At 35.7% G+C, this 254,995-nt stretch overlaps 7 protein-coding genes across 9 annotated transcripts; 3 read left to right on the top strand and 4 right to left on the bottom strand.

The window, feature by feature from the left end:
- The first annotated feature begins 3,526 nt into the window (after positions 1 to 3,526).
- On the top strand, positions 3,527 to 17,305 carry LOC120632752. Its single transcript, XM_039902742.1, has 4 exons — positions 3,527 to 3,676; positions 9,261 to 9,490; positions 16,138 to 16,254; positions 17,158 to 17,305. Exons 1-4 carry the CDS (start codon positions 3,527 to 3,529, stop codon positions 17,303 to 17,305), a joined length of 645 nt encoding a protein of 214 aa, XP_039758676.1.
- A 1,528-nt stretch (positions 17,306 to 18,833) lies between these two features.
- Positions 18,834 to 34,244, bottom strand: LOC120632822. Its single transcript, XM_039902844.1, has 4 exons — positions 34,137 to 34,244; positions 21,560 to 22,062; positions 20,692 to 20,802; positions 18,834 to 19,014 (listed from the first exon to the last, which is right to left on the bottom strand). The coding sequence occupies exons 1-4, from the start codon at positions 34,242 to 34,244 to the stop codon at positions 18,834 to 18,836; spliced, it is 903 nt and encodes a 300-aa protein (XP_039758778.1).
- A 2,893-nt stretch (positions 34,245 to 37,137) lies between these two features.
- On the top strand, positions 37,138 to 49,516 carry LOC120632898. Its single transcript, XM_039902936.1, has 6 exons — positions 37,138 to 37,283; positions 41,734 to 41,827; positions 42,968 to 43,099; positions 43,530 to 43,624; positions 46,357 to 46,461; positions 49,359 to 49,516. The coding sequence occupies exons 1-6, from the start codon at positions 37,138 to 37,140 to the stop codon at positions 49,498 to 49,500; spliced, it is 714 nt and encodes a 237-aa protein (XP_039758870.1). The 3' UTR covers positions 49,501 to 49,516.
- Positions 49,517 to 58,667: 9,151 nt separating this feature from the next.
- Positions 58,668 to 76,459, top strand: LOC120632549. The gene is made up of 6 exons (XM_039902411.1): positions 58,668 to 58,696; positions 65,388 to 65,472; positions 67,414 to 67,545; positions 68,712 to 68,785; positions 70,320 to 70,427; positions 76,288 to 76,459. Exons 1-6 carry the CDS (start codon positions 58,668 to 58,670, stop codon positions 76,457 to 76,459), a joined length of 600 nt encoding a protein of 199 aa, XP_039758345.1.
- A 7,111-nt stretch (positions 76,460 to 83,570) lies between these two features.
- Positions 83,571 to 167,941, bottom strand: LOC120632548 (acetylcholine receptor subunit beta-like 2). 3 transcript variants are annotated; one of them, XM_039902410.1, is made up of 12 exons: positions 167,834 to 167,941; positions 156,893 to 157,000; positions 151,617 to 151,810; positions 151,128 to 151,256; positions 150,084 to 150,245; positions 149,020 to 149,176; positions 148,345 to 148,472; positions 146,651 to 146,826; positions 136,437 to 136,589; positions 127,793 to 127,905; positions 126,621 to 126,733; positions 83,571 to 83,946 (listed from the first exon to the last, which is right to left on the bottom strand). In XM_039902410.1, the coding sequence occupies exons 1-12, from the start codon at positions 167,922 to 167,924 to the stop codon at positions 83,728 to 83,730; spliced, it is 1,743 nt and encodes a 580-aa protein (XP_039758344.1). In that variant the 5' UTR covers positions 167,925 to 167,941; the 3' UTR covers positions 83,571 to 83,727. The 3 variants fall into 3 exon arrangements, with proteins under 3 accessions (XP_039758344.1, XP_039758342.1, XP_039758343.1); XM_039902408.1 differs by lacking the exons at positions 156,893 to 157,000; positions 167,834 to 167,941 and adding an exon at positions 153,273 to 153,368; XM_039902409.1 differs by lacking the exons at positions 146,651 to 146,826; positions 156,893 to 157,000; positions 167,834 to 167,941 and adding exons at positions 146,438 to 146,613; positions 153,273 to 153,368.
- A 2,573-nt stretch (positions 167,942 to 170,514) lies between these two features.
- LOC120632795 (60S ribosomal protein L17) lies at positions 170,515 to 175,506 on the bottom strand. The gene is made up of 5 exons (XM_039902804.1): positions 175,371 to 175,506; positions 175,087 to 175,172; positions 174,487 to 174,621; positions 173,424 to 173,561; positions 170,515 to 170,759 (listed from the first exon to the last, which is right to left on the bottom strand). Exons 2-5 carry the CDS (start codon positions 175,165 to 175,167, stop codon positions 170,550 to 170,552), a joined length of 564 nt encoding a protein of 187 aa, XP_039758738.1. The 5' UTR covers positions 175,168 to 175,172; positions 175,371 to 175,506; the 3' UTR covers positions 170,515 to 170,549.
- A 1,626-nt stretch (positions 175,507 to 177,132) lies between these two features.
- On the bottom strand, positions 177,133 to 211,599 carry LOC120632771 (SKI family transcriptional corepressor 2). The gene is made up of 9 exons (XM_039902767.1): positions 211,495 to 211,599; positions 210,364 to 210,589; positions 209,448 to 209,589; positions 208,383 to 208,637; positions 207,256 to 207,422; positions 206,166 to 206,292; positions 205,201 to 205,369; positions 180,589 to 180,736; positions 177,133 to 177,308 (listed from the first exon to the last, which is right to left on the bottom strand). Exons 1-9 carry the CDS (start codon positions 211,585 to 211,587, stop codon positions 177,238 to 177,240), a joined length of 1,398 nt encoding a protein of 465 aa, XP_039758701.1. The 5' UTR covers positions 211,588 to 211,599; the 3' UTR covers positions 177,133 to 177,237.
- Between the last annotated feature and the right edge of the window lie 43,396 nt (positions 211,600 to 254,995).

The raw sequence follows: 254,995 nt of genomic DNA, 5'->3' as shown, positions 1-254,995 counted from the left end.
CTTACAGCATTCTTAGCAAAGGCAGGTGACAATACTTTTATCCCCCGTTTATTTCCACTGACAGAGGCTAAAATTTACTTGTCTACCTGCAATAGCAGATTGTTGTTGAAGCTGGATCATAAAACCCATTTCATCCTCGACTTAAACCGGTTTATATAACTTGTAGTCGAGATTTTCTTCATTTTATATCATCTGCATACCCAGTACATGCCCTCTATGCACGCCACTGCCCCGAGTGTAGTCGAGCTCCTTCCCACCCAATGCGCTATCACCGCCTCTGTCATATGAATGAATGAAATAAAATATTTACTTAAAATGCGTAAAAACCGACGAATAAAACACTATTAACCAGCCAAGTAACGTGGATATTCAGCTGACGCCATTTAAATAATTTGTCGCACTCACGACGCCAGTAGTTTTGATTAATATCGAATTTCATATTCAACCAGTGCTGCGGTAACTTTTGTTCATTGAATTTCGTTAGATTTCATCGCGAATGATAATCAAATATCTATTGAATTATATGCATAATTATATTGAATTATAGGTGCTTCATGCAATATTAATGTGAAATGGTAATGATGGTTTTACCTAGTTGGTAGTGCGAAGCGTGATTAAATACGTATTACGAGGTTTTGGGTTCGATTCCAGCCATACGTAATTCTTAGTTTCAACCTACTTTTCCCTGTCCGTAAAATTTTCAGTACTAGCTCGGAGCTAGGAAATTGGTGCTGTCCACCTTATGTTTTGGAAAGCGCTTTGAGCTGTCTGGTAGGAGACTTCGGCCGTGTCTATTTACCACCCTACCAACAAAGGCGTGCCGCTAAGTGATTGAGCGTTCCGGTATGATGTCGGGTAGAAACAGATTCGAGGTATGGGTTAAATATAACTGCGATACTCCCATCTTAGACTGTTTAATCACATACGACCAGGTGAGATGGCAATCGACGGTTTACTTTTAGTGTCATCGTCATCATATCAACCCATCACTGGCCCACTATAGGCATGTGTCTCCTCTTACATTAAGAAGTGGTTATGGCCGTCTACCACGCTGGCCAAGTGCGGATTGGTGGAATAATTTAAATAGCACATAACTTGGGAAAGTTAGAGGTAGGTGCTTGGATTCGAACTCGGCCCCCCGAAAGTGTAGTTGAGCTCCTACCAAATGCGCTATCACCGCTTTATTTAGCCTCATGCGCCTGTAATTACAACGGCAATCACACCTTATAGAACAGAACACAGGACTGCGGCTTGGCGGCAAAATAAGCTTGCAGTACTGGCGATAATTCTTCTCTCGCAGGGCTAGCACGGCCAGGAGATAAAAATTATATCCCCTGACTATATTCCCTGACAAGGAATTTAATTAACGTGTCCACCTGCTAAAGCACAGGAATAAAAAAGCTTGGGTGTGAATTGCTGTAGCTTCATAGCTTAATATAAATTTACTGGAAGATATAATAGATAAGAAGATAACAAAAAAAATTTTAACCGGCTAAGTTTGTTGTGGGCTCTTCTTAGACCAGGGCGCGTTTGGAACCCTCGTAGCTTTAGATTTAAGTTGGCGAACGAAGTTATCACCATCCCTTTACAATTATGTAAACAAATATGTATGAACGCTTCATAAGTGCCTGTGATAGGCCTACATGAATAAAGAAATTTTGAATTTGAATTTGAATTTGGAATATGGAATAGGAGAAGTTTTCCCCCGTTATTATCTTTCATTTATTTATTTTCTTTTTTTTTTTTAATTATGAACAATGCTTAAAAATAAATTAAAAACACTATTAAAAATTTATAAAAAAAATAAAAAAAACTTCCATCTTCCGCTTGCGGGGCTTTTGAATACCCAAGCAACCGGTGGTCAGGGCTCCAGAGTGAGGAACCTCCTCACAATACGCGCCGTTTCAAGAACTACTGCCTTCTGTATCCGACCTTTGATCCAACAACCAAGCGAAAGCTTCTTGAGATGTTGGTCGAAGCTTTTCGCGAGAAGACCATTGACTGAAACGACGATCGGAACAACAACGGTCGACTCAACATTCCACATGGCGGTAATCTCGTGAGCATGGTCCAAGTATTTAGATACTTTCCCCCGTTTATTATTATACTTATATTATTTGGATATGATTTCCACTTGTGCGCCAGTGCTTGAGAGTTGATAAAGCTGTGGGAGAAGGTAAACTTTTAGCTTTTCCCCGGGGAGATAACAGCCTCCTGTCCATGCTAGCCGTGCTGTGGTAGTACATATAGGTCATATACAGTGGCGTGCATAGAGGGTATGCACAGGGTATGGAGATGATATAAAATCAAGAAATTCTCTACTCCAGGTTTAAAAAAAACTGTACTGATAGGCATTGTAAGAGTTAATAAAAGCCTACGTATTTATGACTCGTACTGGAGATTTTCTTAATTTTATATCATCTGCATACCCTGTGCATACCCTCTATGCACGCCACTGGTCATATAGTGATATTATGAATCCCATCACATTTAATTGGCTCATATTATAAACTACGAATTCGATTTTATTGTGATTTCATAAATCCTATACTTAGTCTAGCCTATAATTCTGTATAAATATAAATTCACCGTATTCGGGCAATAGTTGATTCATTATGAACACGCCCTTAGGAGTAAATCTCAGGAGTCACATGACTCCACTGCACTAATTTGTTTACCTAACAACGGGCGTCACGCGGAAACACGGCGGGCGGTTCTATTCCGTGTTGACATGAAAATCAGTATCATTGTGATAGTAACCAGACAAAATGTGATAGTGACTAGAAAAAATTGCTTTACTTCAATTAATATACATATATACTTTTAAATGTTTATATTACCACCAGGGGCAGCAGTTTCTTGACAAATCCTTTCATACCAAAGACTAATTCAAAATTTATTTCCAGGTTTTCCATTTCTGACGTAGCAATTAAAAGTACAGGGAACAGATCGACGTGATATTATGCATGGAAACAATTAAGGACCCGGACTTTGTACTGTGGGAAGAAAAAATCCTCGCACGCAAAAACGTGCTATAATTAAACAAAAACATATCTAAGTAATTCCTAATTCACATTAGATTATCATTATTGATTTTATTATCAAAAGGTGCTGTCAATAAATAATTTATTCACGAATTCGTTAGAAATGCATTGCTTTAGAAATTATATTAATTATATTATATTTAAGCAACTTTTTAAACCTATAAAATGAGTACATTAATTTACTGCAATTTCCAATTACATCAAACTGAAGTTAGGTTAGGACTAACTGAATCGGGCCGTAGCCCGATTCAGTTTGATCCTAACTGTCATTTTTGACGTTGAATTAAACAGTTAGTGTACTAATATATGTCAAAATTGACGTCAGTAAGCGCCATTTTATGTAGTTATGCTTTTTAAGTAGACGATTTATTTTTTGGTCATTTGCTAAATAATACCAAATCAACATCATTGTGATCGCGACATGTAACCAAACATAAAAACTATATCCGTGGCACTTACCGTCTGTACGTACATAGTTTAACATGTATTTTAAGGGAAAAAATATCATATTAAGGTTAATTTTAAACCTATCGCTGCTGCTACCGGTTAGCTTAAGTGACTTGAGTTTAGACGAGTTGATGTTGCACCGCAGTCGAAGGCAGTTATTGTTCCCCAACTCGACATTGTTGCAAGTAAGTTAGATTTTTTTTTTTTTTGTAACATTTACGTACCTAATTCTCGGCCTTAAACTTGTAGGATCATTTTTTTATCGGTTATAGACCAGCGCTTGATCACAATGGCACCTAATGGAAAGTGTAGATGTGGCCTTAGATGGGACGCGCTTGCCTAGAAGATATCTGTTCACTCTTGTTTTAAAGATACCCAGGTTATAAGTATTGGAAAACACAGAACTTGGAAGTGGGGTCCAAAACCCAACCATATTAGAAAAGAAGATGCAAAGTGCGTGGTTTTGGGCTATTGGCAACATAGGAATGAAAACCCACACGGTGGAACTACTTGCGTCAAACACGTAGAAGTTTAGTAAGGGAATTAATCTTAACTGGCTCTTATGCTTCAGTAAATCAGTATATTGCACTGAACCATAAACCCCTGTAGCAAAACAAAGCAGCTATCCAAGGAATAGCCATTTTAATAAGACTATTGAACGGGATGCTATGAGTTTTTCGATTGGAGTTTAGAGGACGATCTCCTGCTATATACTGGCAGGACACCGTTCTCATAACACTAGTCTTCTAAATTAACCAATGAAAGTGTCGGCCAGGGGAAACCCTAGTTTAGCGAATATACACTACTTTTAGTTGGCTAATCTAAACAATTTACTTTTAATTAATAGTAGTTTTGTAGAGCTTTCTGTGACAGAGTTCGTCTTGGGAAGTACTGACGTCATGCTTATTTCTGCCACAAAAAAACGTTGCTGTGTTCCGGTCTGAAGGGTGTAGGTGCTGGTGTAGTTACTATACCAGTGCCACCCAGGGTCCATCAATCTAAATTGATGGACTCTGGTCGAGACTTTAATTATTTCTGGGGATTTGATAGAAATTCCATAATATAAAATAGAAATTAGGCTTAATTCGCTATACTTCGCAAAAAGCTAAAGAATCTGCTTTCATTTATAATTTCTCCAGTAGATATCTTCTGCACCGAACAGGTCTTCGGCAATGTACACCGGAGCGTCCTCAGGAGATTTTGACTTTACAATGAATAATGCTTTAACAATACATTGCCGAAGATCTGTTTGGTGTGGAATATAAAGATTGAAGAAATTATAAATTACAACGTAAAGATTAATTTTCATAATGTACATACTTTTAATTTCATCAAGACCAGTTCTGCGGCTAAGGCGTGCTTTAGTTACTAATAACGAGTTGTGCATTTATAATATCGCATAATAATGGCGGAGTGGGACAACAAATTTTATTTATTTATTTTATCCTGCATCCCATAATGACCGATTGGCGCAGTGGGCAGCGACCCTGCTTTCAAAGTCCAAGGCCGTGGGTTCGATTCCCACAAATGGAAAATGTATGTTCATAAACATGAATTTTATTCATTGTCTGGGTGTATATCTAAGTTTTATAAGTATTTGTGTAAATTATTTATAAAAATATTCATACTATCACAAGCTACGCTTACTTTGGGGCTAGATGGCGATGTGTGTATTGTCGTAGTATATTTATTTATTATAACAAAAAGTCTATTAGGGTTAGTAACACTAAAAACTTACCATATTATGTCAAAACTTATCTATGTTAGTGCCTTTAAACTAACTTCATCGAGTCCTTAGATAAAGTAAGTATATTCAAATATGTAGGCACCGGGTTAGAATTGAAGAACGAAGAAGTCCGCTCACGAGTCTTCTGCTTATGGTTTATCTGATTCCAAAACTCTCGATGGCCCTTATCGTTAGATAGTTTTTTTTAGTAATAATTGACAGACGAAGAAACTGCCCACCCTTATGGTTTGTTTAAACCCATCGCCTACAAACACACTTTTCGTGATGTCTAAGGGACACGTCGTAAAAAATGCCCTGTGTCCATTAACCTGAGACATAGATTTTAAGCTTCATCATCATTATTTCATCAACCACGCCACTACAGAGCACGGGTTTCCTTCCATTTTCATTTCCATTCCTTCTTCCACAATGAGAAGGGGTTAGGGGGCGTTCAAAGAATACGTGAGATGTTTAAGAATACGTGAAAAACGTGAGAGTAAAATCTCTTCTAATCTTGGGGTGGTCTCGGCAAATATAACGCTTTTTTTTTCCTGATTGAAAAAAAAAAATACTATTTTGGTCCATTGGTCTTTTTACAATAACAATCCAACGTGTAAGAAACCCACATTTTGAAAAATCTCACGACATCTCACCAGGGAGGTAAAGACAGAACATTTATAAAACACCTCACTTAATTTATTGACGCCCCATTAAATTGTGGCCGTAGTCCACCACGTTGGCCCAATGCAAATTCGAAAAGTTAGAGGTGCATGCTGGGTTTCGAACTCGGCCCCCCGAAAGAAGTCGAGCTCCTAGCCAATGCGCCGCTTCATGTTAAGCCACACATGCCAGTAATTACACCAGCAAACGTTCCCTTCAGACTGGCACTCAGTAATAATGGTGGCAGAAATAAGCATGGCGGTATTAGGTACTTCCCCGGACGAGCTCTGCCACAAAAAATTCCACTCCTACTTATTTCTCTTTCTCCTACAAAAGAGAAGGGTGTCCAACGCGTTAATTAGTCTCATGATAATGATATTGCAATTCACTGCGTAATTGCAATTAAAATTCGCATAATTTCAAGCTTCAACTATTAATCAAAACTGTGCTGATTGCATTGCCATTTAATTCAAAATCGTATTTTATTAAAAACAACTGAACGTCAACTTGCTTATATAATATTTCGACGCATAAACGACACAACGACGACGATGACGAGTATTGTATTGTACCGTATCAGTGTGCCAAATAATTAACGCGTAAGAAGAATATTTTTCTCACATACATAACATGCATCCCGCAATTTTTATTGCGTGGTTGCTACTGCGTTGATTTTCACCACGCTGGCCCAGTGCGGGTTGGTGGACTCCAAACACCTTTGAGAACATTATTAGAACTCTCAGGTATGAATTTTTCCTCACGACGTTTTCCTTCACCGTTGAATCAAGTGATATTTTCGTTACTTAAAACGTATTATGAAAATTAAGCTTAATTTGCAATACTCCGCGAACAGCAGGAGAATCTGTATTGTGCAATTTATAGTTTCTTAAATCCTTATACTCCACACCAAACAGATCCTCGACAATGTACCCTCTACGCAAGTTTCGCTCCGAAACCGGAGCATCCTCAGGAGATGTTGACTTTACAATTATTAATTTTAAAGTCAGGACAGGTTACTTATATCCCTAGTCAGGGGATATAGCCAGGGGTTATAATTTGTGTCCCCTGCCTATGCTAGCTGGTCATAGTAAGTGGAAAGTATCGCCTATAAACAGGGTGACACTCCGCAGGGCATGCAAAGAAAACGTCCTACAAATTGGCATCCTGTCCATAAACCTGAGGCGCGGGGGCTCATGTGCCTGTAATGACACCGGCAACACAGCAATACTGCTTGACAGCAGAAATACGCACAGCGGTAGTACTTCCCCGGACGAGCTCTGAAACAAAAACCTCTACTACTACTCAAAAACAATGTGTGAGCCGTCGCGGGACGCTTGGCAGATGTGAAACATTGACATTGTTTTATATAAGTTATATGCATAAAAGAACAGATTAAAGACAGAAATCAGATAAAGCATACTGGCAAGATAAAGCATTACAACTTAGATATAAAAAACAAATTTAAATGTTTTTTTTGAAATCGCGAAAACTTAATTATCTATAGTTGGTCCATATATTCCATCATATAGCGATATTGAAGTAATACTTTTATGATTATTTAATGATGTAAGAGTAAATGTTTCAATTTTATTAAATATTCATTATTTAATTTAATATTCTATTTAAAATTCATTAATATCCATTTCACATTTTATAAATATTTTCATTTGTTAATTAGAATTATTGAGAGTAGAAAATTCAAAGTTAAATCAGCACATGTCAACATAACCTTGTCATTGAATATTATACAATTTCGCAATTGTCAGAATATTTATTAATAATAATAATAATAATAATATCATTTATTCACACGATTATTAAATTGTGACAGAAATCATAGCTTAGTACTATGTATGGTTGAATCACTGGTACCTAAACTGAGTAAAAACTCGTACTATATAATATATTTATTACAAAAGTAATAAAAAAACAACTAGGTATATTTAAAAATATTGTTTTTTAAAACTGTTGAATTTGTATTCCATTTTCTTTTCACAATTGATCCGTTTGAAAATATTGGAAATAAATAATCCTAATTGATTATTTTTTACTAGCTGGCGTACAAGTCAAGAAGCGTTGAGTATATACTTACGACCAAAATTATTATTTTTAAATAGCGGAAACTACACGGACGTCTGACATAAGCGTTACTTCCGTCATAAAAAATCTGAGTTGAGTTACTCCCTTGTCGCGCCTAAAGAAGTTTTACTTCAAAAATGTTGATTTGCGAACGATGGCCTCGAGTTTGCGACATGAGCAAAAGTTCTCGCTCGTTTGTGAAAAGAATTCTCCCGTTGCCGTCCTTAAAACCACCGTATGTAGATACGTAGTTACCTATTACCCGTATGTAACTTGTTACCTTTGTGTGCAGCATCGCATGTAACTGGTTACCTGTGTGAGTGTGCGAGTGTGTTTTCTAATTAACGTGGATCCATTTCACTAACGCCTTCCGCCGCAAGTGCACTCAAGTCTATTGATGTGGTGTTTTCATTGCTTCAATAACATACAACAGAACTGAATTCTACGTGTGCATTCTTGCGAGTTCTACCGCAAATGTTGTTGCAAACGAGTATCTTTAAATGTGCACTTTAGACTTATCCCACTGCTGGGACAAAGACCTCTTCTCTCTCTACAGTCTTAAAGCTAAGACGCTCCGAACTGATGCAATATGGGTTTTCAGCCATCTCCTTGTTTTTTTTTACTGTGGACGTCGCTAATTTACTAACTTCGGACTGGTACAGAACTTTAACCAAAGAGTCCGATACCTAAAATTTCTCGATCCGTTGTTGAACATGCTACCCTATCATTATTGCCAAAGCTTACCGGCCCACAACAGGGAACGTGTATCCTCCAGAATTAGAAGGCTGATTTTTGAGACTTTTGCTGTAGTCCACCACGCTGGCCAAATACGGATTGTTGGACTCCACAAAACTTTGAGAACATTATGGAGAACTCTCTTTCCTTCACCGTCGAATATAATAATTGCTTCTATTGAAAAAGCTATACAACTCCGGAAAGTAAGAATCCACGGCACGCACCTCTAACTTCGTAATCAAAGTAGTAACATACAAGTATATATATTTTATTGAATATATATATTTTATTAATAATAACAAAAAATTCCATACCGCCATATTACAATGTTCTGGTAAGTTATATAGTTGCTGCCGTACTATGAAACCTGTATGATGACAATAAACTTCCTCTACGGAACAAAACAAAAAACAATTTTCCGCATTCACGAAAATTAAATTAGGTACTTAAAAATATGTTAACACGCAAACGTATGGAGCTTGTGTGTGTGTATGTGTGTGTGTGTGCGTGTGCGTGTGTGTGTGTGGGTTAAAATATATTAAATCAATTTCCTTTTTACAAATTTTCAGGTCAACATAGGCGTAGGAACACCAACCCCCATAAAAACCATAAACGTGAATTGGGCTATCCAATGCAACTTCCAGCTGCCATGGAATCGAACTCAAATACCAGTTGACATTTTCGGAGCCAACAGCGGCTATGTTGGCACTGCTAGGAAGAAAAGAGAAGCTCATGAGGATTACACGAATGATGCGAAGCTGTACCACTTTTATCAGTACGTCGAGGATATGTTAAGCAGGTAGGATAACTTTAGGGAATCCATACTGATATACTATCAGTATGGATTCCCTAAAGTTTAGGATAATTTATTAGTAGTAGAGCTTTTTTGAACCGATGATAGCCCAGTAGGGGGGGGGGGGGTTCGAATCCCAGCACGCACCTCCAACTTTTCTAAGTTATGCCCTTTTAAGCAATTAAAATATCACTTGCTTCAAAGGTGAGGAAACCTGCTTGCCTGGGAGTTCTCCATAATATTCTCAAAGCTGTGTGAAGTCCACCAATCCGCACTGGGCCAGCGTGACGGGCTACGGTCATAACCCCTTCTCATTGTGGAAGGAGACCCGTACCCTGTAGTGGGCTGGTAATGGGTTGATATGATGATGATGATGATGATAAGAGCTTTTTGTGACAGAGCTCGTCCGGGGAAGTACTATCGCCATGCTTTTTTCTGCCGCTAAACAGCATTGTTGCAATACTGTGTTCTGGTCTGAAGGGCGTGGTTGCCGGTGTTATTTCGATAGCAAATGCTCAAATTACTTTAAAAAATACTCAATTCACTCTAACAATTGAAGAGTCCCCTTGATTTCTTTGAGGGACCTGATGAGAGAAGACACATTACAAAAAATATATTTTGATTTGAGACTGTATAAGTCTCAAATAAAATAGATTTTTTTTAATCGGTTTATAAATGACAGATATATATTTAAAAAAAAAGGTGTGTGCTTACTTATTTACACGCTTTACGAGTTACACTCCTTTGGCGTAACAAGATAAAAATATCATGTTTCGCCTTATTCAACGTGTGTAGAAAAATGTATTTAATACATTGAAAGTTTTATTATAACGCATTATCAGTTAGTTATTTAGTTAGTCAAATAAAGTTTATTTAAATATTACAAAAAATATATTTTCATATAATTAAAGAAATGGACATAATAAACATAAATAAATTTGGAATACTAATAGACTCATTATCGGACAACCAACATTAAAATTTGAGAATTATGTATGAATCAATTGAATAACCGAAATGCGCCCGCAGACTTTGATAATTGAAAGTGTACACTGTCAAACCTTAAAGCTAACACAGGGTGTCGTTTTTTTGTGACGGTGTGCGCGCGCATCGTAAAAATTTACTCTCATCATTTTTCCCTAACGCACCAAAAGAACTATAACTTCAAAAATACTACCGAATTGAGAATCTCCTCTATTGATGTCGGTTACTACATACGGTCAGTTAATAAGATCAGACGGGTTAACACATAATATGAAAATAACAATTGTTTTTTTTTATATCCGAGATCTGCTTTACCACAGTATTTACGGAAAACATTGTACAATATTAAATCCCTGAACGCCATGATTCCCTTGCCATATGGTGTTTTAATGTTTCCATTTGTTACTTTCTTTCTTTTCGAGCTTTAAAATATATTTTCCTGGCGCATAATTGGTTAGGTATTTGGTTCCTTTCCCTAACGAGGACTGGACGCACGCCAAACTTCCTATTGATTGTGGAATGGAAAGCAAAAGCTCTGCAGAAAAAAGGTGAACGAGTCCACTGTTTTCAATCAGTGATTCTATTTGTTTTTACTTTTCGCAAAATTATCGAAGTGGGGAAACGATCGCATGGTTATTGAATGTCGTGAACCTGCATAGATTTTGTATGTTAGGGTACCGTACCAAAATGCACTCGCAAATTGTGTTAAATTATATTTCAGCTATCAATTTATGTATATATAAATGTTATGTTGGTTTGTGTACGCTTCTAAAACCCAAAAAGTTGTGCACCGATCGAGCTGAAATTTTAGCATATCAAGGATTATTTTTATCTGTTTTTCTCAACCATTCAATCACAATGTGCCACAGCGAAGCGTGGCAGGGTATAGCTAGTACTGCTAAAAAAAAAACTAAGGTGATAGTCTTATAAATAATAATGATAAATAACTTTTTCAATAAAGCTTTATTTTGCTTAATTATTTGTTAAATATAGTTACAGAAACAAAAATACTGTACTAGGATTACGTATGTATTAGGTAAGATAATATCTTGGCAAACGAGTATGTTATATACTATAGCAGGATTTATTTCATGAAATATCAGGTATAACATCATCCTAGGCAAGTTTATTTGTGTTGAATTTCTTGACATAGACTATACTATGATAGTTTGATTTCACTCGACATGTAACAACTGATAAAATGGTGAAATGACAGATGGTTGATGGTGATGATGATACTGCTAAAATTTAACTAAATTTTAATAAAGTTTGTACAACTCTAGAGAAATATTTATTCACAATAATACAATTTTTTATTTAAATCGGTCAAATTCTCCAGATTTAATTAACTATTTACGATTACGGTAGGTAAAATGTGCGGTAGATACAATTCTTTAAGAAAGTTTCACGCGTCTGTGAATCTTTAAACTAAAATATTAAGTTAAATATTTTTTTTTTTTTTCTATATTTTTATATAAGATATCTATGTTATATATATATATTTTTATGAAATATCAGTTGTTAAAAATTGCCAGAATGGATAATGAGCGATACGTACATTCCATACTCTAAGAAAGTTACTGCTAAGGGGCCCCGTTATTTTAAATAGAGTATTTAGTGTAAAATATGGAGTTAGATATAGAGATATCTATATATCTCAGATGGAGCAGACAGAGAACGGTCTCTGGGAGCGGAAATGAAGGTTTCAAATTTATTTCACCCACGCTTATTTCTGCAGCTCGGGATAGGTCTAGATGGAAAACAGTAGTTTCGGCCCTATGGACCACAAGATCAACGTGGAAAACATTTCAAAAGAAATCATGAGGTTTTCCTTCACCGTTGAAGCAAGTGATATTTAATCGCTTAAAAGTACGTAAGTAACCCTCCCGTGCCGAGCATACAACATAGCAGCCTCCTTGCACAAGTTTTATTATTAAAAAATAGCATACTTTATGATGATAACGACATAAGGTTTTACATTGACTTTATCTATATTCAGAGATATAACTATTACCGAAATTCACCTTCGACCCGGCCGCAATGTCGCGTGATACGCTAGGCAGGTAGGTAACTGAAAACTTAAAATCTTGTTTATTTTCCCGGAAAGGGCCGGGTATGGAACCCGGTCCCAGCGAAAGGAAACAAAATGGCTTACACACCAACATCGAAAATCAACAGCCCTTTAATAAAACAATGAGTATATCTACCATGAACGAGTAATAGTAATCGATCATTTTTTGGCACATTGATGACATAGAGTCTACACTGTAGACTGCAAGGGAACCAATTTCCACATAAAGAACATTTGTCAATTTCCATTTTCCGAATGTCATTCCAAGTAATTTATGGTTGTTTATCCATTCCAATAAAACTCCGATATAACTTTAGCATCCGCGATGTTAATTTTATTGATCATTTATCAAAATAATGTCTCATCGATAGCTTTTTGAGGTTTTTTTTATTCCACTACAAGATTCCTTCTGTTTTATTTGTAGTTTGACAATATTGTATATATTTATTTATTATTGATATTAATTATATAGGTATATATTAATTATTATCACTATCTATATATTTTATTGTAAGTTGTTAAATATAATATGTACATATTATATTTGTATATATAGGTTTATGCATGTTTATTTGCAACACAGTACAGTTAAATGCACCACCTACCTCTCTTCTTGAGCTGTTTTTAACGCCTTTGGTTGCCTGGAAGAGATCGCTATGTAGCGATAAGGCCGCCAAATTGTATATCTTTTGTTAAATTTTTACTGTTAATTTGTTATGTTTATGTGGTGTACAATAAAAGTGTATTCATTCATTCATTCATTCATTCACTTTGCTGCAATCTCACGTGTTGCAACGTGATAATGTTGTCTAAAATAGTAGCAAGCTAATTGTTTAGGGGTATGGCAGTGGGTAGGACTTCGACTTCACTTTCAGGCGAGCGAGTTTGAATCCCAGCTCGCACAACTAACTTTTCTAAGTTATGTGCGTTATAAGCATTTAAAATATCACTTGTTTTAACAGCGAATGAAAACATTATAAGAAAACCTGCATTCCTGAGAATTCTTTGTTCTCAAAGGTGTGGGCAGTCCACTAATCCGCACTGGGCCAGCTAGATGGACTGCGGCCCTAACCCCTTCTCATTGTAAGAGGAGACCTGTGTGCCTTGTAGTGGGACGTTAATGGGTCAATATGATGATGATGATGATGATCATACTGGAACGTATAACCACTTGGCAAAATGTCTTTGTCTGTAGGGTGGTAACTAGCCACGGCCAAAGTCCCGCAAGACCATACTAGAAAAAAAACAGAAATGCTACATTTCTAACTTGTACTGTAGAGAATCAGACCTCCCTCTCGAGACAACGCCAGGCGCGAGAGAGGTCGAAAAATTCCGTACCCCTTGTTTAACAGAACCCACATCACTTGATTGCTGTTGGTCCGTCTGTCACAGGTAATTGTTGAATATTAACACTGAGTGAGTTTAAGACACGAGTATCCAACCCAACTGTTGTAATGCTCAGTTAATATCGCTTATAATTATACGATTGACGTCCTGCTGGGCACAGGTTTTAGAGCACAGATGCACCACGCTGCTCCAATGCGGGTTGGCGGGCTTTGAAGATTATTATCACTCGTTATTATCGGGATCAACGGCTTAACACACTCTCCGAGACACGGCCGTGGTCACTGTAATTCCCTAGTTCAAAACTTTTTTTTTCTTTCTCTACAAGTTAGGCGTTGACTAAAATCCCACCTTGTGAGATTACAGGGCTGACCTGTTAGGGGTATGGCAGTTATATAAAACCCAAACTCCAAATCGGTTCCTCCTCATCATCGTACCGGAACGCTAAATCGCTTAGCAGCACGTCTATGTAGGTAGAGTGGTAAACAGCTTCGGCTGTAGCCTCCGACCAAATAGTTTTAATTAAAAAATTTGATAGAAGCACGCGTTACTTTGCAGAATTCCAGGATACTCGTATGTTATAAAAACTAAGCAGGAGAATCTGTATGGTGTTATTTATAATATCTTAAATCTTCGGCAATGTACTCGGTTTCAAATGTCATCTCTGTCTCATCTCTATCCTCAATTAAACGTGTTTAATTGTAAACAATTATTCATCAAACAAGTACACATCTCCTGAGGATGCTCCGGTGTCGGAGCATAACGCGCGGAAAAAGTATATTGCCAAAGATCTTTTTGGTTTGGAGTAAAAAGATTGAAGAAATTATAAAAAACAACATACAGATTCTCCTGCTTTTCGCGGAGTATAGCAAATTAAGCTTAATTTTCATAGTATAAGTGATTATTCGATAGAAATCCTCAGCCTTGCCTATGAATCGAACCCACAGTCTCGTGAGTAAAGCATGCTAACCACTAAACCACCAAGGCGGGTGGTATAATTAATGACATATAATACGATCAAAATTATATCTAACACCATGGCCCTCACGTTATGGGAAAAATAAGTCAGGAATAAGGAAAATGGGGTGAACGATACATTGTTATGTCTTGACATAATTAATCGTACGGCACGTCGACTATAATAATGAGCGAACGTTATTATCCCCACTATTCCCATTAATATTATTAACAATCTCGTGGTTTTGTCCGCGTATTTTTTTTTAACAATCATCGGACAGTATCGCTTAATGCAGCACTAGTTTATCACGGTTATGTCATGTCTGTCGGTGCATATAAACAAATTATTTGTGACACAAAAAAATGTATTAGAATTTTATTTCTTATAGACCCAACGGATTCCTGTAGACCAATATTCAAAAACACAATCTCCTTACTCTGCCTTGTCTATATCTACGAAATATCAGTCTTCTTTCATCGCCACCTGGAGTATTTTAAAACTAGGAATAAAATTCGACTGTGCAACAATAAATATAAATTAAAACAAACCACAAAATCCCCATTTGCTATGTGCGTTAAAAAATACAATAAATTAGATGCAGGTCTAAAAATCATATTTCATGTTTTAATGATCTTGGTTGTAACGGACGGGGCCACTTAAAGCCCCTTGGCTGTTCCTGACTAAAGGGAGGTTATTGTATTTTTTAAGGCAACCTAACTCTACCTGGTTCCGTTTTCATCAATTTACTGTATCTTACTTTTGAATGAGTGATCTGTTTTATTACAGAAACTAAGCCGAAACCGAAACCGAAAGTTTGGTCGGATTAACGCCAACATCATCTTTTCAATCCATTACCGACTGACAGGGCACGAGTCTCCCCATACAATGAGAAGGGCACGCTGCTCTAGTGTGGATTGGTAGACTCCACACTCCTTTGAGAGTATTATATGAGCTCGCAATCATGTGTACCTTCAAATCAAGAGTGAATAGGCATCTTCTAGGCTAGCGCGCTCCACCTTAGGCTGCATCACTCAATATTGGGTGTGATTGCAGTCAAGCGCTCGTGTATAAACAAAAAAAAGCAAGTTTTCTAACTATGTTTTCCTTCACCGTTGAAGCAAGTGATATTTAATTATTTCAAACACACATAACTCCAAAAAATATGCAACTTCCAGGAGCATCGAACTCGGTCCCCGAAAGTAAGGCTGACGTCCTAACCACTAAGCTATTACCATAAGTTTAGACATAATATTGACATAACATTACTCATATATAATATAATATTTTTGTCTGTAGCTTCGGATACAATGGAACATCGTGTGTTCTCCGAACGTTATGTCAACTTGGGACTGAACCTCTTCAGGCTACATCAGACGAGGATCTGCTACACGAAATCGCATCTTTTACACTAAAGTAAGTACCTCTAACCACCTCTTTTATTCGCAAGGAAATTACCGCGCCTCAGACACGAACTAGGCAAATGGTTCACCTGATGGTAAGTAAAACCACCGCTTATAAACAGACAACAGTACTTTGTTACAGATTTTCTCCATTTTATATCATCTGCATTATGCAGACTGCATACCGTGTGCATGCCACTGTCTGCACACCCTGTGCATACCCTCTATGCACGCCACGGTCTGCATACCCTGTGCATACCCTCTATGCACGAGACCGTCTGCATACCCTGTACATACACTCTATGCACGCCACTGTCTGCATACCCTGTGCATACCCTCTATGCACGCCACTGTCTGCATACCCTGCGCATACCCTCTATGCACGCCACTGTTTGCATACCCTGTGCATACCCTCTATGCACGAGACCGTCTGCATACTCTGTGCATACCCTCTATGCACGCCACTGTCTGCATACCCTGTGCATACCCTCTATGCACGCCACCTTAAAAACCTTCCGGCCTTTAACATGCCCTGTAACGTACTGTAAGTTTGCATAGAGATACCTTATATCCCGATAAACCCGAACACAGGATATTGTTAAGCCCGAGATAACAAATACAGATAAAAATATATTTTTCTTATAATAATTACAAACTAAAATTAATATTTACAATAAATATAAGCCGTCTAACTGTTCACTTATGGGCATGGTACCCAAAATACTGGCACCCCCTATATTGCCCCTTTGAATTGCTAGACTTAGCCGTTGGGCTAAATAAGTGCCAGCCCTTCGTTCACCAGACGTAAGGACCAATATATATAATTTTTGGGACTCGAAAACCATTAAGGAAGGAATAATAAAGCTTATATAAATTTATGAATTTACATAAGCATATATGAATTTATTTTTTTCAGCCCACTGAATGATGGATTAGAGGAGAGCACCGAAGATTCAGCACCTTACATCCATGCATACGAAGCCGGCAGAACTTATCAAGATTGTTTTGCTATGTACAATGATTGTCATATATCTCTCATAGATGTATTTACTAGTTTGCATTAAAAAAAAAATGTTGATAATATGGTATGTTTTTTAACCGACACCGTCGGGCTTGATTTTGACCCTCTAAAAACGTTGGATTGGATAGAAGCAGGCGTTACTTTGAGGAAATTCATTTGTATAATATATTATTATGGAAATTATTATTTAATTTAATTAATTAATTTAATTTAATTTTTAATTTGCTACACTCCGCGAAAAGCAGGAGAATCTATATGGTGTAATTTATAATTTCTTCAATCCTTATACTCCACACCAAACAGATCTTCGGCCTCTATGCACGTTTCGCTCCAAAACCTCAGGAGATGTTGACTTTACAATGAATAATTGTGGACCTCTACAAACGGTCTGATTTCGTTCAATCTTTGTGGATATATAATTTAATAAGACTATTCCATTTTTCAATTTTTTTTGCAAATAAGATTTTTGTTAATTTATACGATTTTCGTGCCGCTGCCGTGTGCAGATCAGAATACATTAGTCCTCACCTCACCACACCACCCATCCTCTTCCCACGTGTGTCGAGATACGAGGTGTACGAGGCGACTAATCGGATCGGCCTTTAGTTCAGCAGTGAACTGTTATGGGATGTTGATGATGACGATGAGGTTATAATTTTCGTCTATAAAATTCACAATTCAAAATTCATTTATTTCAAGTAGGCCTACTTGATAATCACTTTTGAAACGTCAAGTATGTCTGTTTGTAGTGACTCTACCACCGGTTCGGAAAGCAGATTCTACTGAGAAGAGCTGGCAAGAAATTCAGTAATTGCTCTTTGTGAACATCAATATTTACAATCATTATTCTATCTTGCCGGAGATGAGAGCGAAGCTGGTTGCTTCCAAATAAATAGTCGATAATGTAGGAATAAAGTTCATTTTAATTTGCAACCATTATCTTTAGTAGGTATCTCTAATATTAACAAATTTTATGGTGTAAGGGTAAACGATTAATTTTGTTATGATAAAAAAAATAGTTTAAAAAAAAAACTAAAAATCATTATTTTATAAACTAAAAGGTAAAAATTTAATTGGGTTTCTTATACCAAGCGTGTTTATTTTTTCTTAGCTATTAATTTGACTCCACTTTGAGTTAGTCCTTTAATCTTGCCTAATTAGTGACGATGCAGTCTACTAAAGTAATGGGTTACTTGGTTTCTTATGTGCCATCGTACCGGAACGCTAAATCGCTTGGCGGCACGTCTTTGTCAGCTTGTCTTATAGTTGCCAGAATAAAGCAAGGAAACTCGGAAATATTAAATTCCTAATAAGGCCCTGCTCGAGTTTGAGCAAGGTACCTTATAAGACGTTAAAAGACATCTAAACTCGTTAAATTAATAACTTAAAGCAGCGCTTTGGGTTTCCCTAAATTAAATTGATATAAGTGCCTTTTAATGACTTATTGACAGCTTCTATTTCCATTCTATCTAATGGATTAGTATTATGTAAAAACAGCCTTGCTCTTACGATGTAATGGCAGAAAAATAATAAATAAAATATCAAAACTAAAGTCAAAACCTTTATTAAAATCAGTATAGTCCAAATTTATGCAAAGTGTCGATCCCAATCCCGGTAAATGTATCCAGGATAGAAGACTCGCATTCAGGGAACATTGATTCACAATCCGCACCAGCGTCTCTTCCAAGTCTTTCTGCAGCATGAAACTCATTGTCTGTGTGATGAGAGAGAACATCCTTGGTAGTCGATGGCCTGGAATATGCAAAAATTTAAAATATTAGCTTTGTCAAAAAGAACAGAACAGTGTTGTTACGAGTTGTATATCGTTTCTACAGATTTTCGTTTCTTTCGTAAAAGCCCTTGTCAAAAAGCAATTACTCCTGAGTCGATTTATCATCATCATATCAACTGTCGTCCACTGCTGGACGTAGGTCTTTTGTAGGGAGTTCAAATTCCACGGTTTTGTGCAGCTTGAATCCAGCGGCGCTTACTGCCGTCCGTCCACCTCGTCGGAGGTAGACCAACGATGAGTTTACCAGTGCGGGGCTGCTATTCCAGCAACGTGGGACCCCAACGTCCATCCCTGAGTCGATTTGATTCGTTTTAATACCTTAATTGCGCACTATACAAATACGAGTAGGTGCATGGCCCGACATAAACGCATAAGGTATTTTCTTCCGGTTTGCATAGTTTTTGTACAAAAGTATTAATTCGATTCGCTTATTCTACCATAAGTTTGGTTTTGACTGTTATCTCACGTGGTGGTAAGTTAAGATTCAGTTGGGAGTATTGCAATCGCTTAGCCGATTGGCGACACGTCTTAGTCACGGCTAAAGCCTCCACCAGACCGTAATCCCATAGTCAGTTATAGTGCAGTATCGTACTGCTCAATCGCTCAGCGGCACGTCTTAGTCTGTTAAGTGGAAACTAGCCATGGCCCAAGTTGGAACACCAGAACAGCAAAAATGTATAAAATAAAAAATCCTAAATTGCCTCTGCCAGTCATTTAATCTGTAACACTTTACTTATAAAACTTGAGTGCTCACCAATGCGCAGAGCAAGTCGACAAAATCTAAGATCTGACTTAGATTTGTCGATCTGTCTCGCTCAGTTAAAGCGGTAGGTATGGCATTAAAAAAAACCCGGTCCTCGCTGAAAATTTTTGAAGTTTCGTTTTTACACCACATCATTTGGCTTAACGGGTACTAAATTGGGATAAATGGGGAAATAAATAAACATTTTATATATACACGAAATAAATAATAAACAATATGGCTATGTAGTACAATCTGACAGCCTTATCGTTACACAGCGATCATTTTCGGGCAACCAAAAGGCGCAATGATGGATCTTATCGAAGTGATTGATTTTCGGAAAACTATTGTGCTCCAGTCTGAACGATTATTAAACAAGTGGCCCTTATAAGTTAGAAAAATAAGTTTTATGGTTTAGCTTCTAACAATATTTTGTTTATAAATATATAATTATATTATTCCCTTCAATATATGATTGTTGAAATAAAGACGAAATTGCGTTTCTCTGTGAAAATACAAGATTTATTTACTTAGTATTACAATTATTATTACATGGTTTAACATAAAATTCACTAACCTGTAAAAATACAACAACAACATTTAAAGACTTTACTTCAGGTCTTCAAATAAAATAATTTATTGTTAAAACCAACTCTAATACATATTTTAAATGTTACTTATATCACTGGTGACTTTAAAGAAGGTTCGATATACGAACTCGAAAGCGCTTTTATATTTATGCGTAAAGAGGTTTTCTTTACATAAATAAACTTTAAAGAATATTCTAGGTCATACCAAGAATTCTAAAACGTCGAATTGCAATCTCTACTACCTATATATTACGGACCACCGTCTTTATTAAGCTTTTATAGGCTACAAGTAGCCAGACACTTACGTGAATAATATATGGCCAATTTCTCCAAGCAACCCGTTCTCGTATGTGAAAGGCACCTCGGCTGCCTCGCAGATGGTTCGTAACAAGCAAGGTCTCCCTGAATAACCGTACCTGAGGAATTTTTGAAATTATGTTTAATACAAGCGCTATAACATTTTCGGCAAGTTTACTCTATTACAGCATGATTTATTATTCCCTGGTACCTCAATATGCTGCTACAAAAATGTTTTCTGAAACTGCAACAAAGCTATTCAATAACCAAAAGAAAACTTGAAGTTACTTTAATCCAAGCTCAAGTATCCATTTAAGACTGTTTGTCATCTGATTCAGTCCCATAACTTTGAAACAATGTATACAAAACATAAATAATAACTCGGAAGTGAGCTTTGCTGAAATCAACAAACTTAATCCGGGAATGCGCGGAATAAAATGAACTTTGACTTTGCGAAGTTTACTCAAGAAGTCTAACTTCGAACAAAGTATTGAAAAACTTTTAATTCTTCTAGCACAGGGTATCGTGCACGATAACGATTTGGAGAGTATACTAGTTATTGAGATATTATTATAAAACGTAGTAGTAGTAATAGAGCTCTAAGTGACAGAGCTCGTCCGAGGAAGTACTATTATTTCTGCCGCCAAGCAGTGTTGCTGTGTTCCGGTATGAATGGAGTCGTTGACGGTGTTATTGCAGGCTCAAGATCCTTACTTAGCCTTATAAACACAGGGTGGCACTAGCCACCCTGTGTTTATAAGGCTAAGTAAGACCTAGATAGTTCTAGGCCACGTTCCTTGCATGCCCTGCTAAGTGCTGCAATGAATACTATTAAAAAAATCTGTATGTGATTTATTGTATTAATAAAAAAATTACCTTCCAATCATATGTTCAATAATTTTATAAAAGTCCCATCGGTTCATTCTTTGAGGCTCCGGATTTTCTTCTATATGTTTTTTATCTAGTGTCTCTTGGCGTCTTATAGCTTCTTCCAATGAAATTTCTGCCTTAATATCTGATCCTTCTATATCATCAATTGAACCTCCTTCTGAATATAGAAGTGATCTTTTTCTTCTATCATCAAACGTGATATCAACCAAAGTATCGTTATCTGCCTCAGACCTTTCATCTGAAGTACTATTGTCCACAATATTAAAATTTCTTGAGAGATTAGCATCAATCTCATAGCCTTTATTTTCTTCTTCTTCAGCCTTTGATACATCACCATCCATATCTCTTGAGACAGTGTTGGCAAAGCCATAAATTCTGCTTGTATATTCAGTACTGTTTGTGGGTAAATCATACTGGAATTTAATAACTGTGCCAACTGTTACTGACGCTTCTTTTAAATCTACTGGAACACCCAAACCGATGATAAACTGTAATTAGAAATAATAATACTGATCATTCAAACAAAAAGATAAATAAATAGAACTATGCTCCTGATCTAAGGTAGTCGTTTCTCAATTTATATGTTAAATAACACATACATAATCTTGACATTTTTCGCTAACAACTCTAATGAGTTTTCAGCAGTGAACTTATGTTCAAAGTTCTTATCAAAATGTGAAATGACTAAGCTTAATATACTATTATAGGTTAATTTTAATTTAATAATTATGCTTTGAGATATAATGATTGACGCTAGACATGATGAGTTGAAGACCACAGAAGGTGTTCTTTCGAAGGAGGGCTGGCATGCAGTGAATATGGTCGCACATTCACTAGCAAGATTGGCTACGTTACCCACAAACGACACACTGGTCATCAAACAGAACTATTAGGTGTAATTTTAACCTGTTTATATAAAATTAAGAGTTTGAGAAACCAATTCTTAAATTTTTAGTTTTTTAATCAATGAAATTTTCCTTTGCTTTTTTATTTTCGGTATTATATTATTCGATACAAATATTACTAAATCCTGAACGATTATATTATTTCATATCATGGTACCGCTTGAATCTGAAATCGAAAAACGATGAAATCGAATGACTCCAATCCTTGTTTTATTATTTAATACGATTGGTCTTCTCTCCGGGTCGTTTAGTTTTAGTGGTTATTAAGCCTTATTGTAACTCAAGCTATTAATATTCTTACATTTAGTTCAGCAAGGTTCCCTAAGTAATAAAACTTTAATAGTGTTATTAATGTTTTCGTGATCTACCTTTGATAATGTTCTTATTAACATCCGATGAGACATATTTGTAACACCCAATGCAATTTCTTGTGCCGCATGTTGAGTCAAATAAAAAAAAAACCGACAAAATTATTTTAGAACTCACATTAAAGATTAAGAGATGTAAAAATTTGTCGTCCTTTATAAATTTAATCTTGAAAGGCCTTTCTATTTTCTTTGCTTTACTTTTATAGTTTTAACAGGAAACTTGGAAGAAATGGTAGACTATGCTGAACTTTAATTAAAAAATATAAGCTAATATCAAAAATGCGGAAATGTGTGTGTTTGTCCTTTAAATTCCTCAACAAAACAACAAAGGATTGATGTTATTTTTTGCATTGATTTTGATTTTGATTTAAAAGAGTAGTCTACAAGTAAGGACTTCGGCTTCCCTGACCTCTGCTTTTTCGGAGTTATGTGCGTTTCGAACAATTTTAAAGCACTTGCTTTAACGGTGAAGGAAAAAAATCAGAGGAAAGGTACATGCCTGAGACTTATCTAGTGTGTGTGAAAAGGCATTTGAAGTCCACCAATCCGCACTTGGCTAGCGTGGTGGATTACGGCCTCAAACCTTCTCATTCTAAATACATTTCCAGTCGTGGGTTCGATTCCCAAAATTGGAAAATGTTTGTGTGATGAACTTGAATGTTTTTCAGTGTCTTGGTGTTTTTATGTATTTTATAAGTATTTAATATGCATATATTATTTATAAAAATATTCATCATTTATCTTAGTAGCCATAAAATAAACTACGCTTACTTTGGGGCTAGATGGTGATGTGTGTACTGTATTCATATATTTATTTATTTATTACAGTAATGAGATGGTTCGCACTTAATTATTTTCCGACGGAACACTCAGGTAAAATCATCATCGAAGATAAATAAAAAAATTAACTCGGGCGGGCGTCGAAGCGCTGTGAGTTAATTGCATTTGGAGTCACGAACAAAAACATCGCTTCGTTAGGCCGGATCCGGTGAAGGCAAACATCATTTGCTTAAGTTAAAATCAGCAACGTTACGCAAATTTGGATTCGTTGAAAACGAGGATACTTAAGCGATAGAGCGGATTTTCATTTTTATTTTCATATTATGGAATAATAAGATACGCTTCCTTTGACCGCAATTACGCCTGATGGAAAACAAAGATGAGGTAAGTTGCATGGAAAATGCCTATTCACTGATATTTTTATCGTTATCGTTACGTTAAAATTATTCGTTATCCACCAATCACTCATTCATCCATTCATTTATTCATTCATTCAATCCGCACTGGCCCAGCGTGGTGGACTACGGCCTTAACGACTTCTCAGTATGGAAGAAGACCTGTGCTTTTAGCTTTGAAGCTGCGCAAGTTATAATATTTAATGTATTTAGGTATATGTCGCAGAAAAAACCGCTAAATACAGCATAATATTGAGTTTACGGCCTATTGCCATATTGTTACTTTACTATCACACATCATTATTAATGTATGGGTTATTTCGGAGCGTTTGGTGTGTTGTAATAAAACAGTAATTAATTTATTTGTATGGTGTTTTTGTAGTGTCATTGCACATTTAAAATGTCTTGTTAGTGTTTTAATAACAGGTAAGTCTATCATGTTATGTACAAAATAGGTAATTAGTGCTTGCATTTGCTTATACATAACTAAATGTTCAGGTTAGCTACAACAAAAAATACATATAATAAGTATGTATAAGCCGAAAGTTCGTGGTTGATTTATTATGTTATCCAAGTAGACATAAACACAGATATCTAGCTAGGAGACAAATATTCACCCAAACATATTGCCAATTATTCTTTTTAAGTAAAAATGTTACGTGTATATAAATTCATTTGTATAACCTTGGCTGTAAGTAGGTTCAATGTAACGTTAGTCACTACAAAACAAGTGTTAACTTTATCTAAAATAATTATAGCGCATGGCAATGAAGTAATTAACTTTTATTATAATTATTTAAACTCCAGGTAAGAGCACGTATGCTTAGAAAATACCTATTCACTCTGGCTTTGATAGTACGCAAAGTATAATATGAATTACGCTAGCCAGCTGCGTGCCAGAAAAACTCAGATGCCGGAAAAGCGTTCTACATAAGCTTAAATTAATAAAAGCTGTACTGATTTAAAAACACTTTTAACACTTTCACTAATTATAAATTTTCTTAACTCTGAAATACAGTAAGTTCAATGACTTTGTTACTATCATGATATCAATCCATTACCGGCACACTATAGGGAACTGGTCTCCTCCTACAATGAGAAGAGGTTAAAGCCAAGTCCACCACGCTGGCCCAGTGCCGATTGGTGGACTTACCTGTGCTGACTTTGTTATAATATATTATAATATTTAATCCATGTAGTTCTATATTAACAGTTTTAATTTATAAAAGATAATTCCTTAGCAAACCGAAAAACAATGGCCAATGACGACACGACGTTGAGAAGTCGATATACAGACAGTTACAAATTCTGTTTTAGAATAAAAAATAGTAATTTTTTACCCGTAAACATAAAGTTGATTAGGCAAATCAATTAATTTAAATGGCTTAAAACGTCATGTAAGCCGTGTTGAGCTGAGCAAATGAATGTTTCGTAGAATTAATGACGGCTCTGTACAGTAAGTAAATCTCTTTGGCTCTTTGGTCTAAAAAAAAATACCTGGTTCTCATACCTGAGCTCTGGCTGGCCCACCATCGGGGTATACCAGGTATCTTCTCTCCCGTACATTCGCATTGCTAGCTACGAGCAAGTTCAAACAAATTAGCTTTAGCAACATTTGGTATGTATACAGTAAGCTCGATATTTTGTACTGATTTTTCCCGCTTTTTTGTACTCTACAGCGTGCCTGCTGATGTGTGAAACTGTGTAAGATAAACTGTAGAATGTTTGCTTTCGGCGTTCGGTGCGCCTAATGAACCGTTATGTTTTCCCAGCGATTTAGGTTGCGAACGAAGATGTACATAAATCAGAGAAAAGTAGTTATTTTATGGATAATGTAATGTTCTACCCTAGAGAAGTTCGTACGTCGTCATTGACAGCCGATTGGCGCAGTTTTGCAGCAACCCTGCTTTCTGAGCCCAGGGCCGTGGGTTCGATTCCCACAGCTGGAAAATGTTTGTGTGTTTGTCAGGGTGTCCTGTCTGGGTGTTTATATGTATATTCTAAGTATTTATGTATATTATTTATGAAAATATTCATCAGTCGTCTTAGTATCCATAACACAAGCTACGCTTACTTTGGGGCTAGATGGCGGTGTGTGTATAGTCGTAGTATATTTATTTATTTATTTATTTATAGATATGAATGTATCTCGTAGCGCCTTGTTGCTATGAAATTGTAATGTCTACATATAACAAAAAACTTTTAGTAATGTCCCTGGATTTGAATACTCGTATATCGTTGATATACACTAAGATTTCATTCGTCGTACCACAGTGTAGCATTTAATCTGTCCAATGTCTATTATTAATGAGTAAGAAATAAACAAAAAAAAATTAGGCAGCCTATACCGAGTGTTGGCGGCGCGGCGAGTTGGCGGTATAAATGAAATCAATTGCAGTCTAATTTGATAAGCATCAAAAGGAGGTTGTGGTAGCAAGCATCCAGGGAATGAGCTTTGACCGTTACTTTTCCATCTTTCATGTGGCCTCGAGAAAATGCGGCTTTTTTTAAACAAGGGTGTTGTGCGGGACTTTAAGGTTGGGATATCGTTTCCTCTAGAACCAGCGTTTCGGGCGACATGCCACAACAAGACACTGATGCCTTCTTTGGAGACCCCGAACCCTAACAACATGAGCTAAGCTTTGACATCAAGAGGGTTTAAAGGAATTTCTTTCAGAAATTGGATACCTAGAAGATTTTCTTCCTATAAAAAATCAAAGAGTTTCCAAAAAGGGCTAGAGTAACCTATAGCGATAGAAAAACTTGTTGCCAAACCTACTTCCAAACCTACTACAAACTTGTTGCCTACTACAAACTTGTTGCCAAACCTACTTCCAAACCTACTACAAACTTGTTGCCTATAAACGTTGGTCGTTGAGAGAGACATATAATGGTATGACATAAAAAAGCTACAGCAAATGCGGGTTGAAGGTTAACGTTGCTTTACTGGCACAACCTACTGATATAAGCAATCCGTTTGAATGGTTGTGTGAACGCAGTATACATCTAGTTAATCTCACACTCTGACATAGTCAAATAAAACCTTTTTTGCTTTGAAATGAATATCTCGAGATTGTATACCTATGGTGAAAGTCGGGGTTCGTGATATACCAACTACTTCAGGACCCGTCGTGTTGTCCCTTCATGTTTTACACGGCAATAGGTTTCTTTGCTTTGAAAATGAAGTATCCCCCGATCCCTTCCGGGCTAAATCCTGACTTTTTTATTTTAATAATTTTTCAAACTTCAATATTTAATTTCGCATCGCTTGATGAAATATTTACTTTTGCAGGATTCAAACATCATTTATTGTATACTAGTTTTCGCTTCGTCTGCGCTGTGTACCTAATATGAAGACACTTTTTTCTTCATATATCTTTCAACGTCATATTTTTAATAATAATAAGGTTCGGATACAGAAGGCAGTAGTCCTTAAAACGCCGCGTATTGTGAGTAGGTTCCCTCATCTGGAGCACCGCCATTCAAAAGCCCCGCACGCGGAGTAGTGGATGTTTTATTATAAATTTTTAATAGTGTTAATGTTATGTATATAATTAACATCGTTAAGATTTAAAAAAAAATGAAAAGCAATAAACGATATTAGATAAAAACAGGATTTCTGCACTATTATATAACAGAATAATTCAAATAGAGTGATAATCAAAAAACTAAATTATAAAATTACATTAAATATTGATATTAAATATACAAAATTTAGTTACAAATAATAATTTCTGTCTACAGGCAGCCCTACATGTAGTTTGATATAGAGCTTGTAAATTGGAGAGTCGTAACTTTTTATTAATCGCTTATGTTCGCATCTCTTCCGAGTTCTTAAAAAAATTATATTTTTTCGCTATAGGCCACAAAGAGGTGCAAAAATCTTGTGGTCAATTTTCTACCGAGTAATCAAACCGCGTTCTCGCTTGGTGGGTCAATGCTCTAATTCTCTCTCTAATGTTCTTAACCTAATGTTGGGCAGAAACCTCTCCGTCCCTACGTCAGAAGACTGACAGAAAAAGAACTAACCTCAAACCATTTTCCAACAAACCACATAGTTACTTATAGATGCAGTTCAGCAGGAGTTTGTTTTCTTCAAGCTAAATTATTTAAATAATAGGTATAATAAGTGTGTGGCTTAGTTACGAAAAACATAGGTAATACATAGGTATTCACACTTTAAATTTTTCAATTATTTAACAACTATGAACAGTACATAACATTATCCTTTGTCTGAAATAACGAAGACAGTTTAGTTAAATTTACTCGTAATTCAACAGCAATGCTTGTTAGATCTACCAAATTATATTTAAGTATACAACATGTACGTCTAATTCTAACCGGCTACATATAAAAGCTAATTTTTGAACACCTATTGTTAATGGAATTTAACTAAAACTAAATATTAGTTTGGCAAAATGCGAAAGCAAAACGGCTTTGTGTTTTCATTTAAACGTTTAACGTGTAATATTTTGGGGTAATAGTGTTAATTATGTGGCAAGTGCTTCTAAATGAGGTTGATAGATTTTGAAATATTAATAATCTGTATAGTTTGTCACAGCTAGAAAATACAAGTTTTAATTATTTTTTTGACTGAATAGAAATCCGCTTTGCACGATTCGGTAATATTTTGCTCTATCGAGAAATTATAAAGTTACAAATAACGTAATCCCTTATTTATTTTTAAATTTGTGATATACATTATATGAAAAATAGAAATGGCGACCATGCGAGGTAAACGCACCATTGGTCGGCCCCCAACGAGGAGGACAGGCAACATCAAACGAATCGCTGGGAGTCGCTGGTAACAAGCGGCCCCAGACCGTGGATTTTCGTGTTCTCTACAAGAGACCTTTGTCCAGCAGTGGACATCAATCGGTTGAAGTAATGATGGTGATGTTGATGACTGTTTAATATGTAGTAATTATTCGGTAAAGCTCAAGGTCAAAGGTCAAGTACTATAAATTTCCTCCAAGTTTAGGTAAAGTCACTAGTAAAATTATATAATTTAACTATAAATTACTTGAAAAATAGATGAGAACAAAAATGCGAAGGGAATTGCAACATCCCATACTGAAATCGAATCCACAGCGTGATAGGGAAACTCAAGATAGGCTTGAGACAAGCGTAAATCTTGCGATCTTAACTATCAAACTACTGTATTTATATTTAATACAAAGGTTACATTTGACAGCAGACCTGTTATTTGTTTGAGATTCTTAATCACCCTGCTGTATATGTTTGTATTTTCTCCATCTACAATGCATTGGCGAAGTACCTTGTGCCCAGTTGGTGCAGATAAAAGCCATAGACAAGAATTGATGATTGATTGATTGATGTTTGTATTCTCGAACATCCAGTGCGTCCCAGCCTTTTAAAGCTTGCGTGAAGACATGGATCAAACACGCTTCTTAAGAGAATTAATCTAAACTGTGAGAGGGTTGCAACAGCCGGATCTTATCCGTCAGTGCATCAATAAGTAGCACTCAACTACAATTCCCTATGGGATCACTGATTGAAGGAATAGACTATGGACTAACATTTTAACAGGGTTATTATTAAAAAATATGGCAGCCGGTAATGAGTCAGCTTTTATAGACGATTGATCTGTGATTTTTTTTTGATATTGTTTCCCATACAAAGTGTCGTCAATAGTTCTACATAACATACCACAACCTACTGCGACACCTCAACCGCTTTAGGATAGTATAGTCATCATCATCATATCAACCCGGGTCACTACAGGCCACAGGTCTCCTTCTATACTGAGAGGCCGTCGTCACGTTGGTGGACTCCACATACCTTTGAAAACATTATGTAGGGATCTGAGGCATGCAAGTTTCATCAAGATGTTTTCCTTCACCGCAAAAGTAAGGGATATTTTTAATTACTTAAAACGCACTTGACTTAAAAAAAATTAGAGGTCCGTGCTGGGATTTGAACTCGGTCCCCGAAAGTGAAGTCGAGCTCCTACCCACTGCGCTATTGCGTCGACGATTATTTACCAGCCTTTAAATTTTAAGGAGCATTTCGGAACAAGACAATCAAAAAGTATTCTTTTTATTTTGCTCACTTTCATCGTGAAAACTTTAAGCAAACGGGGAGAAAATGGCAAAAGAAAATTTAATTAAAAAAATTAGAACAACAGCCTTAAAAATGGAACGAAAGTAATATTATTACGACGGGTTTTCCCTGAGAAGTGTTTACTTTCGTATAAACTGTTCGATTTGTTTTTTCTTAATAGAAGGAGTAGTAGCTACTGTTCATCCGGATCCTATTACAGTCCACGGCTGGGCTAAAGGTCTCTCCCGACGGGAGAGTTTGCCCATAATCACCAAGCTTGGCGGGTGGGATGGTGATCTTAGCAGAGGACCCTGCTGCCCGTTCTTCGTTTTATTCCCTTAGTCGCCTCGTACGACACCCGCGGTAAGAGAAGGGGTGGTGACAACTGTATTATGATCTGCCGACACAACACTGCATAGGCAATTCATTTTTTTATCGCTTTTAATAACTGCAATTGAACTTTTGGGGCCGTTAAAACGTGGTAACTACTGTCTATCTTTAAATTCGGTTGCTTTTTTTTTCGTTTTTCCTAAGTGTTTTTTTTTGTAAGTTTGCCAAATATTAAATTTTTTTGTTGCTAGAACGAGTCTAAACGAAGTCATATTGCCTCGAAGTCATGATTGGATAAGGGGATCTCATGGAAATCCTCTATAGCCGCAAGCAATGCTTTTTACACTCTCAAATCAAGTGTGTTCATTGGCGTATGTGTTGATGAATGACTATGAGAATCATCGAAACCGATTGTTTTTGTTTTCTTCATAAAGTTTATTAATATAATAATATTAATTATTAAACGAATACTTGTGACTTCGTATGTCCTAGATGGATGTTACAAGTATTTAAGTATTTTATTTGTACAAGTAATATTAAGTGAAATCAAAATTAAAGTAAATTATGTTTCTATCTCTTTCAAAAGAAGATTAGAGTACCGAATGCCAAAAGACAAAAAATGTTGAAGATAAAAATGATTTTCAGTATCAAAAGTAGCATTTAAATACCGAACCAGCGCCATTAAGCAGACCCTTTACTTCCTGAAAAATACTAATGAAGACTCAAAACGAGACAATAATAATTATTGTCGGTATAATTATTTCTTAACTCATTTGTCTGATGGTCAAGGAATAAGTGGGAAATTTTAAAGAGGTGCTTGACAAAATCTTCAAGTCAATTGGTAAATCAATCTACATTCTACATATTATGAGTAAGTCCATATATAATGAATTAAAGAAATATGAAACATGAAATTGATTTATTTTACTTCCAAAAGAAGCAATAACTCCCATTTATTTATTGCAGGTAAATTTATTGGGAGCTTCCGAGATGGGCTTTAGCAAAAATTTAATTATATTATGTTTATTTTATTGTTCTATTATTAGTGATTTCCTTTGCACGAGTGCACCAGGCTTTCGGCCAGCCGAGAGAAGTGGCGGATGCTCGTGGGGCGTGTGACATCTGCCCTCAAAGACGCTTCATGATGACCACGACCACTCTGCCAAGAGTGTAACGACAAAGAAGATTATTAGTGAATGAAACTCCAAATAATTAAGAGCAGATTTCACCGTACACAAGGTTAGGAAACAAGGTTTAATTAAATCATGTTTTTTTGTAGCAGTAAACGCAGTTTAACGCGTAGAGTTTAAACGGTGCAATCGGGCTTAAATATTTAACACTCGCAAAGTAGTTATATGAAAAGAAATAGTAATGTTTCATAGAACCTCTTTTTACGCAATATTTTCACAAACTATTCTCTTTATATTATGCCCTATTAGATCTGACCACCGATCCCTAATTGTTATTTTACCGTTTATACATTTTTGATGTAATTGCCGGGTTTTTCAACTTCGTTATTCACATGTTATTTTAACAGCACATATTTATTGGTGCAAATTTATCTGTACACAAATGATGATGATAAACAGAGAACATTTTTACACAACATCCAATCTATTTTACTTGAGGAATTTATGAAAAACTAAAGAAATAAACAAGGAATTAAGGAATTTAGTTCGTACTAAATTTATTTATTTTATAAAGCATCTTACCAAAAAATCCCACAGGTTCTCAGTCATGACGACTAACAACCATCGAAGACAAATAAAAATCAACTCGTAAAAGCGACGAGAAGCAAAACTTAATTGTATCTGAATTCACGAACAAATAATATCATTCTTCGCTTCGTTAAGTTAATGTGAAAGAAAACATTCATTTAAGTTGCGAGTAAAATCGTTCTCATTACATAAATTTACGTATTTGTGTTCCTTGGTTTTTATATATGTATTTACACAGTATATAAGCAGCTTATAAGTGATGACGTATTTAATTTCATGACTAGTTATAGACAGCAAAGGTGAAGGAAAACATCGTGAAAAAACCTGCATGCCTCAGAGTTCTTCTTAATGTTCTCCACGGTTTGTGGAGTCCACCAATGCAAGCACTGGGCCAGCGTCTAAAATTTTGCTAATAAGGACTACGGCCTTAACTTCTTCTCATTGTTGGAGACCCGTGCTCTGTAGTGGACCGGTAATCGGTTTATGGGATCATGATGATGACTAGTTAAAGGTCTCCTTGCATATTGTTTTACAACACTATTTATTTATATGCCATCATGCCAACATGGTCGTTAACTATGGGGCTCAGAGTCAGTCAGCGGGCAATGGAGAGAGCTATGCTCGGAGTATCTCTACGCGATCAAATCAGAAATGTGGAAATTCGTAGAAGAATCAGAATTACCGACATAGCTCAACGAGTCGCGAAGCTGAAGTGGCAATGGGCCGGGCACATAGTTCGGCGAAAGGATGGACGTTGGGGTCCCAAGGTGCTGGAATGGCAGCCCCGAACTGGTAAGCGCAGCGTTGGTCGGCCCCCAACGAGGTAGACAGACGACATTAAGCGCGTCGCAGCTGGATCAAAGCGGCTCAGAACCGTGGAATTTGGAACTCCCTACAAAAGTCCAGCAGTGGACGTCTATCGGTTAATGTGATGATGATGATGATATGCCATCAAAAAAAAAACTTGTTCAAAAAATTAAGTCTCGCAACTCAGCTCTTCTACCGACTGAAATTTTAAATATACCGGGTGTGCTTGGTTACAGAAAATTCAGGATTTTAGTTTTATCCATAACGAAGTTACAGGGTCGATAATGGCCAAACTGCTTCGAGAATAGGATGGTATGGCCGTGCTGCTTTTTTGCTCGACTTGGTGGAGGTACAGCAATGCCTCCGATATACAATTTTTTTTTTTACTTTGACTCGTTTCTATTTATTTATTGATACAAAATATAACATATTTTATAGGTTCTTCGTACACTTAAGCCTTGTGGACTTGTCAGGGTACATTCATCTTCTTAAGTAACAGAATAGGTACCTAAATACCTACTAAAATAAAACAAAACAACAGTCATCATGCTCGCAATAAGAGTATGCGAGAAAACATATTGTTTGTAGGGTATTTTTCAACTTAGACAGTATCAGAACACATAACGTTGTTCGTACAAGTTACTAAATTTAAGTATCAGTCTGTAACTAAAATTACAGATTTTTAAAACATGCATAATGTGTAAATACTATACGTAATACGGTACAAAAAAAAATCTAAGTTCAAATTTCAATATTAGAATGACTTACAAGCACTTTAAAAAATTGGTAAGCCTATTAGTTTGTAGTGATTCTACCATTGGTTTAAAGGTCAACTCCACCGAGAAGAAGACGGCAAGATATTGAGCAATCGGTCTTTTCACATAAAAATAATATTAACTATGTCCATCAACAACAACAAACTGACCGCGGGATCAAACTGGCGCAGAGTAGCGCATCACAGGAAACAGTAGCGGGAGCTAGACGAGGCCTTTGCCAACAGGCAATAATCAATATTATTATAAAACCTTACCTAATCCAACCAAGAAACATATTAATGTTATTTAAATTTAGAAGTATATAAATGTTTATTAGTATGTCAGAAATCACGTTCTGGAATTATTTATGTCCGTGAACATTCTGTAATTGATGAACACGTCATGTTAATAGGATAAGATATTGTATAAAATAATATGTACCTGAGTTCTCGCTGGTCCACCATCGGGATATACAAGATACCTCTTCTGCCGTACTTTTGCTTGTGATATAACTGCCAGTAAGCTTATCAAAATCAACTTCAGTATCATACTATCTTCTTTTAAATAACTCATTTATTTAAACTATTATTTTTATATTATTTCACGCAACTTTAAATTTATTTCCTTAACAGTTTTTCGAATGATATATCGTTTTTAAATATCGAATTTTTGAACGTGCTTTTCCACTAAGGTCTAAATCAATGTGAGAAAAAATGTAGAACATTACTGTTTGTAGTGACGGTTCTAAAAAACCGTTTTGTTTTCTCAACTATTTAGGTAGCGAAACATTAGAAAGTTTCACTATTTCGATTCTTACTTCTATCTTATTTATTTTTGAATTTCGAATTATTGCCTAACGGAAAGTGATCTATCATAGAGTATTCTTGGATATTATACGCATGGATCATGCTTAAAGAGATTTCATCATCAACATTATCGTTATCAACGGCTTAACTAGTCCCATATATATATTTTTTTTTCTACTACACGTAAGCCCTTGTCTGCAATCTCACCTGATGTGAGATGATGCAATCCTAAGATGGTAGCTCACTAACCTTTTAAGGAGTATACTATCCATACCACTAATCGTTTTTAACAACAGGGAACACTAAATCGCTTAGCGGAACGTCCCTGACGGTAGGGCGGTAACCAGCCATGGTCAAAGCCTCCAACCACACCAGACCAGAGAAAATTCAGAAATTATAAATGCTCGTAGGTCTTTAGTATGAGTATTTTAGGAATTAAGTCTACGACATTTCTCCAAAAGAGTTTGGCGTGCTTAATGGATCTCTTGGGAGAAGCGGCTTCGCTGGAGTGACGTTATTATCAAGGCTGTTGGGGCTACCTGGACAAGGCTGGCGAGAGAGAGTAATAAATAGAAAAGAATGGAGGAGGTCTATGCCCAAAAATGGGCAGTCTAATTGACGTAAAATACCTAACATTGACATACAACGATTTTATAAATGACAAAGTAAAATAACAAAAATAATTAAGGTTAAATTTAAGATAGCAAATTATTGTAAAATTTTGACATACACAATTTGACTAAAATTACTATGAATAAATTTATTAATTACTATGTACGACTAAAAATTTTTATGTGTAACCACGAATGCGAATGTTTTACAGTTGGAAATAAAGGCTTTATTATTATTATTGTTATTATTAATAATGAAACTCTTAATAAAATATTATTATTATCAAATTGGTATGAGTGCTATTTACAGGGTGGGATTAAATAATGTGCCCTCGGGGTGCAGATGGCAGGGATTGGCCAAATTGGAATGCTATTATATCATACAGTTGTATTTAGACCATAAATAGGCTAACCTATACTCTATATTAATATTATAAGGTGGATTTTTGTAGGTGTGTTTGTACCGAATAGGCCCATAGAGTTCAAGTATCACTAAGTAACTTAGTCTATAATTTATTTAAAAAAAAAATTGGAAATCCTGTCCGATTTTCGTACAAGTATACATGACTTAACAAATATCAGTCGAACTGCACCTTAACTGAATTCCACAAATCTCTGAAATAAACCTTGACGCTTCAAAAGCAAAAAAACAAACGCAGATGAAGTCGCGAGCATCAGTTCCTAGTATATCACTAATTAGTAAAAAATATGTTATGAATAAAAGTGAAACTTACCTTTTTCGAATCTCACATCAGTTTCTTCTTTAGACTTTAAAACTTGAGTGGCATTAAACACCAATAGTTATTAATATTATTATTTAATTGAATTCAAGCTGAAGTAAAAAAAGTATATAACTCTATTATAAAACCTTTGTTATCCTCGACTTTAATATCTACCCTTGGCTTAGATATCTGGGTAAAAGGCTGGGCTAGAATAGCTTGCTTTATGCACTTGCTGTAGATCCTACTATTTATTCGTCCATTATTAATATTTCCAGTGTTAATCTTACCGCTATCTTTCTACAGGAGCTTACAAAAGATGTTTAGAGAATATTGTTTATATTTTAATTCTAATAAAGGAGACTTAAAAGTACACAGTTTTAGCGCATGCAAAACAAGAGCAAGTTTATAAAGCGAGCTAATAGCTCAGCAAAATATAAAGTAAAGTTGCACAGTCTGTATTTATGGAGGAAAACTGCTCCCGGAACCGCTGAATCCTATTCAATAAACTCTGAACATAATGCTTTTGATGCTATAATTTAAACTGCATTACGATGTGTGAGGGGTATTATTTTCATTCGAATAATAGCACTTAATATATATATTTTTTAATTTTTACAGCATTTATCGCCTAGGTAGTCGCTTATAGCTAGGCTAAGAAGACCTCACACGACATAATGTTTCACTTCCCCCCCGGTAAGGCTTAATCGTTTTTAAATTGTATAAAATAAAATAGGTACGCAAAATACTAAATATTGCTTAAAAAAATATTTTTTAATAAATAAATAAATAAATATACTAGGACATTACACAAATCGCCATCTAGTCCTAAAGTAAGCGAAGTTTGTGTTATGGGTACTAAGATGACTGATGAATAATTTTACGAATAATATACATAAATACTTATAAAATACAGATAAACATCCAGACACTGAAAAACATTCATATTAATCTCACAAACATTTTCCGTTTGTGGAATCGAACCCACGGCCTTCGACGCAGAAAGCAAGGTCGCTGCCCATTGCGCCAATCGTCCGTCAAATTTGCATAGATGATACTTAATTATGTTTATAATTAAATTTTTGTTAGGTGTACAATAAAGTGTATTTTCATTTCATTTCATTTCATTTCATTTCATTTCATTTCATTTCATTATGAATTAATCAGTATAGAACATCATTAATCATTAATCATGCAACTGCAACTGAAAATTAAGCTGATATTGCCGCGAAAAGCAGGAGAATCTGTATGGTGTAATTTATAATTTCTTCAATCTTTATACTCTACACCCAACAGACGTTCGGCAATGTACTTCCTATGCACGTCTCGCTCCGACACTGGAGCATCCTCAGCAGAGGTTGACTTTACAGTTCAGGAGAAGTTTTTTTCTCCTAAGCATTCTCCGGAGCAAAACGTGCTTAAATTCAAAATGAAGCACTTTTACAACGTCGAGTATGTCTGTTTGTAGTGACTCTACCACCGGTTATGAAGGCAGATTCTACCGAGAAGAAGCCGGCAAGAAACTCAGTAGTTGTTCGTTTATAAATTAAGCTAAAATTTCATATTATATATCATGGAATGGAATGAGTCACTCAGCGGGCGATGGAGAGGGCTATGCTCGGAGTATCTCTACGCGATCGAATCAGAAATGTGGAGATTCGTAGAAGAATCAGAGTTACCGACATAGCTCAACGAGTCGCGAAGCTGAAGTGGCAATGGGCCGGGCACATAGTTCGGCGAAAGGATGGACGTTGGGGTCCCAAGGTGCTGGAATGGCAGCCCCGAACTGGTAAGCGCAGCTTTGGTCGACCCCCAACGAGGTGGACAGGCGACATTAAGCGCGTCGCAGGTAGCCGCTGTATCCAAGCGGCACAGAACCGTGGAATTTTGAACTCCCTACAAAAGACCTATATCCAGCAGTGGACGTCTATCGGTTGATATGATGATGATGATATTATGGAATTACGAAAAGTCAAGCCTGCTTCTATCCAATATGTAATGTTTCGAGCAAAATTTTTTTTTCTGATTCTGATTCGGATCGAACTTATCCTTCATCATCATATCAACCCAATACCGGCCCACTACAGGGCACGGGTCTCCTGCCCGCGCTTGCCCCGTGCGAATTGGTGGACTCACACACCTTTGAGACTATTATAGAGAACTCTCAGGCATGCACCTTTAGGTTTTCCGTCGAAGTAAGTGATATTTTAGTAAATTTAACGCATATAACTTAGAAAAGTTGGACGATTCGTGCTGGGACTCAAACTTGGCACCCTAAAAACTGAGGTTGAAGTGCTACCTACTAGGCTATCACCGCTTCTCGAGATCCTCAGTCGATCATTTTTAGCACCATAACAACGTTGTAACTTAAAAGGAGTAAAACCACAATGAAATAATAGGAAATGAATGAATGAATACACTTTTATTGTACACCAAAGAAAAAAAAGTAGTTACAAAGATATAAATACATATCAAGAGAGTACATTTTATATTAATTGAAACAAAACACTAGCGGATACAACTAGCTCCGTACAGCACAAAATCGGTTGCAGTCTTTACGTGAACACTGACCGCAAAATCCTATTTAATACTCCATTTCGACAAATGTCTGAACATGAAAGCTTTTGATAAAGTACTTAGTTTGCAGTACACCACATAATGAAATGTGTGGAATAAACTTGGACGTAATTATTTTGTTAATGTCTTTTCATGGTACCGAACCTTAAAATTGAATAAGTGCGTGGCTAAAAAAAATTAAAAAACCGACTGCCGAGCTCTGATCGAAATTTAAAATTAATATATGGTGCCACCACTTCACAGAGCATGCAAGGAACGCGTCCTGCAACGTGTCATTAACCCGAGGCGTAGGTGGTATGCCTAATGTGCGTGTAATTACATCAAAAACCACGCCTTTCAGCCTTGAACACAGCATGCTGCTTGGCGACATAAATAAGCATGACAACTTTCACGGACGAGCCCTCCCACAAAAAGCCAAAACCTTAATGTTAAAGAGAACTAATAAAACATAATTACGCGCCCGAATTCATTATCCAAACATTCGTGACAATGTAAAGTTAAATTCAATTTCGTATTGAAACAAAAGTTGACCCGAATCGCAAGCTAATGTTGGGGTACGACCGACAAATTCACCAACGCGATTACTCGTACAAGTTTTACTTGCGCTTCGGTTCAACCAATGAACGCGTTCGTACCGATTGTTTTCGCCGACAATGCCAATTCTGTACACAAATCTTTTAACTTTGACAGGTGTAAAAGTAGTATTGTTCTTCTCGCAGTGAAATCTTCGGAAAAAGCTTTTACACCTGTCAATTTAGTTTCATATAGTTAGTGATGTTAAATTCATCATATCAACCCTTTACCAGCCCATTACAGGGCAAGGGTTAAATGTGAATGGCCGCCCAGTGCTATTTGGTGGATTCCAAACGCCTTTAAGAACATTATAGAGAACTATGAGGCATACATTTTTCCTCGGTGTTTTCCTTCACCGTTGAAGTAATTGATATTTTTATTTGCCTAAAATAAATATCATTTATTCGGTCAAAATAACCGAACCACTTAGCCCGTTAGCTAGTTAGTTAGTTAGGTTAGCCCGTTACCATCATCAGCCGAGATTGCAGCCTAGGATTGACTTGCAGTAGAACAAAAAATAAAGAAACGCATATTGTAAAAGGTACAAATAAGGCGCTATTGAATTAAGGGACCAAAAAAAGAAATTTACAATCTACGTGTTACAATACCGTTGGCAGTATTTGAAAGTAAATACTGTCGATCTATACCCAAGTTAAATAAAGCAACATCAATAATGTAAGATTATCAAGGAGCACGCAAAAACCAAAATAAATTATGCTTGCTTTATCGTAACTAAAAAATAATTTACCAAAAGTTTAAATTCCACGGTGGAGATAAAAAAAATAAAAGAAATATTATATATTTTTACGTTGTAAAGGCTAGGCATTTGGTTTTAATTTTTTTTTCTTAACAGAGCGGCTATTTTGATCGACTCTATGTTACAGTGCGTTGTTTTCTTTGAGCGTCTCGTACCTCAGCCTCGAGCATAAGTAAATAAGTGTTTTGGACAATCCCTACTAATATTATAAATGTGTAAGTTTGTAACGCTTTCACACAAAAACTACTGAACCGATCATCATGAAACTATGTACACATATTCCTGAAGGTATTAAAAGTAATTTAGAATGCTTTTTATCCCGAAATTAAGCTCAGTTCTTTTGGGAGAGGGTTCGACATAACGCCGTCAAATGATAACCAATTTAAATAATTACTTACTTACTTTTTTTATAAATGAATACACATCTTAAAAATTTCAGTAGAATTACACCTAAATTTTAATGCCACATGTCTTTCGAAAAACGAAAACAAACGCAGACGAAGTCGCGGGTAACAGCTAGTTATATATAGTTCAGAGAACAATTGTATATACTGATATCTATCCACATTCGAGTCAGTTCATAGCCGTCGCTAACGTAGTTGTGTTGAGGTTATTCAACAGGTTAATAAACTATGCATTTTGTCGATATCTGATCCATTGAAAGGTATCATAAATTTAACAAATAGTCGTAATCGGTGGCTACCTTTTCAACGAAAATTTAAAGATGATTGTAATAGTTTTAACCTATTATAATTTTATAGTCGTGCATTAAAATATCGTAAGCTTTCCAATACTACAAACCGTGAACAGTTAGCATGTTGACTGATTACTGGAATGTTTGACCACCGACTACGTTTATTTGATAATTAAAAGCTTCGCTATAAACGCAAGTTTTTAAGCTTTATTTAATTATTTAATTAACTATTTTTTCCGTTTTCTTAACCGACTTCAAAGAAGGTTCTGAATTCGTTAGAATCTTGTTTAATTCATAGCCCGGACTTAGTTTGCTATTAGAATTAAATAACTTCGCAGTCGGGTTTTTGTATTAGACATTGATATTTTCATAATTTTTTTCCAATGTTATTATTTAACACGATACTTACTAGGTATTTTTTTCGAAACTGATCAATTATAGAGCAATTTTATTAATTTCAAGTTTCATGTACGAGTATGAATACGTACAGGAAGAGAAAGAGGCCTTTCAAAATTATTTATCCAAATAAACCTACAACAGGCGTTAAGTGTGACTGCGTTCACAATAAGCTCGCTTTGGTCCATACAGAATTAACGTTCTGCTAATCCACAATCAAAATGAAACCCTATATCCAAATGTTAAGATTAAAATTGGATTAGAAAATTATAACAAAGTTATACATAGGTTATTATAGGTCTAGTTTTATCCATGCTAAGTAGTTTTCTGGGACATACACTCTGTTAATTCCAAGTAAGCCAGTCGTTTGAGTAAATTACCGTTTATAATATTTATTTCATTATTAATGTGGTGCATAAAGCAAGTTGTCACGTACGTATTTAAGTTAATTTAGCATTGGTAACTAACTTTATAAAAAGTAGTTACAAGCAATTCCGAGATCCAGTTTCCCGCTGTATCAAATAGCAAATTCCTTGCGGTGTATTTCTTGCACGTAACTATAAAAGATCCGTCAAAATAAAACATTTAAAATAAAAAAATAAAATGTCAACAATCATTTCAGTCCCTTTAGTTTAAAGCCTGTAATTTTCAATAAACAGTCGACTTCGGTACTTTCCAAATTGTGTGGAATGATCGGTAAACCATAATTAAATTACTATCTGCGATCAAGCGTAGGTCTGCGTTCTAATCAGCGTTCATATTTGCGTCCTGCGTGCGTCTAATCACAAAAATCTTGGTCACTCTTGGCTCATGGTTATTCGAAGGCTATTTTTTAGATATTCTTGATTACAACATATATCAATATGCTATAATAATAATATTGATATTCTTTATTTTCATTTCAGGCTATATCTTCTTCATACAATACTCAAAGAAAATGTGAACTCACAAAAGAGACAGAGAAGATATCTTCTTTTTACGCCCAGCACTCAATGGGGAGTAAGTCAACAGATTATTATACATTAAAGTCTTAACAGAACCGATCTGCCTCTACTTTTGTAGATTTAATTCAGACTAGTAGCTTCAATTACAGGTTTTTGTTTTTATTTCCTTTAACAACTTATTTTATTTCGGTAGTAATTTAGTATAGGTATCAAACCGATACTTTACTTCGTGTGCTTACTCAAAAGAATTAAGGTATCTTGAGACACCGGTCCGAAAAAAATCACAATACATTTCAGTCTTTGAGTCTAATTTTTACCAACTAGTACTAATCTATTCCGAGCTGCCGATTAAATCATGTTCCGCTATAACAGACCCCTTTCACGTTTGGTCACACTGAATATTTGTCGCTATTTGATGGCCACGGGACATTTGCGTTGCGCGAATTACACATCGCGCGGTTAGTAAGATATGCAAGTAATTCGAGGCTGTTACAAAAATGATTTCGTAGTTTTACTTTTAAATTCGGCAGAATTATTAATTAGATTTTAAATTATATTTTTAATTAGATCTTAAATTAGAATTTAACTGGACAGTTATTTAATGAGCAGCGGAACGAGGTGGTTGTTCTTTCGATACACTCAATTTTTTCTTACTTTTTCTATAATGTAAACAGTCGTCATTACTTTTTAGTGTGATGTAAACATTTTCAAAAATCAAGCTTGGTAAAATAAATAAAACAAACAAAATAAATAAAATGAGTTTTTCTTTTTGTGTTGTTTTTATGATTATCTTAACAATATAAAATAAAATTTACACTAAATAGTAACGAAAAGTTTATTTTAATTAAAAGACAGGACAGAATGGAAAAAAATACAACTAAGCTCGCGCCGTCTTCAGCCGTGGCCCGTGTCTGTAGAGGATGTTGTATTTTTCAATGTTAGAAAACGATTTATGGGAGACTAAGGTAACAGCGACATCAATTTATTAACATCGCGATTTGTCCAATGGCCAGCACGCAAAGCATGGTCACCTGTTACATTTTCCATACGTAATTCGGTCGGAGATAAGTGCAATACGTCTACATAGTTGCTTTGAGTTACGAATACTAAAGATATTGAATGAGAGTAAAAACTATATGCCAATTTTTAATCAAAATAAGTAACAATCCGGTGATATATAGCCCGTGTTTTTCAGGTATTTGTAACAGTGTCTATCCCACTCCCTCATCCAGAGACCCTAGTATCAGTGGCGTGGTTCATAGAAGCAAACTACTATAACGTGGACAACGCGACATACTTCGAGCCTCTACTTGGTGACATTGGCGATGTGAGTTCCTATGTATCATCAATTTTCTTTTTTTTTGTAATTATTATTAATTTTTGTACCTATACTTCGAGGAATTATTAATTTTATAAATTTAAAATGCATATATAATTTTCGTAACCGGCAGGATTTGAACCTGTGACTCTCTGACAATCTTTAAAAAAACATGTCTGATTGTAATATTGACCTCCCATGCTATTAAAATGGACATAATTGATAACCCTAGATGGCCTGCAACGAGGACGTCGAGTCTATAGAGCATTTGCTTTTTAAATACGACGGTTTGGATATTTTTACTAAAAAGTTATAATATTTAAGACACCACGCCAACCAATAACTAAGCAATGTGAAGGGTTTAAACTAAATTGTTCAATAACTCAGTCCATTAGCTAGAGTAATATGATATGTCTATGCTGTATATATATTTCTACAGGTACCTACGGTACGTCGTGAACGCAGTACAAAAGAACGGAACAGCATGATCACCCGCCACACCATTTACACCTCTATCGAAACCATGCTTGACAGGTAACTTTATTACTTATTTATTTATACATATACAAAATAGCTCACCCTTTACTGACTATTTCAAATATATGGAGACCGTATATATGCTGGGAAAGTGTACGTCTGGACGGTCAAACTGAAAAGCACAATTATAGCGAGATTTGGTCTACTACTAATGCCATCTGTTGGCTGATAATCTCTTTGTCTACGGTTGGCATATAAACAACTAATTTGAATTTTTGAAATTTCGCAGTATCATAGTTTAGGAGTCTGGCATGAAACTACAATACCTTATATTCTAAAGAATCTACCTTGAAATAGGTTAAATGATTGATATAGAATTATAAAGCATAGTTCGTGATATTATAATGTCTACGAAGGAGTTTAATGGAACGTAGAAACTTTTTATCAAATCACAATTTTATAATCTCTAGAACGTTAAAAAACTTAGAATGGGTAGTCATTGCGGCGCTTTTGCTTCTTTTTTTCATCTAGAGAAAATTACGTATATCATCAAAAATATTGTGTTCTTTGAATGGGTAAGAGTACGGAATCGGTATCATGAACTTTCAGTGAAGTAAAATAGCATCAATAAATGATTAATGACGCTAGTCTTTGACATTTCTTTTAAGTTACATCGAATTATTAATTATTGTTTAAATTTTATGTAATAGCAATTTTCATTCTCTTTTATAAGGAAATCGTTTTCGTAGATGAGACGACAATAAGCCACATATTATTGGCTAGATATAAAAAATTATACTGACATATAAAACAAATATACCTACATAACAATAGATGAATTCTAAGCGAATGATAATAATTCCAGCTATTATGTAACACTAATAAACCGTTAGTACGTGGCGGTTGCCTAATCCAGCAATTTTGTTGCCGAACACGACCCGCTGAGTTACGTAAATGAAATATTTACTCGTCGGATACATAAGTAAAAGATTAAAAGACACTTGATTTTCACTGCGTTCTTCTTTGCGTACTCAAGAGCCAAGACTTCTTCTGTTTCACAGTTTTACATGTAATTTTAAAGTTGTGTCCACCTTCGTGGAGCAGTCGTGAATGCTGCTGTAGGTAGAGATAATTGGGGATTAGGACAAGTAATTAGGACCCGGGTTCGAATAAAGGAATGTTTAATTTCAACGTTCATGGTTTCGGCCATGACAAGTTAACACCCTACTGATAAATACGTGCCAAGTGATTGTGTCTTCCAATACGAACCCGCGTAAGTTTATATTACCCTTACGATACCATAAGGGACCTTCGTCTCCAGAGTAAGCAAAGACGGCTTCTTGTTCTTCTTTCTTACTCTGAAGGAGAACCATGCGTATCTTTGGAGACGTCCATAAAAAATTAAACTAAATTAGCCATAATCCACGAAAAAATGACAAATTTTATACCCTACAACTTACAGAACATTTAAGACACGCTTTCTTCTGGACTTAAAAATTTTGCGTTATTTTTTTATTTGTAGCGGTGATAGCGCATTGGGTCGGCGCTCGACTTCACTTTCGGGGGACTGCAACCGATTTTGTGCTGTACGGAGCTAGTTGTATCTCGCGAGTTTTTTGTTTCAATTAATATTTCCTATTATTTCATTGTGGTTTTACTCCTTTTAAGTTATAACATCGTTTTTCTGGTTTTAAATACCATCGAGTAAAAATCACGAGAAGCGGTGATAGCCCAGTGGGTAGCACTTCGATATCACTTTCGGGGTGCCAAGTTCGAATCCCAGCTCGCACCTCTAACTCTTCTAAATTATGTGCGTTTCAAGTAATTACAATAATAATAATAACTAAAATCACTTGCTTCAACGGTGAAGGTAAAATCGTGAGGAAAACTGCATGCCTGAGAGTTCTACATAATGTTCTCAAAGGTGTGTGGATTTCCACACTTCAATCCACACTGGGCTAACGTGTACTACGGCCTTGACCCCTTCTCATTGTAGGAGGATACCCATGCTCTGTAGTGGGCCAGTTAGGGGTTGATGTGATGATGATGACGATGGTTTATTTATTCTCAACTGACAACTAATATTCTCCTAATTCACTAGCTTAGACTATAATATTTCTTGCATCTATGAATATCTGTCCACATCTATCTTTTTCTACATATATTTTAAACATATACCTAATTATACAAATAAATCATACAGCAACTCTTGATCAGTCAGAGTACAACAAGGAGTTTTTTTTTTAATAACTGAGATAAGTAAAAGGTAACAGCCTTTTATCAATTTTTGATTTAGATAATGGAATTTAAAAAATAGTAGGCTAATATAAAAAAAATATAAAAAAAATCTTTAACAGGCACTCATAGAGTGTTCATACTTATTTGTAATTGTACTGTTAAAATCATTGTGATGGTAATAACTGACTACATTCGTTAGCTTAAAACTAAAGCCCTCCGAAAAAAAGAAGGTCTGGTCGAAGAAAATCCCGCAACCAACTTAGCCGGGTTTTTTTTTTATTATTACAATCTTATACTCGTAGCTTTAAGAAAAATTTAGTTAAATTGAATTATTAATAAATAAATATGTTTTTTTTTAATTAGCACAGTTATAAAATAATATAAAGTGATTCTTTGATTGGTGTGAATTTAGGCGATGTGATTCTAGACCATCAAAAGTGGATTAACATTTAAATGTCCGTGGCAAAAATATGAAGGGTCCCGATAATTCAAGATTGTACCTAATAACTTATGTAGAAGGCATGCAAAATGTTCTTTTCGTCGGTTTTCAGACACAATTACCTCGGCCGACAGTGCTTACTCAGGGCCATTTGCGAGAGCGCCTCGCAATTCCTGCATAACGGCGTTTTAGGCGATTTACTCCACCTCGTGCTCACGTGAGTTGCTTTGAGATAAGTAAAGCTTAAATTTAGTCAGCGGGGTTTTCTTCTAAATAGTCCAAAACATGCAATAGTCCATAATCTTATACTAAACTATACTTCTATACTAATATTATAAAGAGGTAAAGTTTGTGAGATTGTGACACTGTCGGGGAAAATCTCTGGATCTTCCAAACCGATTTTGAAAATTCTTTCACTAATATAAAACCACATTATTGCGATTGCCATAGGCTATATATTAAACTTAACTGTAAAGAACTCTACTCTGTCAGATTTGCACAGTAATTCGTATACTATAAAGCTGGAGATTTTTTTTTTGTTTATTTGAATGAATGAATGAATGAATACACTTTTATTGTACACCACAGAGAAAATTTACAGAGATACAAATACAACAGCACAATAAGGTAGAACGTACAATTTGGCGGTGGTATTTGTTTACTTAAATGCGATGATCTCAGGAATTACTAATCCGATTTGAAAAATTATTTCAGTGTTAGATAGCCCATTAAACGAGAAAGGCTAAAGAGTATATATGATCATGCTAAGACCAATAGGAGCATAGCACCAATGAAGATGCATAGAAGATATGCTTAATTCCTGGAAAAAAATCAATGAGTTGCAATAACGCACAGACTTATTCACCGCTGGTAACGCCGCAAGGCGCAGCTAGTATTTCCATAAACCAACTACTTTTACCAACTAGTTTTTGATATAAACGTCAAAGTGTGCAGAGTTAAAAAGTTTCACCCACAATAAATTGTGATGCATAGCTGACCAGTACATAAACTTTAGTCGACTCACTAAAAGCATAAATCCAACTCACCCACAAAATAATAACGCACACACGACCCGATAATAGCAAATATAACCAGTTCCAAAAACCAATCAAACATTTGACCGGCAATTCTACCTCATTAAACTCCATACCGCCCAATAGTGTTGACATTGTAAAACGCAAGCAATACAGAAACCTATCTTTAAGAAAATACGGTTTAAATTTCGAAAATAACACCAAACATTTGATATTAGGGTAGTAATATGTGAACATGTGGTGGCTGTGAAACATTGTGAGAGATGAAATCTAATAAATGTAGCAGCCATTTACAGGGTGCGGAGGCTAGGTGCAAAGGTAGTATATCATTTGTCCAACACGCTAGAAATTTTATTGGACCAGTCAGTTAGGGCTCATGCAGAGGAATAGTAATAGAATCGAAAGAAAGAAAGAAAACTTTTATTTACAACTAGCTTTTGCCCGCGGCTTCGCTCACGTTATTTTCAATTTTTTATTGGGTAAATTTTAACTACAAATTTTTAAAAAAGAGTCTTGCTACTAATAGAAAAATAAATTTACATTCAGTAAATTTAGAAACTTTCATATTAATTTTCATCCCCTATTTGATGCCTTTGGAGTTGGAATTTTTAGAATTTGTGAAACACGTATTTCTTTATGTTTAATCGAAAACCTAAAATCAAAGTTTCATGGATGTAACTTAAAAAATAAATTGATAAATTTCATACAAACTTGCATCCCCCATTTAACCCTCTTAGGGTTGGAATTTTCAAAAATCTCTAACGGATGCCTACGTTGTAATAAATATCTGTGTGCAAAATTTCAGCCCGATCCGTCAAGTGGTTAGAACTGTGCGTTGATAGATCAGTCAGTCAGTCTTTGCCTTTTAAATAAAATATAGAAGATTTATCTATTTATATTCAATTTTCATTGAAAACATACGTTAAGCATCGTCATTAAACATGTTCAAATCTCGTTTGTTTTAACACTTTTTGGACCTTCAAAATTCTTCATTAAAGTTATCGTGGGATAGGTATGCATAAGACGTATCTATGTTTTATATTCTTCATTTGTTTTATTGTATATGTTATATATTACGTTTCTCAATAGATATTTCTCTTTAGTTATATTATAATCTTTTTATAATCTTTAGCTTTTAAGTCTTCTTAATCTAAGCACAATTATTAAAACTCTGTCCACATTACCAATTGTTATTAAAGAAATTGGTAGAAATTGCCTCCAGACATAAGTTGCGCCTATGTTTATATTACTTTTTAACTATGCTACAAATTATTACAACAAACAAACATTTAGCTTCATTTGCTTTTCCGCGAAATGTATTCCTCATGTATTCCTCAGTAGAGTACAAACTGCAACTCAGACCGATTTAACCCATAAAAATTTGACGAGATCCACGATAATTTTCCCCTGTTTTCTCATCCAAAACTGAGCCGCTTCAATTCTTTTTGGCATGAAAATTTTAAGAAATATCAAGAGGTTTCTCGTTATGTCTTTCATATTATTATTTTTGCTTATATTTGGTTTGGGAGATTCCGGGGTCGATCACCGGCAGGAAAAATTTGGTAATTAATAATTTCAGAACTTCCTCTGTTCTGGTCACGTAGTAGGTTTACCACCCTACAGACATATTTCAATACGATGCTGCGTAGAAACCGCTTAGGGCTATGGATTCAATATAACTGGCATAACCCTAACAGGTGATCCCGATTTGACGGCCGATTGGCGCAGTGAGCAGCGCCCCTGCTTTCTCAGTCTATGGCCGTGGGTTCGATTCCCACAGGTGGAAAATATTTGTGTTATGAACATGAATGTTTTTCAGTGTCTGGGTGTTTATATGTGTATTATAAGTATTTATGTATATTATTCATAAAAATATTCATCAGTCATCTTAGTACCCATAACACAAGCTACGCTTACTTTGGGGCAAGATGGCGATGTGTGTATTGTAGTAGTATATTTATTATTATTTATTTATTATACCATCTTAGACTTCAACAGTTACCACCAGGTGATATTGCTGTCAAGGACTAATTTGTAGTGGAATAAAAATAAGTTCTTACCTTTCCTTCTCTGTCTGCAGACCTTCAACTTCGATGCCAGAGGAGGAAATAGAAGATATCTACTACGAAGCAGAGTACTGGGGTCTTGAGGATAAATGCGAGGATTACGTAGACTGGTGCCCGGAGAACCCCATCGATTATATATCAATTAGTTTAGAATAAAGTAATTTTAAGCTTAGATTTTTTTATTCATTTATTTATTACATTAAAGTCAAAGTCAAAAATATCTTCTATCTCTATTCAAGTAGGCCCATAGGTTCATCTATCTTTATTCAAGTAGGCCCATAGGTGGCACTTTTAATGCGTACATCAGAAATGATGGCGATAACCATATTCGTAAACTTAAACTAAAGCTACCAGGGTTCCAAACGCGTCCTGTTCTAAGAAGAAGTCCACAACAAACTTAGCCGGGTGTTTTTTTTTTTCTATCACCATCTCACATTGTCGTTTTATATTATTAGAAGAGCAACCTGGTTAGAGCAATAATTCACACCCAAGCTTTTTTATCGATTACGTAGTCCTTTATACTATAATAGTACTTTTCAATAAGCTTACGTTTAATACAAACTTTGAACTTTTTAAGAGAAATCTCTACGACAGACTACATGTCAGCACTTCACAGCAAAGTGATGGTGTAGTCTAAGACGGTAGGGGGCTAGCCTGCAGTTACATTAAACCTCCTCCGAATCGGTTTCTACACGACATCATACCGGAACCGTCTTCGTTCGTAGGGTACAAGCAACAGTGTCGTAGAAGTACAGCTTTTTGTGACAGCTCGTCCGGGGAAGCACTAACGCCAGGCTTATTCCTGTTGCTAAGCAGCATGCAATGCTGTTTTCCGCTGGTGTTAGCTCGTATATCCTACTGATATTATAAATGTGAAAGTGTGTATGTTTGTTACATCACGTAAAAACGGCTGAACGGATTTGGCATGGAAAAGAACATAGGCTACTTTTATCTTTTTCTTTTATTTATATTTTATTTTGACGGCCGATTGGCGCAGTGGGCAGTAACACTGCTTTCTGAGTTCAAGGCCGTGGGTTCGATTCCCACGAATGGAAAATGTTTGTGTGATGAACATTAATGTTTTTAATGTCTGGGTGTTTATATGTATATTATAAGTATTAAGGTATATTATTTATCAAAATAGTCATCTTAGTACTCATAACACAAGCTACGCTTACTTTGGGGCTATGCTATGGAAAAGGACATGTACTTTCTACACCGATCTCTCAAATAGTTCCCGTGAAAAGATTAAAAATTGGTAACGGGCGAAGCTTTGGACCCAATTCTGAAGTCCACGCAGACGAAGTCGCCGGAAGAAGCTAGTCAGTTGTAAATTAAAAGAGCAGTTTATTTTTTACTTTGTAAACCAACTCGCAACATAATAGTATGGCAGTAAAAATAAAGCGTGGGTTCCCATATTTTTGATCAACAAAACAAAACAAAACAAGAGGGAACTTTTGAGTCTTTTTTCTAAAAAAGCACGAGTCAGCTATCAAGGGGCAATAGATAAAACAACAATCCGTTGTATTGAGCGAAAAAGCGTCCAAAAGCTTCACCATGCAATCCGGTGTTCAATCAAAATATCGTTATCGGATGCGCGTAGGGTTGCCACACGTTAAAAATAATTATAACTTTCTAACTAAAACTAGTGAATATTTTTTTTCAGTATTATAATTTACGACTGTAAATAGCAAACAAACAGGTAGATATTTTAAATCAGTACTATTTGTTACTAAAATATAGTTATAGTAAATTTTGGTGTAAAATACAAAAAAAAGACAAATATAAAAGACACGTGTGGCAACCCTACGCGCATCCGATAACGATATTTTGATTGAACACCGGATTGCATGGTGAACACTGAGTAACACTGATAAAGTGCAGGTAGTAAAACATAAACAAAATCAATGACAAGAATCAAAATAAAACACTGTTTTCTATTTACGTACGCAACACTTCTGAGCACGGATAAGACTACATGAAGAATTAGAATTCAGCATTGGATCCAGCGAAAAATTTAATTATAATATACTTTTGAATTTTCTGAAAAGATTCTGATTTATTTTTGTACCTCAAATTTGAAATAATCAGAAAACGTGGCAACCCTAGATGCCCATCAACGAACGTTGCCCTACACAACACATGAACCTTATAACTACCAACAAAAGGTTCAAATTGTGCAACTTTTAAGTTTTATTACGTACATAAAACGGTAAATATTGGCGTATAGGTAAATTGCTTGCAGATTCAATGCAGTACCTATATTAGCAGTATCTTTATAGGGGCTGTAAGCAGCGTGTTTTAGAAAGTATCTTTTGAACAAGAACCCCTTAACTTTTTAATGCGTTTTTGATTTTGTTCATCACATTATACCATACATATTGACATATTATTATTTGTTCCTAATTTTTTTATTTAATCATCATATTATTTAACTCTTTATTTATACACTACTATGAAGTTGGGGAAATATAAGAGTAATAGAAATACAAAGACGGAAATAGAATACAAAAGGCGGCCTTATCGCTTAGTAGCGATCTCTGCCAGGCAACCTTAGGATTAGAACAATACTATAATAATTATCAAGCAATTACCAGCCCATAACATAACCATTCCATACCGGTTTTTTCTGAGATGAATCAGGTTTAGGACCGTAGTCCACCACGCTAGATGAGTGCGGATTGGTAGACTTTACACGCCTTTTTGACCTTTATTGAGAACTCTCGTTCTTCCTTCATAGTTAAAAGCTAGTAATATTTAATTGCATAAATTAAAGATCCACAGAAGTGTAAAACTAAACAGGTTGAAGCCCTAGACACAAGGCTGCCAGGCTTTATTTATTTACATATTCTGTATTGTTATTATGTGTAGTATTCGTAATAATAAAAGCTGAAAAGGATAAAGTATCTAAATACTTCGACCTTGCTCACGAGATTACCGCAATGTGGAGTGTTAAGGCGACCGTTATTATTCCAACATTCATTTCAGTCAATGGTCTTCTGGCGAACGCTTCGTCCAACATCTTAAGAAGCTTTCGCTTGGTTGGATCAAGGGTCGGATACAGAAAGTAGTAGTCCTTGTAACGGCGCGTATTGCGAGGAGGTTCCTCAATCTGGAGCCCTGACCGCCGGTTGCTTGGGCATTCGAAAGCCCCGCAAGCGTAGAAGTGGATGTTTTTTCATTTTTTTCTTTTTTAATATTTTAATAGCGGTGTTTCAATGTATTTAAATTAAATTGTTTACGTACACATAAAAAAATAAATGGTAGTAGTTTAAGAATAATCAATGGAGCGTCATAATCACAAACCTTAAAATAAAAGCTGCCAATATTAATGCAAGCGTTGATGGTCCAGTGGGTATCGGCGGTAGTCCAGCTCGACTTCACTTTCGGGGGGCCGAGTTCGAATCCCGGCCCGCAACTCTAACTTATCTATGTTATGTGCGTTTAAGAAATTAAAATATAACTTGCTCCAACGGTGAATGAAAACATCGTGACGAAACCTGCATGCCTGAGAGTTCTACATAATTTTCTCAAACTTCAAAGGTGTGTGGAGTTTACCAATCCGCACTGGGACAGAGTGTTGGACTACGGCCCTAATCCCTTCTCATTGTGGGAGGAGACCCGTGCCCTGTAGTTGGCCGGAAATGGGTTGATATGATGATGATGTTGATGAATAATTATGCAAGTTATTTGTATAAAAAGTTTATCACTATCATTTTCTTCCTAAGACTTATGTTTTAAACCACAGAGTTCACTATTGCGCCAGGGAGGTCATCGGAGCTGTCGTTATTACTAGTCTCTAAAGATTGGGCTTAAGTTCAGGGTACCCTGCACTGGCGCAGAATCATAACCAATTACTGCTATGTATTAAAACATGACGGTCTGCATCTGCATCAGATAAACAAAGAACGGCGCGCGTCGGCTTAATTTATCGAAGCCAATTAAAATGTTTGCGCCCGTTGTTTGCGATGCAGCGATTTTATTGCAATGCCAAACTTCGTGTTATTATCATAGTTCGCTATTTAGGAAGGTCCACTACAAAATGTTCGCTTATGTCCATTAACTAGCTGTTCACCCTGTTTTACTCGGGTTGATTATGTACTTACTTGAATCATACTTATAGAATTAACTCCTTAATCTGGAAGAATTTCTAAAATCGTTTGAATGGTTTTTGAGTTTATTTATTAAATCAACATTAGCCTATTACAGGGCGTGGTCTCCTTTTACAATGAGAAGAGTTAAGGCTTTGTGGACTGTACACGCCTTTGAGAACATGATGAAATTCTCAGGCTTGCAGGTTTCACAATTTTTCCTGCGCCGTTAAAGCAAGTGACAATTGAATTGCTAAAATTATAAACGTACCGGAAGTTTAGATATACGTCTTGCTGATCGAAATTGGGCCCACGAAAGGCTGGCCGAAGCCCTAAACACAAAGCAATCACCGTTTCATCCCATTAAATAACTGTGATTATAACATTACTAAAACTTTATTAAATTCATCCTTGTATATTTTATCCTGGGGAAAGGGCCTATCAGTCCCCACATTATAAATGTGTAACAAAATAGCCCGTAAGCAACATTATATTGTACTCATACTTATAAGTAATGTAGATAAATAAATAAATCATTCATTCATTCAAATCATTCATTCATTCATTACCTGGCCGGTTTTCTAAATCCACCAACAGTATAACCAACGAGTTACTTTCTTGTTATACGTTAGAAGTGAGCTCTGTGACAAAGTTCGTCCAATACTATCGCCGTGCTTATTTCTGCCGCTAAATAGCATTGTAGCAATGCTGTTTTCCTGTCTAAAGTGTTTGTTTAGTGGCATGTTATTAAAGCAATGTGCAATTTAAATAATAAAGAAAATAGTTCTCCAGAGCTATTACATATAAAGCCTATACCTACGGCCTCACTCAACTACGTGAATAATTATTTTATTCAAATCGGCAGTGATTTATCTAATAATATTTTGACTAGACTACAAAAAAGTGAACAAGAACTTACTCGAAAGCAAAATATTCAAACCGTAGGTTCACCTGTAAATTCATTTTTGCTTCTGCCTACCGACGAAAATGAAATTAAACACATAATTTTAAACTTGAAATCTAGTAGATCATGTGGCTCGGATGGAATTCCTACATCTTTGATTAAAAAAGGGGTAAATATTTTCTCGAAAACTATTGCCATAATTTGTAACAAATGTATAGATGACGGTGTATTTCCAGAGCTACTCAAAAAGTCTATTATTATTCCCATATACAAATCTGGAGACAAAAATGCGGTGTCGAACTATAGACCAATTTCCCTTATATCTGTTCTTGCAAAAATATTAGAAAAAATTATTAATGTAAGGCTAAAGAAATTCTTAGAGTCAAATAACCTTCTTTCACAAAACCAATTTGGGTTCAGAGAAAACAAATCAACTGACAATGCCTTACATGAATTAACTTCTTTCGTGGTAGGGCAATTGGACAATGGGCACAAAACTCTAGGAATTTATTTAGATTTAGCCAAGGCGTTCGACACCGTATCTGTCCCCATACTAATACGGAAGCTTGAATATATTGGCATACGTGGACTACCTCTCCAATTGATTACAGACTATCTTTCCAATAGACAGCAGCGTGTAAAAATCAATGATTATGAGAGCCAGGAAGAATGTATTCAATTCGGTGTCCCTCAGGGTAGCGTTCTTGGTCCTACCTTGTTCTTGATTTACATCAATGATTTATGCAACATGACTTTGCTAAAGGGAAAAATCATCACTTTTGCTGATGATACGGTGCTGCTGTTTAGTAGAAAGTCTTGGCAAGAAATTAATAATTTGGCAAATAAGGGTCTCACAATGGTAACCACGTGGTTGGATAACAACTTACTTACTCTTAATTTAGATAAAACAAAATTTATGACTTTCAGTATACATAACAAAACTCAACCTCAGCATGGGTCTATGTCTATAAAAGCTCACACATGCAATGATTTAATAGACTGCGCATGTTACTGCATTAAACAAACAAGCTTTATTAAATATCTTGGTATTACGATTGATCAGAATCTAAACTGGAAAGAGCACACAATTAAATTAAGCAGTAGGATTAGGAAACTTATTTATATATTTAAATGCCTAAGGCATATATGTTCACCTTCGTTACTCCTTACGACATATTTTGCACTATGCCAATCTATTATTATGTACGGAATTAATGCCTGGGGAGGTACTTCTAAAACTACCCTATTAGCAGTTGAAAGAGCACAGCGCTCTATTCTTAAAGTAATGGCATTCAAGACATACTCTTACCCTACAAAGCAGTTATACTCCGAACTAGCCGTACTCTCAGTCAGGAAATTATTTATAAAACAAGTTGTTATTGCGCAATATAAAAAACGACCTTCGTTCATGACGAGACGTAGAAAAGATTTAGTTTTTAACTTACCCAAGTTAAAAACAGTATTTGCGCAAAAATTTGCTTATTACCTTGGTCCTAAATTATATAATGCACTCAGCAGAAATTTAATGTTACAAAATTATACTACTTATAAATGTAAAACAGAGCTGATTAAATACCTTATTACCCAAAATTATAACGAAGTAGAAGATCTTCTGAAAAAAATTATATAATTTTTAACACACTGACACATTTAAACACACATAATACACGCACCATCACTCATAATTTTTAACACACAGACACATTTAAACACACATAATACACGCACTAGCACTCACTCTCACAAAAAAAAAAAAAAAAACCATCCATAATATATCATAATTAGATGCACTTCATTTTTATTAAAAACTGTAACAAACTATCGTAGTATGATAATACTTTGATACTTGTAAAATATCACATTAATTACTGATTATCATATTAACCAATTACACACTAACCAATACTTACATTCTTAAACTTTGCCATATACTGCCAAAGCAATAGTGAAGTGGCGGTTGGATGGTTAAACTTGTCTCATAAGATTTTAGCCACCTACCCGCTATTACTATTATTATATTATCTTATACTGCACACATATTGTTTACCTATTATATAGAATAAAACGTATAGACTTATAGTAAGTACTTGGGCACGAGGAATGGCAACTCACTGTGATACAGTTTTAACTAGTACAGGAGTTGGCGTAACTGGAACCTGGTCTTACAAACATTTTGTACATTCCTATATATTTTCAATTACTAACCTCATTTATTATGTAAGCAGGTATTATTTTTGGTTTAAAGGTCGCTGGTACTTATAAAACTGTGAAATCTGATGAAGGCACCAGCAACCAAATCTTATGTTTTAAGAAGTATTGTTTCTTTATAAATCATAAACGCAATGTTTTTTTTATATACTTAATCTAGAACTCTGCGTACAAACTATTTTTGACCTAAATAAAGTTTATTATTATTATTATTATTATTATTAATTACAGACATATCAGGCTTAACACCTACGCCTCAAATTGATGGACCCAGGGTTGCATGTTGCAGGACGTGCTCCTTGCATGCCCTGTGAAGTACTCTGTTCATAGCCGATGGTATTCCACTAAGCATCAGGTGGGTCATCTGCTTGGTCCGTCAATTATAATCAAATATAAAAAAAAAAAAAATTATAAACGGTTATTAGTATAAAATAATTATTAACGGTTTGACAGGCGATTGGCGCAGAAGGCGTCTCTGCTTTCTGAGTCAAGTCCAACCCAGGGCGGGTTCGAGTCCCCCAACTGGACAATATTTGTGTGATGAACATGAATGTTTTTCAGTGTCTGGGTGTTTATCTATATATAATAAATATTTATGTATATTATTCATAAAAACTATTCATCAGTTATCTTAGTACCCATAACACAAGCTACGCTTACTTTGGGACTAGATGGCGATGTGTGTATTGTCGTAGTATATTTATTTATTTATTTTAATATATATTTATTTTTATTTTTATTTTACATGTTAAATCAATGTTAATATTACGATAAGGTTTCTTTTACACGAATAAAATCACTGGTTCAGCTATTTCAGTTCACTATAAAATGTACCAGGGTTTAAGAAACTGAAAGAAATCGAAATGATGTCAGACTCTTAATATCGTTCAAGACCCGTTGGAAGCGTGATCTTGTCTTAGACTTCGCCGTTTAGACCAATTAGCGCGAGTCCGTTATCTTGAAGTTATAATATTTGGTACTGTTACCAAGTGAGACTTTGATGTAGACATACTTTAGGCACTAGACGAATAACCTAAAATCGCGTTTTAAAATCTAATTCTTACTGATATTGTAAATGCGAAAGGGTTGGTTTATCCTTTTTTTTTATTTTAATATTAATAGCTGGCAAGTAGGTCACCGCCGCCTATGAACATCTGCTTCACCCAAGGAGTCAACATGCGTGAAAAGCAGGCTTTTAAGGAATTTGTTTGACTAAATATAAATAAATAACAAACAGCCGGGGTTTCCCACGGAATTTGTAAAAAACGTAAATAACGCAGACGAAGAACGCCGGCACAGCTAGTTTATAATAACGTTAACCAAAAAAAAAGTTACGCGTTTGCAATAACAAATCTTAGGTTTTCATTTATCACAGTTAAAATGTTGGATACGCCTGCTTGCGTTACTTTGAAGAAATTCATGATATATCATGAAAATGAACCTTAATTTGCTAAATAGATCAATTTTCTTAAAGTATCACAGTTTCTCTGACTGATATCGGCCAAGTCAATCAGTGGCCAATCTCCAAAGAAATCTTCCAACTACGCGGTAGATATTATATTGCACAAGTGTGGTAACAAACACAGGGGCAATCTCTATTCTCTTAGTCCGATGGGACGGCAGACCCAATACGACCGGAAAGAGATCGGGGCAGGCCCGCGAACACAGGGGCAAACCACCAACAATAGCCAAACTCCGAGCTGGTACTTAGTATTTCTTAATTGAAAAAGGTAATATTTAAACCTTATAAGGACTATTGAAACCTAATAGGTACTATTGAAACCTAATAGGCACTATTGAAACTTCATATGACCGGAACGGAAATCGAACCCAGGTCCTGAAGATCTGTAGTCGAACTTGCCCACCACATGTAGTTGTGTGTCAATCTGACAGATACCTCGTCAATACATTATTCATGTTTGCTTATTCAAACTTTTGAGGTGATACCAATTATATTTAAGAAATTTCACCAATCCTTAGCACTTGTGTGTAAATTTTTTCAATCAACGCTTCGTCACGAAGTGTCTCTATTTTGCTGTTATGGTCGCATTCAGTTAAAACTGTCTATGTGTTAATACACGTTTCTATGTATTTATGAGTGATTTTTATCAAGAAATAAAATGAAGTGGAACAATTCCGTGATATTACTGTGAGTACTCTATTTATATTTTCATTACAAACTTTAATATATCGTCTGGAGTTGTAATATGCTGTTGGGGTCTCGTTTTGCTTATAAAATTTGTGTTTTATGAGTAAAGAAATGCAAACCATCCAATAAAGTTTTGCGGCGAAAGCTGTCGTAAAAATATATTAAACACAGGTAAAGAATGAATGTCATCTAATCCTAAGGTTGCCTGGCAGTGATCGCTTCTTAGCGATAAGGCGGCCTTTTGTATTCCAGTACCTATTTGAAGTGTCTGTTCTTTTTTTCAAATTTCCTGAACTTGATATGGAGTACAAATAAAGAGTAGAAGTAAAGAAATGTTTAGAATTTGTACCATTTTAAACCGTCTTAAATCAAATTCATTTATTTCAAGTAGTAGTAGACCTAATATAAACACTTTGAAACTTGTCGTCTGACTTTTAGTAGTGAATGACTTCAAGACAAGAGTGAATGGGCATTTCTTAAATATAGTTCAACGGGTACATACCATACGGTTTATGTGACATGAGCGATACCAACTGCTCCAGCTCAGCTCCAGGGCAAAGTAGAGGGCAAACGACGTGTTGGAAGGAGGAAGAAGTCATGGTTGCGCACCATCCGTGAATGGACTAATATTGTAAGCGTGGAAACATTGTTTCTTTTGGCGCAAGACCGCGAGAACTTCGCTGAGCTGACGGCCAACCTCCAGTAGTGGAGAGGCACAAAAAGAGAGAGGAAGAGAGGGTACATAAAACGATAATATTTTTGTTTTTGTCGATATTTCGAATATTATCGTGGTATGTACCCGTTGAACTATATTTAAGAAATGTTGATTAACCACGAAAACCTTAGTTTCAAATATTGAATAGGCATTTTCTAGTCAAGCGCGCCCCAACTTAGACCGCATCATTGCTTTATATCAGGCATGATAGCAGTGGCGTACATAGAGGGTATGCAGATGATATAAAATGAAGAAAATCTCCAGTACGAGATATAAATCAGAGTCAGAGCCAGTTGATGCGACTGAAGACCAATAATGGTAGTCTTGTCTCTTCCAAACCTGAGATCTTGGGTGAGGTTGAGAACATTTATGGACAGTTGTACACCACAGTACAGACGCCTGTTGAAGATTTGGCTAAGGATCCTAGAGCCAAATTAACTCGACACTATACCGAAGATATCCCAGACGTCAGCCTATACGAGATTAGTGTGGCTCTCAAGCAGCTTAAAAATGGCAAGGCGCTGGGTGATGACGGAATAACGGCAGAACTCCTGAAGGCAGGTGGAAAACCGATACTGAAAGTCCTTCAGCGATTGTTTGATTCCGTTATTCACCAAGGCACAACGCCAGAGGCATGGCACAGGAGTGTGGTGGTTCTGTTCTTCAAAAAAGGTGATAATACCTTGTTGAAGAATTACAGACCCATCTCGCTGCTGAGTCATATCTACAAGCTGTTTTCGAGAGTCATTACGAATCGTCTCGCTCGTAGGTTTGATGACTTCCAGCCTCCCGAACAAGCCGGTTTCCGTAAGGGCTTTAGTACCATAGACCACATTCATACGCTGCGGCAGGTTATACAGAAGACTGAAGAGTATAACCGGCCACTTTGCTTAGCGTTTGTGGACTATGAAAAAGCCTTTGATTCGGTGGAAACTTGGGCTGTGTTTAGGTCACTGCAGAGATGCCGAATTGACTACCGGTATATCCAAGTGTTGCAGTGTTTGTACAAAAACGCCACTATGTCAGTTCGTATACAGGATCAGACTACGAGACCAATCCAATTGCAGCGAGGCGTGCGACAGGGAGATGTTATCTCCCCGAAACTATTTACCGCTGCGTTGGAGGACGTCTTTAAGCTTCTGGAATGGAACGGACTTGGCATCAACATTAACGGAGAGTACATCACTCAACTTCGGTTTGCCGACGATGTAGTCATAATGGCAGAGACTCTGGGAGACCTAAATACGATGCTCGATGGCCTCAGCAGAGCTTCTCAACAGGTTGGCCTACGAATGAACATGAGCAAGACGAAGATTATGTCTAATGCTCATGTTCCGCTTCAACCAGTAATCGTTGAGAACACTGCACTCGAAATTGTTGACGAATACGTATACCTAGGACACACGATCCAGTTAGGTAGGTCCAATTTCGAGAAGGAGGTGAACCGCCGAATCCAACTCGGATGGGCAGCGTTCGGGAAACTCCGTGCCATCTTTTCGTCAGAAATCCCTCAGTGCCTGAAGACGAAAGTCTTCGAACAGTGCGTGTTGCCAGTGATGACCTATGGCTCTGAAACATGGTCGTTAACTATGGGCCTCATAAGAAGGCTTAGAGTCACTCAGCGGGCGATGGAGAGAGCTATGCTCGGAGTATCTCTACGCGATCGAATCAGAAATGTGGAGATTCGTAGAAGAACCAAAGTTACCGACATAGCTCAACGAGTCGCGAAGCTAAAGTGGCAATGGGCCGGGCACATAGTTCGGAGAAAGGATGGACGTTGGGGTCCCAAGGTGCTGGAATGGCAGCCCCGTACTGGTAAGCGCAGCGTTGGTCGACCCCCAACGAGGTGGACAGACGACATTAAGCGCGTCGCAGGTAGCCGTTGGATCCAAGCGGCTCAGAATCGTGGAACTTGGAACTCCCTACAAAAGACCTATGTCCAGCAGTGGACGTCTATCGGTTGATGTGATGATGATGATGATGATGAGATATAAATACTTAAGGGTAGGCTCTTTATAGCTCTTACAATGCCTATCCTTAAGTTTTTTATTACTCGTACTGGTAATATTATTTATTTTATATCATCTGCATACCCTGTGCATACCCTCTATGCACGCCGCTGCATGATAGTTAATTAAAAAAAAGACTATCACCGAGAAGAAGCCGGCCAGAAATTCAGCAATTGCTTTCTAACCATTATGTTATAAACGTTTCTGTACGTCTGTACGTCTTACATGTGATAATAATTGTTAAAGCCCGCCAACCCACAATGAGGCAGTGCTAGTGTGGTGGGTCCAAGCTCATAATCCCACACGTTCCCATCGTGATTATGATTGTGACCATAACGATGATGACTAGTAGTAAAAATTTTAGTAGTGGGAACTCTCCTTTTTATTATACTGTCTGAATGCTAAAATGTCAGTAATTTTTTAAGGCCTCTTAAATATTAAGTGGCTGTTTTTTACGCTTGTTGTTCGGAGAAAATGGCGTATCACGGCACGGTCCCTTATATTTTTAGGGCCTGTCTTTAGTAGTAAAATAACGGCAAATAATGTAGTTAGCCAATTTACGAGCATTCAATATAGCTAATATTGTACTTACTATGAATAGGGGCTTATGACATTTTTATCATATCAACCCATTACTGGCCTACTACAGGGCACTGACATCTTTCCACTCTGAGAAAGCTTTAGGCCGCAGTCCACCACGCTGGCCCATTGCGGATTGGTGGGCTTCACACAGCTTTGAGACCATTATAGAGAACAATCAGATTCGCCATTAAAGCAAGTGATATTTTAATTGCTTGAAACGGAAATAAGTTAAAAAGTTAGAGGTTCAAACCCGGATTCCTACTCGGCTCCACAAAGTGAAGCCAACAACCTCACCACTAGGCTATTTTAACACGCTTTTATTAACAACAACCGTATTGTTGTCTTGTGTGTAGTACCATTTTTAAACGTGACTTTCACACAACTAACTTAAGCCAGCGGTCACTTTAAGTCAACAATTATTTAGGATCGATGACAATACAATACACAATATACAATATTATTATTTATTTATCTACTCAAACTCATATTTAAGTATTTATGGTATATTAAAATATGTATTAGTATATTTATTTTTTATATTTATCAATAGTATTTTTGTATTTGTGTAGTCTGGTTTATGTATTAGTATTTAGATATTCGTATGTATGTATTAAATATTGTACCCCACCTTCGTTTTCTTTTTAGTTTTCCTAATCCTAAGGTTGCCTGGCAGAGATGGCTACTTAGCGATAAGGCCGCCTTTTGTCTCCTGCTTCATTCTCTATGTGTTTGTTCTTTTTTTTTGTCTCGTTTTTCTGAGTGGTGTACAAATAAAGAGTATAAATAAATAAAAAAAAATTTAATGAGTTTGTCTCTTTATCCCGATCAGTATTAACGATGCAAAAGGATATAGTAGAAGTAGAGCTTTTTAGAACAAGTAGTTTTGCCGCTAAGCAGCATTGTCGCAATGCAGTGTTCCGTTCTGAAAGGCGTGGTTGCGTGTGTAATTGCAGCCACATGACGCTTAAGAAGAAGAAGAAAAAGAATCACTTTAGTGCACGTATAACATACAGGAAAAGAAACAGTAAGGAGTATACAGTACACGATGTAGACATGCAAAAGCGGCCTTATTGCTGCAAGCAATCATGGCTTAACAAGCTGAACAAACTTGAAGCGGTGATAGCGTAGTGGCTAGGAGCTCGACTTAATTTATTTATTTGTTTTATTTATTATTTATGTACCATAAATTGTGATTGTGAACACAAGATACATGAAGTGTACAAAGGAAAGCTTATCTCTATAAGAGATCTCTTCCAGCTACCCCAGGATGTGAGTAAGAAGATTTAATTGTGGTATAGGTCAAATAAAGGTACAATATACTTCATAACTACTAAGTATATTTAATATATGTAAATAATAACAAAATTCTACATACTAATAAAATAACATTTGAATATACTATATATACAAAATACATAAAAATAATATAATAAATATTTATATAATATAAATATAAATATATATCTATAATAAGTAAACAGTGATAAATATACTATGACGACGATAGATAATGCTCCTTTACATTGTGTTTAAAAGAGTGCACCGATCGGCAGTGTCTAATATGTTCTGGTAGTAAGTTCCAAAGGTGTGTAGCGTGGACGGAGAAAGATTTCTGGAAGAAAATAGTATTAAATGAAGGGACATCAAGAGGATTTTTAACTTAACTTTCGGGGGGCCGAGTTTGAACCCCAACACACACCTCTAACTTTTCTAAATTATGTGCGTTTTAAGTCATCAAAAATATCACTTGCTTCTACAGTGAAGGAAAACATCGTGAGGAAACCTGCATGAGAGTTCTACATGTTCTCAAAGGTATGTGGAGTCTATCAATCCGCACTGGGCTAGTACTTGGTGGAGTACGGCTTTAACTCCTTCTCATTGACGGCCAAGTGGCGCAGTGGGCAGCGACCCTGCTTTCTGAGTCCAAGGTCGTGGGTTCGATTCCCACAACTGGAAAATGTTTGTGTAATGAACATGAATGTTTTTCAGTGTCTGGGTGTTTATCTGTATATTATAAGTATTTATGTGTATTATATTCATAAAAAAATATTCATCAGCTATCTCAGTACTCATAACAAAAGCAACGCTTACTTTGGGGCTAGATGGCGATGTGTGTATTGTCGTAGTATATAAATATTTATTTATTTATTATAGGAGACCCGTTCCCTGTAGAGGGCAGGTAATGATATGATATGATGATGATCATAATGATGAGGCTGAACACCTACGCCATATTTTGATGTACGCAGAGCAACACTTTGCAGGATTTATTCCTTGTATGATCTGGGAAATGTAGCTCTGTTTTCCACTTCATTGGGCTGGAAGTTATCCGACAATCAGATGGGGAAAAGCCTTTTACAGCATTGATTTATACGTCCCTACATTGTTTCATAGTCATAGAATATTTAAAGCAAGTTATATATCAACAGTTGTTGTAAAAGTAGCCGCGATAAAATAAGAAATGAAATAATATAAGCCCGAAGCAAATAAAACGTCCCAACTATCATATTTATTTGGCGGAATATAAAAAGCAAAACCGGTCTTTGAGAAGAGGGAAAAGATTTAAAATTAAAATGGAGTTTGCGCTGAACGCGAGTTCGGCGAAGAAAAATTTTGCTTCCCTAAGAAACCCGCTCCGCAAATTAAGTTATTTCATTTGTAAAATAAATAGCACGTACGGCGTGTTTACATTAAGCACGTTCTATGGGAAACCATAGACCGCTAATCCATGGATGCTGGAGCTACGTATCATAACCCGGCTCTTCACGTTGCGTTCAAAGAATGATCTTGGAAAGAAATAAAGAAAAATCATCTTTATTGTCACACACAAATGGGATAAAATGGAAACATCCATAAAGTTTTATACAAATGAAAATGTGTGACAAAAGAGCTGGCACAGTCAGTGGCGTGCATGGAGCGTATGCATAGAGTATGCAGATGATATAAAATAAAAAAATCTCCAGTACGAGTTTCAAAAAAACTTAAGGATAGGCTTTGTAAGAGTTATAAAAAGCCTACCCTTACCAACGCACCCTCTATGCACCCTTATCTTCATCATCGCCGAATCCTAACGACTATACATTAACAAATAATCAAAAGAAAAAATGGTCCGATAACATAGAATTTTAAAAACATAAATATAAACAGATACACACTTACACGAAACTTTGTCACTTTGGTCACATTGCGAGAAGCCTGGTTAAACTAATAGTAGGTTTTTTGAATTTGAAATTGCAGTTTTACCATAACGCCAACCAGGTATACCGCTCCAGCTATGTACCTTACTTATTTTACTTTTCTTATCTTCTTCTACGGTTTTATTGGCTGTTCTATCTTCATGTTTCTTAGCTGAGCTGATTTTAATAAATGTTTGTTTTGTTTACAGGATGATACTTTTTATGTCTCCGTTCAGCAAAGGACACAATCTCGAAAAACGGGCCCTGATATTTCCTCCAACTAGTTTGTATGGGGTAAGTGTTTTACGAAAATTTCATAATTTAGTCATTGCAAAATTGATAAATTAAAAATTCATGTATTTAAAGTAGGTCCAGTAGGCTTTTTAAGCACTTTTGAAACGTTAAGTCTGTTTGTAGTGACTTTACCACTAGAATATTTTAATTTTTCTATCTTGCGAGAGATGAGAGCGGAGCCTGCCTCCAAGCTTTGTCGTTAAGAAATTCATCAATATACAAATTACAATCGTGGTTACTATATACATATAGTAACCACGATTTATTAAATGTGTTTTAAAACCTAGTTTTTGCTTATGTATAAAGTGTTGTTATAGTCATAAATGACCGAAGACAGTCCACGGCTGGACCAAAGGCCTCTCTGAACGAGAGCAAACTGGTTAGTAATCGCAGTAGATTGTAGTAGTGGTACGCTTCTGCCCGCTCTGCGTTTCAATCCCATAGTCGCCTCGTACGGCACCCGTGGAAAGAGAAGCAATAATGACACCAATATTCTGATCCGCCGTCATCACATGGCACCTAGAGTATAGAATTTTTAACCTTTTTTTAACTACTGCTTTATTGATTGAACAAATATGTTTGCTGCGAGTAGATAAAGAAGTACTTAATACAACTTCTTCAGTATGTAGTAATGAATCCATATTAAATATTAATATTATAAATACATAAGTGTGACAGTTTGTAAGAATACACAAACTTAACCAAACAAAAAAAAATTCTTTGTTTATTGTTCGGTTTGGTCTTGATGAAATTGAAGTACAAATATTTGTATGGAGCCGACATGGTACAGTTTTGTTAGACGGGAGATCCCATTTAATTAGCAATATTTTACCACATTATCGTTGGCCAACTGACAACTTCCTCATTGGTCTAGTGGTTAACATATTAAACTGCAGATCGCGAGGGACTGGGTTCGAATCCCGGGTTGGGCTAATAATTTTAAATGGCCCGTTTTGCTTAGAATTTTGATCACCAGCCCGAGCCCCGTAGTAAGGAAATTTGCGGTTTCAAACATTGTGCCTCGGAGATTGCGTTAACCCTTCTGTCAAATTAATTATCACGTGTGATAAGTTGTTAAGTACCACTAATCTACATTGGTGCGTGATGGGTCTACACTCCAAAACCTGGCTTTGCCATTTGCCAAGCATTAGGAAGTATATGCTGCGAATGATGATGAACGTAAGCGTGTTAGTATGGATACATTTCCTTTCAAGATTCCCATGGCAATGGAAGTTTTTTTTAACAGACTGCGTGACGCAGTGGAGTTCTAATGTATTCATCCGTATACATAAGTATGCTAATACGTTTCTTTGTGGAGCGCTCGAGGAAAAACGCGCTTGCAAATTTAAATAATTCTTACAGTGGGATTAGATTCGTTTTAATCTTGCGAGCTTCATTAAAGATATGAAAATTTTTGACGACCGATTGGCGCAGGGGGCAGTGATCTTGCTTTCTAAGGTCTGGGCAGTGGGTCCGATTCCAACAGCTGGAAAATATTTGTGTGATGAACATCGCAACACATCTCTATCTAGCCCCAAAGAAGAGGTACTAAGATAACTGATGAATATTTTTATGAATTATATACATAAATACTTATAAAATACAGATAAACACTCAGACACTGAAAACATTCATGTTCATCACACAAACATTTTCCAATCGAACCCACGGCATTGGACTCAGAGAGCAGGGTCGCTACCCACTGCGCCAATAGGTGTCCAATATATTTGACTATACGATGATGATGACGATGATGTTGATTCAGAGTTAGCTATTGACTTCGTAAAAAAATAGCCTTTTTCCGGGTCCAGGAGAGCCATATAACATAATTCATTAAAAAAAAAATCATAATATAAGTATATTTAATGAATTTCTATACGAAATCCTTAAAACATGTAAGATGTTTCTTTTTCTAAAAATATGTTTTATTTCGTGTTTCAGACGTTCGTGGCGATAGCTGTGCCTTTAGATATACCAGACAGGAACGTGTTCGTGTCTTACAACTTTGAGTCCAACTACTCCGTGGTAACGAACATCACCCAGATCGATGAAGTCATATTTCCAAACCTACCGGTAAGTTAATCAAAGTTATTCAAATATTTAAATAGCCGGTGACTTTTTATTCGTCGTACAACAGCCAGCCAGTTTATCTATCCATAAATGTCCTCTTTTCATTGGTGAAATAGTAAAAAAATTAAATGAGTTGGTAAAATGGGTTGGTCATTGAAATCTTTCAAAAATTCATAGCCAGCATTGAAGAAGAAGAAGAAGAAACACTTCATTGCTCGTATAACATACAGGAAAAGAAACAGGAGTATACAGTACACAATGTAGTCATGCAAAGGCGGCAAGCAATCTCTTACAGGCAACCTTTGATAGGACTGACAGGAAGAGAACGGTATAGTGCCAAGACTGTTGATACCTAAATACCAAAATGTAAAGATACAAATACATATATAATTTAAATAAATATACGTAATATATAAATATAAAAATTACATAATATATATAAATATATAACAAATAAATTATATATAAGTAGATTTCAACACACGATTTAAAAGAAAGAATATAAAGAATCTACTTCAAATTACATCACTCAAAGAGAGGTAGTAGTCCTTCAGACGACTCTTAAATATCGGAAGGGAACTACTTCCCCGGATTCCATTCCAGCATTGATTTAATATGTTACTACTGATATCCAGTATCCAGTGGCCCAGTATGGATTGGTGGACTTCATATGCCTTCGAAAGCAGCATGCAGGTTTTCTCACGATGTTTTCCTTCACCGTTGAAGCAAGTGATATTTTTACTACTTTTATCATATCAACCGATTACCGGATTACTACAGGACACGGGTCTCCCCCCACAATGAGAAGGGATTAAGGCCGTGCGGAAGTGCGTCCACCGCGCAGGCCCAACGCGGATTGGTGGACTTCATACACCTTTGAGAATATTATGGAGAACTCCTAGGTATGCAGGTTTCCTCACGATGTTTTCCTTCACCGCTGAAGCAAGTGATATTTTAATTACTTCAAACGTACATAACTTAAAAAAGTTAGAAGTGCACTGGGATTCGAACTCGGCCCCCCGAAAGAGAAGCCAAAGTCCTAGCCACTGGGCTATCACAGTTTCACACACAACAAGTACGTACCATCATTCAATACATTGACTAAAACGAATGAGTATTCATAGAATTGACTTAAATTGAGTTTGAGTTGAAACTGTTAAAACTTTCAGGTAATTGCAGCCCGTCACAGCCGGAGTATCACCCGAGAGCTGGCGTACACGACCCTCGAAACTAAGTTCCAAGAGTAAGTCAATCGCGAGTTGGGAAAAGTCAACTATTTCACTTTCGTGTTAGGCGAATTATGGCCCGGCTTCTGTATGACACTGAAGTTTTAACATGCGATATGCAATTTTGTGACGCCCAATATCACTTTTCATATAAATAGGTTGAAGAAGTTATAAGCTCAGTGGGTAGGACTTCGACTTCACTTCGGTACATAGACAAATGACATGTCGGAAGACAGATACATACGAGTAGAATAGAAGTACCAATGCAAAAACTGCGTACAAAAGAAATGTCTATTGCATGGCTAACAAAATATACAACTACTTACCAGACCGTGTTAAAGATTTACCTATTAATAAATTTAATTTAATTTTTTAACCAACTAACAATGAAAACTTATGTAACATTAATGATTATTTTGAAATAAAATTTGACTAATAAATAGACATTTCGAAATTTGACATTTTTGAGTTAACCAAGAAATTATTGGTTATTTACCTAATTTAACTATTAAAACTGAAACAAAATGGATTATTCTTAAATACAATTAAATTACCTAATTAAATAGATTTGTATACGTAAAAAAATGTGTACGCTTTTATTACAAAACAAAATAAAAATGGTTCAAACAGGATCAATTTTCTTTTGTACCTATTTACCATATATTATGTAACCCATGTTTAATGCAAACACCTCTAACTTTTGTAAATTAGTGCGTTTTTAGGGAGTTAAATAAATCCCTTGCTTCAACGTTATGGGAAAACATCGGGACGAATGCTCCATGCCTTCTCCATAATGTTGACAAAGATGTGTGAAGCCCAACAATCCGCACTGGTTCAGCGTGGTGGACTACGGCCCTATCCCCTTCTGTGGGAGGAAATCCAAAATGAGGGCAACACACAGGGCAAGCCTGTAGTAAGCCGGTAATGGGTGGATTTTATCTTCGGTTTTTTGATATTTTACTACTGAATGCCAGTATCACTCGGGACGATGTAAGGATTCTAACACACATTTTTTTTTCTCCATTTTTTCTTAACTGATTTATTATGGTAAGAAGCTTCCTATAACGTTAGTAAACCAATCGAATCAATTACGGTCGCTTCATGTAGTAAAAGAAAATATTTCATTAGACACTTAATTGGATTAGCGGCTTCAAAATGTTTAAACAAAGAATCATTGTTTATGTGTCGATACTTCTAGAGTAACAGTTTACAATAAGGGTGAAGCAACCGTTCTACAAAATACAAATATTAACAAAGTTCAAGAGCGAAAATAAAACCTGCATCTCGGATATTGACTGTTTGTTTTAAAGTACGTGTTCCGATAACAGTGCTCCGCTTCAATCAAGAGAGTAACTACCCACTCTTTGAACTTTGTTCACCGGCTGTTCGAAATAGAACTTGCGAAAATTGGAGCCGTTGCAATATATAACATCTACAGAATTTGTGTTTTTTACTACAAATTTACAACTTTTGATAGGCTCAATACAACTAATATGAAAGGCAGCAAAAAGTTTCATGACATGATTCCAAACATTATCCCCGTAATTCCAGGCACGGGATGAGCGGCCGGGAATGCATGCTGCGCAACATCTGCGAGGCAGCCGAAACTCCGCTCCACCACAACGGTCTACTGGGACACATTATGCATATCGTCTTTACGTACGTATCTAGCTTTTTAACCCCCTTGTTATAAGTTTCAAGCGTTCGTCGGTGTGTGTGTGTGTGTGAGTGTGTATGTGTGTGTGTGTTTGTGTGTGTCTATTTTGATTTTGTTATTTATGGTTTCAAAGGTGCATTAGTCGAGAGTGTTCTTAGCTATGTTTGATAAGAATTCGGTACGGAATGGCCGCCACTACAAAATGGCGGACATTTTTTTCAGAACTCTCTCAATATGAGTAATTTCTTTTTTGTTTTTTAAAGCTTGTTGCCTTGAAAACCGGTTTTTTTTAATAGATTTTTTTTTTAATTTCTTGTCCCATCTTGCACCTCTTATCTCTTTTTTTTTTGTTGATGGATCACGTGGCCCTTCTCCCAATTCACAGGTCAGGCTAAAATAAAATAATGGACAGTATGTCTGATTCTAAGATTTTTAGTAGTTAAAAATTTGCGTTTCCCCACCCCCGTGTCATGTACATTAATTGTATTTCCCGGTAATTATCACTAACATGTGATAATAATCGTTTAAGCCCGCCAAGCCGCTATGGAGTGGCAGTGTGGGTCTATTTTTTAAAACCCTCGCTTCTATTAGAAATCAGCCAATTTCCTTCCAATGGGAAGTTCATAGGCTGAGAGTGTATATCATGGCCATTTTCTTAAGTTCACAAATACCGACACCTATTTTATATTTACGTAATAATAAAACTTCTATAAAATAGAACCAAACGATAAAAATTGCAGTTCTTTTTTGAATATAATATTTTGTTGAAATGTTTGTCATAAAATGCATTTTGATGACATTACATTTGGTTTAAGCACATAGAATTTTTTTAATTTTCGGTAAATACGTGAAATAAATCCTAAATGCTTTTTCCCATCGAACACATAATTGAATTCATACTTTGGTGTATTAGAAATATCCTATATCGAGTGTGAACGCCGTCAGTTGCTACCAAATGTCTGATTTATTTACCATTTTTATAGAAGTTAGGCATTATTTTGAGTTGTTCTTATACTCCACTAGATATATAGTCGTGAGAATACCCCATGGATATTGCAGTCTAAGTATTAGCGGGCTAACCTATAAAGGGTATGGAAGTAAGAAGCTATACCATTTATCTATTACGACGTACCACATTACGTTTAGCGCCACGACTTTGCCTGTAGGGTAACTAGATACGGCCTAAAAGTCTTCCACCAGACAAATATTGCTTAGTTACTGTAGACAAGATAGAGACTAACTTATAGTGTATACGGGAAGAAATAAATCTGGATAATTTTTAGTTATATTATGTCCTCCCTGGCGCAGCGGTAAGCGCTGTGAATTTAAGTAAGAGGTCCCGGGTTTGATTCTTGGCAGGGACAATTTGGGAATTTATAATTTCTGAATTTCCTCTGGTCTGGTCTGGTGGGAGGCTTTGCCCGTGGCTAGTTACCACCCTACCGACAAACGTCGCGTAGAAACCTATTAGGGGTATGACTACCATGCTCCTTAACAGGTAAGCCCGTTAAATTCAAATTAAAAATTTCTTTATTCATTCATTAATTCAATTATGAAGCGTTCATACATATATGTTTACATAATTGTAAGGGGATGGTGATAACTACGTTCGCCAACTTAAACCTAAAGCAACGAGGTTTCCAAACGCGCCCTGGTCTAAGAAGAGCCCACAACAAACTTAGCCGGATATTTTTTTTTTGTTATCACCAGACTGCATCGTCACATACTACCAGGCGAGGTTGCAGTCAAGGGCTAACTTGTAGTGAAAAAAAAAACGTGTGTGTACTTATGTACACGCATTAGAAGTTATACCTACTCCTTTGGCGTAACGAAATAAAAATTTCAAATCTTTTCAAAAATATCATCTTTCGCCTTATTCTACGTATATAGAAAAAGGTATTTAAAATATTGATAGTTTTATTATAACACAATATCAGTTAGTTAAATAAAGTTTATTTAAATATCAGAAAAAAAAAAAATCTATATAAAATGAACAAAATAAACATAATTAGATTTGGAATACTATTAGACTCATTATCGGACAACCAACATTAAAATTTGATATTTATGTACAATTGAATCAATTGAATCACCAGAATGCGCCCGCAGACTTCGACAAGTGTACACTGTCAAATCTTATAGCTAACTTCAGCATGTCGGTTTTTGTGACGGTGTGCGCTCACATCGTAGAAATTTTCTCTCACCATTTATCCCTAACGCGCCAAAAGAAGTATAACTTCAAAAATAATAATAAATAGTTCCTCAGTTAACTCACATATAGCAGCTTGTCAGTTATGTGAATACGCCTTTATACGCTAAAGTCAAATGGGAGTAACTTTGCGTCAACTCTGGCTCAGAATATTAAGTAGACCCTTGTCAAATAACGGCAAAATGCTAAGAAGAACAGAGTTTGTTTAACTAAATCTTCCTTTGTTTTGTAACTACTAAGATAGCAGGGAAATAGGAGAAGACATAAAACGCATCAAAGATACCATTATTCTTTCAATTTGTATAAATCTTAATCACAAGCCTACCACTTAGATGAACTATAAAAAAGTCTAAATTCAAAAATTCAAAATTCAAAATTCATTTATTTCAAGTAGGCCTAATACAAGCACTTTTGAAACGTCAAGTCTGTCCGTGTGTAGTGACTCTACCACCGGTTCGGAAGGCAGATTCTACCGAGAAGAAGCCGGCAAGAAACTCAGCAGTTGCTCTTTTCCAACATCAAAAATTTACATTTTATATTTTAACATTCATTTTTCTATCTTGTGAGAGATGAAAGCGGAGCCGGATGCTTCCAAGCAACCTTGTCATTAAGAAACTCATCAATAGTATAATAACCTCGCTGTAATAAATGTGTTTTAACACATTCTTTAAACTTATGGATTGGTAGGTCCAAAATTACCTTAGGAATCATATTATAAAAACGTATACTCAATCCCACAAATGACTTCTGCACCTTTCGCAGACGATATGCAGATGTCACTAATTTATGACCATTTCTTGTAAGTCGACTGTTTATATCCACTTTTTGTTTATAAAGACTAATATGTTGTCTTACAAATACTATGTTGTTATAAATGTATTGTGAGGCTACCGTAAGTATACCAATTTCTTTAAATTTTTCACGGAGGGATTCACGTGATTTAAGTTTATATATTGACCGTACAGCTCTTTTCTGCAATATGAATATAGTTTCAATATCAGCAGCTTTGCCCCATAATAAGATCCCGTAAGACATCACACTATGAAAGTACGCGAAGTAAACAAGTCTTGCTGTTTCTACGTCAGTAATCTGTCTAATTTTCCTGACGGCGTAGGCAGCCGAGCTTAGTTTACCTGCTAGTGTATCTATATGGGTACCCCACTGAAGCTTACAATCCAAGGTCATGCCCAGAAAAACTGTGGAATCTTCCATTTTTAGTGATTCTCCATTTATTATTATATTTTTATTAACTTTCTTTACATTTGGTAAAATAAATTCCACACACTTAGTTTTTTTTGCATTTAAAAGTAAATTATTGACAGTAAACCAGTGCGACACATGCGAAAAAAAAAAGTTGCTTTGTACTAGAAAATACAAGGAGGTAAGGAAGGTACCTGCAAACAGCATTACTGTGTTCCGGTCTGAAGGGCGCGGTTTCCGGTATAATTACTGGCCAATGATGCTTAACACCTACGCCTTAGGTTATTGGATAGATGCAGGACGACATAACATCGGTTTGACGGCCGATTGGCGCAGTTTGCAGCGAATCTGCTTTCTGAGTCCAAGGCTGTGGGTTCGATTCCCACTACTGGAAAATGTTTGTGTGATGAGCATGAATGTTTTTCAGTGTCTGGGTGTTTATATGTATATTGCTATTTATTTATGTATATTATTCATAAAAATATTCATAAGTCATCTTTGTACCCATAACACAAGCTACGCTTACACTTTGGGGTGAGGTGGCTATGTGTGTATTGTCGTAGTGTATTTATTTATTTATATAGATTCACAATCAAGCGGGCACACGCCTTGATCACGTATCAATATTAAAAACGGGAAAAGTTAAACTGAAAGGCACGCGACTTTTTGTATGAACTTAAGACCCCAGGATTCGTGATATAGTCCAATCTAATAGCATTTTTTTTATTTAACCACTGTAAGTTAGCTCTCCACTGCAGTCTCAACTGATGGTAAATAATAATAATAATAATAATAATAATTTATTCACAAGAATGTAGGTACATACAGTTTTTAAAATGTAAAGTAGTTATTATAATATTTATACAAACAAATGCGTGCCTCACAAATTATATTGGTGTGTATGTAATGGCGCCATTTAAAATCTACTGTCCCTGATTTAGGTAAAAACCTGTATTACAGGCGACAGTGCTCTCCTTAAATTGTTGTTTCGATGATTGAGTGTATGATTGTGCGTATGTGAGTTTGCGTCGCGTAGGTAATTGTGCTCGCGTATATGTTTGCTTATACAAGATAGTTATTATATTAAGTTATATATACATATATAAATTTGTTTTGCAGGTGTATGTGTGTTTGTATGTGCGTGTGTGTATGTGTGTGTGTGTGTGTGTGTGTATATGTGAGTTAGAGTTTTACATATTAATTCGATCCTAAGACTTCCAGAAGAATTTCAGTATCAGCATATGATTTTGTCAGTAGCCACTGTTTTACACATTACAAATGATTGAATCTATGGTGGCAAGAGCCCCTTTTGTGATGATCGTGTCGTGACATTTATTATAACACACATGCTTAAATTATATATTCGATTTTAATTAAAATAACATGAATATAATTTTTACACGTTCCGAGAAGCTTAAGCTTTTACAGGGAAACAAACAGTACTATACACCATGAGAGTAATGTCGTATTTTTTAAAACGTAAACCAATAAAGTTTACACAACTTAGTTATACATAAACGATAACATTAATCACAAAATGCTTACGGATCAACTACCAAGCAAATAAAACACCAAAACTTTAAAGAGCACACTATTTTGACATAAAAAATGTCCGTCTCACTATATTTCCTATTGAAAGTATTGCACGCACGAGTGTTTAAAATATATTTGCCGAATACCTTGTCTCCATCAAGACCGCGGAGCATTTAAAGTAAGACATTCAAAATCAATATTACTCAGAATAAGTGGGGAGTTAACTAAATTATATATTATCTTAAATCTTACACATAATATATAAAGCTGAAGAGTTTGTTTGTTTACTTGAACGCCTGATTTTAAAATTCGTTTAAAAATGTTTGATAGCCCATTTATCGAGGAAGCTATATGCTATATGATCATAGTAAGACAAATAGGAGCAAAGCACCAATTAAAAATGTTTCAAAATGCGAGGTATTTTTTCCTTTTGAGAGCTTTCGCTGCGTGACCTGCGTAAACGGTTAAAGTTGCTATAAAATCATTTAAGACAAAGTTTTTCCCCTTTAAAACTTAGCCAGTGTATGTCTATCTTTTAAGGTTGACTTATATTAGGACAAAGTCTCGAGGGATCGCTAGTCTTAATATATATAAATGTCCTGTCACGATGTTTGTCCGCGATGGACTCCTAAACTACTTAACCGATTCTAAATTAAATTGACACAGCGTGAGCAGTCTGGTCCAACTTAAGAAATAGGATAGCTTAGATATTTCATTATAGTCGCAATTTTATTTTATTGCAAATTATTTGTCTATAATTAATTGACAGTCACATGTACTCATTTAAGGCTTAGCGATACTGAATACGATAAAAACAAAATCAAACGCAGACAAAGTCGCGGGTAAAAGCTAGTTTTATAAAAAAAAATGCAGTAAACCGTTTCTGCATATTTACTGACAAATGATTATGTTAATTTCAGCCCGTCGTCATCAAGAGAGGAGGGTTTAGAGGACGTGTATTACGAGGCGGAGGCGGACGGCCTCCGAGGTGACTGCGACAAATACTTCGACCTCTGCCCTTACAGTCTCTTTGACGTCATCACCAGGCTGGTCGAAATGCAACAGAAGCCACTACAGAACAATTTAGTTTAATAAACGACATTAATTCACATACGGCATTTTAAATAAGACCATTGAAATGGTGCAAATTCGCCACTGCGACTGCAGTAATTCAGCAGCGATACATTCACAAAACTACCGCAATACAAACGCGATACTGTCGCCGGTTTTATACCATCGCCATCAAACCCAGAGTTTTTTATAGTCAAAGTCAAAAATATATTGCAGATGGCATTTTGATACTTACATTAGGTACATCAAATCATGAGTGAATTGAGGTTTTTTTGTTATTCTAAATAAGCCGGCAAGGGGTTGATAACGATGATGATAGTAAATGTTTAATTATATTACGGAAAAATTATATATGTTTTTTATTAGGACATATAGAAATTTCAGAGCAAACCCATGCGAGGTCAATTAGCATAGAAGTCCATTTCAAAGCGGTCAGTTCATTGTCGCTTAAAATTAACACTTTTGTGTGTAAAGTGGGCCACAAAAACGAGTTGGAGTGCACTCTAATTGTGGATAGATTTACCGTTAGGGTTCCCATTCATAGGCAAACCGTAGCAGCGATCGATTGCACGCATATCGCTGCGATCCATCGCTGTAAAATAAACAATCGTCGATCAAAAATAGCGATCGTTCACTATGGCTCATTTGCATCGGGACGTGGCGTCACAGAAAGCTCGTGCCAGTTGATTTTCCCAGTCAATAACTTGTGCAGCTAGGAGATATGTGCTTGTTGCTTAGTTCGTGCAACATATACACCTAGAATTAGCCCCATGTATATACTTATACTACATGGACTATAACATAGTCCACATTCATAATATAAGGCAGTTGGCTTGAAAATCAGAAAAAAATCAGAAGGAAGTTTTGGTCATTATCCCTGGTCTTGCCTTATCTAAATATATATATTGCATATATAGCATAAATAGTGATATAGCATTTTAATAATTCACATGTATACCTAATAATAAGTTTAATATGATTGCTTATCAAATAATATAATATCAATATGATTTCTCTGTAAGTGAATATGTAAAATTTTTCTTCAAGAAAATTAAATAATTCTTTAACCTGAAATTGTGATTCGATTAATTAGAGAAACCGTTGTGATATTCAACTCGAGGGCATAAACCGGTTAACTAAAGTTAATTAAACGTACGGAATCGTTTCAGTCATTTAGGAATCGGTCATTTAATAAACCAGTTAAAAATAAACATTTATTTTAAACGATTATTTACTCTAATTTACCGATTAATTAAAACCTATTCTGAAACTTGTTTTAAGGTAGGTATATGCTACCGGCTCCAGTGTCAGATAAATGCCTGAAACCTGGAACCTGGAACGCGTAACGGCCGGGACTTAGTTTCGCGAGAAAATTCGTTCGAGAAAATACACAGACAGCCAAACCGGTCAAACATAAAACACACCTCTTCTTACGTCGTAATTTTAAAAATATAAAGTGACAAAGCACATTTTATTTCGCAGATAAAGTCCCCATATTCTGAATACAAAAACCTATTATATTATAAGGAAGCAAAAATTCCTTTAGACCCCAAACCGTCGGGCGCAAACTTCATTTTAATTTTAAATCTCCCTTCCCTCCTCAAAGGCGCTCATATTTCGTATCTTATGTATTTTTCTTTCCTTAAAAATAATATTAGTTTGGATATTTTGTTTGTTTTGTTACGTCTTTTCTTCTACAACTTTTCTTATTTTATCTTCTGAAAGAGCAGGTTGCCTTACTTTTGTTTCACTTTGCAAGGTATGTTTGACAGTTCCTTGTCTTGCACCTCACCTCTCGTGAAAATAAATCAAAGGGAATTCAGATTTTTAAATACTGTTTGTGTTTAGAGGGGGAAAAAGACTACTTTAAACCATAGTTAAGAAATTCTTCCTTCAGGAAACTCTTGCTTTCGGGCCCAGCTGTTATTTTCCATAATAAGATCTTACAATTATAATATATTTTTATAACTAAAAAAGGTTATTTTCTTCTTACTGGTTTTATACTGTAAACAATCGTTAGTTAGTGTTATTTTTATATTCAAAATGTAAAGAAAATAATAAGAAAACACGTATGTACAGATTCTATTGTGTTTGTTTTTATCGCATATCGGTTTATATCGATATAACGATATCGTTATTATAATTTTTTTTTTATATTTATAAATCATACTTTACGAAAATATGGTTACTTTATAAAATAAGTTAAAAAGAGAATAATATGTATAGTATAAAACCCAATTATAGCCCGTTACAAATGATGGCCTAATAATTATACAATTTACAAAATACAATTACATGTAAACATATTTCCCGCTTACACAATTTTACACAAATTCGACATGACCACTTTCATAAATTACCAATTGCATAATAAGTTGAAATGAGTATTAATGCCAGGGAACTTAAAATTATTGTCAATACTACTCCGAACAATCACGTAGCGTCATAGGATTAAGAACCCTCATTCAGATATTAATGTATGCAGTGCATTGTGTCCAAAAACAGTGAAAACGCCCCGCGCACGTCTCACTTCACACCCGAGGAATGTTGCTATCTCACAAACTTTTTTTCATTCTTCCATTTTATGGTAAACGCTTAGAATATTAGAGGTAAAATAATAACTGTCAACTGCTAAATGGAATGAAGTGACTAACCTTTTGTTCGAGAAGCCACTTTAAAATCGAATGGTTTGTGATGTTACATATAGGTTTTGTACACGGTTTCAATTCAAATGCGCCAAAACTGAGATCATTTTAGGTTGGCCATAATACTTTTTTGTCCACTACAAATTATAACTTGACTGCAATCTCATTTATGAAAGCCATGATGCAGACTAAAATGGTAACTGGATCACCTTTTCGGGGTAATACAGATAGTTATATTTTGAAGGCGGATTGGCGCAGTGGGCAGAACCCTGTGTTCTGAATCAAGGGCCCATTTGATTGTCCGATTCCCACAACTGGGAAATGTCTATAATATTTATATTATTAGTATGTATGTATGTTAGTCATAAAAATATTTATCAGTCATCTTAGTACACAAGCTACTCCTACTTCGGGGCCAGATTGCGATGTGTGTATTGTCAATTTATATCGGTTTCTTCGTGGAATTGTACCTGAGCGTTAAATCGATTGGCCACACCAGAGTAAATACATAAAAAATAAATTCCCAGAGGACCCCTCCAGGAATCGAGCCTGGGATTCCCACTTAGTAGACCATTACGCACGGAACGTGGTGGACTTCAAAAACAAACCTTGTCATAATAAAAATTCGCCGTAAACACATTTGGAACGATATAGCCCTCACGATCCGTAAGGCTGAATTCAAAGACAAAGTTCCTAACTTTTCTATATTTCGCACACGTAAATCAGACATTGCACCTTTCAACTTCGAAACTATTCGGACCATGTCTGTACACAATTCATACATAGGTACTTAGTAATGCATTTGTTACCGTCAGGTTACTAAACAATTAATGAACTTCATAATGACAAGTTTGCTTAGGAGCAGCCCGCTACGCTTTCATTTCTCGCAAGATATAATAAAATTATTTGATTGTACATTTTTGATCTTAGAAATGAACAAATCCTGTGTTTAATTTCCGGCTTCCGGAATTCCTTTGTGGTTAGTCACCACCCGTTATTTTGAAAAACTTTATTGCTACCTCTGACCCTTGCTGTGCTGACCCTCGGACAGCACGGAGGTTATGGTTATGTGGGACCCCCCCCCCCCCTCTAATGGGGGTTTACCCAAACTTAAAACCACCACGGCATGCCCCACTTGTTGGCTTTGTTTGACGCCCGGGGCACCCGTTCTATACCTCCCGGACGTCTACCAACCACCCCAACCGATTGCTGGGGCTCCGGCACTAACGAGGAGTGGATCAGAACAGCTTGAACCCACCCCCAGACCGTAGCGAGGCTTGTGTAGAGACAGGTAGCTATCCCAATAGCTACCCGCCGCCTCCCAAGAGAAGCTGGCGAGCGGCAATTGCCATCGTCTTCTTCCCACCCGTCTACGCTGGAGCTAATGCGCGTCTGGAGCCTCTTCACGCACCCGCTCCAGCCTCCTTCTGCGAAAAGTTAGTCACCACCCTGCGGAAAAACCGCCGCCATCGATTTAACGTTTTTGTACGATGCCACGTACAAACTGATTAGAAGTCCATTTATTACAACTCAATCTTTTTATTTGGGAAATAACAACACATAGGAATTAACATATAGAGTACACGCTACACAAAAACATATCAGTGAGGAGCTATTAAGTAAGCTAAAAACAATCCAAAAACTAATAATATATATATTAAGTTTGTTTGTTACGCTTTCACGCGAAAACTACTGAACCGATATTCATGAAACTTTTTATACATATTCTTGGAGGTATTAGAAATATTATTAGTGCTTTAGTTTTAAGTTGAACGAATGCAGTTATGACCATCACTAACATTAGGGTAACATGTTAAATGTATGAACGCTTTATAAGTGCCTGTGATAAGGTCTACATGAATAAAACATTTTTGAATTTGAACTTGAAGTTATAGTAGTGGCTGACACCGAACTCACTTAGGAAGTTATAATGTTGCAGCATTCTTAACGTACATAACGAGAATCAACACCTAATTCATGTTTAAAACATAAATCTACTTTATATACAAAGGCGAGTTGAACGCCGTCTCGTATATTCGGTTCACTTTCAACCGTGGTATGAACGTTAAGGAATGCAAGCTACGGAATATTTGCGGAGACAACGTCGCACAGCGTACCGCTTTTTGGGACACATATTACACATTGTGTTCACGTAAGTGTATCTGTTTATTTTTGTCTCGCGTATTGCGGATAGAAGCGAAATTAGGGAACAGAAATCAGCTTTTGTATTGTGTCACTATATACTTACCCATGTGATGCATTATATTCTATATCCAAGTTTCTTTTTTTTTTAAGTAAAACTTCTTAAGGCGCGACTGGTGAGTAACTCCGATATTTTTCTGACAGAAGTAACGCTAACATCAGACGTCTGTGTAGTTTTCGCTATTTAAAAATATTAATTGGGATTGGTCGTAAGTATATGTCATATACTCCACGCTTCTTGACTTATACCAGCTAGTGGCAAATATCACAATCAATTAGGATTATTTATTTCCATTATTTTCATACGGATCAATTGTGAATTGCAATGTGAATAAAAAATATAGAGTTAAAAAAAATATTTATTTATTACTTTTGTAATCTAAATTTATTTATTACTTTTGTAATAAATAAATTTTCTGACGATTACGACATTCTATAATATTGAATGACAAGGTTATATTGACATGTGCCGATATAACCGTCAATTTTCTACTCTCAATTATTCTATTTAACAAATGAAATTATTTAGAAAGTGTGAAAGTGATATACAGAATATAAAATTAAATAGTGAATATTAAATGAAATGGCGGTGTCCCAGGAACATTTTACTCTTTCATCAATAAATAATAATAAAAGTTTTACTTCAATCGCGCGTAAACGTTACACGCACGCACTTCTTTTTTTATCTGTTAAATTTGCTGTAACGTCACTCGGGTCTCACCGGTATAGATGTACCTATAATGCATAACAAGTTCTGAGGTGTAAACCCTTTCTGTCTGGTGTTACAGACATACATTCTGTTACTATGGATTTTAAACTACGATTCTCGTGGTTAATCAACATTTCTTAAACAGACTATTAAATTAAATTATATATCCAGTGCTAGATAGAGCTACATGACCCTAAATACCTTCTGATGAACACGAATATTTTTCAGAGTCAGTCTGAATATTATAAATATTATAAGTATTTATATATATCTATATATATAAAAGATAAAGTGTGTGGGTATGTTCCGTATAGGCTCCGAAACGGCTGGACCGATTTCAATGAAACTTTCGGGGAATCTCCGGATTGACCTGGCGAGTAATCCTGTAAAGTTTGGTGACGATCGGAGCACTCCTATTTTTGAACTGTCAAACTGACAAATACAGCTTTTATTTACTATGATAATATTATATTGTTGGGTGTACATGGGTGTAGCTAATGATCTTCACCCGCTCGCGAAGAGAATAGAAGAGAATGAATACGGAGAGAAATAAATGATTGAATATATTATATGACTTAAGTTAAAAATTTAATGATCTAAGTTTATTGCTTAAATAAAATAAAGCAAAATCTAGCCCGGCGAAGCGGGCTGGGTACGCTAGTTATTCATAAAAATATTCATCAGTCATCTTAGTACACAAGCTACGCTTACTTTGACATAGCTTTGTGACAATGCAGTGTTCAATTGCGACGGGCTCCGTAACAAAAACTCTACCACTACTTAATCTGAAAGGATGCCACGATCCAGTAGATCTATAAATTACTAAGGGATATATATAACTGCCATAACTTCGATTGCGATTGGATGAGAAAGGCGGAGGACCATGTGTGGTGGTGCGCTCTTGGAAAGGGTTATTTATGTTCAGCGATGGACGCTTGTGGGCTGTTGATGTTGATGATGATACATTTAATAGGTAAGTCCGCTACCATCTTAGAGTGCATTGTCACTTACCACCATCTAAGATGAAATTTAAGGGCTAACTTGTTTGGATTAAAATAAAGTAATAATAAAACAACAAAGATTTATAATTAATAATTAAGTTTTATTCAACCATCAAGCCGTAATATGGTATTGAGACATAATTAGTTTCTTATACATATAAACTATAAATAATTATAATGGTATTACTTCATATTTATATAATTTTATTTCTAATTCAGGAATACGATTTTTTAAGGGTTAACCTGTCAAATTTATTACACAATATTGTAACCCATCGAAAATATTACCTTTTAAGGTAATATTACATTGAGGGATAATATTTTCGAAAATATTTTCATTAATTTAATGACAATCGGAAACATTCGGTATCTGTATTTAATGATCATTTATTTAAGCTTAAATTAATCATAGTATTACTTAACTATTTAAATTTATGAACAAAAGTCACAGCCATTATTTAATTAATGAATAAATATATTATACAGATATGATATAAATTAATAATATTGATAGTAATCTACATCTATAAAATAATAATCTGAAAGGTCCCCATGATGTTCTCAAAGGGGTGTGATGTCTACCAATCCGCACTAGGCCAGCGTGGTGGACTACGGTCTAAACCCATCTAGTTCTGAGAGAAGACCCGAGCCCTGCCAATGAAAGCCTGCCTTGATAATTGTGATTATAGATATCTGCTTAAGGGCACAGAGCCAGTAGAAGAGAAGAGAAGTCTAATTAACAATACCAATAATTTCTATGTCTTTTGGATAGAAGAAGTTGTTCTTTCGCATGGGTATTGAAGATATCTGCTGGTCGACTGGTACCCTGGTATCGTAGAGCGATGGAGACTGGAAGATGATGCCGAATGTACCCACGAAGCAAGCAATGGTGAAAAGCCATAGGAAGAATCTGTCTAGCACCATAGACATGAATTTCCAATCTTCCACTACCTGTGAACAAAATTTTAATCTTTAAAATATTAATAAAGAAGATTGGCCGTGGCTAGTGCGAAGCGTTCAGGCGACCCAGTACAATGTCGTTTAGAAACGCTTGCGATTTACAAAATGGGTCGGAGAGAGTCATTGAGAGATAAATTTAAAAATTGTGTTACAGTATATAGGAAATACATATTTGAAAATTTAATGTATATCCATAAAATTATTTCCCAATTGAAGAAAAAATGTGACTGCAATAGTTTCAACATTAGAAGTAAGAATAAACTTGCAGTGCAATATACTAGGTCACATGAAACAAACTATATAACATTAAACTACCCATTGTCATATTCGAGATGTCTCTTAAAAAGTTCAAAGTTTGTACTAAACGTAAGCTTATAGAAAAGTCCTATTATAGTATAAAGGACTACGTTATCGATAAAAAAGCTTGGGTGTCAATTATTGCTCTAACCTGGTTGCTGGTTGTGGACCAGGGCGCGTTTGGAGCCCTCGTAGCTTTAGTTATTTAACGTATATGGTTATCTCCATCATCTTACTACCTTGTACACATTTGTCATGTAATGTACGCATCATAAGTGCCATATATGGGCCTACTTGAATAAAGATATTTTTGACTTTGACTTTGAAACCGATTAGGGATATGGGTTAAACATAGGTTACCTTTCCCCTTAACAGCCCGCGACGATCTAAGACTGCATTAAAGGGATAGCAGTCAAGGACTAACGTATGGTGGACAAAAAAAAAACAAAAAAGATCTCTACGCCAATTTACCAGCGCGTACTTCAGTTGCATTGTACCCCTATTCTCCTCATCTGTAAATATCCAAACTACTAAAAATAAAGATAAATAGTTGGTTTCTCTGTTTTTTTGCCAGAACGAGCTTTTTTCTCGACAATCATTCGATTTTAAAAATCCTGGGCGGAACAGGAGCTATGCCTAATCAAATTTTATTCTTTATTATATCCGCACACACTTTTGTCTTGTGATATTGGTGTTCATGTATAAAAAATCCCAAATAAAAGATTTATTGGATTTTATTATTATTATCTAGCTGTTGCCCGCGACTTTGTCTGAGTTTGATTTTGTTTTTTTGATGTGGCATTCAATTTAGTTGTGTTCTAAAAAAAATAAAGTATTCAGTATCTTTAAGGCTTAAATGACGGGTCTGCTGCTGTCCGCTGAGGAGTTCTGTCCTCTATCTCCAACCACATTCATCAGATCTTCACAAAGTTAAAAATTAAACACATATTATATACCTCTATAGTACAAAAATAATTATTTAAATCGGTTATAATTTGTCGGAGATATCGTTAAACACTTAATGTTGGGATAAAAATTACTTCTAACACTTCCAAGAACATGGGTACAAAGTTTCATGAGGATCGGTTAAGTAGTTTTTGCGTGAAAGTAGGGTATTTATTATAACAGTAGAAACTAGTAACAAATTTAGAATAAGGTGGTTAAATAACGAAATGCTGTGATATAAGGCATCTTTACAGTTCCATTGAAGCTGCTACATGTAGTTCAAAAATTAAAAGCGCTTAAGTACCTCCCAGCTTCCAGCGGCGAGATAAATCCACATTCCGACTGGGACCGCGGTTAATCCACCGAGATGGTTTTAAAATTTATTCGCCCAGCGGGGGCTATTTATATCGGCGTCTCAGAAATGAGCGGTTATCTGTAGACCGTAAAAACGTGTCCGGAATAACAATGTCGCTCCGGAATAACGTTCCGGAATGTGGGGCAAATTGGCCTAGTTTCCGATTCCGACTAGCCGGAAATAACTGATTACAGTGATTGTAATATTTAAATGCGTTTTTTGTATAGCGTTATACAGACGCGGTACACCAACCCGTTGCGTTTGGGACCCTATTATTTATTCAATTAAGTTTGAAATGCCTGTGAGATATGCTGCAATTAAACAAACGTTGCACAAGTTTGCTTTGAAAAGCTTGTGATAGCCTAGCTGTCGAGCTTCTTCCCTCTTTCCGGATTCACAAGAAATTTTCTCTACTGTACCTGCGGGTTGCACTCTACCTGCGGGCACACTAATGTTTATGTTCTAATCTAAGTTAGATTCTCGGATATAAGGTGTCGAAACGAGACAAAACTTTTTTGGAGCAGTGTGTTTACCAGATGTTATCGCTGAACGTTGCTGACTTCGTATAAAATTCTCCCGCTCAAAATTCATTTGTTTCAAGTAGGCCTCGTTTATAAGCACTTTTGAAAGTGACTGTACCACTGGTTCGGAAGGCAGATTATACCGGGAAGAGCCGGCAAGAAAATCTGCAGATTGCTCTTTTTATAGTTTAACAATCTTTTGAATTTTTCGGTCTTGTGAGAGATGAGAGAGGGTCCGTCCCGGAACCGGGTCTTAACTTTCTACCTTACGTGCCGGCTACCGGAAAAGTCGTGCGATGTGAGTAAATATACCTATGTTTAACCGCGTCGCTGGTCAGTCCTGCCCCTTTGCATGCCTGGTGCATCCTATAACATTCCACTGCTGGACTAAAGGACCCTCGCAACGGGAGGGTTTTACTATAAACACCACGCTGTGTAGACAGTTTGGTGATCGCAGTAAATCGTGCCATTAGCACAGATGTCATTGATGCCGTATATTCCCTTGTCTCGACGAAACCCGCCGTACGAGGAGGGGTAGTGAAAACTAAATTTTGATCTGCCGTTACGACACATCACATTGTTGGTATATTTCCGTACATTTGTTTCAGACACTAAACGTTTTGGTCGCCGTTCACTGGTCGCCGGACGCGCGTTCCGGGGCTGGCACGTAAAGCACGTTCCGTGGCTGGCACGTAAGGCGCGTTCCGTGGCTGGCACGTAAGGCACGTTCCGTGGCTGGTACGGTGGTTATCAGTGCCAATTTCCTAACACGGGACAGATACTAAGAATTACCTAACTAATACCTTTTTACCCGACATGGGCTGTGATCGAGATAGCTTATTTGCATCGAGATAGTTTATTTAATAAATGCCATGATAAAAGATGTAAATATTGTTTCCCTACGTTTTATAGCGCAAAAACAAGATAAACCAAAGTGCGGAATAAATCCACTGAAATTATTTTGAAATTGACTGCCCGCGGGCGTTATTTGTATCGGCGGCGTCTCAAAAATGAGCCTCGTTTATCTGTCGACCGTAAAAACGTGTCCGGAATAACAATATAGCAATCATAGTTCCGGATTATGGAGAAAATTGGCCCACTTTCCGGCAGTCTGGATAAACTGATTGGAACGAATCATGTGGCTTAATTAAAGATGTGCGTAAATATTGTGTTGATGTTCACAGTTTTTTTGTAAACGGGTTCATGGGGTTTTTATACTTTATTTATATATTTAAACTCTTTATTTGTACACCACTCAGAAAAGCGAGAAAAAAAAGAACAAACACAAGAAGAATCAAGCAGGATACAAAAGGCGGCCTTATCGCTAAGTAGTGATCTCTGCCAGGCAACCTTAGGATTAAGAAAACTACTCAAACATTTTTGTGTGTATAGAGCTTAGCTTTAACTTTTGCTAGGACTTTATAGGTTACGTCTTTTTGGCAGAGTGGATAAACGCAGGCGTTACTTTGCGAAATTCCATGATATACAATTAAAATTAAGCGTAATTTGTCTCTGCGAAAAGCAAGAGTAGGCGTAACCACATTAAAAACAAACTTACAAGATACGCAATGCTTTTATGCTTTTATGAAATGCACACCACTGGCCGAGTAATACATTTTGTAGGAAGGCGTGCTCATTCTTCATGACTGAATCACGTCAGACGTATGTACACATTCATTTAAATTGTATGAATCCGGCGGCTTTGATGCACTAAGACACTTTACTACATTTTAATATGAACTCCGTCGTATGTAATGAATAAACATAAAAAATTCTGTCCGGTGGGAGGCTTCTGCCGCGGTTAGTTACCAGGTTCGATTCCAACAAAAATGTTTATGTAAGAAAGATGAATGTTTTTAAGTGCCTTGGTTTTTATCTGTAGGTATATTATAAACATTTATGTGTATTATATTCATAAACATATTCATCAGCTATCTTAGTACCCGTAACACAAGCTCCGCTCACTTTGGGGCTAGATGCTATGATAGGCGATATGTATTGTCGTAATATATGTATATTTATTTGTATTTATATTAAGGTAATTGTAAAAAGATATTGATGCGGCGGTCATCTTGAACCGATTAATAACAAACATAGCTAAGAAAACTCCCAGATTCACCTTGGCCATCTTGGACCGATTTTCATCAAACATAACTAAGAACTCTCCCAGATTCGCCTCGACCATCTTGAACCGATTATCATCAAACATACTGGTAGCTAAGAACATTCTTAGATTCACTTCGGCCATCTTGGACTTATTTTCATCAGTCATACCATATCACAGAATACTTCAAGATTTACCTCTCAAATACAAAAGAAAAAACAAAATCAAAATCGGTTCATCTCAAAACACCCCGCTATTTTTGTGTCGGGGCCGGGGTTGAAAAACAAGCAAAAGTAACACGTACTCCTCGCACTAGGCTACTCAGTTTGCGTTGCACCTTCCGCCGAGCTTGCTTCCAGTTCCATTTATACTTCCGGTACCGGGTTTTAATTTCCGTTTTCCCAGGTAATTACGGTCCTCCTACGATTTCCGGGTACGCTGTACCTCGAATTTTTCATACGTAGGATTTTCATCAACCACCCATTACTGTAATTTTGTTTGGGCAGGAAAATTTTGACCGGCGATGGGCCCAGTGGGTAGCGTCTCTGCTTTCCGAGTCCGGGGAATAATTCCCACAGCGGGAAAATGTTTCTGTGATGTACATTAATGTTTTTCAGTGTCCGGGTTTTTATCTGTATATTATAAGTATTTATGTATACATAAATATTCATCAGTTGTCTTAGTACCCATAACAGTTAACACAAGCTACGCTTATATTGGGGCTAGAGGGCAATATGTTTATTTATTTGATGTCACCTGGTTTGGGGTTGACCAACGCTGCGTTTACCGGTGCGGGGTTGCCATTCCAACACCTTGGGACCCCAACGTCCATCGGTTCTTACTTACATACAACGAACTACGACGACCTCCCTGGCACAACGGTGAGCGCGGTTAATTTAAGTAGGAGGACTTGGGTTTTTCTGGTCTGGTCTGGCTTTGACCGTGGCTAGTTCCCACCCTACCGACAAAGACGTACCGCTAAGCGATTTAGTGTTCCGGTGCGATGTCGCGCAGAAACCGATTAGGGGCATGTAGTAGTATATACAATACTCCCTAACAGGTTAGCCCGCTACCATCTTAGCCTGCATCATTTACTACCAGGGCTAAAAAAAAAAACTATAACATACAAGTAAAGGAAAAGTAAGAAAGAAAAATTACCAGCTATACCATTGATATTTCTCACTTGTAAGTACTTATGAGGGTAAATCGAAATACAATAACCATTCTACGGACACGGGGTGCAGTCGTCATAATGGCTTGAGCGGTATATCACGACACTCGTTAAGGCTCTATGGTCACTTGCTAAAGCTAATGGAGGATATCGAGTGGACGTGTGGCATTATTGTCAGATATTAAACATTAGATTTGAGATTCTTCTAATTATGTAAGCGTTTCATATTTGTATTGACACTTTCGAATAGAGTTTCAAAAGTTGTTTTGAATTCGGGATTTTTTCGTTTATACGAGTAAGAAGCATTTTTTAACCGATTATCATCAAACATAACTAAGAACTCTCCCAGATTCGCCTCGGCCATCTTGAACCGATTATCATCAAACATAGCTAACAACATTCTCAGATTCACCTCGGCCATCTTGGACTTATTTTCATTTTTATCGCTTAGCGGAACGTCTTTGTCGGTAACTAGCCAGGCCAGGGAAAATTCAGAAATTATAAATTCCCAAATTGCCCTGCCGGGAATCGAAGCCGGGACTTCAGAGCATTCACCTTTGCGCCAGGGAGGTCGTCAATCTTCTCAGGTAAATTAATCTTACGGTTAAAAAAATTTAAAAAATTAACATACCGTACAATATTAGCAATCTTCTTTGATATCTGTCTTAATAGCGATTGGACGAAACTAATTTCATCCAGCTAAGCCGATTAGTCACGGCGCGGCGCGGCGTCTCGTTTTATACCGGACAATTTAAAAGTTACGTAATAGAATCCTATCCAATCATTCCGAGGAGCGTAACCGTGCCGCTTGCTTCCTTCTTTTAAAAGAGCCTTTTAACCCCTTTTTGAGACAATCTAAATAATTAAGAGTATAAAATGAATTTAAAATTCGGTTCAATCTCTTGTTTTATTTTGATCGAATACACAGTATCCGTGTTGCCTGACATCAAAAGCAGGTGTAGAAAAGGGATTAATTTATGGGAAAAATTAACTGATCTGTAATTGAAATTGAAATTGTATCTAGATGAAGTGTGTAAAATGTAGGTCAGTTGTCATTATAATTTACACTGTTTATAAAACAAAGTTACTCATAGGTAGGTATTACTATCGTTATTTTATATACAACGTGTAAATGAAAACCGAAATAATACTTCTTCTTTCTTAGAGTCTTTAAAGGTACATTATTTATTGTCTAAGACTTATCTGTAAAACCAAAACGCTGTTAATTTTTGAGTAAACCTTTGCCATAGTTTATTTAAAGAAATCAGATACGGCCCTACATTTTTAAACGATTAATTTTTGATATCGCAAATAAATTTATTTATTTTCAACTAGCCAGGGACTTTCCTATTTCCTAGTGAATAAGTAAACTTAATTAATTGATTGGTGGCTTATTTAATTGGTTCTTCATAACCACTTACTTAACACACTGATTTGATCGCGTAGTGATACTCCTAACATCGTTCTTTTCATCGCTCGCTGAGTGACACTTTATTAAACATTCAACAAAAAATCAATTTAAAACTGATTATCTCAGAACCTGATGCCCCGCACAATACTTTCTTCAAAAGAAAGGGAAGGTAGACATTATTAGCAATTTCGTTTGAGTTCCGTTCCAGCGATCTGAGACGCCTAATTTTGCCAGGAAATAGCGACGACTTGTTCTCAACAATTCAAAAAGTTTCTCAAAAAATCGCAGTGAAATTTCCACCGACTTCCGATTTTACGTGATTTTTTAAATGTGAATCATCGCTCGCCTTGGCAATAAATCGAACCTTATGGCATCAAGTTAATCGGTATATGGTGTTCTCTTACACAATCATGTTACGGCTCTCGACTCACTTGTGCGTGTATGCACCAAACCTAATAAAAAACTAATAAAAATAATTAGTAACGAAACTCTTTTTTCATCTCTCGCAAGACAGTATAATTTATTATATTACTTATTAGTACTATGTCCTCAAGTGTGTAAATTTATATATTGTTTTATTGTAATTGCGATTTTTTTCGTCTCTCATGTATATTCCCATCGTTAAGGTTACCTGGCAGTGATCACTTTTAGTGGTAAGGTCGCCTTTTGCCTCTAACTTTTATGTATATTTTTAATTAATCCTATACTACACAATAAAGATGTCTAAATAAATAAATAAAAAATAAATATGACAGGATAATAATTTTAAACTGGCTGATTTTCGAAAGGAGAAACAGATTAGTATCATGCCGACTTCATCTCAGTAGAATCTACTTTACGAACACAGGACAGACGACGTCAATTGCTATATTGCCATGTTAGGTCGTCTTCAAATAAAAGATTCGTGAATTTTAATTATTTTACAGCATTTTTTGTTATGGGGTTTTATTAATTATTCATTCTAGAGTTAACTTAAATATTGTACATCTGCTTAACCTCCCGTAGCGGCTTACTTTTTCATATGAAAAATCTTCTGCTCGCCTTGGCAGTAAAATCGTCCGTCACGGCAAGTGACATAACGCTATCTCATGTCGTCTTAACGCCAGTGCATGTAATTCGCTAATTTTTTTACGAGTTTAAATTTGTAAATAATCATCTTTGTGATGGAATAAGGAATTATTAATTGTAAAATGATGCAAAACTGTGAAATTTGTTTATAAAGTAGGCCTAGTTGAAAGAAATTACAATGAAAATCCAAAAGTTAGACATAGCCCACTCGAATTCGAAAGCAATTTCGAATGCTAAAACTTAACATTCCCTAATTATTAAATAAACGGGGCATAACGTCGGAATAACAAAAAAAACAAATATCAGAACGTGAAAATACTGCTTCACGACAAGTATTTCGACTTAATGACACGTTGGAAATAAGGCCAAGTCAGTATTTTATATTGATAACTCAATGATAAACTTTTTCTAATTCAAAAGCGAATGTAAAATACAATAATCATTTTTTGAGAGCAAAATGGGAAAGTTTTCGAAACTGCTAACGATCGGTAATAATCATTAAGTTTGAGTTCAGCTGAAGTGGAACTTCGCTCTTGATTGATAATTGAGTACCTAAGATTGCGATTTAAATCAAAACTAATAAAGTTGTGCACTTGGATATATCATCAAACATAATTAAATAATAATAGATAAATTGAATACGACAAAACACACCGTCATTTAGCCGCAAAGTAAACGTAGCTTACGTTATGGGTACTAAGATGACCCATTACCGGCCCACTGCAGGGCACGGGTGTTCTCCCACAATGAGAAGGGGTTAAGGCCGTAGTCCGACTCCACACACGTTTGAGAATATTTTGTAGAACTCTCAGGCATGCAGGTTTCCTCACGATGTTTTCCTTCACCGTTTAAGCAGAAAAAAGCTAGAGATGCGTGCTGGGATCCGAATTCGGTCCCCCGAAAGTGAAGTCGAGCTCCTACCCATTGAGCTATCACCGCTTCATGATGTATGATACGGATACAAGCCTGGAATAGAACGCCTCAGAGCGAGGTAACGCCGCTTACGTCATGCGTCATTTTCGTGCGTGCAGCCGGCTCCATCGAATTATAAGACGTTGTCACGTCAAAAGAGTATATATGCGTGTGTGTTCATTGATTTAATGTATGTATAAGTCATACATTTAAAAACAATATTAGTATTCTGCACTCCTCTATATACCTAAAGTGTCAGTGTGAAAAATTTCATGCTCCATCCGCAATTTTTGTATAAACCCTACTAAGTTTTGGCTTCACTTATTAATATATTAAATGATATGAATATATGAGTATATGCACTAATTTCTGACTGCAAAGTAAGAGTTTTTCTACCCACGTTTACTAATACGGGCTCTGGAAAGTTACAAACTTGGAAAACACTGACAATAGATGGCGCTTATTTGATTCCACATCAATCGTAGATGCCTTTCAAGCAATAGCGAATGAGTAAACGTAAATCTCACACGAGGAACCCTGATGCGGGTAAAAAAACCTACAGTATGCCGACACGTTTGATTTATCATTTTCTAAAGCCGTTTTCGCCAATATCCCTCGCACATCCGTCAGCCGAACTCCCATCAATATCTCCTAACCCCACAAATTGTGACGTTTTAAAAATGGTTTATTCACTCTCCAGGCCCGTATTAATGGCCGGCCCTTATCTTAATGGGGGGGACAAGGTTTGAATATAAAAACAAGCGTTAAATTGGTCGTTAAAAAATTATATCGGCTACACTTGGCTTATCTTATTGAACTAGGTTCGCTGTTTTCGTTCAATTTTTTTTTTTATTTGTTTTTAATTACTTGTCACAAAATTTGTTTTAGTTACTTTTGATCGATTTTAAAGAGGCTTTTTCTAAATGCAAAATATCGATTTAACAGGTGATTTGGTGCCAACTTTCCACAGTGGCTAGCTAATTGTGGTATCGACAGAGAAAGTGAACCGGCCTTCTGATAAGAAATGTGTCCTGCAAAGTGCTGTCCTTTTACCATCAACCTTTAAAATGTTATCCAAACTTTAAATTTTCATAGCCGTCTTAAACCCGCCTTCAATATTGCTACTAGAAATCATAAAGCCTTAACGGGTATCTTCAAATATCCTCACAACCCATTATGAGGACTGCACTCCGAATAACGGATATTGAATTTCGATTTACTCTCACACCGGATCACAAATGCGGAATATCACCATTCACTTACACGATGGATTTTTGAAATGCCAAAGCGTTTAATATAAAATCTTGCATAAGTTCAAAGACATTATAACGGAGTTTGATGAAAAGTTTCATTAAGAAGCGTTTTTGAAGATAGGATAAAATAATGAATTTCGGGTTTATCGATGTCAGGAGGTCTTTTATTTTCAGCGTACGGACGTTAACTCTATAAATGAAATTATTGATACAATAAGAAATTTTATAAAGTGGGTAAATAAATTTACTTAATATGTCCTGATATTATATTTGATTCACAGCCAATGCTCATGACATTGTACCGGTGGATATTTAATATGAATGCGGATGGACACTTGCCGCTAACCACCTGAGGGGTTTCTATGGCGTCACCGGGGGAGTAGGGCGAGCGCGAAAGCTCGCCATGAGAGGAGCCCCAGGGCTCGACGACATCGGGGGAGAGTGGGAGACGTCGAATCGAGGGTGCCTCCTGCGAGGGCTCGGACCTCGGCTCGGTTTCGACGTTAATGTGACTGTTGGTGGACTTTTGGACTAATCATTGTTTAGTCCAAAAGCCCCCGTGACCGTGGTAAGGATCCACGTCCGGGTGACGTCAGGAATCGGGGCCCTCGAACATTCATTTTTGGAAGTTTTATATATAGGCATTCTTCGTGAACACTTCGCTAGCGCGATGCAGGATGTTTTGTGCCGCCATCTAGTTCTGTAATGTGGAGACCGCTACAAACATCATAATGTTAATTCACATAAAAAGTTTACTGCACTGATGTTGGATTCTTAGGGCATGTTCCACCACCTTCTTATACGTGTCTAATAGCTTATTAACAAACTAGGTGTTGCCCGCCTTCTTCGTCCGCGCTTATTATTACTTTTGCCTCATGTGCCTAAAGTCATACTGGCATCCACTCTCTACTACTACAGCTACTACTAGTATAACACACTTCACACACATTTTTTTTTTTTAATAAATGAAAGTCAGTCCAAGTTATTATCTCTAAGTTTCAAATTAACTCCGACGTAAAAAGAATGATACACAATTCACCAATATTACAATGTTTAAAGCAAAATATTAATTTGATTGTTAGATGGTGATAACAAAACAAACCGGCTGAGTATGTTGTGGGCTCTTTTTAGACCAAGTTTATATAACCAAATTATAACCACGTTTGGGGCCCTCCTAGCTTTAGTTTTGAGTTAACGAATGTAGTTATAACCACCACCTTACAATAACGGTATTACATATGTAACGAACTCGTTATAAGTGCCTGTGATAGGTGAACATGAATAAAACATATTTGAATTTTAACTTTTTAAACCAACTATATAGCTTAAAAGTTTATAAGAAACTAAAACGATTAGTCCACTACTTGTTGACTTTAGAGACTAATATAGTCTGGGCTTTTTGCTTTGTCCGAGACACAAGATAATTAAAGTCTCGCTCTGGTTTTGTTCTAGATAATTAAAGTTCCCCAAGAGATACTCGTCCAATTAAGCCGGGAAGAGCAACCATCTTCCACGTTGATTCAAAAAGGCTTTTGAGGCGTATGGAGGACGTATTAGTAAACAATTTCCTGGCGGTTTAACGCTAAGCAGGATGAATTCCTTTGGAGTGACACGCATTAGGCATTCAAATTATCTCTTTGCTACGTTCAACTTACGTTTAAGTTATAATTTACGTACTTTTGAATTTTAGGTTAGAATTTACCTACGTACCTTTGAATTTTAAGTTAGAATTTTTCTTATCAAATTTAAATTCAAAATTCATTTATTAAAAGTAGGTAGTATGTAATATACTAGCTGTTCCTCGCGTCTTTCGTCCGTGTCTATTACGGTTTTATTCAAATCCCGTGGAAACCGTTTGTTTTTCTGGAATAAAAAGTAGCCTATGTTACTCGCCGTTCTTTGAACTAACTCTATACCAAAAATAAAGTCGATAGGTTGCTTAGTCAGGGCGTGACGGAAAGACAAAGAAACACACTCTCATATTTGTGATATTAATAGCGCCATCTGTTGGATACTTAGTCAATCCAGTCAACTAACTACCGCCATCTGTTGGGGCCTTATCGAACTAACTGATAAATTTGATTCTTTGTGAGATATTTAACAATTAATTCGCAATAAAATAATATTGCAATTATTAATTGAGATATAAACTATCCTACAAAAAGTTGAAAACGGGTCAGTAGTTTCAGAGTTCATCCCGGACAAATATCGTGACACTGGAATTATATATAATAGTTAAAGGTTTATATTTATAACATAAATTCGGTCTGCTTTTAGTGATATCGCCATTTCGAAAAAGTCAGTAAGCTACTCAGCAATCTAATTTACGACATTTTACAATTATGATTTTGTGAACAAAACAACCTTCTTGTCAATTAGAGGATGATCAATTGTATTAACGTCGATGTAATAAATTAGTTATAAGATATCGCTTAAAATGCATTAGTAGGAACCTACCAAAATAACCTTAGGAATCACGTAATAAAAGCAAAATATATTAAACGCCACAAAGTCACGTACGCAATTTATTTCCGTTTCCAGTAAGTCGATTGTTTGTTTCCACTTTTAGTTTATTATAGATTTTAAGAGAGAAAGTAAGATATAATTATTTAAAACTTTAGTAATAGCATTCTATTCCTTATCTTCTTTGTTGATAAATTTTATTATTTTGTTATATTAATTTGTTTTTCCAAATTCAAAATTCATAAAATTCTTTATTCAAGTACGACTATCACAGGTACTTGTAAAATATAATATGTTTTCATTCATCCTAGAGTTTTTTATAATTACATGAATTATTTAGCTTCTGTGCGTTAATATTTCCTAAGATTACCGCGAAAACCAAACACACAAGAGCTTTATGGTGTAAATATAATATTTAGTTTAATTAAACCTAACAAAATGCAATTTGATTATACTAGAAGCATCTAAAGTATATAAGGAACCAAAGACACTGAAATATTTTCATCATTTTCTTAGCTTAGCGTGAATAATGGAAGGCGTATTATAGAATAATTTCCCGACAGAGAATGACCGTTTTGCGAGATAACAGCACGCTTATGAGCCAGCAGCGTTATCAGGTTTCTGCGAAAATCTTATTTTAGAGATTAATGAGATACGTTGATTTTATGCATGCAATTTTTTAAATACAGATATTTCTTCTCATAACGCAAAGATGAAATTAAAAAAAAAAACTAGCGTACAACGTGTACGGACGTAAGAATTTATAGTTTTTGGACTTTATTCACAAATATTTTTTTAACATTTTGAAATGAGCACCATTACGTTTTAGCCCTACTGATTCATTTACAGCAAGCAGCGACAGAATTAATATACTCAACAACAATACTTCATCACAGGTTTATCTACTCTCAGAGTATGGGTGCACAAGTGGAAATAATATCCAAATCATTTACATGTATCATTAAACGGGAGTTACGGGTTTTCCCTGTTACCTTGCTTTGGCAGGTGTACAATTAAATGTTAAATCCTGTCAGTGGATTTAATCGGGAGACAGGTTTTGTCTCCTACCTATGCTAGCCGTACTGCCGGATTTTTAGAAACCGCAAGATAATACAAATAAAGCTGTAGAATATCCCAACAAGCTTTGTACTGCAAAATGATGCAATAGTATATGAAATGTGCATGCCGTATTAATCTACATATTATTTTTAAGAATAAATTAAGTAAAATGCTTCTCGAAAAATGTTTTTTTACTTAATTATGATGTTAAAGAATATTTATTATAAACTGAATAAATTTCTTTCGTAATATAAATTATGTAACATTACAGTGGATATTAATTTATTGTATATATACATTTTTAATTTTATTATGTGTTTAAAGTGTTTATTTTAATCTAGTGACATGACATTTAATTAAGGGTGATTTTTTTATAATAATAATAATAATAATAAATATACTACGACAATACACACATATATAAATACTTAGAATAATACATATTAACACCCAGACACTGAAAAACATTCATGCTCATCACACAAACATTTTCCAGTAGTGGGAATCGAACCCACGGCCTTGGACTCAGAAATCAGGGTCGCTGCAAACTGCGCCAATCGGCCGTCGTTTATAATTTTTGAATAAATTTGCTAATTTAAATTTAATCTCTCTCCGTGAACCAAATTTGCACATTATTAATTTAGTAGAATGTGACCTCTAAACTGACTGTATTGTTAAATAACATCTTGTTATTGTATAAACATTCTTGCAAATAAACGATTATTATTATTACCAAAACAAACGCGGGTTTCAAGCAACAGATCTTCACAAAAATACAAATTGAGATCATAGGAACACTCAAAAACTCAAAAGTCCTGTCAGCAGCTATTTACTCAAAAACTTAAAGTCGTAAACCAGAGAGATCCCGGTAGAAATAAACTTACCAACGGAAAGATATAACCGACAAAGCAGTCCTCTAAGAATTACGGCGCTGTCAACGTCAGATGTCCCGTGAGAGTTCTGTTGCACTTACTCTTCGCTTACCGCGTCTTATATTATTGAAGCTGAGTACTTTAATACAGGGGTAACTTGATCTCTTAAGCACAAACTACTTGAATATAGGGGTAGCTTGAACTCTTAAGCACGAAGTAGGTTGATTATAGGGGCAAGTTGAACTCAGAGGACTTAGTTTTGTTGAATCTTACTCTAATACTGAAGTTTTGATGTTTATTATTCCTTTACGTCATCATCATTATATCAACAAATATTTGGCCCACTACACTCCGAGCATGGGTCTCCTATCACACTGATTGCCTTTAGGCTGTAGCACACCACGCTAAGTGTGCACGGGTAGATTTCACACACCTTCGCGAAATTTAAATTCCTGCAATTTAAAAAAACCCAAATAACTCCGAAAGTTAGAGTTGCGTGCCGATATTCGAATTCCGTCCGATAGAGCTGAAGAAGAAAATCTTAAGCTCTAACCACAAAGCTATCACCGCTTTTGTAAATCTTAATCAATTTGCCAAAAATTTGAAAAGATATAGCTTTTACCCTCTTTACACACATAGGTTACATTTCATTTTGGAAAATATAAAAATCTCTAAGGAATGACGTAACGTTACAAAGGTTATTGCACTCAATTTCTTTTTATTTCCTTCTGGACCTTTTTGAAATTGTCGCGTGTAAAGGCTAGTATCTTAAGGATATAGAAAGATATATAGAAAATATCTTAGATCACTACCCAAATTTAAATGTGCTTACTGAAGATAAAAAAACGTACTCTGTTAATTTTCTTAACTCATTACAAACATATGCAAATCTGCATGTCCATACGTTTGGGAGACACTGGAAAAGGATTGAATTGGTCCACATAGGATAACATAAGCCTACAACATAACAGAAAAAAGAAACAAGGGGTCAAAAATTTCCATTTCACGGATGCTTGGCGGGTTAAATATACAGAGAAACAAGTAATTTCGCAGCGGAGAAATCCTTTCTGATATAAATTATGGGGCGCAAACGTGTGGGCAACGAACCTGCTTTATACCCTTAGTGCGATATTGCACACTCGAAAACGTCGCTGATTTTCGCAACAAACAATATACAAACAACAAACAACAAGATAAAATTATGCAGTGGAAGTGTGAAATTTAATTAAAACTTACGAAATAAAACTTTGTGTTAGCGGCACGAAACATTGTCATCATCATCACATCAACTCATTACCGGCCCACTACAGAGCACGGGTCTGTTCCCACAATGAGAAGGGTTTAAGACCGTAGTCCACCACGCTGGCTTAATGCGGATTGGTGGACTCCACACACCTTTGAGAACATTATTGTAGAACTCTCAGGCATGCAGGTTTCCTCACGAGGCTTTCCTTCACCGTTGAACCAAGTGATAATTTAATTACTTAAAGCGCACATAATTTTAAAAAGTGTTGTAATTGATGTGCGTGCTGGGATTCAAACTCAGCTCCCCGAAAGGGAAATCGAGCTTCTGTCCAATGCGCTGTCAGCGCTTAAAAGCAAAAAAAAATAATCATCTCATAGTGATCCTCATAGCTTCCAATTAAATTTTGCAATTCCCTTTTTTCATAGAAACTGCGATCATAGGTCAATTGCAACTTTACAAAAAATAATTTCGTCATTGAACCTTTTGTTAGTGATTTATGTAGTGACAATAATATTGTGTTCCTTTATTTTTGATTCATATATATAATAGCTCCATTCAGACGATGCTTTATTTAGACAGCATTGATCTAAGTCAGATATTGTCGATGTAACATATGATGACAATAGTTAACTAAGCGTCGCATTATTTGACCTAAGCCCGTAAACTTGTACTTGCGGATCGCTGTGCTCTATATCCGTCTCTCTTTAAAAAAAAAGGCCCCAGCAATGAAAATCTAAACAATGTTGTTTATCGAAAACCACGGACTTTAGCCAACTCCAAATTCTCATACTAAGGTATTGTTCGCTCAGAATATTGTTACAGTGATACGATACTCGCATTCGTTGAGTTGTTTTCGAGTATCGAGCGTGCAAATCTCATGTTAAGGGTAGTTCAAGAATTATGTCGAGTGTGACGTCCCGACGGGGCTTCGTTGCACTTGCCTCCCATTTATCGTATCATATAATATGCCTTTACTTATGACGGGAGCTCGTAAACATAAATGCAATATTCGGATTGGTAATAAAATCCATAGACTCCAATCAGATTGCACTTACATTGTCTATGTTATATTCGGACAAATATCGTTTTGGTTTGACTTAATCGATTCTTTATGTTTCATTCATCTCTTCACTCAGTATTCCGTACTCTTCTTAACCAGTTGTTATAAAGAAGTAAAGTCAGAAGAACTACGGATTTGATAAGAAATTTTGTGGAGCATTAGGAATTAAACAATCATTTTGTAATCATCTTTAATTACCAAACGGCTAGTTCTTAAGTATTTGCATTATTGCTTTTTACCTCATATATAAAACAAAAGGTTTTTTCGATTTCATTTCATTCTTTTATTATGGATACATAACTTTACTTCTTAACATTCCCATATTTATCCAATATTAATCTTTAAAATATATTTAATCGTTGAATTGCATAAACTGTAAAACAGATTATATTTTTATTTAAAGTAGGTGGATAGAAGTAGGCGTTACTTTGCGGCAATTCATAATACGTTATGAAAATTAAGCTTAACTTGCTATACTCCGCGAAAAGCAGGAGAATCTGAATGGTGTAATTTATAATTTCTTCAATCCGTATACTCCACACCAAACAGATCCTCGGCAAAGATTTAACAATTATTCAATCAAACAATTATTCAAAGTAAAGTCAACATCTCCTGAGGATGCTCCGGTTTCGGAGCGAAACCGTAGAGAGTACATTGCCGAGGATCTGTTTGGTGTGGAGTATACGGATCGAAAATTTATAAATTACACCATACCGATTCTCCTGCTGTTCGCGGAGTATAGCAAATTTAGCTTAATTTTCATAATTTAAAGTAAGTAATAAATATTGACGGTTTAAACAGGTGGCTTATCTTATTGTTAGTGGAGAAACATTGCCTATAAAAAAATAACACTTGACCAGGCACGCCAGAAAGACTTCCTCCCGCCCGTCTGTGTCTCTTGACCAAAGACAGCGATGCCGGCAGACATAAGTTTGACAGTAATATTTTCCTGGACGAGCTCTGTCTCAAAAAGCTATTATTGCTTTTAGTTTATAATCTTAAGGAAAAAAGTAAACGTTCAGGAAATGGGCTGTTTTTTAACATAACGAAAAGAATATACCACGACAACGCACACTTATCAAATTACAACGAAGTTAAAACCTACTGTGTAACACACACCAAACCACCAACAGAATGCTCAATACACAAGCACCGACGTACAACGTCCAGCCAATGGACTAACCCCCGATGCAACCTTATGCAATCCCGAAGTCACCGAAACCCTATCCAATTCAAGAGTCACTATAATTCAAATCAATCTGAATGCAAACTCAATTTAAATTCACTTTCTAAAGTTAACCATCCTCCATCTTCTATAGCAATGGAAACGTAACGTCATCCATCGATTGCGATGCGGATAGAGGTATCAGCATCGCAATCCATAGTCCATTAAAAAAAACCTGAGGCTACGTTCCGACATAATAGAATAATACATCACACTTAAAAATACACGGCTATTTTTTTAAACAACGTAGAACTTTATGTGGCCAAAATTCCAAATTTCGTTCTACACATTCGCTCACCATTCCCTGGAGAGCAATTCGTTCACCTGCGCATCACCGAACTCCATTAACAATATTAATCTGCCGAATGTTCGCCAAATTACGTTCACTCATTCCTTACAAGACCCTCTTCGTAATTGTCGCAGTCTTAAATTCAAATTAAAACAAAATTTACATGATGAGTTTTAATTATTGAGTCGCCTTACAGCTTCATTTCTTGCGATGTTTTATTAAAAATTATAGGGGCTTTTTATGAAAGCATTTAATGGCACTGAATAATAAGTTACGTGACTTTTATTTAATTAATTTATACGCACAAAAATGAAACTGAATACTTTCAATAAATAATCAAGACTTCAAATGCCATTACAAAGTGTTTACATTCACATCATTGACAAGATATATAATTTAAAAAGGACCTACGATGGTTCTGTCCAGGCGGCTGTTTAACAATAAAACATAATATAAAAAACCTGAACATACTGTAAATTCTGTTAATTACAAAGTAAAGAAGTAAAAACTTATCGTTTAAATAAATGGAACTAATAAGCATACTCGTACCTATAATCTAAGAAATCTACTCTGAACTGATGTGACGACATAATCAAAATTAATCAAAGTATCTGAAGAAAATGTCATATAGATATGATTTTTATTCACGTAAAAAAAAAAGTAACCGGTCAGTTTTTTTGTCTTAGGTTTATTCTATTTCATTTATTTATGCTTTTTTAGTTTGCAGTTTTATTATATCATTTTAAAAGCTAAAATATTGTATCGCTAAAATAGATACCTACTTGATCAGTCAGATTTAAATGTATTCTTCTTTGCTTACAACCCAATTCTTCAGGAATGTTACAAAAAATTTAAGAGGGCAACCGCTAGTAACCAATATAAGTTTTAAAGCACGCTTTTAAACTAAACCAGAACCGTAGTCCGACGGGAAATTGGTATTCCGGACACGTTTATCGCGGTCTTTCGATATGCGATAAGCACTCATTTTTCAAATTCCAATGTAAATAGTGCCCGCTAGGCGAATAAATTTTAAAGCGCAAATGTGGATTTATTCCGTTCCTTAAAAGCACTTAGGGTGTCCACATAGAAATTTAAAAGCATTAATAATAAGCGGTGATAGCGCAGTGGGTAGGATCTCGACTTCACTTTCGGAGGGGCGAGTTCGAATCCCAGCGCACCTCTAACATCTCTAAGTTATGTGCGTTTTTAGTAATCAAAATATCACTTGCTTCGACGGTGAAGGAAAACATCGAGAGGAAACCAGTATGCTTGAGAGTTCTACATAATGTTCTTAAAGTTATTTGTAGTCCACTGATCCGCACTGGGCCAGCGTGGTGGACTACGGCCTTAACCCATTGTGGGAGGAGACCCATGCCCTGTAATGGGCCGGTAATAGGTTGACATGATGATAGATGATATTTACGTGATTTAACACATCTTATGTCTTTCCTTCCATCCATCTGTGTTTTTTTAAAAGTCCTATAATTTCTAAGTTTAAGTCAATTTCTAAACTAACTATTTACAAATTTAAAGCGTTCGGGAATTTTCGTGGTATTTTATAGTCTAAAATGCCTCAATGCCTTGGCCTTTGGACAGTGGGTTTTGTTTTTTACTGCAGGGATATTCAGCGGAAACCTTAATTTTTTTCACCAGAATCTTTATGTCTAATTTCATTTTTCACTCTTTCACATTTATAATAATAATTACAATAAATTACCGGCTGATATCTTGGGGATGTCACTAAAGAAGTTCAAAGTTTGTATTAAGCGAAAGCTTATAGAAAAGTCCTATTATAGTATAAAGGATTACGTAAACGATAAAAAAGCTTGGGTGTAAACAATTGCTCTAACCAGGTTGCTTCTTAAATTTTTTCTAATGACAATGTGAGATGGTGATAACAAAAAGAACACCCGGCTAAGTTTGTTGTGGGCTTCTTCTTAGACCAGGGCGCGATTGGAACCCTCGTAGCTTTAGTTTTAAGTTTACGATTGTAGTTATCGCCATCACTACTCACTGCTATGTACACATTTTGTATACAATAACGCATCAAAAGTCCCATCTATGTGCCTATTTGAATAAAGGAATATTTGACTTGACTTTGACTTATAATATAATAATTTCTTTATTTCAGGCAAAGCCCATATTAATACATTTAAAACTACAATTAGTATTACTTAATATACAATATCGAATTAAAAATTAAAATTACAGTATAAATTTATTCAAATGGCATATCAAAAATATAAAATTATAAGACAAAATAAAAATTAAATTTAAAATAACAATGCATAATGATAATAATTAAATATATAAATAAATTAAAATAAATAAATTAAATAAAAAAATAAATAAAAAAAAAATAAAAAAAATACTATTTGCTCCGTGTGTATGCATGTAAACCCAGTGCCTTCAGAACTCCTTATTTAGCTTTCCAGCTAGTGTTTGCAAAATGCTGTTGCTTCTGCCGCGAATCAAAGATGCAGCTCTCTTCCTCATTACACAATAAAAGTCATCAACGTGAGCATCTGTGATGCGCTGCACCAACGCGGCAACCGCAACAGCATCCTGAGACCATTTTTATATTGCACACGTAGGTCATTGTAAGCCCTCTGCGTATACGCCATCCACAAACTGCACGTGTAGAACGTTTGGCAGTAAGCTTTAAAAAGCGTAATCTTTACTTCTGCATTACATCGTGCAAACCTACGAGCCAGCATATTGCATTTGACGGCCAATGACCTACGTTCCCTTTCGATGTCTTTAACATCAGACATATCTTCTGTCACGATGTGCCCCAAATATTTAAATTCAGTCACCCTATTAAGCTGAACGCCGCTAAGTGTTAGAGCAGGAATGTCATCCACAGCTTGTCCTTTGCACTTAAAATACTAGCAAGGGTGGCACTGCAATAGTAAAAACTGTGCTGCATGTACCACCACCCACCTCCGAGTTATAGTACAGTAATTATACAAATGTTCCACTAGATTTTGTGTGTGTGTGTGTGTGTGTGTGTGTGTGTGTGTGTGTGTGTGTGTGTGTGTGTGTGTGTGTGTGCGCGTCTATATTATAGATTCTCGTACGTACTACAGGATGGCTAGGGATGTCATATATTTGATAGAATGAACTCTTCCGTTTGATCATAGCTCATTTGCAGTAGCCATGTCGTAATTTTCGTTTTAGCTAGGTATTTAGTCATAGGATAGATATTTAATTTTTTATTGATCTTGTTATATATATATATAGGGAGCTAAGAATGAATGTTGGTGTTTAAAGAAGGATGTTCGAGGCTTGTAAATGATACGGCAAACAATGTCGCTTCTGCGTTTGTTAGCGGGGAATGTGGGGTCAAATGTAAGGGATGAATGTATCTTGAGGGAATAATACTTCATAGGTGTTGTTCAAATTCAAATTCAAAATTCCTTTATTTTAAGTAGGAGTGTAAAGTACAGGTATTGAAACTAATTCGTACGAAGGCTTGTGTAAAAATTTACTTTATCGTCACCAAGACTAGGCGACTAGGTCTTGGTCTTGGAACACACCCTAAAACACGGAAAGTTTTAATAACGTCACAGTCATTGTTCTTTAGGTTGGGTAAAGTTGCGAACTTTTAACATCTGATGAGTACTTGCCTATTCAGAGTTAAATTCACTTGGTTATTCTAAAGTGACTCGCCTAGTCTTGGTTGGCTGTTACTGAAATTTTCAACATCCAAGCGATTAAACAAAGACCCGTTTCCGAACTGAATTCATCTTTAGCCCCAGTACGTGTACGACCAGTTCGGAAATTTAAGCGTTACGCGAAGTTTCCGGGGAATGATGTAATTTATAATTTACTTCAAGTAGTGATTTAAGAGGTTGGGTTAGCCGCCGTTTTTTCTAGAAAAAAATACTGGATTTTATTTTATTTTATTTTATTTTATTAATAAATGTTATTGAAGCTACCTGGTAGTGTCAAAAAATACTAGGGACCTTCCTATTTTTTTTATTATACCATATATTTGACGGCCGAGTGGGGCAGTGGGCAGCGACCCTGCTTTCTGAGTCCAAGGTCGTGGGTTCGATTCCCACATCTGGAAAATGTTTGTGTGATGAACATGAATGTTTATCAGTGTCTGGGTGTTTATCTGTATATTATAAGTATTTATGTATATTATATTCATAAAAATATAAACCCATAACACAAGCTACGCTTACTTTGGGGCTAAATGGCGATGTGTGTATTATCGTAGTATATTTATTTTATTTATTTATATAGGTGGAAAAACATCTTATATACAAGACAAAACTAAGTAGAAAAATAGAATGTTGTAGAAAGTCTTTTTTGCTTTCAGGTGGTAAAACATTTTTTTAAAGGTATTTTTTTTACCACACCTGCCGCTAAGCGATTTAATGTTCCGGTGCGACGTTGCATAGAAGCCGATTAGTGGTATGTATTGGAACACCGTGGGGCTTTAGCCGTTACGAGTCCACATAACCACCGTACCTCCCCGTGGTGCGGCGGTTACAATCACTTACTACCACGTCAAGGGCTAGCTTGTAGTGGAATAAAAAAGTACTCTGTTCGGTGAGCTACTATCTAAAACGTTAAAATAGCTATATCATTAATAACAGTGCTTTATTTCGCTTCACTTCTTTATTTTATCAACGAAAGTAAAAACGATGCAAGTTCCAAATAGTATTTGATTGAATGCCTTTGGGAATGACACCAAATCTTTTTGGTCCATCTGATTTATCTCATTACGACAGAGCGACGAAATCAGCAGATTTAAATTGCCACTATCGCTCTTCGGTCCCTCAGGAGTCGCCGAGGCTTAGCTAGGCTCCTGAGGGAGGGCTTCTAGCCATGAATGTGGCATACTTCTAATGAACTATTCGATTAAAGGTTTCTGAGATGTTACTTACCGAGTTGGTATATACTAATACGTGGTTTGTGAAGCGTTTTATTTAAAATTTTCTTTAAATGCAAGCTACTGGCAAATATAGAGGCTTAGCTAGGTTCCTAAGGGAGCTCTTCCAGGCATTAACGTGACTTCTAATGAATTATTATAGTAAGGGTTTCTGTGATGTTATTATTATTTAAAGAGAGGACGCCTGCCATTGCCAGACGGGTGATCAGTCCTCTGTAAGGACTATTCCACCCTATTCCCCATAAAATGATGATTCTGTTATGTTACTTAACGAGTTGAACGTGCGTGGTTTGTGAAGCGTTTTGTTAAATTTTTCGTTAAAAGCAAGTTACTGGCAAATATAGAGGCTTAGCTAGGCTCCTGAGGGATCGCTTACAGCCATTAACGTGGCATACTTCTAATGAATTAATATAGAAAGGGTTTCTGAGATGTTACTTAACGAGTTGGTACATGCGTGGTTTGTGAAGCGCTTAGTTTAAATTTTCTCGTTATTAGCAAGCTACTGGCAAATAAATTGGCTTATCTAGGCTCCTGGGGGAGCGCTACCAGCCAAGAACCTGGCATACTTCTAATGAGCTATTTGATTAAAGGTTTATGTGATGTTACTTAACGAGTTGGTGTGTGCGTGGTTTTTGAAGCGTTTCGTTTAATATTTTCGTTAAACGTAAGCCACTGGCAAGTATAGAGGTTTAGCTTCCTCGTCCTCCTCTTTCCTTAAATCCTCGTAGCTTTAGTTTTAGGTTTACGAATGTAGTTATCGCCATCACTCTCACTAATATGCAGCGAACGTAAAACTATGTACATATTTTGTTTATAATGAACGCATCAAAAGTCCATCTGTATAAAAGATTCAGCGTTGTTTTGGTAATAAAAATATTAGGTAGGTGATACGGTTATGAATAAAAAGAATGGTTTCTGTTGGTTGGCAAATCGCATTCAGTTGGTTAGGATTACAACTAAATATTTAAATTCTTGGCCCGTGTTAGTTTTTGTCAAAAAACAAAGCATGTAAAATAGTACATTTTTTTTTTGGTACTTGTTTTTTTTAGCTATTGTTCGTTTTTCATATCATATATCTGGTATGATTAATTTTTATAATAAATAGATCCCAAGGATAAATTATTTAAGTGCCTACTTGAATAACGAAATGTTTGACTCTACTTTGGCTTTGAAGTAATTCTTATTTCATGGGCTCCGGCAGACAGCACGGTAGTACAAACTAAACCAAACAAACCCGTTTCGCTCAGCCAATAAATAAACCATAAATCCTATTTTTTGATCAGCAAATACCTCCGACCTTTGAGTCGAACTCGACGTTAATCCGCAATCTGAATATGTAAATATTTGTTCATTCAACACGATATTGCTGATTTTAGTGAAAGCGCACTCGTTTATTACATCTCACCGAGCTTTTGCAATAATTTGCTCCCTTTCTGAGTTTACAAATATACTTTTACGTAGATATTGTCGATATTTATTTATTATGCAACTCAGACAACTTAGTTTCCGCAGTCTTCCAAACTGGTCAATAAGTTGCAGGTTTTCATTAAAAAGTGCCTGCGTAACATTTTGACAGCCGGTTGGCGCAGTGCATCTAAGGCCGTGGGTTCTGGAAAAATGTTTGTGCGATGAACAAGAATGTTTTTCAGTGTCTGGGTGTTTATCTGTATATTATAAGTATGTATGTGTATTGCATTCAGAAAAATGCGAAGACGAAGGCGCGGAAGCAGAAATGAAGGCTTCTAACTTATCTTGGACCACGCTCAAGTCTGCAGCTCGGGATAGGTCTGGATGGAAAGAAGTCTTGGCCCATCAGGTATTGAAGGACTCAAAGAAGAAGAAGAGACAAGTTAGCACAATCCTGCAATCACACCGACTGATAAGTGATGATGCAGTCTAAGATAAGTCCCTTGTCGAGGATCGAAGCAGATACCTCCCACTTAAATTCACAGCACTCACCACTGCGCCAAGGAGTTCGTCAAGAATAATTGTTACTTAGTCTATATAGAACATATAATTTTAAAATCGAATTGTAAGTTTACATAACTGCACAGTAGTGTGAATAAAGGTTTTATAAATAATTACACAAAGGTACACTAAAGTCTTAGTGTAATGTCTTTTATGTTATTACTTTAATATTATTTCCTCAGAAATTTGGGTGATGCTGCATTCTCATTGTATGACTATGTATAGTTTTTATGTTTTTTCATGGACTATATTATATTATAATAAAAAGCGTTGGTATATTAGTGGTTAAGACTCAAACCTCCCTTTCGGGGGACCAAGTTCGACCAAGCCTGTTTGCACCTGTAACTTTTCTAAGCTATGTGCGTTCTAAGCAATTAATTACGATAAATGTTTATGTAAATTATTCACCAAAATATTCATCAGTCATCTTTGCACCTATAACACACTACGCTTACTTTGGGGCTAAATGGCGATGTGTGAATTGTCGTAGTATATTTATTTTATTTTTTTTAAACATCACTTTGTTTGCGAAGGGATACATACACGGTCCCCTCAAAAGTGAGGGCGAAGTCTAGGCTATCACTGTTTACAATTTAGGAAAACCTCAACATTTACACTTACACGTTTACATTTAACGTAAATAACCACAATCCGTGCGCAGCGGAGCATAAAAAACAACCCAAAAACCGCCGACACATATTTCAACCCCGCATTTCCGTGTTTAAAAATGGCCGCCAAAACGTACGTGAAATATAGAGTAGGAGGAAAACGTCTGAGAATCCGGAGATAAATAAATCCGGACCTTGGAAACTAGGACTTATGTCAAGAGGCAGATGTTTGTGTCAGGTTGACTTGTTTGAATGTGACAGACGTCCCTGTACGGTAGGGATTGTATGCTTCGTCATTACAGGGGGTTTATTGCGGAACTGTGTCGCAATTAAAACGATTGATATTGACATGTTTTAATGAAATTGTTCTAATTGTAAAGTAACTGTATATATACGTGCCAAACCATGCTATATGATATTAATGTACGAATATTATACCTCGGTAGGTAGCGAGATTACGAACGCCTTCTGAGTCCTAGGCCGTGGGTTCAATTCCCACAACTGGAAAATGTTTGTGTGACGAATATGAATGTTTTTCAGTCTCTGGGTGTTTATATGAATATTGTATAAGTATATTATTCATAAAAACATTCATCAGTCATCTTAGTATACCCATAACACAAGCTACGCTTAATTTGGGACTGGATGGCGATGTATGTATTGTCGTAGTATATTTATTTATTTATTTCATTTACACCGGCCTTAACGGGATGCCTAGTGATTTGAGTGATTCAAAAAAAGTTTCACGAACTCTTATGAGATGTCTAACGAAGTAAGATATCAAAAACCACTGTCCAATGTAAAGACACCGATTCGGCGGGTCGTAAAGTTTAGGGAACTTGTAAACTGACTCTTGGCAGATGAAAAAAAGTATAAATAAGTTTTTGAAGTTATACTTCTTTTGGCGCGTTAGGGAAAAATGATAAGTGTAAATTTTTACGATGCGCGCGCACACCATCACAAAAAACCGACACCATGAAGTTAGCTATAGTCAACATTTTAGTTTTTCAATAAAAGCTATGAAAGTGTACACTTTCCATTTTCAAAGTCTGCGGGATCATTCCCGTGGTTTAACTGATTCAACTGTACAAAAAAATCTCGAATTTTAATGTTGAGGAAGACTTGGTGCTCCGATAATAAGACAACTACTATATATATGTACTACTCTATATATACTACGTTATAATAAAACAACTTTTTTCTATTGCCGAAAGACGACATTTTTGAAAAGATTTTTATCTTGTAGGAAGTAGTTTTAAGTATAACTTCTAACGCGTTTACATAAGAACACTCACGTCTTTTTTATTTTATAACTTTGATTCCATGCAAAAAGTGAAATGTATTATAATACAAAATACCACACCTTGTGGCAAGAACCATAGACGAAGCTACGTTGTACATTTTTTCTATTATTATTATTTTTAATCGACATGAAAATTGTACTAACAAAAAATCCGGCCGGCATGACAATGGAACGTGAAATACAAACATGACCTGGAAATGTTAGATCAAACCATATAAATAACAAATGAACGTAAACAACAGACGGCGGCCGTTAAAAATGACCTAACATATATGAAGCGGGCCACTGGGTTACTAGGTTGGTACACCCCGGGCTAGTCGCAGGTGTGACTCAGTTTTTTGCAAAAGAGATACTTGCTTTTCAGCCGAAATACCGACATACACACGAAAAAGACATACTTGACTTATCATCATCATCAGCACATGCCTTTTTACCTTTTTTTGTAGTATAAGTACCTGCTCGAAACCTGTACATTTTTCTCCACAAGAAAAGGTATAAATGTTTATCTTTTCCTAAAGTTTTATCCACTCTCAATGGACGCACGTTCAGAAATAATAGTAGACGTGTAATATAAAACGGGAAGCGGTGATAGCGCAGTGGGTAACAGCTCGACTTAACTTTCGGGGAGCCGAGTTCGAATCCCAGCACGCTAACTCTTCTAAGTCATGTTCACTTACATCAGGTGAAGGACAACGTCGTGAGGAAACCTGCATGCCGGAGAGTTCTACATAATGTTCTCAAAGGTATGTGGAGTCCACCAATCCGCACTGGGCCAGCGTGGTGGACTACGGCCTTAACCCCTTCTGTGGGAGGAGACCCATGTCCTGTAGTGGGCGGGTAACGGGTTGATATGATGATGATGGTGAATATAAAACGGGGTAAACTACTCTATCTTCTGCTTTGGTAGGTGAAAAAGTTAATTTTATCCCTTATTGTTAAAAATAATCGGGGTATACAATTTTGTCTCCTACCTATGCTAGCTTAAGTTTAAGACGCTAAATTGTTGACACGTCTTCATCGGCAGTGTAGTAACCTGCCGCGGCCGAAGCCTCCCATTTCTGAGACCAGAGAAGAATTAAATCATAAATTTCCACATTGCGAAACTGCGTTAGGGAGGTCAACAAAAGTTACACCCATTGGCCACGCTGCTTGGCTCATCTACGTATCAAAAGGTCTAAGTTACGATTCTCGGGTAGATTCGAAAATAGTAAGGTTTGGTCATTTTAGAAATTCTCACTGAAATAAACTACCTTCAACTTGAGAGTTACTCGTACGTGATAAGCCGAATGTGCCTGAAATTATCCCTTGCGGCAGAAATAAGCATGACGTCAGTACTTCGCCGGACGAGCTTGGTAACAAAATCTCTAAGCAACTTCTAATAATGGCATGATGGTACACTTGAAAATTGCAGTCCAGTGGACCACAAATCGTATCGCAACAACTTGCTTTGCTCTCGCAAAGTTTGCACTCGTGTAATTAAAGTTTAATAGAACAAACAGTGAGTTAACTAGCTTACGACGCACTGCGTGACATCTGACAATACAGCAGACTTCTAACTCTAATTATGCCCTTAAGGTTTGGCGGGCTAAGCTAAAGTCTTGTAAGAGTAAGCGAGAGAAGTGATAATCCACATCCACTTTGTTCGGATACATGTAGCGTTGTGTATATACCATGTTCGGATACCATTTATGAAAACCTTTTTAGGGATGTGGTCATACGAGCAAATAGATGCAATAGATAACAATATTAATGTAGATAACACTAAGCCGACGGGGGTAAGTACTAAAGAAAAACTAGTTCCACTACTTTTTAATATGATAGGTTTATTTTTTGTTTATTTTTTCAGTAAAAGTAATTACTTTTACTGAAAAAATAAACAAAGTTGTAATCATCATCATATTAACACATTGGCCCACGGGCAGCAGGGTATGAGCCGGGTTTAGGCCGTAGTCTACCACGCTGGCCCGATGCGGATTGGTGGACAAAGTTGTATTACAGAATAAAAAAAATAGTTAGAAAACTATGGTCCTGAGTAGTACTGATAACTGAGATAATACACGTTATGTTATATGTAAAAGTGCGCTTTAGGTATATCTTACTTAATATAACAAAAGAACTATTTACTCGCACGTTCATACCTAATACCTACGTATTTAATATCTTTCGGTTACTTTTTTATGATAACTGAGATAATACACGTTATGTTATGTGTAAAAGTACGTTTTAGGTATATCTTACTTAATGGTCCCAAACAGCGTAACTAACATTGAACTATGTATCTTCACAACCGTTTTAAGCAATATTACGTAAGTTATTTTGCAAGCAAACTATCAAGGATATTTATTAGTTTTTCAGAGAACGGTATTATACGTACTCCTATAAGATGCATTAAGGTGTACTTGTGCGGTAATCCACAATGTTTGTTACGCAACAAGCACTTTACTTAAATTTTACAGTAACATACACTTAAAGTTTACGACATATCGTAACCTTGCTTCTCAACCTTTATTCAGTCTACATTTGTGTGTAGATATCTACTACCGATATTTTAAATAAACAAATATATAAATAAATATACTACGACAGTACGCATCGCCATCTAGCCCCAAAGTAAGCGTAGCTTGTGTTATGGATACTAAAATGACTGATGACTTTTTTTTTATGAATAATATACATAAATACTTGTAAAAGCATCCCATGTTCATAACACAAACATTTTCCAGTTTTGGTACTCGAACCCACGGCCTTGTTCTCAGAACGCTGAGTCGCTGTCGACTGCGCCAATCAGCCGACTATTGACTTTTACTCTAGCAACTAACCAAGGGGTCATCTTGTTGACGATATGTACTTACTTAAAAGTAAACAAACACTTAACTTTAATTCTACAGTTTCATGCTCTTATAGTTTACGAGATATCGTAATCTTGCTTCAAATTTATCACCCTCTATACATTTTGTAGTTGACATTTGGAAGATACAACCAGTCCCAAGAGATACGACCTATATTGACGTTTACTGTAGCAACAATACCAAGGTGTTCACTAAAGCAAACAATACACTCGTGTTAGCTGTAAACGGACGTGTCAAAGACAATACCAACATCATCATTTGGAATGAAAGGGCTCAGCTGTATGGAATTTCATTATCATCGTCATCAACTCATTAACCGCTCACTACAGAGCACGGGTCTTCTCTCAGAAAAAGGTTAAGGTCATAGTCCATCACGCTGGTAGAGTACTGATTGGTAGACTTCACGCGCCTTTGGAAACATTATGGAGAACTATCAGACATGCAGGTTTCCTCGCGATATTTGATTGCTTGAAACGAACGTCACTCTGAAAAAATATAGTGTAGTAATTCAGGCTTCCTTTCCCCATAAAAGGAAGCCCGAAGTGTTCACCACCAGGCAATCATAGCTCCATCGTATGAAATTTACAAGGTCACATCAATCATCAATCGTAGAATCTTTACGGATAATCGAACTTCAAAAAGATTGGACTAAATTGATCTTATTTCAAAGCTTTACTTATTCAGTTATCGTACTTAGTAGAATATTGGTTACATAAAATCGAATTAACGTTAACTATTTTTTATAAGTAAAAAAAAAAATTAATTTATACGTGCAAAGTATATCTTTAAAATAAAAGAAAAAAATTATAATAGATATTTTATTCATTTTATTAGAGTTGTTGCTAAAATAAAGTTAAACTAATTTCTTGGACATCTTTGCTCTGATAGAAATCATTATTTTAAAACGTACCTACTACTTTTTAACTTTAAAAAAAGGTTTCAGTTCACTTTAATATTGACACAGACGTCATATCCGCCATATTGGAGTTGCCATGACGTTAAATTATTGTGTTACGCTTTAATACGCAGAACACCTACACTCCAACTAGGAATTCAAGGCAGAATATTATAACGAGATAAATCTTTTATAATAAGTTGAAAGAGATAGTATGTATGTAATATATTTTCAAGGTAATATGAAACACAGATTTGACAAAAATATAGCGTAATTATACATTTAAATGTATCACACATTTGTATAATTTAATGCTAAAAATATACGAGGCGAGGCTTTATTTCCAGGCCCCAGTGACTGGTGGCATTAACTTTACAACTTGTACTACAACAAGTTGCGCGGAAAATCACTGTTTCCTTCTATATGCTTCTCGAATCCACAGACTGCGAGGCACGTACAGGATCTTAATTAAAACACGTAACATGAGCGTGGTTTTCTTTACAGCCCACGATACGGCATAAGATGCGACACGATCAAAATAAAAAACCGCCAATTATAAAATTTTAAAAGTGGCCTTATCGCTTAGTAGCGATATCTGCCAAGAAACCTTAGAATTAGAAAAAAAGCGGAGAAAAGTCTGCATGTGGTACAAAAATTATGTACTTAATATCTTTCAGTCAAATCAAATCAGTTAAAAATACTCATTTTGCATTTTGGAATTAGCTTTACATATAACTATGCATTTAGTTTTGATCAAAACCAAAGTTTATGTTCTTGTTCTATGTGTGTTTATTATGTTGGTCCAATTAACTCTCATCAGAACCGCGTACTGATCGATTACAATTTTAACTCTTTCCCATGAAGGCGCTAGGTAGTGAACTTATAGGCAAGATGATCATCGTTCGTTCTGCAAGATATGCACATAAGTCGAGCCTCGGAACACATATCGAATCGTGGTCGTACCGCAAGACTTAAAGCGCCACAAGACGATCTACAGCGGAATTTCCACATTAAATATTCACGAGGTATTAGAGGATAGAGTGTTAAAATATTATGTCGCTTGCTGAAGCTTCTAAATCATTGTTAATATTGTATAAAGTCCGCACCAATTACGTCTCCGCCGTAGAGCTTAAGGTTTTAAGCTATTTGATACATTTTGAGGCAGCCCCGAAGCACTACTTACGAGATTATGGTAACGTAATACTAATAAATTGGGAGTTTAATCTATAGACGCACGTAGGTGGTAGAGAAGGTGTTACGTAAAATGAGCGATGATTTTTCTATTTGATGGCACTGGATAATTTATCAGATATTGGTTCTTATCTGGCGAGAAACATAGCGGCAAGTTAGTTACCATCCTTATCGTCATCATCATCATGTCAACCACGTGCTGGACACAGATCTGGACATAGTCTTGTGGGTCCAGCAGTCCCCTGCGATTTGCTTGATGTCATCCGTCATCGGGGTGTCCTCATCGGGGGTCTACCAAAGCAGAGACCCCAAAGTCCATCGGTTCTCCGAGCTTTGCTCCCTGCCCATTGCCCCTTTATCTTTGCGACTACTTAAAATATGTCGGTAACTCCGATCCTTCTACTTAATTTCTAATTCCAAAGTTTCCATCCTAGATCCAACCAATTAAGCGTCCGGAAATGATGGTGTTGTAGAAAACGATTAAGAGGATAGGTTTATCCTTATAATATAAATCTTATACGAGTAGGTACATCATCTTTTTCAATTCCTTTTTCCATAGTTATATCGATTCTTATATACCAATTCTTATATATATTATATATACATAAGAATTGGACAGCTATACTCTTCCCCGTAGACAAGTATACCGCTTGAACTTTGAAAATCTCTGCGTGTATCATTTTGCGATTTGATTTATTTATTTATTCAAAGCCCCACCAACAGAACCACATGTAATACATTCACATATGGTAATAGCCTCAAATATACACATATTATTTAACTTATGGGTGGCTACAACATGCTTTATAACTAACTATTCAAGTTGACGCTAAATAAGGATGGTAACTACGATTAAAACACGAAAAGAAAATGTAAAAAAAAGAAAAGAGAAAAAATCCAAACTTATCCTATACTTATTATTTTAAAAAGAAAGAGAGAACAATATGATTGCTCTAAACAAAAAAACTAACTAGCCAAGTATTTTTAATAGCTTATTTTTGAAGTTGGGCAGTTTGTCTTCAAATACATCGATTGCCTTATCCTTTACAAAAAAATACATGTGTGTACTTATGTACACGCGTTACAAGTTATACTTCTTTGGCGTAACACGATAAAAATCTTTCCAAAAATTTTATCTTTCGCCTTATTCTACGTTTGTAGAAAAAAGTGACACTAACAATAGACAAAAGGTATTTAATACATTGAAAGTTTTATTATAACGCATTATCTAAAAAATAAAGTTTATTTAAATATCACAAATAAATATATATCGTGAATCGGTTGTCAGTTCTCACGCAAACATACGTAGATGTCCTTACTTTGTTGGTAACTTTTTTTGAAAAACTGTTGATTATAGCTAACTTCAGGGTGTCGGTTTTTTTTGACGGGGTGCGCGCGCATCGTATAAATTTACTCTCATCATTTTTCCCTAACGCGCCAAAAGAAGTATAACTTAAAAGTATTTGTATCAACTGCTCAATCTAAGAAAAATTATCAGTTGCTAAGTTACAGGGGCTATGGAACTAGGGCTTATTAAAGCTGTAATTTACCTATGTCACGAGTGCGGCCATGACACCCGACGAGCTTTTTCGCAGGAATTTATTTACTAAAGTATAATTTTTAAATTTATATTGACAATATCTTTAATTTCTGCAAAAAAATCATATTTTTTGTATAATTCGGACTATCAAGGATATTATATATTTTTTTAAATTAGTCATAAGCTTATTTTAAAATCTCGCAATTCATCCTTTTTCGCTCTTTTCACGTGACTGAACCTATACCTATCGTATATTATTACTTATTACTGTCAAGTTGAAATACATTGTGTATCAGGGTTAATGAGATATTATTATGTTGGAAATATTATCAGTTATGTGAAAACTTGTAATATAATGGTAATATCATATTACATGAAGATTTTAATACAATATAGTTAGTTATATACGAGGTTTGTCTTTATTTTTACTTAAAAACGGCGTATATTCGTTTCGTATCCGATTTTAAAATACAATAAATAAAACTAAAGAAAAACCTCTCTCATTTAAAGCCTTTAATAGTTCAAGACTCCCTCAGTACCTGATGATTAAAGTCCCTCAGTGCCTGAAGACTGTAAGGAGTATATCTACGTGATCAAATCAGAAATGAGGAGATCCGTAGAAGAACTAGAGTTACGAACATAGTTCAGCGAGTCACGAAGCTAAGTGGCAATGGGCATGGCATATAGCTCAGAAAACCGATAGACGTTGGGGTCTTAAGGAGCTGGAATGGAAACCCCGCACCGGTATACGCAGCGTAGGTCGGCCCCAAACGAGGTGGACCGACGACGTCAGGCGAGTCGCTGGGAGCCGCTGGAGCCAAGCGGCCCAGGACCGTGGATTGTGAAACTCCCTACAAAAGACTCCTTATGTCCAAATTTGAAATGATGATGATCAAGTATATCAATAAGTACTATCGGGAACACAATTACATGTCCATCGGTCGAATGGGTGGACAAAGTTCATAGGTTAAATGATAGATTAAATTCCAACTCAAAATCTACCAATCCGCCATGACAGGTGAATGAATTAATGAACGCTGAATTCAAAATATGACGTCACGTCTACATGTAATTAATGTTGTACCGCTTGAACCTTGAAAAAAGCGAATATCAAGTATTTTGCGATTCCAAACTATGAGTTGATAAGATATTTTACACACATTACGGAAGGCTACAACGGAGGTTCCCTTAGCTGGGTAGCCATTTCAGCAATCCCGACGTCTGTCCAGAGTTTACAAAATAATCTGCTGGAGATGCTTAACTTGAGAACTTAAGTTGGGAAATTCGGAGCCGCCGTTAGCCATGGGCTAAGATTACCCGAACCAAAGGCTTTTACCCAACAACAACCGATTGATTGGTCATCACAGATCTTAACTGAAGATAAAATGTCATATAGCTTAATTAAAACGAACGAACTAAGTAAACGAATCATCCAGGCTCGGTGAACTGAAATGATTGAATGAATGTATTATTTTAATTGCCGTATTGCATTGAATGAGCAATTATTTACATATTATAACGTATGAATAATTTTTTTTAAATTATATTGCCAACACCGCGTTTTCTGGTGCAGGGTTGTTTTTTCATCATCATCATCATTTCAACTACCAGCCCACTACAGAGCACGGGTCTCCTCCAAAAATGAGAAGAGGTTAAGGCCGTAGTCCACCATGCTGACCCATTGCGGATTGGAGGACTCCACACACCTTTGAGAACATTATGTAGAAATCTCAGGTTTCCTCACGATGTTTTCCTTCACCGTTGAAGCAAGTGATATTTTAAATAATTAAGTAAGTTAGAAATAGTTAACCATTAAATAAATAAAAATAAATATACTACGACAATACACACACCGCCATCTAGCCCCAAAGTAAGCGTAGCTTGTGTTATGGGTACTAAGACGACTGATGGATATTTTTATGAATAATATACATAAATACTTAGAATATACATATAAACACCCAGACACTGTCAAACATTCATGCTCATCACACAAACATTTTCCAGTTGTGGGAATCGAACCCACGGCCCTGGGCTCAGAAAGCAGGGTTGCTGCAAACTGCGCCAATCGGCTGTCTTAACAAATTTATGCAAAATATTCTTAAAAGCAGAAATGCACTTTGCATTAAAATGAAATCTTATACATTATAATAAGTAATATTAAGTTAAGACTCTGGGCCATGGTCTTCGGACACATAATTTTTTTTTTTTAAATCGTGTCCCATAAATTGGTCTTGACGTCTGGTGACCCAAGAGCTGCCGCTTATTTATCCCAACAGCTTAGTCTAGCAATTCAAAGGGGCAATAGCGCCAGCATTTTGGGTACTATGCCCATAAGTGAACAGTTAGAAGGCTTATATTTATTGCAAATATTAATTTTAGTTTGTAATAATTATTACTTATAAATTATAACCTGGGTAGGTTTTGGGATATCAAATTCAAATTCAAATTCATTTATTTCAAGTAGGCCTACTTTATAAGCACTTTTGAAACGTCAAGTATGTATGTTTGTGTGACTCTACCACCGGTTCGGAAAGCAGATTCTACCGAGAAGAGCCGGCAAGAAACTCAGTAGTTGCTCTTTTCCAACATCAACATTTACAATCATTTTGCTATCTTGCGGGAGATGAGAGCGAGGCTGGCTGCTTCCATTCTACCTTGTCATTGAGGAATTCATCAAATGTATAGTAACCTCGCTGTACTAGATGCGTTTTTACACATTTTTTAAATGTATGCATTGGTAGGTCAAGAATTTCCTTAGGAATCATGTTGTAAAAGCGTATCGACGAATGGAAGATATTAAGTTACAAAAAAAACATTTTGCTGTTTAATACAACAACATTAATTAATTGTTATTACACTGCCTTTAGAAAACGCTCTATGAAAAACATTTATGAAAACAAGAAACAAAAATTATGAACAATTTTCGCCATTTGCGTTGCAACTGTGAACTGAAAGCGAGATGCAATAAAATGTGAGAATTAAAGACCGAAACTTTTCTTGTAAAATCTTAATGTTTTTCTTTAATTGTGCCAACTTGCACCCTCATTTTTTCACACCAACAAAGCTTGTTCTTTACAAAAACACATTGCATAGTAGTATGGCGATAAGATATATTTTTATGTTCTGTAGTAGGCCGGTAATGAGTTGATGTGATGAAGTATTAACCCGGATAAATTTGTTGTGGGCTCTTAGACCAGCGCGCGTTTGGAACCCTCGTAGCTTTAGATTTAAGTTGGCGAACGAAGTTATCACCATCCCCTTACAATTATGTAAACATATTACAATTATGACAGGCCTACATGAATAAAAATTGTAAGTTTGGATTTTAATTTATTTCCAATGTGGAATTTTGGTTTTCGTATAGAACAGAAAATAGATGCAAAGGTCATGTAGGTCGAGCTGACCTCAGGGCACAAAAAAAAACACACACACACATTTCGTATATCTATACTTACTTAATATTAAACATACGTAACTGAGTCTGTTTGTTTGCGCTTTATTTACGCCCTAAACTTGGGTACCATGCCCATAAGTAAGCAGTTAGACGGCTTATATTATTAAATTAATGACTGGAAGATGAGTAACATAGGCTACTTTTAGTCTAGGTTATAAAATTAACAAAAAGGTTTTCAGAAACTTTCGTATTTTTTTCAATAATATCGTCCTTTCTTCACGATCTAACAAAGCACCTATACGACCGCGTTAAACCGCGTCACGCAGCATTTCCTTAAAATATTATAAATGTTAAAATGCAGATGTTTGTTACTCAATCACGCAAAAACGGCTGAACGGATTTATATGAATTTTGGCAAGCGTGTAGCCTTTGACATGGAAAAGAACATAGATTACTTTTATCCCGATTCCTTAAGTCGTTCCCGAGGGAAAATTTAAAATTGTTTGCCAGTTAAGCGACGGGCAGTCAGCTTTGAATGCATGTGCTATGGAAAAGGACATGTGCTTTCTATACCGATCTCTCAAATAGTTAGGATTAAAAATTGTTAAAGAACAAAGCTTTAGAAACAATTCTGAAGTCACGCAAACGAAGTCGCGGGCAGAATCATCAATAACCTTTAACAGTCCACTGATGCACTTAAGACCTTAAGGACTAAACCTAACTTAATGCCATATTCACCACGTTGATCAGACTGGTTCGTGATCGAAGTAAATGGTACTAGTAGCACAGAGAATGCTGCTTTTCGGTCTCCGTAAAATTCCCTTAGTCGCCTCGTAGGACACCCGCAGGGTGAAGAGGGATGGTGACAACTATATTCTGATCTGCCGTAACCATACGACACGGATGAATATGTCTACCAATTTTCTCATCCTATCATATAGATATGTCAAGAAAATTCTAGGCATTACTTTGGTTTCACTTTTACATAAATCAAGACGCACACGCACACACTTACATTTACACACTTACACACACCCACTCACACACACACCTACTCACACTCATTCGTGATGAATATCGAAACAGATTGTTTTGTATATTTTGTACTTGCACCTATAACTTAATTGCCACAGTACACATTTGTAATTTAGATTTTGCTTTAGCATGAAGGTAAACCTATAACCAACATAATTATAGATTAGTATCAAACAAATTTCTCTCTCCGGTACTCCGGTAAAAATATCTGCAAGTTAAATATGTAAATATTGACTCATTCGTGCCGCTGCCGAGTTTAATAAAACATTCATTCGTTCATCACAGCTCACTGACTCCCGGGATAATGCGCTCGTTCGCTGAGCGCGCGGATTCGTTATACACTTTGTAAATACGCTTCCATGATTCTAGAACATTCTTCACGTAACTATTCATCGTGCTGGCAAGAGTTTCATGTTATTTACAGCTAGTAACTTTTATACTTCTAGTAGTTATTGTATCACGTTTGTAATTACGTACAGTATTGCACTCTCACTCTTGATTTAGCTATGTGCGTTTGAAGCAATTAAAATATCCCTTGCTTCAACGTTGAAGGAAAACGTCGTGAGGAAACCTGCATGGCTGAAAGTTCTCCATATCGTTACTTAATGTTACTTAACTTATCTACACTGGGCCAGCCTGGTTAACAACGGCATAAGCCTAAACCCTTCTCATTATTTTCGTTTTTCTTTTTAGTTTTCCTAATCCTTAGGTTGCCTGGCAGAGATCGCTACTTAGCGATAAGGCCGCCTTTTGTATCCTGCTTCATTCCACATGTGTTTGTTCTTTTTTTTGTCTCGTTTTTCTGAGTGATGTACAAATAAAGAGTATAAATAAAAAAATTGTTGGAAAAGACCCGTGCCCCGTAGTGTTATTAATTACGTACTAAGCTGTTAACCAACATTTCGATCGTGTCTGTCACGGACGGACGAAAGAAGGCCACACTTTGCAAGGAAAATGTCCTCAGGTACCTATAATTACACCGGCCACCACGCTTTAAGATCGGAACACAGCAATACTGTTTTGCGGCAGAAATAAGCATCGCGTTATTAATACCCCATAAAAGCTTTTTTTTATATACTAGTGGTATATAAAAAAAAGCTTTTATGGGGTATTAATAACATGTGAGGCTTTAACTGCAATCTCACATGGTAAGGAATGATGCAGTCTAGATGCTAGCGGGCAAAACAAATATTAAGTGATATAGAGTCACTAACTGTCTAGTTATAAGCATCCAGCTACGCAATATTTCCGTCACGTGACAACTGAATGCTTTTTAAGTTATTAGCAGTGATTTGCTAGGATTAATGTTTTAATAATTATCATATCATTACACACTATGATTAATTTTATATATTATTACATTTTAGTTGAATGCTTCTTCGTCGTAAAAGTTGTAACATGTTTTGTTGATATTAAATACTAAATTAGTGATTTTTTTTTTGTGTAATTTACTTATTCCATTATAATTCTAATGTTTTACCAAATAGATTTAATAAAAGCATTCGGGAAACTAATATCTTGGCCTGTTTTGTTGTCAACATTGTAAACGGTATCTGGGCCGTATAAAAGTAGGAGTATTGGATTGTCAAACGGTATTTTTGGTGACAATTTGTAGAAGGAAACCCTTCTTGAATAAAGAATAAATAAAGTATGAGTATATATTGATCTTCCTCCTCCGTTCCGTACATGTGATAATATTCTTGGCGAAATAGTATTTAAACACAATTTAAAAAATTTATACCTTAGCTTACAAATTGAAGCAGCGAGATTTGTCTATGCAAAATGAGTACTGTTTGGAATAATTATGTATTTATTTTTATGTTTTTTCTACAATTTCATTTTATTTTCTTTAATTACTTTTATTTACCTACTTGTTTAATTTAAGTTTGTGTTAGTTTTAGTTTTATTGGCTCTCTTTTACAGTTTATTTGGTTTTTTTTTTTATTTAAATTTCTTTCTTAAATTTACTCGGGCGTCGCGGTTGTTTGCTCAGTCTGATACTGGTGCAGACTGAAAATCAGCGCTGAGCATTGTTGCTAATGCACAGCATAAGGCTGAGTTTGCGGCCATTTGCCATATTGTTAATATTAATTGATGATTCTTTTAGTTATTAATCTTGTATTAACAATAGTGTATGGCAATAAAGGATTTTTATTATTATTATTATTATTATTATTGAATTCCATCCCAATGTACTCCAACAATTGATCTGCAGTCACATCAATTGAATAGAGTTCTCAATGCAAATCGCACAAAGGAACTGTATCGTTTCTGGATTGGATATCAATTTACTAGATAGTGAGGTAACTTCTACGATTCAGGTAATCTGCTTAACAAAATAACGTTGAACTGTCCACACCAGTAACTCGGAGAGTGGGAAGCCCTGAGCTCAAGTTTATGACCGCTGGCATTTATTGCCATTTATTTCTTGGTACACGTGGTCCAGTAAAATCCATCCATCGTATATTTTTATTTTGCGCTACCGAGTTTTCTGAAATTACAAAACCTGTGTATACAATATTTTCTACATCTTATGTTTGTAGCAAATGTGCACGCGATCGTACATTGTACTTTGTGTTGAACAATGAACGTTTTACTTTCATAGTACAACGTGTAAATGCACAAGACGCTGCAGAGTTTGTGTGGAGTCCAATAAATAGTGTACTTTACAACATAGCTCAGAACTTTCTAACATTTTGTAACTAGCTGAAAAGTTTTAGGCTATAGAATCCCCTGAAGTTTGTTTTTACCCTTAATTCCGTGCCTCAGGGGCACGCTAAGCCATACGTTCCGGTCATTATCATAGTAAACTAATAATAAACTTAAACTTAGAGATACAGTCATCATCATCACATTAATCTACCCACCCACTACAGGGTACCCACGATGAGAAAGAGTAGAGGCCGTAGTCAACCACGCTGGCCCAGTGCGGATTGGTAGACTCCATACAACTTTGAGAAGAGTATGGAGAAATCTCAGGCAAGGATTCGAACTCTGCCCTCCGAAAGTGAAGTCAAAGTCCTACCCACTAAGCTATATCCACGAGAGATACATTATTTTATCTAAACCCGTTAAAGATTCTACCTCCTAGTTACCTCATAGTTGAGAACATAATGATGAGCCTAATTTTAGGTATGCGTTCAGAGAAACCTTCTTGGAATTTAGTACTCCATTTACAAAATCCGTTAAAGGTACAGAGCATTGCAAATGGTGGCTATCAAAATTCAAATTTCAAATTCAAATTCAATTCCAAAATTCAAACTCAAAAATCAAAATTAATAATTCATTTAGTAGGCCTACTATAAGCACTTTTGAAACGTCAAGTATATATATCTGTTGGTATTGACTCTACCACAATCATAAAACAACCTGAACATAGGTTTAATTTTAGGCTTAGCAAAGCTATTAAAAATGCATTCAGGCCACAGAAAGTTACATCATTTTCATTCAGCACCCGTAGTCAGAACCCCCAGGAACTCTCGACAAGTTTTAAGCACCGTATTTATATGAGGAGATTTGGAGGCAATTTAAAGTTATCACGAGAAAGAAAGGCCGATGAGAACTCGTGCGCTCGCGAAGTGGAAGTTTTATTGCTGGAACTTTGGGATAAGAACATACTAATTGAGCTAATACACTAGCTAATACAGAGGTCGAAGTTTGTTGAAACTCTTTAGTTGATCCTTTGTGTTGACGTGATGAATTGGAGTTTTTTGTAGATAAATTAATTCACAAGATAAATTAACACCAGCAGTTTAGGGCCTATAATGGTGCAAATCTACGAAGTGCGAGTCGAAGTCGTATATGAAGGTTCCGTACCATTATCTCGAAAATCGGCAAAAGAGAACATGACTGTTATAAAAAAGGTGTTAGATTTTTGTAATTTTTTTTTATTCCACTACAAGTTAGCCCTTGCCTGCAATCTCACCTGATGATAAGAGATGATGCAGTATAAGATGGAAGCCGGCTAACCTGTTAGGGAGTATGGTAGTCATACCCCTAATAGGTTTCTACGGGACATCGCACCGGAACACTAAAACGCTTAGCCGCACATCTTTGTCGGTAGGGTGGTAACTAGCCACGGCCAGAGCCTCCCACCAGACAAAAATTACTCATAACTCTATTTAAAATGCTTTTTCAAAATACTCGTAAGTTGGCAGATTTGTACTTCACTCTCCGAAGTACCTAGTCGAATACGTACTGATCTCTCTCTCTTTTTGTGCCTTTCCACTACTGGAGGTTGGCCGTCAGCTCAGCAAATTTCTCGCGGTTTTGTGCCAAGCGAAACAATGTTTCCACGCTTACAATATTGGTCCATTCACGGATGTTGCGCAACCATGACTTCTTCCTCCTTCCAACACGTCGTTAGCCCTCTACCTTGCCCATCATTATGAGCTGGAGCAGTTGGTATCGCTCATGTCTCAGAACATGGCCCAGATACGCTTTTTAATGATAAGGCTTCTAGAGACGCGTTCTCTGACGCGTTGTATTGAATACTTACAGATAAAAACAAGATACTCGTTAGTTGACAGATTTGTACCTCACTATCCAAAATATGTACCTAGTGGATTACCTGATAGCTGATAAAAAAGCAACTTTGCCACAAAAGCAACTTTGCCACAAAAGCAACTTTGCCACAAAAGCAACTTTGCCACAAGAGCAACTCTGCTACAAAAACAACTTTGCCTTTGTGGGTTCTCTACAGTCTGAAATACAAACACTTACCTCATTATCTTTGTCAGCGTCCTTGATGTGCTGGGCGATGAACCGAACACTCTGGAGGGCTGCAGCGACTTCTGGAGACAGATGTCGCGGTAGCATATTCTCTGATTCCGTCACTGTTGGAGCAGTATTTTTTTGTAATCTTTGTTTTATAATTAACTACAAGTTATCCCTTAAGTAGTAGTTAGTTTAAAGTCAAAGTCAAAGTGAAAATCAAAACTATCTTGATTCAAGTAGGTGGCACTTTTGATGCGTACATAAGAATTACACGGTAGTAAGATGATGGCGATAACCACATTCGCAAACTTAAAAATAAAGCTACGTTCCAAACGCGTCTTGGTCTAAGAAGAAGCCCGCAACTAAACATAGCCGGGTGTTTTTTTTTTGTTATCACCATCTCACATTGTCATTTAAAATTATTAGAAGAGCAACCTGGTTAGAGCAATAATTCACAGTTAAGTAGAGCTTTAGTAACACGAGCTCTATCACCATGCTCATATCTGCAGCCAAGCAGCGTTTCTGTGTCCGTCTGAAGGGCGAGGTTGTCCGTGTAATTACGGGCACCTGAGGCTTAACACCTACGCGTCAGTTTGATGGACACAGTATACGCTTCGTAATGATAATGACGAAATGCCTATGTCCGCATAATCGTGATTATAAAATAACATATATTGTGTCAAGACATTCTTTAAAAGATACGTATTTATCCACTTTTGACGGCGTTACTTTGCGGAAATCCATGTTATATTATGAAAATTAAGCTTAATTTCCGCGAAAAGCTGGAGACTCTGTATGGTGTAATTTATAATTTCTTTAATCCTTATACTCCACACCAAACAGATCTTCGGCAATGTACCCTCTACGCACGTTTCGCTCCGAAACCGGAGCATCCTCAGGAGATGTTGACTTTACAATGACATTTAACAATTACCTATTCATGGTTCATTCAACGAAGAACTCATTCAACGATTCAGCCATTTTATCATGATAAAGTATAGGAATTGCGCATTACTCTAATCTTGAGGATCCGCCAATTTAAATTTAACCATTTATTTAAAAACAAAAAAAGGTAAATGCGTTGTATTGTTGTTGTGGGAAAAAAGACAAACTAACACTTACACTTTCACATGTAAAATATAGAAAAGTAGGTAAGCATTTTCTCAGCAGTGTTTTACCTGATGGTCTCTGATGGACACCCGCTCCTAGTATGTCATCCTCAGGGGCTGGGGACTTCCGGTAGTCGCCTTCCTCGCCTTTGCTGTCATATGCATCCGTCAAGCTGTCCCTGCTATAGAAAACGACGTCATTTAGGAAGTTCAGAATTTAATTATTATAACTCTTTATTTGTACACCACATTAAGAATTATGCAAGAAAAAAAGAAACATAAAAATAGAAGTAGAATACAAAAGGCGGCCTTATCGCGTAGTAGCGATCTCTGCCAGGCAACTTTAGAATTAGGAAAAAAGAGGAGAACTAACTGCAGATGGTACAAAATATAAAATAAATACATACGAATAACTAAATACTAATACATAAACTGATATACACAAATACCTCTAGCATATAATAAATATAAAAAAAAAAACTAATAATAAACTATATACCTTATAATAAATAATTAGATAACAGTAAATAAATACTATTAAACACCGCAGTGTTATTATTTGTCTTCAGTTGGACAAAATATAACACTTAACGGCTTTTTTAAATAGCGTCAGTTTTAAAATTTTATATCAAGTTTAAGGCACACTTTTGGAACATTAGCAAGACATCGAAAACAAAATAAGTAGCCATTTCAAGAAACAGTTCAATTTATTAGTTAAATTTATAATGGTGGACAAACCACCAAAGTTCATTAATGACAATTGAAAATAAAGCTAAAACACACCGAGCTCGACTAGTCGTACCCTTTATACCACCGCTAAGCATAACTGCAAATCGCCGCGATGCAATTACGAGGTGACTATAACCGTCAACCGTAATGCACTTTTTTGAACTATATAAGTAGTGAGATGGTACGAATACAAGAATACCGAATGTTGCTATTGATAAGATATAGGAAAACGAAAACAAAGAAGATTTTGGGGTCATCCATTTATTGCTATAATTCAATAAATATAAATATAAATAAATAAATATACTACGACAATACACACATCGCCATCTAGCCCCAAAGTAAGCGTAGCTTGTGTTATGGGTACTGAGATAGCTGATGAATACACTAAATATAATACAGATAAATACTTATAATATACAGATAAACACCCAGACACTGAAAAACATTCATGTTCATCACACAAACACTCTTCAGTTGTGGGAATCGAACCCACGGCCTTGGACTCAGAAAGCAGGGTCGCTGCCCACTGCGCTACTCGGCCGTCAAATGGAGATGAATTGAGATGAAATGAGAGAAGATTATATTTGAAAGGATACTGAAAATATAGAAAGCACGACGACACACTGAGTAAAATATCGGTAATACGCGAACCACTGCCCGCGGGCTAAACAATAAAAACAGGTTGTATTAGAATCGAAATTTTTGCATTTTCACGTCCCACAAACGGATATTGTTAAGCTTATGAAACCAAATAAAAAGGGCTCGGTTGGATTCTTTCCCGGTCTATACAATGGAAAGGTGAAATAATATGGTGATCCACTTTTATTTATGTCGCCATAATTCTTACAAAAATGCTATTTGCAAGGGCCTTTTATATGTGTGCATTAATGGATAAAGATTTACTACGATTGACTGGGGCATTGGGCGACGACCCTGCTTTCTGAGCCTATGGCCGTGGCTTCGATTCCCACAACTGTACCGTGTATTATAAGTGTGTATGTGTACTAATATTATAAATGTCAATGTAAGTTTGTTTGTTACGCTTTCACGCAAAAACTACTTAACCGATCCTCATGACACTTTGTACACATATTCTTGGAAGTGTTAGAAGTAATATAGGATACATTTTATTCCGACATTAGGCTCGGCTCCTTTGGGAGAGGGGATGAAAGTGTTTGACGATTTTACACCATAACTCCGACAAATTAAAACCGATTTAAATAATTATTTTTGTACTATAGAGGTTATAATATGAATTTAATTTTGCCCAAACTTTGTGTAGATCATCAGATCACATTCATCAGAATGTGGTTGGAGATAGAGGACAGAACTCCTCAGCGTACAGCAGCAAACCCCTCATTTAAGGCTTAGCGATACTGAATACTTTAATTTTTTTTAGAACTTAAACTAAATTGAATGCCACATCAAAAAACAAAATCAAACACCGATGAAGTCGCGGCCAACAGCTAGTTATTAATAAAAATATTCGAATTCTTTGAAAAGAGCTCGTACTTCCGGACCGCACGGTCCCAAAGTCTCTAAAAGGCACAAAAATGAAGCTGCTATCCAGGTTTTCATATTTACGCCTCTTTGCCTGCTCGGCACTGGTATCGACACCAGTTGCATACCACACAAGTGTCCTTTCCAGACTCCAAGGTATGAGCGTCATACCATCAGGTCTCTTGCCATCGCTCCGCGCCAAACCAATAGCTGAATAATGCTGATACAGCTGGTACGTGAGCGGTAGCAAGAGATCGTCGGATGATATCGTTGATAGACTATTTTTAACTTTATATTAATTTAATTTATCCGCGGTTTAAAACCAGAGGGCACAGTTATAACGAACAAAGTTTTGCCTGGTATGCCCAACTCTTTACCTACTGGCAACTAACTGGCAATAAAGTTTAAGAATATTGACTAAAATTATTGCTAATGCCCAAACGGTATTCTGCGGCGCAAACAGAATGGCTCCAATCGTAAAATATTTCACATTTTACGTTCAATAAACGGTGTGATAAAGTGAGGAGCTTATAAAGGAGAATAAAATTGCATGACTAAGTTTGTTCATTGTCTGCGCACAGTAAAAAAAGACGTAAAAACTTTGTCGTGACGCTATCTTTATACTTTTTAACTGGTTTCCAAATACGAGGGAGGTTCTCAATTTAGTTCATTTGTTTTTATTGTATATTCCCGGTTCCTTGGTTCATCGCCCGCGATCAATTTCTGAGGAGTAAATTCGTCCCATACAATAAATAAATATAAATAAAAATATTACAACAATACATTCATCGCCATCTAGCTCCAAATTAAGCGTAGCTTGTGTTATGGGTACCAAGATGACTGATGAATATTTTTATAAATTGGTAATATACATAAATACTTATAATATACATATAAACACCCGGACACTGGAAAACATTCATGTTCATCACACACAAAATTTTCCAGTTGTGAAAATCGAATCCACAACAAAGCAGGTCGCTGCCCATTGCACCAATCGGCCGTCAATGTGACAATGTTACATACAGAAACCAACTGCGTCTCGCCCTATAAAGCTCTTTACACGCCAAGGACAAAAAAAATATTAATCTGACAACGATTTGTGCTTTCAAACAAAAAACAATCTCTTAGTTTTTTAATTAGTAAAGATAAGGAGGTAAGGGGGATAACAATACCCGACAAAAAGGGGCACTTACCCTAAATCGGTCATAAGAAAAGGCAGTATTGGTCACTAACTAGGACGATTGGGTTGTCCCTTTCTGACGGTCTCTGCCTTTCAGGCAATGCAATAACATTAAAGACGTTACAAATAAATGTGGTAATGTCAGAATATTTGTTTAATGTTTTATCATACATGTTGAAGTGGGTCAAAACACTGTATAACTTTTTTGACGTTATAACCCTTCCTTTAACCAATGAGTTTTTTAGTTATTTTTTTTCACTTACATAGCGAGGGTGACATAGTAGCGCGTGTTAGGAAATAGGGAATTACAGCACTTTATCTATGATAAACCCGATGATTATATTAAATATATCAACAAATCTTAGTTTGTATACTCATTGATAATGTATTGAAAATAGAATAATGGACTTTAGTAGACTGTCAAATAAAAGTATAGGATCTATGGCGGGAGACGCGAGTTTGACAAGTTAGATTGGCGGCAAAGAAAAGTGAGGACGGATTTAAAGTAATGAATTGAGAAAAGGAGATTAAGTAAAGTATTGTGGATAGAACGTTACAAATTGGGAATAGATGATTTATAATGGAAACGATAAACGTAACGAAATACTGTTGTGGCGGAACAAGAGTTGTATATACTGGTGATGGAGTTGAGATAAGTTGTTAAAAGTTGTTGGTACTATGGTTGTACCTGATGTTGCATCAGATAAGTGTATCTCATCCTTTGGGTTATTTATTGGTATCATATATGGAGCCCTAGCATTATTTTACACACACAGTTTATGTAGCAGAGGTTGCTCTATACAAACAACTTGTTCCAAAAGTCCTGATGTTATAAGTGATCATAGTAGTTATGTTTTAACTGTCTTAAAATATGTCTTGTATCAAAGGGCCTAGCGTTATTACATATGACAATGTTGTAATTGTGTTTATAAGTCTTTTTAATTGATTGAATAAAAGAGCAACGGTAGAGTTTCTTGCCAGTGGTCTTCTCTGCCGAAGACAGCATTCCGAATTGGTAGTAGAGTCATTTGAAGGTAACAAGTAATATGAATTATAGAGAAGCCTAATATACAGTATTAGAGTCAGTCCAGTTGTTTTATTTCACTCCTTGGGAAGTCAGGTTTATAGAGTACAGACCCACAACACTGCTCTAAAGCAGGTTGGTGGGATTTAATGATGTCTTTTATAAATTTAATACTTTAATAGGAAGGAAGAATAATAGTCATGAGAATAAATAAGTACTGCTAAGAAACTAGGTATTTAGCTTCAATAATACTGTTAATTAATGAAAGATCTAAGTGCCATCCTGAACATTGTGGGTATTATAGTGAATATCTGAATACCTGGGCCTTTCCATTCTCTATATTTTTTTAGCATCAGAAGTGGGATCCTATTCATGTCCAATTTATGCCTTTCTCTAATGCAGATTAACTTTTTTTTAGAACCATCCCGTCAAATATGGACATAGTAAAGAGTTTGATGTTTTTATGATGCCTCAACTATTTGCTGCTATGTGCTAAAACAGAAACACTGCACAAAGACAAAGACAGAGCACAAAGCACCATGCTTGGTGAAATTCTGTTTAAGGATATGTGGTCCGGGGAACCAATGGATAACCATCTTGGCAAATGTGGATATAGTACATGGATTGATGTTTTTGATGATGTTTCAACTAATAGCTGGTATGTGCTAAAACAGAAACATTCTGGAGACAGAGCACCAGAATTGGTAAAATTCCATTGAAGGATATGTGGTCCGGGGAACCAATTGATATGATATTTTTATTTATCTTTTCTTTTTGTGGTTTCTACTTTTGAAAGATAGTACTTATTACCTGAAACTGATATGGCCTAGTGGCTCTTTGTTTATTTTGCTGAAATTAAGTCCAAAATAGAATTGATTTAAGTTTGTTTGTGAAAACCAACAAGTCAAGTTGGCCAAACAGAATGTGTAATAAGTTTGATAAATTTGAATTATCAAGTTTTATTTAATTAGTCTGGTTAGACAAATGGAATTTGTGTTAGGTTTTATATTATTAGTCTGTCCAGGCTAAAATAAATTAACTGGTCAGGTTAGCCGAACGGAATGTGTAATAGATTTTTCTTTTAATTCTTATTTATTACATACAAGAATTCAAGTTTATATTGAGCAACTAGTCAGGTTAGCCAAGCTGTTGACTTTTATTTAGGAACTATTCTATGTACTTCGAGATCGAAGTACTTGTCAGGAAAGCCGAGATAGGAGAGATTGTGTAAATTATTCAGAACATATAAAATAATACCCAAAAAATCAAAACAAAACAAAAAAAAAAAAAATCTAAATTTCTTGGTAGAATAGAATAGAATATGATTATGTGTCAGAACAATACATATAGGGAAAATTACTACTGAATAGCTAAATGAAATAGTTTAGTTTCTATGTTGGGTTGTGTGAAGAAAAGAATTAGGAGTCAGCTTAAATGTTGTGGGTTAGGTTAGAGATCTTTCAGTATGATGTTGAGAGAAGTTCTTAAAAATGATATAAATAAAATACAATTATAAACAAAATAATGTTGCTGCTGCAAAGGAAAATATATTAGTTGCATTATAAATAATTAGATTATATTCTGTTAAACAGGTGGTTTAATTGATGTTTAGATTGAAATAATCTTTGAATAATAGAAATAACAATTAAACATAAACCTTGGCTTTTATGATGATATGATAAAAAAAAAAGAGGTGAACCCTCCATAATAGAAATAATTCCATCTTAGCGTTTTTATATTAATTTATTTATATTTATCTTATATATTACTTGACTTGGACAGTGAAAAGAATATGAATATCACCAGTGGGTGATGATTATGTTGATATCATCAGTAGGTGTTGGTGTTTTGGTATTGGCTAAGTAAGTCATGCGTCAGGTTCTTGCCCACAGCTGATTAAGCTTCAGTGTTTGTGAGTAAGGAGCTGTTGAGACTTGTATTGCACATTGTTCGAATTGCCTTGGCATATTTAGACTGTACCTATTGCATCTGTGACTAAATGAGACTAACAATGCAAATAACAGAATTGAGGAGAAATACAATTATGTGTATATTTTGATAAAGTTGGGCTGGAGGCAAATGGATAAATTGTTTGAGATTTATATTGAGATGGAAATATTTGGATTGTGATTGTACATGTTAAAATGTACAAGATAAATGAAAATGAGTATTTTTGATTCACATTGTTGAAAATTAATCATTTTACTTTATTAGAAGTATTATATTGTTGTAATATGTTAAATGGTGTGGAATTTTAATGAAAATTTTTTTCTAAATTCTTTTTTCTAAAATGCCTATCTTTTGATAAAATATTGTTTACAGTTTTTGAAAGTGTATACAGAATGTAACTGATTTGATGATTTTTTATGCTTATATACCATTTGAACTAATGTTATAGAGGTGTACATAAGATGATGTACTTATAAGGATGTTCTTTGAACCTGAAGACTTATGATACAATACATATACCTAAAAAGAATAACCCTATGTACTTCGAGAACGAAGTACTTGTCAGAATGGCCGTGTTAGGAAATAGGGAATTACAGCACTTTATCTATGATAAACCCGATGATTATATTAAATATATCAACAAATCTTAGTTTGTATACTCATTGATAATGTATTGAAAATAGAATAATGGACTTTAGTAGACTGTCAAATAAAAGTATAGGATCTATGGCGGGAGACGCGAGTTTGACAAGTTAGATTGGCGGCAAAGAAAAGTGAGGACGGATTTAAAGTAATGAATTGAGAAAAGGAGATTAAGTAAAGTATTGTGGATAGAACGTTACAAATTGGGAATAGATGATTTATAATGGAAACGATAAACGTAACGAAATACTGTTGTGGCGGAACAAGAGTTGTATATACTGGTGATGGAGTTGAGATAAGTTGTTAAAAGTTGTTGGTACTATGGTTGTACCTGATGTTGCATCAGATAAGTATATCTCATCCTTTGGGTTATTTATTGGTATCATATATGGAGCCCTAGCATTATTTTACACACACAGTTTATGTAGCAGAGGTTGCTCTATACAAACAACTTGTTCCAAAAGTCCTGATGTTATAAGTGATCATAGTAGTTATGTTTTAACTGTCTTAAAATATGTCTTGTATCAAAGGGCCTAGCGTTATTACATATGACAATGTTGTAATTGTGTTTATAAGTCTTTTTAATTGATTGAATAAAAGAGCAACGGTAGAGTTTCTTGCCAGTGGTCTTCTCTGCCGAAGACAGCATTCCGAACTGGTAGTAGAGTCATTTGAAGGTAACAAGTAATATGAATTATAGAGAAGCCTAATATACAGTATTAGAGTCAGTCCAGTTGTTTTATTTCACTCCTTGGGAAGTCAGGTTTATAGAGTACAGACCCACAACACTGCTCTAAAGCAGGTTGGTGGGATTTAATGATGTCTTTTATAAATTTAATACTTTAATAGGAAGGAAGAATAATAGTCATGAGAATAAATAAGTACTGCTAAGAAACTAGGTATTTAGCTTCAATAATACTGTTAATTAATGAAAGATCTAAGTGCCATCCTGAACATTGTGGGTATTATAGTGAATATCTGAATACCTGGGCCTTTCCATTATTTATATTATTTTTAGCACGCGCATACAACTCTTGCGTCGTTCGCTTTAAGAGTGAAGTAAGGCCCAATATGGCGCAATGAAAACAGCCATATCAGGATATATAATCAACTTCTGGACAGCATCTTCGTCGAAGAAGAAGAGGTCTCCGACTTCAGACGTCATCCGGACATGGGCTGACACCACGGCCTCAGAGGCGTGAAGAGATTAATTCCTCAGAGATTAATTACCGTCCGTAACCCTTTCACTCCAATCGTCGCCTGATCCGAGGCGCGGCCCCACATGAGGCGCCCTTGCTTCTTCGAGCCCTAGGGTTCAAACTCTTCCTGGCAGAGCCCCATTCCGAGGCATTCCAACATTAAGCGTTACGCTTTAAAAATCATTAGGGTAATCATACCGAAATCGGGACCGAAATAGGAGGCTAATTAGGTGTCACGTCCACCTGATATCCAGGGCCCTCAATATCGTAATAGGACTAAAAAAATAGGGGTCCTCCTCATTTCCAACTCATTGGAATATAGTTGGATAGTGATCAATTGGAATAGTCTTGCTAGATTTCATAAATACCAAACCAACCAAAACGACCAACTGAAAATTTTACCAAACGAAAAATTGTTACAACTAGCCCCCTGCTCCCCTTTAGTGTAACAGGACTAACACAAATAGTGGGTTTTACACTAACCTCATTTCCAACTCATTGGTATAGCCATTTGACACGAAGGTATCGTCGTAGTCCGGCAGGGAGTACTTAGTCCTCCTCATCATGAGGAGCTTGGGCATCAGTTGCAGAAACAGCTTCTTCATCCATGGGGACATCGTGTGCGTGGACGGTGATCTGTACATATGGAAGAGAACTTTTTTATTTATTTACTAGCGTACCGAGCCCGCTTCGCCGGGCTAGATTTTGCTTTATTTTATTCAAACAATAAACTTACATCATTAAAATTTTAATTTAAGTCTCATAATATATTAAATCATTTATTTCTCTCCGTATTGATTCTCTTCTATTCTCTTCTCGAGCGGGTGAAGATCATTATCTACACCCATGTACACCCAACAAAGAATATCATCAAAGTAAATAAAAGCTGTATTTGACAGTTTGACAGTTCAAAAATTGGAGTGCTCCGATCGTCACCAAACTTTACAGGATTACTCGCCAGGTCAATCCGGAGATTTTTTGTTTTGTTTCATTGAAATCGGTCCAGCCGTATCGGAGCCTATACGGAACATACCCACACACTTTCTCTTTTATATATATAGATAGATTTATTCAATTACAAGTCCATTAAAATGTCATATAGATTATATAATAATTATATTTTCAAAAAAGAATGTCAATCTAATGTTTACATTTGAAATGGAACCCTGTGAGGGCGCTGTAACCAGATTGAGAGGCGGACTTATTATTGTCAATATTAAATATTCTAATTTAGGAAGAACCCCTTTTTTGCCCCTTTTATGGTAACTGTACCCGGTAGTAAGCGATGGTGGAGTCTAAGATGGTAGCGTGCTAACATTAGGCGTATGGTAGTTATATTAAACATGGCACATGTATCTTGTTATGACTACCTCCCTGGCACTGTCTTGCGCACTGTGGTCATATGTGGGACGTCCTAGATTCTATCCTCACAATTTTTTTTTTATCTGTATGATCTGGTGTTCAACGAGTCCAAGAGTTAAGGGTTCAATAACATTAATTGCCGTACGAGACAATTAATGACATTGGTTAATACTGCCGAGTGATTTAACATTCTGGTACGATGGCGCGTAGAAACTGATTAGGGGTATATATTTAATTCTACCAACCATAAATAGGCTAACAAAGTGCGAGAAAAACGGGTGAGGGTTTGAGGGAGGTTGAGCGAGGAAACCTGCATGCCTGAGAAATCTGCCTAATGTTCTCAGAGGTGTGTGGAGTCCACCAATCCGCTCTGGGCCAGCGTGGTGGACTACCGCCTTAAGCCCTTCTCATTGTGGGAGGAGACCCATCCCTGTAGTAGGCAATACAGGGTCAATAGGTTGAGCCAATGATTTAATACAACAACCTTACCGCTTATTGACTACATCATCAGTTACTACAACGTGAGATGTCAAGAGCTATCTTGAAGTGAAATAAAGAAATATTTAAAATAAGAAATATTTCCTTAACAAACAGCATAGAATCTGGGAGCGCATTCCGATTTGGTCCCTATTGAAAATCAGCGTTGTGGTATTCCCTGGCATTTACTGCGAAAAGGCCGTGTTTGTGTTAGTCAAAGTCAAAGTTAAAAATATCTTTATTCAAGTAAGGCCCATAGGTGGCACTTTTGATGCGTACATAAGAATTACACGGTAGTAAGATGATGGCGATAACCACATTCGTAAACTTAAAACTAAAGCTAAGAGGATTCCAAACGCGTCCTGGTTTAAGAAGAAGCCCACAAAAAACTTAGCCGGGTGTTTTTTTTTGTTATCACCATCTCACAATGTCATTTTAAATTATTAGAAGAGCAACCTGGTTATAGCAATAATTTACACCCAAGCTTTTCTATCGATTACGTAGTCCTTTATACTATAATAAGACTTTTCTATAAGCTTACGTTTAAAACAAACTTGAACTTTTTAAGAGACATCTCCAAGATGTCAATTGGTAGTTTATTGTAGAATTGTATGCAATTTCCTTTAAACGAATTTTGAATTTTATGTAACCTGGTATATTGCACAGTAAGTTCATTCTTACTTCTTATGTTTAAATTATTGCAGTCACATTTTTTCTTAAATTTAGAAATGTTTTTATGAACTTAAATTAAATTTTCAAATATGTACTGACTATACACTGTCATTGATTTAAAATCTTTAAATTTATCTCTTGTTTTGTTTTTTCATCATTCCTCTGTTTTTTCAACTTGTAGTGTACAAATAAATACTATAAATTAAACCAAAACAGAAACAGCCATCGGAATATCGAAGTGTATTAGATCGATATAGGCTCACGCATTCAATAGAAGCGATGCAGCCGCGACTCTCGCCATATTTCAGCCGCCTATTGTCCGCTATCGAGGCAACTCTACAATACGACTCGATTTATGAGGCACGCCTGTATACATTTTAGACCATCTATTTTATTTGCAATTTTGCAGCTCGCTCTGGATGACAAAGTGCCATTTCCACGTATAATGTTGTGTTATTATCGTCTATCGAAGTCACGCGGCCGAGAAGAAATCATTTCACAACCACTTTATTTTAAACCACAATGTGCTGAAACGCGGGTATTAAACATTTGTTATTATCTATTTTATTTAAATTTTGCAGCGCGCTATAAATGACAAAGTGACATTTCCCGGGACCTATAATGTTATTTTTATTACCATCTATCGAAGGTACGTTGTCTAAAAAAATCATTACAGAACCATTTTATTCTAAAACACAGATTGGGACAGTGGGCAGCGATCCTGTTTTCTGAGTCCAAGGCCGTGGGTTCGATTCCCTTTGATGAACCTGAATGTTTTCAGTGTCTGGGTGTTTATATGTATACTATAAGTATTTATGTATATTATTCATAAAAATATTCATCAGTCATCTTAGTACCCATATCACAAGCAAAGCTTACTTTGAAGCTAGATGGCGATGTGCGTATTGTCGTAGTATATTTATTTATTTTAATTGTCTATCGGAATCATTACATGGGACCGAAAATAATATAATTTGACCGAAAAGAACACGCCTCGGGTTCATCTGGTATGTTTGAATAATTATCATAGTTCGTAACGTAATTTGATAAATGCAAAATAGGCCTGCAGGGCTAGCACAGGCAGAAGACAAAAATTATATTGGAGTTTACTCCTTAAGAATCGATTTTCATATATAAGGAGCCCGGTATGAGAAAAATGTGAGGAGTAAACTGATGAATGACCTCGTTACGTTTTCGCTTTGCGACGTTGCATGCCCGGCAACTGTGATGCGCAAACATGCAACGTCGCTTTCGTTTAATTAACTTATTTTTCCTATTTAAGTTACCAAGGATACCGAATATTATCTAGGTAAAGAAACAAACACAAAAATATATAGGACAGAGTGAGATAGAAAACATTATACATTTTTTTATCTATTCTTATTACCATGGCAACTAAATAATAAACATTACATTTATCCTAATAGTTCTGATACTCTACATCCACCTCAATCTCCCGTAGGCTACTTTTAAGAAGTTACACTTCCGCCGTGTGTAAATAAATTGCACAGGATTTTTAATTTACCCTTTCCTATTGTATTAATCTTTATTCAGCTAAAGCGGAGCTGACACACACTTTTTTTTTTGTAGGCCGACTAGCGCAGTGGGCAGCGACCCTGTTTTCTGAGTCGAAGGCCGTGGGCCATTCCCAAAACTGGAAAATGTTTGTGTGATGAACATGACTGTTTTTAGTGTCTGGGCGTTTATCTGTATATTATAAGTATTATTTATATTCATAAAAATATTCAACACCTACCTTAGTACCCATAAAACAAGCTACGCTTACTTTGGAGCTAGATGGCGATGTGTATATTGTCGTAGTTTATTCATTTATTTATATCCCCAATTATATCCCCTGACAGGGGATATAGTTAACGTCCACCTGCTAAAGCAAGGGAACAGGGAATAGGCGAAGTTTACCCCAATTTATTTTTACACATATAATTTGGATATTATTTCCACTTGTATGCCCTGAGAGTAGATAAAGTAGTAGTCGAGTAGTTTCGAGTTTGTTTACTCAACAAAATGACGGTGTTGTGACTGTTGTCCTAGTGTGACAAAATAGCCTAAGAGTACAGTTTCCTGCTATCTTTGATAACTTCGTGCCGAGTCAATTTAATATTAAATAATAGTCATCACGTAATACTGTAAAACGGAATGAGTTGATGGCAATTTGTTTTCTGTTTAATTAAGCTTTGTATTTATTGCTTTTCAACTTAATTTGACGGAAGCTGTCCAGCTATTAATTATGTGGAGCCGCTTAATTGCTATATTGGAAGGGCGATGTGGCGGAGTGGCGAAGGCGTATACATGCAATCATCAGTGGCACTGACAGGGCGTTGAAATTAAGCGGGCTAATATAAAAGGTATTTTGGAAATCCGTAACACTGCATGTATAAAATTTCACTTCGATTCAGAGAAATTATTATACAACTAGCTTCTGCCCGCGACTTCGTCTGCGTGGCAAGCTTCACTCGTTAATAATTTTTAATTTATTGAGAATTTTTTTGAGAAATACCAAATTTTAAAGATGTCCGTCTTTACGAAAAATTGCTTACTAGCTAAGTAAGCAATTTTTGCTCAGAAACTTCTTAAGGAATGTGGATAAAAGGTAGCCTATGTTCTTTTCCACGTCAAAGGCTACTTGCATGCCAAATTTAATTCAAATCAGTTATGCTGATTGTGTGTGATTGAATAACAAACATCCACACTTTCACATTTATAATATTAGCTGGATCAAGTTGCTTTTATTTGAAAACTGAAGCTGTGATGGTTTTTTCGTGGGGACTGACTTCGATCAAATACAAAACAATGCAAATACAACTTTTCTAAGTTATGAACGTTTTAAGAATTAAATATAACTTGCTTTAACGGTAAAGAAAACCCGCATGCCTAAGAGTTTTCGAAAAAAACCTTAAAAGGCGTGTGCCAACACCGCCCGCACAAGCACTTGCCAAGCTTGGTGGTGGTCTATATACTTCTCATTCTGAGAGGAGACACGTGCCGATATAGGGTCGATAATAATAATGATAAGAAAACTAAAATAAAATGTATATGTCAGTTTTCAAATAAATTTAAAACAATAAAAAGGTGACAACCCTACGTGTGAACGTGCGTGTGAATTATTGTTATAGTATTAGAAAGGATTCTAACATTTCTGTTGCCCTAGAGCCTATTTGACCTTAAATATAAACACAGCTGATATTAGGGTTGTCAATTTGTATTTTGTATAAAACTGTATGTACCGTTATTTCTCTAAAAGATTGATCCCAGGAAAAAGTTTTCATACAAAAGTTTTTCATTATCAAGAATTTTACAATACTCCTTCCACATCCATGTTTGTTTTGAGTTACAAATAAAATATAGTCTAGTGCTTTAGTGCATATAAGAAGTTCATGCAACTGAATCCAGAACAATCAAATAATATTTTGCAATTATACTGGGTATATTTAATTCTACTGTCAAACAATCTTTAAGGTAAAAGTCGACTCGGGTGCCTGACATCGGCAAAAGTCGAAAATAAAACTCAAAATTTCTCTATTAATATAGTTCAAAAACATGAAACGTTCGTACATTTTATTTTTGTCAGTTCTTATCAGGTTTAATTGTATAGAGACTTCAACACTAAACTTCACTCAATTCAATTGGTTCAATTCAGCATCAGTCATCTTAGTACCCATAATACAAGCTACGCTTACTCTAGATGGCGATCAGTGGCGTGCACTGGGTTTCTTACCAGGGTATGCATACAGCAGGAAAATTGCATAAAATGGGAAAATCCTCCTCTTATACTGTCTATAATTCAATTTCAGGGTATGCAGTGCTTTTGTGCATGTATGAAGTGCACGCCACTGATGGCGATGTGTGTATTGTCGTAGTACATTTATTTATTTATTTAGTATCCTCGATGTTAATGATTAAAACTTTGGAAGGTATCTAATAAAAAAATCTATATTTTTGATGTGAAACATCTATAGGCGGAGGGTAAACCTGATCTTTGGCGTGGCGACACAGGCCGTGGCGACGCATCGCGATGTATGATAGAATATATGTACCTACTATACGTTGATGAAAATACATGAGTTGTCACCTTCTTAAAGAAATTTTTGAATCAAAACATTTTGTATATGAAGAAAATAAAAATAATAAATATACTACGACAATACACGCATCGCCACCTAGCCCCAAAGTAAGCGTAGCTTGTTTTATGGGTACTAAGATGACTGATGAATATTTTTATGAATAATATACATAAATACTTAGAATATATAATAGAAAAACACACAGACACTGAAAAACATTCATGCTCATCGGACAAACTTTTTCCAGTTGTGGGAATCGAACCCACGGCCTTGGACTCAGAAAGCAGGCAAACTGCGCCAATCGACCGTCAAAAATAAATGTATATTAAATAAACATCATTTTCTGGAGAAAATTCGTAATATTGTATTTTTTTATCATTTCGTATTTAGTTCTTGTCATAATCTGTACATTTGTGCCTATTACTTGTATAAAATAATTTCGATATTTCACATCTGCCAGGCGTCCCGTGTCTCATACGTTTTTTTTATCTCTATTATTACCAGAGGACCGGTGTTATTAAGCACAATAAACGTTCCATAGACAACCGTATCACATTTGAATTTAGAATTTTAAGCTGTCATTTATTTAGGGTCAGCCAGTATTAATGTTAATTATAGAGATCAGTGCGACATCACGTTTACAGCTCGTAACAAACAACATTGTATCGCATTATATAAAGCTCGATTACATGATATATTGTTATTTGAGTGGCATAGACTCAGGAATATTCATATTCTTTCTCTCTTATACTGTGTTCTGTTCAATCCAGCTACTCCTCCATATCTTAAAGTACGGTTTGAGTTTCTCAGTGATTCTCACTGTCGCTCTCTCCGTTCTGAAGATAATCTTATACTAAAAATTCCTTCCCATAGTACTTCTTTCTATTCAAAATCCTTTTCAGTTGAAGCTGTTCGGCTATGGAACTCTCTCCCCTTTCAAATTAGGCGCGCGCAGTCACTACCGATTTTTAAAAGACTCCTTAAAAAACATTTTATGCCACCCTAATTAGTATTTTTTTTTTTTTTTTGCTTCGGAGTCACTTTTCTTTGTGTTGTTGACTTGTACTTTGTATGATATAGTAATTGATATATATATATTTATTTTTAATTTGTAAACTGCTCTGCTCTTGTGTACAACCTAACCCTTAAGTCTGTTTTTTTTTGTTTTTTTCCTTTCCTTGATTGGGTTGCCTGGCAGAGATCGCTTTTTAGCGATAAGGCCGCCCATTGTACCTGTGTTTTATTTTGTTGTTTTTGTTTATAATTTAATTTCTGTTAGGTGTACAATAAAGTGTATTTTCATTTCATTTCATAGACTCGAAATGATGTATGTAGGCCATTATTATGTTGTTGGATGTTGGACGCGGGAGAAAAACTCGTTTGTAACCTATTTATAAGCTGTCCATTTTGGCTAACAATATAAAACTAACCGATTTACTTTTAATTAATTCTAAGTTAATAAAATAATCATCACAATATGCGCGCACAACTAGCTAAATCTGGATGGCGTAAGGGCCAAAAACGAACACACTATACGATCTCGCATCATGCCACGTTGCGATGTCGTGTAGTGGCAATCTCTGCCAATCATTAAAAAAAAAACCGCGATGTGACGTCATGTCGGAAAAACCGATATTGCAATCCTACGCATTTGATATTCAACTGTTAAAGATTATATGATACAATGGTGTAGATAGCAAAAGAGCTATGCTACTGTGACTTACTTGTTACGACCTCCTTGGCGGATCGGTTAGCGCTGTGAATTTAACTAGAAGCTCCCGGGTTCGTTACCACCCTACCAACAAAGACGTGCCGCTAAGCGATTTAGTGTTCCGGTGCGATGTCGCGTACAAACCGATATAACTAGGGGTATGAATACCATACTCTTACAGGTTAGCCCGCTACCATCTTAGACTGCATCATCACTTACCACCAGGTGATATTGCAGTCAAGGGCTAACTTGCAGTGCAATAGAAAAAAAAATACTGTGCTATGAGATAAAACAGAAGAACGATTAATATAAGATCCTTACATATGGAATTGGTGTTTCGTAAGGGAGAAACTTAAAGTCGTTTAAATATAATATGTTAATTTGAATCAAAGTACTATCTATAGTTGCTATCTATGAACTTTTGCCATATTTAAGGTAGTTCATTGTTCCCTTTACTAAAAAAAACAATTTGGACGGTAAAAACAAGTTTTTGAAGGCGCTTTGGACTGACTGTCCCATCGGAGTTGATTTTTCTCTCTTGCGAGAAATTATCCAAATTTTGAAAAAAATGGTAATTTTCCGGGAATAAGGTGGATTTCTTAGACATTCCAATTGAAGTTTCTCTAAGTTGGTAGGTTTTTCTAAGATTTTTCTATTGCGCCACCGCCGCCATACACATCAATAATCCTTCGAGCTGTTTCTGCAGTAGTTTTGCCACGATGCAACTTGTACTCGTAAAAACGCGATTTTTCAATTTTGTATACTGAGTGACGCAAAAAATGAGGAAAAACAAATGAACTCGGGTTTTCAAAACACAAAAGCATGAGTAAATAGCTGTAAAAATTTGAAATTGGAATTCCTAACCAAAGAGGAGATGATTTGAGATAAAAGTGGCCAGTACGACAAAACACCAATATCATGTGTAAGGACCTAAACATATTTGATGAAATCTACGGCATCGTATTGAACTTATAAAGTAAAGTATCTTGCAAAGTACCTGATGGGGTATTATTACAATAAACTTCTGAGGGTAGGCCTTAAGGTTAATCAATAAATGATACAGTTATCTTCTAATAGATCTCTTACTATAACAGTACCCACTTTACAAATATTAATTAATTGTTTAATTTTTTTTTATTCTTGCATTATCAATTTGGACTTTATAAGGTCTTTTTTCTTTCTGATCTTATCTGGTGACTAGTTATTAGTAGTAGACAGTCTAACTACAAGGCTGGGCCACCAAACAATTCATCATTCTGGTAAGATGTCGCGTAGAAACCGTAGAACCTAACAGGTTAATCTGCTCGGTGCTCATCGTCATCTCTTCATCGCATCTTCACTTACCACTAGGTGAGATTGTCTCTAAGGGCTTATTTGTAGTAATAAAAAAAGATCAGTGTTGAAAATGTTGCCATTTTTCAATATTGGAAATATTAAAAAAACCTCAATATCTAATATTATTCATCTTGTCTTCATACTGTGTAAACGGAGTTTGATACACGAGTTGTTCTTGTAAGTTTCTGCGATAGTAAATCAGTTGATACCTTATAGAAAGCCATGTATACCTAAAGTAAGGCCCTTTAAGGCTTTAAGTATATACCGCATACAGATAAATTAAACACTAGTTATTTGCTAAGCCTATTTATTTGTATAGGTCTGATGTGCATTTAGTTTCTTATTTATTTTAAAAGTGTCGTAAACTTTACCGGGCAATTTAAATAAAAGTGGATCTAAATAGATAGGTTTAAAGTTAAGGGAGATCTAAATCTACTAAGTGATTTAACGGCCGAATACTGAACATCAAACTACTGTCAAGGTCAACTTAAATTAAGGAACACTTGACATAATCCGTGTGAAAACTTAGGTCTTCACACGGATTATGTTAAACGAATGCACTTGATGTTAAACGATTCAGACGGCAACCTGATATGGTACACAAGAGGAACCATCAATTAATTATTTGGCATCTTTTGAAGGATTATGTGTCCGACCTTTGAATAACCACAAATCGTAGATATGAGGAAACATGGTTCCACATTTAAAACATAAAATTTTATCAAGCTTTTCAGTATTCGGGGGTTAAAGAAAATTTCTAAAAAAGAGAGAGAGACAGAGAAAGAGATTATTAAAACAGAGAGGGACAGGACAGCAGACGATCTACCAACGGTTACAACACTTACCTAAAATGCACATTCAGAACGCATACCGTCATCCATACACTTAGCGACACCAAAATCATCGTAAACAGCAAATACTTCCCTAACAGCGGTATGGCTAGAGACGTTGGCGGTATAATCTCAGCCATTAACAGGAAAAACACGGTCAGTGATACCAGAATTGAGATGCTTAACGATATCTACGAGAGAGAGAAAGAAATATATCATATAGTTTACCTGAAATGGACGTTTACAATGCATACAGTGACCCAAACGCTCAGCGAGACGAGAATCATTGTGAATAGCAGATATTTCCCGAGCAAGGGGATCGCCAAAGATGTTGGCGGGATGATCTCGGCCAGACCAAGGAAGAACACAGTGAGGGACACCAGGATGGAGATGCAGAGCGAGATCTAAAGGAGAAAAGTCCTTTTTGAATGATATTGCACAATTTTAGAGTTTTAACTATCGTGAGTGGTATTCCATTATCATGAATAAACACGGCCATACTCCCTTATTTTATCAACGTATGCTCGATTTCTGTTAACATCCGGGGACTTTAGTCTTGAACCTAGCAAACCGCCACTTGCATTTCGCTTCAGGTCACTGCGCTAAGTTCCCCGGGTAAATTCAAAACTATTCGGGCATACGCCAACCAGAAAGGCATGTATTCAACCGTCTTTAGTCATGATAATGATTTTGTACAATTTTGTTGTTAGCATTGTCTTTCCACGAGTGATGATAAATTAAGAATATATATAAAGTAGGCATTAATAATAATACTAAGCACAGTTAGTTAATTTTGTTTCAAAAATGCTACTATAGACTACAAATCCAAGTAAAGCTTAAAATTTTAATTTACAAGAATGCAATCACAACCAATAACGTATAGTTTCAGTTTTATATCAATTTGGATGTTAATAGGGTATTAGGTTTATAATAAATAAATAGACTGAGTTTACGAATCCCATCTTCATTTAAAGTACGTCATAAAAAGGAAAAAGTTATTTCTTTAATGCTTCTATATCTACGAATATCTGTAAAAGTAGATAGATATATTTCAATACAAAGTCAAATTAATATTTACAATAAAATTTACTATGAAATATGTTATACTGATACTATAATAAAACAGGGAGATAGTCATATACTTGGTAGAAGAAGTACGATAGAAGTTGGTGGAAAGACAACAATAAATGAAAAGCGAAATCATATAAATGATACTAGCACACCCACACATCTAACTAATGAATCAAAAAAGACCATAGCTGGAGCAGGCAAAAGGTACTGGATATATGATCGGATGGAAGGATGGAAATACATGAAATGATTGTTCGTATCTTTATTTAATTAAAAACACCAAATGCATACGTGCAAATCAATTTTGAAATGATAGTCATTAGTATGATACGTCAGTTTGAAATATAAGTTGCTGAAGACGATGTTGACGTTGTTTTTATTAAGTGAATTTTAAATGTATTACTTATGATTTCAATATTAGATGTGATTTATAACGAATAATATAAAGCCATTACACGACCCGCTAGCATTGTATAACTGCTATTTCTCCAACATAATAAATTATGTAGATCTGCAATCCTATTCGTTCTTTTGCACAGTAAACTGTTGTTAAAGAATAGTACTGCTTTTAGACTTTAGAGTTTAATCAAGCTTAGAAATTGTTTGCTAAATGTTGTAAGGAATTCATCAACGTTTTCAGCAACTTTTTTTCTACAATAAATCAAGCCTCACACACGTTAAGAAAATCGATGATTGTAAGCATATTATAGTCAGTAGGTATCTATAATATAACGGCGTCAATATTACAAAACTTTTATCACATGACATTAGATAAACATCCAATACATTTAATCGATGATTCTCGTCTAAATTTGAATGCAAATAATAAGCATAGAGTTTTGTAATGTTACCTTTTCACCAGAATCTGATGGCAAGTAAAACACGAGTACAGTTAAAAACGTTAATCCAACACAAGGGATAATCAGGTTAACCGTGTAAAATAGAGTTTTTCTTCGCATCGTCAGCTTGAATGTTATGTCTGAAACAAAAACAAATGATAAAAGTATGTCGTTAGTACTATAATCTATGTGATATGTGGTCAAACCATTCTCGTAACAATAATGCTATTTTAAATTTTACTATGACCATATATCCAGTATGTCATGCAAAACAGGATCATATATTTTGGGCCAATTATCGAGTAATGTCATCATAGTGTGAAGGAGAATGAATATGAAAAACGTTTACAATCATTAAAATATTACGTGCAAAAAAATTTAATAGCAAAAGAAGTTTATTTGCCGATAGCAGTTGATGTGTCTTTAGTCTTGATAATGATCTTGTACAATTTTGTTGTTAGCATTGTATTTCCACAAGTGATGATAAATGTTATTGTGAAAAGACCAATGGACCATAGTGATATTTGCCGACACCCCCTCTCTCGCCAACGTAAGATTAGATGAGATTTGACTCCACCCCCTCCCCTCCTTAAACATCTCACGTATTTTATGAAGGCCACCTAATACTCATTATAAGTTTTCAAAATTGATATCTTACCAGAAAATGGTAAGTTTTTTAAATCTTACCAGAGAATGGCTCCGGGCAGCATGGGTAATATTCCTCATTCCTAGTGGCCGGTACTTCAAGTATATCCCATTCCACAGACAAGTAAAATTCACTGAGATCTATCCCAACATGCACGAGACTACTGCCAGGTAGTTGATCCATATGTTTTAAGTCAACCTATGGTGAAAGATTTATATATATATACTTTTATAAATATTCAGAAATGTTTTATTCATGTAGACCTTATTATAAGCACTTATGAAGCGATATAATTTTTGTTAGTGTTTTTACCTACACTTGGCGGACATATAAATTATATAAATTTAAAATTCATAACCTGTATTATTTGACCCGCTGTATCGATAAGAGCCTATGCAGACGGCACTTTTTACGCGCCGACGTTCGCACACACGTTTTACGAACGCTCACGGTGCTCTAGATGAGCAGATATTACGCGCCGACGTACGCGCGCACGTTTTATAAAAGCTCACGGCGCTGTAGACGATCAAAAAGCAGATTTTCGTGCACAAAGCGATAAAAAAGCGTGCGAGCGTTCAATGCTTTTCTGTATCACGTTTGTGTATAAATAAAGTCGCTTATTTTTCTTATAATTGAAAGTAATAAAGCCAGTTTGACCAGTGCAGTGTTGCGAGTTGAGTTTTTCAAACTCCTTCTTACTACTGTTCAGGAGTTGCTAATGTAGGGATTTCTTTACAACAATAAATACGCACGACTTGAGCACGTCTGTATCGACGTATCGGCGCGTTTGTATCGATACAATCGAACGTTCACCACTAAATTATTATACGTGTGTAAGTAAATACTGTCTACGTCTGAATTTAGTTTTTTTTCATCTGCATTAAAATAATGAATTAATGAATTAACGAATACACTTTTATTGTACACCAAAGAAAAAAAGTAGTTACAGAGATATAAATACATATCAAAAGAGTAAAATACGTAGTGTGCAGAGGCTCTAACGGAAAATATTATATGTATATATATATATGCATTTTTTTTCGTTCTAACGTAATACTTAGTTGTTGTGCTTAATGGAGCTGTTTTGTAAACTAGCAAGCATTACCTGGGCACCATTATAAGTCCAAGATCCAAACTTCATGAAGCATGTTTGTTCATCGAACGGAAAGTACTCTACATTGATTTCACATGACGATTTGTAAATCGCCGGTGGTTTCCAGTTTACTTCACCCGTGTACTTCAAAGTTGCTTTCGTCATCAGAGTCACCTAGGAAAATAGTTGAATAGTTGAATATTCGATAAAAACTGATGTAAATAGTTGAATATTCGATAGAAGCTTTGCTTTGCTGAAGTGCATGATAAACTGAATTCAACATCCCACTCATAGGAGAGAGAGTATAGCGCATGAACCCACCACGCTGCTCAAACGTGGAGTGGCGGGCTTTAACGAATATTATCAAAAGCTATAGGTATAACTCAGACCGACGGTTTTACGTGCTCTTCGAGCCACGCTTGACGCCGCCAATTTCGTAACTCCGGGTTACTTGTACTGAGCATTATTTAACAGAAAAACCCATTACCGAACCCGGGACCTCAAGGTATGTAGTTAAACATGCTAACCACTAGAACAGTGAGCTGTTAATATAACCAATTATTTTAATCCTGCATGGATTAAAATAATTGGTTAGCATTAGCAGAACAAATCTGGAATTTGTAATTTTTATATTTCTTTTATACACGATATTAATACCTACTAGACGATTCATGTGTGGACTTAATCGTACTACATAAACAACGCAATCTAGTAAAGGTCTTTCAAGTTTGCAATTCCGAACACAAAATTACAAATTTAGTTTTTCAGATGTTTCTTTATTTTATCTTTTCCTGAACCACCCCAGCTTAGAAGCAATACAATAACACTAAAAAAAATTGTATTTTTGCATTTTTGTATATTCGGAAGACATCGATTGATTGTTTTTTTTTTGTTTTGCGCGCCTGAATACGCACACCTGGGTATAGAAGAAAACAGACTTCTCAAGAAGTATTCCCACATCGCATTACTCTATGAAATCGCTAAATAGTTATACTCGAATTAATTTCAGGTTGCCCGCTTCGCTAGGTCATAAATAGAAATAAATGAATTTCATACTTCGTAATTTCCATCCCAATTATTGTAGAGGACGATATCAGGCAGCCAGATATGTTCCGAGGGCACGTACAGCATTTCCAGCCCTCCGTAATCGTCCGGATTCCACTGCAGTTTATAGTCAAACCATTTCTGAAATCAGAAGCAATAAGTTTACCCATGAATACGTGAAATGAAAGGATTACGTACCTCGCGACAGGCTTGCGACAGGCGTAAATCTTGCAATCACTAAATAAACAAAAGTGACGTTTAACAGCAGTGATTGCAAGATTTACGTCAGTCGCGACATACGTAATCATCCTGCCGGTTGCTGAGCAGGTTGCTTTTTTCACACTATGTGCCGTATAAATAAGGGCAACGAGCGGCTATCTCTAATAAGTTCAGATAATAGTTCCATAAGTGTGTAGCGTTAACGGAGAAAGATTTTTGATAGAAAACAGTAATAAATGGATAGATTGTATTAGTATGTAAATATATAGAACTTTTTATCACCTGCTCAACCCACAAATTAGTCGTCATGACCTGGTTCTTCAGATTGACTTCCATTAACTGCGATAACTTCAGTCCCAGCCTGACCGTGAGTATATCGCTGACATTGGTCACCGGTCGGATCAAACGATTGTAGTTACTAAGGAGGTCGTCGTAGAGCCTTTTAACATCTGGATTCGCTTCCAGCAGTTTTACACCTGGAATTTTAGTAAATACCACTGAGTGATATCCTTAATTAATTAAACTTAATGTTGACGCAGTGGGCATCGACCCTGCTTTCTGCAAGGCCGTGGGTTCGATTCCCATAAACTTACCATAGACTGGAAAATGTTTGTTACATAATTTTTTTTCAGATACTGGGTTTTTATCTGTACATTTTAAGTATTTATCTGTATTATAATCATAAAAATAATCATAGTTATGTTAGCACCCATAACACAAGCTACGCTTACTTTAGGGCTAGATGGCGATGTGTGTATCATCGTAGTTTATTTATTTTATTTATTTACTTATATTAAGGTATTTATTAATAATTTTTGTTTTACAATATGTCCTTTATACTATAAGACAGAACTGTTAATGTGAAACAAGTTTAACAATATTTTTTATGTTGTTTAGTGGTAAGTCAAGTTTTATGTTATTTCTTTTTTTTACTGTTTTCGTTAGGAAAAGAATTGGGTATAATAGAGGTATTTTTTTTTTATGTAACTTTATGTAAATAAAGTGTATGCTGTTTATTGCATAGATATTTTTTTTATTCCACTATAAGTTAGCCCTTGGTTAGACCGAGGATTTTGGAACTCCTTACAAAAGACCTATGTCCAGCAGTGGACTTCAATCGTATGAAGTAATGATGATGACGATGAATTATAATAGTGGTGGGATGCTTCGGCAGTATCTAGTTACCACCCTACTGACAAAGACGTGCTGCTAAGCGATTTAGCGTTCCGGTACGGTGTCGCAGCAGACAACCACGCACGCTGGTTTAAAGTGGACTCCAAGGCAACTGGGTTAACAAAAGCTTGTTTTATATCTCCAGAGTACCTAGCCAGTTTATTTGAAAGCAATAACAGAATACCTAACAGTTTTCAATCTGATCTCGGAATGAAATTTATAGTTGCACTATACCATAGCCAAATACGTATAACGCCTTCGGGTTTAAGGGAATGATAATACTGTAGAAGTCAGGCTGTGTCTTGTCATGTCTTATTTCTATTGCTTAAAATAGCATTATTTTAAATTCGCAGTTTAAATTTCATGCCTTTACGTATGTATGAACGCTTCATAACTGCCTGTTATAGACCTACAAAAATAAATATTTTTTGAATTTTGGAAACAAAACGTCAACATTGAAATAATACTAATTTATGCTAGCGCTTACGATAGCGCTAGGGGCGCAAGTAGTTTTTAAGATACATTCAAAGGGTGAATGATGGGAACATACATCGGTCTAAGTTAATATTTATATTACTCACAGATTATGTTATTTATAGATATTATTATATTTATTATCAAGCGACAGTAGTAAGCCTAGTATTTAGCGCACTCAATCCTTGTAAACATGAAAGCGTTTGCAAAGGGTTTCGACTCTTAAATGCACTACCGCGATCTCGCGATGTTTTAGTATTAGCAAAAACAACAAAACACATCCTTACTCACCATAACAACTCCTAGCGAAGCTCAATATAAACCACACGTAGCTTAACTTCATTTTGGCACATCACTCCGCGGCAATATTTACGAAAAGATGCTGTAGCCTGTAGTGCTGAGATAAAGTGCATCGCGCATGCGTAATCAATATGCTCTACGCCCGTAGATAGCAGCGCTTGAAGTGTGAAAATATGGAACTAGTAAGTTCCACCTTGTATCACTAGATGGCGCTGTAATAACAAAAAACCCAGCTGAGTTGCTGTTTTATGTGCCATGCCATGTATATATTTATGTGTAATATAATGCCTTCTCCGCTTGTGGAATTCTTGTGACACAGTGCCGCGAACCCCTCGTAGCTTGTTGTAATTTTCATTTTGTTTCTCTTTCTCTTTGGTCCGGATTTATAACTATATTTTCCATATTTCTATAAAATAAACTTAAAAGTACTATTTTTTTCTTAGTTTTCTTTTTTTATCTGTATCGCGCCTTTTGATCTTTAGTTTATATCAAAAGTTTTCATCAATTTTTTTACCTTTTTTAATTTTTCGGGTTAATGTATGGCCGCTAATTAAAAAAAACACAGTAAAGGATAAATTTTTTAGTGAAAAATTAGATTATGAGGCATGCATTTTTGAATTTTCCAAACTTTTTTTACTGATCAGGTTGCTGTCACATTTTTTTTGGCTCTGTATTATGAGTTCTTTTTTATTCCACTACAGCTTAGCCCATGGCTGCAATCACACCTGCTGGTAAATGATGGTGCAGTCTAAGATGATAACGGGCTAACCTGTTAGGGATGGCTCCTAATCGGTTTCTAAGCGACATCATACCGTAACACTAAATCGCTTTGCAGCAAGCACTTGTTGGTAGGGAGGTAACTAGCAGAGAAATACAGAAATTATAAATTTCCAAAATGCCCCGGCCGGGCATCCAACCTGGGACTTGCTTTTAAAGCAAGTAAATAAAAAACAATATACCTTGCTAAAAACCTCAAATTTTATTCAAGTGTGGCTTTTCAATTGGCTGATAATTTCGCTAAAGAAACAATCGTACAGATTTTCTATTATTATTTACATAACTTAAAAAAAAAAATCTATTTCAATCAGTTGCAATTTGGTGATTTAAAAATAGCCTCTAATACCTCTTATAGTACCTACTTATATACCTATGATATTATTAACATAATAAATTAAGCTTAGACATTACTAAAAATTAAACTTATTCTGATAAGATCACGTTTTGTTACATTGAAACAGGAATATTCTCTTTCATCTTTATACCATCATCATGTCAACCAATGGATGTCCACTGCTGGACATAGATCTTTAGTTCGGAGTTCCAAATACCACGGTCTTGTGCCGCTTGGGTCCAGCGGTTCCCTTCGGCGCGTTGCGTTTACCGATGCGAGGTCGCCATTCCAACTCCTGAGGACCCCAACGCCCGTCGGTTCTCTCATGCTCTGCCTAGTGCTACTTCAGCTTGCAACTCGTTGAGATATATCAGAGTCTCTGGTTCTTTTACGTATCTCTTCATTCCTAATGTGATCTTTTACTCCGAGCATAGCTCTCTCCATAGGCCCCTGAGTGACCCAAGGCCCAAGCGTTCTTATGAGACCCATAGTTCGACAACTATTAAGTATAACACACAACTTGTAAAAGAAAACCGAAATAATACTTCACAGACTTTAGATAATATTATGACAAGACTCAAGACTTAAGACTGTAAAACCGGAAGCCCTAGTTTTTACTGAATGAAATCAGATACAGCCCTAACATCATGCAAAATTAAAAATCATGTGACTCCTATCTCTTTATTAGGCGGGTACGATGCGCGTATCGGACTTTTATCATCTAAGGTTGTTATACGTAAACACTCAAAATATTTTGAATTCGTTTATATGAAAACGTACGTAAATATTTATTTTTTGATTTATTATGTTAACAGGGTGATTCCTTGTGGAATATACTTATGCTCCCTTCAAGATTATTTCGTAATTCGATTACACGTTGTATATATGTACTTATAACAAGCCGAGAAGAATGCTTTTTTTTTAAATTGAGTGTTAGAAACCCTTCCCATGTTAAACCACAGATATTCTACCGCAGTTTACATGAGTGACATGATGATGACAGGCTGTGGATGATGATGACTTTCTATTCCGACATTCCTACAAATCATATAGATACAAAAAATAATTTATTTGTTCGTTTTTTTCAACTTTCGTATTAATAATATTACACGCAGACAGTACACGCGGGACAAATCTAAGACAAAGCTAATGTTAAAATAAATGAAAATTGTCACACTGTTCATTTATTTTGACACTAGGGCCTGTTATTTTGGGCTCTTAAGAATGTATATATTCCTTTGCACACGGCGCCATTTTTTAATAAAGGATAAGTGCTATAGCGCTTTTGCGATTCACTGCGAGTAGTTTATTCCCGCAAGAATCAGGATTTATGAAAATAAATTAATGTGCAAATACAATATGTTTTTTGTACACTCATTTGCTTCAAAAACTTTCTTATCGCAACAATCACTGTTTTTGAGAAACTCTCGCTAATGATATAGACGAGAATAGAATAGAATATGTTTATTTAACACAACAACTCCAAAATGACTTACATACGGAGTAAGTTATAATTAAAGATCAAATTGGTGTGTTTTTTTTTTGACGGACAAGCAGATATCTTATTTACTGTTAAGTGGAAACTATCGCATATAAACATAGCAACACTACACTGTGCATGCAGGAACATGTCCTACAAAATCGCAGTTGTTAAGCCGCATTTACCTGTAGTTGATAGCAGTAATACTTCCCCGTACGAGCTCTGTTACAAAAGCTGTACTACTTTTAAAACTACTAATAGAGTTATCGTTAGAAAATTCTGTAGATATAAAAGTCTGCTAGGAGTTTACTTTTCAATTAATGTAATTAAACTGCATTTTTCAGCCATATTATACTGTCAAAAAACGTTACAATAAGAATAGTGTAAATGGCAATGAAATGCTCGTAATATCTATTAACTGCGCCTAATGGCGTCGTGTGCAAAGACCCTTATATATAAAAAATACATGTTTTTCATCTCTTATTTCGCTCCACCTCTTTAACTCTCTTAAACGTTTTGCCGTTATAAATGTACTCCGCAGTCGGATCGTCTGCAACAAAAATAAACTAAAAATTAACAAAAACAGAGAGTTCAATCGATGAAGTCTTAAATTAATATTACCTTTTTTGTAAATATAAATATTCTATGCTTAATAATGACGATTAAATTTCATTCTGTTCAGTTTAAATTATTTTTATGGATGGACCATAGAGTCAGTAAAAGCGGATACAGCAGCTAAAAATTAGTTCAATTTCTTCTGATTTATTTTACATCCCATCCCATACTTGATCACAAACGGTTATAACATTAGTTATTAGCTAGTTATAATAACTTACTTATCGGCTAGTTTTAACTAACAAACTAAATTACATATATATATATATATATATATATGTATTTATAAAATAGCTTTTATTAAGTTTAGCAACATTTAATGGAAGTAATTTTTTTAAATAGCAAACGTTGTAGCAAAAGAGAAAAAATATTGTGTTTTGAATTGAAATTTTAGAACATTATTACCTCCGAAAGGATATTTCGGCAGCGGCCACAGACTGAAGGGGTAAACAAAGGCTTTGGGAAGGACCCTCCGTATTACTATCGTTCTCTCCTGCGCCATGTTCTCTGAACCTGGAACCAATAAAATAAACCTATATAAAACCTATATTATCTGCACTGTTCCATCGTTGTTATCGTAATGGAAATGATTAAGAATGCCCTACCGTTTTAGCCAACACCTAAAATATGGGCATTTTCAAGAGTTCATAAGCTTCTCTTGGCCAGCACATTTTCACGACCTCCATTGCGCAGCGGTGAGAGTTGTGGTTATTAGTTGAAGGTCTCGGGTAATGTTAAATGTGTTAAATTCCGAACTGCAATGTCATTAACATACCATAGCCCTAAGGGATATCCCTATAGTTAAAGTAGGCTCTAAGGTTGGCAATACTTTGGAGTAATAGTAATAGGTTGGTAGTAGTGGAGATTTTTATGAGAACTCGTCCGGCGACGTCCGTGTTCCTGTCTGAAGTTAATTACAGGTAAATACATGGGGCTTAAAATCTACACCTCAGATTGATGGACACAGGCCAGCTCTTTGCAACACATGTTCCTTATTAGCCCTACGATGTGTTGTGTGTCCGTCCACTATTGTTTTATATATGTACTTTTTCCTAATTGGGAGGTGGAAAATCGGAGGATACCATCGTCTGGCATGCCTGACTTCACTACGTATGTTATTTTGGTGTTTATAAGTATTTATTTATATTATTCATAAAAATATTCATCAGCTATCTCAGTACCCATAACACGAGCCACGCTTACTTTGGGGCTAGATGGCGATGATTTTTATAATTTCGCGGTCTACGGACTGAAAACCTCCTCCATTTTCTTCACTTCTTTCTTCCCGGTATTACATAAGGAAGCCAGCTGTTTTACTTAAGGCTGTGATGATGATTATTAATATAAAAAAGCCGTAGATGCCTTTGGAGTTCTAAGATTTGAATCCATTAAAGTGGCGGTATTATTTTCATTTTTTTTATAAAAAAATAAATAGATATATATATATGACAAAACACACATCGCTATCTAGCCCTAAAGTAAGCTGAGCTTGTTTTATGGGTACTAAGACGACTGATGAATATTTTTATTAATAATACACATAAATACTTATAATATACAGATAAACAACCAGACACTGAAAAACAATCATGTTCATCACACAAACATTTTCCAGTTGTGGAAATCGAACCCACGGCCTAGGACCCACAGAGGAGAGTCGCTGCCCACTGCGCCAATCAGCCGTCGCTATATTAAAATTGATTGCAACGTGAAATAGTCAAACACAAAAAATCTTCCAGCAAAACTTTAAACAGGTCCTCATGTACCCTATGTACATAACTATAGCGTAATAGGAATAAACGTAGGTTGATATCCTATTGCATAAGTCTCAAGTACACGTGAGTTCAACAAACGAATAAGGAAGGGACGGGGCGCCTTCCTGGTACCTAGGAAGATTTGCAATGTCAATGTTATTGCTATACTGTCCTTTTGTACTTCATACGCACTATCAGTTATATTTATATGACCCGCCTAAGTTTATTGCGGGCAGACCAAGGCGTGTTTAAAATCCTCCTAGCTTCAGGTTAACGAATGCTGTTATCACCATCACCTCACAATAAGGAAACATATATGTATGAACATACCCTCTATGCACGCCACTGTTCAGGGTATGTAAATGATATAAGAAAATCTCCAATACGAGTTTTAAATGCTTAAGGGTAGGCTTTTTATAGAAAAATCTCTCTTACAATGGCTCGTTAGACTTTTTATAACCGTTACTGGAGATTGGCCTATGATGGACCTATTATGAAAAAAGAATTTAAGAACTTGCATTTCAATTTTATGCGAATGTCACAGTAATATTTTTAGAACCGTTAGGTTATAATATATTTCTTGAGATTGTAAACTAATGAAAGATTGTAAAACGTAACATAATATCCTTATTATTTAACGCATTATCCTTCGGTACATTTAAAAAAAAAATCAAAGCCACAATACGGTTAGGTACGGTTTAGGAGGCTATATGAGAGGCATTCTCTTCATCAACAGCTTTCTAAATATAACCTCCAGGACCAACCGAGGGTGAAAAGTGCAAATTTCTGATCCTACTGAGAATTTCTCTACAGAATGATTCTCTATCTATCCTTTGGTTTTCTTTTAGGTCTGACCCGGGATTCAAACCCACGACTATGTGATCTAGAACATGCTAATCACTAGGCAAATGAGCTGCTTTAGTTAGCAGAGGGTGATAAATCGTTCATATATTTTGTTTTATAATATTATGGATTGAAACTAAAGCTTCTAGTTATCCAAACGCGCCGTCAACACTGAAGCTAGAATAACTTCGCAATCCCACACGGTCAGACAAACAAGCAATTGATCAATGTAATAAATATGCAAAACTATATCAAATGTCCCATTCTAAACGAAACTTCCTGGTGGGTAGGTGTGAGCCCATTATTTTTCACTTAAGAGCTCGCTGTAAAAACGGCTGACACGTCATAGATTTATAGGTGTAATCGAATATGATTGTTTTTCTTAGGGTCCTGGAGAACCGTCTGCTACATTGTCTGCGAAGATTGGAGATCCGTGAACGTTTGAAAAATCGATATGAGCTATAAATATAAAGCGATGGGAAATCAGGTTTGTGTATTTTGTCAAGCTGATAAGCAATCTAAAAGAAAAAAGCTGCAATAAAAGCAAAAAAAAAACGAATAAAAACAAAAAAAAATGCGAAAAGAAAACTGCAATAAAACTTTTATTGTAAGATAACGATAAAAATAAACAAATAATGGTCTAAAAATTATCAAGAAATTCATTTAAAAAAATATTTTTTGATGGCCGACTGGCGCAGTGGGCAGTGACCCGGCTCTCTGAGTCCTAGTCCGTGGGTTCGATTTCCACAACTGGAAAATGTTTGTGTGATGAACATGATTGTTTTTCAGTGTCTGGTTGTTTATCTGTATATTATAAGTATTTGTGTGTATTATATTCATAAAAATATTCAACAGCTACCTTAGTACCTACACATAAATACCTACATATAAAACTAGTAAAGGGAATAAAGATGGACATCTGCAGTTTTGGATAACTGTTTTTAAATTTAATTGCAAGACTCTGTAACTATCTTAACCTACATAGATTATTGCGAGTTATGATTATTCTTTAATTGCTTACAAAATGGGGGGTAGGTAAATATCAACTAATATTACAACCTACAATTTTGTATACCTTGGTAGGTATATAAAATTGTAGGTAGAGATGAAAACAGTAGAGATGGTTCTCTACTGTTTTGACTTATGGAAACTGTTTCGTCCTAGACCCGTACTCAGGTACGAGTATAATGAAATAGTTTCGCGGGCATTATAGTTTCTCGCGCAATATTGTTTCGCGGGCAATATAGTTTTAGCAGAACGTTGTAATTTTTTTAGTAGTTGCCTCCCTCTGTGAATGTGGAAATTCGGAACTCACTGAAGTTATATTAAATATAAGTATCACGGTTACTCATCAAAATCGATTTCGCAGAACAGAACATACTTGCTGTCCCTTTGTTGCCATTATTTATTTATTTATTTATTTACATAAAGTTTACAAAAAAAAAGCATCAGAAAACCACCCAGGTTTTTATATATGCTAACAGTCAAGTCTAGGTACGTTAACTACAGAACATTATTGTCAGTTTACCATGTTGTGTATAAAAATGATCATAAGTGACTTAAAAAGAAGGACTTCAGTTTTTTCTAAATATTTATAAATATTAGCAACTATAAGTTTTCGTACACGGTGGAGAAAAAGAATAACCGTTCTTGGGATCCATCTTATTATCAAACTCTTTTAAAACGCCCGGTGGCGCCTCTAAAGGCCTCTCCCAACGGAAGGTTTTGGCCAAATTAACCACGCTGAGCAGACGTGTTGGTGATCGCAGTAGATGGTAATATTAGCATAGAGGACGATGCTGCCCGTTCCAGTCATTTTTCCTCAATCTTCTCGTACGACACTCGCTGCAAGAGGAGGTGATCTTTGTCACCTTACAACACAATCATTTGTTTAATCATTGTTTTTATCATTTAATTCCTCGTACTCTACATGTTGAGAGATGGTAATCTTCCGTAGGACCACGACCAGCGTATCAAATCCGCCCCTGAATAGGCCAGCCTACAAAATTCCTCCATCAATTCATCCGATTGACGTCCACAACTGGACAAAGGTATTTTGTAGGGATTTCCAAATTCACGGCCGCTTGTTTCCAGTGGCTCCCAGCGACTTGCCTGATTTCGTCTGTCCACCTCGTTGGGGGCCGACTTACGCTGCTTTTACCGGTGCGGGGTCGCAATTGCAGGACCTTAAGACAACAACGTCCATCGGTTCTTCGTTCGTTCTATGTGTCCGGCCCGCTGAGCACTGTCAGTAACTCTAGTTTTTCTGCGGATCTCGTCATTTCATTTGATCAAACTGAGACACTCCTAGCAAAGCTCTCTCCATCGCCCGCTGAGTGACTCTGAGCCTTCTTATGAAGCCCATAGTAAGCGACCTCAAAATTCCCTACGATCTATTAATACTGACGAAACCATAGCACGACGAAACAAGCGGTCACTTGAACGGTCAGTGCTCGTGCGTACCTATCGGGTACCTACAAGATAATGACACGCGTTACTGTAAGGAAGTGTTACAATTTATCACTTGTAGTTCACGTTACGCGGGCTGGAATTCGAATGATACAGTAACCTGTTTATACAATTGTTCTTGCTGAATATAATAACACTATTATGTATTAACAGTCGGTCATATTACAAAGGTATTCTGTCCACGATTTTTTCTTGAAAAATCCCGAGGGAAGAGTTACTCTTCCCGGAATAAAAACTCCTATGTCTTTATCCAGGATGCAAGCTATATCTATGCTTAGTTTCGCCATGATCGGTCCAACAGTGCTTAGATAAAAACTAAAAAGTTATTTTTTAACTCTCTTTTCCGGGATAAAAAGTATCCAAGGTATGTCTATCTTCAATCTCTAAGCTAGCGTGTTGTTTAAAGTTAAGAACATTAATGTTTAGAACGTACTTAGGTTCCTTTTAGGGTTTTAGTCGCACGACACCACAAATCAAGTTGCAGACAAAAGCTAGTGGAAAATAAGTTCAAATGTATCAATACATAAAATCTATTAAGAAAATACATACTTTTAGTATCTACGTTTAAATTAGGTTATAGGTCCAAAACAACCCCAATAATAAAAGTACCCAATTGTATAATAACTTACAAAACATACCATCAAGTCCATCGCTGTTTATTACTTAAACAAAGAAAGCAGTATCGCCCCCCCATTCTCAAATGGTAATTGAATCGTGCTTTGTCTGGATATAAATTCAAATTGTTCTTCACCGGCATACTTACATACTTAATAATTAAATAATTTTTCGAGACAATTATCATTCGAATCGAAAAACACTCTTTTCATCACAATTAACGTTGTTAAAACTGGCAGTTCTTCGAGTTACTAAATGTGTGCAAAATGTTTTTTTACGAGTTTACTAAAAATAGGGCCGTATCCAATTTCATCTTTCACAAGAACTCTTAAAAAATTCAAACTAGACGTTTCAGAAGTACTTATAATTAACATGAAATAAATTTGGAATTTTGTATTTAATTTGAGCAGTGGCTTTTTTGTCCATATCGATGATTTTGACAATGAAGTGAATTTAATTTGGGTCTTTCGCCGGTTGTGTTTCAGACAAAAGACACGACACAACCGGTGAAAGACCCCACTGATCGAGTCCAGGGTCCAGGTCTCTCAGATGAGGGCGATAGGGAGAAGAGATACTAGCTGAACTGCGATAGTATGCGCGAGCGTTCTCGTGGCTCATCCCAGGTAAAGCGTTTTAGTTAGTAGAAGTCCAACGTAAACTCTGCGTCTGTATCATTGCGATATCCATAGACTTTCCATTGAAAAATAACCTTCATCTTATAATTCTGAAGGAAAATAACTTTTATAATACCACCAAGCCGAGGAGCGCGACTGAAAAATGAAAACCAATAGCAACGGGAGCGTGTTCCGTGAAGCTGCGTCAAAAGTCAAATTCTTATCGGAAATCACTTCCAAAGTGGTCCAGGCGGATTGTAGAGTCGGGACGGAATAAAAAACACAAGAAGGTCCACGAGAATTTATCTGGTTTCAATAGCAAAGAACAAAAATGTTGCATTTTCTGTACCTATCAATGTAAGCAGATATAACAAAAGCGTCAAGTGACCGCACTACAAGAACACATTCCTCGGAAACAGTTAAGCTAGTCTACTCTAGCTTCGAGTACTGAGTTTGTCATCACATACCCACCTGCGACGGTTAGATGTTATCCCAACTAGGACAACACCACCCTCAACTCTTGAGTCATATCCTCTAACTAAATAGGTGCTTTCATTCGCCATTCCCACAGTGGGCCGGAGATAATACATGAGCATAAAATAAGTGGGTCAGCTCTGATATAATCAACTGACCTGGTAATCAGACCGAGTGAAATGAAATTGACTATAAAAATTATTGGACGGGTGGCTACCGGTCAAAATTTGAAGGAAGCAATTACTGTTGTTTTATTTTAAGACAGATTTGTGTTTCTATGATCTAGTCTGAAGGTGACGCTACTTAAGACAAAAAATAGGTAACTAAGAACTGGAAGGTACTAACAAAAAGAGGTGTTCTTGAGTGAAAGTTTTCAGTTTTCTACCCACAAATATTATATATGTTGGACTTTGAATGCGAAATAAATTGATAATATTGCAAATTTCAACCAATTATATAACTTAACAATTATTATTCATTGTAAACTCCTTCGTCTCCTGAGGATGCGTCGGTTTCGGAGAGAAACGTGCGTACATTGCCGAAGATCTGTTTGGTGTGGAGTATAAAGATTGAAGAAATCATAAATTACACAATACAGATTCTCCTGCTTTTTACTGACTATAGCAAATTTATATATGACTTAATTTTCATGATATAGCATGGATTTCCGCAAAGTAACGCCTCCTGCTATCCAATAACAATTGATACAAGTATAGGCTGAATGTTTCTTAATTGGTTAAAAATAGGTAACGATAGTGAAAGAACCTGGGAACCTTTGAGAGAACACGAGTTCTAAAAGTAACCCTGCTCCTGCTAGTACAGTTTCCGTATTTCTTTTTGATAGTAAACAAGCATATGGTAGTTAGTAGTACCTACAGCTTTTTGTGACAGAGTTCGACCGGGGAAGTATTGCCTTTGTAGCGGTCTCCACATTACAGAACTTGATGGCGCCACAAAAATCCTGCATCGCGCTAAACAAGTGAAGAATGCCTATATATACAACTTCCAAAAATGAATGTTCGGACAAGCGCGATCACCCGCTCGGAGGAAGATGTTCCTATTGTTACTGTCGAGCGTATCACCATAGCAAGCTATTGTTGCAATGCTGTGTTCCGATCTGGAAGGCTTGGTTGCCGGTGTAAATACAGGCACATTTGGCTTAACACCTGCGCTTCGAATTGATGGACATCTCCTTGAATGCCTTGTGAAGTGATTTGTAGTCCTATCTACAAAGGTTGCCTGTAAGAGTTTGCTTGCAGCAATAAGGCCGCCTTTGCATGTCTACATTGTGTACTGTATACTCCTTACTGTTTCTTATCCTGAATGTTATACGTGCAATCGTGTTTCTTCTTCTTCTTCTTCTAAAAATGGTCTACCTGATGGTAAATGAAAATCTGTCGCCTATAAACATAGCAACGCTTCGCAGGGCAAATGTCTTTAGTTCTGTGGGCATGTCAGTTACACGCCCTACATAGTGCCACCGTGTGGGCCTGTGACCATCAATCTGAGGTGAAGTGTCAATCCTCATATACTTGTCATCGACTTCTTTGTCTTTTCATAGAAATATTAAACATTATTCTGGTCAAGTGATCATCTGCATTAAACATCTAGTGGTTACTAGAACAATGGAGTTGAAAATCTTTACTAATATTATAAATGCGAGTGTTTTTGTTTGTTCTTCCTTCACTCTTCAACAAAGTAACCAATCATCTTGATTTTTGACATAGAGTTACTTGAAAGTACAGATAGTAACAAACGCTACTTTTTATTGGACGGCCGACTGGCGCAGTGGGCAGCGACAGTACTTTCAGAGTCTAGAGCCGTAAACTCGATTCACACAATCGGAAAATGTGTGTGATGAACATGAATGTTTTTCAGTACCTGGGTGCTTATAATATGTATATTACAATTACTTATGTGTTTTATTCATAAAAATATTAATTAGTCATCTAAGCACCCATAACACAAGCTTGGGGGCTAGGTGGCGATGTGTGTATTATCGTTATATATTGACTTATTTATTATCCCAGGAAAGCAAAAAAGTGACTGAATGACGCGGGTAACAGCTAGTAGCATAAAAAGACAGGTTTAAAATAGGGTGTGTTTGGTACCCACGTATCTACTGAATGACGCGGGAATCTGGAGATGTGAGTCGCGAGGGATGTGGGTCGTCTTGATCAAAGGCGCCGCCATGTTTCGGTGTCAGTGATCCATATACGTAATGCCGTGAGGGACTTGAACCAGATTCAAATATAGCTACGCTTTCGGCTGTTTGGATACGTTGCATATAATTCAAACAGTGTTTGGCGGAGTGATTACGTATATCACGACAGGCTTGCGACAGGCGTAATCTTTTTATTCCACTAAAATTTGACACTTGCTGCGATTTCACTTATAATTATTGGGGGATATAGCATTTACATTAAACAAACCCATGTCCCCTAATCCATTGCAACACAAATCCATCTCAAAACAGCCTCACAACAGGCACACGTCAATTTTGTACACAAAAAAATATATAAGACGTTTGACAGCAAAGATCGCGAGATTTACTCCTTAATTACTTAAAGTGCACATAACTTTGAAAAGTTAGAAGTGCGTGCTGGGATTCGAACCCGGCCCCCGAGTGAAAACGAGCTCCTACCCACTGGGCTATCAACCCTTCTAAATAAAAACAAACAATAACTTAATAATTCCGTTACTCGTCCGCGTAAATGTGTTTTTTCCGGAATCAGTGACAAGCTGTGGCGTACCGGACCGGTCAATAGCTTGGCGTCCCGTCTTTTTCGATAGGGATAAACAGCTATGCTATAGCCTTCCATCAGACCAGACCAGAAAAACATCTGAAATGTTTAATTCCCAGATTAACCCTGTCGGTCATCAAACCCCGGAGCTCTTATAAGTAACAATGCTCACCACTGAGACAGAGAGGTCGTCGAAAATATGTATGTGATGTGTTAAAACAAAATCTTAATTTGTTCAATAGAAACGGCAGCGTTACTTTGAAGAAGAAAACGAAATTTTGAATAAACATTTTAAGAAGCTTTTTTAAGACAAATCGGCAAAATACAGACAAAACTATGTGGATTAAGTAAGTATAGATATTGCAATAGTGGATTTTAACTTGTAGTCATCACATTTCCCGAGAATGCTCTAGTTCCAGAGTATTACGTATTTTATTCTACTTACGTATATTTATGAATTTTAAATAAGTATTCATAATTCAAAATTTATGAATTTTAAATATTCATACAATTTGTTTATTTATGTTGCAAGTAAGTACCTACACGGGCAAAACAATAGTGCATGTTGAATTTTAAACTAAGTACACAGATTTCTTCTGTTTTTACTGATACAACAAATGAGGCAAGTAACGCCCGCCTATATCCTAAAATATTTTTTTTTTCATAAATCATGTTCGGAAAATTGGCGTTCTATATCTAAAATGCGAGTGGAAAACGCTTCTTTCCCACCCCGCGGGCAGTAAATAAATTTAATAAGAGAACAGTTGGAACAGCCTACACAGCTACAAAATATTTTTCTATAAGTAGATATATAATCTAAGATATGCAGGCACATAAACCTCACATAATCAACCTTTTTAGAATATTTTTTGCTATAATTACATATATTATTTTAAGTTTTTTGAAAAAACAACTATTATTTTCTTACATTAAAATTTCAAAAATAATGTTAAGCCACTTACATAACAAAAATTAAAAAAATATGGCACGTTACCCGCCAAAGAGGATATAAACACTAGATACCCGTTTCCCGGCAATGAATTTAATAGTTCCAACTGAACACAGAATAACAGCAGTAAAAATCTTTTACCGGAATTCTATAGAAAGATGATAAATAAATCAAACAAATTGTAATATATGAAGAGCCGAAATGAAAAGAACTAATATTTATAAAATAAAATAAATATAAAATCTTATTTTTCTTCCTTATAAACGATATGAAAAGTAGTATGTCAACTCGGGAAGCTCCAACTATGTACCTACGCTAACAACAACTTTGAAAATCCCGAAACGGCGAAAACTTACGCTACACTACCGGCCTTATGCCCGTAAGTTGGGTAAATTAATTAAGGTTACATGTACTTTTAATAAGAAAGCGCTTATTACCTAGTGCTTATGACTTCGGTCTCACTTTTGGAGGCCCATGTTCGATCCCTGGCAACTCTGCACCTCTAACTTTTACTTTTACTTTAGCAATTAAATTATTGCTGAACGATAACATCGTGAAAAAACCTGCATGCCTGAGAGTACCTAATGAATGACGTTCTCAAAAGGCCTGCTGAGTCTATATATCCGTATATGGCCAAAGCGCTGGACTACGGCCTAAACCCTGCTCAATCCTAGAGACCCGTGCTCTGTAGTGGGTCGCTAATGGCTTGTCCGTTTCGGGGGCGTTGATAATGTATTTTTTTATTTCTACACTTAAATTGCACACCACGAAAAGTAATGGACAGGAAAATCAGAAACTAAAAATGTAGGATACAAAAGGCGGCCTTATCGCTTAGTAGGATCTTTTCCAGGCAACCATGGAGGATGATGATGATGAGAATGTACCTTTATTGTCTGTCCGTTTCGGAGGCGCTGCGACGATGTTGGCGGCGAGTGCGCACGCGCACAGCAGGGCAGCGGTGCGGACGCGCGACATGCGTGCGACGTGAACGACGTTTGGGACACTAATGTTTGTTTTCAGTTTTGCATCTGCTCAGCCTAGCGCGCGACTTGGCAGATGGCGGGAAACTTACCGCCTTGTCTGATTATCTGATTGATCAATTATTGCACGGATTTGCTCGTCGAACGCTTTATGAGGCGTCTAGCTTTTGTATGCGACTTCATTCGTAGTTTTTATTATTTGTGATTATAATTACAAAATACCTGTTGCCCACAACAGCTTCCCGTAGGAATAGTTTATTTCGGAGATGTGTGGCAGGGAACCTGCATGCCTGAGAATTCTACATCATGTTCTCAGAGGTGTATGGAGTTCACCAATCCGCACTAGGCCAGCGTGGTGGACACCTTCTTATTGTGGGAGGAGACCCGTGCCCTATAGTGAGCCGATAATGGGTTGGACGATGATGTTGATCATCTAAGTATAAGATGCATAGGATATTATATAATCTGTCTTATTCTGTCTAGTTTATATTTGAATTGTCTTAGATTAAATGACATCCAACGGTCCAACGTATGTCAGACAAATGTCAATTTGAATTTCAGTACATATGTGACCGAAATTTCCGCAGCTGCGAGCGCAAAATTCCAGTGCTAAAATTTCAAGTGTAAAATTGTTATGATACTTAGAAACCCCAATAACCTCAACACCAAACCTAAGTCCAGTCTTATATTTAACTTGAGCAGCATTTCGGCGGAAAACCGCAGGCTTCTAGAGCAGTTGTATGATACCACCACGAAGAAGCACCAAGAAATGACCAGAGCAATTGAACTGTTCAAAAAGAATGAAAAATTAAAAAGGCAGTGGCAAGAGACTGAAAAAGAAGCTGAATATTTGAGACAATCTAATATTAAACTAAGAACTGGTAAGAGTAGGTTCTTTATTTATTTATTTATTTACAGACCTGCAGCGCTGGACTATAGTCACACGTTATGGTAATGAAGACTAGGTTGCTAGAAGTCGCCTATTCACTCTTAAATGAATGAATAAATTGTACACCTCATATACAGAAAAATTGGAAATTAAAATTTTACAGAAAGTATACAATACTTTTTATGAGGATAAAATTATCTAGGTACCGAAAGGCATTCCAAATATTGGGGTGCGTTAAAGAAACAAGACAGAACCAGTCGTAGTGCCGTAATTAAAATTAAACATTAATTGGTTTTGTATAAATAAATGCAAGAACATCGCAACATTTACATGTTTTACATCATTTCAAAATTACTAAAAAAACCTCTATTTTGTTCTTACAGGATACTTAGCCATATTTCCGAATTCAAAATGAATTGATTTACGTGTTGTCTCATTCAATGTTTAAGTAAAAGGCATTCTCAAAATACCCACAAATAACTTCTGGTTCTGCAAAAAAAGTAAAGAAAAATGTCTTACGCCTACGATAAAATAACAGCAATTCAGCATGACAACGACGTGCTAAGATACGAAATCGCGATATCGAAATTGAAACGTACCGAAGCAAGTAACAACGCAGAGAAAATGGCAGAAGAAAACTATTATTTAGAGAAAGGCCTCAGTAAACTCCGCGAAGAAGTGTTCAAATTAAAATGTGAAAATAATGCGCTGTCATCACGAAGATATCGTAGCCGCAGATAACGTCGCTTGTAAGCACACGTTCATAATTTGTCGTATAGCGAAAAACTAGTTTCTTACGGCTGTAGGGCAAATCTATCATTCATATGAAAAATAATAAACAGCGAATAAGAATATGCACCCTAATTATTGTTTAATTGATTATCCACTTACATAGTAGTTTTACTAGCTACGGGGTAAATTTACTAGCTAAGGAGTAAATGACGGAGTTAGGTATCGTATTTGATATCGAATATTATGAATCGCCTATTTATGCCAGATACCTTACGTATCATTCACAGCTGCTTTAGTAAAATTCTGCTACCTTAATACTAAATAATTAATTTATTTATTTATTCTTAATTTATAATTATGAATGTTTAAAATGTTTAATTAGTTACTTTTGTACTTTTTACGCCTTTTGTGTTTTTACTACAATAATTAAAAATTATTATTATTATTATATAACTCTTGTAGAAACTAATACAGAGGGAAGATTATGTTGTTCGTATCAAAATCCTACGTACCCATTGTTTTCTAAAAAAATAAGTAAGAAAAATTAAAACACGATGGACAGGCAGCGTTTTCCGACATTTTTTTTTGGAATTAAACTACAAAATGATACACCTGCTGGTAAGTGATGATGCAGTATAAGATGATAACTGCTTTACCTGCTAGGGGTAATGAAGTAATATTAAACCAATACTCCTTATAGCTTTCTACGCGACATCGTATCGGAACGCTTAATCGCATAGCGGAATGTCTGTTTCGGTAGGTCACTAGATCAGACAAGACAAAATTCAAAAATTAATTCTCAATTCTCCAGTCAGAGATCGAACCAACAACCTCCCACTTACAGCCTTAGTGCTCACCGGTGTGCTAGGGGAGGTCGTCACACGAGGAGATGACTAATATCAAAGCTATGAGAAACGAATGATTAAACTTTTTCATCAGCAGTTACAAATATCAATGAAACAAGTACTTTTTGAAAGTCCTTTATTAACCCCTAAACGTCTATTCCCTCATCATCTTCTCCTTCTGGCGAGCGAGCTTCTTCTTGGAAAGCTTCTTCTTAGCGGGTGCGTCATCAGCAGGCGCGGCTCTCGCGACTGTGTCCTCACGCTCACTAAGGCACACTTCAATGTGACAGGGGGATGACATGTAAGGGTTGATGCGACCGTGGGCACGGTAAGTACGTCTGCGGAGGCATGGAGCACGGTTTACCTGCAAAATAAAAAGGGCAACTTAAAATAAATTTTTCAGAAAACTACGAAATTATCAATATTCTAAATTCTTTTTAAATAGGCCTACACTAAAAGCACTTTTGAAACGTCAAGTCTGTCTATTGGATATAAGCAGGCGTTGATGCTGTGCTGCACAAAATGCAGAATCTGTACAGTGTAATTTAATACTTACTTCAGATCTTTGGCAATTTACCACCTGAGGATGCTCAGGTGTCGGAGCGAAACGTGCATACAGACTACATTGCAGAAGATCTGTTATGAATGATACATGCCGTGGAGAGCTCCTTGTAAGCATTAAAATACTTGTCTCCATAAACAAATAATTGGTGAAGTAAAGTTGTTGACTGCTGGCCAGTCTCTTATGTGGCTGTATCCATTCTAACGGTTATTATAAACATGATGTTTAACAATCAACTGATATTGATATTTTTTGTCTAAATACAAAATGATAATAAAATTCTACAAAACCCTTTTTACATAAAACCTTAAAAAGAAAGTCTTTAAAAAAACCATATTAGATGCCTTTTCTTAAACAGGGCTCTTTCTATAATGCCCCACTGGCATTTTTTGCTTTTATGAAAATCCCTACAAATATTAATAAATTTCTTAATTATTCTGAAGTTCTAAGTTTGACTGAAAATGTAAGTTCGCTTGGTCAAGAAAGAATAGAAAACCAGGATTAAACTTACATATATAAAATAAAACATTAAAAAAATAACTGTAAGTAACAAAATAAATTAAAGGACAAATAAAAATAAAATTATCCTTTGGTAAGCTTGTCACTCTTTCTATTTGCCTTTAGAAAACAGGTTGTACAATTTAGCTATACACTGCCAAGCATAAAGGCAATTTTCCTATCATAGGTGTTATTTGAAATGATATTCTTAAATCAACAGATCAAAACCAAAAAAAAATTTTCATTTTTGAAAGGATTAAAAAGATAAATTAAATAAGGGCAAAACAAATAAGATAATTGTATTTAAAAAACAGCAATTGAGCAAACACTTCCTTGTTTTGTAATGATAATAAATAAGTCAGTAAGTAATACTCAACATTGCATTGCATTTGGTGTAGTTATTATTTATTCTAGTTAAATGAAGAAAATGTCCAGTACGAGTAATAAATACTTAAGGCTAGGCTTTTTATAACTCTAATTTTAATAACTCTTAAAATGCTTATCCTTAGGTTTTTAAAACTCATACTGGAGTTTTTTTCATTTTATTTCATCTGCATAATCTGTGCATATTAGGGTGGCGCAAAAAAAACGACTATTTTTTTTTTTTGAGTCTCGGATGAAAAAATGTTAGTTTTTGATGTTTTAAGAGCCCTCTCCAAAGGACAGCTCAAAAAAAAATTTTTAAGAGGTCACTCCAAATTTTTTTAAATTTCGAAAAACGTCGGAAATCGATTTTTTTTTTTTTTAATTTTTTTTCTCGTTACGGTATAATTTTATAGACCAAAAAAAAATAAGTTTCTGAAAGTTTCAGTTAAAAATTTTAATTTTGAAAGGTCGCTCATAATTTTTTTTAATTTATTAGTAAATGACTTTAGATTTTTTCGAGTGATCTTTTAATATTAAAATTAAAATTCCGGCCATTTTTTTTCCTTTATTTAGTACAATAATCTATAAAAATACACCACGAGATGAACTAAAAATCAAGGATAACAAAAAAAACACAATTTTTTTCTAATTTTATCATTTTATTTAATCAACTACAACATTTCAACAGTATTTTAATGAACTTTGTTATTAATTCTGAAACTAAATTTCAAATTATAACCGATTTTAACTTTATTTAGATCGATATCATATATTATTTATATATATATATATTATATATATATTATATATATATTATATATATTATAATATATATATAATATATATATATTATATATATATTATATATATATATATATATATATATATAATTACAAAGTTCATTAAAATACTGTAAAAATGTTGTAGTTGATTAAATAAAATGATAAAATTAGAAAAAAATTGTGTTTTTTTTGTTATCCTTGATTTTTTAGTTCATCTCGTGGTGTATTTTATAGATTATTGTACTAAATAAAGGAAAAAAAATGGCCGGAATTTTAATTTTAATATTAAAAGGTCACTCGAAAAAATCTAAAGTCATTTACTAATAAATTAAAAAAAATTATGAGCGACCTTTCAAAATTAAAATTTTTAACTGAAACTTTCAGAAACTTGTTTTATTTTGGTCTATAAAATTATACCGTAACGAGAAAAAAAATTCGATTTTCGACGATTTTCGAAATTTAAAAAAATTTGGAGTGACCTCTTAAAAATTTTTTTTTGAGCTGTCCTTTGGAGAGGGCTCTTAAAACATCAAAAACTAACATTTTTTCATCCGAGACTCAAAAAAAAAAAATAGTCGTTTTTTTTGCGCCACCCTAGTGCATATATTATAACTTCGGGTATCCACCATAAATGTACTCAGTGATACTATAAAACACATTGCTAGTCTGTCAAAATAAACCACAAGCATGGAGATATTTTCTAGCTACCAAAAGATTACTGAATTCAGCTAAAGAAGTTTACAATTCAAAAAAATTATTCAGATATTACAAATGTAGCCCTAAAAAAGGTAAAAACTATAAAGATAATTTTAATGTTTACCTGTATGTGATCAATGACAAGCCTGTCAACATCTAAGCCTTTGTAGTCCGCATTAGATTCAGCATTCCTTAAAAGTTGCAGCAGGAACTCTGCAGATTTCTTGGGCCAACGACCCTGTGTTGTGCCAAACTGCTTTGCCTGCAATTAAAAACCAATGTTTACAACTCTACACTGTAAAACCAGGTAACAAATCCATGTAGGACAACAAGCTGAGCTTTTAAGGAGTCAAAAAAAAACAAAACAAAAATGACAATGAAATAATACAAAGAAAAGAAAACTTAACATACATAAAATAAAATAAAACAATATAAAATAACTGTAAGTAACAAAATCAATTAAAGGATAAATAAAAATAAAATTATCCTTTTGTAAGCTTCTGTCACTTGTACTATTTGCCTTTAGAAAACAGGTTGTACAACTTAGATATACACTGCCAAGCATAAAGGCAACTTTTCCATTGTAGGTGTTTAAATTATTAAATGTATTTTTTTCTAAAAATAGCATTTTGTGTTATCATTCAACTATACAAATTAACTGTAAACAATGAATCTTAGTCTTGGAAAAATTCTAGTGTCTTGCACCTAACTAATACCTAACAATTTTCTGTCAAGAAATTCTCAGAAACTTACTGCATAAAACATGGTAAACCTTTGGTTCATAACCATGTAAAAATGTTATAATAATTGTATAAGCCCACCAACCCCTATTAGAGCTGTTTAGTGAGACTTTTCTTTACAACCCACACTTCTAAGAGCCCTAGAATTTGTTTGTGACAAATATAATTACAATTATAGGGTAGTTACAGAGGTTGTTCAAGGAGTAACCGTTTCCTTATATGTGAAAGTCAGCATGTTTACAATGCAATGCAACCTAAGCAAAGCATGGTATGATGCCCCATTGATTATTAAGTCCCATGCTCTTCAAAACTAAGCTATTGGCAAATAGAGGACAGGTGGTAAAACTGTCAAGGAAAGTTTACTTTACATAGTTAATTACTGCCATACAACCAATATAATCCATTGAAAATCAAACAGTTAGCAAGGATTTAAACCTAAATGATTACCTGTGCACATCTGCCTACTCCACCATTGAAGCGACGGAATGGTATGCATTCTTTCTTGTCAACTACATTCTTAAGATAACGGACAGCCCTGCGGAGTGGCAACTTCTTGATTGCCATCGCTGTCTCATATGTGTTCTGGAAAATAAGAAAAAATAAATGATACATAAAGGAAAACCTATGGATATAATCTCTTAAACATTTATTAAGTTACTTTTTTGTTAGAACTTCTAAATAAAAACCTGTATCTAATGGACTGCTACCTTAAAAAAATAATTTAAAAAAAAGTTAAAACTGTCCTACTATTGTAAACTTTTTATTGCCATTTCTAAACATCAAACAAAAACTACCTTCCTGGAGAAGTTCGTAACGTATACAAACTAAAAGTCAACGTAATGTAACATTTATTTTTAAGTTTTTTAGAGGTTAGGTACATGTTTTCAATTCTTTGTAAGTTTATAGGTCAATTTCTTAGTAAATACTATAACTTTCACGGAAAGATTGCAGACTTTGGAACATTTTTGTTACCAATTAAACACTCCATGTGGATTTTATAAACTAAACTATGATTTGTGATCGCAGAAAAACGAAATCTTAAGTTACCTTGAAGTGAACGCGGAGGTTTGAGCCGCGCGCCTTGCATGATTTAGCAGGGTTATCCGGCTCTCGAGAATAACGACCCATTTTTACTGAAACACAGAGCGGCTTTTTAAGTCACAAAACACCATCATAGGTTATCCATTCCTTCACGTAAAAATCTCACAGAAACACCGAAATATACACAATGCAATAAAGCGCACACTTTTATTACGCATTCCACAGACATATTTCTTAATAAATTTAATAGATTTTAAGATTAATACAGATTTCAATGTAACGAAACCAACCTCTCAAGAGAAATTTTATTCAGAAAAAGGCATAGACAACAAATTTAACATTTGACAGTTGTTTAATGTTGACAATTCACAGTGTTACCAGAATCAAAATAATACCATAGAGGGTTGAAAGCATGTTACCATTAAGTTAATTAACGTTACTTTTACGTATTAAAACTGTTTCGGTACTTCGATACTCCTAATATTTGTGAACGAAATATATTACAATTTTTTATCATAATAATAATTTTCGTTCATTTTACTCCATTAAACCCTAAGTGTCTAAACTTTTTGGTAGTAAAATAAAAAAAAAATCTTAAAACCAATACCGAATACATACTTAAACTGAAAGGCTGACTGCTTATTTGAGATTATAACACTTAACAGGGTTTTTTATAATACAAGTGTGGGTATAAAAACAGAATAGGAAATAAGAAGCCTACTGCAGAATGAACGGAGCCAAAAAATAATAAAACTTCTTGTCCTTGTCACAATTTTACCAATTTCAATTTAAAATTCTAGAAATCCTAGAAGTATTTTGTGCTACGTGGTGGAGTTATAAAACAATATAATAGCACCATTACCTAACACCTTGCTATTTTTGTCAGTATATATTATACTCCATTGGGGAAAGAACAAAATATTTATCTTGCCCAGTTTTATCCACTCTCCAAGCACAGGTGGACATAATATTCAAATAATAATATCAAATGGGGGTAAACTTATACTTTTCCGGTTACGGTTCTTTGGCAGGTAGACTAAAGAATTTTACCTTGTAAAGTTGTAAGTGTATATAATCTAGCCTTTCTGTTTTCATCCACTATCCCGTAAGCCGGCAATCGCCATTTTTCAAATGTAACATATGCACATCTAAACAAATTGTGTAGATCAATAACCTTTTACCACGCTAGCGCGTGTAACAGCTCTTGTTATATATTGTTCAGTCATAAAAAAAATTTAAACTTTATGAAATGTTTAGCAGATTTTATGGCTGAACTTGATGAAAGTTTTCAATATTTTACTTTATTGGTTTAAATGTAATTGGTCCAAAGGTAATCAATATGTTTTTACTACAAAAGAAAAGGTCTATTTGCCTTTATTATCAGTTGTTCGTATTTTAAGAGCCCAAGGGATAATGCCAATGAACAGGGATTATTTAATATTATTATCTGTGTTTTGAAAGAAATAAAACTAAATAAATCAGTTGAATTCTTTAATATTATATAATACATATATTGTAATGTTCTTAATAGTGTGCTGCTAATTAGTTACTTCTATACTAAATACATACATCTTATTAATGTTTATTAATACTACAAAGTACATAATTATGATATGTATTGAAGATTGAAAATTATATTTTTATTACTCACAAATTCTATGCTCATTTCACACTTTATTTAAATTTAGTTATAATATTTAATCAAACCCTACTATTTTTTATAATCTTAATGTAAAATTATGTTTTTGATATTTTATTACATTATCATTGTTATTTTAATACTATATACAATCTCCACCGCTATTTTAAATTATACAACAGTTAATTAAGTTTTCAAGAGCTCTAATATACATTTATAGAAATCATAGCAAAACATTATAATAATTACAATGAATTTGATTCATTTCCATTGCTTTGATACTTTTAAATTCCTTAAGTCTTTAATAATATCTACAAAATATATTCTACATGACTAAATTATTATTCTGACTAGTTCGGTAAAATAACGTCATAATAATGTTCCTAAATTTCACTAGAATAATATTATTTTTAAAGGTATGTTGTTATCGAAGCGTATGGCAACATTATAATATGCCAACAATGTTTTACAGTGTCATCTATCAACTACTTCTTGTACTTCTAGACCGTTGCTTAGAGTTAATGGGGCGCCGGTGCAGGTGGCGGTAGTAGCGGCAAAGGCGGTACACAAGCAGCGCAACTGTCACGTTCTGAAAACAAAAATGTTTTTTAAAATCAGAGGTTCCAAAACTTTTATTAATTTTTACATGTTATATTATTGTTGGCTGCTCAAAATGATTATGTAATATTTTTAGTATATTTATCTACTTTTAGAAGCAAAAAATTATGTTAATACAACAAAGGTATTTCGGAAACCTGATAGTTTAGACGATTAAGATCTTATAGGATATACTTATTCTTATTATTACCAGCTATGAATTAACATAGGTTTTATTCTGAAAAAGTAGTTATTCAGGATATAACTGAGTTTATGCTGGCCATTTTAATTTTGGAAAAAAATAAAAATGGACGACGGGTAGGCACCTTAGCCAAAATATAACCCTCATTTAACCAACCAACTACTCATAAACCCCTTTGGAACTATTTTTGCGTTTTACAAATATGTAAGCGCTTAAACCCGCTAAGTTAAACAAAAGGTTGTAATGGTAAGTTTAGGCCATAAACTCCAATTTCATGAGAGAGGAGGCGTGTGCTCAACATCGAAGCGTTAATAGCTTAATGTGATGATGATGATGATACTTAAACGTAGCTATTACTCGAAAATGTATACACCTACACTTCATTTGATTATAAAACAGCTTTTATGTAGATAAAACACACCTACCTATAAAGTTTAAAAATTAAAATCACCTGTTTTATATGATGTATGGCATGCCATTTAAAACTAACTACAGTTTTAAAATTAGTTTAATTAATTAGTAGTAGCGTTGTTTTTCAATATATATAAGTAACTAGCTGTTGCCCGCGACTTCGTCTGCTTTTGATTTTGTTTTTAAAGTATTCAGTATCGTTAAGCCTTAAATGAGTATAGTAGTATATATATGTATAACATGTGACTGTCAATTAATTAAAGACAAATAATTTGCAATAAAATAAAATTGCGACTATAATTAAAGATCTAAGCTATCCTATCTCTTAAGTTGGAGCAGACTGCTCACGGTGTGCCAATTTAATTTAAAATCGGTTAAGTAGTTTAGGAGTCCATCGCGGACAAACATCGAGACAGGAGATTTATATATATTAAGATATGCTAGCCTATTTAATACATAATAACGCCGATCACCGATGCAGTCAAAAATCAAGTCATTCTAGAATTTATACTGTAGAAGTATGTTGTATGATGTATCATCATCATACAAACTCATTACCGGTCCACTACAGAGCACGGGTCTCCTACAATGAGGAGGGGTTGAGGCCATAGTCCACCACGCTGGCCCGTTGTGGATCGGTGGTAGAAGAAGATTCATACTATTATATATTATACTCTTAATTATTATGGATACAGGATAAAATAATATTAAAAATTAATTTAGAATTTAAAAAAAAACTCCTGACACACAATCAGTGGCGTGCACTTCATAAATGCACAAAAGCACTGCATACCAAAATTATTTTATATAACTCGTATTGGAGGTAAAAAATTCCATTTAATACCAGATTCCTGCTTTATGCATACCCTGGCCTAAGGCCATATGCACGCTACTGCACACAATGTATTAGAATCTAAATAAAAAAAGTATGAAAAATATATTTTAATAGTGGCGGCCATCTTGGATGTGAATTTTGTCACATTGCATAGGGACTCCTGAAAATACGTCCTGTGACTGTACATAATATGTCATAACAAGTAGGTAATTATCTAAGTATACCTAGACTTAAGAAATGAATAATGGAAAAATTGCGATAATTGTATGCATTAATCCTAGTGTAGGTGTCTGAGCTTTTAATCTTTGAGATCTTGAGAGATAACTGAACGCTGCATTTGTTAGCTTTATGAAAAGTCACGTTTTAATATTTTATAAGCAGTCTAACTTTTCACTTATGGGCATGGTACCCAAAATGCTGGCGCTATTGCCACTTTGAATTGCTAGACTTAGCCGTTGGCTAAATTAGTGCCAGCTCTTTGTACGTCAAGACCAATTTTTAGGACACGATGCTATTAAATCTGCTGAATATGATTTTCTTTTTTCCTAATTCAAACGTTGCCTGGCAGAGATCGCTATTAAGCGATAAGGCCGCCTTTTGTATTCTACTTCGTTCGATATGTTTCTATTTTTATTATATTATACATATGTTAATGTTATGGTATACAAATAAAGAGTATGATGAAATTTGGTATTAAGATGCCTTAGGTCTTAAAAATTAGTTAATAAAATTCAGTTTTTCGCTTAGTCCTGCTTTCACGCAATTACTTCCACATTAATAATTTTATTAGGGAAGAATGGATATTTAACCTACTTATAAATAGTATCCAATTGCGTGAGAAACCGCGGTCACTTCTAGTTCCATACAATATTGATCCTCATTCGTCTTTAAATTGAGATTAACAGTTGAATACGCACTGATGAGTCGATAAACAAACTTGCAAATATTCAACATTCGTATAATTAAAAGGGCTTCAGAATTTGACGGCACTCGACCTCAATCGACCCGTCGCGTCACCTAGGAGCCTAATCCCCATTTAATTGCGGTGTTGAACGTAACGACCAATTAGGAACGCCTCAGCAGTAAACATGATTACATAATTCAACAGATACGGTGTTTATGTTCGTTAAATCAATACATGTTTATAGACTACTAGATATTTTTCGCGCTTCTCGTTTGCGATTATGACGGTTTTTTAACAAATCATTTAGGAACCGTTTGATTTCGTGGCATAATCTATACTTATAATAAAACTTTAGCTGGAAGATTTCTGAACATTTAATTTATTTCGAAAATTTTAACCGGGAGATTTATAATCGATACTGAGTCCAAAACAGATTTTTTATTTAATTTTTGTCTGTCTGTCTGTCTGTCCGGGCATCACGAGAAATCTACTGAACGGATTTAAATAAAATTTGGCATAGAGGTAGCTGGTATTCCGGGTCAACATAAAGGATACTTTTTATCCCGATAAACAATAAGTTTCCTTCGGGAAACGGGATGAAATTTTTTATCAATTTTACTTCATAGCTCCGTTAAATTTGAACCGATTTTTCATAATTCTTTTTTTATTTGAAATTGAAATACTATTAAGCATGTATTGTCTCATTTGGATGGAGATCTGAAAAATATTGTCGGAGATAAAGGACATAACACTTCACAGATAATATCAAGTCGCCAAAAAAATAAAACCACGGCATATAAATAACATCAATAACGCTGAAGGAGTTGTTGACTTTGACTTTGTGGATTGGCGAACTCGGATCATGCTATATTTATACTATAAAATACAGGATAAAATTACAACCTTTTACAGATCCTTACCACGATCATGCATGTAATGCAAGGGTGGACGTAGGTCAGGGAGGCGCCAGGGTTCCCGGTCCTCCTCCCTCTCGATCTTCGGCACGAGCCCACTCCAGCAGTCATCAGGGCGGGGAGTGGGTGCCGAGCGACACGGCCAGGAACATCTCTGGAATATAAAGGTTACCGATTTCAAAAGATATATCATCAACATCATCATCTTTTGTTTTCCTTATCCTAAGGTTGCCTGGAAGAAATCGCTACGAAGCGATAAGGCCGCTTTTGTATACTGCTTCTGTCTGTTTTTTTTTATTCTTCTAGATATAGATATCTATAATCTTCACCCGCTCGAGAAGAGAATAGAAGAGAATGAATACGGAGAGAAATAAATGATTTAATATATTATGAGACTTAAATTAAAAATGTAATGATGTAAGTTTATTGTTTAAATAAAATAAAGCAAAATCTAGCCCGGCGAAGACGGCTGGGTACGCTAGTTATTCATAAAATATTCATCAGTCATCTTAGTACCCATAACACACGGTACGCTTATTTTAGGGCTAGATGGCGATCTGTGTATTGTCGTAGAATATTTATTTATTTGTTATTTATTTATTCAAGGGCTAACTTGTAGCAGAATAAATAAAATTAAAAAGTCGCCTCGTACGGCACCCGCATGTAAAAGAGGATTGGTGACAACTGTATTCTGATCGTCCGTCACCACACGGCACAAAATAAAATAAATAAAAAATAAAACTTCTAAAAACATTCAAAGTTTGGTATTCTTATAAAAAAAACTGGTGTAATTTTAAAAATTATTTTTTCAATTTACATAGTAACAATATCTTAAAAGAACTATCTGATCAGTCTTAGCTCCTTTTATTGCTTACAAAAAATGGTAATCGTTAAAGGAAGAATCGAAATCGCATTGTTAGTTGATTCATATGCTATAGGTTAACGAAGAACATTTCTAACATTTTTTATTTAGTCCTAGCACTGAATTCCTCGTAAATGTCGCAGCAATTATGTATAGCTAAGCCATGAATCAGGGGATTGCTGCTGTCCGCTGAGGAGTTCCGTCCTCTACCTCCAACCACATTCATCAGATCTACACCAAGTTTATGAAAAAGTACAAAAATAATTATTTAAATCGGTTATAATTTGTCGGAGTTGTGGTGTAAAATCGTCAAACACTTTGATCCCCTCTTCCAAAGGAACTGAGCTTAATGTCGGGATAAAAAGTATCCTATGTTACTTTTAATACTTCCAAGAATATGTGTACAAAGTTTCATGAGGATCGGTTAAGTGTGTTTAGCCTGAAAGCGTAACAATCAAACTTACATTGACATTTATAATATTAGTAGGGATAGGGATTTTCAACTGTTGGTTTTCCAATTAAAGAAAAATAAAATAAAATACATAAAATCAAAAGAGATAAAAAAGCAAAAACGCTGACGTGTCATAAGGTCGTGTGTAGTTCGATTACCGTCACGAGAGCGATCCGATTTTGCGCTATCAGATTTGACACGAACCGGCGATTAACGTAATAACTCCCGATGTTCGCTATCGGCTATCACTTAACTAATAACTTTAAAGCAATCACCTCTATTTACAAAGCTCCCCAAAGTGTCATCGCCGGTTAAAAACGAATTTTTCTATCATAAAAAAGAATTCAAATTCAAAAATTTAAAATTCATTTATTTCAAGTAGGCCTAATATAAGCACTTTTGAAACGTCAAGTCTGTCTGTTTGTAGTGAATCTACCACCGGTTCGGAAGGCAGATTCTACTGAGAAGAAGCCGGCAAGAAACTCAGCAGTTGCTCTTTTCCAACATCAACAGTTTACATTTTACATTTGAACATTCATTTTCCTATCTTGTGAGAGATGAAAGTGGAGCCGGATACTTCCAAGCAACCTTGTCATTAAGAAATTCATCAATTGTATCATAATAAATTATAATAATCATCACACTTTAAATTTAAGGCAAAATTAAATAATTTTTTAGTAATTGTCTAAATGAATTTGTGTAAATTAAAATTTGCATGTCATAGATTTTGACTAAAAATGTATCAATTATATAATTGATAACAATTAAGATTAGGTATTATTTATATATACAAATAAATAAATAATTTATATACTACGACGACGCACACATCGCCATCTAGCCCCAAAGTAAGCGTAGCTTGTGTTATGGGTATTGAGATGACTTATGAATATTTTTATGAATAATATACATAAACACTTATAATATACATATAAAAACCCAGACACTGAAAAATATTCATGCTCATAACACAAACATTTTCCACTTGTGGGAATCGAACCCACGGCCCACTCAGAAAGCAGGGTCGCTGCAAACAGCGCCAATCGGCTGTCTATATTAATATAAGTTAATGTTTAAATTTTGCATGTTGATGTATTAGCAGAATATGTTGGAACTTTATATCCTAAACACCAATAACTCACCCATATTTAGCAAAATAAATATTTAATTTCATATACCTACAATGTTTTATGCAAATAAAAGAATTGAATTGAATACCATATACCTGCACAGTTTTATATAAACGAGATTTATATCGATGCGTACGCAATAAACACCTACGGGTAAATTAAGAAATGTTTGACTTTGACGTTGATCGACCGTTTACCGTGTAATTAGCATTTTTAAATAAGTACTGATATTGATACAAAAAAAAATCAAATAAAACCACGAGGTGGTTTTGTAAATAAAGTTGCAAGAATATTAACAAAAAATTTCAAACTGTTAAGAATAATATTAATAATAAATTCTTTTTTAGGGCAAATAAACACCCACATGTTAAATGTATAAACAAAATTACAGTAAAGATAAACAAATAAATATGATAAAAGTAATTAAAAAAATTGCAATTACAATTTTTATTTATAATACCTTTGAAACAATACAGGAAATACGCAAGAAAAAGGAATAAATAAATAAAATATATAAAAATACAGTTGTGTACAAAGGGGGTATATTGCAAAAGCTATTTTCGCTTACAGACAACTTTGTGAAAGTATTGAAAACATAAAAGCGGAACAGTGCAAACAATAGAACATAAACACGCGAAAAGAAAAAAAAGAAATAAATAGACATTATATATTTATAATAAATAAATATAACATACAATGTGATAATAAATTAAAAATATCAAATCGAACTCCACATATAAATGTCAGTGTGTTATGTTAGAAACACAAAGTTTGAGAGCCACTGGCCCGCGTTAAGCTTTACAGATAGTGATATAACGGACAAAGCTCGCAGTAATTATTGTTGTTTAATTTTAAAAGCCATCGAGTTACAGTCTAGACTTGATAAACTAACAGACATGGCCTTAATAACAAGTATCGATATAGGTAATTAAAAGAAAATCGAGTGCCAAATTCTTTTCGACTTATCGTATTTACACAGTACAGCGACCTTCCATACTAATATTATGAATGCGAAACGTGTCTGTTTGCCTGTTTGCTACCTATGTTCGGCGCAACAGTTAAGCCAATCTTGATGAAATTTGTCTCACTTGTAGCTTGCATCCTGGATATGAACATAGGATAACATTAATCCCGGGAAAAATTACTTTTATTATTTTGTTTATTTTTAAACAAAACTTTATTGCATATACATGGAAACAATAAATGGTACAAGCAAGAAGTGTGTGCAAAAGCGGTCTTATTGCAATAGTAATTCAAAACATGAAAGCAAGACAGTGCAAATAATAATAAAATCACAGATAACAGAATAAAAAGACATTTTATATTTATAGTAGATAAATATAACATACCTACTTTATTATTATATAACATACACATAAAAGAATTTATAAAATAAATAAACATATGTTATAAACAGACCCGTTACCCGCAGGATTAAAAAAAAATAACAATTGTTACGTAATATGGTTTGAGCTCTTAATTTATCTGAGTTAATTTTTACATAGATAATATATTAATCATGCTGGACGGCCATATAATAAATTTTATCCGTGTAAAATAAAGGTATCCTTCCGTTTTTACCCAAAATTAACGCGGACGAAGTTTCGGGCAACAGCTAGTACTGATTTTTTTAAAGGTTTTTTAGTAGTTTGCTAATCTGTGTAAAGCCAGAAGAAAAAAAACACCCCCGCGATCCTCAGTTGGCAGATCCCGGGATCTGCCTCCTGAGGATGAGGATCGTGGGGGGTGTTTTTTTGCAACGGACGGGTAAACAACATTAATAACTCTAATTTTTTTTGTCTTTTTTCTTTCCCATAACGAAAAGACAAAGGTATATCACCGTAAAGCCATGTCTTTCGTTTTTAATAATAAGTAATGTCTCATATGATTGTAAGGCATAAAGCCATGTCTTTAGTGTTCAATATTCGTGATCTAATAGCACGGCGTAAAGCTCTCACCTAACCTAAAAACATTAACAATGTTCCAAATATCAAAAATCAAAAAAGTATTTTTTTAAATTCCTTCTGCGCAAAGCCTTCCTTCTTCTCAACAGACAACCACATTCTCACTGTTTGATGCTTGGTATCGGTATGAATTAAAAAAAAAACATCCGTAAGTATTTTAAAATAAGAACATTGTCAGTCGCTTCACAACCGTTGTGGTTGCGAAGCGATTGCGACGGCCAAAACTGTAAAAAATTGGTTATTTGTATTCCCGCCATTTTTCTTCTTTAACATTAAAGAATATATTCAAGTGGATCTTAATAAATGCACTAAGTATACAAAATGTGACACAGACTACTACAATAAATAATTTAATTAATACTTAGTTTATTTGTACATAGATACTCAGCAATGAATAATATAAGGTTATTAGGACTGGTTGTTTTAATGTTAGGAGTAACCTAACTGTTTCAGAATCTTTTTAAGACGATTCGTATCATGGGCGTAGAAAAGGGCTTTTATGCAACTGTTGATATCTAGGTATTAAAACACATATGTGAAACTACTATCGCCCACATTCGTGTTTAAATACCCCTTATTATACAACATCGCTCGGAGAAACGATGGACGTTGGGGTCTTAAGGTGCTGGAATGGCGACTCCGTACCGGTAAAGGCAGGGTAGGCCGGCCCCTAACGAGGTGGACAGATGACATCAGGCGAGTCACTTGGAGCCGCTGGAGGCAAGCGGCCTAGGACCGTGTATTGTGGAACTCCCTACAAAAGACCTATGTCCAGCTGTGGACGTCGATTGGTTGAAATGATTATGATGATAAATAAATAAATAAAAATACTAAGACAATAAACACATCGCCATCTAGCCCCAAAGTAAGCGTAGCTTCTTTTATGGGTACTAAGTTGACTGATGTATATTTTTAATGAGTAATATACATAAATACTTATAAACACGCAGACACTGAAAACAGTCATGTTCATCACACGAACATTTTCCAGTTGTGGGAATCGAACCCACGGCCTTCGACTTAGAAAGCAGGGTCGCTGCCCACTGCGCCAGTCGGTCGTTAAAGATGATGATACAACAGTTGCATAAATAACTATCAGTAATGTCTCCCATGACCCTAAAGTAAATACCTAGTAAATACGCGACTTATCTTATGTCTGTACACACGTGTAGCAAATAACTTCGCAGTGCTACGTTCATAGTTCTACGATTATTTAACTCTACAGCAATCTCATAAACTATTCAACATCCGTTCCGTGTAATTATTTAGGCAGCAGCGGCGTGTCGGCTGTCGCGCAACCGACTCTTTATTCAATCAATAAATAAATCGTATTAACATTAGGGTTGCCACACTAGGTACCCAGAATTTTTTGAATGGCGTAGCTCTAAAACGATTATATGGGAATTTATAATTACTGAGTATTCTCTGGTCTGCTCTGGTGAGTGGTAGGAGGCTTGGGACGTGGCTAGTTACCACCCTACCGACAAAGACGTGCTGCGAAGGTATTAAGCGTTGCGGTACGATGTCGTGTAGCTACCGATTATGGATATAGGTTTAATATAACTGCTATACTCATATCATTCAAGTACGCCATTCGAAAACGATAAAGGCGGGCAGTTTGTGTATAAAGCGGTAACGCAGAAGTACTAGGGTCAAGAGAGTAGCGTCTGAAAGTTCTAACAAAAGTCCAAGTCCAATAGAAGACGTCTGTATTCAAAATGTTGATCCCGACCATCTCACACTTGGCAGCCCTAATTTACTCATAAGTTCCGTAATTATTATTGGACCATACACGCGATTTATTTAATGTAGATAACGCTGTACTTACTAGTATTTTTTTTTATAACAATTTTTTTATACAAATTGATATGGCGTTCTATGAAGTATTCCTTATTACTGCAGTAAGATACTTTGGTGTGGGTGAGATTTTTTCACCAATCATAAATGAAAATCATTAATGTGCCCCAAAATAAAGTACTTACGGAAAAATAAACAAAATCAACGAAAAAATAATAATATTTATTTATAATTTTACATCAACTGTTTGATAACAACTGACCTACTGTGTTGCCTACTAAAAAAAATATTTACCCATTTTTGTATTTCGTTATAACTCATAAAAGTTTTTATTATGTAAGATTTTATTTATTGCTTGTAGCACAAAACAAGAATCCTCATAAAATACATAAAGATCGTACCCAGAACGATTTGCTGGGTTCCTTGCCAGGTCTTCTCGTTAGAATCTGCCTTCCGAACCGATGGTAGTCACTTCAAACAGAATGAGTTGACGTTTCAAAAGTGCTCACAAACAAGGCCTGCTTGAAAAAAATTCAATTAGAATTTTGACTATAAACAGACTATAAACAGAAGTACTTAATTCATTCATTGATTGGTTTAAAATACGTGCGACGCATTAAAGTATTTAAGTATAGCAAAATTTACGCATTGTTGCTTTACCCAAAAATATCATTATAGTTTGAATAGCAGAATTAATGTTCCGCACACGGCGCAACCAATAAAAATGGGGCGAAATGTCATCGGAATGAGCACGATAAATAACAACCTTAGTAAATGCCACCTCGACATTTGTCATCATTTTGGATATATTGTGTCCACCAGAAATGACTGTGCCATTGAAATTGTAGGTTTCACGTATCGCCCTTAATGTTGTTTAAAGATTGTTTTTGTTTTTGAACGCTCCTATCTCAGGAACTAAAATCAACTTTCGGCTAACCCGCATTTGAGCAGCATGAAGGGTCCAAACTCTACATCGCCGCTTTATCTACCATACGACTTACCCGTAAAAAACGAATTATTTTAATATATCACCAAGCCAGTACCACTGATTTAGTGTAACCGTCAAAAAACAATTCTACGTTTTTGAGTTTATTTTTTTATATATTTTTGCAAGTTGACAACTTTCAGTATTAAATTAAAGGTTTTTAAACCCTGACGAAAAAACGACTAGGTGTAATAAGTTGTCGTGTCCGTATAGGTGTCTGCCTATCTATCTGTGACATCGTATTTCTCGAACGAATAAACGGATTTTGATTTTGTTTTTTTTTTGTTTGAAAGGTGTATTAATCGCAAGTACTCCTATATGTTTAAAGAAATCTTAGTTAGTAAATGAAATATACACGCGTTGGTATGCAGAAGACATGTTTGTATATTCTGCGTGCGTATAAAAAAAGGTTGTTTCGGAACGTTGTGGGCCCAAGGTGCTAGAATGGCACCCCGCAGAGACAAGTAAACTATGACGTCAATCGGTTAGGGTAATGATGATGAAACAACACACATTCTAGCCCTGAAGTAAGCGTAGCTTGTGTTATAGGTTCGAAAATGACTGATGACTATTTTAATAAATAATATACACAATTACTCATAATGTACATATAAACACCCAGAAACTAGGAAACATTCATGTTCATCACACAATCATTTTCCAGTTTTGATGTTCCAGTAATCGCACCCGCGGCCTTCAGAAAGCAGGGTCGCTGCCCACTACGCCAATCGTCCGTTATTTTGGAGTTTGAACAGCCTAGATAGTAAAGTAAATGTTTTTATTGAAGTAAGCGCCCTAAATGCAAGCGATTATCAGCGATTAAACAATTATTAACCTGGCAACCCCAACCCTTCCTTTGAAGGGATTAACCGGGGGTCCTCTAAAGCGTTGATTACTACCGGTTTCGAACCTTGCAGTTCGACGCCTTTCATTCGCTGTAGCATTAATTATTATAGATCGTTAGCAGGTAGACTAGCGGTGATAGCGTAGTGGGTAGGAGCTCGACTTCACTTTTAGGGGGCCGAGTTCGAATCCCAGTACGCACCTCTTACTTGTCCTCCTCTAAACTCTAAGTTATGTGCGTTTTAAGCAATTAAAATTTAACTTGCTTCAACGGTGAAGGAAACATCGTGAGGAACCATACATGCCTGAGAGTTCTACATAATGTTCTCAAAGGTATGTGGAGTCCACCAATCCGTACTGAGCCAGCGTGGTGGCCTGCGGCATAAAACCCTTTTCATTGTGGGAGGAGAGCTTTTACTGTAGTGGGCCGGTAATTGTTTGATATGATAATGATGGTGTTAGCAGGTAAAGACAACATCTACGTTACATACATTTTTAAGGTTTAGTGGGAGGCTTTGGCCGTGGCTAGTTTCTACCCTACCAACAAAGAGGTGCCGCTAAGCGATTTAGCGTTCCGCAGGGTGATTACGTATCTTGCGACAGCAATGCGACAGGCGTAAATCTTGCAATCACTGCTGTCAAACGTGACTTTTGTTTATTTATTGTATGGAAAAGTGACGTATGACAGCAGTGATTGCAAGATTTACGCCTGTCGCATTGCTGTCGCTAGATACGTAATCACCCTGCCGGTTTGATGTCGCGTAGAAACAGATTGGTCAAAGTCAAAGTCAAATATTTCTTTATTCAAATCTCAATTAAGCGCATAGATGGCACTTCTGATGCGAATGTACGTTACGTAAAAAATGTGTAGGTACGTAATAGTGAGATATTGGCGATAACTACATTCTTTAACCTAGAAGCCCTGGCCCAAAAAAACATAGCCGGGTGCTATTTTTGTTATCATCATCACACATTGCCATTTAAAACTATTTAAAATTCATGCGTAGAGCAACAATTCACAAATATGCTTTGTTGTCATGTAGATAAACCTCTGTAAGATTCCCGCCCCAAGACCATTAGTCAAAGCCAAAGACCAAAGCTCCCACGAAACTAAATACCATTTTGAAATTATAAATTTATAAATTTCCCCCGCTGAGATCACATGTGAAGCTTGAAGCTACATTCAATCAAAGAAGATTGCCGGACGTAGTATGGGATTTGGTTTCACATATATAAGGTGCCTTCATGGAATTTATCTCATTTTGAAGGGTTTAATAATTACAATACATTACCAAAAACATTAAAACTCGAGTTCGCCGGTTTTCAGAGTTACAGGCAAATGAAGTTCGTGAATTAAGGTTATTTTTGAAACGTGCGATTACTGTACCTACCTTGATTGATGGTACTGTTCACAATATGTATTTTTCGTTTTGTTTTTGCGTACACAAGTGACGTACCTCTTTTGATTTGAAATAATAGAACCACTAATTTATTTAATTAATTTTTTTTTTTAAATGTAAGGCTTGGGATTTTAGAGGTTTTTCTTTAAAAATAAAAACATAATTTTTAATACCAATTTGAGTGACGCACCAAACGAAACCCTGTCCGGCATTCTCCTTTCATTTTTGCAATATTGGAGGGTCACTAACTGTATAAACACTGCTATAGGTAACAAACAATTATCTTAATATCTCCGTAGCCGCGAGCCATAACATGGCTTTAAGCCGATTCCGATCTAGACTGCCCGGCTTTACGAGATTTAGATATTTTAAGCCCCTTTAGATAGGTATTTGCTGATGCTAAGTGATTAAAAAGTGGTTATAGCTTAGTGGCAAGGACTTCAGCATACCTTTCGAGGGACAAAATTCGATGATTTTTGATTTTTGTGTTTTCAGTGTTAGTTTTGCCGGTATATAAACTATACTATGATCGTCTCCAGCTCTACTAGTATAGGTAGAAGACATTGTTCTCCCCTGACAGAGGAAAACATTATTATCGTTTATATGAACAATATATATATATTTATATATATATATATATAATAATTATATGTGTAATATTAGAATATATCACATGTAGACATAAACCGCCTTTACACATAAACTAGTTTTTTAATTTTATCTATTCTGTTTATTTTTGTATATTTCTTTTGTGTTTCTTTTATTGCACATAAAGAATTTAATAATAATATGTTTCCTACAGTTTTTCTACTCTCCTAGTATTGACGCACGTTTGAAAATATCATCAAAACATAATCTATATATATATAATGAAAATGGTCTTCGTTTGAGGCTCAATCACGCCTAAACCACTGATCGTATCGACATGAAACTACCACCATTCGATGCGAAATTTTTCCTAGATGGTTTATGGCTATCTATTTTTTGAATTCCAACATTCCTTCATTTTTTTATTGCTGTTTTACTTTTATGAACATTTATCCCGCTAATAAAAACAAAAGATAAGCATTTTCTCTTGATTCTTTTGTTTTCATGGATTTCAACAGAGTGTATTAAACGGATTATGGTTTTTTACATTCAGCTAAGAATCTACTCACGGCTGGACCAATTGGGCTTTTTTTTATCTTCAGAATTGTCAGGAGAAAGTTTTGTATGTAAGAACATTTTAAAAAAGCCCGATAAAAAGTTAAAAATTTCGATGATAATCGAAGAATTCCCATCTATATAGTCACTCACCACGAAATCTCGGGAACCATAAGACTTAGAAACGTGAAACTTGGTAGGAATATTACTTATGCTATGTAGAGGTCAGTTATGAATAGATTTTAAGAAATTCATTCCCCAAAGGGGATTGCGGGGGCGTTAACTATGAATAATTCCCGTTTTTAAACTATAGCTCCTATAGACTTCAAATTTGGTAGGAATCTTCTGTAAGAGGTGTAGAAATAGGCTATGAACAAATTTTACGATAGCTCACCCCACAGGGGGTTGCGGGGGTGGGTATTAACAATTAATATTTTTAATTTTCCAGCTAAAATTTGGAGCTTGTAGGAGACAAGCTCCAAATTTTGTAGGAATTTTCTATAAGTGATGTAAAAATGATTTATGAACAAATTTTACGATATCCCACCCCAAAGAAGATTGCGGGGGCGTTAACAATGAAAATTTTCAATTTCCAAGCGATAGCTCCTATGGACTCCAAATTTAGTGAGAGTGTTCTATATGTAATATAAAAATGATCTTCGAGCGGATTTTACAATGAATCACCTCCAATAAGGTTCGCGGGGGTGGGTGTTAACAATAAAAAATTTCAATTTCGAAATATAGGTTCTAAAAATTCTAAATATGGTAGGAATCTTTTATTATTCATATAAAGAACATCTCAAAATGGATTTCAATAAAGTCTACTTCCGACAGGAATTGCGGGGGTGGGTGTTAAAATCTAAAATTTTTATTTCTAACCTGTAACTTCTACAGACTCCAAATTTGGTGGGGATCTTCGTGTATGTAGGGATATTCGTGTATTTCCTTACAACAATCGTCTTTTTGGCAGCGGAGAAAAAGTCATTGAGAGGTTTCAAAAACTTAACTTTACATGTAGCTATCCAATCAACGGACTAAGAATTTTACATTCATTTTACTTTTGCAGACTACATAACCGACGAATTCTTTCATTGCGGGATCGCGGAAATGTAACAGATTAAAATGAATGCATTTTCCAAGCACATGAGATGTGGAAAAGAAATTTAGTTACTTATTCCAATAGAATTCATAAAAAACATGCACAATTAATTTTCTATAAAAAATTGATGTCACGGAGAAAATTTTAGTTAACAGAAAATTCGTCGCACTTGAACCTAGACAGATTTCAACTTCACATATGAGTCTTGCAATGACTTTAACTTAAACTTTCAATGCTCATTTCAAATTTTTTTCTTCATGTCAATTATTAATTTTTGGAAGAAAGGCACGGAAATGTTATAATGATTGCACATTGAAAGTTACAATATTAGTGAGAAAAATCACCTGGATGAAAGATACAGGCTAAATCGATGGAATTTGGAATTTGAGTAAGTCTAAACAATATCGATGCTTACAGTTCTATCCGCGGGGCCTATTTATGTTCATACAAAAATAAAAAAAAAGGAGAATAATAAAAATATGAAAAAAATAAATAAAAATGAAACATAAAATGTAATTTATTTCCTTTTTCAATTCGCCCAGCGAAGCGGGCTGGAAACGGCTAGTATATGCATAATATTAAAGGTAACTAGGTAACTTACTTTATTTTTTTAAATTACCCCAGTATTATTGTTCCCGGGCATTCTAAAACCTAAAAATTAACAAAATAAATTTTGTTAATTTTTGTTAATTTTGTTAATTTTGTTAAAAATAAGTTTCAGAAAACAGTGTTACACAAGAGTGAGCCGCCGCGCCGTGTTGTTTGCACTCTTTGTAGGACCCTTGCTTATTTTTTAGATATAAAATTTATTAATCACCAATAGAAAATGCCTTTATTACTTTTTGTACTATTTCAAAACTAATAAAAAGTTTCTGTATATTTTACTATTAAGGACTAGACTAAAAAAGTGCCAGGAAGCAGATATTTACAAACCGATTTTTTTAAATATTGAACAGCAATATTGTCTCCCTATTACGTCAAATAACAGAACACTTTTACTAAAACAAACAACTTCAATGAAAACATATTAATATCAGGAACTTTCATCACAATCAAATTATTTATTGTTCGGTGCTCCACCCGTCGAGCATTAATGACAGTTAGATGTTATCTTTGTTTAATACTCACACACATGTAGTGGAATAAAAAAGCTGTAAGTATTCCAGCCACTGCATAGAAGCCGTTCCTACACTTGATTAATGTAGTTTCAAGGTTTTTCGTACTTTCACAGAAGAAAACAAAAAAGAAAATGTTGTTCCTTTCCTGTTTTTTAAGACTAATCGTTATTAATACTAATAGTATATTAGTATACTAATAATATAACGAATGGGAAAGTGTGTTTGTTTGTATTTTTGTCCTTCCCTTACGTCCTCACGAAGCAGGCTACCAACTTGATTATATATTTATTGTATTATAATGCAAGAAGCATGCTAGCGAGTTTATCGGTTTATAAAACTCCCGTTTCTATGATAAATAGTACCCATCTTTTCGATACTTTTATCCCGGATAAGCAGTCTAGGATCAATCTCCAGGATACGTTCTGGAGCTACCATAGTGCTAAATTGTCAAGATCGGTAACAAAGAAATAAACAAACACAAACACTAAATAGAAAGGGAAAAAGTAATTTAAGGATTTTAAGAATGATAATAATAAAACTTTACGCTGAAAATGGCTAATACTTTTAACGCTCAGTAAAACAACACTCGAATTAAGTTAAGCACTTTTGAAAGCGATTATAATATCGCCTCGTGGCCTGTTCAAACTGGGGCGCGCGCGCAAACATGGGCGGGCGGGCGGCGATTTACTAAATTAAAACAACCGGCCTCCCACAGCTTCGCTTTGTAAACATAATTGTTTTAATAGATTCCTCTTCGCCCCGACATTACTATGTAAAGTGAACGCGAAACGAGTAGTCCTATTTGAACACGAGGCGTATGGTTGCGCAGTATAAAAGGACTGAGTACAGTGTTACCTGCGCAAACCATCGTCATCATCAAATCAACCGATTTACGTCCACTGCTGGACAAAGTTATTTGGTAAGGCCTCCGTAAGAGCTTGCCACACTTCCTTCCTTCCTATTATAGGTCATCCTCTTTCAGCTAAGCAGCGCTCTTTCTTACTGTATGGGTATAGATATGATAAAATAGAAATGGGTTCCACCAATTCGCACTGGGTTGTTTGATACATATACCCGTAGAAAAGTATATATCTATATATACATAAATAGATCTATACTAATCAATAATTAAATAAGTAATAAATCATGACCATCATCATATCAACCGATAGACTTCCACTGCTGGCTGCATATGTCTTTTGTAGGGAGTTCCATATTCCACGGTCCTGTGCCGATTGTTTCTAGCGGCTCCCAGCGATTCGTTTGATGTCGTCCTTCCACCTCGTTGGGGGCCGACCAACATTGCGTCACCATTCCAACACCTTGGAACCCCAACGTTCATCACTTCTCCGAGCTATGTGCCCGCCCATTGCCACTCCAGCTTCGCGACTCGTTGAACTATGTCGGTAACTCTAGTTATTCTACGGATCTCCTTCATCCTTCATTTCTGATTTGATCGCGTAGAGATACTGATAACATAGCTCTTTCTATCGCTCGTTGAGTGATTCTGAGCCTTCTTATGAGGCCCATAGTTAGCGACAATACACTTTTTTTTTTTTTTTTTATAAATATACTACGACAATACACACATCGCCATCTAGCCCCAAAGTAAGCGTAGCTTGTGTTATGGGTACTAAGATAGCTGTTGAATATTTTTATGAATATAATACATAAATACTTATAATATACATATAAACACCCAGACACTGAAAAACATTCATGCTCATCTCACCCACCAACCCACGGCCTTGGACTCAGAAAGCAGGGTCGCTGCAAACTTTGAGAACATTATGGAGAAATCTCAGGTTTCCTCACGATGTTTTCCTTCACCGTTGCAGTGAGTAATATTTATGATTGCTTAAAACATAACTTATATAAGTTTGAAGTGCGTGCTGGGATTCGAACTCGGCCCCCCGAATGTGAAATCGGAGTCTTACCCACTATCACCGCTTGTACTTACCGCTATTTATTTTAGTTGCAATGATGTGTTCCGGTCATAAAGGCGTACGTATATTATGTTTCAAGAATATAAAAAAAATAAGTGTGTTTTTAAGTTAGCCTTTGACTGCTATGTCATCTGGTGGTAAGTGATCATGCAGTCTAAGATATTACCGGGCTAGCCTTTTACTGAGTATGGCAGTTATATTTAACCTATACCTCTAATCGGTTTATACGCGACCTCATACCGAAACGCTAAATCGCGATAAATAAAAATTCAGAAACAATAAATTCCAGAATCTTCCCCTGCCGGGAAACGAACCCGGGACCTCCAACTTAAAACCACATCGCTCACCGCTACGCTAGGGAGGTCGACTAATAATAACAACGACCTAAATAAATAAAAAGAAGTTTTCGTTATGTAAGTGTGTTACAATTATTTCTTTCATAATTTCGCAAAAACGCAACAAAAAGGTTGTTTACACTTGACATTATAAGACAAGTAAGGAAAAATAGACTTTATGTACTCATACCATTTCCTTCGTTTTAAAAGTTTTAAACTATACAATTCCCAACCGACCCCAGAATACAAACGCCCCCAATCACAAAGACGAATCGCCTAATCCTCAAAACGCACGTTAAAGACAAACACAACATACTGAGGCCTTTCAACAGGCGCCTCACGTAGCTAATCGAGTAATCGGTATCGCTTCACACGATACATTTGTACGGCTCGATGTTTTATAATACGTCCCAAACTTGTTCGGGCCCAATGGGAAACAACGGTATTCTTTTTGCAATCACTACCATAAAATACAATCCAGCTAAGTTAGAGACTCCCGCAACCAGGGTTCTGTACCTGATTGCCAAGTGTGAGATTTCTATCAACAATTACTTATCCGTTAACTATAATTTATATGTCATCGAGGCAGCGCCATCTAGCGACAGTACGGTTTCCCAGTACCTATTAACTAGAGGCGATATAATATAAATTAAAGTATGAGAAAAAACGGTATTCTTTTAAAACTACCCCCATAAAATACAATCCAACTACAGAGGCGGACTCTCGTAACCAGCGGCTGTACCTGAGTACAAAATATGAGATTTCTACCAAGGTTTACTTAATCGATCGCGTGAACGTTAACTACGATTTTTAAGGTAGCGAAGCAGCTCCATTTAGCGACAGTACGGTTTCCCAGTACCTATTATAACTAGAGGCACCTGCGATATCATATAAATCATAGTACAAGAAACAACGGTATTCTGTATGCAACTACCCCCATAAAACTGTTCTGTATGTGTCTGTGTCTGTGTCTGTGTTCTGTATCCAACTATAGAGTCAGAATCTTTTAACCTACGCTTCGGATTTATTTTCTGCAATACATACAGTGATTCAAGATGAAGTTTTATATGCAATATACACGCATATTATAGCAGAGACGAGCAAAGAAATTCAAAGATTTGTAATGTTATGTCGTAACAAACCTATTTTTGCACGCTTAAATTGCAAACGAGATAGATTAAATAAAAGTACTACGGTCTTAAACAGATTAATTAAAAAGTCAGCGATGGTTTATCTCCAAAGTATAACTCACAGTAAAGATTTTTATTTATTTAACATTTTACAAAAATATTATTAGTTTCAAATACGTTGTGATTTTTATGCGGATAAAATTTGGGTTTTATACCAGTCGTAAAATCTAAACGATAGGTCCAATTTAAATAATTTAAAAAGGAATTCACAGATTCATAATCAATCTTAACAATCATCGTTATATTTCAGCCAATTTGCGGAAAAACATAATTTATTAAACTCTAAAACCTTCCTTATGAATCACTCTGTATAATAATAAAAACCTAATGAAAATCCGTTCCGTAGTATTTGAGTTCTTTGCGCCCAGACAGACAGACGTGAAAGGTGACTATGTTTTATAATACGTAAGGGATATTTTCAAAACTGACTATTATTTATCATTTGCGCGTCAAAACATACTCGCAAAATATACAAACTCTGCAATTTTATAGTATTAAAGATTTTTAACTAAGATGTTCGTGGTTAATCAACATTTCTTAAATATAGTTCAACGGGTACCTACCACGATAATATTTTTGGATTTGTCGTTATTTCGACCCAGTTGCATGGATCGTGGTCACGACGGGACTCACTCGGGTGGGTCGAAATATCGACAAATCCAAAAAAAAAACTATGATTAAGAAATGTTTACAGTATTAGTTGCAATTTACTATTGATTACAATTTAGAAATAATATGCTTACAGAAATAACTGTGACATTTTTAGTACTTCTTTGACCTCATTCAAAAAACATGTCAAACATTTACTTACATAACTTAAATTAATTTATTTTCCGTTTTAATTTTATATTATCATATTCATTGTATAGTATTGCAGGTTTTCAGTTTTATATTTTGCTTTATTTGATTAGCTTTTAGATTATCTAAATTAAGCATGCTGTGGTCATTTCTAGAAGGTTTCAATCTCTGTCTTTCTCTTGCTTTATAATTTATGTTATTCTCATGATAACGTCATTGGTTGTTGCCAGTTTAATGATCCAATTAAAAAATAAAAAAAAAAAAAAAAAAAAACTAAACAAATCTGTCTTTCAAGAACAGACGACAAAACTTTTTCGTTGGCACGTGTCCGTGAGTGTTGCGATACAAATACCTACAAGCTAACCTCGGATACACCACAGTGATTTATACCGACATCAAGTGGTACAATTGAATCGTCTAACAAAGTATCCATTAGGTACGTGCCTGGGGTGTTAACCGACCCCTGTAAAGTTGTCTCTTTTTGTTATTCTTTTTGGAATTGTCTTTGTGTTTTGTGTATTTGGTCTTCAAATTAAAATATTCTTTATTCATGTATGCCTATTACAGGCACTTATGGCGGCCGATTGGCGCAGTGGGCAGCGACCCTGCTTGCTGAGTCCAAGGTTGTGAGTTCGATTCCCACAACTGGAAAATGTTTATCTGATGCACATGAAATTTTTTTCAGTGTCTGGGTGTTTATCTATATTTTATAAGTATGTATTTATGTAAATTATTCATAAAAATATTCAACAGTCATCTTAGCACCCATAACGCTACACTTACTTTGGGGCTAGATGGCAATGTGTGTATGGTCGTAGTATATTTATTTATTTATGAAGCGTTCACACATATATGTTTACTATGCTAAAAGCTAGGATTATTTCTACAGGAATGAACAGATCCACAAGAATAAGGTGGACCGATATAAAATACCTATGTTAAGCAATGGACCACCGTCATTTGACATGATAATAACGAAACATACAATAGTTTAACTATAGGTAACTTACTTACCACAAAAATTTCGATTGCAGCGCCCTTGGACAAACCATAAAGAAATCATGAAGATATCTAAAGCATCTAGAACACCTCAACAATAATGTCGCTTTTATAAACGGCATAAACGTTTCCCAAAGATGCAATTGAATGCCGCTAGTTGTATTGGAGCAATCGTATTATGGCGACATTCAAGCCAAACGGAGCTCGAATTGGATCCAATTTAAAAAGTTGGACTAGAATTTTTCCAATCACATCCCCGAGGTAATCCGCGATTAGACTCTCTTTTTAAGTTACTTAGTGGTTCTAGAGATTTTGAAGGAGGTAAAAATGACTAAAATAAAATGAGTGTTTTAAATTTATGAATATATGTTTATATTTATGCAACTCTTATGTGTGTTTTACCTACACTTGGAGGACTAGATGACTCTACAGTGGCTATAAGACTGATGTGAAAGGCATATATACTAATTTCGGCATCGACGGTAGGAGAGCCGTAGCTTAATTGGAGAAAGCGATCAGGCCGTGATTGCCAGAGAGTCGCAGGTTTAAATCCTGTCGGTTCCGAAAAAGTTTTATATGCATTTTAAATCTATGCAACTGTTACGTAATTACGTCATATTCATAAAACTTATTCATCAGAAATATGACAGCACAAGAGTTGAAATGATTAATCCAATCCACACTGATTTAACTTTTAGTTCAACCTTTTTGTAAAGCAAAAAATATACCTAGGTATTTATAGTATTGCTAGTCAGAGAGCTATATACGCTCAGGTATTCAATACTGACGACAGGCGGTCGGTCTTAAAAAATATGCCAAAACCAAAACAAGCAATTCCTGAATTTTGAAAAATTAATATTGTGCCACATGACTGGGGCAAGAGGAAGGCAAAGAGAAGTTACCACAAACTAGGCTACCATCGCAACCGCAGACCGTACGTACAAAATTTTGAAAGCTTCATTATAGCGTTGTAGTTTTCATTCATATTTCCAAAACATTCCACGATAGTTCACTACTCCCTTCTTCTCTGTTTTAAATTCTATTTTTATTATTGAGGACAGTTTATTTATTATATTGTTTTAAAGTAAATATCTTTGTAATATTATATTATATTTATATTGATAGTTATATATTCATTTATTTATTACCATTGTTGTATTTACAAATTGTAACAGAATTACGAAATATTGTTGAAGGATGCTTAACTCCTTACTAAATCCTAAGTGACTCCTTATTAAATATAGATATATAAATCCCTTATAAATTCCTTATTAAATATAGATATATATATCTGTAAAGATATTAAATCAAAAGGAGCATAACTATTTTTCCTTACAAACTAATTCCAAACATTCTAAGTGTTTACTTATGATAACCCTATTGAAGATAAAATACCGACACGTGCATAGTACCTACGCTACGTGACGCGTACCTAATAAAGTTCCAGAAGTCACTTGATTTTACTTCTGCATGTATAGTTAGAGCTGTATCTGATTTCTTTCAATTTTCATTTACACGATGTATATTATGAAGCTATATTTATTTAAGTAATAAAATATTTTTCTACGGGTATACCGTACATGTATATATGCACCACCTAACTGTTTTCTGTAATTGTTTCATGCGCCTGGAATAAATCGCTATGATAAGGCTGACAAATTCTAACCGTCTATATGTACTTTTTGTGGTGCACAATAAAAGTATATTCATTCATTGATTCATTCAACTTTTATCCCGAATACGTAACCAGGGTAACATTCCCAGGGGGCTTGAAAATAAAGCTTTTATTACCTATGCACGGTTTCAAAGATCAAAGGCTTTTTGCAAATTCGACAACGAGATAGATTGCAACCTGGACCTGGACATAGTTTTTATCCGGGACAAACAAATGGTTTCCGCAGGATTGAGAAAACGGAAAAAGACGCGGACGAAGTTGCGGGAAATAGCCAGCAAGTAATAATGAAGTTTGAGGATAACATCAGAAAAGGTAAAACCGAGCCAACCTTTACGTTCAGCAATAATGAAGTCATTGATTAATTCAAATTCAGTTCCGAACATTTGCCATTTAAGTTTTCCAACTGTCACATCCCCAGAGACACCATTTTGTAGAAAATGGCCGACGCGATCACATTGCACGTCGTAAACTGTGTAATTAAAGGCGTCCCGAATTCAAATGGACTTCATTTCGGTTTTAAATAAGAGAAAATGTTTAATTTAGCACTGATCGGATTCCGTGCACCAATTAATTGGGGATTTTCATTTTGCGCCGCTAAAATTTAAGCATTTTTTTGTATTGGTACTTAAGTATTGAGCGTTGAATAAGCCTCGCTTTTGAATTGGATCTTTCGTATATTTGTGAATAACTTTGTAGTTCAAATGTTAACGCAACAACTAAGTATGAACTAAGTGTGTATATTCTCTATTACCTAAAACGTCGGTAGGTACACGTAAGAAGTAATTTTCAAAACTTTCTACTACTTTATAGTAGAAAGTTTTTGGTTTATATATTGTCTACTATTTTTATATTTACTCGCAACAGCGTCCTCAAAAAACCTGAATAAATCAAAGAATAAACCAAATAATTCTGAGACTATAAACTGAGAAAATTAAAAAAAAACTCTGTACTCTGAATTTCTAGTAATTAATTTTTTATTCAGGCTAAGTTGATACTAACTTCATTCCATTGTTTTAATTTTCAGCGTTGGCACGGCGAGCGAAGGAAAAATGAAAAGTTAAACGTCATCTGGCAAACGTTCTACGCTAAAAGCCTAGATAGTGTTTTAAAAGTTACGTGTGCTTGTGTACCTATTGTATTGTAACAGTCGGATGGCAATAATCTGTTAATCAGGGCTTCAACACCAGTTATTTTCGGCCCATTATTTATTACATATTTAATTATTGATAAGTATAGATCTATTTAAATATATAGATATATACTTCACTCAGCGGGTGATGGAGAGAGCAATGTTGGAGTATCTACGTGATCAAATCAGAAATGGGGAGATCCGTAGAAGAACCTGAGTTACCGACATAGCTCAGCGAGTTGCAAAGTGGAAATGGGCGGGGCATATAGCTCGGAGAAGTGATGGACGTTGGGGTTCCAAGGTGTTGGAATGGTGACGCAATGTTGGCCGGCCCCCAACGAGGTGGACAGACGACATCAAACAAATCGCTGGGAAACGCTGGAAACAATCGTCCCAGGACCGTGGAATATGGAACTCCCTACTAAAGACATATGCAGCCAGCAGTGGAAGTCTATCGGTTGATATGACGATGATCATAATTTATTACATATTTAATTATTGATTAGTATAGATCTATTTATGTATATATAGATATATACTTTTCTACGGGTATATGTATTAAACAACCCAGTGCGAATTGGTGGAACCCATTTCTATTTGATCATATCTATACCCATAGAGTAAGAAAGATGGCTGCTTAGCTGAAAGAGGATGACCTATAATAGGAAGGAAGAAAGTGTGGCAAGCTCTTACGAAGGTCTTTGCGGAAACGAAAGACAATTTTAAAACAGGTGTCAGTTAGATTATTTAATATTAAAGTTTATTATTTACTAACTTTAGATTAGGAGAACTTTCATTTTATTATTTTTTGTAAGATTGTTCATCACATTGACAACATTATATAGAACTTTTCTTAAATATAGTTCAACGGGTACATACCACGATAATATTTCGATACCCAGTTGTGTTAGACCTATTTGCATGGATCGTGATTACGATTAACCACGAAAATCTTAGTTTAAAATCTTTAATTTTATAGAATTCTCAGGCTTGCAGGTTTCTTCACGATGTTTTTCTTCACCGTTGAAGCAAGTGATTTTTTAATTTCATAAAACGAACATAGCTTAGAAAAGTTATTAAGTACGTGCACGGCGCCCCGAAAGTGAGGCCGAATTCTGTAAGGACTACGGCCTTAATCCCTCCTTATTGTGGGAGGAGACTTATTCTCTTTAGTGAGCCGGTAATGGGTTGATATCTTCAATATTATTTGACGGCCCATTGGCGCAGTTTGTAGCGACCCTGCTTTCTGAGTCAAAGGCCGTGGGTTCGATTCCCACGACTGGAAAATGTTTGTGTGATGAGCATGAATGTTTTTCAGTGTCTGGGTGTTTATCTGTATACTAAAAGTATTTTATGTATATTATTCATAAAAATATTCATCAGTCATCGTAGTACCTATAACACAAGCTACGCTTACTTTGGGGCTAGATGGCGAGTTGTGTATTGTCGTAGTATATTTATTATTATTATTATTTATTATTATCCGTGTACATGGATTCTGTACATTCTTAATTCTGTGACTACAATAATAGTCAAGTAGACCCTAGTTAAATACCGAGAGCTTGTTCCAAAGATACATAGTTATCCACTGTATCATTAATAACAAATCCGTTGCATTGTCCGTCCTTGAAGCGTGTAATTAACTGCCACCCGGAGCAGTCCCGGGGGACAACGCATATGCCGTTACGTCATATGCGCTTATTCAATTAACTATAGCCTAAGGACGTGTAGTATCAGTGCCTACTGTTCAGTGTAAATTAATATTAATATTACCAACTGCCTTGTTGTGTTGTGGTGATTTATAGATTAAAAGGGCCTGGGTTTGAATACCGTTGGAACTAATATTGATAGATTTTCTGATAAGGAATTCCAGTACTAACTTGTAGTTATGAAATACAAGTAAGTACTGGAATTATACTAAAAATAAATACTTACTCTACCCACAGCTAACCCTGTGCGGCACGTCGAAAGGCGCGTTATACTTTTTATATAATCACAAACGCGTTTATAAAAATCTTTATGGGTTGATACCTTTGTTATTTCTTTAAACGGGGGAATTTGCATTAAAAAGAATTAATATTATAATTGCGAAAGCGTGTTTGTTTGCCATTCGTTCACGCACTAACAAAGCAACCGAACTAACTTGATTTTAGGCATAGAGTAAAAGGACGGAGAGTAACATAGACTTCTTTTTATTTCATGAAAACATACGGGAAGCGTATGTTTTCACAGAATTAATAACATACAGAAACCGTGGACACGACTAATATTGAAGCATCGAAAACCACTCCACTTTAGAATGGTTTCTCGAACAACCGGTTAGTCACTTCATATTACTAAGCAGACGACAGTAATTATTTTAATTCTAATGTTCACCATAAAATGTTAAAATGGGAAAAAGTTTGTGAGCTAACATACGTGAGTGAGTAACATTCCGCGGGTGTAAAGAGACGTGCGAGGGGCGTTTTCGCTGTTTTTTGCAAACAAATATACAAATTTCTAATTTCATTCCAAAACCCTCAAATTCCTTTTTTCGAAAATCTAATAGTGACAGATTAACAGAGTCCTATAGTAATCAGCTATACTGATGAATGAGGACTCTGTATTATCTTAATTCAATGCGCTTCCCAAGGAATTTGTATATCAATAGACGCAGATAAAGAATGCGGGCGATTACAGCGAGCAATATATAAAGTTAAGATATCTGAGTTAGATACATTCATTGGAATATGATCCAATATTCATATTTTCCATTTCTTTGGCCTAGACTTCTTCAGTGGTCTCAATTACTCTTATCACTATCACATCGACACATCTTACTTATTTCTTAACCTCCAACCCTACTGTTTCTATACATGCAGGACGGCATGGGCAGGAGACAATTATATCTCCTAAGTATCCTATAAAGGATAAAAATTTTTATCTTCCACTACAGCTTTATCAACTCTCAGAGCACGCACACAAGTGGAAATAATATCCAATTAATATATATGTGTGTATTAATAAGCGGGAATAAACTTCTCCTCTTCCATTTTTCCGTGCTTTAGCAGGTGGACACGTTAATTATATCTCATGTCAGGGGAAATAATTGGGGGATACAATTTTTGTCCCCAGCCTATGCTAGTCTTGCTGCAAGTTTATCATTGGAACACTATGCAAGGCTCACCGCATCTTCGGCCTGGTCTTCTCCATTGACCCCAATCATTTTCTTCACTATCACCTTGAAACTTCGTCTTTCTTATTGATAAACCTGCAACCCTTTTGATTCTAGACACCACGAACAGTGCAGTAGGTAAATAAAACTATGTAATTAAACAAAGACAGAAAATGAAGGAAAAGAAAAAAAAAAGTTAACGTATTTGATAAATAAAAATTTTAATCTAAGGTCTTAAAAGTTAATATATTGTAGTAGGCACCCGTTTGTAGAATATCTATATCGGTCTACACAATATAGAAGTTGCATACAAAAAAAAAAAGAACAACCAGAATGCAATCCACGTAGCATATTTGAGTACCGACCTAGAACAGTCTTCGATCCCAATGTCAAAGGAAAAAAGGAATGAACACAATAAAAAAATAAAAAAACACTGCAGTGGAAATATACAAGGATCACCGCATCTTTGGTCTGTTTTTTTACCAACGGTCTCGATCGTTAACATTACTATCACATGGACATATCCACATTAATTATTTTGCATCCTCTGGCTTTTAGTCACCCATATCCCTGTAAGACAGGACAAGACACAAGACTCACCACATCTTTGGCCTGGTCTTCTTCAGTGGTCTCGATGTCAACGCTTTCATCGCTGTCCCGGTCACTCTTCGAGGAGCGGGCGGGGGAAGAGGGAACTGAAGACCGGATCGGTGACCGCACGGGTGAACGGAGCGGCGACCGGGTCTGTCTTGGCGATGTTGCTGGTGACCTGCGAGATGTTTCAAGTGTTAGCATGGAATCTAAGCTTTTTGCGAGCATTTATACACACACCTCTATATTGAAGTTCGATAAGTCAGAATGGTATGTTTTGAATTAACGACGTAGACTTTTATAATACACACAATTCACATCTAGTACCAAAGTAAGCGTAGCTTGTGTTGTAGGTACTTAGATGACTGATGAATATTTTTATGAATAATATACATAAATACTTATAATATACATATAAACATGTACCTGTAACCTGTAACCTGGATGTTTATATATATTTTCTAAGTATTTATGGATATAATTCATAAAAATATTCATCAGCCCATCTTAGTACCCATAACGCAAGCTACGCTTACTTTTGGGCTAGATGGTGATGTGGATATTGTCGTAGTATATTTATTTATTTATTATTTATAAACACCCATACACTGAAAAATATTCATATTCATCACACAAGCATTTTCCCGTTGGGGGAATCGAACCCACGGCCTTGGACTCAGAAAGCAGGCGCCAATCGGCCGTCGAATTTGGTTTATTAGCATAATACATTACTGCAAGCATATAAAAATAAAACATGTAAATCTGTTTGTACGAAGAATAATAATTATCATGAATATAGAAAGTAACTAAACACTTGCAAATTTAAACAGTACTGCACACCGCCTAGTTCTTAAATGAAACAAAAATATGTTATAGTAAATACCATATCAAGTTAAAATCTCAATTAAGTTAACCAAATTCAAAACTTGATTAATGGAAGTTGTTTTGTTTGAACGTTTGTTTTAAAAAAATACCTATTCGGCGATCGTTGGGGTGAGACGACAGGGGACAGTTGTGGTGACTCCAATCGATGCGAGCGTACTGGGCGAAACGCTCGCGGTTCTTCTATAGCACTGACGCCGCTGAGCGCCGTGAGAGCACCTACAATAATACTTTTTAATGAACCATTACATTAGTTTAAAAAAAAAAATTAACGTATAATCGAACAACGCACTTCTCAGCATGTGCGTTCGTTCGTTTTTTGAGACTTAAGTCGCTATTCTATATCTCTAAAGTCTTCAACATGCATTTAAATACAGAATGAAAAAAAACCCGTTAGATTGTTCATTGTAATCCTCGAAATTATAAGACCGATTTCATCTGAAACCTTCACAAGGAGAATTTTCGGGAAAATGTTAAAGTAAGTGTTAGTATACTACATTTATACGGACATATTATATTAATGTAATTAAAGAAAACTAGACGGACTCCCGGAGGCCCCGGTTTCGATTCTCAGCAGAGGCAATTTGGGAATTTATAAATTCTGAATTTTCTCTGGTCTGGTATGGTTTTGGCCGAGGCTAGTTACCATCCTATTGACAAAGACGTGCCGCTAAGCGATTTAGCGTTCCGGTATGATGTCGCGTGGAAACCGATGAAATATATCAGGGGTATGGATTTAATATATCTGCCTTACTCCCTGACAGGTTCTCTCTCTATGGTCGTTCCTACATCACTGAAGATCGTGGTCCTGGTGAGATCTCAACTTCGCGTTGGTAAACTGTCTCCATCGACTTCTGTTGGAAGCCATTTTTGCGATTTGATAGAAGCGGTCTGTATTTGATTTTTTCAGCTTGTCTACCCATCTTGTTGGGGACCGGCCTCTAGGTCTTTTGCCTTCGGTGTTGTCCATAAGTATAATTTTTTCCAGGCTATCATTCCCCCGCCGCATTATGTGCCCGAAATAGGAAAGCAAACGTTGGTAACATATAGACGGAAGTCCTGACAGGTTAGCCCGCTACCATTTTAGACTGCATCATCACTTACAACCAGTTGAGATTGCAGTCGAGGGCTAACTTGTAGTGGGATACAAAAAAAAAAAAAATTATCTTTTTTATTTCTTACCAGGGGACCATAGAGTAGGTTTAAGCCAGGGTATTGCGTACGGCAGCGGCAATCTCGCTCCCCAAACGTAATCAGCCAGTCTTGGTACAGGTGTGTGGGCACTGGGAGGACTGGCTGCAGCTCTTTTTGCCTCAGGGTCCACTTCTGGCCTGCGCATAGGTACCCTTCTGTGGTACGATTATAAACCGAACTTGGTTAAACGATGTTCAAAGTTATACCGATAATTTAGTTTCAACAAGCAATGCGTTTTACAAAGATAGAGAAGTGATAAAAATAATGATCATATTATAAATTTAATTTAATTTATCATATTATTTTTTTTTATAAATTTTTAATAGTGTTTTTTAATTTATTCTTAAGCATTGTTAATAATTTAAAAAAAAAAGAAAAATAATAAATGATAGAAATTCTAAATGATCATATAACCGAATGATATTGACGAATGATTTATTAACAATCACTCGTAAACCGTAAAGGTCCTAAAACGGTAAACGTGGCTGGACCGTGATTAGTTATGACTTTACTTATATTGTTTGGTTCAGGAAATTTGCACCGCATGGACTTTCTAAAGAAAAAAAATGATTTTGACGCAAACTAAAAGGTTTGATAAGCCGAGAAGATTGACCGAAAGTTACATTTGTCAAAAAAAAAAACGTGTGTGTACACGCGATAGACGTTATACTTTGAAATTTTTTTCTTTCGCCTTTTCTTCGTTTGTAGAAATAACTCCCCTAACAATAGAAAAAGTTATTAAATACAATGATAGATTTATTATAACGCATTATCTAGTTATCTCATTATGGGAAAACCAAGTTTTATCATTAAAATTTGAGATTTTTGTTTTTACAATTGAATCAATTAAATTACCGGAATGAGCCAGCAGACTTAGAAAATTCAAAGTGTACAGTGTCAAACCTTTTATTGAAATATTATATTTCTGATACTACAACTTCTGTGGGATATTCAATATAGTCTAGTTTTTTCTTTCTCATGTTCTATTTCGGAAATGAGTTACGGAGTAGAGTTAATATTTTGAGGAAGTTAGACTAGGAACTTAAGAAGAAAATACAAAATTAGTAAAATCTCGCACTACAAAACTTGTGTATTTTTATGCATTGGATTCACACCTAGCTGCTGATAACATCCTCTTCCGAGTCCCACCGTTGAACATAGCCTTGACATCTTCCCACGCGTGTACAACCTCAACCGGCGGGCTGCCGCTAAGCTTCATATGTCTTCTCCAGGAGTTAAAGTTAGCTGCATCAGGTTGCACGTATTTGTCCCCGGGGCCCACTCGGTGGGAATGGAAGATGAATTTGTTTGGGGAGAAAAACAGGCCACAGTAAGCACATTTAATGCATTTCGCTCTTGATGAGTTATACCTAGGATAGAAAAACTACTTTAAACACGTATTTTATAATATTAAATTTGGAAATGAATATTGGAGCTGAGACACAATAAACTTCTTGATCTGCTATGGATATACAACTTGTAACCGAATTACGAAATACTGTTAAAGGGTGCATAACGCAGTGGCGTGCATGCAGGATATGCACAGGGTATGCAGATACTATAAAATGAAAAAAAAACCCCGGTACGAGTATAATAAACTTAAGGATACGCATTCTAAGAGTTATAAAAAGCCTGCCCTTAAGTTTTTATAACTCGTATTGATGTTTTTCTTCATTTTTTTTATATCATCTGCATACCCTGTGCATACTCTCTATGCACGCCACTGTGCAATAATATATTTCATAAGGAATCACCCTGTCAAAATATTAAATGAAATAAAAAATTAAAAGAAGCATATTACTAATTCAAAACATTCTAAGTGTTTACTTATGACAACCCTATTGAAAATAAAAGACCGAAACGCGCATAGTACCTACGCTACGCGACGCGTACCTAATAAAGTGAGAGGATCGATTTCAATAATGCATGAGATGTTAGGGCTGTATCTGATATTAAAACTATGGCAGTGGTTTACTCAAAAACTGTTGGCGTCTCGGTTTCACATCTAAGTCTCAGAAACAGTAAATAATGTACCTCTAAAGCCTGTGAAGTAATTTTTCCGTTTTCATTTACACGTTGTATATGTGTTATAGTGAGCAATAAGTTGATTTGTTGCAGCTAATCATTATGTATAGTATATGTAAATGTATATATTATGTTAATATATATTATATATTTACCTGGCTGGTAAAAAAGCTCCTCTACAACCCCAAGCACATTCGTGATGGACAGCAAACGCAAAATCGTCTGGTAATCGTGGCGGAGCATTGTCACCCAAGAACGACTTGCAGAGCCGCTCAGCTTCGCGACGCGTTATCATACCTATTTCAAACCAGATACATTATGTGCGTTTTAAGAAATCAATACAAAATTCTAAATTAATTTATTTGAAGTCTGGTTTATAAGCACGAAACTCAGCAGATTGCTTTCAGCATCATTTTACAGTTTACAATCTTTAGAATTTTTCTATCATGCGAGAGATGAGAATGGAGAAGCGTGCTTCCAAGCAGCTTTGTGGTTAATGAATTCATCAATCGTATAGTAACTATAATATATTAAGTAGGTTTTAACACATTGTTAGGACTTAAATTATTACTATTAGATACAATATAATGAAAACATTAAACTCAACTTTCACTCACTAATTTTATCTTTAGCAAACGTACATACTAGATTATAATTACAATACATGAATATATAAGTGTATATCTTCAAGAAGATTTTTTTGAACGTGTTTTCCATTAGCTTTCCGTTTTCTATTTCCAATTCTTTACCTAAGTAGATATATTTTTCTTTCATATCCGTTTTATTAATGTTAAATAATATAGATTTTTATTAATGAAAACGCTTTTTATTTGCATAACATTAAGTCAAGCATAGTCGAGTAAAATTTTGTTTTCACTACAATTAAGCCCTGCCTTTATGATTGCAATGCCATCTGGTAGTAAGTTATGATGCAGTCTGATTAGAAATTTATGAATTCCCAAAAGGATAGAACCTGGGCGCCAGTGAGGTCGTCGAAACCTCTGCGCAATGTCATCAGAGGTAGGGAAGTTGGTATGCGTATCATGTATTGTATTGGAATTTGGAACATACCACATCGTCTCGAAGAAACAGGCATAGCACCTGCTCGTCTCAGTATCTCAAGCTGTACAGGCGTACACTGAACGCAGGTGATTCCCAAAGCCACGCGACGGTTGTGAATCTCGTTGTAGGAGAACTGTTTTAGGAGAGTGTTCGAGATCTGAGCGAGACACAACCGCTCCATGCCTTCAATGACGAGAGATACTATCGGCACTCCGTACAAGAGGACTGTACCAACCTGGATAGGACAAAAAATACTTAAGGCGATGAAATATATAATACCATCGTAGGTACACCATCATTAACATCCCACAGGGCACGGGTGTCCTCTCAGAGTGAGAAGGGTTTAGCCCATGGTGCACAATGAGCCACAAGCGGATGGGTAGACTATACTCGCCTTTGCGAATACGAACATTTTTTCAGTTTGTGGTTAAAGACGTTTATTTTCTCAAAATAAATTACAATTTCACTCAATGACATATTTACAACTTATTTTTATGTAAGTTATATTAAAACTACAAACAACGGCACGTACAAAACAAACAGAAATTATATAAAAAACTTGAGGTAAATTATACTTCATACTGTCATACACTCAGGACCGCACTCAGATTTTGTCAATTACAAAGGTTTTAAATTTTTTCTTAAAAATATTGAAATTTTGTTCTATTTTAATGTCGTTAGGTAATTTTGGGAATAGGACCCACAGCTTTGGATAAAGAAAGCTGGCTCACTCCTTCAATATGTTACTTAATTATGGGTAGGTAATTTTGAAATTATATTTGGTTAGTTTTGACCAGCAAAATAAATAAAAAGAAGATTGCAATAGCTTGCTTGGAGGTTTCACGAAAATTTATTTTTAATTCACCTCTAAGCTACGGCTTTCGTACCGCCGTTGCCGAAATTAGTTGCCTTTTATATCAGTCTTATAGCGCGAATACACGAAAGTAGCAAGCTCAAATCCTGTCGGTTCCGAAATTTTCTATAAGCATTTTAAATTTATAAAATTGTTAATTCCTTCAAGTGTAGGTAAAAACACTTATAAAAATTATAAAATTGACTAGCCAAATCCAATACTGTGTAAGTTGAGAAGATAAGTTGATAAGGCATTAAAAAGATAACTATGTGAAAGCTGTCACTTACTTGGTTCGGTTTACTGCTCATTTCCAAGGCTTTGTGATCTGATCTTGACTTGATTGACTCTCGCGGTGACAGGGCCAAGTTTGTCGCCTCCATCCTAAATAAAAACAAAACAAAATGCAAATTTTTTTATATTTATCAAAAAAATTAAATTGAATTGTCTCTGCGTAGTAATTCAAAGCAACTTTTTCTTAGCTCGAATTATTATTTTAATGATACACATTTGCGTTTGAATTTTATATCCATCAATATTTTTGTCAGGACTAATATTCGAAACTTCTGAATTGATAAATTGAAGAAGTTTTCAGGCTTTATCTCTATGGCAAAAAGTCTAAACTGATATTGACGAAAACTGGTGCCTGTGATAAGAATGTAGGCACAATGCAAAACTCTATGATTTACCTACCTACGTGTTTTTATTTCACACCTGCTCAAAAAAGGAATAAAATGTTTGTATGTGAGTTCCTTCATTCCACCATAACTTCTAAATACTTGAACAGATCGGATTTAAGTACGGGGTATCGTTAGTATCTCTATTCATCCTGAATGACACAGGCTATAAATTTGTGCTAAAAATTTAGTATGGCGTCTTTATGGCGCCACTGTCAACAGTGGATATTGATACATTGAACGAATGAAGGAATACACTTTTATTGTACAACAAAGAAAAAAATAGTTAGTAGAGATATAAACATAGAGCAAGAGTGTTGGGCTCGGGTGTCGTACGAGGCGACTAATGGAATTTAAGAGAAAGGGCAGCAGCTTCCTCATTGATCCATCTACTGCGATCACCAACCCGTCTGCCCAGCGTGGTGATTATAGGAAAATCCTCAACGTGGGAGGCCTTTAGTCCACCAGTGGACTGCTTATAGGCTGTTGATGATGAAGCGGACAAACAGATGTTAAAAAGATTTACTATATTGGTTTTTATTAATTTAAATATTTCATATCCAGTGACGACAAGCTTTTTTGTTGTTTGTTGAAGTTATACTTCTATAGCGGCGTTAGGAAAAAATCATGTTAGTGAAATTATACGATGTAACAAAATGGACGCGCACGTGGTTACACGATTTTAACAGAATAAAGGTAGTTGCGGAACTGAGTGAGAGGGGAATACATCGACCGCCATCTCACTTTTTACGATGCGAGCGCGCACTGTCACAAAAACCGGCACTCTAAAGTTAGCTTTCAGGTTTGACAGTGTACATTTTCAATTGTCAAAGTCTGCGGGCTCATTCCGGTGATTTAATTGATTCAACTTTACAAAAATCTCGAATTTTAATGTTTATTAAGACTTTGAAGTCCGATAACAAGACAACTAGATAATGCGTTATAATAAAACTTGCAATGTATTAAATACCTTTTTTCTATGGCCGGAAGAAGACATTTTTGAAAATATTTTTATCTTGTAGTAATTTAAGTATAACTTCTCACGCATGTACATAAGTATGTATACACTTTGAATGTATTAAATACCTTTTTCCTGTTGTTAGTATCATTTTCTCTACAAACGTAGAATAAGGCTCAAGGTAAAACTTTTGGAAAAAAAAATTATCCTGTTACGCCAAAGAAGTATAACTTCTCACGTACATGTTTTTTTTTAAATAGATACTTTTCACGTTTAATAACAAAAGACTTTTTTTTTTAATTTTTGAAGGAGAATTGTAACTACCTAACTTGTGAATTTCAAGTAGTATATACTAAAACAGAACGCATGGCAGTGGGCCGACAAGTCGAAATATGGGTTTACCATAACAATTAAAACAAATAGCCGCAATTATCTGTAATAACCAATTCGCGCGTACAAAATAAGTCATTGTGCCAAACCAAATGGAATATTTTGCCGGACAATAAACTGCAGGCGAGAAAACTGGTAAATTGTAACAAAAGCGATGACTCCGTACACAAATAACGTGTGAATTTAGTGTATCGAATATCAATTGGGCATATTAAGGGCGAAGGGCGATAATGTATGGAGCGACGCCCCTGCGAGGGTTGCCCTTTGCCTTTTCTCTGCTCTTGTAAACAATTTATTTTATTGTAGGATTTGAAATGCCATTTGATGTCATTTTCGAAGTTGTTTTTATTTATTAATAATGAAATAATCAAATTCAGCTGAATTAACTATTTGGTGAACACAAATTGATTTAATAACGGCACTTTAGTGTGAAAAATTACCTACTCAAGTAGTAGAAGAATTTTTTTATCAGTATTATGTCCTTTTACACTAACGAGGAACTAAGTACTGCTTAAATGAAGTAAGGCCTAATCTAAAGTGATTCCTAGGCATACATGAAACGCACACCAATAGTTATCACCGAGAGAGTTTGCGATACGTCTTTTTTCTATAGACATAGCCTAAATCATTAGGCATTCGATTAAGGCGATAACCTAGGTTTTGAGAAAATGTTTTTTCTGCTCTATAACGGTGTGTTTGATAGTCTACCTGACCTATATAAAAGGCTTTTCATATTTAAAATTTTATTTACAGTAGAACCTAGACGGCCGATTGGCGCAGTGGGCAGCGACCCTGCTTTCTGATTCCAAGGCCGTGGGTTCGATTCCCACAACTGGCCAATATTTGTGTGATGAACATGAATGTTTTTCAGTGTCTGGGTGTTTATCTATATATAAGTAATTATGAATATTATTCATAAAAAATATTCATCAGTGATCTTAGTACCCATAACACAAGCTACGCTTACTTTGGGACTACATGGCGATGTGTGTATTGTCGTAGTATATTTATTTATTTATATTATTTACAGCAGAACTGTTAATCCGGATAAGACACCCACCAAATTTGTGACGGAAAATTTAGCTGTGTAACGTCGCAAAATCCATTTTGTCTTTTTTTTATTTTGTATTCCACTACAAGTTAGCCCTTGACAGCAATCTCACCTGCAAGTGATGATGCAGTCTAAGATGTTAGCGGGCTAACCTGATAGTGAGGTAGTCATATCCCTAGACGGTTTCTGCGCGACATGGCACCGGAACACTAAATCTCTTAGCGGCACGTCTTTGTCGGTAGGGTAATAACTAGCCTCGGCCGCAGCTTCCCACCAGACAAAGTCTGTAATTACTAATGTATTACGTGAGTCTGCAATTCCAAAGAGGCTCATGGCACAGATTATTTTCAGTACTTCAAAATAATCTGTGCTATAAAATATTAATGATGTAATTTAGATTACCAGAAGACATTATTAAAAATGTGATCCGACATAAGCGGTCCCCCATTCAAAGGGACATCATTTAAAAGTTAACAAAACATGCCAGTCTCTAATAAATCACCACTTGATATTTTATGGTCGCCCCTAACTTAAAAATAAACAGAGGGTCGATCGTGGGTCTAAGTTTAGAGGGTGGGGAATTTAAAATATTTGAAATTATTCTATTTTAAAATAAAGAACAGGTTTTACAAGTATTTTTCAAGCATAATTTTAATTTTAAATTTTCGTTTTTTTTTGTTTAGGGGTGAAACAATAATCCGGCATATTTTTATTTTTTTTCTTTGAAATAGTCTTATCAAACAGGTGTTGGAAGCTGATCTTATATGTAAGATTTCCGTCTATCACAGCCGATTTAGACATAAAAAGTTTACACAAGTATCTATATGTTATTATTTATTCACTTGCTTTGTAAAGATATAAATAGAATTTCAATGACATATCTACTTATCAATTCAACTTCTCAATTTAATTATAATTTCGACTTCTCAATATTAGTTAACAAATATATTAAATTTGTCGTTTAAGTTGTCTATCGATTATCTAGTTTGGCACAACCCTAATCCGACCAGCAGCGATCATTAGGGGGTGTGACTAGTTAATTTGCGCCACCCCTGTCCATAGAGGAGCCAAATTGATTACGTTAAATGGCATTACATTATAGTAATGATTGCATATGTTACATTTCCTAGCATTGTGGTGATTTGAGAATAGAAATTAGTCGCGATGGCGTGATTTTTTATGGCTTTTGATAAGTTATTTATGTGTATACACCAAATTATATTCGGAAACAAAGGAACGAACTAACTTTGAATGCAAAAACGTAGTTTGAATAGTCTGACTCAAGTTTTAAGAAGACATGTTTTCCCGATCACACAAGTGGTATAAGAGTGTAAGAAGGAGAAAACTTTCCATGGAATCCTAAAAAGCTAATTCATTTCGCTCAGCATCAATGCTGTGGGACACACCGCTGATCTCTAGTCTCGCAAACACTAACTGGAGACCTGGAGAGAGAGAGAAAAAGAGTCAGACTATTTATTTATTTATACTCTTTATTAGTACACCACATCAGAAAAACAAACACTTCTAGAATCAAGTAGGATACAAAAGATGGCCTTGTCGCTAAAAAGCGATCTCTGCCAGGCAACCTTAGGATTAGGAAAACTAAAAAGAAAAACGGAAAGGTGGGGTACACTGTTTAAAACGTACATACGAATAAATACACACTAATAATGAAACCAGACTAGACAAATACAACAATACTATTGATATAAATAAAAAATAAATATACTAACATATTATTCCACATGGCGATAAACTGATGAAAGCTGAAAAGGAAAAAGTATCTGAATACTTGGACCTTGCTCACGAGATTACCGCCATGTGGAATGTTGAGTCGACCGTTATTGTTCCGACCGTCGTTTCAGACTTTCAGTCCATGGTCTTCTCGACCAACATCTTAAGAAGCTTTCGCTTGGTTGTTGGATAAAGGGTCGGATACAGAAGGCCGTAGTCCTTGAAACGGCTCGTATTGTGAGGAGGTTCCTCATTCTGGAGCCCTGGCCGCTGGTTGCTTGGGCATTCAAAAGCCCCGCATGCGGAGGGTGGATGATTTTTCTTATAAATTTTTAATAGTGTTTTTTTAAGCATTGTTAAGAATTAAAAAAAAAAATGAAAATCAATAAATTATAGAAGAACCAAAAATATACTAATACATACTTTAACATACCATAAATACTCGAATATGAGTAAGAGTATCATCATCATACTCAGTTTACTCCACAGACCTCTTCTCTCATAGGAGAGATGACTGTAGAGCAGTCAAGTTTAGACATGTTAGTGGTAATAACCGGCAACGAAGAGAGTTGGGAGTTGCACCACAAATTTTCTAACTACAGGCTGATACCAATACCCAGCAATAATTCTCGTGCCATAACCCTGGATTCGTCTAGGACCTAGTGATCCGTAGTAAACATGCTAAGAGGTATTTATTTATTTTAATTTATATATTTACTTTACAATATAATCAATGTGTAGGTAGGTATAAGTTTAGAAAGTACAACCTGGAAAAATATGATAATAATATTTTATAGAATCTTATAGCTAAATGTTAGCACCTTTAAAGTAGGAGTAAATTGTATACTATAAACAATTCGTCTGTACCACTGATACTGGAACACACACTAAATATAAGCTGCCGAAATTTCATACATAAATAGATAAGAACTTGACCCTCTTTTTACTTTGGCACAGTTTATCGTTTCATTCAAAACAGGCCACATTTTTGAACAATAAACTATATTTCACGCTACAACTGTCAACGAGCGATAGATAGTTCGATGTAATCCGAAATCCCAGCCCCATATGGTGTTGATATCCTCCGAAATACTGGGGCAATTGCAAATGCCGATCGGGATCGGATTACTATTTCATTACTTTCTTTACATACATACGGGGGACATATTATGGTATTTATTTTATTAAGTATTTACGTATCTTAATAACTGTGAAATGTGTTATAAATATACCTTCTCTATTAAGTATTTAAATAAGTACTTCATATTTTGTCCTGTGTCATCTACTTTTAATAACCTTGGGGTATTTTTATTTCTTTTAGGACCATTTCATTATTATTATAGCTTTGACTGAACAATAAATTTCTCTGTTACGTTAAGCCGCCAAGCCGTCGGTCCCTGTTTTGTCACTGATATGTAATAATCTAAAATGTAATAAAAAAAACTGCATTGGAGCAGCGTGGTTGATTACTGGTCTAAATCCCTATATAATATGAAAGTAAACTCAAGACACAAATAGGCTGATAATGATGGATATTGAGAAGTAAATCCTTGACGCTTCGAAAATGGTATTGAAGTCAGTCTTATTAATTCTCTAAGTAAGGAAATCTAACAATTGAAAAACCAGAAAACGATCCCGATTCCGATCGGAGTAACAATCGCATTGGACCCTCGGGCCTCGCTTAGTAAGAACATGTGTAGCACTTGTGTTGGAACTAATCGTAGAGGGCTCTCAGTTCAGTTACGCTTTTCGGATTATTGTGGAGTATCAGTTTTATAAGTACTCATGAAAATTCAATTCGCAAAAACGATAAATTGAAATTATTTTCGTTATATTATTATTGTATTCAATTAGACCGCCTTTACACACCTTTTTTTTTTCTATTTTGTTTTTGTGAACAATAAACACTCAAACGAACAATATTTTACGGTTTCAACATTACTTTTACGTACACGTAGAGGTTACGTAGAGGTTTCGTAGCTCTTCTGTTATTTATTAAACGTGGTACGAGGTTTATAGCGCAGTGGTTAGGAGCTCGACTACACTTTCGGGGGGCCGAGTTCGCACGCACCTTTAACTTTTCTAAGTTATGTGCGTTTCAAGTAATTAAAAATATCACTTGCTTCAAAAGTAAAGGAAAACATTGGGAGGAAACCTGCATGCCTGTGAGTTCTACATAATGTTCTCAAAGGGATGTGGAGTCCACTACTATTTAAATTAAAAGGGGACCCGGGACCTACTACGTAAATTCAAATCGCTCACCGTTGGCCAGAGAGGTCGTCAAAAACGTAGTATCTACCTATTCAAGCTTGATTAGGTATAAATATCGTTTGTATAACATTTATTTCTAAAACCGGTTACTTTTTGTTATAAATTGTTGTTAGGTTTACGTTAACAATCAAGAAAATGTACAATTATATATAAAATTTAAATTTAAAACCCCTGACTTCGATATAGTACATTATTCTACTAGTCAAGACCTTTCTTTTGATACAAAAATTAAAGGGGGGTTTGAAATAAGTGTAACTCGCTATTTTATTTTTATTTATTTAAACGTCACCCCCGACTCATTTATCGTTCAAACAAAAAAAAAACGAATCCAAATCGGTTCATCCGTTTGGGAGCCACACACTCAAACTTATAAGCACAGTCGTTTTTTGCATTGGGGGTTAAAAAAAATAAAACACTTTAGATTTATTATTTGTACCTAATAGTATATATATACCGATAGCTTAATTATTTCTACCTACGAGTATATAGATACAAATAAAGGCTTTATTGGTCGAGTGGTCAATAGATACCTGTTTAAACCTCATCCTGCATCTGTAGGTAGGTGGTCAGCTGCAAATTCACACATTTTGTATTGAAACCGGATGAGCAGATTTATTGGGTCGAAACGTATTTGGAGTGCTATTTAACGTGTGTCCGCAAATCGCAAACAAATGCGGACCACGTATTGACAACATTTGCGCATTTCTGCGGATTATCCGCAACTAAAGGGGACACTCAAATCCGCCTGTGTCAAGTGTGCAGGGATTATTTGTAGGGTGACAGTGATTTTAGAAAGATCAGGAATAAGGACACTTACTTATTACTCGCTTTGGGGGTAGTTGGTGTCCCTCAGAGCTTATTAAGGAAAAAAATGGTGATCTCCCTAGTACATGAGCGTTGTGGTTTTTAAGTGGGAGGTCTCCGGCTGGGGCAATTTTGGAATTTATAGTTACTGAATATTCTCTAGTAAGGTCTGGTGGGATGCCGCCTAGTGAGTTAACGTTACGGTACGATGTCGCGTAGAAACCGCTTAAGGGGGTTACTTACCGCTTTGGGTTTAATATGACTGCTATATCCATTAACAACTGGATTAGACTGCATCATAACTGATGAGAAAACATCGACAATCCTGCATAGTCCTCCATAATGTTCTAAAATGCGTTTGAAGTCTACTATTCTGCACTTGGCCGGAGCAGTGGACTATGGTATGAACCCTTCTTATTCCGATTCCAGTATCGGGCCGGTTCCAGTAATGGCTTGATAATGATAATTATGGTTTTTGGCTTTAATAGTTTATATTTCCTGTTATTTAATTTATTTGTATAGTATTGGTACATTTAATTAGTGTTATTGATGTTAGACGGATTGATTAAATTAAAATAAAGAAATACCCTGAAATAATTTACATTTTGAAAAGTTGGAAAGATATTTACGGATCAAGCTGATGATTAGTAGAAAGGCATAACCTAGAAATAGAGCAACCCTTCGTAGAACATGCTAGAAACATGTCCTACTTTGTACCGCCCAGTGTTTATCAAATCCAAATTCAAACTCAAAAATTCTTTATACACATATGTTCATTTAATTGTAAGGGGATGGTGGTAACTTCGATCACCAACTTAAACCTAAAGCTACGAGGGTTCTAAATGCGCCCTGGTCTGAGAAGAGCCCACAACAAACTATGTAAATCTGAGGTATAAACCTCATGTGCCTGTTATTACAACGGCAACCAAGTCCTTCTCCACCAGTACAGAGCATTGCAAAAATACAGGAGAATTAAGGGGTAGTACTTCCCCGGGACTCTTACACAAAGAACTCCACTGTCTGAAATACATGGCCACCCTACCAAATCGGTACGGTCGCAATAGTTCAATAGAAGTGTTCCTTTGAGATCTGTAGCAATACGTACCGAAATACTATTTAATCTTTATAGATACTCGCACCAGTTGGCTCTCCCAAGTGCTATTCAACTGTTACGCTTCAGTGTTTGTTACATAGTTTGGGGAACGGGTGGCTTTTTAATTCTTAGGGAGCTTTAGAAATAAAGTTTATGTACCCAGTAAATTAATCTTACTTCTTCTTACCCTGTCGAATTAAATAAGAATGTTTTAAATCTTATTGTGTTTACAGTAAGTCTCTCTTCTACGTCGTGCGCTCACGTCAGAGTGATCGTGACGTGAGTGGGATACGTTAGATCGCATGGGTTCCCGTGCAATGCACTTAATATTTTCAATTATTCGACAGTAGCAGGCGTTACTTTGCGGAAATCCATAATTTGCTATATTCCGCGATAGGCAGTAGAATCTGTATGGTGTATTTTATAATTTCTTTAATCCTTATACTCCACACCAACAGTCAACATCTTCTGAGGATGCTTCGGTTTCGGAGCGAAACGTGTGTAAATGGTACATTGCTTTGTATAGATCCGGATGCCGGTACATAGATCTGTTTGGTGTCTCCACACCACTTATAATCCTATAAGGATTAAAGTAATTATAACGTAATTATAACGCGGAGTAAAGCAAAATAAGCTTGTTTTTATAATCTCGAAATTTCCGACGAATACGTATACCTAGAACACACGATCCAGTTGAGTAGCTCCAATTTCGAGAAAGATGTGAACCGCCGAATCTCACTTCGATGGGCAGCGTTCGGGATACTCCGTGTCATCTTTTCATCCAAAATACCGTGTACCGTGTACCAGTGCCGGAAGACCAAAGTCTTCGAACTGTGCGTGATGCCAGTGATGGCTTATGTCTCCGAAACGTAGTCGCTGACGTAGACGGTTCATAAGAATAGTGTTGCCCAAATTCAGTCTTGGTCTTGCAGTCTTGGTCTTGTTCTTGCGTTTTTGCAAGACCAAGACCAAGAACAAGACCGCGTATTTTTAGCAAGACCAAGACCAAGACTGACCGTGCAAGACTTGAGCAAGAACAAGACATAGCCTGCAAGACTCTTGCGTCTTGCAGCTAGGACTTAGCGCTATTTCACGGAGTAGTTAGGTGTAACAGTTCGGTGTATAGGTAGGTAGGTACGCTTAGGAATTCTATGAGACGCAAAAAACTATATCAAAGAATATGAAAAACTGGACCTATGCGCATTACGACTAATACCATAAACATAGCGAATAAAAAAATATCTATTAAAATCAAACTGAGTGCATGCATAGTTATGTTTTAACCATCGGCACTTTGATAATGCGGCATCAAAGGTTTTGTACTTACTTCTCAAAGAAATTTGCCGCTTTTCGGAAGTACATGGTTATGATACACGCGCCGGCGGCTTCTTTTGAAATCTAAAACAATCGTTGCCGCCGCGCCGAAATCATAACATTTGACACTATTCATGCAAAATAATTTCGAATTTTAAGAGTACCTACAGGTGTTCCAAAGAATAAATAAGTTTCAGATTGGTGATTTTAGATTGGTGGAGGACGCATGAGACAGAGTATCCGATTTTATCGAAAATGGCCCGTGATTTTCTCTCAATACCTGCAACTTCAGTACCTGCTGAGAGGTTATTTTCTAAAGCATCATTAGTAATTAGAAAACATAGAAATAGGTTAAGTGATGAGTCAGCCAGATGGTTACTTTGTATTAATTCTTGGTCAAAAGAATTGATATAAAGTATCATAACCTAATGATAAAGCTGTTGATTTGTGTTGTATTTTATTTTTTATTCAAATAAATGATAAATCGTAAAACTCTTTTATTAAATTTCTTATAAGTTGAGGGTTCAATCTCTTTCTAGACAGATAAGTATTGTTCTTTAAAATACAGTCAAGTTATTGTAATTAATTTGTTTTTTTACATGTTTTAGCAAATGTAAGCTTATAAATCATAAATGTTTATTAAGAAACAGTTACTTCCATGGAAAACGACATATAGGTCAGTTGATTTTTCGAATTTCTTATCAAATCTTCAGTTATTTATTAATCTGCTTGATCTTTACTATGGCTATGTTAATTCAAGCTCACAATGTTCCAATTCTAATACGTTTTTCTAAGATTTAAAGTAAACTTTAATAAATAGTAATAGACTAATAGGTAATTGCAAGACTTGCAAGACTCTTGCTGCAAGACCAAGACCAAGACCAAGACTGGGAGCGCAAGACCAAGACCAAGACCAAGACCAGGTGTATTGGCGCAAGACCAAGACCAAGACTGGCTAAGTCTCGTCTTGTTCTTGCATTTGGGCAACACTACATAAGAAGGCTCAGAGTCACACAGCGTGCGATGGAGAGAGAGATGTTAGGAGTATCTCTACGTGAACAAATAAGAAATGAGGAGATACATAGAAGAACCAGAGTTACGGATATAGCTCAAAGAATAGCTTAGCTGTAGTGGCAGTGGGTGGGGCACATTGCTCGGAGAACCGCTGGACGTTGGGGTCCCGAGGTGCTAGAATGGCGACCTCGCACCGGTAGACGCAGCGTTGGTAGACCCCCGAGAAGGTGGATGGATGAAATCAGGAAGTCGCTTGGATGAGTCGCAGGGAGTTGCTTGACCCAAACGGCACAAAATCAAGTCCAGCAGTGGACGTCAATAGCTTGATATGATGATGATGACTGATATGTACGTTCCACTTTTTGTATAGAAATGATGAACTCATAACCATAAAATATAGTGTGAAGCTACTATGACTATAAATATTCCATTAAATTTCACAGCCTCTTTATAAATACATATTATTATATAACAAAGGACAAGTTTGCGATAAATAATGTATAGCAGAGGCCCCATTTGTATAGAATTGAAGAGAATCTTTAAACAAGCCTCGAGCGAAGCATTGAGGTACAAAATTAATTCACGCCAGTTATTTACTTTGCTACTTTGTCCGCTTAATTGGTGCCGACGAAGACGGAGTTAATTCGTCGGTTAATATTTAATCGGCTACGACGAAGCGGCTCTGAACGATATAGTTAGATGGATAGGTAAATGTAGATTATAGATATAACGTTCTGTTAACTTAAGTAATTGAGTTATTATTGTTATATAAGACAGGTTTTTTACCGGTTTCAAAGCAATGGTTTTTTAAATTTTCTCTTTAACATTATTTTTAAACTTTAAACAACCTTTCAAAACGCACAATGTTTACCGCAATGAAGCAACCTGTCATGGTATTTTTGAAGTGACAACGTCGTATAATTCGAAGGAACGGCTGCACGCACAAAAAAACATGACGTATGCGGCGTTACCTCGCTCTGAGGCGTTCCATTCAAGTGATTGAAGTGCAAGCGAGAGCGCGGAACAGTAAGAGTTCTTAAACAACTGCTCTTAAATTCGAGACAAAAACCTTTTCTCGTCTTATTTTTTTCGAATGAAACCCATTCGCTGTGGGCACATCCGTTGATGTTTGTTTGAGCCGGGTCGCAATGGCTCCATGCATTTTTCGCACAATTGAATTTTTAACTAATCCGGGCTCCATTGTTGGTTTTATGAATTAATTCGTTTGCGAGTCGCCATTGGAAACAGTTTTCATTTATACATTCAGTTTAAAATTAAATGAACTCGCTGACTTTTGTTATTAATATTGATGATCATTATTACACAAAAAATTTCTTATTTAATTTATTGAATAGTTTAAAGGAATTAATGATATTGGCAAAATGCGTATAAAGCCGTTCTCATAGGAGAAGAGGAATCAATTGAAATTATATTTGATACACAACGACTTTTTACAGTTTTTTTTTATTCCATAGTGGTAAGTGATGATGCAGTCTAAGATGGTAGCGGGTTAACCTGTTATTGAGTATGGTAGTGATACCCATAATCGGTTCTACGCGACATCGCACCGGAACACTAAATCGCTTAACGGCACGTCTTTGTCGGTAGGGTGGTTACTAGCCACGGCCAAAGCCTTCCACCAGACCAGACCAGAGAGAGAATTCTGAAATTGTAAATTCCCAAATTGCCCCTGCTGGGAATCGAACCTGAGAGCTCAACTTAAATTCACAGTGCTCACCGTTGCGCCAGGGAGGTCGTCAAAAAAAGTTTTATCGGCAGTTGTAATATCAACTATTAGTTTTCTAAATTCAAAATTCAAATACCTATTTGTGACAGAGCTGGTCCAGGGAAGTACTACCGATGTGCTTATTTCTGCCACTAATCAGCAGTACGGTATGCCACTTCGAAGGACGTGGGCACCGGTGTTTTTACAAACACATGAGACCTTAGCACCTACACCTCGGGTTGAAGGACGGTATTTGTAGGATATGTTTCTTGCATATCCTGCGAACCGTTGCTCTGTGTTGGGGTCTCCTCATTACCAAACTAGATGGCGCCACAAAGATCCTGCATCGCGCTAAAGAATCGTTCACAAAAATTGATCATATATACAGCTTCCAAAGATAAATGGTTGGACCTCGGTCCCCGAGCACTAACTCCCGCTTGAAAGATCATCCTATTGTTACAGTCGAGAAAATCACCATAGCTGCCATACACTCTGCTCAATAGACGATGGTTTCCACTTGCCATCAAGTGGGCCTTTTACAGATTTTATTGTCTTTGATGAACTCGTCAAAGAAAATAAAAACTGTAAAAGGCTCAGGACTAGTGTTGCCCAAATTCAGTCTTGGTCTTGCAGTCTTGGTCTTGTTCTTGCGTTTTTGCAAGACCAAGACCAAGAACAAGACCGCGTATTTTTAGCAAGACCAAGACCAAGACTGACCGTGCAAGACTTGAGCAAGAACAAGACATAGCCTGCAAGACTCTTGCGTCTTGCAGCTAGGACTTAGCGCTATTTCACGGAGTAGTTAGGTGTAACAGTTCGGTGTATAGGTAGGTAGGTACGCTTAGGAATTCTATGAGACGCAAAAAACTATATCAAAGAATATGAAAAACTGGACCTATGCGCATTACGACTAATACCATAAACATAGCGAATAAAAAAATATCTATTAAAATCAAACTGAGTGCATGCATAGTTATGTTTTAACCATCGGCACTTTGATAATGCGGCATCAAAGGTTTTGTACTTACTTCTCAAAGAAATTTGCCGCTTTTCGGAAGTACATGGTTATGATACACGCGCCGGCGGCTTCTTTTGAAATCTAAAACAATCGTTGCCGCCGCGCCGAAATCATAACATTTGACACTATTCATGCAAAATAATTTCGAATTTTAAGAGTACCTACAGGTGTTCCAAAGAATAAATAAGTTTCAGATTGGTGATTTTAGATTGGTGGAGGACGCATGAGACAGAGTATCCGATTTTATCGAAAATGGCCCGTGATTTTCTCTCAATACCTGCAACTTCAGTACCTGCTGAGAGGTTATTTTCTAAAGCATCATTAGTAATTAGAAAACATAGAAATAGGTTAAGTGATGAGTCAGCCAGATGGTTACTTTGTATTAATTCTTGGTCAAAAGAATTGATATAAAGTATCATAACCTAATGATAAAGCTGTTGATTTGTGTTGTATTTTATTTTTTATTCAAATAAATGATAAATCGTAAAACTCTTTTATTAAATTTCTTATAAGTTGAGGGTTCAATCTCTTTCTAGACAGATAAGTATTGTTCTTTAAAATACAGTCAAGTTATTGTAATTAATTTGTTTTTTTACATGTTTTAGCAAATGTAAGCTTATAAATCATAAATGTTTATTAAGAAACAGTTACTTCCATGGAAAACGACATATAGGTCAGTTGATTTTTCGAATTTCTTATCAAATCTTCAGTTATTTATTAATCTGCTTGATCTTTACTATGGCTATGTTAATTCAAGCTCACAATGTTCCAATTCTAATACGTTTTTCTAAGATTTAAAGTAAACTTTAATAAATAGTAATAGACTAATAGGTAATTGCAAGACTTGCAAGACTCTTGCTGCAAGACCAAGACCAAGACCAAGACTGGGAGCGCAAGACCAAGACCAAGACCAAGACCAGGTGTATTGGCGCAAGACCAAGACCAAGACTGGCTAAGTCTCGTCTTGTTCTTGCATTTGGGCAACACTACTCAGGACCACCTAGGTTTTGATATTAAGGGCGTGCAAACACAGTTTACCACCATCTGTGTGCGGAAGAAACTCGTGTTCTTCCGTCACATAACTAAATAAGACTCGAGCTGTATTGAAAATATAAATAAATATTGTATAGTAAGGCGCTTTTAGTGTTTGCTAAGAACGTATGCTGAGACTACCTCTATGCTATCTCTAGATTTAGAAAAACTGACTCTCGTAACATAGTTTTAATGTAGGATATATCTACGGATACATAGATTCTGTGCTTAGGTATGGTATTCTAGTATCTACACCCCTAATTTTAATAGAGCATTTATAGCACAAATAAGATGCATACGATCAATATGTGGTAAGTCTTTTACGGACTCAAGTAAGCCCTTCTTTAAAAGTTTGGAGGTACTAACTTTGCCATGCATGTACTTATTTGCAGTTTTGTTATATATGTAACTAGCTGACCCCAGCGCCATATTTCGGGCTGATTTGTGAATCTAAACCATCCAGGGTGCCACCCAAACGCATACATAAAAATTCATTCCAATCGATCCAGCCGTCTAGGAGGAGTTCAGTGACATACACACGCACTCAAGAAATATATATATAAAGATGTACACTTTAAAATTGTGAGCCGTCACAGGACGCCTGGCAGATGTGAAACACCGACATTATTTTGTACAAGTAATGGGCACTAAAGTACAGATTATGACAGGAACTAAATATGACATGTTTAAAAAATACAATATTACGAATTTTCACCAGAAAATGATGACTGTTTGTTTAATAAACATTTATTTCCTTCATATACAAAATGTTTTAATTCAAACATTTCTTTAAACAGGTGACAACTCAAGTATTTTCATCAACGTAATTAGTACATATATTCTATCATACAGCGTGGCGATGCGACGCCACGGCCTGAGTCGCCACGCCAAAGATCAGGTTTACCCTACGCCTATAGATGTTTCACATCAAAAGGCTAACAACAAACTGCCTAGAAATGTTAGAAATCCAAAAAGATTTTGCTACAATAAAGCTTCAAAGACCGCTACCTATTTAAAAAGCTGTTATGTAATGTGCATTAAGATTTTCAACCTGCTACCACAAAATATACAGATTTTCCTACTGAGAAGATTAAAACCAGCATTGAAGAAATGGCTCTTGGAAATGGAAATGTGTACAAAAACATTTGACCTACCTATACCTATATACCTTATTACCTGTAATGACATTATACTTGTTATTATGCTTTTTAATTCACCTCAATATTTGGATGTCGATGTGAATGGCAAAATATGCGTGAAACACAAAATGTCAACTGTTATGCTTGTTGTGTTTAGCTCCTACCATATTTTTTCCAAAAAAAGAATTCGAATTTAAATTTCCATTTGAAGAATTTTTTGTCTATCCTAAGCTAGCTAGGAATCTAGCTTAGGGTAAAATAAATTAACCTAGACTTTCCTCTTTACCTTTGCAAAACTTTTAAGTAGGTATACACTTTAAAGCCAAAACTGCCTTTGCGCGGAAACAATACTTGTCGCAATCAAACTATCTGTATAACGTGATTAACAGAAAACTTAAAATATACCCACTAGGATTACATAAATGCAATGAAATTTTAAATAAGTACCTTTTATCACTAAATTATGATGAGGTAGAATCTTTATTAGAACGTTTTATATAATATTGAATTTATCAGTCGCGAATTTTCACAAATTCTGTCTTACACAAACTTTGATCACGCACACACAAACATACACAGAAACACGCATACTTATTTTGTATATTATAGGTTGTAATTTTTTTTATTATCATCTAAATTTCTTTATAACATGTCTGTCCTTTTGTATATCATTGTATCTCTTGTTTTGTTTGTTTACCTACCTTCATTTTAATGTATTTTGTTAAGTTTATTTTAATTGTAATGGAAGAGCGGAGTCTTCTGACACAGGGGTATACTTCTGATACTACTCTTAAAAGAAGGCTTCAGCGATATATTGATACCACTTTGTTACTTACCGAAATAAACTATTTTTATTTTATTTATTTAGTGCACAGACGGAATTTTCGCAGATCATAAAGACAAAAGTTCGAAAGGCTGGCAAACAATTTAATTTTGTTGTTTTAACTTTAGTAGAGCTTTTTGTGACAGAGCTCGTCCGGGGAAGTACTATCGCCATATTTCTGCCGCTAAGCAGCATTGTTGCAATGCTGTGTTCCGGTCTGAAGGGCGTTGTTACCGGTGTAATTACACTTACCTACGCCTCAAATTGATGGACACAGAGCGACATGTAGCAGGATGTGCTCCTTGTATGCCCTGTGACGTGTTGCTCTGTTTATAGGCCATGGTATTCCACTTACCATCAGGTGGGCCATCTTTTTGGTCCGTCAATTATTACTACAAAAAAAACTAGTTCTTGAAAAGTCTTCATACTAATAGGATAGACGCCTATTACATATACTATAGACGACGTGCCGTTTGGTAACGGCAGATCAGTTTAGTCTTTACCGCTCCTCTTCCCACGGACGTCGTACGAGGCGACCAAGGAAATATAACCAAGATCGAGTAACAGCGTCCTCTGTCCTACTCAGAGGTATGCATAGAGGGTATGCACAGGGTATGCAGATGATATAAAATAAAGCAAATCTCCAGTCCAGACATGTGTAATGATTGTTCTTGTTGTGCACTTTACATTTCGCATGCTTAATAGTAGAATATGGAGGAATGTTATGTTATAATAAGACCCTATGTGAGCTCATATTCAGCGAATAAAATTTCATTTCATTTCATATAACATTTGCATACCCTGTGCATACCCTCTATGTACGCCACTAGTCCTGCTACTAACATCCACGATCAGCAATCCGCCCAGCGTGGTGATTGTGAGCGTGTCAACCTTCTTGTTAGTAGAGGTCTTCAGTGCAGTGGGCTGATATAGGCTTCGAATTAATTACGTCCATAAGTTTTGACGAAGGTCAAAAGCCGTGGGTTCGATTCCCACAACTGGTAAATGTTTGGGTGATGAACGGGAATGTTTTTCAGTGTCTGGGTGTTTATATGTATTTTATAAGTATTTATCTATATTATTCATAAAAGAAAATATTTATCAGTCATCTTAGCACCCATAACAAGCTACGCTTACTTTAGGGCTAGATGGCGGTGTGTGGATTGTCGTTGTATATTTATTATTATTATTATAAGTAGGTTATACCTGACGGTGGCGGCAAGAAATCTGTATATAACACGTGCACCGCTCTCGCCACTTGGCGCATTGTTCACTATCGCCACTCACTTACTACTCAAGTCGTTCTGATCCGTATATAAGGACCGAAACTACAGTGGCGAGGCAGTCTTGGCTCTGGCGTAGCACGGTGACATGATGTACCCTGCTAGTAGCTTATCCTAGACCCTTTGGATAATTAATTTGTGGAAAACGTATTAATTATTATTCTCAACTATAAATTAGAATTAGTAGCCACAATTTATAGTTGATAACCATCTCGCATAATTACTATCTTGATTGAAGTAGTGGTTAGTTTTTATTAACTAAGTGATTATAATTGCACTTAATTTCATAGAATTACAAAGATTATTTTCCTGACTTATCCGCTTCTTTTATTTATCATGTCCGACCCCCCTGCCGACATACCTATTCAAACAGGAATCCTAAAAACTCCATACAATTTAAATAAACTGATGAAAAACTCGAACATAACAAGAAAGTTTAACTAACCATCGCCAAGGATTGATATAAAAATCATAAACATGCAAATTCTGCCAATTTGCCTACAAAAGTAATTGAATCACGGCGCCAAATGACATCTGCTAAGTTGATTTGACGTAAATTACTCCGAGCCACGGTTTTTATTCGCCATCCCCCGAAAGTTGAGATCGGAATTAGGTATCCATCGAGCATGGGAAGATTAGGGGGAATACACACCAGCCGCTATCTCGGAAACTGGCAGGAAAAGGCAGGTAGGTACTCCACCTTAGCAAAATGTTATTAATATTACAAGTTGCCAGTTTTTTTGTTTGTTTGTCCTCGCTAACGCACTTACAAAGCAACTTCAGGTTATTAAACCGTAATAAACGCGGACGAAGAATGTATAAGACACAGCTAGTATGGTTAAAGATTTTCACCAGACCAGTGATTTTTTGATGAAATCTATACTACTACAAAGAGTAAAGATTTTTTAAAATAAAAATAAATAAATAAATATACTACGACAATACACACGGCGCCATCTAGCCCCAAAGTAAGCGTAGCTTGTGTTATAGATGACTGATGAATATTTTTATGAATAATTTACATAAATACTTATAACCATATATATACATAAATACCCAGACCCTCAAAAACATTTATGTTCATCACACAGATATTTTCCAGTTGTGGGAATCGAACCCACGGCCTTGGACTCAGAAAGCAGGTTTGCTGCCTACTGCGCCAGTCAAATTGCTTGTTTTAGCTTGTGTCGAATAGGCTCCAAAGGTACTGAACCGATTTTAACTATTCCTTAGCAAAATGAGAGCTTAACTACCACGAAGTAACATAGGCTATTATTTATTTTCAAAAGAATTGAAGATCCTTAAGCAAATTGCAATAATGTATACCAAACTAGCAAAATTTTCCCTTACTTGGCATCCGCTGAGAAAACTATTGTTGAGACATAAAAATTATTTATTACACGACTAAAGACATTATTACCTACCTAAAAGTCTGCCGAAGGAAAATATCTAACTGTCATAGGTAAGTCGCGATAGCAGTTTTTGTGTTCTAAAATTTTATTAGATCTCCGGTAGAGACAAAAGTGGTTTACATTAGTAATGCAGTATTTAACTCTTAATATAATAAAGTCAAAGTCAAAGCCTACGAGGGTTCCAAACGCGCCCGGGTCTAAGAAGAAGCCCACAACAAACTTAGTCGGTTGTAATTTTTTTTTTTTTACAAATTTATTATAAATAAAATACTTTTTTAATTTAATCCAATCGGACATTTAATTCGGAAGTTATTGCGAGTTAAGGACTACACCTGAACAAAACTGTTATTTAAAGAGATACACAAAACTACAACCAATCATTAATTTTCAATTTTCTCGTGGCGCACATCCTAGCCCAAAATAACTTAACTAGGGTAGTGCTCACGCCCAAGTGCTTTTATCTAACTGAACGCTCTAAAAACATAATAGTATACAAATCCATGTTTGTAATGTTATGCAATGTTACATAGAAATATGAAACTGGTTCCAAACAGAATCAAGTTCGTCGTGAATACAAAGATACATGGATGCTGGAAGATTTAATTTTTGTCTCGTTAAATATACATGCTCTGTTGTTTAAACAGGAGCTCCCTAGAGGCTCTGATTGAAAAACAAACAGCCGGGGATGGGATGAGGCGATTCACTGCGAATTCATTATTCTGACATTAACTTGCTTTCGCTTTTCCTTGTCTATTTTGATTGGTAGCTAGGTGAATCTCCCAGGACTCTCCCTCCCAAATTCAAATTTAAAATTTATTTATTTATGCCTATCACAGGCACTTATGAAGCGTTCATACATATCTGCTTACATAATTGTAAGAGGACGGTGATTACTTCGTTCGCCAACTAAAACCTAAAGCTACGAGGGTTCCAAACGCGCCCTGGTCTAAGAAGAGCTCACAACAAACTTAGCCGGGTATTTTTTTGTGATCACCATCTCACAGTGTAAATTTAACAATTTATATTAAGCTATGAAGTTAGAGCAATTCACACCCAAGCTTTTTTATCGTTTAAGTAATCCTTAATATTATAATAGGATTTTTCTGTAAGCTTACGTTTTATGTAAACTTTGAACTTATTTAGAGACATCTTTCATCTGGTAATTTGTTGTAAAATGATTGTTACAATCTTAATATATATAAATCTCCTGTCACGATGTTTGTCCGCGATGGACTCCTAAACTACTGAACCGATTTTAAATTAAATTGGCACACCGTGAGCAGTCTGGTCCAACTTAAGAGATAGGATAGCTTAGATATTTAAGTAAAGTCACAATTTTATTTTATTGCAAATTATTTGTCTATAATTAATTAACAGTCACATGTTATATGTATATACAACTATACTCATTTAAGGCTTAGCGATACTGAATACTTTAAAAACAAAATCAAACGCAGACGAAGTCGCGGGCAACAGCTAGTAATTTTATAAAGTGGGTAAATAACCAAACTTTTTCCACAAAAACCAAAAGTAATCAAAACTATAAATTTATATTTGCCGGATATTTTATTAAATTGATTAGGATTTTACAGATACCCTAATAATTAGTTAATAAATAGTTTTTAAGGAACAATTGAAATTATATTTGACACATGACATTGAGTTGGTAGGTATTTTTGATATAAATACGACTGCATTATCGATACACGACAGTCTTACATGGACTCGAACATTACGAGGATGCCAGCGGTGTCTTAGTCGTTTATCATGATATACAATTTATTCGCACGTTTGAAACATTAAGTATGTCTGTTTGTAAAGACTCTACCACCGGTTCGGAAGGCAGAAGATTCATTTATTCATAAAATTAAAAACATCCAGAACCCTCATTTAGCCAGTATTGCATGAAGTGCATTGTGTCCAAAACAGGAAAACGGCCGACGCAATTCTGACGTCACACCTATGTGGCTTTGTGGTCCATGTGGCTAGCTCATTTCTCGTTTTCACATTTTCTGGTAAAAGTTTAGAACTGTGAGAGAGCGAGTGTGAGATGGTGATAACAAAAAAAAACCTGGATAAGTTTGTTGAGGATTCTCCTTAGACCAGGGCCTGTTTGGAACCCGCCTAGTTTTAGTTTTAAGTTAAGGAATGTAGTTATCACCATCACTTTACATTATTGGTAACATGTTATATGTATGAACACTTGATAAGTGCCATATCACATTTTTGAATTTTAATTTGAATTTATAATTTTGTCTTTCTTTTTTTGTCCTTTCATTTGTAATTTAAAGAGAACAAAAGTAAGCAAATTTGCAATTCGTGTTAACCGCACTGATTGAAAATGTAAAAAGTTATATTTGGTACTTAAATAACTATCCATTGTAGTCTAAAGTAGTATAATATTTAAACCTCGGCATTTGAGCTTTGCCAAGGCTTTTTATTTTAAAACTATGTTTTTACTTACTAAAAACGCTAATCTTTAAAAGCCGTAATCTTTTTTTTTTTTCTATTCCACTACAAGCTAGCCATTGCTTGCAATCTCACCTGGTGGTAAGTAACTATGCAGTCTAAGATGGTAGCGGGCTAACCTCCACAGCGTATGTTCCCAAATTTGTCTCTACGCGACATCGCACCGGAACACTGAATCGCTTAGCGGCACGTCTTTGTCGGCAGTAGCCACGGCGGAAGCCTCCCACTAGACAAGTTATCCACTTAATTTATAATCAACTAGCTGTCCCGGCGAACTTCGTACCGTAAAACAATGTTTTTTATAAATACTATATTTTAATACTTTTTATCCTATTCCGGACTAAGAATAATCAAAAAAGTCAAATATCATAAAAATTTATCCAGCCGTTCTTGAGTTATAAATGGTGTAACTAACACAACTTTCTTTTATATATATTTAGATATTAAAAACTTAATGTGAAGACATAGTGAGAGTATAATTTACTTTTAAAAAAGTCCTATTATAGTATAAAGGATTACGTAAACGATAAAAAAGCTTGGGTGTAAACCAGGTTGCTTCTTAAATATTTTCTAATGACAATGTGAGATGGTGATAACAAAAAGAACACCCGGCTAAGTTTGTTGTGGGCTTCTTCTTAAACCAGGGCGCGATTGGAACCCTCGTAGGTTTAGTTTTAAGTTTACGATTGTAGTTATCGCCATCACTACTCACTGCTATGTACACATTTTGTATATAATAACGCATCAAAAGTGCCATCTATGTCCCTATTTGAATAAAGATATATTTGACTTTGACTTTGACTTTACTAGTGCAAGGCTTCCCAACCCAGGCATAAAAGTACAGATGTGCACCGCGTCGCGCTCCTTTACAAAGAAAATATTCTACAAAGAAAATCAATAAAAGTAACTTTTTGATACTTTTATGTCATAGCTTGTCCCACACTTTGAAATATTGTGAGATCACTATTATTGGGTAAGTTTTATTAGTTTTATAATAGATGTTTGATGATTTAAGATGTCTTATTTTTTGCGACTTTCCGCCTATTTAAAATCACCTTTCTATTTTAATTACGACTAGCTAGGTTAGGATGCATGCGCCGCGCCGTGACAAATTTCTTAACTTGTAAGTAAATGAGCCGATGTCTTAATAAAGTTGGGACCTCCTCAACTAGTGTATGTACAAGTCGGTATTTAACTGTCCCATGAGTAGACAAGTATCGCCAGTGGCGTGCACTTCATACATGCACAAAGGTAATGCATAGCCAAATTATTTTATATAACTCGTATTGCAGGGCATAATTTCCATTTTACGACATGTTCCTGCTTTATGCATAACCTGGTCGAAGACCCTGTGCACGCCACTGAGTATCGCCATGATCCAGCCGAAAGGTTAACTCTTGCAACTACCCGTTAAAAAAATTTCATAAACTGAAAACAAACGAAACCGCTTGTTTAAAATGTAAGCTCAATAACTTAAAACTTTTCATGTACAACATATTTTTGACATTGACTTAGTTCACAAATATGTTTATTCAAGTAGGCCCATAATTGGCACTTATGATGCGTACATTACATGAAAAATGTAAACAAAGTAGTGAGATGTTGACGATAACCATATTCGTAAACTTAAAACTAAAGCTACGAGGGTTCCAAACGCGCCCTGTTCTTATAAGAAGCCCACGACACACTTAGCCGGGTGTTCTTTTTTTTATCACCATCTCACATTGTCATTTAAAATTATTAGAACCCGGTTAGAGCAATAATTCACACCCAAGCTTTTTTCAACGATTGCGTAGTCCTTTATACTATAGTCACAAATTACCTACTGGAACTTTCGCAAGAAAAGGGTATATACTTAGTATCTTTTAGCTACATATAGGTATGTAATATTATTTTATCATCATCATCATAATATGTTAACTAATAGAAAACAAATCATCTTCTAATTGTAGCGTAGTTTCTTATTTTTTTAATTTTAAAAACTCGGACCTCGCGTCGCGTCATTTACGACATAGTGTGAATATAACGAAATATATTTTTAAGATCTCTATCTGTACCATATTTATCCAAATAAAATTATGGTTTATTGATTGATTGGTTTATTATTTAAAGTTAGTTTTTTAGGCACCCACTGCTCTCTTTCTGCTATTCTCTACTTATATCCGATTGAAACGTTTCTTTATATCCTTACAATTAGGGCGTAGTGTGTCATAAGTGACATTAGATATCTGCATTTACTCACACCTTTTTCTTAACTCTCCCTACCTACAGTATAAGATTGTACGTACCTACTTGTGGGAAACATATTGGGAAGTCAAGTCAAATAAAAAAAAATCTCGGTTTAAAAGAGTCCTTTACTCTTTTAAACCGAATTCCATCAACTTTTTTTTTTTTTCGTTTTTAGCTAGACTTAAAAGACAGTCTAAATAGATAGAGTTAGATAAAATATAAAATCAATTAAATAAAGACACTATGTATTAGGTCTACATAAAATTTATCACTTAGATAAGACTCCTCATCTTAACATAGAGCTACTCTGAACACTGTTTTCCAAAACTCCACAATTCGGAAATATTTATATAATTTTAATTTATAAAAACTATTAATAACTAACAACTTAATAACTGATTTTAACTAAATCAATTATTAAGTTGTTTATTTTTATTATAATAAGTTATTTATTTTAGGTCCAATATTTTAAAATTAATCGTAAACGCGATTTTCCAAAAAAATAAATTCCTATACACAAAATAAACATCACCACAGAGTCTCAAAAAAATTTCAACTTACCTGTCACCCCGTAACATCACAACATCACCACATCTCCAAACAGTCAACACACTCAGACCGACGGGCCGACACTGTCATCATGGACGGCCGTCATCCAATAGCACCCCCGCCCTAGCAATAAACCCCGCCCAACGTCGGACAAACGGCCCAATCAGGGGTAAGCTTGCCAAACAAATCAACCAATCGGACGCCTGTTTATCGTTATTTACCGACATCGCCCGCCCGCACTCGCCGCCCAAACTTATCGATTGGACGGAGCCAGGGATGTTTAAGGCGGGCGGAATTAAAGCTGTGATTGAAATTGCCATTCATTTATTCTGTTATCATTCGATTAAAACGGTTTGCGGTTTTGTGATTTGTTTCGTCCTGAACAATAATGGTTACTTGCGCTGAGATGTTTAATTATTCGACTATATCATTATGGGTTATTTATGTTTCTGTTTTTTTTTTTATATAAAAGTAAGAACTTTTATGTTATTTTATTTTTAAGATTACAAGAACTATTGCCCGTTTTTACTAAGCCTTAATCGGATGCCTAGTTATTTAGGTGATTCTTAGAGAGAAAAAACGTTTCACGAACTCTAATGTGATGTCTAACGACGTAAGGCGCCGTCTAAAGTTACGGCATTGATTCGGCGGATTATAAAGTTTGGGGAACTGGAAAACTGACACTTGTAATATTAAATAAAATAAATTCGGTTCTTTTAATTACCTTGTAAAAAAAATGTTTTATTCGCAGACTTGAGACTAATGTATTTTATTAATGCTTTATTTTGCAATATGGGTAACTTTATTTTTCAAAGATGAAAAGAATTGTGAAATTAAAAAGTTTTTTTTTTAATTTCACAAGTAGGTAAGCCCAATTTACTTTGGCAATCTCACCTGGTGGAGGTGATGATGCAGTTTTCCAAGTCAGTCGTCAGTCAAACCAATCGGTTTCTACGCGACATCGTACCGGAACGCTAAATCGCTAAGCAGGTCTTTGCCGATAGGGTGGTAAGTACGGCCCAGAGTCCTACCAGACATTTAATACTTAAATTAAACTTTAAAAATAAAAATTAAAAAAAAAAGTAGTGTTTAAGTAAGTACAATTTTAAGATAATTGTTTTACGTTGGTATAAAAGGAGTTTTTTATTTTATTTTTATACTTACCTAACTTACTGCCTTTGTTAGGTACAAAAAATTTAAATTACTTGTACCTTCGTTCATTTTTATTTATTTCCGCTTTGTTCTTGTGTGCAATAAAGTGTTTTTATTGATCGATTGATTACTTTCTTAAAGATGATATCAATTTCGATTTAATAGATTATATTATAGTGAAATTTGTATGAGTGTATGGCCTTCGTATGGATCCATGTTTAATCAATACTACACGGTGCGTAATCAAAGCTGTAATGTAAATTGCCATTCATTTATTGTGTTATAGTTCAATTAAAACGGTTTGCGGTTTTACTATTTGTTTCGTTCTGAAAAATAACGGCGGTAAAACTTGCGTGGTGTTTATTATGTTGATTTATACCAGTGATCTCTCTGGTGCAGTGGTGAAGGCTGAGGTTATTTGTGGAAGGTACCGGGTTCGAACCCCGAGTTGAGGAATATGGGAATTAATAATTTCTTAATTATCTCTGGTTGCCGTTATTGGTTGGGTTGATAACGAAAATGGTGACGATAAACTTACAGCCAATAATCGAGATACAGTTATAGGACCGGTAGGTTACAATAAATAAACACATCGTAATAAAACAAGTGGAGTCTAAGGGAAATTTGGAAGGCCACAGGAGTAACGGATGTCCCCAGAAATTATATAGACGGCCGATTGGCGCAGTGGGCGACTCTGCTTTCTGAGGCCGTGGGTTCGATTCCCACAACTGGACAATATTTGTGTGATGAACATGAATGTTTTTCAGTGTCTGGGTGTTTATCTATATGTTATAAGTATTTATGTATATTATTCATAAAAAATATTCATAAGTTATCTTAGTACCCATAACACAAGCTACGCTTACTTTGGGACTAGATGGCGATGTGTGTATTGTCGTAGTATGTTTTTTTATTATTTATTTATATCTTGGTACCCTAGAGACGGCAAGAGGACAAAAGGGCGGCCACAAAGAAGATGGGAAGATGACCTGCCAAAAGGATGGCGCAAAATAGCCAGAGAGAGAGCACACTGAAGAATTCTAGAGGAGGCCTATATGAAAGGACAGCCTGACATCGTTTTATGAAATTTTAGGAATAAGTATCACAGCTATCACAGTAGCTCGTAGTGCATAAGTAAAAATATTTAGTCTGTGAATAAAGGCTATTTTTATTTATTTATTTTTATTTAATACCAACCAACATTTTTATTGTATTCCACTATAAGTTAGCCCTTGACTGCACTCTCACCTTCTGATAAGTGATGATGCAGTCTAAGCTGTTAACGGGCTAACTTGTCAAGGGCTATATAATAATACCAATATCGGTTTCTATGCGACTTCGGTACAGTGGTAACTAGCCACGGCATTATAAATTCCCAATTTAACCCTACCGGGGATCGAACCTGTAGCTTCACAATTTAAACCGCAGCACTCACCGCTGCGCTAGTGAGGTCAAACCTAATAGCAATTAAAATCTGATCAGATTATGAACAAGCAATTCTGGTCAATCAGTTAACGATACACAACGTAAGGGTTGCGTCAACAACAATGTCGATAGTTTTGAGCGGCGTGTGGCGTGACAACACTATTGTTTCCGAACATCAAAGGAAATAGGGATGGGGCTGGTGACTATCGATAAAATTCGTCGTAGAATATAATTAAAGATGATGATTAAATGGCATGGTCGTGACGTATAGTGTCGTGGGGTGACGGCAGATCAGAATACAGTTGTCACCACTCTTGTTCTTTTCTACTACTATCATCTTCTGTATTCACCAACCCTTCTGTCCAGCATGATGTTTTTGGGCAAACCCTTCCACTGGGAGTTTCCCCAGTTTGATTTAATCTGATTTTAATAAATAAATATACTGCGACAATACACATATGGCCACCAGCGTAGCTTGTGTTATGGGTACTAGGTTAGCTGATAAATGTAGTATCCAGGTGTTTATCTGTATATTATAAGTATTTATGTGTATTATATTCATAATAATATTCATAAGTAATAATAATATTCATGTTGAGTCGACAGTTATTGTTCCGATTGTCGTCTCAGTCAATGGTCTTCTCGCGTAGACCTTCGACCAACATCTTTAGAAGCTTTTACTTAGTTGTTGGGTCAAAGGTCGGATAAAGAAGGCAGTAGTCCTTGAAACGGCGCGTATTGTGAGGAGGTTCCTCACTCTGGATCCCTGGCCGCCGGTTGCTTGGGCATTTTTGTTTTTGAAAGCATTGTTAAGAATTAAAAAAAAGATGAAAATAAATCAATGATAAAATAATAAAGATTTCCTTGAGTTATCTAAGTATGTATCCATAACACAAGCTATGCTTACTTTGGGGCCAGATGGTGGTGTGTGTATTGTCGCAGTATATTTATTTATTAGAATCAGATTAAATCAAACTGGGGAAACTCCCAGTAGAAGGGTGTTGGTATCGTATAATAATAATAATAACAAATAAAAGCAGCGACCCTGCTTTCTGAGTACAAGGTCGTGGGTTCGATTCCCACAACTGGAAAATGTTTGTGTGATGAACATGATTGTTTTTCAGTGTCTGGGTGTTTATCTGTATATTATAAGTATTTATGTGTATTATATTCATAAAAAAAATACTCATCAGCTATCTCAGTACCCATAACACGAGCTACGCTTACTTTGGGGCTAGATGGCGATCTGAGTATGGTCGTAGTATATTGATTTATATTTTATAATGCACTGCATGCTATAATGATTCAATGAGGGTTCTGTACATTTTTAATTCTATATATGAATATAAAAATAAATTACTATCGATAGTCGATAGACGCGATTTTCCCCTCTCTAACCATCAGAATAGCGCATCCCAACCCTTCAGGGCTTAATTTCGTAATTGAGGGTTAAATCAGTACAGACGGCGGGTCGTTCATCACGCTCCACGCCCTGCTGAGTTGCTATCGCGATGACATTTTAGAGTTGCCAACTTGATTGCCGAATTGATGGTAAAAATATTTATCAATTGTTATGATCACTAGAAAAAAAAATATAGGAATTATATTTTTTTTTCCATGAATGAATGAATGAAAACTCTTTTTGTATATATATCCTCCTGGCCGTATCCGACCACAGCGACTCCTTCTAGATACTATTATGAGCGTACCTGATGTGGTCTCATGTGGCTCGGATAACCACTCTTTGTTTTAAATGTGCGATCACATTGACAGCACGTCAGTACTCCACAAATTATATTGTTTTATATGGCCGGCGACGGTCTGGCCTTTATCTGATTACGCCTAGCATCTTGCTCTGCGCGCCTTTTAACTAGTTTACACGATGTTTATATATATATTCCATGCATAATACTTTGACATAGTATTCCAAACCTGGAATCATGTATCATAGTTGAATTTTAAATGTAATTAAATTTATTCTAATTTTAATTGTTAATTTTTAATTAATTATTGTTTTTTATTTATTTTTTTATTATTTAAATCTGAGTGTCTTTTATATTCATTTTATGTTAATCTCCTAATTTTGCATATGGTTGCGGCATACCTGAAATAAAATGTTTTTTTTTTAATTTATTTATTATACCGAGTCGCGAAGCTGAAGTGGCAGTGACCGGGGCTCATAGCTCGAAGAACGGATGAACGTTGGGGTCCCAAGGTGCTGGAATAGCAGCCACGCACTGGCGCAGCGTTGGTTGACCCCCAACGAGGTGGACAGGCGACATCGAGCGCGTTGCAGAGAGCAAACTAAAACGGTTATTTTATCGTTCAAATAATGAAATGTTTACTTCATCATCATCATCATCTCAACCAATTGACGTCCACTGCTGGATATAGGTCTTTTGTAGGGAGTTCCACAATGCACGGTCCTGGGCCGCTTGCCTCCAACGGCACTGCTAGACTGAATAAATGGCACAGACCGGTGCCGGGCAGCAGCGACGCCGGTGCGATCAGTCTAGCCCTGCGATGACCAACCCGCCTGCCCAGCGTGGTCATTATCGGGCAAATCTTTGTAAATGGAGAAAAGGAAGCCAATGTTTACTTAATGTTAATAATTTAGCAGTTTGTATCTACCGTTTTATTCACTTAACCAGATAATGTTAAACTCATAACGTTTTCACTTATATCTACATTTTTGTTGTATTGTAGGTAGGTACTAAATTTTGCGTATGCTTCGTTTACTTTTCAGTGAATACAACATGTACATACATTATTGGAGTTTTCGAAATTATAATACGTATTTTTAAGTGAACCTAATAGGTAAATAAAATTAATTGTGATATAAAGGTTTACATAAACGTTCAAAAGCTTGGGTAGGAATTGCATCAACAAGATTGAGAATTTGGATAATCGTAGGTACCTTTACCTGCTATGAGATAGCAACCAGTTATGTGTGTGTTATAATAACACAATAAGCACGTGCCTTTTGATATCAACCACAATAACAAAATCCTTTGTACCAAGCAATATCTCATGATTACATCTCCCTTTTTATTTTCCACGATTCTCCACAATACATTTGAAACCTTAAAACGTTTTAATAAAGCTCAAAACTAATCTAGAGCGGGAATATCATTATCAGTTTAATTTTTATTTCGCATGAATACGGCAATTTAATCTGTCCTCACGTTTATAAGGTACCAATTAACTAAGGATTTTTCTGCGTACTTACATATGAATAAAGGGACCTAAAGCCGCAAATATATCGTTTGCCTGCCCACCTATTATTATTTATTGGTTTGGAATATTTCTCATACGTTTGTGTATATAATTGCTTTGACTGGATAGCGATTGTGGAAAGGTCAGAATGAATGTCAGGAATGAAAATCAAAACTTCCAGAGTTCAATCAACATCATAATTTACATTTCAACCCATAGGCGTGCACTTCAAACATGCACAAAAACACTGCTTACACTATAGTTGATATAATGACTCTTGTATGAGGATTTTGCCATTTATGCAATTTTTCTGCTGTATGCAGTCGCAGTGTGGACAAGCGGCATAAGACCAAGGTATTTGGAACTCCATACAACAGACCTATGTCCAGCAGTGGACCTCAATCGGTTCATATGATGATCATGAATATACACTGAATATTGTTAATTGAAGTTATGCACGTTTCAAGTAATTAAAATATCCCTAGCTTCAAGGGTGAAGGAAAACATCGTGAGGAAACCTGCACGCCTGAGAGTTCTACATAATGTTCTCAAAGGTATGTGGAGTCCGCAATCCGCACTGGGCCGGTGTGGTGGGCTACGGCCTTAAGGCTTTCTCTTTGTGAAAGGAGACCTGTCCGGTAATGGGTTGTTTATCAACCGTTGATATGATTATGATGAAATTGATGATAAAAATAATTAGTTTGTCCCCAAGTTCCATACCAAATCTCCTTTTAAAAATTTCCCTCTACCGGGGATCGAACCTGGGACCTCCCAGTTAAAAGACCCCCAGGAAGGTCGTCAGAACCTTCGTGAGTTGACACTAATAATTACGTTGGTCAACATAAGTAATTACCTACTGGGCCAGACATGTTGGCACGGGATGTGGGAACCCGAAACCGACGGGGCACGGTCACTCCATTAACTAAGTAATCTGTTAACAAAAACCTAAAAATACTACCACCGACGAACGATACAGTGAATAATTCGTGTATTTTTCGGAAGTTAAGATTTTTGAACCTTTTATTTCATAACGAATTTGGTTCCATGTGTGACAATTATGATCTTTTGTTGTATTCTATCCCGAGTTTTCGATTTCCTGGTTTCGACTCTCAGGTCAGCCCTAAAGCTGATGGGTATCAGATTTTTTGTTACGGATTTTTTTAAAAAGAAAAAAATCAATGGAGTTTTAGGGGTTTTTGCATATTATTTATTCAAATAGGAATGTATATTTGTATCATCATGTCAGAATGAGAATGATTTGGTTAACGATGGTGGCCAAGTTCGGACTTAGATTGGTGGACTCCACACATCTTTGAGAACATTATGGAGAACTCTCAGGCATGCAACATTCGTCAAGATATTTTTCTTCATCGTTACTTAAAACAGACATTACTTGTAATGGTAACAAGTGCGTGCCGGGATTCGAACTCGGCGCCCCGAAAGTAAATTACTGCTTCTCCGGAAATTAAATAACTATATAAAACGTTTCGCTTAAGGGGGCACGGTCTGGCCCTTCAGTAGCAACACGGCTGACATATCAAAATTCAAAATTCATTTATTTCAAGTAGGCCTAATACAAATTGAAATTCAAATTCAAAATTTCTTTATTCATGTAGGCCTATCGCAGGAACTTATGAAGCGTCCATACACATTTGTTTACATAATTGTAACGGGATGGTGATAACTTCGTTCGCCAACTTAAATCTAAAGCTACGAGGGTTCCAAACGCGCCCTGGTCTAAGAAGAGCCCACAACAAACTTAGCCGGGTAAATTTATTTTTTTGATATCACCATCTTCCAGTAAATTTAAATTAAGCTATGAAGCTAGAGCAATTCACACCCAAGCTTTTTTATCGTTTAAATAAGCGATATCGGTTATACAAGCACTTTTGAAACGTCAAGTCTGTCCGTGTGTAGTGACTCTACCACCGGTTCGGAAGGCAGATTCTACCGAGAAGAAGCCGGCAAGAAACTCAGCAGTTGCTCTTTTCCAACATCAAAAATTTACATTAACTAAGGATCATCATGGACCCATTGCATGCCGGTCCAGTATAGAGCATGGGTCTCCTCTCAGAATGAGAGGTATTTAGGCCGTAGTCTACGCTAGCCAAGTGTGCATTGGTTGCCTTCTTTAAGAACATCATGGAGAACTCCCAAGTTGCATGCCCGGCAACTGTGATGCGCAAACATGCAACGTCGCTTTCGTTTAATTAACTTATTTTTCCTATTTTAGTTACCAAGGAAACCGAATATTATCTAGGTAAAGAAACAAACACATAAATGTATGGGACGGAATAAGATAGAAAACCTTATACATTTTTTATTCCTATTCTTGTTACCATGGAAACTAAATAATAAACATTACATTTATCATAATAGTTCAGATACTCTACATCCACCTCAATACTCGTAGGCTACTTTTAAAAAATTACACTTCCGCCATGTGTGAATAAATTGCACATTTTTAATTTACCCTTTCATATGGTATTAATCTTTATTCAGCTAAATAAACTCTTTTTGTGTATGTTTCGATAATCGTACTTAAGGAGTAAACTCCAGTCGTGCGTTGGAGCTGACACACACTTTTTTATTTTTATTATATACAGCCGACTTATTTTGATGATTTTTCAGTTATTAGGTACATAAATGAATTTGTGTAAATAAAGATGTCATTGTGTGTACGTGTTACAATATTTTATGCAAATAAAATAATTGAATTGAACGACAACACGTATGTTATGTGTTGTCTAACCTAGAAAAAAGGTGCCAGCTCAGCAGCTTGTACCAGGTGACACCACTATAGTAGGAATACCGCTGACATATACAATAACATAACCATCTTTCCATTGCAATCGGGTAAATATATAATTTGTAACAATAGCTCAGTCCACAGGCCGGCGCACAAACGTAGTCAGACATAACTAAAACTGGGAGAGCAACAACAAGGCGCTGCTTAATTGAATACTTTACCACTACCATCGCTTCTCGGAATTATATTTTACAAGCTTTAATCGCCCAAGTGTAGGTAAAAAAACTATTAAAGATTTTAAAATTATATAAAAGCAATGTGTCAACTCTTGTTTCAAAGTGTCTCATTGTAATATGTACCTATGGAAAAGTAGTTTGAAACTACAATTATTCCTACTAGATGGCGCTACAGACGCTTTAAGAACTCTTGTTTCAAAGTGTCTCATTGTAATATGGACCTATGAAAAGTAGTTTGAAACTACAATTATTCCTACTAGATGGCGCTACAGATGCTTTAAGAATAATACAAGTGCATATAGGAATTTCAAATCCTGTCAAAAAAATTACATGCATTTAAGATTTATATTTTCATCCCCCGTTTCACCTCCATAAGACTTTTATCCGTCCTTATTGCTGACGACCTCAGTAGCGCAGCGGTGGTTATAAATGGGAATATCCGGGTTCGATCCCCGACAGATGCAAATTTAGAAACTTATATTTTTCTGAATTTTCTCTGGTCTGGTCTGCTGGGAGGCTTCGACCTTGGCTAGTTACAAACCAACCGACAAAGCGATTTAACATTCCGGTACGATGTCGCGTAGAAACCGATAAGAGGTAAATGGACTTATTATAACCCTAACAGATTAGCCGGCCATTTGTTTACCATGATAAATGTTAAAAAGCAATTGTATTTAAATTTAAAAAAAAATCTAAATTCAAAGAGATTTTTATAAGTATTTCTTATGAATTTATTATTCTTGAATATTTTTTTTAACATCATAATCAGAAAAAAATACGAGGTGAGCATTGATTCAATATGTTACTGTAATTGGAAACTCACTGTAGGTGAGAAAAATCAGTGAGCTTAAGTTTATAGTAACATATTAATGTACATTTTCAATATTCAATCTATCCGTAATCATTAGGTACTCAGCAACGTTTAACAAATAACTTTGCTAAGTAACCTATCAACAGATTAAGCAAAAAATTACTGCGGATACTTAGCGGATACCAACTAAACAGGTTTTATGTGACACTGTCAGATTATAATAAGTAAGAAAGGACACCTGTCAAACGTCATTTTTGTATGTTCAAAATGTCTTCATAATCTTTTTTTTTGTTAACGATAGGCGATAGATCTTACCCGTTAGAAAGCAATGTTGAGGTCTAGGTTGGAGCACACTTGCTTAGAAAAAGCCTATTCACTCTAGCCTTGAAGGTACTCAAATTATACGTGGCAGGAAAGACAGTTGCCGGGAGTGTTCCACATCCTTGTCCAACTTAACTTTTTCAAGTTAATAAATAAAAGTATCGAAAATGTCTTGAATATAAATAAAAGAGTTTTCACTTCGACTAGCATTGAACAAACTAATGGTAGAGGTTAGAGCGGGCACCGGCGCGGAAAGTTAAAAGCCTTTCCCCCCTCCCCCAACACAATACCCGCTGAAAATGTCGGAATTAATTAAACTACGTACCACTGCTATGCTGTATTTTCCTAAAAATAACATTTGTTTTATTGACCGACCTTCCAAGATTAGTAGATCTTTAAAAAGGCAAGCTATCCCTTATTTATAAGCCATAAGAAAACGAAAACGAAAATAAGAAAACGAAAAATAAATTGAACGTTGATTTTCAATCGTCATTATTTCGCACGCATATTCGCATTATTAATCCTAGAAATAAAGTCTTTAACAATACCGCGATAACTGCATTTAACCCCGGGCTAGAAATAAACCAAACAAATAATATTGGTATATGATGACAGGTTAGAATGAAAATAAAAGTAAAAAAAATCAAACCCGACTGCGGATATATGGGCTGCATAAAAGCTCAAAACAAGTACCTATTAAAGTTTTTAACCCTGATTTAACAAAGATCTTATATATAACAAAAAGGCGTAGTCGGTGGCCACCATAGTGTCATCAAATATCTACGATAGTCCACTGCTGGACAAAATGCCTTTCCCAACAGATTCGCCCATAATCACCACGCGTGTTGGTGATCGCAGTAGAATGTAGTAGTGGCACAGAGGACGCTGCTGCCCGTTTTCCTTTTAATTTTTACATTTTCACAGACATTTTCTTAGTTGCCTCGTACCACGACCGCAGGAAGAGGAAGGGCTGGGGTATATTCTGTTCTGCCGAGACCACACAGCACGTGGTTCGCTACACGATGTACTCGTATCATGAGCCATTAAACCATAAAACTTCTTATGATACATAAGTACGTAAGCATCCTCGTTTACTACGAGTAAATCGCCAAGACGAGCGCGAAGCAAACACTGCCGTACCATCCTTTACTGGAACCATTTCGCCGCATTTTCAGGCCCTTTTTGAGAACCTCTGGATAAGACCATAGCGCAGAAATTTTCGTCATCCAGTAAGCTATAATCACTCACATACTTGAAATCCAAAATTTCAAGTCTGTAGGTCATTTAGTTCCGAAGTTAAAAATAACTAGTACTTCTCATAAAATCTCTCTAAGTTTATGGGAAGTACTCGTACTAGTTCTATTTTGATGATCATGAGTGAGTGAGAGTCATAAATGCGGAACTTTGCTTGCAATTAACTTTTGAACTAAATGACCTACAGACTTGAAATTTTGGATTTTAAGTACGTGATTATATATTACTGGATTTCATTATTATGTGTCACAACAATGTCAAGTCACACAACATTAACTATAGTAATAAAGAAATCGCAGTAAGAAACCTTAGACTTGGCACGACTTTATCTAGCTTTCATTAATTTTTAGAGATAAACAAGCAGCTCCATCGAGACTTGGCTAGTTTTTACAGAATGTTTTTGGTGGGACAAATGTTGATATGTTAAGGATAACCACAAATCAGGCCTGTAATTACGCGCAACTCGCAGACGTTGGGAAGGGGTCCGTTGGACCGGCAAATAGCATTACCAGCGTTAAACCGATTACAGTAAAGGCACAATCCAATATTCGGAAGGTTCGGCGGGTAAACAAGTAACCCTTGCGTGTATACGGCTTACGCTTAGCCGATGCCTGTGAGTGTAGTTTTTCAGTATATATATATATATATATATATATATATACAAAATACAGTATATATACAAAAGCAGCCTGCTTGCAAGCAGGCCACTCCGCTCTCATCTCTCACAAAACAGAAAAATACTACAGATTGTTAAACTATAAAATGATGTTGAAAAGAGCAATCTGCTGAGCTTCTCGCCGGCTCTTCTTCTGGTGGTAGAGTCACTACAAACGGACTAACTTGTCGTTTCAAAAGTATTTATAAACTGGGCCTACTTGAAATAAATGAATTTTAAATTTTGAATTACATTTATTATTTTGTGAATAGCTTTGATTATGTAAGTAAGTATTTATTCGACATTTGTTTTCGCTAGCAGTAATGGTCGACACCGGTATATCAAATCGCTTGAACTCACTTTTCTGTAGGGTGTTTTTAAATGCACCGATTTTATTTTGCTAGGTATGAGACGATTACTATCGTAAAACCTGACCGTTTACTATTCAACTTTGTAGTTAGAATTTTACTAGAACAAATACGAGTAGACCTTAAGGAGAATGTCTGAACTTTCTTGTATTAAGTATATACTGTCTGTCTTCACTATCACCACCAGACTATATGCGTTGCACTTCTGGGCACAGTTTAATTCAAATTTTTAGTAATATAGAGCTTTTGTGACGAAGCTTGTCCGTGGAAGTACTACCACAGTGTCTGGAGGGGGGACTATAGAAGTGCATAGATATATAAAGAAAATTCATTATGAGAAAAAAATGTCCAAGGAACTATTGAGACTGTTGCTAAACATCACACCTTTATGCAATCGGATTTCGTACCAGGTTGGCAAACCATAACAATTTCGATACCAATGTCCTAGCTCATTTACCGGCTACGTAAGTGTACAAACTATTTGTTGAATCTAACTTTCTTATTTAATTAGTGAGTCAGTATTAGTTAAAGATAGAGTAGATAAATAAGCGTTATGCGCCAATCGGCTGTCCGTTATTTAATTAAATTGCTTTCCTAGGAAAGTCGTGGACACTGCCCATTTCCTAACTCCACTCTGGTACTGAGATCTCTTTAACAGAAAAAGCCATTACCTAACAGTCGCTAGTTGAGTACTTATTCAATAAAATTAATATTTTGTTAGGTAATAGCAGGTTCTTAATGAAGTAACAAAATTGACTCTGCAAATAAGGAAAAACGTATTTTATCAAAGCTGACAAGGCATTCAATTCAACCACAATTTAACATGTATTGTTTGTTTTGCCAAATTCTCGTGTCTACATTGAATATACTCGTAATTGTTGAGTTTATGCAGTAATATGATATAACATCTAGAGGTGAACTCATTTTGGCTATGCCACCATTGTTCGATATCGACGCTTCTAAACTATCTGTCACTCCACCAGCCGTTTGAAATCAGATTCTACCGAGAAAAAGCCGACAAGAAGTTCAACTTTTACTTTTTTGCAACATCCATATTTTAAAATAATTATTCCATCGTGATCGACGGTGACAGACTAGTGGTTGTCATCCATCCATCCTTTCCTAACGGGGTTTTGACCTTGCTTTTACGTTTAAGTAAAACTTCGTGAGGACAATTAGATGCTAGAGGGGTGCTCCATAATATCTTGAAGGGCGTATGAAGTCTACCCGTTCTTGGCAAGAGTGGTGGACTTGTGCCTAAACCCTTCTCATTTTTAGAGGAGACCCGTGCCCTGTAGTGGGCCGGATAAGGATTGATAATTATAACTCCATCTTATGTAGGTAAGTGGAGCAGACTGCTTCCAAGCAACCTCATCATCATTTGCGGCCAATCTGCAGATTTCTTTTCGTACCTACAAATTAAGCATGATTTTCACTCACAACATAAGCTCTAAGACACTACCTTTTTATTTCCTCCTTGCTATTTAAGTTGTAACTTTTGTATGTATTTTAAATTTCATTCTTAGTTCTCGTCTAGATGAAAATTCTGCTCTGTGTGCTGAGTGCGAGATATTCCATCTGTTTTATCGCGTAAAAATTAACTATGATTTGTATGGCGTCGAAAGAGCGCCATCTAGGGACCAGAGATGGAACTCCTTCGACGCCATACAAATCATAGTTAACTTCGCCCCGATCGAATAGATGAAAAATCTTGCACTCAGCACACTGATCATCGGATTAAAATGGCCTTTGACTAACACATAACGTTAACTAGAATGGTGGCCATTACTTGATGAAAATATCTGCACTAAGCCGGACGGAACCAAACATATCGCATGAATTTTGAGCGGAGCACTGTTTCTTTAAGAGACAATTTCCACGAGATAAATCTTGCCGCAAGCCGCTTTATGGAACTTTTTTCCATTTTTTTTTAAATATTATGCAGGTAGATCCGTTCTAGCGGAACAATGCGTACTCTAGAGATGTAACAACTCACGGTGTTTATCTGTAGGAGGATTACGCCGAGGATTATAGACGCCCGTCGGCCGCTCAAATTGAATTGTAATATGCTACCGTTATTAATAACAGGGCGGATTGTTCGGGCGGACTCGCTAGGGTTGAACGATTTTTCAACATGTATGTATGATTTTCACTGAAAAATCGCTTCGAAAAGCGTGATATCTAGTTCCCACAACTGAGCAATTGCCTCCGTTCTCAAAACATATGTTTATTGAGTAAACCTAATATAGCGAGTCAACCTCTTTGTATACTCATTGAGAGTACCGGTGCGCAAGCAAATGCGAGCTGGATTACTGCAGATGTCGGTCGCAAGCAAATGGTAACTCCGCACCTTGTGGACTCACTAATTGCATAAAAAGCTCATTACACAAATGTCTGAAACAGTAAGTGATTGCATAACCTTGCAATATGGTTTGTATCACATGTAAGTGATATCTAGTGGTTCGCCCCGAAAACTGATGTAAGACTATTAAATTATTTTACCTTTATATTTGCATTTGTATTGTCAGGTAGGAGGTATAAGCTGTGGCTTTTTCTGGTCTGGTTAAGTGGGTGGCACAAGCTACGGCTACATAAGCTGCGGATATCTGCTTAAACTATGGGTTATAACGAAATTGTAGGTATAGCATTATAGAGCCTGCATTTAGCAGGTTATTAACAGGTTACCTTACTCAAATTTCATAGAAGGAAAATAGGTGAACACAAAGGCGATATCGCGCAAGCTTCCAAATAAAACGCTGTAACACTGCAACAGCCCAATATGTAGGCCTACCTGTTGTTGATAAAATAATCTATTTCTTATTAATATTCATTGCGATATCATGACTAACTAACTAGCTTAAAACGCCAATATAAATAAGCGTAAAATGGTGGACAGTGAAAGTAAAACAACCATTTTAACATCTAAGGTTAAGTAAGGTTAAATAAAATGACATAAACACATATACTAAAATTACATGATAAATAATCAAATGAAGGAATAAATTTGTGAATGATTGAATACAATTTTATTTTAAACCACAGAGGAAAGTTTACAAAATTGCAAACACAAAGCGATAACGAAGAAGATACAATTCGGCAATACAGATGTAAACATACTACGACAACGCACACATCGCCATCTAGCCCCAAAGTAAGCGTAGCTTGTGTGCTTGTGAGATGACTGATGAATATTTTTATGAATAATATACATAAATACTTATAATATACATATAAACACCCAGAAAGTGAAAATCATTCATGATTATCACACAAACATTTTCCAGTAGTGGGAATCGAAAACCACGGCCTTGGACTCAAAAAGCAGGGTCGCTGCAAACTGCGCCAATCGGCCGTCCTATACTTGGTATATAAATATTATAAAAGAGTAAAATTATTACTATAATTGTGGATCTATTGAAACGTTCAACCCTATCGCAACACAATCGTTCGTTGAAGCGCGTAATTTTTTTCCGCAAATTTTAAGCATCTCCCCTGAATTCCGCGAATCAGCCATATTTGTACAATAACTGCCCGCCCGGGATTTTTGTACAATGGCCTTTTTGTTTAACGACGTCTTTCTATTGCGACGAGCGCGTGCCGAGTTTTTTCAATGGGGCCCATTCGACCCAAGGGCTGAGAGTCGGCGTTATATCTGTGTGTGTCAATTTAGGGTTAACGTGAATTGAATACAGCAGATTTAATCTATTGAAAAGTATTATAAGAAATTATGTTGGTAGAATAATCTCATTATCCGAGCTAATCTTCTACCTAAACATGATTTATTCTGTGAATATTTAAATATTTTAATAAATAATCGTTATCAACCCATTACTGACTTAATGGTATCCTCTTAGAATGAGAAGGTACTGGGCTCGGGCCTCCTCTTAGAATGAACAGGGTTAAGTGTGTTTGGCGACTAATTTTCATACAATAAATATGAGGCTAGCAGCCTCATATTCATTGTATGATTCAGGCCGCGATTGCCCATCAAATCATGAGTCGCAGGTTCAAATCCTGTCGGTTTTGAAATATTTATATGTATTTTAAATTTATAAAAAATGTATATGAAATATATACGATACATATACAAATATTTTTTTATACAATTTTTGTCTATCTGTCTGTCTGCTTGTTCTGGCTAATCTCTGAAATGGCTGGACCTATTTTGACGGGACTTTTATTGGCAGGTAGCTGATGTAATAAGGAGTAACTTAGCCTACGTTTATTTAAAAAAAATATATATAAATAGGCCACTCTGGACTCTCGTCACCTCTGGGACACAACCTTTGGAAGCGCCGCTACAGGCGTAGTCCACTACACTAATAAACTGTGTGACAAACTTTAGACGCCTTTAACAACTCTTATGAATGCCGGTTTCCAAAAATGTTTTCTTACGCCGTTAAAGCAAGTATAAAACGCAAAGCCAGAAGTGCATGCCACTTGCCAGTATCGAACTCGGTTCCCGGCATGCACCTCTAAGAAAGACCTTCCACGGAAGGACACAGATGAACTGACAAATAAATAAAATAAATATTTAACTATTAATCTTAATGCTAGCTTAGTACAACCTTACTAACATTATGAATTCAAAAGAATGCCTAATTGTTTCTTTGTTTGCTACCTGTATTCTTCTCAACCATTAACCTGAATTTCATGAAAATTTACACATATGTAGTGTGTTGTGACCTTGATCTTATCTTGCTGAAATTTGGTATTGAAATGGTTTGCATTCTGGAGCTGGAGAAATGTCATATTTATCCCGGCAAATAAAGGGTTCATGTAGACAAGAAGATTTAAAATAAACTGCATAGATAAGGGATAAGAATAGGACATCTATTCTACATATATATTCAGACGGCCGATTGGCGCAGTGGGCAGCGACCCTGCTTTCTGGGTCAAGGCCGTGGGTTCGATTCCCTTTACTGGAAAATGTTTGTGTGATGAACATGAATGTATTTAGGTGTCTGGGTGTTTATATGTATCTATATTATAAGTATTTATGTATATTATTCATAAAAATATTCATCAGTCATCTAAGTACCCATAACACAAGCTACGCTTACTTTGAGGCAAGATGGTGGTGTGTGTAAGTAGTTAATTTTCTTAGTATAGAATATTTATATAACTAATCTCCTGCACTCAAAATGCGTTCCAAATCAACTCATGAAAATGGTTAAAAAAAAAAAGGTAAAAAAAAAAAAGGTAAAAGTAAGAAGAGATTCATTTTCACGTCGAAAAACCACACGGCAATATTTTCACGCGCGCAAGCAAAACTGCGCAATCCCGTAAATAAAATACATTCATTTGTCAGAATTACCGGTGGCGCGGAATAACAGGGGCCGGTCGCGACGGGGCCGAGTGAAACAAACAACCACTCTCGTTAGTGTTAGCTGCCCATCTCTTGTGCTTCATACATTTTTATGAGCGCTTCTATATTATACACCCAACATGTATCCACCCATGTCTCAACTGCGATGGTAGTTTAGTGGTTAGGACTTCGGAATACCATACGTCGGGGTCGAGTTCGGACCCAGGCATGCAATTTTAACTTTCGCTGTGACATCCTCAATATACAATACCTACATATTGCCGAAGATCTGTTTGGTGTGGAGTATGAAGATTGAAGAAATTATAAATGAGACTGTACAGATTTTCCTGCTTTTCGCGGAGTATAGCAAATTAAGCTTAACTTTCATAACATACCACCACTAACGATGCCAAGTCTCCGGTCTGCAGCACTTCGTGGCAGTTTTAAATATACGAGTACTTATTGCTATAATTGTTTTTATTTTTGAAGTTATACTTCTTTTGGCACGTTAGGGAAAAAGGGTAAGCTCAGCTCAGCTGCTTATGCTGTCAGAAAAATTAGACAGTTAACAGATGTTGACACTGCTAGGCTTGTTTATTTTGCATACTTCCATAGTGTAATGTCATATGGGATCTTGTTATGGGGCAGAGCTGCTGATATAGAAACTATATTAATTATCCTACGGAAAAGAGCTGTGCGAACGATATATAAACTTGGATCACGCGATCCCTACGTATCAAATATCAAGAAATAGGTATACTTACAGTAGCCTCGCAATAGCAATGTATTTATAATAATATAATCTTTATTAAACAAAACATATGCTTTTATAACATGATACCGAAGGTAATATTAGATCTACCTTTACCTAAGTTTAAACAATATATTATATTGATGAATTCCTTAAGACAAGGCTGCTTGGAAGCAGGCCACTCCGCTCTCATCTCTCACAAAACAGAAAAATTCTAAAGATTGTTAAACTTTAAAATGATGTTGGAAAAGAGCAATCTGCTGAGTTTCTTGCCGGCTTTTCTCAGTGGAATCTGCCTTCCGAACCGGTGGTAGAGTCACTACAAACAGACTGACTTGACGTTTCAAAAGTGCGTATTAATTAGGCCTACTTGAAATAAATTAATTTTGATTTTTTTTTGACACAGCTTGCAGCACCGACGTTATGTTGCCTGCCTGGCGGTTTTTTACAGGATATACTTTGGCGAGTGTGCTCAGGAACTTCATAATGTTGTTCCTCCGGCACCATTCTACTACAGAACAGCGAAACGCCGTGAACGGTGGCCTCCTTATGTGACATA

The sequence above is a fragment of the Pararge aegeria genome, chromosome 20 (assembly GCF_905163445.1).
Source record: "Pararge aegeria chromosome 20, ilParAegt1.1, whole genome shotgun sequence".
NCBI lineage: Eukaryota > Metazoa > Arthropoda > Insecta > Lepidoptera > Nymphalidae > Pararge > Pararge aegeria.
Note: the sequence above shows the minus strand (reverse complement) of the source record. Positions and strands in the feature narration are given on the sequence as shown.

Coding starts and splice junctions, on each gene's coding strand:
- LOC120632548 (XM_039902410.1), bottom strand. CDS start 167,924: ATGTCGCGCGTCCGCACCGCTGCCCTGCTGTGCGCGTGCGCACTCGCC. Junction 157,001..167,833: donor GAAACGGACAGACAATAAAG/GTACATTCTCAT, acceptor TATTGGTTCCAG/GTTCAGAGAACATGGCGCAG. Junction 83,947..126,620: donor ACGCTGACAAAGATAATGAG/GTAAGTGTTTGT, acceptor TTTTGTTCACAG/GTAGTGGAAGATTGGAAATT.
- LOC120632752 (XM_039902742.1), top strand. CDS start 3,527: ATGTATTTTAAGGGAAAAAATATCATATTAAGGTTAATTTTAAACCTA. Junction 3,677..9,260: donor CCAACTCGACATTGTTGCAA/GTAAGTTAGATT, acceptor ACAAATTTTCAG/GTCAACATAGGCGTAGGAAC. Junction 16,255..17,157: donor ATCGCATCTTTTACACTAAA/GTAAGTACCTCT, acceptor TATTTTTTTCAG/CCCACTGAATGATGGATTAG.
- LOC120632898 (XM_039902936.1), top strand. CDS start 37,138: ATGTACTTCCTATGCACGTCTCGCTCCGACACTGGAGCATCCTCAGCA. Junction 43,625..46,356: donor ATCGAAACCATGCTTGACAG/GTAACTTTATTA, acceptor GTCGGTTTTCAG/ACACAATTACCTCGGCCGAC. Junction 46,462..49,358: donor TTACTCCACCTCGTGCTCAC/GTGAGTTGCTTT, acceptor CTCTGTCTGCAG/ACCTTCAACTTCGATGCCAG.
- LOC120632549 (XM_039902411.1), top strand. CDS start 58,668: ATGAAGTGGAACAATTCCGTGATATTACT. Junction 58,697..65,387: donor AACAATTCCGTGATATTACT/GTGAGTACTCTA, acceptor TTTTGTTTACAG/GATGATACTTTTTATGTCTC. Junction 65,473..67,413: donor CTCCAACTAGTTTGTATGGG/GTAAGTGTTTTA, acceptor TTCGTGTTTCAG/ACGTTCGTGGCGATAGCTGT.
- LOC120632771 (XM_039902767.1), bottom strand. CDS start 211,587: ATGGAGGCGACAAACTTGGCCCTGTCACCGCGAGAGTCAATCAAGTCA. Junction 205,370..206,165: donor CCCCAACGATCGCCGAATAG/GTATTTTTTTAA, acceptor AACATCTCGCAG/GTCACCAGCAACATCGCCAA. Junction 180,737..205,200: donor AAGACCAGGCCAAAGATGTG/GTGAGTCTTGTG, acceptor TTTATATTCCAG/AGATGTTCCTGGCCGTGTCG.
- LOC120632822 (XM_039902844.1), bottom strand. CDS start 34,244: ATGATACTGAAGTTGATTTTGATAAGCTTACTGGCAGTTATATCACAA. Junction 20,803..21,559: donor ATTGAACATATGATTGGAAG/GTAATTTTTTTA, acceptor AAAATTCCTCAG/GTACGGTTATTCAGGGAGAC. Junction 19,015..20,691: donor ATTGGCCATATATTATTCAC/GTAAGTGTCTGG, acceptor TGCATATTCCAG/GCCATCGACTACCAAGGATG.
- LOC120632795 (XM_039902804.1), bottom strand. CDS start 175,167: ATGGGTCGTTATTCTCGAGAGCCGGATAACCCTGCTAAATCATGCAAG. Junction 174,622..175,086: donor ACCTCCGCGTTCACTTCAAG/GTAACTTAAGAT, acceptor CTTATTTTCCAG/AACACATATGAGACAGCGAT. Junction 173,562..174,486: donor GAGTAGGCAGATGTGCACAG/GTAATCATTTAG, acceptor TTTTAATTGCAG/GCAAAGCAGTTTGGCACAAC.